The following is a 288,358-nucleotide window of genomic DNA, read 5'->3' as shown; positions in this document are numbered from 1 at the left end:
TAAAATATTGCCCAAGTGAAACTATCTCACCATAATCTAGTTGTTTCAGCCTCTGTCTATGTAGCCTGAAACCCTGAAGGTCTGGAACTCTGTTGTACGACTAAAAGATGCTAATAAAAATGTAGAAAATAAAATAAAATTACAAAGTAAGTGAATGGCTCATATATCCCCTGATGGCTAAGCAGAAGCTGTGAAAACAAATGACCTACTGTTACATGTCTTAACATCAATGAGCCATATAAAAATTATTATAAGAAAAGCAATTAAGTCACAGATGAATACATATGATCTATCTCCTCTCACAAGCATGTAGAACAGAACAATACGCTGTTCAAGGACACATATACATATGCAATCATGAAATTCCTAGTAAACTCTAGAGAACAGCAAAGTTATTATAACTGTTAATAACGTCACAGTGGGGACTACAAAGATATTAAAAATTCCACTTGTAAATCAGACATTTATTCTTATTTATAAACCATATCAGTGTGCCTACTCTTTTACAAATATACTGAGAGTAATTTACAATTAATTTACCCAGTACTCAAGACCACGAAAACAAAATACTGTCACCAGAGCTACCTCTCATAAGATCAGATTTTCCAGTCTGTAGGCTACTCCCAATGGCCAGGTTTTCTTCTCATAATGCCTCTTGCCTCTGACCATGTTCATTTCACAGAGGTTCCCAGATTCTTGAGAATAGAAAAGAAAGGATCAACAAAAGTAAAGAAAAAAATCAAAGTGGCCATGAGGAGAAGATAAAAGATAGAACTATGTTTAATCAAGATTAAAAATATTGATACCAAATGACTAACACATTCGAACAGATTAATAATAAACTCATCTGTATACCATGTAAATACCCTAAAAAGCTAAAATTTAAGTGCAGCTGAAAATTATCAGTACAACTGCTGAATTAAATGAACATGTGATTTTATAATTCTTAATGGAGTTGAGCTAAATTCTTAGAAATTAGAACAGATGGGTTGGGAAGGTGGCTCAGTGGTAGAGCACTTGCCTTGCATGCCTGAGGCCCTGGGTTCGATTCCTCAGCACCACATAAGAAAAAAGAAAAAAAAAGCCGGAAGTGGCGCTGTGGCTCAAGTGGTAGAGCGCTAGCCTTGAGCTGAAATGCTGAGGGACAGTGCCCAGGCCCAGAGTTCAGGCCTCACGACCGGACCCCCCAAAAAAAGAAATTAGAACAGTAGCACAGAAAAACAAGAATGAAATATGATAAGATAAAAGGAATGAAATATTTTAAAAACCTAAAAGTTCATTATTAGGAAGATCATAAAAATGGAAGAAGATAAAATAGACCAAGAATTTCTCAAAGAAAGATGAGAAATATTTTCTTAAAAAGGAACATTTTTATACTGAAAAGAGCTACTTAGTATATAGAATATATATTTTAAAAAAGCAAGAGGGCACTTGAGTAGGAAAAAATAGGGACTTATCCAAAAATAAAGTAAAACCAGCCTGGATTCAAAATTTCTTTAACCAAATTAAAGTACTGTAGGGGAGAAACAACTTTAATGTTTTAGATGAAAATGTTTTTAAACATTATGTATTCATTCAATTGGGACATAGTTCTGACAGATTCTTTCTCATACTTTTTCTTAGGGAATTCTTTGATGAGGGTTTCTAGAAGGATCATGGAAGAAAGCAAAACACACAGGTAGGAAAAAGCCAGGAATGATGAAACACACTATAACCCCAGCTCTCCAGAGGCTGGGGGAGGAGAGTGCAAACTCCAATGCAAGTATGTGGAAAATGAGAAGAATCCATGGTTTTGATAGTTTACTCAAATATAAACTAAAAGTAGAGGATGCGTGGAAATTTCAGTGGGAATAAATCTTAGGCCTGTGCAGATAAAGAAATGCAATCAAAGCACAACATGTGGATCTCTAGTAAATGTCTTAACAAAATCCTCACAATATGAACCTTATTTATAGGTTTTCTCGTATAAAACACATATCAGAAGGTAAATATTACCAATTTAGTGCTGGATTAGTAACGAGGTTTTTTTTCTAACAGTGTGAAGTGGTAGATTAAACTTGCATCATTGCATGCTTTGTTGCCTTCCCCATTAACACAAGGTTGAGGTTTAACATAGGATTTTTATTCAATAGAATAGCAATGCTAATTGACTGGAATAAACATCTCTCTCACAAATTAGAGATGATAGCAGTAGATAATAATACTTCTCAAGGAAGCCAGTGTTGCAAGAAGACAGACAAGATATAGAGAAAGTTAAGAAAATCATTTACTTAATATTGATCATGGAGAATTAATAGATTGAATGAAGCAAGAAGAGAAACCCAGAGAGAAAGGAAGGAACATCAAATATTTGATTTGCCTTCATTTACTCATTCATTAACTATCCTTTTTTTCTGGTAGGGTTCAAGTTGTGAATGATATGTTCTAAATAAAATGGACGAGAAAGATCACAAGGATAAAGATTAGCATTGTTACCATCTACATATCAGGCTGGCATTATTCAAACCATTTTAGAGAGGTCTCATTGCTTAGAGTGTGCTTTCAACTCTCTGCTTGAGAACCAGAATTTGGTGGTAAGATTGAGGACAGGAGCTAAACTGCCCACTGCTCACCATAGTCCCTCACCTCTATTCATCTGAGACATGGCTGCATGTGCATGGTAGGCTAGAAAGAAACTTTGCAATTGAGTTTTCCCAGTCTAATCTCAGTTTCTTTCTGGTATTCTGCATTAAGTCTAAGCTACAATAAGAAGTAGTCATTACATCTCAATGGCTCAGTGGAGCAAAACTTATTTTTATCAGATGTTTCATGTCTCTAAATGGTCTAGTCACCCACAAATGATTGATAGAGGCCACATCACAGGATACATACAACTCTTTCGATTATGTCAGTAGGAAAATAGACATTCTAGAGGATTCTAGATGGGCTTTCATTTCGGAAGAAATTCATTTCCTAAATGAAATGAAACATATTTTTAAGGGATTGGCAATTGTGGGAGGGAACAGGAAAACAGTAAGAGAAGGCAGAAGGAATGGACAATAAGGTTGATGGACTCAAGAGTGTCACAGGTAATTCTATGCTAAGGTCTGGAGTATAAATCAGCTTATCTTATATGAAAAACTGTCCAGTCCTCTATGTCCAAGCCCCAGTGCCCAAACTGGCCTCACTCACTTTTCATTTGAATATGTGAACCAAGTCCATAAACTAAGAGCAGTAGTTAATAGGTAACCTTGAAGATAATAATAGCATTATTGACCATCAATCATATTAAGACTATCTTTGATAGTTTACTAATAGATAATAGCTTTCTGAAATAATATAATAAAATATTATAAAAATATTATAAATAATAACTAATAAATACATATAAATAAGATGTAACAAAATATATAATATGATTGCAGATATTTATCACTAGAAGATAGATGGATATAATTATTTATAAGTGACAAACTTGCATGCTTAACCAATGGATCCAGACCATAAGGAAGTCAGAAGTTTAACTCAATATCATGTTTATCCAGACAATACAGTGGTCACTAAACAAAGAAAAACATATAACTATTCAAAATCAGTGACCATAGTCACTGACTACAGCAAAACTTGGATCTTCCAAGAAGAACCCTGAAATACCATGCAACTAGTTAATAAAATAAAATATAAAAAGACTCCTGGAATCCTTCCTCAAAGGGTGTGTTCAGGGATGGCTTCATGGTAGAAAAACAAATGTAGCTGTACAGTGTCTCATGTACAGAAATTAACTGACACATGCATTTATTGTTATTCTGCTATGTTTTTGGAATTCTTAATTTATATCATTTAATCTGTGCTTTATAAGGTTGAAATCCAAGAGAACAAGTAAACATCTGTCAGGGATTTTGAGTTTTGATTTGCATATGGCCTGGAATCCTACCAGCTCTCACCATCCCACTTCTCCACAACCCTGGGACTAGTTCACTTGCCTTTACCTCGCAGCCACTGCTGCTTTTCTTGGCTCCTCTTAGAGGTCTGTGCATGGATGCCTGCGCTGGATTCAGGAAGAGTCAAGGGTGTTCGTGAACAATCCTTATGCCCGGAGGGAGACAAATTAAGTACATAGCAAATAAAATGCACCATGAAAGATTGAGAGAAAAATCATGGAGGAAACAAAGATAAATGAAAATTTCCTTCAATCTGAAGAAATGACTGCAAATGTTCACATTGTTCTGGGTCCTACCAATCCTGTAGGCAATGATTAAGCACATTTATTCAGGCAAGGGCACACCAGAAGGACAGGGAGTTGAAAACATGCTGAGAAATATTACATACATGTTGGACTTGCTGTTGATAACTAGCATTCTGAAAATGTGGTATCATTGTTAGCATGGAGACTTATCAGGGACAGGAAATAAATGATTCTGGGCTAGGTACAATATACACTGGATACATTGGGTGGATGGTCTTGCTCAGTGATCATTGCCAGCCAATGAATAATTGGAATAGCCACAATCATTGGTGCATACAATGCATCCTTAGCCTCGGCAGCAGGCACTACCTTGATTAAGAGGGAAAAGTCCAAGACACTGAAGCATCTTTATTTGGGGAAGATCACTAATCAGAAATAATAATCTCAGCATTAGGATATATAAAGGAGATTTTATGGATAAAACTACCTGAAAAGGACTAGTGGTTTCAAGTGTGAACCTAATCATATAAATCCACAGAATTGTCTTTGTGACAGGATGATGAATCATATGGACACTTTAAGATGATAAGGCCCTGTTGCAATGAAACAAAGAGTAGCTAGCCTAACTGTATCTTCTTGCTTGATAAGATATATTTTCTAAGAGGACTAATACAGTATGAGGCAGAGAATGCAACAGCCAATGTGTGAGTATATTCTTTTCTATTCTAATGGTCAGGAAAGATATTCCCAGGCAATAGAACTTTAGTTTTGCTTCAGTATTTTGATCCTCTTATTCCCTCTCTATCCTGGGGTGAATAGACAAACTATAGGACATTGTATAGATTCATGACATCAGATTAATTAAAGACATAGAAATTTGGAGTGCCATTGGATGTTTCTTCATAGGGAAGATCAACACTATGAAATTTTATGAGCTTAATAATTACTCAATTGTAAAATGTCAATGATGAAATATTTATTACCTAGTTGAGTTCCTTCACAACTGAAAGCTTCCGGTGGCCATAGTTTTGTAGGCCATATTTGCCAACTAGAAATTGATCCAATGCATATAATGTTGAATATAAAAGTCCTTCAACTTTTGGGTCATAGAGTAGAATAAGGCTTTGCATCCAGGCTTAGGTGCAAGTAGCACTGAAAATTTATTCATCTAATCTTTGAATAACTTATGATTTTAAAGACATCAATTATGGCCAGGTGCTGGTAGCTCACGCCTGTAATCCTAGCTACTCAGGAGTCTGAGATCTGAGAATTGTGGTTCACAGCTAGCGTGGGCAGGAAAGTCCGTGAGACTCTTATCTCCAATTAGCCACCAGAAGACTGAAAGTGGCGCTGTGGCTCAAGTGGTAGAGTGCTATTCTTGAGCTGAAGAGCTGAGGGACAGTGCCCAGGGCCAGAATTCAAGCCCCACGACTGACAAAAAAGACATTAATTATGGGTAAAATGTCATCTAGATGTATAGAAAGCACTAGTAGGAGCATTGGCATATAACACATCAGGTTCTAGAGCAGAATGATGCTACCTGCAACAGAAAATGAAATGACTGTAGTAAAATGTCTAGAAGAAGGCAATTGGTTCCTGGTGGACTTAAAGGGTGTGATCATGTGATAGCAAATAATCACACATATGGAAGTTTCTATCATATGGATTCTGTGAGAAGGATAGAGTTGGTAAATTGGGTGGAATCTACAGAAATCCATCTATGACAAAAGAGGTAATTCTCAATCAGGCAGGAGGAGAATCAAAAGGCAAATCAAGTTATACAGGTAAAAAACTACATTTGTCAACAAAATATAAGTGAAGCAACCTCAGTTTGCACTAAGGTGGATGTGGACTTCCCTCAATATCATCTTAATGACATAGAAAAGTGCAAGCCCTTTGTTTGTTTATGGGTCATCACAGTATGTTTTGGTTCAAGCAGAGGACTGATGGTGGATGACTCAGTTGTAGTCTCACTCACTTGGAAGATGTAAGTGAAGGAAATTTCTGTCTATCTGGTTGGCTACTCTCTTTGGAAGGAGAACTGGTTCATTTCTGGAGTTGTCTCAGTAGAGATTGTGGTTTCTCTTTCATTCATAAGAATTGGGAAGTTAATGCTGCAAACTACACCAAAAGGGTCCACTCTCTTGTGGCTCATGAGGTAGATATTACAAATTAAAACAAATAAGCTCCATTTCCTTGACTTGTTCCAGAAGTAAGTGCATATAATTGACACTGCTTGACATAAGGTGACAGATACTGAGAGCAAAAAGTTAGGAGGTGGAACACATGAAGACAAACCAGAGAGTAGCTGAAATGAAATGTGGAAATGGTGTGGTGTTTGTTTTCCAGTGTCCAGAGAATCTCAATGAGAATTATGTCTTCCAGATTTTCATTAGTACATTTTTGCAGCTATAATGAGATAACTGGGAGGTGGGTTAGTTATAAAACTGATACTTAATGTATTCACAGTTTTGGAGGCTAAAAGTCCGAAGAGCATGGTACTAGCCCTGACAAGGGCTTCCTCTGGCACCACAATTGTCAGAAAGTTTTTAAGAGAGATTACATTCTAAAGTAAGAAAGCAGAGCCTGAGGAAAATGTCAAGTTTTCGTCTTTCACAAAAGCTCTCTTATGACAACTAATTACATGTCCAATGAAACGGATCTTAATCCCTTCCAAGGCAGTGACCTATAACATCTATGAGGGCCATCTCTGCCTGGCATGTTCTCTGCGCCCTGGCACACCTTAGGACATACAGCTTCCAAACCATAGCAAGGTTCATCTGTGCTGTCTTAGGGACATCATTTCTTTTTTAAAATGCTCGCTAATATTCCCTTGCACATACATACCACAATTTCTCCATTTTTCTGTTGACAGCTACTAGAATTATTTCATGGCTGGGCTATAATTAGTAATGTTATAATGGGTTGGGAAGGTGGCTCAGTGGTAGAATGCTTACATTGCATGCATGAGGAACTGGGTTCAATTCCTCAGCACCACATAAGCAGTAAAAGCCAGAAGTGGCGCTGTGGCTCAAGTGGTAGAGCACTAGACTTGATCTGAAGAGCTGAGGGACAGCACCCAGACCCAGAGTTCAGGCCCCATGACCAGCCCCCTCCCCCTCAAAATTAATGTTATAGTAAATTAGGAATGCTGATCTCTTCAAGGTACTGATTTCCTTTCCTTTGGATATATACCTAGAGGTAACATTAATAGGTCATATGTTTCTATTTTTATATTTTGGAGGAACCTCCATAATGTTTTCTTTATTTTAAAAATATTTTCATAAAAGGAGTGGCTTTTTAACCAAGCAGAATGTGAATACAATATATGTCTTGATCAGTGTTACCCCTTTCAATATTTTCTTCAATTCCTCTCAACTTTCCCTGAATTTTCTTTTATTTTGTAGGATATGTTTTGAGTTTTATGACTGCTTTCTCCCCGATTTCTCTCTTCCACACTGTTTTCCATAATGGCCATACCAATTTACATTCCTATAAGCAATTTCCTTGCCACCATTTATTGTCCTTTGTCTTTTCAGCCATTTTAATAAGTGCTATTGTGATTTGCATTTCCCTAAGGATTAGTGATTTTGAACACTTTTTAATACACTCAGCCATTTTATATTCCTTCTGTGTTTCCCATTGTGTGTGTGTATGTGTTTGTGTGTGTGTGTGTGTGTGTGTGTGTGTGTGTGTGTGTGTGTGTGTGTGTGGTGTGTGTGTGGGTGTGTGTCTTCAAAGTCTAGAAGCTGTACCTGAGCTCTTGTTATTCTCAAGGCTGTTGCTCTATTACACCTCCACTTCTGGCTTTTTGGTGGGTAATTGGAGATAAGAATCTCATGGTCTTTCCTGCCTGGGTGGGCTTTGAACCAGTCTTTAGTTCTCAGAATGCTGAGTAGCCAGAATTACAGGTGTAACCCAAAGGCACTCCTGTGTCTTGCTATTTGTCTTCTTGTTATTGACTTGTTTTTATGCCTTTCACATTCTGGACACAGCCCCATCAGACATATAGTGTGCAAATATTTCCCCCATTTTGCGGTTTGTCTCATCATTCAGTTGGTAGTTCTTTTTGTTCAGCTGAAGTTTTTTAGCTTAATGTGATTCCATTTTGTCTATTTTTGCTTTGTGTTGCCTATGCTCTTAGGGCTCATATCCAAAAAAAGTCATCACACAAACCAATGTCAAGGAGCTTTACCCCTGTATTTTCTTCTAGAGAAACCTACTTTCTAAATAAAGGAAAAACTTTTAAAAATAATATTATGGTAGGTATAAATTACCCATAATGATATAATTGATGAGAATACCAAATGTTGTTATGATGTTCTTAGAAATAAAAATAGTGTTACCTTCCTGGAGTTGCATCTGGCAGATATAATCGTGTTTAATTTTGTTGGTTCACTAAAAAGCGAGGAACAAACAAAAATGAAGTAATACAAAAATCAGCAAAATTGGCCTTCGTTTGCTCACACCAGGTGGCCTCAATTATGTGAGCACAATATTGTCTGGATAGACTGTTCTCTGTGCATGAGAACCCCTGCATCTCACAGGCAATGAGCAATGGCTTAGCTTTTATTTACTTTGTCTCTATTATGTACCTCATCTCAATTTGTATAAAAAGCCCTAGAGATATACATGGTGCTTGCCACTAATGCTAGTTATTACAACTTTGCTTCTCTTTAGCTTGATAAAATATCATGTATTTTATTTTCTTCTTGTTCCGTTGCAAACAAAAATCTTAAATTAGACATTTTCTTTGTTTTTATGTGTTAAGTTGCCCTCTGCAGCCTTACCCTGTCTGTTCTTTCTGCCCATATTGGCTTTCTCAAATTGGAATATTCTGAAATATGTCAGGAGAGACCTCAGTACAGGTCCCTTGTAGTGCAAATTGTAAGACAATCTTCCTTTGCTATTTTTTTTTAAATAAGAAGTTTTCAAGAAGTTTTAAATTGAAATTCATGTTTGCAAGGAAGCCAGTATCCTCAGTGATTCTACTCAGCTCTGATCCAGCCTCATGGGGCTGAGCTAAGATATTTAAAGTGAAATGATTTCTAGCACATTCCTTTAAAAGTGCATTTTTTTTCACAGCTAAGATACCATTTGAAGTTTGAGCAGGCAATTCACTTTCTGGGAGGATTTTCGCAAATGAAGCACTGACCATGTATGAATTTCTTAAAAACTTAGGATGTTCTCGGTACTTTCCTGACAATGTTTTTTTAAAAAATTTTATTGTCAAGGTGATGTACAGAGGGCCACAGTTACATACGTAAAGCAGTGAACACATTTGTTGTTGAACTTGTTACCCCCTTCCTTATTCTTCTCCCACTTTCCCTCCCTCCCAATCCTGGGATTTAACGAGGCAGATGGTCACTCTGCAAATGTCATCACCACAAAGTGAGCATGCTTATGTTAAGTTTTGGAAATGGCCTCTTCAAGATTTCTAGAACAGAAGGAAGTAGATGGATTCACTTCAGTTTGTGTTATTTGAAGATAATAGTGAGATCAGTAATGATTGAAAAATATAGTTCTTTAGGAAAAAGAAAACCATAGAAGTTAAGAAGAGTTACTATGAAGAAGCTTTATGTTAACATATTGTGAGGTTTTATCATGTCCTATTTAAACTGAAAACCAATTAACTCAATGATACCACAATTGTAGGACTATTTGGACTTTTCATGAAACAATGAAGGAATACATGGTAAGTAATTATGGGAAATATGAGTGGAATCAGTATAACACTTCAGTTTGAACCTTGGGTCATCCTTACAATAGTCCTTTGGACCATGAGGTCTTACAGGATAACAGGTTAAAGGTCATTGGACCTTTGTGTTCTTTTATGTTACATTGTTTATCATCACCTGACTTACAGAGCCATTATGAGTATACCTTAAACAAAATAATGATCACAGGTTCCTATTTGAAAAGGAGTTGTTCAATGAGCATTAAGTGTAATTGTCAAGACTTACTTATTAAGTACTTTGTAGACATTCATGCAAAAAGTTCTAGCAGTTTGACTGCTTTCTTCAAATATTTTATATTATTTAGTTAAAAATTATCATTATTATTTTACTGGTACCAGGACTTAAATCAGAGCCTCATGCTCTTGTACAGCTGAGGCCTGAACTCAGGACCTAACTTTTCTTTTTCATAGCTATACTCTACAATCTGAGCCACACTTTCCAAGCTCTTTGCTTGTTAATTGTTTTATATTGTTTTACATTGGAGGGTTAAATCTGTAATATATTATTCTGCTATTGGGATTGGACTCATGAAGAGGATATAAATCTACAGTTTATTTTTATTTAATTGTTTCTTTTAATTTTAATTTTATTATGGTCTCGAAATTAATTGCTAAATGCTTTCTCTTTTTAAAGATTTCTGACAGATTTATGTAACATTTATATAGCATTTATGAAACATCTTTAAATATTTAGTAGAGTTTATCAGTGAAACTATTTTCACTTGAAAGTTCAATTCATAGTAAGTTATTTTTGACAGAAATTTAATATTTGAAAAATACAGAATATATCTAGGTTAGCTGTTAAATGATCTTTATTGTTATTATTATTATTTTATTTTATTATTATTATTATTTTATTATTATTATTTTATTTTCTTGTCAGTTGTGGGGCTTGAACACTGAGTCAGGCGCTGTCCCTTAGCTCTTCAGCTCAAGGCCAGCACTCTACCACTGGAGCCACAGCGCCACTTCTGGTTTTCTGGTGGTTTATTGGAGATAAGAGTCTCACAGACTTTCCCGTCCGGGCTGACTTTGAACTGTGATCCTCAGATCCTTCTGAGTAGCTAGGATTACAACTCTGAGCCACTGGCACCTGGCTGATCTTTATTATTTTATGTTGTTCAAAGAATTTGTTGACTGAATTTATATTATCTAATTTATAGGCATTATGATGTTTTATTTTTATAGTTTTGCTGGCTTTATTACTCAGTCTTGTTTTATTTCTTTGGACTGGTAATCTATGTCTGATCGTCTAAACTCTAATTTTAAGTATCCCTAATATTGCTGTAAATGTTTTCAGATTATAATTCCATTGTTTCCTTTATTTTGGAGCCTTATTTTTTTGGATATATTTTTTCCTCATTGAGTCATATTTTCCCTAGATTTTTTTTCCCTAGACTTTTTATGTCATTGAAATTTCCATTGATTGTCTACAACAATTCATTTTAATTAGTGTCTACAACAATAGAATATGTATATAGCCAAGAACAATAGTATATGTATATAGCCAAGTATATGTAGAACATAGTACATAAGATGTACTAAGGCATAATATATAGTACATAATATGTACTAAGGTGCATAATATTAGTTCTTGGCTAAATACATAAACCTCTTTGTGTAATTAGCTTGTGCCTTGAGACAGCTTAGTTAGATTGTTGAATTGGCTCTAATAATGGGTTGTTACCTTAGATTCATAGTGGTTTTACATTTTTCTGCTATTTTATTCATATGATAGGGATGGTTTGTCAGTCCCCCTCCTTCCTCAAAATTTCCTGCCCCATGCCAAACAATTCTCAATATGTTATTTACATGTAAAGAAGCTGGTCTTGATGACATGTGCCTGTCTTCCCACTTATGATAGCATGCCTAAAATAGGCAGATCAAAGTCCGGGCATATGCTGGGTGAGTAAGGAGAGCTCTGTTTCACAAATAACCAGCACAACAAATGGTCTAAAACTATGACTTCAGCAACTGCTTAGTTAGCATGAAGCACTGGGCCCTGAGTTCAAACCCTACCAGTGATTATATATGTATAAACACACGCACATACACATGTATACACAACCATAAGTGCATGTTCCCACACAGAATTTTGCATCTTACTTCTTTGACATATGCCCCAATGATACAATGTAATGGTGGGTAAAAGCTGTTTTTTTTTTTTTTTAACTAACTATCAATTGGCAAAAAAGAATGAAAATAGATGATTACTCAAGATTGGATTTTGGTATATATTTACTCCAAATGAACAAAATGTACATCTCTGCTGACAGTAACTGTTGAGACAATTTGAGTTTGCTAGTACAAAAAAAAAAAAGAACTACAGAAAATTTGAATCTACCACTGTGAACATGACAGCTTTTCAGTGCTTGGACTAGTTTTCTAGTGCTGTGTAGGAAATTGTCACAAACTCAGAGTTTTAAAAATAATACCCATTTATTACCTCACAGTCGGTTTGAAGTCTGCATATTGCATATCCAGGACCTTATAGTCTCTCAAAGCACCAATTAAGGTATTAGCCAGTCTGAAATCTTTGAAACTTGAAAGCCCCTTTCTAACTCACATGGCTATTGGCAGAGTTCAGGGGTTGTAGGAATGATATCACTGTTTCCCTATGGGCTGTTTACCGGGGTCAATGACAATTTCTAGAAGCTACTCTCCAGTCTTCATTCATTCTTTTTTATTGTGAAAATACCATACAGAGGGGTTACAATTACATGGGCAAGGTAATGAGTACATTTCTTATCAAGCATTATTTCCTTTGCCCCACTGCTTCATACCAAAAACAGAAAATCTCTCCCTAGCATGTCTGCCTCTCTAAAGAGATTTGTCCTTTTTAATGAGTGACTTGTTTAGTAAGGTTTACTAAGTAAGGCTCAAAGCTATATCACTTTACATAACCTGATCATGGCAGTAAATCTCACCAAATTCATAAATTTGGCTCATAGTCAAGTGGAAAATAAACATACAAGAATAATTTGGCTCCGAACTTAGGAAAAATTCACCTCTGAAGATTTAGGTCAGAATTTCCTTTCAATCTTCAAAATGCAAGCAGTTTTACTGTAGTGTTGGTTTATTTATTTGTGGACAGCTGAGTTATTCTTCAGTACTACTGAGAAAAGTTAGTATTTGCCTCTAGCAATCTCGTGTCTTTTTGTGATAGCAATCCACCGGCAGGTAGAGATAAAGAACTTGAGATCCTCACTATCCAACTTCAGCTTGTTGTGAGGGAATATTCATTTTAGTAACCTTGAGAAACCTTTTTCTGATATCTGTATTTCTATAATAAAGAGGAGAATCGTAAGTAAATGCTCTTGCTGTGTATTTACCACACTATATCTGAATCTGAATCTGTTGTCCAAAGTATTTTACAATATGTTAGAAGGAATACTAATTCAAAGACTATGGTTCCATTATCAGTTTCTTCTCCAAAATCAGTACCAAGGCATTCTGTGTTAGGTTACAATGGGAAAGAAATTTTATGTATATGCTAATATCAAATATTAATCACTCATACTACACCAAGCCCTGTGCTCAGAATATAATGATGATGACAATGAAGATACGTTATCTAAGAGTTCTTCCAAATTACATACAATTGTTATATGTCAAATCTTACATTTTAATATTTTAATATATTTTAAATATATTATATAGTATGTATTATAAAATTATATGAAATTAAAAGTATTTTAAAATGTATTATAAAATATTATAAATATACATATATTTAAATATATATTTAACAAATATAATTTAACTAATATAAGTTCATACTCTGTCCAGTGTCTCTTTTTCTCATAGCTAGTGAAGAACAAAGTCAGGATTACAATTTATGTAGCCTTTGACCTGTGATTGAATTCAGGTATTACAACTTGCTCTCTCTCCCAAATTGCCTAAAATCACACACACAAAAAATGTAAAAACTAAATGAATACAGGTGTTATTTGTAACATCAAATATTCAAAAGTAGTGATGAAATATTACCTCTTTTTCAGGCATCCTTAGGTTATCTAATTGTATTGCCCAAAGCAAATTGGATTTCCAATTTGATGAAGAGGAATGACAGGAGAAACACAGTAAGCTATAACCATTTCTTGTGTTGTCAGATGGGCAACTTTGTACGCAGATAACCCGAGTTATCTGCTTATCTTTTTAGTTATAATAGAAAGCTAAAGGTTATATATATATATATATATATATATATATATATATATATATATATTTTTCTTCCATCCTAGAGGCCAATCATCTAATCTCTTCTCAGAGATTCTGGAGCAGATAATTAGCTAAACCTTTTTTTTTTTAATTGTGAAAATACCATACAGAGGGGTTACAATTACATGGGCAAGATAATGAGTACATTTCTTATCAAGCATTGTTGCCTCCTCCTTTGTTACCCCTTCCCCCACCTTCCCCTCACCTCCCGCCCCCCCAATCCTCCCCAACCCTCAATCAAAGTTATAAAGTTCGTTTTTTGACATAATGACTTGTACATCTCATTGTTGCAATGGGTCCACCTGTATCCCTATTTAAACAATTTGTTTTTTCCCTTCCCCTCCACAAATCATAACAACATCAAATACAGTGAAAGCAGGGGTTATACCATGGGGGAGGGACATACAAAGCAACAAAGAAATAATCTTATAAATATGTTGGAAACAATATCATGAAAGAAAAAAAGTATTTGAATACTTATCTTGGGGTTCATTTCCCTAATATCAACTTTATCTGACCTTTTTTGCTTGACTGAGACATATGCTAGTTATTGCAAATAAGGGAAATGATGGAACCTGTGTTCCTTTGAGGCTGGCTTACTTCACTTAATATAATTTTTTCCAAGTCTTTTCATTTCCTAACAAATGGGGCAATGTCATTCTTTCTGATGGAGGCAAAGAATTCCATTGTGTATATTTACCACATTTTCTTGATCCATTCATCTACTGAGGGGCATCTGGGTTGGTTCCTTATCTTAGCTATGGTAAATAATGCTGCAACAAACATAGTTGTGCTGGTAGCTTTCGTATGGTGTTGTTTGTGATAATTTGGGTAAATGTACAAAAGTAGGATTGCTGGGTCATAGGGGAGCTCCATGTGGAGTCTTTTGAGGAACCTCCATACTGCTTTCCAAAGTGGTTGAACAAGTTTACACTCCCACCAACATTGCAGTAAGGTTTCTTTCTGTCCACATCCTCTCCAGCATCTGTTGTTATTAGAGTTCTTGATTTTGCCATTCTAACTGGGGTGAGGTGGTATCTCAATGTTGTTTTAGTTTGCATTTCTTTTATGGCTAGATAGGTTGAACATTTCTTCATGTGTCTATTGGCCATCCTTCTTTCCTCTTCAGAGAAGTTTCTCTGTATGTCTTTAGCCCACTTATTTATTGGGCAGTTGTTTCTTTGAAGATTTGTTTTTGGGGATTTGATTTTTTGAGTTCCTGGTATATTTTAGATATGAGACCCTTGTCTGTTGTATGACTAGTGAAGATCTTCTCCCAATCTATGGGCTTCCCAAGGCTATCTACAAATTCAATGCAATACCTATCAATATTCCAACCTCATTCTTCCAGGAAATAGAAGAGGCAATCCAAAAATTCACATGGAACAAAAAAAGACCCCAAATAGCAAAAATTATCCTTAACTGAAAGAACAGTGCTGGTGGAATATCAATACCAAATTTCAAACTCTACTACAAAGCCATAGTAATCAAAACAGCTTGGTACTGACACAAGAACAGACCTCAGGACCAACGGAATAGAATTGAAAACCCAGAAATGAACCTAGTGACCTATAGCCATCTAATGTTCAATAAGGGAGCTAAAAAAATAGAATGGAAGAAAGACAGCCTCTTCAGTAATGGTGCTAGCAAAATTGGTTAACTACTTGTAGAAAACTAAAGCTAGATCCTTATATATCACCCTACACCAGAATCAACTCCAAATGGATCAAAGACCTCAGAGTCAAAGCAGACACCCTGAAAACATTACAGGATGGAATAGGAGAAACCGTATGTCTCCTTGGCACAGGCCCAGATTTTCTTAATAGAGACCCGGAAACACAACAAATCAAAGAAAGGTTGGACAAATGGGATTGCATAAAATTGCAGAGCTTCCGCATGGCACAGGACATAGCTAGCAAGATCAATAGAAAACCTTTTTTTATGTTACTCTTAGCAGTTTCTGAAATTACTAGTGTCTTTGTTCTGCCAAATCTTTGTTACCAAATTATGGTACTATAGGCTAATTGCCCATTTTCAGAAAAATAAATGACCTTGAAGTCTCTCTTTCTCTCTCTATCTCTTTTTCTTTAGCATTTTTAAGCATTGGATAGTAATAATTTGCCTTCATTATTATGGTATCACACGATATTGCTTATTAAAAATCATGAATCACATAGTCCAGCATGATTTTATAGAAAAAAACTTAGACTCGGAATTTTGATTAGTTATTCAAGGTCACACAGGTAATTAGCTGCATAACATGGATTAGAATGTAGATCTCCTGATTCTAAGTCTAGTGTTCTTTATCAGGATTGTGTGGTATCCAGCAAATCCAGCACATATTCACATAATCCCATTTCATGACTATTTTCTATGCTGTGAGCATTCAATCATTGGACAGGATTTTAAAATTTATTCTTTTTATTTTAATTTTATTAAAGAGTTAAAGTAGAAGACAATCTTAGTCTTTTGAAATATGACACTTTGGCTAGCATGAATAACAATTATGAAGCATGGAACAAAAAACTCTTTTAAACTGTATTAGAGATACACTAGAAGTTCTTTGCAATCACCTCTTTATATGTATTCATTGTCTTTTGTCATTTAAATACATTGAAGTGCGAAAAAATAATCACTAAATAGGCTTTTGTACCTTACATAGGTGATTTTTTGACTCTTTATAAATTGATTCCAGTATTAAGGTTTAAATAAATTTCAATATTTATTAATCTGAACAGAAATATTACAGCTTGGTGATTATGAGTAGGAAAAAAGTATGAGAAAGATGAAGTTAACAAAAGAAAATTGTTACAGTAAGCAAAATTTTCCTATCCGTCAAAAGTATTAAAGATATACGCTTTGAAACTCCCCTTGCTAAGCCTTGGGCATAAAACAAGAAAGTGATAAGATTGGTTGCATGAAACACATATACATTCTCAAAGTCCTGGCAGGGTTTTTGAAAACATTAAAATATGAATGCTGGGCTCCATTTATGTACACAGAAATGTATTTTGATTTGTTTGCATAGTTTATGGATAGAGATGTATATATATTTGAAATTATTAGTAAGTAATATAAAATGCATTTATCATACATCAGAACTAAAATATTAAAAACAGTAAGTGCAATGTTTGGGACAAAATACCAACATCAATGAGGACCATAAAATGTCACAAAATGCTAATATGTATATCTCTTGACATTGAATGCTGAAGTGGAGCTTGCAGTTTAACTTCTGCTTTTTGCTTTAAATTCAGACAGACTTTTCTGCTTTCTTAATCAAATGCAGTGTTACTCCTAGCAAGCAATGCTCAGAAAAGGCAGAGCTGTCATCAGAAATCCAATTAAAGGTGGAGAGACCGGATTTCTACTTACACAGAGAGGCTGGTAGTACAGATGCCAGATGTTTCAGCTCGAGTTTAAGAGTTGGGCCTTGAGTGGAGAAAGAGTTGTTACAACCATAACCAATTCAGTGTCACTGGGAAATGAAAGTTAGGGCTGTCATTCTAGAGCGATCTTTGATTTATTTGTGACTACTTATTAAACTAAAAGTTTGTTGAGACAGCTGCAGGAAAGTATCATCTCAATTGATTTATCTTCAAAGACAACGATTTTTGCACCTACTGAAGAATATAGTGAAGGTTGTTTTATCCTGGAGTACTGCTCAGGATTTTCTCACCCTCTTCCCAATACAGGTTAGTCCTTGATTCCACTTACTGCTCTAATTCCGTCTCAAACATGCTGACATTGCAGAAGAACTTTTCCACCACACACCCACATACACATGCATACATACACAAATATATATACATACATACATACATACACATATATACTTATATTCCTCACCCTTCAGTGTCCTTATATATAATGCTAATACATTTTTCTTGCATATGCAATGGAGTAATTTTATGTAAATTAAAAGAACATATTACAGATATTCTCTAAGCTATAAGGAGATTCCAAAGAACAAACACTTTGCTAACTGCTTTTAGGATTTTTTTTAAAACAGATTTAACTCTGAGAATTTACACAGTCGTGTAGCACCTTGAATTAAGGAGAAAGAGGACCTCCAGAATTTAATTGGAAAAATCTGCCCTGGACTCATATTCTTTTGTGACTAGAAAAGATATTGCTGTGCATTTGAGCTGTTTTGTTCTCCAAATGGAAATGCTTAATAGCTTCTTCTAGGGTCAGCAGCCTCTCCATGAAGACTGAAGATTTTTTGGAGAGTTTATTATCTATCAACTCAATTCATTGAAGAGCCTTTGTTTATATTGTTTTGCTGTGGGTGAAAACTTACGTTTGCATATCTACCACTTGGAATAGGAAACATCTAGAGCATATTTACATTATTTGGCTATACTTAGAAGGCTTTTAGAGGCTGTCTGAAATTTTGCCTAGCATTACCATTACTTGATGTCTCAATTTTGTTTTGACACAAATAGAGTGGCATTCTTACTCATTTTAAATTATTTTAGCAACTTATTAAAACAAATACTCTTGAGAGCTCTTATTTCTCTACATTTTTCTTTTCTTTTCTTTCATTTAGTTTTTCTTTACTTTTATTTCTTTCTTTGTGCATGCATTAGAAGCAGAATGTAATCAGAGATGAAGTCTTAGACATTTTTGTTCAGGCTGGTTGTGAATAGTGATCTTCCAGGTCTCTGCCTCCTGAGTAGATATGATTATAGGCATGAGCTATTGGTGCCCAGACATTTGAAAAAATTAGTATTAATAGGCTATTAGTGTAGGGACCTATCTCTAAGTGACTCTGTGATGATATCTCAATAAGCTATCTAGTATATATTTACTAAATACTACTACCTAGTAATATCTTGTTAGGTTGCAAGCAGAAAAGCAAGATGATTCTCATATAATTTTTAAAAAATAACAAAAATACAGTAACAAACCCAACTTTATGATTTAGCATTTCCCAGGTTGAAGATTCTGTGACTTTAACAAGCAGACTTAAGTAATACTTATTACACAGTCTTGAGAACTGACGTTGAGAATCATGTGTATGTAGTTAATATGAAGAAAGAAATTTAAATGTTGTAAAATGAAAAGTAAGAGTTTGATGCCACTAGAAGGAGCATGGCAACATTTAATGGTTTCTGATTTATGACTTGCCATTGAATCTTGTTAAAAATTACTTGGAGAAGAAATGGTGCTGTGGATAAAGGAGTAGAGCTCCATCCCTGAGCAAAAAGCACAGGAATAGTGCCTAGGCCCTCAGTTCAAGCCCATGTCTGACAAATAAATAACTAATAACTTAATAACTCAATACATTTACTTGTACAATCCACCTAGTTCTGTTTCTTCATTGCTAGAATGTGTACATGTAATCACACAACTTTGATAGTTCTAGAAAGTTCTACAGTATTATGTGGAAAAGAAATCATGTAGCCTTTTGCTATAGAAAACTCCTTTTTATGACTTATGGAATGATTCAAGCTCTCACTCATATGTGATATTATAAATTTTGAATGATTTCAGGTGTATTTCCATATTATTTCTTTAATAATTTTCTATTTCAAGTGAAGTATTCAGGCTCAGAGAGACCAATGAGGTATGTTTTCTCTCATATGTGCAAGTTAGATCTAATTTTTTAGTAAATATGTAAACCTATAGAGGGTGATATGCACAGGTACACAATCGTATTAATGGAAGTATGGTATGTACTTGGGGAAATTGAAATAGTGTAACTTTTTTGAACAACTTACTTACAAGAGTACCAGAAAACTGGTATTTGAGGTGAGAGAGAGAGAGAGAGAGAGAGAGAGAGAGAGAGAGAGAGAGAGAGAGAGAGAGAGAGAGAGAGAGAGAGAGAGAGAGAGAAAGAGGATAGAGAACATAGAGAACATAGAGAACATAGAGAGAAATTATGGCGATTTGGGTGGAAGAAGATAAACAAATGAGAGGAAGGGGGAAAAGATGCAATCCCAATATTCAAATATATATCCCTTAAAACTAGGAAAATCCAGAAAATGGATAGTGTTGGGAGGGATGAAGGATTAAAGGTGTGATGTAGATCAAGATGCTTTGTACTCATAAACTGGCAAGTCAAATTATAACCCCTTTCTGCAAGACAAGAAAATATAATTAAATTAATTCTCTTTTTCTAAAAAAATATTTTTCCAAGGTAAGTGCGTGCTCCCCCCAGTACAGACTTCTTCTCTTGTGTTATGGAAGGCAAGAGCCACCAGTTCTTAGCTTCAACTTATAACTATTTACTTATAAGTGAACCGCACCAATTATTCCCATGTAGTTAATGGATCTTGAAAAAATTGAGCAAAGTGTTTTGTGCAATTACCTGTCTTAATTTTTCTACCTAATTATCTCTATTATTTTAAAAGCAAAATAAAATTGTGGTAGGTGTGAAATGTTTATATATTACAATTCCCTGTTAAGTCCAAACCCTACAATTTACTTACTGTGAAATCTTAGGCAAATAATTAACTACTTGCATTTCTGTTTCTTAGTATCTGTAAAATAACAGTGTGAATATTGGTGACTGTCTTCTCCTTTTTAAATTTGTTCAGAGAACTTATCTCTCCTGTATAAATTGTCTTTGGTTTATAGCTTATCCACTGAAATATCTTTTGAGCAATGAAAACTCAATTCACATGGCATCAATGAAATTCACATGACAGTATCGAAAAACAGTACATTTAAATTCAGACATACTGACTATTATTTAAGATGAAAGTGTATTATAACCTAGAAGAGCAAGACACTATTTCCAATCATTTACCATTCTACATTAATTTTCACATTTTAAGTGAAAATTTAGCCCTGGAAGGGTTCTAATACTCTTCTAAGGACTGACCATCATAGTATGCAGGTCCAGTTCTGAGGCTTCTGCTTGTGGAAATGAATATAGCTCAAGCTATATCATGTTTTTAGGCAGAGACCCCAGTGTAACAAGAGCCTGTGTGTATGTAACAATATGCTGATTATAGTGGCACACTACTGGGACTGATTGTCTTGCAGATCCTCATTAAATGGGAACAGAATTTACTGACATAGGGTTTTGCTTGACAGAAGAGTGGTCCTCCAGTAATACCTTCTTTCATCTCTGGACTAGGACAGCCACCAAGGAAACAGAGGTCAGCCTTATTTATGGCTTAGATTTTGCCAAAAGCTAGAATGAGCACAGAAGTACATAGATTGCCAGATTCCCCAGATCAGACCTCCTCTCTTCAAATCTGTGAGTTAATAAATGTTTTAAGATGCATGTAAGTGGGGTTGAGGATTTAGTTCAGTGGAAGAGTACTTGTGGTGCTTTTGGTAGTGATCCTCAATTCTGAAAAAAAATGTGCTTTTAAGTGGCAATTTGCTGCATGGAAGAAGAAAACTAATATACAACCCTGGCACATTTAAACTGTCTGTTTCTGACCCACTCCAGGCAGAAGTGATGTTATACCCATTAGTTGTTGCTCATACTATAAAGGCTCTCCATTTCACAATGGTCACACAAACTGGTTAAGAGTTTGCTTATATGAGCCCTGGGCCACATTTTTGGTATGCAGAATGTTACCAAAAAAATGTGCGATTTCTCTGTTTTATATGGTAGTACATAAGCTTTGGCTCAGAAATTTCCTCAGGTCAAATAAACTGTTCTGTCTAGTTCTTTTTTCTTTCATGTGAACCTACAGTGCTGAGAAATCAACTCTGAAAAGAAATTCACTCATAGATTATGGCCAATAATATCTACTTCATAATGTTGTCTTGAGAGTATAGTGAAATACGTGAATTACTTAGCATATTATCTGGTACATAGGGACAAGTCAATAAGGATGCATTTTTCATATGCTTTCTTGTTCATTGAAGAAAATTGAGAAACGACAATTTAGCATTGCAAGACTCACCATCTGTCCACATGTTCCTTATAGTATTGTGAGAGAGGAGAATGAAATATTTTATTACAGTTACATAAACCATTCTTGTGAATGTGATAAACACAATATAGAAGAGATGTGAAGGGTTGTGAATTGCTGGTCAAGAATATGCTTATTAATCATGCAGCATATGACTCGAAACCCATAGCACATTCAATATTTGAATGGGGAGAGTTGGGTAATTGGGAAGTGTGCAAAAAGAGAAGCTTGAATAGCAGAAGAAGGGTAAGTTTGTACAGAAAGCCTGGGGGTAGTGAGAAACCTAGGGAGTCTGAAAAATTTGAAGAAGATCAATAGAGCTAGAGTTCAGAACATAAGAAACTGTCTAGAAGGACAATAATGTACAGTTAGATGGAAGATCAGTGTTGTAGGCTAAGGAAAGAACCATGAAAAGTAATTTTTAACTATTAGTAGGATGACATTTTAAAATTAAAAGTCAACCTCAGGGTAGAAAGTGTATTTGAGGCAAGCCAGAAACGATGCCAAGAAATCAGTAAAAAAAAAAAAAAATGATGATCACTCAGTCACCAGAGCTCTCTAGCAGCAGAGGCAAGTATTTATTCCTTCAATTTCTGAAATATTTCCTTACTTTTGGAAATGGCTAGTCCTTGGGCTAAGACTCCTGTCACGGGAGAGAGCCAACACTTGCTCGCTTTGTGTATCTCTGATGACTGTCAGCCACCTTGACAGTGGTATGTTTCTGTTTGTATCTTTGTGCCTCCATCTCAGGAATCCTGGTGGCAGGTGGCTTTCATGTATCTAGTGTAATCTAATTTGCTAACTACTCTATTCTCAAGCAGGTGGCCCTTCCACAAAATGGCACCTCACTGTAGCTCTCTGAAATATGGAGAGTTAAAGTACGTGCCCTTTGTTTTGTTATTTTTTTTGGGTCTGGTCATGGGGAAGTCCGTGCCCTTTGATGGTGGCTTCCTGGGAAAATCACCAACCCAGTAAATCCCTGAACAAGAATTTGATGCTTGTGGGAGGTATGGATTTGTCCCAAAGCTGTATCTTCCAGAGCATATTAGAGGGTGAAAAATATTGAAATGAATTACTTCTATGATGGAAGGTAAGCCTAACCTGCAAGACTTCCGGGGTCATGACTTGGCCTATTTTTCAGCCAGGGCTCTTGGGCTTCTTCTCAGCCAATTCTTAGGAATGGCTCACATCTTGCACACATCCTCCTTGTTGGTGAAGTAGAAAATCTAAGATAGGAACGTGTAAGTTTGCTGACCACGGGTGGACAATGGTCATCACCTTGGTGGGTAATCATGGTGAATACAGGAGCAATAAGAACCTAACTGTGACAAATGATGCTGCTGGTCTTACAATCAGTAGATGGAGAAGAAGATGGTCTTGGATGCTGCCCCAGCAAAAAAGTCCCAGTGAGACTCTTATCTCCAATTAACCACTCAAAAACTGGGAAGTGAAGCTGTGGCTCAAAGTGTTAGAGTGCTAGCCTCGAGCAAAAAGAGCTCAGGGACAGGACCTAGGCCCTGAGTTCAAGCCTCAGAACTGATAAAAAAAATACAAACCTATAGGGGTTCTTGGGCTCCATTGCATACAACATTGGCTGTTTGATTGTCTATGATTTCTTTCTGATTCAAGTGCTATGCCACCCAAAGTCTCCACTCTAAATCATGTTGTTTTCCTAACATGACTGGTCCCCATAGGGAAAAAAGCTACTGCTCTCAGGAATTAGAGGAGAGAAAACTCCATACTTTTCAGGAGCCATATTAAATTCTTTATTACACAGGACTCATTTTGCACACTTTAGAATCCTGATGTAAATACCTACTTTTTAGTGAGGCTTTCCTGGGCTAACCTCCTTCTGATGTTAAACACCACAATAGTTCTTTCCAGTGTCCTTTATATCTTTCTGTTTGTTTCTAATAATTGTAGCTTTTTCATACACTATGTAACACATAGAGGATGTATACTATGTTTATACTATGTATACTATGTTTTCACACACTATGTAACACATAGAGGCAGTATACTACAATGTTTAGTTAGTGAATTGATAAGATGTATTTTACCCATAGTTAATGTGATACTCAACATTCTGGGGGATTTCAAGCTGGAACAGGATACAGTGAGAACAATACTAATTCTAAATCAATTCTGGTCATGACTTTGACATTGTATTACTTAGAATAAGCAAATGACTCTCAGGGGAGGGATTTCAGGTTCATTTTCATAAATTCAAAGGATTGAAAATGAGTGTTTAGAACATTTCTTCCTAAACTTTTTGCAGCACATATCATCTACACCATATTTCTATAATCTTATGAGTTTTCAGGCAGGCTATAAAACGATCCTTCAAGTTTTTCAGACATGGTGGGAAATTGTTATTAAGTAGTGGGAGCATAATGAAATCTTAAGGTTGACTTGGAATTCTAAAACAAAGAGCAAGAGTTTAAATAAGCAGCAGCAACTTCTACAGTTGACATTCATGTGGGAGGAAAAGTAAATAACAAAGAAAACTACAGCAAGATACAAGAAGACTTAGATCATTTACGTGCTAAAAGATGAAAGCTATTTCAAAATAGCTCTAAATAAGGACAGTGACAGATCTCTGCAAAAATGAATCTCAAACAATTGCATATCATTAAGTTTCAGCTATCAAAAAGTAGAAGCATAAAGGTGATACTGTGTACATCATTAAATCTGAAAGATTTAATGAAGTGATGGACTTTTTTTTTTAAGCTGCAACATTAAGTAGGTAGACTAACTGTAATTAAGCAGGGTAGAAGGAATCTAAAGAATCACTGAACATTAATAATCTCAGTAATAGGAAAAGCTGGGAGAAAAAAATGTCACCAGTGCTGTTCCTAATGAAACTATAAATGGTCTTTATTAGGCATATTAAAAAAGAAAGGAAGAAAAGTTTTTCTTTTAATTTGCCGAAGTCCTAAACTGAGTTTAGGGCTGAGTTTAAGATTGGACCGTCCAACATTCTCAAGCCAGAATTATTCACTTATTTCTTTATGTCATGAGCATACACTCTCAATACAAATTGCTGGCACTTAATCAGAATTCAGGCGTGGAGGGGCGGCGGGGGAGATGGGAAGGGAAGTTTTATATCTGTTCTTCTTAAAGTAGTGCATCAATTTACTCTCAATGCAATTATGATGCCTTCAACTTTTATTCATCATCTTTCTTTTTGTTTCACAAACAGTATTCTCCTTTTCCTTTTTTTCTTGTTTCAGATTTATAGAGATTGTATTTACTCCTCCTGTAATTATTTTTCCAATGATGTGTTTTTTACAAGTCTGGCTTCAGACTGCTATCTCTTACCTCTGCCTCCTATGTAGTTGGGATTACTACTTTTGACTACTGACATGTCACTCTGTTGAGATGGGGGCTCACAAACTATTTTTACCTGAGCTGGACTTGAACATAATCTCCCCCCACCTCTGCCCTTCAGGTAGCTTCATTTATGCATATTTACTATAAATACCCTTACCCTTTCTACATAATTCTAAGAAATGTCATAAAATTCTTTTGCATCCTTCCTATCCAGTGTTTATGGCTATGGTCTTAATTCCACGTATATTTTAGTGTATTTTAGAGACATCACTGACATAGTCAATGTCTATAAGCACTTCCTTGTTTCTAACCTTGTATGCATGCTTTCCATTGGCCCCTAGACTTCTAATATTTTCATTCCAGGGTCATTTTTACTTCTGACAGAAAGGACTTCAAAGGTTTTTGTTAGAGTAGATCTGCTGCTGGCGAATTGTATCGGTTTTTATTCATCCTGAAACTATTATGTAATAATTCTGTAGAATGTTTTTCTTGACTAGATTTCTAGGTTGTAGGTATTTTGGAGTACTTTAAAGACAGCATGTAACTGTCCTCTGGAATCAACTCTGCTGTGAATCCAAACTAACTTCCTCTGTTGTCATTTGATTTAATATATACAGAATGTAACCACCACTGTAAAATCAAGCAAAGTAACTCTTCTGTGTTTTCCGTTCTTCTTTCTCCTCATGTTCAACAAGTCTCTGGCTATTATGATCTTTTCTACTGTTTCCATAGTTTTTGCTTTGCCAAAATGTTATTCAGTAGGAATTATCCACTGAGTTGGCTTTTCAAATTGGCTTCGTTCACCTAAAAACAAGTATTTTATTTTCTGAAAAATTTCAAGCCTGATAGCTCATGTCTTTTCAGTGCTGAATATTTCCCATTGTTTTTATATATGACATTTTTATACATTCACTTGCTTAAAGGATATCTTGCTTGCTTCCACGTTTTGGAAAATATCAGTAAACCTTTCATAGAATGTAAAGAAATGCATATTAGTTTTTATGTGCTCATAAATTTTCAATTAATTTTGGTAAATATAAAGGATAAGATCCTGTTCTTAAGGAAATTGGTGTGTGTGTGTGTGTGTGTGTGTGTGTGTGTGTGTGTGTATGCATTCTCTGTATTCAACATTTCATTTTACTCTTATCAGTCATTTTGTTGTGTGCCTTGATAATTCTCTTTTTTTTCTTTATATGCATTTGTTCTTTGGTGTGGGGATGCAGTGCTTTCAAAATTCTTGTACATCAGTTCTGGGAAATTTTGTTCTATTGGCCTCTGTGCTTTCTCAGCCTTCCTAAGACTCAGTTTAAAGTTGGCTGGGCCTTTTGTGTTTTCACAGTGTCTCAAGTGTTTGGTAGACTCCTGAGTTTTCTGAGCTTAATCTTTCCTTACCAAGTTTTACTTTTCCTCCTGTTTTGTAAAATCTGCACTTAAATTAACTCTTTGGCTATGTCTTATTATTTTTACTTTAGGCATCCTACTTACTTAATTTTTAAAGAACTCTCTCCTGGGAGTGAAATTTCCATCCTTTCTTTTCCATATTTATCACAATTAGTTTAGACAACCGTAATGTTTAAATCTGACATTGAAGTTGCCTCTGAATATGTTTTAATTTTCAGTGTATTGCTCTGGAGGGTTTTTTTTAGTGGATTTTTTTTGTTTCATTTTATGTTTGGTGTGTGTGTGTGTGTGTGTGTGTGTGTGTAGGAGAGAGAATAATGAATTTTATTTAAATGATTAACATTATGAGTATCTAGATTTTAGATAATATGTAATGTGTCTCCTGTCCTTTGATAAATCTCAGAAGTGACTGAGCTGTCTTTTCTGTTGGATTAAGTTGCTCATGATGCTCCTTTCACTCTCTCATCTCCGGTACTTCATTGTCCCTGCCCACTGTCTCTACTCACCCTCCAAAAACAACCTTAAAGTTATAGAATACTCTGTAATAGAATGTGCTTCAGATATCATTAACTAAATGCTTTCTTTGTCAAGGTGAGAACAATGTCAAGACGATGTTATGACTTGTCAAGAGTTTGGAAAGATAGAAAAAAAAACCCATAAACCTTCCCCAGTGGAACCCAATTACTCTGTACTTCAAAGCACTGGTGGTTTTCTTTCTTTTTTTTATCTCCCACAGTGACAAATTTGAATTCTTTTAGTGCACTTGTCAAGAATTTCTTGCCTATTTCAAAAATCAACTGCAGTTGATTAGAGATTTCTATGCTAGCTTACACAATTACTAGCTCCCTGGAGAAATGTTTGGTGCCTAAGAAAAGCAGAAAGGGAATACTAGCTCATGAACCAGTGCCTCCTGAAGACAAAAATCTTCATTTGTCTTTGCCCCTTCCACTCCAAATTCATAGTTTGGAACAGAAACATCTTCCTAAGCCAGCTTTTAAGTCATGTGACTTTTCTTTAGCCCCCAGATGCAGAATGAGGACACAGTGGGAATCTCTCCCAGAAATAGGAATCTGACACCAGCCATGATAGAAAAGTATCTAAGACGTTGGTTTTATGTATGTATGGAGCTATTTCACCAAAGAAACCCATTTTTTCCTGTAGAACTCAATGTGTTAAATAGCTAAACAACTAATAAGACTCTTTTATGCAAAATAGGAACATTAACCCTTGTATTTTTGTGACTTTTAGAGATTTTTCAGAGCTGAGAATTCACATGAAGTAAATGTGTAATATAAAGTATTTTTTGCTGCATGCTATCAAAGATAAGTCTTCGTAAAATTAATGAAGTAATCTCCTTTTGGTGGCTATGGTACCTCTGAATTAAAAGAAAATTATTTTGGAAATGCAGCAAAAATTTCACAAAAATTTAATAGAGCCAGGTAATTATAAGTTGATATTCAAACTTTGTTCAATATGTCCTTAATGCCATAGCAATGAATAAACTGAACATCTGTGGCCAAATGAGGTCCACATCTTTTAGTGTCATTTGAAGCCCCATATCTAAAATTATTTTCATTATTAAAGAGGCAGCATATCATTTTTTGGATTTTATTTTACACCATCATTAGTAAGAAATTTCAGTTTCTAGACCATCATTCTTCAACTCCCTGAACATTATCCATCATAAATATGTCTGTGAGACCAATTTCAAATCAGGACAGACTTTTGTGGCAGTTGAATATGTAGTAGATAAGAGTCTATATTCGGCCTCTTATAAGCTCAGCAAAGAAGTCAATGGGTGCTCAGGAAATAGACTCAACTCTCTTTACTCATCATATGCTTGTTCTCTGTCTAGACTGAAATTATTCAGTATGATTATAAAATAAAATTGAAGTACACGAAGAGATTTGATAATTACTTTTCAGATTCTTGGATTGAAACTCATCTAAAATTCTCCTATAAAAACACCAAGACAAACAATATTGTTCTATTCTAAGTAAAAGTTTCTTCTGGGTATAATCAACTATTGTGACCACTGGAAAATAATACAATTAAGTATATCTTTCAAAAAGACATCAGTATAATAAATAGAAGATGATCATATCTTAAAAAATTACAACTCAGTACTGTTTTTTGGCCAGTCCTGGTGCTTGAATTCTGGACCTGGGCTTTGTTCATGAGCTATTTGCTCCAGTCTAATGCTCTGCCACTGGAGCCACAATGTCACTTCCAGCTTTTTCTGAATAGTTTATTGGAGAAGAGTCTCATGGACTTTCCTGCCTGGCTGGCTTCAAACTATGATCCCCAGATCTCAGCTTCCTGAGTAGCTAGGATTACAGGTGTGAGTCACTGGCTTCTGGCTCTGAGTAACACTTAAAGAACCAGTTTAGTTTATAAATTATGCAAGAAAATATATTATATTTTAAGAAATGTGCATATTTATAGTAGCAATAGGAAGTCATAGATAATCAAAAAACTACTATTTTCTCTTTTTAACCAAATCTTATAAATGTGAAAGATGGGAAAACAGAAGCAGTGGAATGTCAATCTACTTACCTTCATTGGCAATAAAAGTTTTAAAAGTTTGTTGTGGTAAAAAAATTCATGAACAAACAGAGCTGTCATCTCAAAATTATTACTAAAACAGGAAACAAATAATTAGTGCCTTTCTTCTTTGTATAATGAGTTGCTAAAGTGACAGAAAGACAGAGTGATCCAATGAAATCCATATATTAACAACCCTTGTTTAATATTTGACATTATGCCAACATTCTAATGTACTAATGTTTATTAAAACATCTCTACTGTATTTTTGCAAAGATCATAAAGTTATTTATTGGTTATAATAAAACACTGGCAATACCTAGATTTGATAAAAATTCAATATGAAACTATCATTAGAAAATCTGATTGATTATGATAGGATGTTTAGAGAGATGTTGAAATATAATGACTCTCTTTGGCATATAGCAAATAGTTAGAACATACAGTTTAGATATATACTGATACAGAATAAAAAATAAAGATACAAACTGCACACATTAGCACTATGATGTGATTCAGCACACACAAGTTAGGAAATGATTGTAAGACTCACAGAATCAGATTTACTAGGTCTACCCTTGTCAATGGTGACTCCTTTGAAGTTGTATTTTCCCCCTTTTCCTTTTTAAGTATGTGAAACTAGTTCAAGAGAGGGAACTCTACAATTCTTCAAAGATTAAGATCTAAAATTACCTAAGCAGATTGATAATTCATGAAAGTAAGTGTGAAAACTTAAAGATTGTATTAAAGACTGTATACATTAAAAATTGTAGAGATAGATAGATAGATAGATAGATAGATAGATAGATAGATAGATAGATAGATATTGTAAGCCTTTCAAAATGGACTAACTGAAATACAGCACTGGTACTAAGTTTGACTTATATGATACCAAGCAAGTATTTTCTTGTTTTATCATATATTAAATGAGTTTATGATTTGATGTAGGCTGTCTTAAAGACTGATGGGTTGAAAGCTGGATCCCCAATATGGTGGTGATATAAAGGAATCTTTGAAAGGTGGAGCAGAATGCCAAGTAATTTAGTGTCATGGAGGGAACAGCCTATGAAAGAGGTGGAAATAGTCTGCCTGTGCCGAGATTCATTGCCATAGCAATGCAAAGGCAAGGCTAGAAGCCTGGAGCCAATGGCTATTGCTTGTAATTTTAACTATAAAGAGGATTGTGGTTCAAAGCCCGCCTAGTTAGAAAGTCCATGAGAGCCTTATCTCCAATAAACAACTCAAAAAAAAAAAAAAAAGCTGAAAGTGTTGCTATGGCTCAAGAGGTAGAGGGCTAGTCTTAACCAAAAAAAGTAGCTCAAGGGACAGTGCCCACCTAGGCCCTGAGTTCAAGTTTCGGGACCAGCAACAGAAAGAAAAGAAAGACAGGAGAAGAAAGAAAGAAAGAAAGAAAGAAAGAAAGAAAGAAAGAAAGAAAGAAAGAAAGAAAGAAAGAAAGAAAGAAAGAAAGAAAGAAAGAGAGAGAGAAAGAGAGAAAGAGAGAGAAAGGAAGGAAGAAAAAAGAAAGAAAGAAAGAAAGAAAGAAGGAAGGAAGGAAGGAAGGAAGGAAGGAAGGAAGGAAGGAAGGAAGGAAGGGAGAGAGAAGAAGAGAGGAAGAGAGGAAGAAAAAATGAGAAAGAAAGAGGGGAAGAAAGGAAGAGAGAAAGAAAAGAAAGAAAAGAAAGAGCGAGCAAGGCTGGCCTCTGTCAGTCTCTGGTTCCTTGTATTACCATGTGATTTATCTTGTGTCTCCTGTCATCATGATATTTTTCATGATTTCTTTGCCAAAGATAGTGATGTGTTCCTTGAAATCCTAGACTCGGAAACCATGGACTAAATACATTTCTTTGTTCTAAAAGGCAGTCTGTGGTATTTTTGTTATAGTCATGAAAAATGGCATAATACAGTGAATAAGTATAATTGGGCTTTTAAAGTAGATCTGTGGATTGAAACTGTTGTCTCTGCCTCACTGAGTCAGTTTGGATAAAATATTGAAACATTCTCAATTGTTGAGCTGTAACCTCCTTACTGAAAAGAGTATCATAATTGCTATCTTGTAATCATTGCTCTTGGTACATCTTTGACTGCTTTATGAATTATCTTCTAAAGTGTTTCTGAAACATCATTGCATCTACAAGATAAGGAGGAGACTTTTAGCCTATTCTTCTGGTTTTCTCTGATGCTTTATTTGTTCATGTATGTTAAAGAGATTATGCTAAGAATTTAACCAGTGGGTCCAGATAGCATCAATCTTTGCATAGTATTAAATGCTGAGCTTCAAAGATCCTCAGAAAAAGGGAAGAATTATGACAGCTACTTGGCTGGAGACAAGGCAGCAGATGTTTGCAAATGGTGTTCAATCTTGTGGAGTATGTGCTTTCTATTTTAAAGTATTTCCTGTCTTTGTACACTAAGTCCGTAGCCAATGATATGAGAAGTATTCGGTTTAATACCACAAAGAATAATTAGGGTGGATTTTCTTATTATGGATGTCCTGGGTATGATTTTTACATGCAGAGAAGAATTGTGATTCTTGCTAGGGAATGGGAAAAAAAGAGCATATTTCTGAAATTATGCTCAGAGATAAAACTAATATTCTGGGACTTATAAATAATGTAAGTAATCATTAAGGCTGGTTGACAGAAGTGAAAATAAACATTTAAGGTTGTTGGCTTTTATTTTGTTCTGTATAAGATACAAATTAACAATTTCTCCATGTTATGTTTTTAAGGGAGACTATACTCACAGTATGGGGAATACAATCATTGAACTGGATTTAGTTATAAAATAATAAGCAACATACACATAGTTTCCAAACATTAATTTCTACATTTCTAAAGCTATGCATCAACTGTAACAATTGGATAGACATTGAAAAATTGGATATACATGTCTAGGAGTATTAAAGGAAGGCAGGAGGGAGCAAATGACATGAAGGAGGGTTAGTTCAGGAATGAGGAGTTTGGATTTAAGGAGAGCAATCAGTTGTCAATCATTTAGTGGAGGAATGGTTGAAGTTGAAGCTAAGACAAAAATGGGGAGAAGAAAATAAATTAGAGAAATTGGGAGCAAAGTGATCAGAATCCACTGATTTTGCAGAAATGGTGGCCAACAAGAAATGCCAATGGTTGCAGAATGGTTTACAATTTAGTGATCAGGTGAGATCTCTTACTTATTGGCTTTGTTTAGGAGAACTTTCTTAGACAAGATGGATTTTTGATTGGTTTAAAGAGAAAATAAGAACTTTCAACAGGCTATGTGAATATAAAATAAATTGACATATATTTTGGCTGAAAAAATTTCCTGATTTTTTATCCAAACAAGCAATAAAAATAACAACTCCAAACATACCATGATCATGTGGGTATCTGCATCTTCTGATGTCTAGTACAGAAAGAAAGGTGAAAGGTTGAGATTTTGAGGCTTGGGGACACAGATATTCATTCGATTTGGATGAATATACATTTATTGAGCAACTTCTAAGTACAAAGCTTGAACTAAATGTTGGAAGAGAGACAATAAAGGAGAAAGATAGATAAGGTAAGGGAGGCATGGAAGGTGGGGTTGAAGTGTACGGGAAAGTTGAGAGACATAGACTAGTTAAGAGATCTGGAGATACAGAACTCAGATCATTTCTATAAAGTGACAATGAAAACATAATGACCCTAAAGCCCCAATTGCTCTTTTACTCATTGCAGACACTGATTCTTGCTAGGAAATTGATTGTTAAAGACACAATTATTTCCGCATTCCAGGAGAAGAAACTAAAGGACTGAAGTGATCAATTCAAATAGGAAAGACTGGGGAAGAATGATTAAACATGGATGCTTTACAGAGTTAGTGAGGAACAGAACCATATCCTACCCCCAATGTGACTGTCTGATTGCTAAGTAGTTTTAGTACCATGGTGTTTGAAAGTCCAAAGGGTAGAATTTCAAAACTAATTGAAAGATAATTTTAAAGGGTTCATAGGTAGATTTGCCTCTTTAAAAAAAAGAAAAATGAAAAGACAACCATTGGGGAATAGAAGAGTAGAAGTAAAGCTTAGAAAATACAGGAAAAGAAGCAGGACCTTTAAAAGACAAATGATCTTTCTGTCATCAACAAAAGAAGTTCAGGCTGTTCACTACAGCTGGATGGCACAGTGGGAGGCCTGGATGGGAGAAAGTGATGCCTAACTCCTTTCCTGAGGCTGGGTTTTCCCTAGTCTTAGCAGAGTGATGAGCTTGAAAAGATTTTATGCAGGAAAAGGGACAAATTTGTTTAGCTAGCTTTGGGTACTTTAGGGAAGATTAATTCAAGGATGAGGAGTTTGGAGTTAAGAGGTACACTAAACATTTGGGAATGATCTAGAGAAGAAATAGTCTGAGACAATGATAGTAGACATGGAAAGAAGGGAATTTATTTGAGAAATAGAAAGGGAAATCTTCAGGATTAACTGATCCTATGGACCATGCACAGCAGGAGAAGAAATGTCCTGGATTCCCAGGCTCTGACTCACATTACTGAGGGTGGGGCCTCAGAGACAGGAAGCGAAATGCAGAACTGAGCTTATGGGACCTATACACCACTGAGGGGAGTAGTTTGGGAGATGTCAAATTGTAGAAATCCGAGGCTTGAAAGAATGATCTGAACAAGAGAGTTGGGAGCCATTGGCATACGGATAGTCATTACAGCACAAGAGTCCAGGAAAGAGCTTATAGGCAACTTGGGACAGTGGAACTTAGGGAGTCCTTTCAATGATGCTACTGGCATCTAGACAATCTGAAGAGCTAAGAACTTAGCATGCCTGAATCGGTCTCCCTGTCCACATCTATTCAGCAAGGAGGCATTAAACCCTGTGTACTCAAGGTGTATTCAGGCCATCCCCAACTTTGGAATCATCTGGGCCAACTGTGGAAAATAATAATGCCTTTGTTTTACCCAACAGAGAGAATTAAATCCTCTGAAGGAAAAAGATACCCAAACAACTCTTGTCAACCAGCTTTTGGTTCTTTAGTTTATCCCAGACTTAAACATGTTCAGTTGAGCCATTGTGTCTCACTTATTGGTGAACATTTGAACCCCTGAATGTCATTAAAATACAGATTCATATACCATATCTCAGGATCATCTAACTTTTGAGTAGGTTTTCTGTTAATAATAATGGTCCATACACACTCTCTCTCTCTCTCTCTCTCTCTCTCTCTCTCTCTCTCTCTCTCTCTCTCTCTCTCTCTCTCTCTCTCTTTCACACACACATCAGAAACAATGGAAGTGGTGACATAGATTAGATGCATTGTACTCATAGATTGGTATGTTGAATTGAAGCCTCTTTATACAACTATTTGAAGGTAATAATAATAAATAATATTGGGTTTTTTATTACACCCCTTTGATGGAGAAATTCTCTATTTTCTTTCATGGCTTTCCTCTCACTTTTAAATGAACTTATTTACCTTAAAAGAAGTAAATAACATGTAATAAAAGGAAGCAAGGCATGCTCCAAGTGGTGTCACACTTATATAGCTGGTGTCAAGTCCTAAGTTCAAATTTGGTGCTACTAAAAATAATAATAGTAAAATAATGGTGGCTTATGTCTGTCATACCAGCTACTCAGGAGGTTGAGATCTGAGGATTGTGGTTCAAAGCCAGTCTGGGCAGAAAAGTCCATGAAACTCTTATCTCCAATTAACCACCAGAAACCAGAGGTGGTGCTGTGGCTCAAGTGGTAGAGCACTCGCCTTGAGCTGAAGAGCTGAGGGACAGTGCCCAGGCCCTGAGATCAAGCCCCATGACCAAATCAATCAATCAATCAATAAAATAATTATAAAAATCAATCTTTAAATGTAGGACTATCCTTTCAGACAGCAGCCTATCAGGTATAAGCATTTAAGTCATTATTACTATTTCACGAGGATTTGCTAATGTGAATATTCCTCAAAGGTTTGTTAGTTAAAGGCTTAATTCCCAAACTACCAAGATTGAGAGGCACCCTTTCTTTTTTTTATTTTTATTTTTTTGTGAAAATACTGTACAGAGGGGTTACAATTACATGGGCAAGATAATGAGTACATTTCTTATCAAGCATTGTAGCCTCCTCCTTTGTTTACCCTTCACATCCCTTCCTATCCTCTCCCCCCCCCCCCCCGCCTCCCCACTCAATCCCCCTCCCCCCCCACCAAAGTTGTAAAGTTTGTTTTTCCACATAACGACTTGTATATCTCATTGTTGCAATGGGTCTACCTGTATCCCTATTTAAATGTTTGTTTTTCCCCTTCCCCTCCACAAATTATACCAACCTCAAACACAGTGAAAGCAGGGGTTATACCATGGGGGAGAGACATACAAAGCAACAAAGAAATAATCTTATAAATGTATTAGAAACAATCACCTGAAAGAAAAAAAAACATTTGAATATGTAACTTAGGGTTCATTTCCCTAACATCAACTTATCTGACCTTTTCTGCTTGACTCAGACATATACTAGATATTGCAAATAAGGGAAACCATGGAACCTATGTTTCTTTGGGCCTGGCTTACTTCACTTAATACATTTTTTCCAAGTCTTTCCATTTCCTAACAAATGGGGCAATGTCATTCTTTCTGATGGAGGCATAGAATTCCATTGTGTATATATACCACATTTTCTTGATCCATTCATCTACTGAGGGGCATCTGGGTTTCCATATCTTAGCTATGGTAAATAAAGGCCTTGTGAGAAGTACTAAGGTCATAGGTCATGTCCTCAGGGAGATTGTGATACTCTTGTTCTGCTTTCTGTAGCTCTTCAATACGTTTCCTGCCATTCTCATCTTGCTCCCCCAACAGAAGTCTAGGAAAGTGATGATCCACTACACTGTGAAATACAACCTTTGAGCCAATATGCCTTTTTCTCTTTATAAGGTAATTGTTTCAAGTATTTTATTATAATGTTAGGCAGCTGACTGACAATACTTTCTTATTATCATCTGATATCATTATAGCCTTTACTCTATAGGTATATTTTGGAATGCTATTATTTTTAAGTCTGTTTCTAACTTTATACCAATAATTTGAAAGATTACATTTCTTAATCAAGAATTTAATACATTTAATATAAAACTACCTGCTGTATGTTGTGGCATATACATGTAATACCAGCTTCTTGGGTCATATGGACAGGAAGAGTATCTATTCAAGGCCAGCCAAGACTGTCTTAAAAACGAAATAGAAACAAAAAGCAGATAGCTTAAATGGGAGATAATGGGAGATGCTTGCTATGACGCCCTGGGTTCGCTTCTCAGTGTTGCTAAGTAAATAGTTAAATCCATTCAAAATTTGAAATCCAACAATTTTAAGCGGGAGGGACTGGTAGGCAAATGGCAAATATGCTATAGCACTGCTTTTTCATCATGGAGCACTTTGTAAAATTTCAAGGAAACAGAGTTTGGAAACATTGCTGAAAACCATAGTAGAGTTGATTCAATAATGGATTTGCATAAGTGTCTTAGCCTATGTCTAAGATTAACTTGTTCTAAAGCAGGCTCTTTAAGGTGTTGAAGGAGTAAGGATCTGCTTGGGAGTTGGCCATCTGATTTTAGCCTAACTCATGAACAGACCCTAGTGTATGAATGTACGTTAGTATGCTGTATAGCTCTCCTGAATTTTGTTTTCCTCATCTGTAAAAACAGCATCAGGTGTTTTCTATCTCAAAATATTGTTAGAATGTAACAGGTAATTTAAGATAAACTTTTAGCAAGCTAGCAGGCACATAGTAAGCATTTAGTAAGTGGTACCTTTTTTAATAAGTGTGAATTTAATTCCTCTTGATAGACTTTTACCTTAACCAGGGAAGGCACATATTTATTCTTGCTTGTTTGGTGTATCTTGAATGTGTAAGACCATTTGATTTTAATATTGTGACTTCCTTTCTTTTTATTTGGAAAGTAAAAGTTTATCTTTTTATTATTTATATTTTATGATTTATATTCACTATAGTTATCCTTATACAAAGAGCTTTTGAACGCAATTTCTCCTAACTGAAAATTTGAATCCTTTGACCACTTGTTGAGAAAGCAGTCTCACCCTTCCAGAATCCTGTATGAATCTATACCAGATTCTGTCAAGCTACTACCACATTTGTGTTCGAAAGAGATATTCACAGATTTAAGTGCTTCTGTGAGTTATCATATTTACTAAATACTTTTACTTCCTTATACTCATTTGTTCTTATATGTTAGTGCTTATGTTTATTTATTTTGAGTCAAAAAGTATATTATACCATTTGATTAACTTAAACATAGAGGATAAAGCCAGTATTACTTCCTTTTATACTTTGATACAGAGTCATAACTTAGCATTCAAAACTGGTTAATAAATGTAATTAATGATTAGGCATATCTCTAAACCTTTAATAAAAGTACACATTGAACTCATCTATAAAAGATGATTTGTGTAACTACATCTTCTGGTTTTTAGCAAAGCTGTCAATGACTTGAATTACATTACATTGAACTGAACTTTAATATTCTTAGCCATCACACTTTAATGGGGAGACTATTAGCATAGAATTGTAGTTAAACACAATATGGCTAAGAATAAGGTTTTGAAAATGGAGCAAAGCAGATCAACTTATGACAGGTTTCTATCTCAAGTCTCTGAGATCCTTTCTGACAAATTTGATATGAAGTTACAAATTTCCTAGGCATTTTACTTGATTGACTTGGTAAGTTTGTTTTTCCTAATGAGCCAGAAAATGCTCACAGAGAAATAGTTGAAAGCAAAGAAATAAATCAAATATTCATTTTGGTAGTTCTAATTGTAACTGCCTAATAAATAAACAGGTACAGTGTTGGGGTCTGCTGTTTCAAGATAAGTTTGACCTTGAAGTAAATATGCGTCATTAGCATCTAGATGACATTATTGCTCCAAATTTGAAAAAACAAAGCCACTATTTGGTCAATGAAAATATAAAGGGTCCCAGGACAAAGTTCTATGCTAGAATTTTGCAAAAAATAGAGAGGAAACATCAGAAAAAAGCACTTGCAAAGGTTATTGAAAAGCCACGGTCAACAGCACAAGTATGACAGATGAAATACCAAAAAGCATAGTTACAGCAAATGATAGACAAGAAAATGTGTCAAGAAGAATATGACCAATAAATTTGAACAGAAAGTGACAACTAGATTTGACCAAATTCTTGTCATAGATGGTCTTGAGAACATAAATGGCCTTAGAATGTTTGAAAATATGGTCTTGTTTAGAAAGAAGTACAGAAAATAATGCAAGGTGAGAGAGTACAAACAACAAAAAATGGTTTCCTAACATGTTCTACTGTGAAAGCAAGAGAGTAATTTTCCAAAATATAGAATGGCAAGCAAAATTTGATTTTCTTGGGAGTTGGCCATTCTGATGTTTCAGTTCAGAGCCTTGCTGCTTTTGCTGGGCAGACACTACCCCCTTAAGTCAGGCCTCAACCTTACTTTCACTTATTTAAGGTGTAAGGTCTCTCATTTTTTCCAAGGTCCAGTCTCAGGCTTGGATCCTCCTATGTCTGCCTCCATCCCATCTAGGATTATAAACATGCACAAACATACTGATCCTACATTTGAATTTTACATAATCACCAGATAGCTTTCTAGCATAAATGTGTTCTGCAGATTGGCTTTTATTTTTAACGGCAGCATTAGGTTGCAAGTGATATTTTTTTAAATAGGAAAGTATAAAGTATATAATTGATTTGAGAAGATCCCACAGAGAGCAAGAGAATGACAAAAAATATAGACACAATTATACAAGTGTGATGTTTTAAGTAAGTACACTGAATGTGGTCTAGAACACGAGGGTGATAAACTTTGAGGGAAAATGGGGCATTTCTCACAATGTGACTGAAGGTAAAGGATTAGATTCACAAAGACAAATAATTTGAAGTAATTTGGGTGAAGGGAACTATTCTCCATGATAACTCAAGTGCTGGTGTGCTAGGGCAAAGATTGTAACAGGTTCAGGTGTACATTTATCTTGTTTGTACAGAACTCTTAAAATGAGAGATTTACAAAATAGAGAATTAGAGTTAGTCTGTTTGGCTTCCTATGATCTATATATTTAGCAATTGCAAAAGAACTATTAAGTTATGAGTGTTGACATTCATTTCTAAATATTTCCAATAGATTATTATGAAATATTGCAAGAGTATTATCACAAAAATAATGTGCAATGATTTCATATAATTGTTCAGCAATCAAGAGTGTTAACCTTACAATAAATAAGTCAGGTAAAATTTTTGATTGTTCTTATAAGTCATTATAAAATATCTCAAATAGATCTGACCCTGTCATGGAGCTACAGGTCATGTTTATTTCTGCATATATATAAGCATTTATACACAAATATCTCACACATTAAGAGAAGATTAAGAAAGTCATTAGCCAAGGCTATTTAGAAATCAGTAGGTTACTAATTGAAAACTCACTAATTGTTTGAATTAACTAAATCTTAAGAATAAACATTTTAAAGTCAATGCCCACTTAACCATACTGATTTGTGTGCTGAAATAAAATTAGAGTATAAAACTCAATTGCATCTTTACCTAGTCAATTATATGGTCACTTTGCTCTGGGACTCTGCACTGTGCTAATAATTAATATAATTAAACATATTAACATTTTGATTAGAGAAACAGTCATTTCCACAGTCTTTTCCACAATCACTTCTCACAAATACTGTCCATAACGCTTTGTCCTTATACTGTCCATAACGCTTTGTCCTGTTACAGCCATCAATGAAACCTAGGCCACTCACTCCATCTCTCAAAACTTAGGAAGGAAAAAGAAGTCCATCCTCAGGACATTAACCTGACCTTGAGGGGGGTCATTTTACCATCAGAATTAGCATTGTAGGCAACTCTTAGAAGTGAGGTTGAATGTGTCCCAAGCCCAGCTTTTACAAGGCAGGCAGTATTCAGAAAAGATAAATAACAGAAACAGTCTTAGAAAACTGGAGCAACCATGATGCAACTACAAAATAAATGGAACTATTTATGTTTAAATACTTTAACCAACTCATTTGACAGCAGCCATTTTTAATAAAATATAATTAGGAAAAATTGAGGTTCTTTTTTTCAATGAAAAAGGCTTTCTCTTCTGTGCTGACCTAGAATTTGAAAGATGCTTCAACATCTATTGGATGTTCAGAGCAAACTAGGTTCCACTGATGTATTTTTTCCCCTTAGCACGAGGGAGATCAGCATAAAACCAAGTACTTTACTAATTCCCGAAGGATCCAGAGACACCTGGAAAAAAGAAATAATTTTTACCACCTACAGGTTTCTGATGGGAAGAGCAGAAGAAGAAGAGAGCCACTGAGACCAAGAGGAAGCAAAGATTAATAAGTACTGCCGTCACTGCAGGAAAAAAGATTTTTCAAAACAACAACAATAAAAAGTGCCTCCAGGATATCTGTGCACTATTTCTTTTCCTTCTCCTCAACAGAAAAAAAATGACTTAACAGAGAGGCAAAGGAGAACTGGAAGAGAGATAAATGAAATAACAGGACATGCTCCTGGAGTTGTTAAGAAAAAAGAAAAAGGGAAAGAGAAGATAATTTAGTTTCTCCTGTTTTTTTGCTCCCCTCCATGTATTATATATGTGCAGGTATTTGTGACTGGCCATGTGGAAATCATGTACCTGTAGAAAATAGCCGTGGTTATAAAAATGGATTATGTACATACAAGTTCAGGCACTCCAAGTCATTTGTGTGTTACAAACTTGTCAAGTGCAGGCTTTCTAAAAATGCAATACAGTGAGAAGAGAACCATAGCCAAGCAATTGATTTAGAGAAAAGGGAGAAGGAAATGCTTATTTCTAACTAGTCCCTAATAATGATCATCTATATGTTCTTCCCTGGTATATATTTTCTTTCTCTCTCTGTCTCCTTTTCTCTCTTCTCACCTCTCTGTGTCTATGCTAATTTTAAAACAAGAGGTGTTTAAATCTATGTTAGTCATTTACCTTGTGAAAGCTACTTGAACTGACTAGTGTCTTCATTTTAATATTCAAAATTGCTGTGCCATATTTCCTTTCTGCACAATATTCTCCAATTGTTAAAGTATATCTGGAAATTGTCATTACAGATTTTGTATGCATACAAAAATCCAGTTTTTCTAAAGGTCCCACATACTTAAAATGAGATAAGATTTCCATATTTAATGTAACATTTTAGTATAAAATTGTCAATCTATTTCATGTTCATAAACCTACAGTGGCAGCATCTCTGCTTATGAAAATGAAGCTGCTTCTCTGTGGGGTCATGTTAAACATCAAAGAAAGAACTATGACACTTACATATCTCTGTCCTCTGGTTTTAAGTCTAAAATGACTTGATATGATATTTAATATATTAAGAAAAATAGGATGTGATTTAAATGATCATTCTAGGTACTTCACACAATGGTCCTGGAAAGGAAGAAAGGGTGAAAAAATAAAAGACAACAATTAAGCTGACTCGTAGCCAAAGAACACCCTTTGTTTTTTCTGCTAGACTATCCAGAGAGCAATGCTGCAGGGAGAGGCAAGTGACACTCCAGTGATTTAATTATTGTTCCATTCCTCATCACATATGTGGCTTAATATAGTGTGGATGACAGCATGAGCAGTCAGCTTTCTCCTGCTGCAACCTACAGCATACCCACACTCATAAATAAAGCTCCCCATTTATTGTTGTTGCTACAGAAATGTCCACATTTCCCCTGACGGAGAAGTTGTAAGCCTGGTGCACTGCCAGTATAATTAACATACGGCACACGGAGGCTCAGCCCACACTCTTCCATGATATTTTAAGGAGGTGCATATGAGTCAAAACTTAGCCATGTTAAATCTCTCCCCATCGCTTACCACAGCTGTCTAGAGATGTGTGCAGTAAGGCAGCCTTATTCATGGATTTATTACATATAGTTTGAACCAAATACTGCGGAAAAACAATAATAAATAAAGGTAAAAGAGGAATGTTTTAAGTTCCCATATGCATTGCACATTTCAGTTGATGAGGGAGAAACTCCAAGTGAGTTTTATGTAATAGGCATTGGGCCTCAGTTCTTTTGTGTGTATGATCTGCTGAGTGTCTCCCTGCTCTTAATTGTGTAATAACATGCTTTCCCCAAAAGTAAATGGTGCCCCAAATATAAGGTGCTTAATTTAAGAGGCAAAGAAAAAAAACCGAGAATAGTTTAAAGGCACTCTGTATGTAGTGAAAGTTGGGTAAGGTTATAGGGAAAGGTAAGGTTAAAAGGAAAGGGAGAGGTTAGTGCTGACCTCTATGTAACATGAATGTGGATAATTTTTCCTCAGTAGAGGTCTCCTGAGTACAAGAGACCTGCCCATAGGAAGGATTTTCAGTATTCTATCTCAAAGGATATTCAGATTTCTTTCTTCAATTCCAACGCAACTGAATGAAAAGAACATCATTGTGAATATCCCCTTAGAAAGTATGTACTCATTACCTTGCTCATGTAACTGTAACCCCTCTGTGCAGTATTTTCACAAGCAAAAACTTATCAAAATAAGTATTGATAGTTTGTAATGGAATCAAACTGATGCATCTAGGGTGTTATTTAAAACTTATATTTGGACTTTTGATGTTTGGAAATGATTGACCAAGTCATTCCTAGGTTCTTCTGTATTCATATTCTAAACAAAGAGTTCATTTGTGATATTTTATTTTTAATGGATATTTTGTGGTACTAGGATTTGAACTCTGAGCCTTGTACTTGCTAGACAATATCCACTAACACTTAAGCCATAACCCAAGTTCTTCCTTAGTTATTTCAGGTAAGTTTCATATTTTTTGCTATGTAGTCTTAAACCCTAATCTGAAATCTATGCTTCTACGAAATAGCTGGGATTTGCAAACATGCATCAACACACTTGCCTTGTTGATTGAGAATGAGTCTTCTTAACTTTAGACCCATTTGTGATGGGCTAATGTTGAACCTTTTAATGTCCAAAGCACCTGGGATCATAAGTATATAGCATCATATCCCATTGAAACTATCTCAGTTGTCTAGGAAATGTTTTGAAATTACAGCTGACCAATTCTCTCCTCTCCTCTCCCTCTCCCTCTCCCCTCTCTCTTTCCCTCTCTCTGTCTCTCTGTCTCTCTCTCTGTGTCTCTCTGTGTCTGTCTGTCTCTCTGTCTCTGTCTCTGTCTCTCTGTCTCTGCCTCTCTCTCTCTCTCTCTCTCTGTCTCTGTCTCTGTCTCTCTCTCAGTTTTGCACTTTGATATTTATTAGCTTGACCCTTATTTTCCCTTGTAGTGTCTCTGTGATGCATACTGACCACGATGTTAACTGAACTCTCCACTGTGGCTCACATCCATCACTAGTTATAGAAGCAACAGCACAGCTTCTTTTATGATCCAGCTAAAATATAACAGCTTTACATGAATAAATGACATCTATCTTGTGATGGCATGGTGGCAGCTATGACAGAAAGATATAGCAAACCAGAAGGACATAGGCTTTGTTTACAGGATGTCTATAGTCTAGGAAGATTCCTGCCCTTAATTTATCTACCACTAAAAGCAATTTCTTTCTTTATAGTCCTCTAGTTCTGCTTTAATTCTTTTATAACCTTTCTTGCTTTTCAACCTATAGTCCATGTTTCTTTCCACCTTATAGTTCTATGTAAGATGTACACAGGGAACTAAATATACATACATAAGCTTATCGCATGCTTATTATCCTATTTAATGCATTTTTTAGTTTGATGTCTAGAAAACTATCCTAAAGCTTCATATTTAAAGCATCAAGATTTTTGCATTTTATAATTTTTGAAGTATTTTCTCAGCAGGCCTATGAGGACTGGTTTATCTCTCTTCGATGATGTCTTGTGACACAACTGAGATGGCCAAAATTCGTAGCAGCTGAAAACTCCAAGGACCAACTAAATGTGCATCCCTGTCTTGTCCACATAGCCTCTCAATGTAGGTAGTTTGAGCAGCTTTACAACATGGTAGCCCCACAGAAGTGGAAATTCTTATCTAGTTGCTCTGGGTTTCAAAGATAAAGCCAAAAGGCATAAGTATAACCGGATTCTCTCTAGAGACCTATCATCAGAAGTCACTTCATTCTCATTATATTGTTAGTTGGGCAAGAAGGCCAATTCAGATTCAAGGGGAGGTGAATTAGTCTTATGTTTCAGTTAAAAATACCAAATAGCTTGTCTTTCTCAATGGACAGGTACTGTTGGGTGCATTGCATCAGATTCAAATGTGCCTCACCTCAGTGAGTAGAGTCAGTAATATCAGCTGTTACACTAAACTTTGTATTATTATTGGTTTCAATCACTTATATTAAGTTTCATTTACATTATATTTCCATGCTGCTTGTGAATTTCTGTCCTTGGCTCTTGTTCAAGCAGTTCAAAGATATGGGTCGCTTCAATCGGGTATTAAGGCTGTCTAGGCTTGTAACCGGCCTGTGTCGCTATAAGAGGTATTAGAAAACTTGGGGATTATGTGTACATAGGTTCTTTAATGGAGTTCAACTCACCTCTACCTTCACCCTTTGAAAAGTCTCAAGCAGCACCAATATTTCCTCCTTAACTAGGAGTCCTTTATTTGTTCTTCCTAAACCACCTTGTCCTCTTCTTCCTAATATCAAGATTATTTGGATGACCTATAATCTTTTTCAGTGGCATAATCACCATGTGAAAAATGTGTTCCTCCTCTTAGTTCACTGATTTATGAGAGCAGGAAGGTCATGATCTCTCTCTCTCTTTTCACCTGCAATACACACAAATAATATCTTGTTATCTACTTGGAACAGGGCACGTTTACCAAATTGGGAAAGGAAAGCATCATGAGGAAGCCCTGTTTCAGTTCTCTTCTAGGAATTTTGTTTGGCTTATCTCCGCAGTACCTGGGTACCTGACTGTAGTCTCAGAGTTCTTTGCCACTGTCCACTTTGGTCAATTCTGGAGCAGAAAGTTAAGGATTTATGGTAGATGATTTTTCTTGTGACTACTATATTTTTCCAACATAGACATGAATTATTTTTCAGGATAATTCTTGATCTTTCAGTGGAGAATGGCCTTTAAAAACTAAGATCTGGGCTCAATACATGTTGAACTTTTAAAGCAGTATCCTCTTTCAAACAGTATCTGGCTTTCAGGACTAATTTCAATACCCAGCAGAAAAATCATTTGGTAACTACATAAACCAGAAAAAAAAACCCATGAATACTTAAGGAATGTATATAACAAAGTTTGGTTCTTGCTCACATATTGGTCTCTACTGAAAATCAGTTGGCTCTTCAGCTTGGAGTCATGCTGTTTCTCTGATTACCACAGAAAAATAAGAGGGAGCTATAGTGATATGTAAGATTAATTAGGGTATTTATCAAAGTAGATAACGCTATTCTTTGCAAGCCCTTGTGTTTTTTAAAACCTGGGATCCACAATTTCCACCTAAGATGTATGTTGCATGTTAAGGAATACATGGATGCCTGACACAATTTCTGTCACACAGTATTTGGCCAAACCTCCATTGCCATAAGTTGAATGAATGAACGCATAGGTATTGCTATACCTTCTATGCTACACTTCTGCAAAGTCATGGGACATTTGTTAAAATAAATTCTCAAACTACTGGCTCGTTTTCCAGTTGAAATGTGACTGTGATACACACACATACACATGTACATACGTACACCACACTTCTCAACATGAGCAGTCAACAGGATGACAGAAGTTTCTAATATATTCTAGTTGCATTTTCTGTTGCAACATTAAACCAATAAAATTTAGTTCTCATAGGTAAGTAAAATCAAGAAATATTCTGACCACTTATTGCTCTTAAATGGTACGAAGTGAGTGTCCTGTATCTTTGGTAAGTAATCCAAGATTTGTTCCGTAAGAGTGACATATACTTATTTATGTGTTCTGTAAGGGTCGACCACAGAACTGCCTGCCTAAGTACAAAGTGCTCGCATAATTGAAATGGATGTAAGCTTGGGATTATTCTTTTAATCAGGAGATAATACTACTATGAATTGAATAAAATGGTTGTCTAAAAAATAAAAATAATGGTGAGCATACATTCTTGTTATCTTTTAAATCAGATGAGAAGAGTAGGCACATTATATTTATGTAAAATATGTAAATTGAAATGCACTCCAAGATAGAGAGTTTTAAAATTTTTTTAGTTTATACTCTTTACTTTTTGAGGATTCTGTCTTCTTTTATTTATGTATGGTTTATTCAAGTGTATATCTTCAGAAGGGTTGGGGGGAGGGTACAGAACTCCAGGGAAAAAGGGTGAACAAGTACAGTAGGAGAGCTCACTGGTCCCTGATGAAAGTGAATGATAACAATTCATGGGTAGATACAGGAGGGGGGTACAGAGGGAGGGAACAGAAAGTACTATACAAAAGGAGATGTACTCATTACCTGACTCATGTAATTGTAATCCCTCTCTACATCACTTCTATAATAACAATAAAATGAATTAATAATAATAAAAACAACAAAAAGTAAAGAGAAGAATATGCAATTTAGGACTGCTTTGTGAGATACTGAGATTTTTTCCCCCAAATCTTCAGCCATTTCCTTCTGTCTACTGCTCCTACATGTGGCACAGATTTGGGTGGTTTAAGAAAGTTGATAGAGGGCCAACCATCACTTCACCAACTTTACAATGTGGAGGAAGATGCAAAGGGGAAACAAAGGGCTCAGAAAACCCACTTTTTGATATTGTCTAGAAAAAAAGGTATCCAGAAACTGCACTCCGTACCTCTAACAAAACCATACATAGATACACAGATTATCTCCAATAGGACAATTCTTGGTAAAAAATCTGAAGTTTTGTGGCTGAAGAAGAAAGTTTTAAGCAGATGTAAGTCTAGGAAATCTTCCATCTTTGCTGTAACCAGACCAGAAAAGCCAGAATCTCTGAGGAAAACACAAAGTTCAGAAAAGCTGGCAGTGATCATTGGCTTTGGAAGCAGTATTGCCTACATCTGAAATCATCTTTGAGTGATATTTTAGCATATGGACCTGAGTAATTTCTAGCCTAGTTAAGTCTCACTTCATATACTTATAATTAGAAAGAAAATTCTCTTTTAATTATCTAGGGTCTGATTTTATGATTTTAATGAGATTATTAAGTTATAACTAGTTATTGTAGCTAAAATACATTTTCTTTTAGTATCTATTATTTTCCTATTTTTTCTAGTAATTGCTTTATTTAGTAGGAAAAGATAGACTTGCAGTGGAAGGTACGTTTGAATTCTGGCACTTACCACTCATGTAACCTTCCCAAGCATTAGTTTCTCTATCTGTGCAAAAGTTTTACAAACGTATGTCTCATTATTAAGGAATATTGTATTGGAGATTTTATAATGTAGAACACTACAGAGTATAGACATGCTAAATGTTGGTTATTCTATTCTCATTTGAAATATTTTATATTTTATTTATGACTATTGAGTTAAATTGATTATAATTGGTTTAACTGTTGATTCAATCAAATAGTGAAGGTATTGACTTATTTGACTGGTGTGCAAATTTCTCTTGACTATTGGAATCTTTGTTTGAAATAAGGCAGCAAGAATTTTAGGATGTAGAATAAGAGTGCTCTTATTTTGCCCTAAAATAAACATTGATTAGAAATCCACAGCTGATTGTGACCATGCTAAATTAATATAAATATGCAAACATAGTGAACAGTCTTGCACATAGTAGGGGCTTAATAAATATTTGATGAGATTGAATGAATGAATGATACAATGGATGACTGAATATATTTACAGCCTCCTTGTAGCTTTTTCCCATGAGTCTTTTTTACCAAGGAAATTACAAGAACTGATGAGTTGGTTCCTGCATGGTTGCAGTTATGTTTCTTCTGTTTATTAGATTCTAAGTCATACTGGCAGACCTTCTCTTTACTGTTAGCTTTGGTGAATGTTACAGATTCAACTAAATGAACCATAGCAATATGAAATAAATCTTTGCCAAAGAGACAGTATAAACTGAAACAATTGCTTCTTAGTCACATAAACTTCTCAGTAAAACCCACATAGCCCTGGCAAGCCACATTGCAATAAAAAGTGCTAGTTTCTGGAATACCATCAAGGGAACATAACAACTATTAGATTTGGTTTCAATTGGCTAGTGAGTTCTGTAGCCTCTCTTTCAGTTGTATGATTTATTTATCATTTTGCTAATAATTTGCATCATAATGTTAAGCAGATGCATTGATTTCTGTGGTTCTACTGTGTTATCTCCCAATGACAAATGTAAAAGCATTTGATCCCACTTTCTTTCATTATGAACATCCTGTAATTTGAATCAAACGAGTTCATTGGGAAATCAGAGTAGCCTCAACATTCAATCTTCTTACTACATTAAAACTTGTCTTTCTTACATCTCTGCTGGAGGGATCAGGCTTGAAAGCCACCTATTGAAGAATACCTCTTGGGAAAGACAATTCTGTCTGATTCTTTTAATTATGAAACCTTTCATTATTTTGACATAGACTTGTAGGTAATTTTAGCCTATTTGTTCACATTCTGATTCCTAGAAAAGAAGCTTAATATTTTGCTGTGACAGTCTATCAAATACCTTAGCTGTCATGTCTACCCTAGACTGCTGTAAGCCAACATTCAATTCCTTTAACCATAAAATTATATGACAAGCTTTCTAGACCTAAAAGATTTAATAATCTCTTCTAAATCCAGGATTCATGACCTCCAATAAATTTACCATAAGTCTGTATAAAAAAAACCCAAACTGCAAACACTAAAAATATGAATTAATGGCAAGAACAGTGAAATTGAAATTTTTACATATTTAGTTATTTTATTTTATGAAAATGACACCTCATGGTTTGAGAGCTAGAAACTGGCACTTAATTTTCTGCATATTCTCATAGTTGCGAACTTTGAAATTCCTCCAATTGCTCAATGTGAGCTCATTATCATCTTCACTATCAGTATCTTTATGTCTATCCTTATAAATGCCTAGAAGATTTTAAGTCATTGTGACTCTATAACTATACCAATAATTTTATATTTCTTTCATGTATGCCCTCTTTGTCATATAATCTTATGTTAAAAATGTTCAAAATTTATAACTGAAATGAAAGTATTTTGACTTGATAATTTCAGAGAGAGGAGTTAATCTGTATATATACATTTATACCTACATGCATTCATTTCAAGTTTTTGTAAAAATTTACAATCATTTTGGGAGATATGCTTGAGAACTTTTTAGAAAATTTTACTTAACATCCAAACTCACTTGAGTCATAAAAACAGAAATGCTTAAATTTGTTTTTGAAATTTACAGTGATGACTAATTTTGTGCTATCAAAATAAGCTTTGGAATATACTTTTTGGAAATATTTTTGGAGTATTTTGGAATATATTATACATTTGCAAAGTTAGAAGCTTAGGAAATTATTCAGGTCACATTTTAAATGCATTAAAGAAACATTTAACAATTCTGTGTGTGAATTCCTGTGGAATGTCTAGACCATATATTCTGCATTCTGTGCAACAGCACTCCTAAGAGAAGTTTACACTAACAGTGATCTCAAATTTGGTATAACATATATCTTGTTTGCACAATGAGGGGATTAAAGATCCTATTTGAAATTCTCCTTTAGCTTCTCTAGTAAAAGTACAAATGCAGCTTCTAACAGAGATAAATTTGTTCCTTTGAGTATCAAATCAGCACAGGAAGTAAGAGACACTTTAATGCAAGAAATGTGTGTATTTGCTGTGAATTCAAGATTTACTCTAAAATTCTGAGTGGACTATATTTCATTTTTATTTTCATTCTTTGTGAAAAAAATTCTTTCTGGCCTATAAAATCTGTTTAGATAAGAGTCACATTCTCATTGTTTTTCTCATTGTACTATCAACTTGGCTTTAAAATGATCAAAGCTTTAATGCCTCAAATGGACATTATCCTGCACAGTTTTTCTATTTAAAGTTACTTAGAGCATGATATTTAAAATAGTCTGATCACTATGAGTGTTTGCTGTTTAGTAGCAACAAAACAATTCCTCTTCCCCAAGCAAGAGGAAAAGATTGGAAAGAAAGTTGGGATGATTTATTTCTTAGTTTACACAGAGATGGGAAATCCATTATCATTTTAAGGAGCCATTCCTAATAAGAAGTCTACAAGTGACATTCAGCGCACTGCTGACACATAGTATTGTTCATTTATGTCACGTGGCTCTACCAAGGCAATTATTTTCTGGTCAGACTCTAGCACCTACTTGCATCTTATCTTAGCTCCTGGCTATGAAAGGCCTCAACTTCATTTGTCCTGCAATAATATATCTAGTTTTGGCAATGTCCTCTGTTCCTCAGATCTCAGCCTCCTGAATAGGATTATAGGCTTATGCTATCAATGCCCAGATGGTTTTATCTTTCAACTGGATTGTATTTATTAAATACACCTTAGAAAATGTATTTGTGAGACCTTTTTATTGAATTTAGAATTTATTATTGAGACTCACTCAGAAAGGTTTAGAAAACATGTAGTTGAAATCACGCTCTCAGCTTCTATTTTATGATTATCCCTAAAGTAATCTTGGCTTTGCTTATAAGAATCTTTCTGTTTTTCTTTCTCTCTTGTTGCTCAACATTGTTTCCTAACTATGCATTTAGAAAAAAATCCTTACGCTTCTGAGACTTTACTAAGGTTTCTCAATTGTTTTGGTCAGACTCAACTGTATTTTGGCCTTGAAATAATTTGCAGTTTAATTTTTTCCTTCAATAAATCAATATTTTGACTTCCGTAAGCTCCATTGCTACCATACAATTTGAAAGATAGGAGAGTGAGATATGGTAAAAAAAAAAAAGAGCACAGAACAGATCCTTTAATTTAATTTAAATATTTAGTATTCTGGACAGATAAAGAGCAAAGTATAAACTTTTAAAATTTTTTATTAATAGTGCATGAATGAACATGTATGTGCAGGTGTCCTTATCATATCTTGGCTCATGATGCTCAGGGTAGATGTCAAGGACTAGTATGGCTGGCACATAGGGAAGATCTATGTTTAGTTTTTTGAGGAACTTCCAGACTGCAGTCCAGAGTGGTTATTCTAGTTTACATTCCCATCAATAGTGCATTAGGGTTCCTTTCTTCCCACATCCCCTCCAACATTTTGTTGTTTGAATTCACAATGTTGGCCAATCTAACTGGGGCAAGATGGGATCCCAAAGTTGTTTTGATCTACATTTCCTTTATGGTCAGTGATGATGAGCATTAACTCATGTGTTTCTTTGCTATTCTTACCTCTTCTTCTAGAATTCTCTCCTTAACTCCCTTGCTTATTAAGTAATTGGTTTATTAAGCTTGGGAGAGGTTAGATTCTTGAGCTCCTTGTATGTATTGAATATTAAGCCTTTGTCTGATACATTGCTTATAAAGATATTTTCCAATTTTATTCTCTATCTTTTTAGTTTACTATGCTCTTAGCTGTGCTGAAACCTTTTTTGTTGTATGGAGTCCTACTTGTCAAGTCTCTCTCTTATCTATCTTGTCCCTGGTACTATTCTCACAAAGTTTCTACCAATACCTATAAATTCGAATGTGTCTTCTACTCTCTCTTGGAATAGGTTCAAATTTTGGGGTCTGATGTTGAGGTCTTGATCCACTTTGAATTGATATTAGTACATAGTGACCAACAGGGATCCTCTTTTAGTTTTCTGCATATGGATGCCCAGTTTTCCCAACACTAATTATGGAATAGGCTCTTTTTAACCACAGTATAGCTTTGGCTCCCTTATCAAATAGCTGATAACCATAAGTGTATAGTTTTATTTATGGGTCTTCTAATCTATTCCCTTGATCTTTAAGTCTATTTTTATGCCAGTACCAAGCTGTTTTTGCTAGTATGGCTATATAATAGAGATTGAGGCCTGGTATTGTGATACTACCCGCATCACTTTTTTTGTATAGAATTGTTTTGGCTATTCTAGGACTTTTGTTGGTCCATATGAATTTTTGGATTTTTTCTATTTTGGTAAAGAACATCATTGAGATTTTGATGGGGTTGAATTCATTTGATACATCATTTTTGGAAGTATAGCCACTTTCAAAATATTGATTCAACCTATTCATGAACATGGATGTTCTTTCCATTTCCAGGTGTCCTCTTTGATTTCTTTCTTCATAGTTTTATAGTTTTCATTACAAAGATCTTTTACATCTTAGGTTAGGTTAATTCCTAGGGACTTTTTTTTTTGCAAAAGTAGTTCTTTCCATGATTTCCCTTTCTGCTTGTACATTGTTAGCATACAGAAAGCCTACTGATTTTTGCATTAATTTTGTATCTTGCTACTTTGCTAAAGTGGTTGATCAGCTCCAGGAGGTTGAGAATGGAGTTTTTCAGATTCTTTAGGTATAAAATCATGTCACTTGCAGCTAGGGATAGTTTTATTTCCTCTTCCCCCATGTGACTCCTTTTTATGTCATTTTCTTGCCTTACTGCTCTGGCTAGGAATTCCAGAACTATATTGAAGAGTAATGGAGAGAGTGGACATCCTTGCCTTGTTCCTGATTTTAGGGAAAATGATTTTCCCCATTCAGTGTTATTTATGTTGACTGTTTATCTGTCTTATATAGTCTTTATTATTTTAAAGAATGTTCCCTCTATTCCTAGCTTTTCCAACGTTTTTTTTTTAAACATGAATGGATGTTGTGTTTTGTCTAAGGCTTTAAATTAAAAGATTGTTGTCTTTAAGTAGTTGTACAACAAATCAGTGTATAAATACAACGCATCTTGATTGATATTTCCTCTTTTATATTTCTCCCTCACCCTTCCAATACCCATGCCTTCTCTCAATTTTCTTTGTTTCATGCAATGCACATTGAATATTATGACTGCACTCTTTCCCACTTTCTCTCTTCATTCATCTATTTCCCTTTGACCTCCGTGTCAAGCTTTTCAAGTGCCAGTTTTCTGGTATTCATTCTGTTGGGCTGTGAGTTCATTTTCTTAAGGAATCACACCATCTGAATTTTACCCTGTTAATACCATGTTTCAGCTAATGCATTTACATACACTTACATAATACCTAATATGTGTTTATTTGTACATTTATAAATTAATCCTAGATTCCACATATGAGAGGAAACAATGTCCTTTTCCTCTCTGGGCTTGCTTTATTTCACCTGACAATTTTTCCAAGTGTATTTATTTCTTTGCAAATGATGCACTATCATTCTTCCTAATGGATAAGTAAAATTCCATTGTTTGTATATACCGCATTTTTGTGATCCATTTATCCACTTGCAGTCATTTGTACTGTTTCCATACCTTGGCTATAATGAACTGTGCAACAATAAACATGGTTATGCAAGTGTATTCTGATTTGCAATCCTTTGAATAAATGCTCAAGAATAGAACTGATGGTTCATAGGAATAAAACAATGTATTTGTTTAAAGTGTCTGCACTATAGGAAAATATAGTCTTAAGATACAAGGAATAGGGGCTGGGAAGGTGGTTCAGTGGTAGAGCACTTGCCTTGCATGCATGAGGCCCTGGGTTTGATTCCTCAGCACCACATAAGCAAAAAGAAAAAAGCCGGAAGTGGCACTGTGGCTCAAGTGGTAGAGTGCTAGCCTTGAGCTGAAGAGTTGAGGGACAGCGCCCAGGCCCAGAGTTCAGGCCCCCGACGAGACCCCCCCCCCACACAAAAAAAGATACAAGGAATAGTTAGACACACGTAAAAGTTCATTACAAATAGTAGTTTTATAATGTTTTCACGTGTTTAAAAGGACCCTGAGAATATATACCTATCTATACTTATTTTCGAACATACATGCACATAAAAGATGAAGTATAAATCTGAACACAATGTTTAATACATGAGCATATTATTACAAAGGGCACTGATACTATAATATTCAAATTTTAAATCATTGCTAGTTTGACCATAAAAGTCTTCTTCAAAGAGACTTGAAATAGAAATTAATGCTAGCTAAATTATACTATAGCTAAATGAAAGTCCTTGTATTCCTCACTTTTATTTTTATAACCATCTGAGTTGCAGAAAGCATGAATGTACAGAGATATCTTATATTCTCTACCCAGCAGTTTTCTCAATTATAACATCTTGAGTTAGTATGTTAGTGACAACTAATATACTGATATTGATAGACTATTATTAATGTCCATGGCTTATTTTTTATTTACTGCTGTTCTTGACAATTTTGAGGAGTACTAGTTGGATGTACTGAAGGATACCTTTTTGTTAGAATTGGTCTGCTGGGTTTTTTTTCATGTTGAAATTATAGTTACAGATTTTGGGGAGAGAGATCACACAATGAAGTTTTATTTTATTCAGTTAAGGTTGGGAACTATCGACATAAATTATGTCTGTTGGTGAGGGTTTCTTATGTGCCTGAAGTGTTTAACAGGTTTTTCCACTGAAAATCCAGTCTTTCCTGCCCTCCTCACCAATATTCTAAGAAGGAATTCTCTACATGTAGTGTACATTTACTGATTTAGACTCCCATTCCATTAGGAGGCACAGCATACACATAGAGTAACTAAGACTCTATCTTTTGCATTCCTTTACTTGATTGTTTGTTTTGGCATGTACCTGTAAGTATTCTTTTTGAAACATAGTCTCATAATCTAACCTCAGCTTCCTAAATGCTGGGATTATTCCCAGTTAAGGTATTTGTTTTCTAGTTTAGATTATAAACTAATATTATTGTATTCACTTATTTGCTTTGATTATTTCAGGTTTGAACATTAGAAGTTGTTTAAGTTGGTTCTTGTGCCTCTTGGTGTATTCCCATTATAATATGTATGTACTTTCTTAATATATTCTTATTTTCTGGCATCACGAACACTCTCAGATCTGTCTCACGTTTTTATTTTTGTGTGTGAAGTTTTATTTATTTAATTTTTTGGCAGTACTGAGGTTGGAATTAAAGTGCTCTACTGCTGACCTTCACTATCAATCCATTTTTCCCCACTGGTTATTTAAGAAAGAATCTTGCTTTCTACTCTCACTTGGACTACAATCTTTCTATATTATACTTCCTGCCATAGGAAGTGCAGGAAGACGGATGTGTGCTACCAGACGCAGCTTCTTCCATTGAGATGCAGTCTCATAAACATTTTTAACTGGGTGCCTTGGAACTGCTATCCTCCTGGTTTCAGCTTTACATATATACCTCAGAGGACAAGCATAGACCATTGTGCCTAATTGTCATTCAACAGAGCATTGATTTTGATCCTCACTCCTTTCATCATTCCCTTCTGACCGGCCTGTTTTCTCAATGTTGTAGACTATGGATTGAATTTAACACTGCTTTCTCCCTTTTCCCTGTTTTATTGTTCAGCTTTTCATTGCAAAGAAATCCCATCCCCTCCTGGCCCGCTGGCTTTAAATTGTAAACCTTTTAATCTCTGTCTTCTAAGTAACTAGGATTATAGGCATGAGCCAATATGCCTGGCCCAATGTAATATATTTTCTGTCCAGTTCCTGGAATCAGCCATGCCTTCAACCAGTCTTACTTCCTTTAGACTAAGAATGGAAATCAAGCTAGCCATACTTAAAGCTACTGTGAGTGATTTGTGCTGTGAATAGCTCATGTGAATGCCTACCTCTACCACTTCTAATTTTAACTATCTCTGTATTAGCCTATTCATGATTTCCGATTGATGTTCTATGTCTCAATTTTATCATATGGCTTATTCTAGCCTCTAGTTTGCCTGCATGTCCCATGTAGCAATGTGAAATTTAACTGCTAGCAATCTTCTGTTTGTTTGTTCTATCATAACTATTGTGTATACTAATCTCTGAAATTAACCTCTGTTAATTATTTTCTCCAGCAAATAGCTATGTCAAATGGATCAGAATCACTGTGTTTGATTCCTTTGACCTTTATTTCCAAAGTAACATAGATTGTCAAGTTTGACCCCCTGCCCTTTTTGTGATGTTCTTCCATACTTTCATGAAGCATGAAACAGTTAGGTGTTCTAGTTACAAACTGTACTGTTTTTTGTGATCCCAGACATTCTAAAATCACTTTAATTTGCATGTATGGTTTGCTCCTTGTGCCATAAAATTCTATAGATTTTAGTTAATACAGAATATCAACATGTATCCAACATTATGATATACACAATAACCTCAGTATTTTAAAAATAAACCACTCTGTTCTATTAATTAAATATGCCTCTTTCAAAATGTAAGTTAGAACGTTTCATTTTCATTTTCAGCACAACAATATTCTTACAATTTTCTTTGCAGGCAGTAAACTGATATTACCTTTTAACACATTTGTAGTAGTTAAAAATTATATCACTATTTGCAGTCACATTTAAATAAACCAACAACTTTGCAGTTGGTTTTGGGTATAATTGCATATTATGCAGTTAGTTGTGGGGTGAAGGAATTAGTGAGGAAAAGGAGAAGTACTTAGTAGCTGAGAACAAAGCAAGGTTCACCACATTTTTAGTAAATTGTGTACCGATTGGATATATTAAAATCATTTTAGCATAAAATATTTCAAAAGCATTGAAAATAATGAGAGAGAAGTGGAATAAGGTTTATTTTTGATAATAAAAAATTTACTTAATTCAAAAGTAACTTTTATATAGTCATTACAAGGTATCTGCATTGGCTCTGCTTTGAAAGTTACTGAATCAAGTCTTAATGGATGTCAAAATGAGAAGCATCTCTTTGAAGCTCCATAAATCTTTTAATGTCCCTTATACACTATATTTCAGTCATAATCAGTGTCTACAACAAGAAACTCTTGTTAATGCCACTGCTTGAGGCCAGCTACAATTTACCTCTGTACCACACAGTTAGACTCATTTGGTCATAATGTAATTTTAACTTAATAGTTCTATGCTCTCCTTTTTATTGGTCAGAATTTAATTTAGTTAAGATTAGTTCATTTATTTTATATCACCAAGAAACTTTTAATGAAAGAGCTGAAATAATGAGTAAAGTCTGAAGCATGTCTATATTTAATTCATGCTTTTATTTCTAAAGGTAGTGATACTTAATTGCAGAGATATAAAATAGAATGATCCATTCTTAGTAAAGAAAATTTCTTAGAAATATTGTTCAAAATACAGAAGACAGACTGAGAAGGTTCAATATAGAAAAAGTCATCAAATACAAATTTTTGAGTTAAGATCATATTAGCACGGATTATAACTCATAAAAGTAATAATTTGTGTTTTTGTGTGTCCAGCTAAGGTTTGAACTCAGGATCTGGGTGTTATCCTTAATAGTTTTTGCTCAAGGATAGCACTCTACCACTTGAGCCACAGCTCCACTTTTGGCTTTTTGGTAGTTTATTGGAGATAAGAGTCTCAAGGACTTTCCTGACCCCTGACTTCCTGAGTATCTACAATTGTAGGAGTGAGCCACCAGTGCCCAACAACAACAATAATTTTTATTGAACATTTACAATGTGTTAGATATTCTTAATTCTTCATGTATATCATATCAGATAATATTTATATCTGATTTCTGAAATCATTATTTTTATTATTTTTAAAAATATAAAATTGAAGGCTGAAGCTGAGAGAGTTGAATTTCCTATAACATAAAATGAATAAATGGGAAAGAATAGATTCAAACACAAGCTGTAATTCTATTTGTGACTTTAATGTCAGCCATAGTAATAGAATGATCTTCATCTAATGGAAGTTGGGAGCTAGAATCATGGTTATCAGAGAGGCCAAAAGAGCAGTGAGGAAAGGGAAGAAACTGTACAATGTTATAATTAGATAGAATAAGTTCTAGTGTTCTAAGAAATACCTTAATAAATATAATGAGTAGTATATATAATGAATAATATATTTTCACTAGTAGTAAATATATTAATAATTGAAAAAATATTTGAAAAAATAATTGAGAGAGGAATTTTAAGTGTATAATACAGAAATGATAAATGTTTAAGGTGATATATGTTAATTAATCTGATTTGATCTCTACTTGATTTGCATATGAGTCAAAACTTCACTTTGTTCCTGGTAAGTATGGATAATAATTATGTGTCAAAGAATCCAGAAGAAGAAAAAGAGAAAGAAACAAGGTTTTGTTTGAGAAAATGATGCTCCATTATTTACCATAGCTAAGATATGGAACCAATCCAGATGCCCCTCAGTAGATGAATGGATCAAGAAAATGTGGTATATATACACAATGGAATTCTATGCCTCCGTCAGAAAGAATGACAGTGCTCCATTTGTTAGGAAATGGAAAGACTTGGAAAAAATTATATTAAGTGAAGTAAGCCAGGCCCAAAGAAACATAGGTCCCATGGTTTCCCTTATTTGCAATATCTAGTATATGTCTGAGTCAAGCAGAAAAGGTCAGATAATGTGATGTTAGGAAAATGAACCCTTAAATATGTATTCAGATTTTTTTTCTTTCATGCGATTGTTTCTAACACATTTATAAGATTATTTCATTGTTGCTTTGTATGTCCCTCCCCCACAGTATAACCCCTGCTTTCACTATATTTGTTGTCGGTATAATTTGTGGAGGAGATGGGGAAAAACAAGTCGTTTAAGGATACAGGTGGACCTGTTGCAACAATGAGAAGTACAAGTTGTCATGTTGAAAACGAGCTTTACAACGTTGGTGGGGGGGGGGGGGGTAGGGAGGGAGGATTGGAGGTGGGGATTGGGATGGGATGTGAAGGGTAAACAAAGGAGGAGGCTGCAATGCTTGATAAGAAATGTACGCATTATCTTGCCCATGTAATTGTAACCCCTCTGTACAGTATGTTCACAAAAAATAAAAATTAAAATTAAAAAAGAAAAGAAAAGAAAAGAAAATTATGCTGCAGGGCTGGGAAGGTGTCTCAGTGGTAGAGTGCTGGCTTTGCATTCACGAGGCCCTGGGTTGGATTCCTCAGCACCACATAATCAAAAAAGAAAAAAAATGGAAGTGGCACTGTGGCTCAAATGCTAGAGCGCTAGCCTTGAGCTGAAGAGCTGAGGGACAGTGCCCAGGCCCAGAGTTCAGGCCCCACGACCGGACCAAACCCCCCAAAAAATGCTGCAATAAACATAGGTGTGCTGGAACCTTTCGTATGGGCTTGTTTGTGATCATTTTGTAAATGCCCAAAAGTGGGATTGCTGGGTCATAGGGGAGCTCTATGTGGAGTCTTTTGAGGAACCTCCATACTACTTTCCAAAGTGGTTGAAGAAGTTTACACTCCCACCAACAGTGCTGTAGGGTTCCCTTCTGTCCACATCCCCTCCAGCATCTGTTGTTATTAGAGTTCTTTATTATAGCCATTCTAACTGGGGTGAGGTGGTATCTCAGGGTTGTTTTGATTTGCATTGTTGTTTTGAGTGTTTCTTCATGTCCATTGGACATTCTTCTTACTCTTCAGAGAAGTTTCTCTGTAAGTCTTTAGCCCACTTATTTACTGGGCAGTTGTTTCTTTGAGGATTTGTTGTTGGGGGGTTTAATTTTTTGAGTTCCAGGTATATTTTAGATATGAGACCCTTGTCTGTTGTATGGCTAGTGAAGATCTCCCAATCCGTGGGGTTTTTATTGCGTTTGCTTGCTATGTCCTTTGTCATGCAGAAGCTCTGCAACTTCATGCAATCCCATTTGTCCAACTTTTCTTTGATTTGTTGTGTTTCTGGGTCTCTATTAAGAAAATTTTGGCCTGTACCAAGGAGCCCTAGAGTTTCTCCTATTCTGCCCTGTAAGGTTTTCAGGGTGTCTGCTTTGACTGCGAGGTCTTTGATCCATTTGGATTTGATTCTGGTGTAGGGTGATATATAAGGATCTAGCTTTAGTTTTCTACAAGTAGTTAACCAATTTTGCCAGCACCATTTACTGAAGAGGCTGTCTTTTTTCCATTCTATTTTTTTAGGTCCCTTATGGAAGATTAGATGGCTATAGGTCTAAGCAAATTAGCAATTGAATAATCTCCAAGGGTGAGTGAATCAGATTTAGGGGCTACTGCCAAATCACAATATCCAGAGCATGAGGGGGGGCTCATAAGGGCCACAACAGCTTTTGATGGACAAAAACCAAGGGTCACAAGGCTCACGTCTTCTTTACAACTAGCCTGGATGGATTCTGTAAATTCTGCTGCTTCAAGTTAATCTATGCTGATAAAATCCACACTCAAGTATGTGAAGAAGTCTAGTGACAAGGGGGTGGGGGCTAAAAATACCAGTTAAAAGGAAATCTTTCCAAGCCTCCATGGGCACAATCTTCCTGTGGTCCTTTTTCTTTCTTTCCTCCCTCCTTCCCTTCCTTCCTTCCTCCCTCCTTCCCATCTTTTCTTCCTTTCTTCTTTCTTTGCTATCATTCAGTAGTTGTACAATAGAGTTGCCATAAACTCATCTTGATCAATGTCACCCCTTTCAACATTCTCACCTATTCCTCTGCTACTCCTTCCCTTGCTCTTCTTAATGTTGTAGTATATACATTGACTTCTTGACTGCATTTCCCCCTTCCTTTCCTCTTCTTTTTATATTCAGTTTGTCTACTTTGTGAAGAGATAAGCTCCATGCATTCCATTTTCCCAGTGTATTCTGAAATCGTTAGTTCAGAAATCACGGCTAACTTCCTTTGCATCTTGAAGGATCCTAACACAGGATCTAACACATAGTGGTTCATCATTTTTCTCAGTGGTTTGAACCAATTGCCTTTCTTGGAATGTGGATACAACAGTGACAGAAACTTTGAAGTAATTCCATTATGGGAATTGAGTGTCTGATTTCTTATTTTCAGCTCCAGAATTTATTCACATTTGATTTTAAAGAATTATAGTTTAGTTAATTTCCTCATAATAATAGACATCAGAATGAAATAAAGTATGAAGAGGAATGGGAATTCCGTCTGGAATTTACATACTATGACAATGCACATATAGGTTTAGGATCTGATATGTGGTTTGGTAAGTTAAAGGAAATAGAGAAAGTGACAAATTTAACTTTATATATAAAGTTGGTCCTCTACCCCCACAAAATATTGCACATACACACACACAGATACACAGATACTAACATAGCAACTTAAAGTTATTGTAACATCTGCACCTTTTAAATTAGAACTCACAATATTTGGAAATTTGGAAATTCCTATTCACTGACAGTATGAAACATTTTTTTTCCTTAATGAGAGAGAATGATGAATGATAAGACACATTTCCATAATCATATTTAGATGGACTCTCGGAATGTGGAAAGTGACTGCCAAAAGAAAGTGCGTGATAAACAAACACATCCTTGCCACAGAAAAAAGTCTAGAAAATCAAATGTTCAGTGCCGCTGTTGTTACAGTCCTTTCATTTATCATTTCAAGCTGCGTTATTTTGATGGCTTCTCAGCTGTGAGAACTACTGGTGCTGATGCAGAGATAATGAAATACTGAAAACCCCAAACAACAGAAATGTCTGTAGCTGGTAATGGGCATCCTTCTTCAGTTTATTAACTCCAGCTGTGCTATTTGACTGTTTTTGTGAAGAGGTGCCACACGAGGTGAATATTGAATGGGAGATAGGGGATCTGATGTCACAAGAAAGTGGATCACACAAAATCTGTATTACAAGATAGGCAGCTTGAGGAAATTGCAACCCTTTGAAACATAGCTCTATGCTGAAGATAAAAATGTGGCCAATCTAAGTTCCTTTCTGCAGAGGTGTGTCAACTTCAGTGTTCACAATGGTCCTTGATAATAAACTTGCCAATGATGTGCAACAGCAGAACTTGAAACAATATTGAAAACTAGTGAAAGTACCATGGTATTGTAAAGAGATTTTTTAATACTAAATTCTCCTTACAGAATATACTTAAAAAAATAAAAAAAAACTCATTTAGGAATAAGTCTAGGATGATTTGCTACTTTTATTCCTAAGTTTCCTCCTTAAATTGATTTTATGATTTTTAAAACCTCATAACGAAAAAGCTGAACATTGGCCATTTATTTGACCTCTTAGCCAGCAAACATGGAAGGGGAGCCAAGTGGCCAAAATCAAAAGGGAATGAGGTGCTGGCAGGGAAGCAAGAGAAGAGAACTGGTTTACCTGGACATAATCTTGCTGAGCGTTGGAAAGATGCCTTAAACCAAAATGACTCTAATACCTGATCCATTGAAAGAAGCATCAAGAAGTCCCCAGTGCCCAGACTGAAGATTTGGAGCATGCCTACTGGCTGAGGAAGGTGGAGGAGCATTTGAGAACTCTATGGGGACACTGCCCATTAATCTGTGGAAGAGTTGCGGATGATAGTATAATGAAGGCACTAGTAAATATTCACTGCCAGTCAAGAAGAGGGAATAGTTAAACAAAATAAAACAAAACCTTTTCTCTCCAGAGACAATGTTAGAATTAATTGAGGTTGGGTGGGTTGGGACATTGAGGCCTCACCTTGAATACTTACTGACTTAGTACTGATCTAAAACTGAGACTTAGCAATATAGAACTTCCCCAAACCATCCCCAGCCCTGCCAGGCTACAGAGAAGAGAACAGCCATTATGACACACCAATTCCTCTTGGCAGTTCTGAAGACCAAAAGCTCAAGATAGAGCAGGAACAGAAGTGGAACACACACATACTCACAATCACCCCACCATACAAACAAAATTAAAAATGAAAGTGAAACATCTTTAATTCTTTCTCTTTCTTGACCAGTAGAAAAATGACCATTATAACACCCCAGTAAGTGAGTAGGAAATATTTCTCAAAAGACCACTGGTATTAATTGGAGAACATTTAAGAAGTGTAGTAGTAGCATACTGTTAAAGTTATCTGGACTTTGAATTTCTATGACTTCAAAAGGAAATAATTTTACAGCAATAAAATAGGGGAAAGGTCAGTTGAACCTAGCAATCAGATTAAACTTGACAGTGACAAAACAAAATAAACTTCCTAGTTGGGTAGGAATTGTTAGGGGTAGAGGTGTTTTAGAGTATAGTAGAGTACCTCACTCAAAAATTAACACAGGTTCATAGCTCTCCAGAATGAGTATCAGGGCATAAATAGAGTAATAGCCCTCTAGCTGATAAGGAGATATTCCCATAATCACCAGGCCACCTCAGGTTTCAAGCAGGGTGTGTGTGTGTGTGTGTGTGTGTGTGTGTGTGTGTGTGTGTGTGTGTGTGTGTGTGTGTGTGTGTGTGTGTGTGTGTGTGTGTGTGTGTGTGTGTGTGTGTGTGTGTGTGTGTGTAGTGAGGGATGTGTGTGAGCAATTTCTGGACTGGCCCAGAGTTTCATAAAGACTCTGGACAAAGACTTGAAGGTGCCAATCCCCTCTTTATACTTCTCTCCGTTCCTCTAGCTTTTTCTTTTTCTTATGTCTTCTTTCTAAATGAACAGATTTCAATATTTGCTCTCATCTTTTATTGTCTGTGAAGTTCATTCTTTGGCTTCCAGAGACTAATGACTCTTTGCTATATCTGAACAGAATCCTGTGACTTTTTGGAAGTAAAAAATTGAGAAAGACACAGGATCAATTTATGTGAAATATTTTCCCTACAACTATCACTTCCATATACTTATGAGAAGCTAATAGGCAAATTCAAATTTAGAGAGAGTCTACAAAACAAACAAGCAAACAAATGAATACAAGAACCAGCTGGTAATCTTTGAAAGCACCAAGTTCCTGGAAAAAGATAGGGAGAGATTGCTGTTGATAAAAATTTCATTGACATGACAAATCATACCACCAATCCACAAGCACACAAACAGATTCTGAGGACTAGACTAGCTTAATCCAGCCAGGTATACTTACAGGGCTATAAACTAAATCCTATAACAGTTCTATGGCATTCTTGAAAAAAAGTAAACAAATTTCTAAACTGTTTAGCAAACAGAGCAATCAAAACGTGATGGAAAAGTCCCATACCAGCTAGAACACAGTACTCAGAGGAAAAAGAAAAAAAAAACCTAGCAATATTGCTAAGACTAATTTAATTGGAATCTGTTGAACACAATCAATAATAAGGTGCAATTATAACTCTCCCTCAGTGTAGTTGTAACTGTCTGTACTTATTATTTGGTGTAGTTTTTATAATTCTTTTGTTTATTGACTAAAAAGCAAATCATCTGGTAATGATTGCTTTCTAGAGCTATGGAATGTGTGTGAACCATGTCCTGTGTATTTTTGTTTCTTTCACCATCCTTTCTTCAAAAAAGCTTTGAGTTCTACATGTTTATACATCTTCCATTAATTTTTCTTCACGTTTTTAGGTCAGTTTTAGAAAGAAAAATGAGACAGGGCTTCTTATAAATCAGTAACTGCAAATGTATTGAGGATTTAAACAAAGCAATTCCATAATCATCTTGTAAGAATATGGAACCCACTCACCATCCTCGAGTAGTGGATCCTTTCTACCTTACCACTTTTCTGTGTGGGTGAAAACTAGCCTACCAGTGCAATGCTTCTGTGGTCTGTGAATGGGAAAATCTCTCTTTTAACTCCGAAAAATATTACTTGAAAAATTTCCCGAGGATTCCTAAATCATCCTGGTGCCACTGGAAATTCGCTGAAATGACTGATATATTTAATCACCACAGTCCATTTAGGGGAAGTATGGGAGATTTTCCAAGGGCTTTCAAATCACATCAACATAATTCTCTTTGTGTGCTAGCCTTCTGCCTAGCTTTGTAATGGCCTATTTTTTCTTTTAATAGAGAAAGGCTACCTTGATTCTGCAACCAGTATCCTTTGCAATATTTTTTATCTGGATTAATTTTTGTTTGCAGGTGCTACTTATCTGGAAGCAGAAAGTTAGGAGAGGGATCCATTTCAGTTCTTATAATTCTGGATGTGTTTAGTGTCATCAATGTCTTTTTTGTTACTAAATACTTTTATTGTTATATTGGGTCACTTCAATCTGTTTTTCTTTTTATTCATTTGTTGTGCTTTTTGTTTTTAAAATATTTTTTATTGTAAGATACTGCACAAAGGGGTTACAGTTACATGACTAAGGTAATGAGTACATTTCCTATTGAGGATTGTTACGCCACCTTTACCATGTATTTTACCATATGTATTTGAAATGTTTTAGTATATTTTCAATGTTGCTAACATTCCACACTAGTGTGGAATGACTTGGCAGAGTTGTATTTCTCTAAAAGTATTTATTCTTTACTTTGTGCTAGTGCTTTTTATATACAAATTATGTTTCTTTATTCATTGACCTGCCTATATTCTCTCCAACATAGCATCATGTATAATGCCTTGATGTATATTACTACTATCACATAGCAAAAGATTTATGTTGAAAATAACCAACCAAACAATTTAAGTAAGTTTTTTCATATAAGCAATATTTTACTCAAACTTGAGACCCCCGAGCGACCACCAGAGACCACGACCAATGCAAACAGCAAAAGAATCGTTTATTTGCAAGCTTGAGCTTGGACTCACAATCATCACCAACGCAGCAGGTCAGAGTTGTGAGCCCCAACAACATTTCAGCAGGGTTTTTATTGAGTATGTAGCAGGGGGAAGGATGTCTCAAGCTCATTGGTTAGGTATATGATCTTTTCCAGTAAGGGCAGGGACTTTCTAGCTTGGCGGTTACAGGATAGGTTAAATCATACATCACTGGTTGGGTAAGTGGGGCTAACCAGAGGAATGCTGAATTATGTCTTGTCGGACAGAGTTGGGGGGAGAGACTGCCCAAATTCCTGGACTGGTCAAGGCAGACTGATCCCTTAATAATTCTTACTGTTATCTTGCCTTGGTGCAGGATCTAACACTTACTTTCCAGTAACAGATGACAAATGTTTTAGTTTTGTCTGAAATTACTGATAAACTTATTTTTGGTCTCTCAAGCAATCCTTCAATAAAGAGGATATAAGTAGTTTAGGCTTTGGTAATAGTTCCTATAATCTACCATTCCTGTTGAATATCAATATGTATCTCTTCTTTGAATGTGACTTGTAGCTTCTCTTCTCAATAAAAAATGACATGATGTTTACCAATCCCTGGAATATGATTGATTTGAGGAATGCTTTAAAAGGCAATTGGCAATAAAGTGACAGTGTTCTAGTATCTACATGGTATGAGAGGATTGTGTTTATTTTCTCTGTCCATAGTCTCTCCCTCCCCATCTCTCTGGCTCTCTATTTTACTAAGCTTCTAAAAGCTTTGTTCAGAAATCTCTTTCTCTCCTGGGAGAAATATTGCCATGAACAAGAACAAAACAAACCAACTGCCTGCATAGCCAAAGCTGTCTGTCCTCTGGTTAATTGATTGGCTACCAATTTGTATGCCACTAAAATTTTAGGGTTGTTATGTAGCATTATTGTGATAATGGATGGTGGGATATGGAAGATGTTATTAACTTAAAATTAAATACTATAGTTTGTGCTACATGAGTGAATTACTTTTCACAATTTAATATCTGACTTCTCAATCTCACTATCCAATATTAGCTCTATCATCATGCCTTAGGAATAACTTCAAGTAAATATTTTAAAGGATATTCACTCAAAAGTTTTAGGAGAAAAGAAATCTCCTGTTAATTGTGGTTCTCAGAATCCCCTCCTTCCCTCCCTTCTGCCTTCTTCCCTCCTTACCTTCTTCTTTCCTCGCAACTTCCCTCCCTCCCTGCCTTGCTTCTCCCTTCCTTCCCTCCTTTCCTTTTTCCTTCCTTCCCTCCCTTCCCCTTTCCTTTTTCCTTTCCTTTCCTTTCCTTTCCTTTCTTTCCCTTCCCTTCCCTTCCCTTTTCCTTCCCTTCCCTTTCTGGTCCCTTCCCCTTCCTTTCCTGTTCCCTTCCCCTTCCCTTCCCTTCCCTTCCCTTCCTTTCACTCCCTCCCTCCCTCCCTCCCTTCCTCCCTCCCTCCCTCCCTCCCTCCCTCCCTGCTTCCTTCCTTCCTTCCTTCCTTCCTTCCTTCCTTCCTTCCTTCCTTCCTTCCTTCCTTCCTTCCTTCCTTCCTCCCCATTTTCTCTTATACATTTTTGTCTTTTATCTAAATTTAGCATCATAGGTGCTTCCAGATGCCCCAGACCAAAAGATGATGGTGACATAAATGCAAACTTCCTCGCACAAAGGTCAGGAGTAAAGCCACCATAATTGATCAGGTGGCATCTGCAGTCTCTACAGTAAGATTGCTTTCATTCATACCCTGAGGGTTTATGTCACCAACATTCCCAGCAAGAAGCTTCATGTGATGACCTCCTGTCTGAAAATTCATTTGAAATTCTTCACCTGACTACAGACTGTCAAGTGTAGTCAGGTAACACTACCCTAGTTTTTTTTTTTTAAAAAGATCTGAAGAAATGTGGACATGAGCAAACATTCAGAAAGCATTGCTCATTCTGCCACTTAAGGGGAAAATATCCTGCATTTCGTGCAAGAGCAATTCTGTTAGGTAGAGAGGTGCAGTATTGGAAGTGATTAATAAGGCAAATGACAGTTTGCTTTCTGTCCTTTCTTTATCTGGCTGTCCCCATTCAGATTGTGCTCTCTCACCTGGCAATGTCAGGCTTCCAGACGATTTAGTAAGATTAGATCATTAATGACCCCAACTTAGAACAATGAAAGGGTATTTTTCACTACTTCCCTAACAAAATTGCTCTGTGCATGAAGTGTGGGAACAGCCTGGACTACTGGAGGTTACAATGGCCTCGACATTGTTATGATGTTTAAACTCGCTAGCATTCCACTAACTTTTGGGAGCCTCGGGGTTTCTTTTTTTTAAAATCTTTTTAAAAAATCTTCTTTATATTACATAGAAAGCTGGTAATCCAGGTGGGTCAGGGATAGATGTGAGGGTCATGGGGTGGTGCATGTAAGTTACTGTCTCCTTCACGATTCTTACGTTGTCATGGTAGAGGGAGGTTGGTTTTTGCTTTGTTTGGAAGGGAACATTTTAGGTCCATGCCTTGTGGGAGCTCAGGGAAGCACCCCTGATGGAGAAGATGGAGAGGTGGGCCTTTACAGGATGCCTTGAAGTCTGAGGTCTTACTCAAACTTTGCCTTGCTGTGTACAGAGAAAGGGTCATATTGACTGGGCAACATCCTGTCTGCCCTGCTTAACTTTGATCCTCAGAAACACGTCCTGTGTTAACTGCCACTTGTTTCTGGTATTCAGCCTTTACAAGCTAAGTGTCTCTAGACTGTGCTACAAAAGACGAGGACTTGGCTCCAATTCATCTAACACCTGGCTCTCCTAACATTTAACATAAAGCCTTCCTCAAGCATATCTGTTCTTCTGAGCAAGGCATTCATTTATTTTCTCTGATTGTATAACCCCTAGCTATGTGCTGCCAGGGGTGGATTTTTGTTTTATGTCTGATCCATGTTAATTTTAATATTAATACTAATTACATATTACATTCATGTTCAATAATTCTCTGATAGGCATACAAATCATTAGTACAATATATAGTGTTTTTATTACTAAACATACAATGTATGTTATCCTCTTTTGAACTGGATTATATTACATCCCATTTGACAATGTGAAGCAGAATAAGGGAAATATCAAACAACTTTTGCAAGACCATACAGCTGATTGCAAGGGTGCTGATATTAAATATCAAACATTTAATGTAACACTATCTTTCCAGGGTAAGAGGAGTGTTTTGTAGATCATATTTAAATACTTGCTGGCATGTGTGGTAATTCGTGTAGAGTTAACACCCAATAAATAATTTATAATTAAAATTTTAACATTTATTCAAGTAGAAAAGGAAAAAAAGTTATATTCAGTGTCTCATTTCCTCCATACTTGAATATGTAAGAAAGCTGTACAATTTCCTAGGAAAATGTATGAATCATAGCATTTGGATGCCAGAGAATTTCTCATTTAGTAATTTATCCAGAGGGGGTTCTCTTAATTGAAAACAATATTTTTAGGGAAAAGTGTTTATATTAGCACTAGCTAAATATTTTGTAAACCTCTCATTCCATAGAATAATTTCTAATTCAAAATGTTATTTATGAATGAAACAAATAAAATGAATATGGAATAATGCCAATATACTTACCAATTCAATTATTTTAAATCTGAGACCTTATAAATTTCTCACTAATTTTCAGTACAAATGCTGATCTTGGTCTTATGCCTCAAGATCACTGAAATTTACACATCAACTTTTAATGATCACTCTGTACAATTTTAGCTACTTAAATGACAACCAATGAACTAGCTTAATTCACCTGTTAAACTCGTAAAGATATTGTATACACACACAAACTCATGTAATTTGGCAAGCATTAAATTACCTTTCTCTTGTTTTAAATAGAATGACTAAATATTACCAAGGAAATAGTGTTGTGTATGTGTGCGTGTGTGTGTAGCAATCTCCAAGGAAGGCTCTGTCTTCATGCCTCTGCTTTAAATTATGTATAAACATTTTCTAGATCATAAATGCTGAACTGTTGTCTTCACTTGGCAATGGCATTTACTTGGTAGTGATCCAAGTGTTTGTACATTGGTTCCTCTCAAAGAACTTGTGAGATATCTGTGAAAGACAGGAAACATACATTTCTAGAGTATTTTCTTGCACTTGTGAGTGAAAATGTGCCTTTGGGGCAGTGGTAGGAAACAAGGAGATGTTCTATGTTGCCTATTGTCTTGTCATAAAGCATCTCTTGGTTAAGTTCTTTGTGTTCTCTTCATCCATAGATGTTTGAATCAGATAATTTCAAGATGGCCTAACTACTAGAATGAAGACAAAATGATCCAGAAGTCAGTTGAATAGAGGACAGTTGAACTGTATTATGTGTGAGTTAACTAACAAAAAACAGTCACAACAGTGAGAAATGGTCTATCTTATACTTCTAGAATGCATATATTCTTTTAAAATGTTTTTACCTTTTAAAAATTATTTTTATAAGTTTTTATTGTGAAAATACTATACAAAGGGGTTACAGTTACATGATCAAGGTAATGAGTACAAAACTAAAAATTCATTTTTATTGTAAAAGTGATGTACAGAGGGGTTACAATTATATGAGGTAAGTAATTAGTACATTTCTTTGTGAACAGTGTCACATCTTCCCTCATTTTCTCAAGATAAAAAAACATTAAAAATTAAAATCTTAGTAGTGGAATGTAGAACATATTTTGCTGTAACTAAACTAAGACTGTGAAAAATCATGAAAGTTAAATAACAAAAATAAAAATGTTCATAGGACAAATAGAAAATAAAATTGTTTAAATTTATTTCACTCTGTAAGTAATATATATGTATATATATATATACATGCACACATATATAGACAACATATACAGCATATGTGTTTAGAATACATGTATACATGTCACAGTAGACAAATTGAGTCTCATTTTGAATATAGATGATAAAATATCTGGATATTAAACCTGATAAAAAGTTACAGGGATTTTTCTCTGATAAACAATAGTAGGAACATTGTAATTTTTGAACCCACTTTTCATATGTATTTCATATGTATTTGTACTTTGCATGATGTACAAGTTATTTTTAATGCAAAAGATATATATTAGGTAAAAGATGTGAATGATTTTTTACCTATTTTTTACTTCAAGACTACGCCTGAATCAAAGGCTCATTCACAAACTCATGGAGTGCAGAAACACTGGTAATGAATAACAAGCTCTTTTGTTGACAACAGCAGCCATATTTGCAGTTAGGTTAAAGCTTTTCTATAAAGAATTTATAAGTTTTCTTCTGTATCGACTTATCCTTCTAAATGGCTCATGATATGTGTTATGAATGTCTTTTATTGCTGTACCTTCATTGAGCCAAAATGTATGGCTATTAGTTTAATGTATTCAATATGTATAAGTTTTCTAGCAAATGGTTGTGACTGTATTGGCATATATATTATTTGGATATTTTTAATTTTCTATACTGTCTGGAATGTTATAGAAGCCTTCTGCAAACTCCTGGGATGATTTAATTTTGACATAAAACATAGTGGGCAACTTTACTGCTGACAAACTATCTCAGGCAAAAGCTCAACAGCAAATCAGTCAAAGCTAATCCAAGGTTCATTAATCACTTAATATGCAGAAAGAGCTTCTGTATTCCTGCATTTTACAGAGTATTGCAAAAGCTCATTTCTGCTGTTCTCAGTGCCTGATTCCTGAGATGAAGGGAGAATATAGTCTTTCTCCAAACAGCTTAAAAAAAACAGAAACCACAAAAATATTTAAAACGTTTCATCTTTTCTTAATTCTCAGATAATCTACATTAATTTAATTTTATGATATGAAGCTGATCATTGTTTCAGTTTTACTGTCTTGATATATTTGCCAGCAAGCCAAAGATTCAGCAGTAAATGTCAAATAGGGAATTTTGTCCTTAAAAGTTTTCCCTGGAGAGATGAGAATGTTTATGAATTATATTCAGCCAAAAGCAATTTAGGGTATTTCAAGAGCATCCCTCAAGTCTTTGAGTGAAATGTTGAACAGATTGCTGAAAAATTAGAGGTCTGAGCTAAAAGTGCAGGGACACCATTTTTCATTCTATCTCTATAGAATTCTGTAACTATTAATTTACTCACTTCTGTGCTCAGTAATTTGCGATTTGAACATAAATGACCACTTCTTGTGGTGTCTTTTGTTACCAGCTTAACATAATCACTTTTAAGCTCACTATTTAAAAGCATGTTATGCTTAAGAATTTCAGGTAAATATCATGTTGTAAATGTATTGATTCAAATAGAAATGCTGTTTGATTTCTCCTGGTTGTCTTCTCTATAGAACCTTCATTTTTTTCAAGGTATGTGATTATTCATAAGCTTTTGTAATTTCAGTCAATTCTTTTTATCTCATTTATCAGTCAATTCTTTTTAACTCTTGTCAGTTGGGTTTTGATCTTTTACAGATCAAGATTTTTTTCCTCCCACTCTGTAAACTGTGCTTAAGTGAGAAGATTTTTTTTTCCAGAAGCTTGTTTCATTAGAAGCCATATTTGCTTTGACTGGTGGAAACCTGTTCTTAAAATGACTGTTGACCATAGTGCTTAAGTGCTGAGGAGTCAAGTTTGGAGCCTAAAATGATACTTAGTCTTGCCTGACAGTTATAGTTAATTAAATTATATTACTTCAAGTTTTTGAGTCTCTACATCTTTCTTCAGAAAGAGAGGATGATACTGTATTCATGATCATAGAATTGGTGATATAAGGTATAAAGTAATGTATATAAAGTACTTCTTTCTCATATAAAGGAGTTCTTTTGGTTTTTTTCCTATTTCTCATTAGGAGTGCTTCCTTTGTCAGTTTTGCTTCTCAATACTATATTCACTCACCTGTGCTAGAAGAACAGTCCAGGTGCATTGACTGAAGCATTCAATATTTCTCTTTGGACTTTTCCTGTAATCAGTACTTCCTGTCAAATGCATATGTAATATTAAAATAATTGTTAAGTTATATAATGCTTTGTATTTGTCAAGGGTGTGCATAACAAATTTTATTACATGTTAACTAAAGAGAAATTTATGTTGATCAATTTCAAGTTGACTGATTTTGCTGTACTAGTAATCCTATTAAATTCCATACTTGAGACAAACTATGCAGTCTAGAATGTTATGTTCAGTCAAAAGATGAGAAGGATTAAATTCAATTAAAAGCTCTGTCACATGACATAACAGCTGACTGAAACAGCTACTGTGGTTTGGTGGTGTATTAAATATTCAATGAGAATGTGGAGCTATGGTTCAAAATGGTAGAGTGCTAGTCTTGATCACAAAGAGTTCAGGGACAGCGCTCATGCCATGAGTTCAAGCACCACAGCACACAAAACCAACCAGCCAACAAAGATCTTAATAAAGAAACATCTTCAAGTTATTCTGCATTAGCAATAAGAAATGTATGTCCAGTGACTATCAGCTAGGAAAGAACAGACATTTTGCTAAATAATCTTCTCTAAAAATATGAGTTGTTGGTTTAAAAATTTGAAGAATTTTATTTTGCTTTAAGAAATATTATCTAAAAATAACAAAATGCTGAAACAAGGATACAGGTTGACCCATTGTAACAATGAGATGTATAAGACATTATGTTGAAAAAGACCTTTACAACTTGGGGGGTGGGAGGAAGGAGTTGGGGAGGTGAGGAGGGAAGGGATGGTAGAGGAAAAACAAAGAAGGGGGTAACAATGCTAGATAGGAAATGTACTCACTAGCTTACTCAAGTAACTGCAACCCCTCTGTACAGTATCTTTACAAATATATATAATATATATAATCTATAAATAGTTGTATGAAGGAGTTGCCACTTAACAAATCAGTTTATGAATGTACTATATCTTGATTATTGTCCATTATTGTCAATTCTCACCCACCCCTGCCCTTCTCACTTTTCCCTTACTATTCTTAATTTTGGAGAATGTGTATTGAATTTTTGAGGGCAATTCTACCCCTCTTCTCTTCTTCATTTATCTACCCCTTTCCACTTAATCTCACCTCATCCTTTCAAGTACTGTCTTCTTGATTTTCATTTTACTGAACTTTGCTTTCATCTTTCTAAGGAATTGCAATATTTGGATTCTCCCTTGAATCCACTGCATCTCAATTAGTATACTTGTATACATTTGGATACCACCGACATATTTACTTATGTTTATGTAGTTTGCATTATATATGGTAGGCATTGACAAAAATACCCCCAAATTAAATATTAAACTATAATAATTATAAAACACAGAAAATCATCATACAAGTTATTTATAATATTGGAAAGGACCTTTACAACTTCTGAGGGGCTGTGGTGGGTAGGGAGGAGTGTGGGAGGTGGGGGAGGGAAGGGATAGTGGGACAACAAGGAAAGGAAGGGGTAACAATGATAGACAAGTAATGCACTCATTGCCTTACTCATGTAACTGTAACCCCTCAGTACAGCATCTTTACAATAAAATAAACATTAAAACATGTATTTCTGGAAGACATTGCATTTTTTTCAGCTCATATGATGTCCTGTAAAAGGCACATTAGATCCAAGTAGTCTTGAACAAATTTTCCAACTTTTATAGTTAGGAACTCAATTCACTGCTCCCATTTTATTGTTATCAAATACCCTTTATAAACAGTAATTTTTCTCTAATATTGAAGATTTACCTTAAGCCAAGATCTGCAGAAATAACCTTTATTCCCATTGTTTCCTTATCTACCTCGTGGCTCATGCACCCATTCCTTTCTCTGAAAGTTTTATTAGACTGTCAAAGTCACAGGGAGCATGTCAATAGATTTCTGCAAGAAGCTTAAGGCTTCGTGACCAACACGGGAATGTGTGTTTGAGATTCCCTTGTTAGTTCATTGATACATCATTCTTCCTTGCTTCCATTTTAGGATGGGCTACATATTACATACCAACACAGAACTATTTATATTAACTATTCACACTTAACCTGAATAATGCTTCTCAAATTTGAATTATCCTATGCACTTACTTTTATTTTTCAGAAAGTGTTTTGTTATCTTCATGTAGTTGTACAAAGGAGTTTAGTTTATGAATAAAATGTGTACTGAGTATTCTCACCCATCTCTCTCTCCTCTTGACTGCATTCTGCCCCTTTTCCCTCTTCATTGGTCTAGCCCTTTCCCCTTCATTCCCTCCCTTGCTCCTTTTAAGTACCTGCTTCCTGGTGTTCAGTTTAAAGTTTGATTTTTGCCTTTCTAAGGAATTATACTATTTGAGTTCTCCCTTGAATTGACCATATTTCAGTTATTACTTAATTCTTTACTTGCCTGGTAAGTACAAATATTCATACAAGTTTTACTTCCTCTTCTTCCTCCTTTCCCTCCTTCCCTCCCTTCCTCTTTTTCTCTCTCCCTCTTTCTCTTTGTTTTCTTTTTAAGGAAAGAGTATGAGGAGAGGCCCTTGGGTTGGGAGTACACAAAATCATTCTGAAACTTACTAGACCACCAATATAGGGTTCAAATTTGATTTTCCTGTCTCAGTCCTCTCTTTTGGGAAGGATTATGAGCATGTGCAAGCTCACCTACCTCGATTTAATTTACTATCTGTAAAATTTTGGATGAGAAATGCATTTACTTTTGCTCATAGAATATTTTAAAAATAATTAGGTAACAGGATATAAAATGTGTTTTCCTTTTTCTATTTGGGTAAGATTTTACATATTCAAACATTGAGGAATAACTCATTTTGCTGAATGGATATGTTTCTGAATAGTTGCCTATAAATCAAATTCCTATGTATTGAAATTGATTTTCTTATTGACTTTCATTATAAAATGTGATGTGCCTGGAGATATGCTCCTCTAGAGAATTCCAAATAAACTACCTCAAAAATGTAATAGAATGACATCCAAAACTGCTGCAAAAATGTTAAGATGCAGACGTTTAAAGAAACAATAGCAACCTTGAATTTTAGCATTACTTAAGACAACAATCCCTCAAATACTGATTAGTATGATTTTTGGCATTTCAGGTGTTGAAATCTAGAAAGTTTGAGCTATACTTTGAAGATCTGAGGCTTAAAATTATTTCTTTACTAGCCTTCTTCTTTGATACATAGTCAAAAATATGCAAATATGGTTGGTTGTAAAAACTTCGTGAAACTAATGAATTATAGTGAATGAGGCTAATCAAAACATACAAATATGCCAACAATAGAAACACAAGCAAGATATTGTATAAAAATGGTCTATAAGAACTTGTGTTAGCAAGAGAAAAGAAGAGTCCTGGGCTGGATAATCTTGGTTGTCAAATCAATCATATTCAGAAGCATCTAGGTTAGTGAAGCATTTCTTAGTGTCTGTGAGATCATTTCCATAAAGATTAGCTAAGGGGAATGTAAATGGTACCACCCCATATTCTAGGAAGCCGGAAGGAAGGAAAGAGAAGCAAGAAGCTAGCCAATACGGGCCATTCCACTATGTTTCCAGTTACCATGACTGAATGGACCCTGTTCCCTTAAGCCCTCCCCACTAAGATGAATGAACACTTCTGCAGCGATAAACCACAACAAATACATCCTTCATAAGTTGTTTTCTCAATTGTTTTGTCACAATGAAGCAAATTCTAAGGAACATAATCAAAGCCATTTGTATGAGATAGACAAGTAGGAAATAAGCTCTGTACCATTAGATGACATTTTTTGCATGGACTGTGACACAGTGCCTCTGTGTACTGGTGGCAGGTTAGATGCTCAATGGACAGTAGTTTCATGACGTCTCATTATGAAGAAGCACTGCCTAGCATGATTAAGTGGTCAATCACCACAAACATGAGTAGATGGATATTTCCTCCCATTTTGCAATCTTATGGCATGAGCAGGATTTTCTATCAACAGTTGCTTTATATTTCAAAGCCATGTTTCTGGGATTCATATGAATCCCAGGGGAATAAGTTTTCATGCAATTCATAGGGAAAAAAACAAATGAAATATTCTTCGAATAAAATATTAGGATCTTTATAGTGCATTTCACACTGTAAGTATAAATTTGTGGATATTGAGATTTGTAAAACTCAGACATATATTACTTTTATTAATTTGTTTCACAAGAAATAGTTTTATGTCCTCAATATCTGTTGCTTTTTAAATTGCAAATTGCTCTTTAAAGAAGCATTGGACTTTTTGTTTTTTCAAGAAACTCTTTACGATATTGTAGCCATTTTTAAATAATGAGAAAACATATTTTTCTACAGGCGATTAACCAAATTTGCCAGCACCATTTACAGAAGAGGCTGTCTTTCTTCCATTCTATATTTTTAGCTCCATTATCGAAGATTAGGTGGGTGTAGGTCTGTGGGTTCATTTCTGAGTTTTCAATTCTATTCCATTGGTCCTGAGGTCTCTTCTTGTGCCAGTACCAAGCTGTTTCTTTTTCTTTTTCTTTTTCTTTTTTTTGTCAGTCATGGGGCTTGAACTCTGGGTTTGGGCACTGTCCCTGCGCTCTTCAGATCAAGGCGAGTGCTCTACCTCTTGAATCACAGCGCCACTTCCAGTTTTCTAGTGGTTTATTGGAGATAAGAGTCTCACGGACTTTCCTGCCCGGGCTGGCTTTGAACCGAGATCCTCAGATCTCAGCCTCCTCAGTAGCTAAGATTACAGGTGTGAGCCACAGGCACCCGGCTTACCAAGCTGTTTTGATTACTGTGGCTTTTGTATTATGACATTTGGTATTGATATTCCTCCAGCACTGTTCTTTCTGGTAAGGATTGTTTTTGTTATTCGGGGTCTTTTTTTTTTTTTTTTTGCTGGTAGTGTGGCTCGAACTCTGGGCTTGGGTGCTGTCCCTCAGCATTTCAACTCATGGTGAGCGCTCTACCATTTGAGCAACAGCGCCACTTCCTATTCTGGGGGTCTTTTATTGTTCCATATGAATTTTTGGATTGCCTCTTCTATTTCCTTGAAGAATGAGGTTGGGGTGGTGTGGGGAGGGGAGTGTAGTTGTGGAGATGGGAGGGAAGGGATGGGAGGGAAAAACAAAGGAGGATACAACAATGTTTGATAAGAAATGTACTCATTACCTTGCTCATGTAACTGTAACCCCTCCTCTGTACAGTATTCTCACAATAAAAACTTATTTTAAAAAAGAAAACATGTTTTACTGCTCAGAATGTTAGTAAAGGCATATGCTTGAGGCAGCTTTTAGACACAAATTTTTTAAAATTTTTTTATTGTGAAAATACCTTACAGAAGGGTTACAATTACATGGGCAAGATAATGAGTACATTTCTTATCAAGCATTGTTGCCTCCTCCTTTGTTTCCCCTGAACATCCCTTCCCATCTCTCCCGCCTCCCCCCTCCCAACACCCCACCTCCACCCCCTCCTGCCAAGTTTGTAAAGTTCGTTTTTCGACATAACATCGTGTACTTCTTATTGTTGCAATGGGTCCACCTGGAACCCTATCTAAACAGTTTGTTTTTTCCCTTCCCCTCCACAGATTATACCAACATCAAATATAGTGAAAACAGGGGTTATACCATGGGAGAGGGACAAATAAAGGAACAAAAAATCTTATAAATATGTTAGAAAGAATCACAAGAAAGAAAAAAAAACATTTGAGTCCTTATCTTGGGGCTCATTTTGCCTAACATCAACTTATCTGACTGTTTCTGCTTGTCTCAGACATATAGTAGTAATTGCAAATAAGGGAAACCATGGGACCTTAAATATTGTGATGTGACCAGTCAAATTTGTTGATTTATTCTACTAATGAGGAGCAGGAAATGGTTACAAAAAGTATCTTTTCTATTGGATAAAAGGGGGTGGACAGCGTATCTTAATTTATTCATTTATTTTCTGCCATAGAGAAAAATGGAATCACTGGGAATTGAAATATGTGCCTTAAGCATGTTTTCTCTCATTGATGGAATTTAGATCTAAAATACAAACATACATGATAACATATAAAGGATTTCATGCATAGACACAAAAGTGTAAGTATTGCAAAGGTGTAACTCCTCTGAACAGCTAGTAAACAGTTTACCAAAATGCATATCCAGAGCAGAAACATATTTGGGAAAGGAGGGCAAAGTGGTGAGCAAATGTAGTCATTATATTCAATATAGATTATGTAAAATTGACCTACATAGCTGGAGGGTAGGGATGGGAGAGGGGGAAATGGAGGAAAACAGTATAAAGTGTGACATTGAGCATAATACCTTGTACTCATAACCTCTCTTATTGAATTGTAATCTCTTCCTACAATTACTTAATAGTAAAATAAAAATAAGTAAATAAAATATGTTCTTTAAAAATACCAGAAGTCCCAAACAACCAAAATCCACATGCAAAGAGTAAAAGATCCATAATTTGGGGGACTGGAGCCATGGCTCACCAACCTGTGAGCAAAGCCATCAGCCCCTGAGGTCAACTTCTACTCTCAGGAAAAGAACAAGATAAAGGAAATAGAAAAAAACCTTTAACTTTTCTAGGTAAACAGCCCCTTTCTGCTTTACCATATTACCTCAGCTATCCTTTCCAAAATTATCATTTATTTTGTTCTTTTGTGAGGAGAGAGACATATTACAATCCCTATGTCCAAAGGAATAGTAAGAAATAGATTGCTTGACATCACTTTACCTTAATATGGTTTGAAAAATAAGACATTTAAGATTTAACTTTTTAATTTTTTCCAGAACAAGTATTTTTCCCTTTCAACATTCAAGACACTAAAATTGAAACATTTTACTCATTTTTTGGAACTTAAAATTGAAAAAAACTATTCCTCCTTTTTTCCAACTTAAAAATAAAATAAAAAACCTGTTTTCAGAAAATACACAGCTGTTACCTTGCTTAAAATGTCAATGAACACATTACTCTAAGTTTTCATTGAGAACTAGAAGTCTACCACAGACTAAAACAATTAATATTGTGGCTAATTAAAAAAGTACTAAAAAGGCATCCCTCAACTGCGATATGACTCAGAATCAACGGGAAGATGAAACTGTATATTTTATGAGAAAGCTAATGCCAAAGATGTCTTAACTTCTGAAAGTTTCTTCCCCATCTTGAGTCAAAGATTTCATGAGCTTGGAGTTTGTAGCTAGGAAACAAAACCTTAAATACAACCACTGTGTAGAATTTCATAGAAAATTCAAAGGCTCCACCTGCAATGTAAGGTGGGATTGTAGAAAGAAATCTTGCTGTGACAGTGGGACACAAAGAGACACTCCTATTTCCGACTGGCACAAGAGAAGGGAAAGTTATATATTTCCACTGAGAATTCATAACCATGGGCATCCTCTGTCTTTGCAAAGAAAATTCAAACCTATATTGTCATAGAAACCTCCAAAGAATATTTTAATTTAAAGTGATGCCAAGGTGGCAGAGCCTCGAGGTAGCTGGCAGAAGCAAGCACTATTTTCTCTGAAAAAGATTCATTTCCAAGGAAGTTCCAAAGTTAATGATCATCTTTAAGAAATAGAAAATGTATCCTGGGGTAGAACAATAGTGAAAAAAAATAAAAGCAGGTAGAATTCAGTAATTGGAGTAATCCAACTCATACTTTATTATATTTCTGTTTAATAGATGTGGAGAAACATAAAAAGAGTTTGTCAGGTCAAAGAGTAGGATTTACATTCCATCTACTACCGAATATTGGTGTCTTCCTCAATAAATGGATCCAGATTCCTTGGATTAATACTAGGATTGAAACAGAACAGAAAAGATTCTCTTGGAATATCTTGTTATTCTAAGTTCTCATCTTTGTCACATACTGGAAATATAGCAGTTAAGAGCTGCTGTTGCTCATTACATGCACCTCTACGCCACTGCTTTTCTCATCATTGAGTCTTATCAACTCTGCTTCACATTATTGAAGGCCTAAGCAAAAATTTCAATGAAAATTATACAATACGGTAACAATGCTGCTTCATTTTATGGCACTTTGGAATCATCAATATTCTTTAGTTTTTAATAAATCTCTAGAGGTAAGGCAAAAAATAATGAAATAAGTCAAAAGAACTTATGTGGAGGTCCAGCTCAAGTAGTAGTGTGCTAATTTTTAGCAAAAAAAGCTAGTGAGAATTAGAGCATAAATACCTGAATACAAGCACCCGCCTACATACTGGAACAATAAAATTTTTAATTTACTCAAAGGGCCAGTAGGACTCACTTTCTGATAACCTAATATTCTTTTCCTTCATTTTTCAATATGACAGTCTTAAGTTTTCAAATTTTCATCTTTTACTTTTGTATTCTTATATTTTCATGTTTTTAGATTCATATTTTCTGATATTGTAATCCAATTAACTCATTATATAGCTAATTATTTTGATTTTGTAATCCAATTTACTCATTATAATTATTTTAAGGCAACAAATAAGCAGTCTGGAATAAGACTGACTGACTCTCAAAGTACACCAACAAAGATCTTCCCTGTGTTTGCCAAATCATGATTTCACTTGTATTCTGAATGATAAAGTTCGGATGGAATGAACAACCATGTTTGACACTTTGCTTGCTACTCTCTTCTTGTTCCTCTTCTCTTAACCAACAATTCTGATTATAGAGTATGTGCTAAAGAGGCTATTAAGGCAAAAACCAGAAAAACACTTTATTCAGTATTATACTTCAGAGTGAAGTTATTGAACTCTTCGGGGGAAAATACTCCATTCACTATTCAGAGGAATTACTTTACAAAATAGACCAGCATTGCTGTATCCTACTCATTTAGTTATTCTCCAGATAACACTTTGCCTTTGTAGACCAGTGGTTACCAACCTTCAGAATCATCTAGGGAGACTTTACCTATATAACTACTCAGACACTATCTCAAGAGATTCTTCCTGATTGGAAGTAGATGGGTCATTGAAAGATAATTTATAAAGTCTTACCAGGATTTCTGAATGGCATACAAGTATAACAATTACTGCTATGCTTACATAGCATATAGAAACCCCGTAACAAATACTTTTCATATGTATAACATATAATATAACTAATATATACATATATGATGTGTAAATTATCTATTTTAATAAGTTCCATATAGCTTTTAATAACTATAAAAATATTTTCTATTATAAAATTTACCAGTAGTAAGAAATCACCTGTATACCAGTGGGTGATGTTTTATAATTATTTTTCTTTTAAAATCAGCTTACATTATTGGTTAATGTTATTATCTTCTGTTAGAAGATTTGGGGCTTTATTATTTGCTTTATGTAAATAGATTGTTTAGTATTATTATAGTCATTTGGACTGTGTGACTTCTATATGATATGAGATAAACCTTTACATTCATGTTTCAAGTCTTTTGTGTATTGAGTTAAAGATTACACTGACACTTGTTTATTCAAAAATTCACATAAATTTCCAAAGGCAATCATACTTTGCTACTAGAAAAGACTGATATTATGAATATTTCAGAACACATTTACGTCTCATAGTGATTTGGATATTTGACTTTGGTGGTGTATTTGGGTAAGCATATTTGTATGAGGTAAAAGGATTGCACTGGGCCTGGTCATTGCTTGGTAATATGGCCTTGTTCAAAGGATAGTTATTTCATATGTGAGAAATTATATACACTCTTAAAATTATGGCATGAATAACAATAATATGAGGTAATAATAAGCATAAGAAAGAAAATTATAATGCATAACAAAATACTTTGTTCATGGTGAAGAGGAAACTCATATACAGATATGTATTTATCATACACATGTTGCAACTCTTTCAATATATTATCTAAATTAACTGGTAATGGCAGAGAGAAAAAATTCTATTAAACATTTTTGGTCACACATTTATACAGGCCTAATGGACAAGATCATTTTCAAGTTTTTCTGTAAGCTAAATCAAATTTTTTGTAGCAAAGAATTTTTTATAAAGTATAGTCATTTTTAGTGTGCAAACTTGTTAGTTACAACCTGTGTCATAAACCTAATAAAATTTCTTCATATTAGAAAGACACCAAAGGATAAAACTTAGACTCAAACCTGGAGAACATCAAATATTAGCTGTATGAAAAAAATTGCATGAGGAAATTAAGTTGTATTAATTCAAAGGCAAAGTTAATTCCCAATGAACTTTAATTTTTATTTTTAATTATGAAGACCAAATTCATTATTGGCCAATACAAATATGATTTAAAGTATATAACGGCAAGTCATTATTTCTGCCTTAAATATACTTGTGCTAATACAGCTCTGTAAATTCTCTAAGATTTTCATTCCTCCCCCAAATCACACACACACTTTGTAAAGTCTCTTTCACAGGGATTTTATAGAGATTCAAATCCATGGTTTAGATCATGATGAATACTTCACTTTTGAGTACACTGAATTTTGAATAGTCGTCTACTTTAGTCATGAGGCACATTTAACTCCATTTTTTGTTGTTGTGCTCTTCTTCCAGAACACATTTTCCCCATTGTTCTAATGGTAGAGAACATTGCCTTAAGAACTCAGAGATATCTGACCTGGTCAGGTGGAATTCACAGAGACTGTGCAATGGCCATGGAGCATATGAATCCTACACCTCACACCACTTCTTAAAAGAAATGGGAGACACTTGCTGCATTATTAAAATGTTTAATATTTGAAGGCAATGAAAGTCTGTCTCAGTGACAAGGAAACAGCAGAGCAAACACAATGCCCTTTGTTCAAGTCCCAGAACTTAAAGGAAAATAAAAAATAAAGCAAACTCTAAGGCAGAGAGATTTTTGTTGTGTGATTTGTTTGCTTTAATATTTTTCTATAAAACCCAAATATGGACTGAATTCTAACAGATTTTTTAATTAAACAGTGAAATATATAAATCAAAAGATTAATGTCAAAATGCCTATTCTCCATTCTCATTTTATACAAATCATAAAACTAAAATCTATTGTGAGATAAAGGCGATATTCCAACTGTATTCCTGCTAGAAAAATTGTTACATAGTCTGTTATGACAAAAGCTCCAAAGGCCATGTACTGAAGCCTGAGTTGCTAGCTAATGACCTTCTTGGAAATAACTGGATCATATTTGTTATCTAATCTAATTGACTGATGGGTTCATAATTGAATGAACAATGGTAAGAACTATAGATAATGAGGAGTAGTTGGAGATCAAGTATTGGGGCCACAATTTTAGGGTAGCTATATCTCATCTTCATTTTCCTTCTCTACTTCCAGATCACCATAGATTGTTAGGTTCATTTTGCAATTTTCCTACTGCCATGATGTTCTATCTCACCATTGGCCTATGGTAATTGGTCCAAGTGATCATGGCTCTTGAAAGGTTTAAAAGTGAGTATATGTGTATATAAGTGGAAAGAATGGCTAAGTGATTAAGGTAAAATGAAAGACATTTATTCATGCCATGTGCAATGGCAAGATCTGGCCTGTCAGCTCCCAAGAACAGGCCTAAATTTAAAGGTCAGCATCCACAGAGGATCTAGATGAGCACCAACAAATGACTGAAAATGCACAACCCTTCTGTCTCATTCTTTGTAAACTGTTAGGCTCAGAAAGTTAAAAGACTGGGAATGAAATGACCCTATCACTCATGGATATTCCTTCACCCCAAAACCTACATATTCCTGTTTGTTCTATTAAATATTCGCGAAGCAATGCCAGCAGAAGGCAAACCAGATACCAGCCCATTCTGTTGTGTCTCTTGAACCTTTGTATCTTTATACATCATAGAAAAACAAGAACACTTTGTGTCCGGAGCTAGGTCGCTGGAGAGAGCATAACTAGATTTGAGAGCATTGTTAGTACAGAAGGGGGAATCTGTTGCCAGATAAACTTGTTGAAAATATGGGGATAATTGAGAAGAAACAAACAAACAACAACAGAAACAACCAAAAGGCAAAAGATAAAATCTTGCCCTGATGTAGAAGTGCAATAGCATTGAACTGTGTAACTCATTCCCTTGAGCTGTTTGGTGATTTGAAAATGAGTTCATTTCAAATGTTTTTTCTTTCTTGCGATTGTTTCCAACATATTTCTAAGATGATTTCTAAGATGATTTCTTTGTTGCTTTGTATGTACCTCCCCCAGGATATAAGCCCTGCTTTCACTGTATTTGATGTTGATATAATTTGTGGATGGGAAGGGAAAAAACAAACTGTTTAAATAGGAATACAGGTGGACCTATTACAACAATGAGATGTATAAGACATTATGTCGAAAAACGAACTTTACAACTTTGGTGGGGTGGGGGGTAGGGGATGGTGGGAGGGAGCAGGGGGAGAGGGGAAGGGATGGTATGGGGAAACAAAGGAGGAGGCAACAATGCTTGATAAGAAATGTACTCACTATCTTGCCCATGTAATTGTAACCCCTCTGTATGGTATTTTCACAATAAACACAAAAAAAGAAAGTGAGTTCATTTGTTTTTGCCATTTATAGGCAAAAGGCCTAACATATAAAGCACTATATTTTTCTAGGTAAGGTGGCTCAATCCTCAACTCCTAATTATATAGGAGCTGGAACTTTGAGCCTATCTCAGGCAAGTGAACAAACAAAAAAGAAAAAAGAAAAGAAAAGATAAAAGGTTTAGAAGACTTCATCAGGACTAATGGCTGTGTATAGGGGAATGTACCACAAAGCTGGCAAGCCAAAATGAGCAGGATTACAGTCCAGTCTAATCTGGCAATAAAATAAAATTCTATTTCAAAAAGCAATCAAGACCAAAATGGCTAGTAAAATGGTTCAAATGCTAAAGAACTTACTTAAAAACAAGTACAAGGCCCTGAATTCAAACCCCATTACCACAAAATAAAAATCACCAAATTTGTCTATTCTTGGAAAGGTTGGTGTAAAATCTTGAACTGTCACTCACTTGTCGTGGAGCTTTAACTCTGGGCTTGGGAGCTGTCCTAGCACTCTTCAGCTCAAGGCCAGTGCTCTACCGCTTGAGCAACAGCACCACTTCCATTTTTCTAGTGGTTTATTGGAGATAAGAGTCTTACGGGCTTTCATGCTCTGGCTGGCTTTGAACCCCGATCCTCAGATCTCAGCCTCCTGAGTAGCTAGGATTACAGGTGTGAGCCATGAGCTCCCGGCTTATATCATTCACTTTTTATAATGCTACTCTCTCATTTTTATTCAGACTCTGCATTCTGATTTTCCAAATCATTTATTTTATTTGTCTGGCATCTGTTGACATTTGAGGCTCTAAATTCTGTTCCTTATAAATTTTAAAGGAACATAATTACAGGGAGATTTTATGAGGTTAAACTTAATTGGATAAAAAGTAAATTTTGGAATAATTCTACATTTTTAAATATTAGTCTATATTTACTCATCAATGGCATGTAATTAAGAATAGCTCCATTGATATTTTAGTGTATAGGCTTACATCTGCCTTCAACTTGAAAGCTATATGTATAAGCTGAACCTGGATAAAATATTCTGGGATTTATAATGTTTACATTTTTCATCTTGCTAAAAATGAACTATTGATTATAGAGTATTTCTACAGCTCTTTTTATGCTGTTTTGAGACTTCTTAGAGAACTTTTATATCACCTTGAGGAAAGATGTAATTAAAAGTTGTGTGCTGACTGCATTATTAAACAAACCATTGTCTCTCTTAGAAGTAGATTTCTAGAACTAAATTAGAAACAAAGCATTTGAACATTTAAGAAATAAACCTTTCAATACCAATTTCATATAAATATTTTACATGTGATACATTTATTTTCCTGTCTATATCAGGCATTTATTTCCATGATTCATTCTCTAAATAATACACTAGTTACCTGCTAAAGATAATCCTAGTCACATTTATCTTGCTCTTTTATTTGAAGTTTCCTTTTATACTTTTGCTGGAACCAAAGAAATACATTGGTCTTCAATCTGTGCATATGTTTCTAATCTATCAAATAGAATGTGTTAAATTGATTAAAATGTTATTGAATTGTGTTTTGAAGTTACTATTTATTATGATTGGATTTTATTATTTAATCTTAAATTGATTTAACTTTAAAATTAATTATCTTTATATTTCTGCCTATATATATATATATATAGAGAGAGAGAGAGAGAGGCAATTTTAGTAAATTTCCATCTGCCACTCTTTAAAGAAAATGCATTCTCTATTATCAGTGTAAGAATAAAAAAAATACACCTTACTTGATTGAGTATTTGCTTGTGTTTCCTGTATCCTTAACACACTTTAATCTGCTTGATTCATCTAGGAACCACACCTATTTTACACAATTACTATGCATCTTTCTGATTTCCTTGTAGCTCATGTGGTTTATTGTTCATGAAATGTTTGCTATGTGGTTTCAAAAGTGTGTGTTAGCACCTTAATCCTGGCTTGAGAAATTTTTGTATTGATTTTTGTGTTTGGTGAGAAACAACGTACTTTAAAAAAATTCCCATATTTATAGCCAAACATTTTAAGCTCTGTTTTATTGAAAAGTCTGCTCTTTTGATGTGTCAAATTCCCATGTATGTATGTGTCCGACTCCAGTATTTTCTCTATTTATTTTTCTATGTATCTGTTCTGTCAGAACTACAATATCAAATATAATATTCTACAACAATGGATTTGCCAGTTTATTAGAACTATCTTCTCTTTGTGATTTAACTTTCTGATCTTTCTTCAGAAACACAGAAACTTACAACTTTTTTTTAATTGTGAAAATACCGTACAGAGGGGTTACAATTACATAGGCAAGATAATGAGTACATTTCTTATCAAGCCTTCCTATTTCCTCCCTTCCCCCCTTTCACCCTCCCCCCCCCACCCCACGGGGCAAAGTTGTAAAGCTCGTTTTTCTATGTAACGATTTGTACATCTCATTGTTGCCATGGGTCCACCTGTATCCCTATTTAAACAACTTCATTCTATATACATAGAGGTCATTTCACTACTTCTTGTTTCTTTTTACGTTTGTGGATTGTGCTGCTCCCCATAGCATTGTGGAACTTTATGATATGGCATTTCTGAATCTCAGTCTCAAAGTGTCTGTGGCTCTTCTCAGGTCACATCCTCTGGAACATGAACATATCCATGTTTATCTACTAGATGGTGTGAAGCACATAATTTCCTCAATACTCTCCTTCTAGCCAAAAAGTCAGATAATTCCTAATTGATTCATTAGTTGATCAGAGGTGATAGAAATTCAGCTCAAGTTATGAAACTATGGAAAACTCAGTAAAACTTTTCAGTTGTCGTGAACTAATGAGTGATAACACATTTTTTTTGTTTGAACCTATTCAATGTTGAAGAAATTTACTTCAGCAATAGTAAAGTTTCACAAAATATTCTTTCATGTCTTCAAAAAATTTTGACATTTGCTCTTCTCACTTAAGATTAAACATGCATGAATTGAGTTTTTGTGAGATGGCATTGATTTAATGTGTTTCTACTAAGAAGAGTTAATTATATAATCAATTATTTGTTTATTTCTCTACTGTATAAATTAGCTAGGAAGAATATGTTTAGGAAGAATATATAGTGATTGCCTGAAACTGCACTGTACTGAGCCATAAATATATTTTTTCTCAAGCATATATACCTATAATAAGGTATCTTTAATAATTCACATTAAGATATTCATAACAATAGTGGTAAAGAACAATTTTAACACTATATTATATTGAATGTTATCTGAATGTAGTCTCTCTATCTCTCTCTTTTATTTTATTACACTCTACTGCCACCCATTTGAAAATACAACCTCTCCATATCATAGTGTTTGTGGCAGTACATTACATTAACTGGCATTTACTTTCCTTTCTATGATGACACCACTGGTTTTCACCCTGCTGCTTTCTTCCATAAGTGGATTGTTTATTTGGGGAAAATTTTAATTTCTGTATGATTTATAAAATTAGATGACTGAATTGTCAAAGAAATTCTGTTACTGGAAGAAAAGCATTTAATGTGAAGATATCGTTATTTGAGTTACTCTTCTTTAACATCCAATAATAGAGTATATATTTGTTTGTTTTATGACCACTTTAAAAATTATTAATTTCATGCATGTGCTTTAAATAAATTATGTTCAAATCATAGAATCTTTTTAAAACTCATCATTTATCTGATTACAATTTTAATCATTCATAATTTAATTAAATATCATAATCCATAATTTAATTGAAATCATTTAAAATCATACGTATCATACTTAATCATAAAAAATCTTTGTATCAACCAACTTATTGTTTACAAATCCTCCCTTTAAGAATCTTAATACTGATATGGTTTCTTTCATATCCATTTTCCTTTTTTTTCCCTCTCCTCAGTGTAATTTTTAGGGTCTGTAACAACTGACTAACAATTATTTCCAGCCAATGAGAAGAGAAAGAAGCAGTCTTTATTGCCCTCTCTTGTTCTTCCACACCCAGTGATTCTGGAAAATATGTTCCTTTTTCATCTTTATCTTCCTCGTTAGTTCTGAATATACACACTATTCCCATTCTCTCCAATTGGAAATCTAGTTCTCTCCTGTGGATCTAGTTTCCCAAGTCCACTAAACTCATGTTCCTTCATTGTTTACTCAGTCCGTTTATATCATTCAAAATCATTTGGCTATTCAATTTATTAATGAGTGGGGGTAATCAACCATTTGAAATATCTAACAATGATCTCTATGACTTGTTTTTTTTTCTTTTATCATGCTACAATCATACCTCTTATACATACTATAGTAATTGGATTACTGACTTTTGTCTATCAAAGGTTTGATAGAAAATGCTTACTTCATCAAGTCATTTCTAACAGTATTTAGCACAATATTTTGTTCCTTATAACTATATATGATTAAGAGTGTATTTCAAATGCTTTAAAAATGTCAAATAAGTTGCTTTCAAAGTATATCAACCAGCCAAAGCACAATTCATTACCTCTTCAGTATCCCATATGAAATCTATAGGCCAGTTGTGCCACAATTTAATGTTATCCCAACTCATTTTACATAGTCAAATTATTCATTTGTTCTGTTCATTTGACTGAATTTCTTCTTTACTGACTGATTAAATTTTGCACATTAATAAAAGAGACTTATCCATGAGTCTGTTTGATTGTTAGTAGCCAAACTAGTAGTTTTGTTAATGGTTGAGGAGGTATTTTTCTCCATTTTGTTCTGTACTAATATTTTTAGCTTTGTATTTCAAAAATCTGACTGGGCTGAATTTTGTTATATGGTAATAATATACAGTCTGACTATTTACTTGATATACTTACGTTCGTCTTTATTTTTGAATTCTATAAGAAATATCAAATATTATTAATTTTCTAATTACTATTAAAATATGATTTAATTTTGCCATTTAAGGACACAATTGACCTTTCATTTGGTAGTTAATTTTTTCTCTTTTTATGAAGAACCTCATACAAACACACATACATATACATATGTATGGTTTATTATAAAAAGCATGTATAAAGCATACATATATATATGCTCATGAGACTCATAAATCACTATGAAAATGAATATGCATTATTCTGAATGGCAGATAGATATTGAAAGAAAAACAATGCCGAAAATGAACCACTGAAGAATTCTAGAACCCATTTTCTATAACTAGCACATGTTACAATATTTTTAAACAAAAAAGGAGTAATATTTTTGGCTGCCTGGATGTGAAATGCTTCATGTGGAGGCCTTATTACAGTATAAAAAGTAAAATGAAAAGCAGTGTTCAATAAGGAGCATAATAAAAGTGCAATAAAGTAGAGGTAACATTTAATGTTCTCTGTAAAATTAATAGTCAATACTTATTTGTTTTGAAGCTGGTGCTTAAACCATAGGGTTTCAATGATTTTAAGTTTTAAATAAGCATAATAGTGCTTCTGAGTAGCATCAAATATTTTGAACATTTACTGCAAAATTTTATGATTATTTTTTGCTGCAACATTTAGATCATTTCAATGGAATAATTTAATCTTTCATCAGAAAAGAGTATATTTTCCAGAGACTCCTATACAATAGAAACACTTTGTAATGCTTGGCCCTTTAAATATTTCTTCATACTTACCAAATCCTTTGAAATGTGTTGTACCTCAATTTTATCACTTAGACTTTCACTTTTAAATAAAAGCACAAGGCCTCAGGACTTAGGTGCCCAAGAAAAATACTTGCCAGAAATGAAATTTTCACTGGAAAAAAAATAAAGGCCAAAGATCGCAAATTGTTTGAAAATGCATACTTGAAACAGCAGAATGCAACTTAAATTGTTAAAATGTTTGAAATTCCATAGAAGCCATCTTAAAGATTCTACTAGGACACCCACCTAATGATTGCCTTACCTTCTATCTTACATGTGCAAAGAAATCATGGTAAGATTTTCTAGACTGTGACCAAGAGAGGAAGCAAAAGAGCCATAATTGTTAGCAGTTGCTATATTGAAGTTAAAAGTTACTGGAGCCATTCATATACTATTACCTTTGTGCAAGGCTATGAAATTTTTCTTTCCTTTTTTCATTTAGAACCTTTATGAAAAAGACTTAAAAATTGTTATATATTTTGAGAAAAATGAATGAGAAAATTGTATGCTCTCTGTATAGATGTGTATATGTATATGCATATTTATATAAATACGTATCTCATAAATAGTGGGTTATGGTCTTAGATTTGCTGTACTCAAAGAACTAGTGCTGGAAATGTGTGGCTCATATTGGTAATCCTAGCTACTCAGGAGGCTGTTCTCTGAGGATCGTGGTTTGAAGCCAGCCTGAGGAAGGAAAGTCCATGAGACACTTATTTCCAATTAACCACCAGAAAACCAGAAATGGAGCTGTGGCTAAAAGTGGTAGAACACTAGCCTTGAGTAAAAAAGCTCATGGATAGCACCCACAAACAAAAAACAAAACACAATGAACAATCAGTATTAATATGCTGTGATACATGAAAGATCTCATTTAATTCAGATTCTCTCATATTTACCTTTCTTTGTTTCTATTTCAGGTTCCTCTCTAGAATACCACTTAATTTCCATGTCTCCTTATATGATTCTCAGACTCTGCAATGCTTAAAGATTTCTTGCCTTTGATATCCTTGGCAGTTTCAAGGATTACTGTTCAGGTATTTGTGAAATGTACCACTATTGGAATTTATTCAATATTTTTCCTAATAGGTACAATGAAATTTTAGGGTTAGGGAAAAATTGTCTAAGAATCAAATATCAAATATCATTTCCATAATTTACCAGTGTTTCTGCTGACCTTAATCATTTGGATATTAAAGGTATCTTTTACCAGGTACCAAGTACCAGGTACATATTACCACCACTTTTAACACTAAATTTTGGGGAAGTAAAGGTCTGCAACTTATACTTAACAGATAATAATATTTCTATTTCCTCTCATTCAGGGTAACATTGGCATAAATTATCCTCAAGTATTTTAGATGGGATTATTTTCTCTTTTTCTTAATTCATTAATCTACTAGTTCATTTATTTATATTAGTGTGGAGTCACATATACCCATTTTATACTTTGAGTTTTCACTACTTCATTTACTTTTGCTGCTCAAATTGTTAAAAAATTGGCTGTTAAGAATTCTTTCATTTGGCTCTTGTATCTGTTTAACATGTAAACACTGATGCATTTTGTTTTTAGAAGTGATTTACTTTCTGGCATTAGACAATGTGTCTAGGCTTTTTTACATATTTATTTGTTCACTGGTTCCAATTTTAGAATCAGAATCTTCTCCAAGTGGTTAGCAGATTAAGATGATCTAGGTTCTAAGTGTATGCATTAGAATCGTGGTGGTATTTCTTTGTTTTAGTACTTTTCAGTTGAAAGAAGATAAAAATACGTGTGTGTGTGTGTGTGTGTGTGTGTGTGTGTATGTGTGTAGACTAATCTGTGAAGACTTTTTTAACTAGATGTTAAATAGTGTACTGATAGAGATTAATTTTATCCCACATTTTATGGAGGAATTTTATACTTCCTCACCATTAAAGTTATTTACACGTTACACGTATTTCTAGATATTTGTATAACAACCTGCATCTATATTAAGTTAGATAGGAATTCATGCTTGGTTTCCAACTTCAGTCAATTACTATTTGTGTCACCCTTGCTTTCTTTGCTGCTTCTCTGAAAATCCTCACTACAATAATAGACTACCTGTCTCCTAATGTTTTCCATCAGTTTGCTTAATTTTACGGTTACATTCTACATGAAGAGCAGTAGCAGAATTGTTCACTTATATCATCATATTCAACATTCACATGAACTTCAGAGTACTGGTTGTGTGAAGTTCACCTTGGCTGTAGTTTTGTGGTTTCCATTCATTTTGGAAGTGTCTAAATTAAACAATTCTTTGCCCATTGCATAACACACAGAATATTTTATTACCTCAAAACAAACAACAAACAAAATATATCCATTCTGTGTCTCTTCTAGCTAAATCCTGGCAGCCATTACCTTGTTATTATAGATTTGTCTTTTCCATAATGTCATTTATGGGGTTGAGGATTTAACTCTGTGGAAGAGCATTTGCCTTGCAAGTACAAGATCCTGAGTTTGGTCTCAGCACTGCAAGAAAAAAGTCATTTATCTCTTATAAAATATGTAGAATCTTAAAATTGGATCCTTTGACTTAGACAATACACACTTAAAGATCGGGCCTTTTCTTATGGCTACAGTTCTCATTTCATTTCTGTCACTATTTTGTTGTAGGAATGTACCTACCATTTATCTTTTTACACCATTGAAAGACAATTTGGTTGCTTATGGCTTTCAGAAATTTTGAAGAAAGCACTGTAAAATTGTTTCATCAAATTTCTATGCCATGTATTTTATCAGAGGACTTCCATACGATGTGAGCTATGAAGGAAAGATTATTCATGTTATTGATCTTGAGGAGAAAGTTCACAGTCTCTCAACATTAAGTACACTGTTTGTTGTAGAAGTTCTTTATCATATAGAGTAAAGGCCTTTCTACTGTAGCTGAGAATTTTTATCACAAATCACTTCTGGACTACACAAATTGATGTCAATTTAGGATGATTTTTTTTTCTTTAGCCTGTTGATAGGAGTTTGTAGGTGGCCAGCTCTATTCTACATTTCAAAATGGCTCTAAAGGAATTGCAGGAAATAATGTCTCAGTGCAAAGGACACAGGTACATAATGGAGAAATCTTTTTTTTCTGCTTCCAGTTAAGTCATGGGCCTAGCAAAAAAACAGCTTTTAAATATCTGTTAAAAGACAAGAAAACTAATTGTAGCTAACAATGGGTCAGAGTCATTCTAAGAACAATCAAGACTCAGGTAAAATCTACTTTACCCTTGAAGAACAGAACTTTTAGATAAAATACTATAATCACATTTCATATTGACATTTTATCCCCCCTTCCCCACACACAACCTACCAAATGCAAAATTAAAAAAAAATCTATCTTATTTACTGTGAGAACTTACTGGTATTATTAACCAATTTGTGGTTTTCAGGATTTTTCCCACCCTCACCCAGAACTTCCCTCAGGTTCTGTCAGTTCTTCAACCTTACTATTTAAGTGTTCCTTTTAGTTTATAGATGCAACTTTGTTTGTTGCTGTTGCTCCAGGCAAGGAGATACCAGCTGTGACTTTCTAGATTTTCCTGTTCCTCCAGGTTTCTGGTTGGTGATTTGTCCAGTGACTTTGTTTGAGGAGTCCTAGCACAGTCAGTTGAGGATTTCATCTCAGAAATCCTAAACAGATTTTTCTCACAAGGGTGGGAGTAATGGTTTCTGAGATTTTAATATGTTGGTCTTCTAAATTGTTTTTTTTCTTTTTTAGAGTGACAATTTCTATTCATCCTGTACATATAAAAGGTTTATATTTTATCTAAATTATGACATGGAATGTTGCATATCTTATACTCTCAAACATTGTTCATGGACCACTCATACACATATAAAAAGTGGCTACTGGTTTTATACCCAAATGTATATAGACTGGCTTCCCATATAGATTACATACATGCCTACCTATTTTGACCATTGGATTATTCACAGTTGTCAAACTGTGGAATCAATGTAGGGTCCCATCAACTTATTAGTGGATAATGAAAATATGGAGTCTTTTGAGGGACCTCCATACTGCTTTCCACCACTTTCCACTTTCCACTCCCACCAACGAATGCAGTAAGATTCCCTTCTGTCCACATCCCCTCCAGCATCTGTTGTTATTAGAGTTCTTGATTCTAGCCATTGTAACTGGGGTGAGGTGGTATCTCAAAGTTGTTTTGATTTGCATTTCTTTTATGGCTGGAGAGGTTGCGCATTTCTTCATGTGTCTATTGGCCATCCTTCTTTCCTCTTCAGAGAAGTCTCTCTTTAAGTCTTTAGCCCACTTTATTGGGTAGTTATTTCTTTGAGGATTTGTTGATGTTAGGTGAAATGAACTCCAAGATAAGGACTCAAATGTTTTTTCTTTCTTGCGATTGCATATTTATAATATGATTTCTTTGTTGCTTTGTATGTCCCTCCCCACTATATAACCCCTGCTTTCACTGTATTTGATGTTGGTATAATTTGTGGAGGGGAAGGGCAAAACAAATCATTTAAATAGGAATACAAGTGGACCCATTGCAACAATGAGATGTACAAGTCGTTATGTTGAAAAATGGGTGGGGGGAGAAGGATTGGAAAGGGGAAACAAAGGAGGAGGCAACTGATTTGATAAGAAATGTACTCATTACCTTGCCCATGTAAATGTAACCCCTCTGTATGATATTTTCACAATAAAAAATTAAAAAACAAAAAGCAAACAACAAAAAAGAAAATGTGGTATTACAGACCATGGAGTATAGTGTAAAATAAGAATAATAGAATTATGGGTTTGCAGGGAAATAGATACCACTCAAGATCATCATGCGAGATTCAGAAATGAAAATACTGCACGTGTTTTCTTTCATATGAAAAATATAGGTTGTTTTATTTTTTAAATATGTAAGTAGAAGCAAAACTATTTGCGAAGAGGGTAGAGACCAGCAGAAAATTGGGTAATGGGAAGGGGGATATTATCAATGTATATTATACACATGTATAAACATGTCATAGTAAAATACTTTTTGATAAGAAATTAACAAGTACAAAAAACAAAACTCTATTAAGAAAATTTCGGCCTGTGCCAAGGACACCTAGGGTTTCTCCTATTTGTTCTCCTTGGCACAGGCCGAAATTTTCTTAATGGAGACCCAGAAACACAACAAATCAAAGAAAGGTTGGACAAATGGGATTGCATGAAGCTGCAGAGCTTCTGCATGGCAAAGGACATAGCTAGCAAGATCAATAGAAAGCCCACGGATTGGGAGAAGATCTTCACTAGCCATACAATGGACAAGGGTCTCATATCTAAAATATACCTGGAACTCAAAAAATTAAATCCCCCAACAACAAATCCTCAAAGAAACAACTGCCCAATAAATAAGTGGGCTAAAGACTTAAAGAGAGACTTCTCTGAAGAGGAAATAAGATTGGCCAATAGACACATGAAGAAATGCTCAACCTCCCTAGCCATAAAAGAAATGCAAATCAAAACAACATTGAGATACCACCTCACCCCAGTTAGAATGGCTACAATCAAGAACTCTAATAACAACAGATGCTGGAGGGGATATGGACAGAAGTGAACCCTACTGCATTGTTGGTGGCAGTGTAAACTTGTTCAACCACTTTGGAAAATAGTATGGAGGTTCCCCAAAAGACTCCACACAGAGCTCCGCTATGACCCAGCCATCCACCTTTTGGGCATTTACCCAAATGAGGTCACAGACAAGACCATAGGAAAGCTGCCAGCACAATTATGTTTATCGCAGGATTATTTACCATAACTAAGATATGGAACCAACCCAGATTCCCCTCAGTAGATGAATGGATCAAGAAAATGTGGTATATATACACAATGGAATTCTATGCCTCCGTCAGAAAGAATGATATGTTAGGAAATGGAAAGACTTGGAGAAAATTATATTAAGTGAAGTAAGCCAGGCCCAAAGAAACATAGGTCCCATGGTTTCCCTTATTTGTAATAACTAGTATATGTCTGGGACAAGCAGAAAAGGTCAGATAAGATGATTTTAAGAAAAAAGGAACCCCAAAATAGGGACACAAGTGTTTTTTTTTCTTTCTTGCTATTGTTTCAAAAGTACCATGTGATTTTTTTGTGATTTTTTTCTATGTCCCTCCCCCACTGTATAACCTGTTTTCACTGTATTTGATGTCAGTATAATTTGTGGAGGCGAAGGGAAAAAACAAAATGTTTAAATAGGGATACAGGTGGACCCATTGCAACAATGAGATGTACAAGATGCTATGTGGAAAACGAACTTTACAATTTAAGGGGGGGAGGGAGAGTGTAGCTGAAGTTGGCACCTCACTCTATTGCAAGGTAACTATGCCTGTGTTATTTACATCCCAGAAAGACTGAGTCCAAATATTTCACAAATGCCTCTGAATCTATTTCTGCTACTGGAATTTCAGCGTCAGGTGGCACAATGGCTACATTATACAACTCATTGTCAAAGGAATTCAATGGGAAGGTGTCCAAAATCTTGAAATGGTCAGGAAAGATGCCAAATTTAACATTTAGACAGTACATGCTATAGATAAATTATGGAATCAGAGTCTTGGAATGTAGTTATAGAAATATTATACATACTAGCTGGAATGTTGTTAAACAAGTAGACATCCTGCTTTATTTCCTGACTAATTATCTTCCTACACCTTCCTTAATCTCTCTGTGACGTCTGTCTTTGATTTTAAAAGGCCTTATTCTGAGATGGGATGGTCCTTGTTACATGAGTGAATGTCCAGTCATGAAAACAGATATCATGACATGTATTAGCAATAGGACAATTATATTTCAGTGGGTAGATTGAATGGTAATAGAAATTCTAAAAGCCAACAAGGGATGGACAGACAATCAGAGAGGAATAAAAGCCTTGTTCATCAGTGCTCAGCCCCATGATGTTGAAGAAACATCACGGAATGTATTTGACTCTACACACAGTATGTGTTTAACTTTGGTGCTTTCCATTAAATGTCTGAAACCAAATGCAATGTGTACTTCAACCATCTTCTCCTGATTGTTCAACTATTCCAAATCAGTTAAGGTTTCACCTTTATTATGAATAAAAAATTAATCACATACAAAATAATTAAATAACCTGTAGAAAATTAAATTTGGTGAAGACGCTATTGCTACATTATATAAAATTGGAAAATTTCCATACAGCCATATCAACAATAGCTAGAAAAATACATTCATAGTTAGGAAAACTATGAAATTATACTGAGCCACACAGAAAGAAAGAGTGGCTTGGCATTTAGAGGAACATCTGAGAGTGAAGGTATGATTGAAAAATACAATTCAATGAACAGCAGATTATTTTGTATTCTAGTAGCGTTGAATTAAGTTCACCATTTTCTTTATTCTTTCTGGGCCTTTTAAAAATTATTTTGCTTTATTGTAATTATAGAGGTGATGTACAGAGGGATTACATTTACATGTCAGGTAATGAGTACGTTTCTTTTCATACAGTTTCTTCTCTGTCCTCACTCTATCTCAGTCCCTCCATTCTGCCTCTACCTACAAATTGTATTGTTCATTTTTACCAGTGTACGATGAGTTTCACTGCTGTACTTTTTACCCCTTTTTTCCCTCAAGTTCTGTACTCTCTCCCCACTTGAATATACCATACATAAGGAAAGGAAGACAGAATCATCAAATAATAAAAACATAAAAATTAAAAATTAAAAATGATTGTTCTCTTGTTTCCATATCTTGGAGTTCATTTCAACATAAGCATAAATGTTTATATATTTCATATATAATTTTATATATAATCTTATATTAATATGAAGAGTCATGTAGGCATTGTACCTTGTGTTTCTCTCCTGAGGTATCCTCTTTTTGTCTCGCTGTTTGTGAGTATCTCGAATCCTGTATAATTTGTCATACCCCAGTATATTTTAGATCTAACTTCCTTATATCAGAAAGAATACATGCTGCTGTTTGTCTCACTGACCTTGGCTCATCTCACTTTACACGATTTTTTCTAGTTCCATACATCTGCAAATGAAAATATATTGAAATATTAATGGCTGTATAAAATTACATTGCATAAAAGTACCACATAATTTTTTGGATTCCCTTGTCTAATTGGGGCATCTGGGCTGTTTCCATCTGGGATACTGTGGGTAGTATGGCAATGATCATAGATGTGTAATTGTTCTTATCCTATCTTGGCTCATGGTGTTCAGGGTAGTTCAATTGTAGGGAAGATCTATGCTTAGATTTATGACGAAGCCCCAGACTGTTGTCCAGAGTGGTTGCAGTAGTTTACATTCCCTCCAACCATGCAGTAGGCTTCCCCCATATTCCACGTCATTAATAAGATTGCATTTTAGGAAGGGAAACGTGGAAAATGAAGTAATGTAATTGTGTCATAGGCCAACATTTGTTGTTGTTTGAATTCACAATGTGGGCCAATCTAACTGGGGTGAGGTGGAATCTTAGAGTATTTTGATTTGCATTTCCTTTATGTCAAGGGATGATGAGCATTTCCTCATATGTTTCTTTGCCATTCTTACCTCTGCTCCTGAGAAGTCTCTCCTTAGCTTCCTTGCCCATTTAGTAATAGGCTTATTAGGTTTGGGAGGGATTAGTTTCGTGAGCTCCATGTATACATTGGCTAGTAGGCCTTTCTCTCATATATTTCATTGTGCTGACCTACCATGGACAAAACAGAAAGTCTTCTGTACTTAAATTTCCTTCCTTCCCTGCTTTCTTCTTTCCACTTCCTTTTGTCTATCCTTTATTCTTTCACTTCCCAACAGAAATTATATTGAAATATTAATCATATTAATCCAAAAACAAAATTGTTTTCATTAGTAAGGCTGCCTTTTATAGAAAGCAACAGGTAAAATAGAGTAACGGTAACTGTATCACAGGAAATACATAGATTGTGATATAGCTCACTGTCTTGTATAGAGACTGAAAATATCCACAATCTCATTCTTAGCCTTTGTGAGTTTATTGTACAACTCTTTGCAAATGGTAACCACTGAAAATGGGAGCAAATGTTCCTCTTTTTCTCCCAGATAGTTCAGAATGCCAGCAGTGGGGACAATAATATGGAAAAATCTAGTGTGACACTAAGGATAGTGTAAGACTATGATAAAAAGTGCCAGGCCAGTGATTTCAAATATTGAGCCTAGGTCCAAATGAGGTCCGTATGCCTGAGTCCAGCATATGCATTTTAAATCTTTTAAATTCAGCTTTAGCTGGTTATGTGATGTCTGTATCCTAAAATCTCTGAGCTGGTACATTGTTTATGTTTTTATGAACTTTCAAATCATTGTTGCCTATGATATACATTTTTCTTTAATTATTTTAAGGACTTTGTGATCTAAAATACAATAGAAATTTTCTGTTTCTTTGTCTACAGTAAAATATGTGTTAAGATTGTAAATTATTCTGAACATGTTTCTGTGTTATTTACTTGCTAAATGATCCTTCTCTTAAACTCTGTGACAATTAGGTATTACCATGTTATGGTTATTAAGTTGATGTTTAATTTTTGCTAATAGTCCTGAGGTAGATAAAGCACAAATTCAAGTTCCTAATTTCATTTCATATCCTGAAGCTCCCTGACTATCAACAAATATGATTTTATTTACAGTGGTAGATGGAAGTGCTTCATTTTCTTAGGGGATAAAAACACATGATTTATATTAATAATTATCCTAATTTATTATGATATGTTTCAAAAAGTCTTTCCCATGAGTCTGAGTTCTAGCCAATCCCCCTCTAAATATTTTAAAATATTCTACTGTTTTTAATTAGTATGGTTCAGAATCTATTAGCCTGATTCATCTGAATTTTAATCACAGGCTTTGTATTCATTTGCTGTATCTTAGTCTTCTTTTCCTGCTATAAGGAAATATGTAAGATCAGTAATGTATATTGAACAGAAATTTATTTGGCTCATTATGGAGAAGAGAGAATAGACTGAGTAGCAACAATGGTGAAGTGTTGCTGTGCCATAATATGATGGAACATATGGCAAAAAGGGACGTGCAGAAAGAGAGGGGGGACACCAAATTCAGCGAATATGACTCACTCCTGAAATACAAAACATCCATCTAATGTTGAGGACCCAGATCATATGAGCTAATCACTTCTTAAAGGACCAGTTTCTCAATACCCTCACATCAAAAGGTAAAGGATTCTAACACATCATCTCAGAGGAACTCTTTCAAATTGCAGGTTGAGCATTAGCTCGCAGATAATGAACCACTATTTACAAATAAAAACAATGGAAGAATCTAAGGAGGACCAGGAATAATCTGCATATTCGATCTAAAAACAACAGAGAGAGTTCCTTCTCTCAAACAATTCAACATTTGGGATATATATAAAAGAAGAATTAAAATTAAATGTAATTAAGCAATAAGGAAAATAAAATTGTAACAAGTAAAACTGGGAAAAACATATAGAAGTTGGAAATTTAAAATCAATATATTTCAGCTGATTGTTAAAGAATAAACTATTGTAAACCACGCATAACAGTTCTAAAGGGGAAATAGTGTGCATATATGTGCATATACACATACACTAACATGCATACATGTCTACATATACTTAAATGTATATACATATATATTTGTGATGTGTGTATCAATACACACACTTATAACTTTGTCGCCAATTAATGGCAAATGTGAGAATTTTAGAAAACATGATTTTATCATAATAAAATATTGATATAAAGTATTTTAACAAATATTGGAAGTTAAATTCAGGTTATAAGACAAAAGATTTTGACCTAAATAAATGTTTGATTTTTGTCTTGAAAATAATGCAGACCACAGAGAAAGGTGATCTTTTAGAGTTTCTATCTGTACGTTGCTATTTCTAAAGTATCTGGTGAAAATAAACTAAACACAGGCAAATTCCATATTTAGTTATATAATCCGATATCTCTACCATTTTATTCCAATGCCCTAAATTTCTCTGTGAATCAGTTGTGGGATTTGTGGAAAATAATAACCCCACTGATATGTGGTTTAGTAAGACTCTGTTTGCATTTGCTTTGGTGCTAACAGTTCATTTGGTATGTTTAAATTTTAAAAGATGAGCTAATATTTGCCTTATGGATGTGTACATACACCTTTCCACCTATCACATACTCCGATTTCTTTCTCTATGTTAGTGTACTAAGTCAACTTGGAGAAATTTACCTCAGGATCTACAAATATTCAAAATATTCAAAAAAGTACTTGTACTGAAAGTTTATTTTTTCAAAACTGACCTGAATATTCTTTTAAATAATCTTTGTTTCTTTCCTTTTGAGGGAGAAATTTGGCAAGAAACTTACTTGGATTATTGAATTAGTGAAAAGTTTAAAACATATTATTTATACTAATTTATAGAAACATAAAAGTCAAGAAGTAAAATCTAAAGTTTTTGTCAGAGAATTCCTAGATACTGATAGATCACTCACAATAAAATAAATGTCTCAATGCCAGTATTTTTTGCACTAGGAAAGACCAAAAAGCATAACGCAAGACAAAGAACATCTTATAGATGTTAAGTGAAATGGGTTTTTCTTGCTTGCTATTGTTTTTTAACATATTTATAATGTACTATGTGATGTTTTTGGTTTCTTTTGTATGTTCTTCCCTATTGGAATAACCCCTGTTTTCACTGTATTTAATTGTGGTGTCCTGCATCTTGTATATACATTTTTTTAATTTGGGGAAGGGAAGGGAAATAACAAAATGCTTAGATAAGGATAAAGGTTGATCTATTGTAACAATGAGATGTACATGACACTATGTTGAAAATGAACTTTACAACTTGGTTGGGGGGAGTTGGGAGGTGCAGAGGGAAGGGATGGGTAGGGGAAAAACAAAGGAGAAGGTAACAATGCTCGATAGGAAATGTACTCATTACCTTACTTATGTAACTGTAACCCCTCTATACAGTATTTTTACAATAAGAAGCATATAAAAAAGAACATCTTATAAATAATACTGCATTTTTCCATTCTGTCAACAGATGGATGCTTAAATAATTGTAGTCAAACACAAATGTATATAATCATATGGGAGATAAGTTGACAAAAATAACTCTAGTGATTGCATTTTGAATTTAAGTATTATAACCTATTGCTTTGCATTTTGCTAGAAACTGTTAGATAACATCTCTTTCAGATATGACATTTTCCTGGGTTTAAATATTACAATAATGAAAACAGAAAGCAAGAAATACGAGTTTTAAAAGTTCATATGCTTTGTCCATTTCTTGTCTTTTACATTTTGTTTAATGGTAATAACTGTGAGTGTGGATTAAAAAAAATTGGAACATTTGTCACTGCTGTTGAGAATGTAAAATAATATAGATTAAATATATAAATACAGTTTGATACTTCTTTCAAAATATTAAGCAGAGAAATTCCACATTACTCACAAATTCTAGCAGTCTATTAATCCGTCTTCCTTCTATGCTTCAATATATCTATTTACCTGTCTTTTTAACATAATTCAAAGTGGAGACTCAGATATAAAGACAATACTTACAACAGTCAAAACACAAGAACAAAGCACAAGTTCCCTCATTAGAGGAGGAGATTGTCATGTCTATATGAAACAAGGGGATTTTACCCAGCCTTAAAAGGAATGACATTATGATACTCTAATATGCCTGGATAAAGTTTTAAATGTACATACTAGACATTAATTATACATTTAATACCCCCAAATTTTTAAATTTTATGTAGATATCATCACATTAAACTTTTAAAATGCATGTTTTTTAAGTATATTTGGGATAGTTTGAAAACAAAATAAAAATTATAGTAATTATCAGCTCCTATTTTTTATCAGATAAAGCCCTCATGTCTGTGAGAGAATATTCAAACAAAAAATTTTCTAACATATTTATAAGATGATTTCTTTGTTGCTTTGTATATCCCTCCTCCACCCCCGGTATAACCCCTGTTTTCATTGTATTTAATGTTGATATAATTTGTGGAGGGGAAGGGCAAAAACAAATTGTTTAAATAGGGATACAAGTGGAACCATTGCAACAATGAGATGTACAAGATGTTATGTCGAAAAATGAACTTTACAACTTTGGCAAGGGGTGGAGCAGCAGGGAGGGGGGGATGGGAGGGATGGAAAGGGGAAACAAAGGAGGAGGCACCAATGCTTGATAAGAAATGTACTCATTACCTCACCCATGTAATTGTAACCCCTCTGTATGGTATTTTCACAATAAAAAAAACTATATTATACAAAGTAAGTTATTCTCATCAATAAAGAATCTAGGATCTGTGTTTAAAAAAAAAAGAAATATACTCATTACCTTGCCCATGTAATTGTAATCCCTCTGTATAGTATTTTCACACACATAAAAATGATATATACTCATTACTTTACTTATGTAACTGTAACTTCTCTGTATATCACCTTTATAATAAAATATAGAATAAAAATTAAGACCTTTAGAAACCTCTTTATTTTCCTCATACTGTAAAAATAAATTACTATGATTTTTGTAAGGTATTTTTCAGGGAGTATTTATTAATTTGGATGATATGAAAAGGTTTCCTAGATATTTTTAAACCTATTTTATACTTACTTGCATTTCCTCCTGTTTGTAATATTTCTTTCTCAGTATTAGTGGTCAAATTGTTACATTTCACTAAACATTTAAAAACTGTGTTATAAGGTAGTAAGATATGTTTCTAGACTTGCTGGATTATGTAGTAATTATTCAAATTTTTGAGGAATGCACTGTTTTTCCACAGTAGCTGCTCCCTGAAGGACAGCCTTACTTCATGGCACAGTATGACTGATTTTCTGTGCATGTATGTGTGTATATATTTGTGTATCTATATAGACACATTAGTATAAAATACTAATGTAGTTTTCTTATATGTGAATTGTTGGAAAGTGATTATATTATATCATAATTACAAATTCAAAGTCATAGATACAATAGAGTTCTCCTATGGTTTACCATTTAAAATTTTGAATCTTCCTATTTTCTTATCTACCATAAATCAGATACTTAGTAATTGCAATGGCTTCCTTAAAGATACAGCTACTAATCATTGCTGGAGTGGAACAAATGGAAGAGCAGTTCACAGTGTTGCATAGAAAAATATGGTTCTGAATAACTGACCAGGTCCCTGCCAGTCCCCTCTGACACAGTCTGAACAATTTTCCTCACCAAACACATCCAACAGCATCTCGGAACAAAGTCCTCTCCATTTCACTGATGTGTCTTCCAAGAAGCTTCTGAAGTAGAAACAGAAAAAGTATGAACCTAAATTGCTAACAGAATCACCAGAAAATGACACTTTTATAATTGGACCTGAATTATACAGTCAAGTGTGACAAGAAGGAAAGGGTTATGGAAAGGTAATAATTTGACAGAAATGCAGTCTCATGCTTCTAATCCCTTCAGAGTTTTACCTCAGGATTATCAAACACCCTGATTAGATATGCCTTATTACTTTCTCTTTAGGATGTCTTCATTCCTACAAAAACTATACTTCTGTGTGCTAGAATTTGATGATGTTAGCAGTTTAAAATTTGTGTGGCTGCTTTAGCTGAAAAAAATTAATCTATACGTTATATTAATCTGTGCACCAATAAAAATGTTTCTTTGATTCAATCAGTTTTTTTTAATGCAGTCTAAATCACTCTGTAAAAGTGCCTTAAAGGAAAAGGAACCAGAAAATGTAATCTGAAGATGAAGCATTTTTTGTTTGGCACTTACTGGTATCACCTAGCAACTACAGAAATACTGAGGAAGTGTAGATGTACAACTCATCCATTCTATCCTGGAAGACCAAGTAATTAAGACAGAGTAGATATACTTGCTGATAGCAGTGAGGAAGGTAAGACAAGACAAAAGAAAACAAAATGATGTGTGAAGTTTGTGCTTAGGAAATTGCTGATCTAAGATGATGATGAGTCAAATACCGTGCATAGATGCAAGATTTCCAAAGAGTCTGTGATACAGATCAGAGAAATTGAAGAAGTCCTGCTGGCCTCAGAAACAATGGCACACACACAGAAATGGTATAGACGTCAATATAATTAACTCATGATGCCTGTCATTTTATAATTAGCAGTAAGAATTTCAACAGTAGATATTATCAAATGTAATGAAGGAAATAATGGAAAATAATCTAGAAACTAGTGAGGATATAGACAATTTCCAAGTAAATAAGTTGTACCACTTGATGGGAAAAAAAGTAACAATAAATATTCACATACTTTAACATGGATTGGCTATAATATGTGAATTTGTCTATTTTTGTTACTTTTCCCCTTAACTTGGAATTCCAATAGTTTCATTGACATGTATGAGTGTCATTTTCTTTGTAATTGTCTTATCAGTTTTCGTTTTAACCCATGCTAGGAATCTGATTTTGTATTTATTTTTCTTCTCTTTTTAAAAGCTTTTTTTATTATAAAAATTTTGTACAGAGGGGTTACAGTTACCTGAGTAGGGTAATGAGAACATTTCATAGCGAGCACTGTTACCTCCTCCTTTATTTTACCCCTTCCATCACTTCCCTCCCCAACTCATCACTCCCCCCCCCACGCCCTGAACATTGTAACAGTCGTTTTCAATATAGTGTTTATACATCTGGTCCTCACAATGGGTCAGTCTCCATCCCCATTTAAGTGTTCTGCAATGCCCCTTCCCCTCCCCAAATTATATACAATGTATATACAAGATAGAGAACAGCGGCATCAAATCCAGTGAAAACAGGGGTTATACCATGGGGGAAGAACATACAATACAAACAAAATAATCACATAGTGCATTGTAAGTACACTGAAAACACAAGCAAGCAAGGAAAAAACCCTCTTGTGTCCCTGTCTTGGGGTACATTTTGCTTAACATTATCTCATGTGGTCATATGTACATAGCCTTTGACCTACTCTGCTTGTCCTAGACATGTATTAGTCACTGCAAACAAGGGAAACCATGGGACCTATGTCTCTTTGGGCCTGGCTTACTTCACCTAATATAATTTTTTCCAAGTCTTTCCATTTCCTAACAAATGGACAAATGGGGCAATGCAATTCTTTCTGATGGAGGCATAGAATTACATTATATATATATATATATGTATATAATAAAATATACAATATATAGTATACATAATATATTATATATGTGTATATATACATACATATATATATATATATATATATATATCACTGTTTCTTGATCCATTCATCTACTGAGGGACCTGAGGACCAATGGAATAGGACTGAAGACCCAGAAATGAACCCACAGAACTATAGCCACATAATCTTTGATAAAGGAGCTAAAGAAATAGAATGGAAGAAAGACACCCTTTTCAGTAAATAATGCTGGCAAAATTGGTTAAACACTTGTAGAAAACTAAAGCTAGATCTGTATATATCATCCTGCACCAGAATCAACTCCAAATGGATCAAAGACCTCAGAGTCAAAGCAGACACTCTGAAAACATTACAGGAAAGAATGGGTCTCATCTCTAAAATATACTTAGAACTCAAAGAACTAAATCTCCCAACAACAAATCCTCAAAGAAATAACTGCCTGATTAACAAATGGGCTAAAGACTTACAGAGAGACTTCTCTGAAGAGGAAATAAGATTGGCCAATAGACACATGAAGAAATGCTTAAACTCTCTAGCCATAACAGAAATACAAATGAAGACAATCCTGAGATTCCAACTCACTCCAGCTAGTATGGCTATAACAAGAGCTCGAATAACAACAGATGCTGGAGGGGAGGTGACCAAAGGGAACCCTACTGCATTGTTGGTGGGAGTGTAAACTTGTTCAGCCACTCTGGAAAGCAGTATGGAAGTTCCTCATAAGACTCCACATTGAGCTCCCTTATGCCCCAGCAATCCCACTTCTGGGCATTTACCCAAATGATCACAAACCAGGTCATACCAAAGCTACTGGCACAACTATGTTTATCGCAGCATTATTTACCATAGTTAAAAGCTTTTTATGAACAGTCAGGATAGTTCCTTTCTTTACTGACACACTTCACTAACTTAGAATTCTTGATTTTGAAAAAAAATACTGATTTTTTTCTCTTTTTCTAATTCCTATTATTCAGATTCTTTAGTGTCTGGGCAGATTTTACACTTTAAAATATTTTTTCATTCCTAGTACTCTGAGTTTTTTTGGGGTCAGGGGCGAGGTGTTTCATATGGTATCTGAGAGAATTCTTCAACATCAACTTAGTTTCTCAATATCCTAAAAAATTTAAATTAATGTTAACCGTTTCCTCCTGTGAATGTTTCTTTTTAAAGATATGTCTTCTTGTTTTATGGGAATAACCTAGTGATGAATTTGGCTGTGAGTTAAAATTATTTTTCAGTACATTGTATATATTCATAGGATGAAATTTAGACTTGTGACATGCTGGGTAAAAGTCAATAAGCAGGCACTGGAAGATTGGCTCAAGTAGGAGAGACTCAGCTTAGCCCCCACGATTCCATGCCCTCCAACACTAATACTGTCAAGCAAAACAAAACAATTGACAAAAACAGCCAATGAATGATTCTTTTGTGGCTTTTTAATGATAATAAATGATCAAATGTGTAGAATTGTCCTTCTTAGGTTCCATAGAAATGATCACATAGTTGGAGTTCTTTCTAGCACCTTCTTCATAGCAGATGACACCCATATTCTGAATATTTCATTTTTGTATTACATGCAGTTGTATAGTTCTAGGTTTATTATACGTGGAATTACGTGAGCCCCAATCCCCTTCTAAGTGTCACAGAAGAGATAGTCACAGGCAAAACCTCTTCTGGGTTTGAGAGACAAGAGTGAACAGTTCTCATTGCTTTGGAATCTGCTTTTGCCCTCTGGAAACTAGAGATACTGAGGGAACTAGTGGATTTCAGTCTTTATGGGTATGCTGACTTCCTTCCCCACAGCTGACACCTCTGACAGACAACATCCTGAGCTTCAACATCACAGCCTTACCTAGCCACACACAGGCCGTTGCTGTACTGGGAGGAGGAGGTCCAGTAGACTACTGTACAATCTCTCCTTTCATGGTCTCACTGCTGGCTTTGGAAGTGCTTGGATTCTGTCTATATCATTCACTCAACAATGAATCACACCACTCCCAATGTTTTTCCTGCTAGATGGATGAACTGTAGCATTTGTACTGTCCTGTCCTGTCTCTCCATGGCTCCAGCCTTGTAAAGTGTCTGCCTCATATCAATAAGAACACAGCAAAAGGCGAAATATACTTAGTCATGAGCAATTGATTTTTTTTTAGAAATCCTTCAATTTGTATTTCTACTAAATTTCTCACTTAGGATTAAGGGAAATGGATACTGTATGATGTGAGAAAATCACCATTTAGGAGACTTGGAAAAAAAATGGGAATCACCACATTTTATTCTCACTTATTCTGTGATATTCTCCATCAAGAGCAGCTTATGCCTTTCTCCTGCTTTAAAACCTTTGGTGACATTGTCAGATCTTAGTGATTACACTAATTTTAAGGGATGTTGGTGGATTATTTACTCTATATAATCAGATACATAGCAAATGCGGGGAAGATCAGCGAAGCTTTGCAGGAATCGGGGAGCAATACTGTTTCCTGATATGTTTGTTGTGTTCTATTGATTTCTTTAAAAAAAGTACAATGTCAAAATAGTAAAGAAGTGAGCAAGCCCTTTAAGAAGAAAGATCAGTCCAATGTTGTGAAAACATTTGAAAAATAAATTTCTCTTTCAGCCACTGCTTTGCTGAGATCCAACCTGTTCTTAAGAACAAGGAAATTTATCTTTCAGATGTATGTATCAGTGTTAAATGCTTTCCCTATATTATCGTATACTTTGTAACACGTAGCAGACATGATTACATTTTCTACTTTGCACACTAGGAGTCAGAGTTCAGAGTGATAGACTCAATGCCCGATGTTATAATGCTATTATAGCTCTGGAAGTATTGGAAATTTACATCTCTTCTGATCCTAGAGACCACATCTTTAAATAGAGTTCCTGTGCTCCAAACTGAAGAGAGTTAAAAGCTGCCTTCTGAGAACTGGCTGTCAGTAATTTGGACCCAGTCCCTGCTCTACCTTCCCTATTAGTACACTTTCTACCATCTTAGCTGCTTTTCCAACATCCCCATGTGGGGAAGTCAATTTGATGTGGCTATGGGGTGCCCAGATATTTCCTCAAACCTTCTGTGTGTTTATAGCAGTGTTAAATGGGAGTCCTATTTAAATATGTTGCCCCCCCCACTCGTATCCTGCTGTGTGTGTGGGCCTGGAAAATTCAGTTGAAGCCTTGAATAGAAGAAAAGGATCAGCCCTTTCCTGAGTAGGAGGGACTACCCCTAGCTGCTTTCACTCTGGGACTTCGGTTTTATTCTGGCTCCAGACCCAATCTTCCTATTGCTACTGTAAGGAAGCCTCAGTGAATTGAACACCACAAACGTAATACCCTATTTCTATGTCCTAGGGTCAGGAATCCAAAATTGTATCAACCCCATCCCTTCTGATGGCCCAGGGAGACTGTTCTATCTTGTAGGAGATGCTACCTGCATCTCTTGGGTCTTGGGCTCTATCCATTTTTGCTGCTAACAGCTGAGTATCAAGTATTTTTTTAGAAGACATCAGCCAGACAGGAAATCTTCTACCTTCCTCCTCTTCCTCTCTCTCCCTTCTTTTTCTCTTTCTCTTCTGCCCCTTTCTCATCCTCTTTCTTTCCTCTTTCTCTTTCTCTCTTTCTCTTTTTCTTTTTCTTTCTCTTCTCTGCTTATATTTCCTTGTTGAATCCATCCCAATTTTAACATCAGCTGTTGGACAACCTTAAGTTCTCTGAACAGATAAAGTGACACATGCTCTGGGTCCAAAGTTAGGTACAGTTTCCCAACTACAGGTTTACAAAACAATGACAACAAGAACTAGTATGATTTTTTTAAAAAGTAAACAAGCAAAACCCCTACTGATTGAATGTTTCCAATTATAGCGACTCTTCTCCCTTCCTCACTGGGCCCTGTGGACTCTGGTGATCCTATCCTGTAGGAACTTCTATATAAGTGGCAGCTGCTGAGGACTTCCACCTTTGCTTTTCCTTTATGAAAGCTTTGTTGATCAGCAATCTACCTGGAAAACTCATTTTGGTCATTTAGCCTATGTCCTGAGAGGTTTCTCTAGCCCCTCCAAATAAGTCTATTATAATTGTTGCACTTTAAAGTTGTTGTTTTCTTCTGGTTTGTTTACTTCACAGAACCTAGCAGCAAGTAAAATCTTCCTGTTCATTTGTTTTCTTCCTTGATATACTTTTTAACTATGAGAAAGACATATTTGAATATGAATCTTGTCTTCTCTTTCAACAACTTTGGCCTCTGGAATTCACAACAGTGTTTTGCTTGTAAATTCACTCATCAATTTACATGTGATGAATAGATGATTGAAAAGTTTTATGAATGAAATTTTAATGACTCATCAAATTTATCTTGCACCTAATTTTTTTCCTCCTGTCAATGAGAAGTTTAGCCCGTCCGTTTCCTTTTCCATAAGCTAACTACACTTTGAAAAGTAAGAAGCTTTTAATTTCTTACTCTCTCTGGGGTTTCATGTTTCTATGAGGGCATGTGTAGTTCATAAGAAACTTGTTTTTATCCCGAAGTTCTCCAACCCATTTTCCCCTGGATACTCTGAGAAACAAATGAACAAACAACTTAAACAGCAGTTGCTCTCAGAGAGATGGACTAGAGAATTACATTAATTTAGAAAACAAGGGAATCTACAATGGGAAAGTCACTCTGTGTGTTTATTTAAATTCCATAGTGTGCGTTTCCTATAAAAACCTGCATTTTTGTGTTAATTCTTCTTCAATTGGTGATGCAGTCAAGGAAGTGCTGGTTCAGGCAAATGATGCCATTAACTCTAACCGAATGCCTATGAAAGCTTGACCATTTCTGGATCTGCTCTAATTAAATTTTAAATCTATTTATATCTCTGGATTTTTTTCTTTGCTTCAGCCTTCAAAAGTATAGAATAGTAATCCCCTCCATCTAAGATCCTGGGAAATAGCCTTGCATATATATATATATATATATATGTGTGTGTGTGTGTGTGTGTGTGTGTGTGTGTGTGTGTGTGTGTGTGTGTGAGTGTTTTGTATAATATATGCATATATATGTATATATATTATATATGCATATATATCATTTGAGTACTCACAGTGTAAGGGAAAGTAAACTATTTCCTTTTTCTATTTGACCATGTATATCCCTACTTTAAGAATTCAATGCGAGCACAGATACATTTTCTTTTTCAGCTTTGGATATTTAGCAAACAGCAGGTACTTGTGTTCAATTAAAAGTAGCGTAATTAACAAATGTCTTGTTGTGAAACTTCAGAATAATGGTTAATTTTTATTTATATCTTTCAGGAGGAAATACATTTGAATTGATTACTAATTTCATATATTACTCAAAGTAGTACTTTAAGCACTAAATTGTAATTGTTTACTAAAAGAAGTAAATATGCTACCTTGTTTGCCACAAGGCAAATGAACTATACATTCCCCCATTTACTTCTACTTAAGGGGAGTATGGATATGAAAGGTATGTTTTATTACCACAAGTAGAGCATCAACATAATGGTCCACTGGTTTTCTCATAGTGCTTGCTTTTCATTACTGTCTATTTTCCTGGGACAGACTCCATGACATGGAAAATCCCCTGTAGAATTGGAAGTCTAGAGAAATTCTCCTTTATATACTTGAGTGCACTATATGATATTTATATAGTTCTTCTGTTCAAGAGTTCAAAGCACTTGATAAATATCATCCCATTGATCCTATCCATTTTTCTGAACAGTAAATGGCAGGAATTGGTATCAGCAGTTAGAGGTGAGAAAACATTCGGAGAACTAAAATGCAAAAGGTGTTGAAAGAACTCTAAGAGGGACAGTAGTATTTCACAGTTTAAGTAAAAGCTTTACAATGCATCGTTCCTCATTTTAGCTCTAATGCTTTAAAACATAGTTCTTTTTATGCACCTGCTATATTTTAAGTGAACTTTTACTTTGATTTTAAGTAGTTATACATATATATATATATATATATATATATATATTTAACTGTGTGTGTGTGTTTTCACACACAGAAAGAGAACCTGGTATCTATAGGACATTTGTGGAAGAAGAGGAATAGCATGGGAGCAAATAGGTGACAATTGCCTTTTGCTTTTCATAGCAGAGCATTGTAGGTGCTATGAAGAAGGGTAACTGAAACTGTCCTGGAAGAACTCGCTTCCAGGAATTGAGAGTGACAATGAAGGAAAAGAGAACACTCAAGCACATAAAAATTACTGCATGCAGTGCTCCACACATATACGTGTGAGCAGAGTAAAAATAATATTACCCATTCACCAAAGTCATAAACAAAGAAAATACACTCATTAAGAAGATCATCAGTATTTCTAGTGTTGTCCTTTATGCATCTCTATAATAGTTTTTAATTTAAAGTAATTTTTCCTGCCAAATATATTTACAGTTATCATTATATTCATTAACAACATAAAGCTACTTATAGAATTATATTACATTGTTTAATTTTATTGTTCTCGTATATAATATTTTTGAGACAACTGTGTGATATTGACATCTAAAATTTTTCATTCATTATCAGAGGATCACATATCTCTGAAAGTATCCATTGGACCATGTATCTCTTGAATTATTTGAACAAAATAAAAGTATTATTGAATTCCTTCAAAATACTCAAGTCAATGCTTAAAATATTGATTTCACTCTTGGCTGAAAATATTTTCACTGATGCGTTTTACTCTGTTGGATATTTTCTTTAAAGTAAAGCAACCATGGACTCTATGGTTTAATAAATTAGTCTATATATCATGGTAGTTCAAGGTGTTCAATTTTAAAGACCAAACAGTTACAATTTATTTTCTAAGTTAAGGCATTACTTTAATTTTGCCATAAATTATATTGTCATAAAAATTCTTAGTGATACTTGTTTGAATCCTGACACTGTTGGTTTTTTTTTTTTTTGTTAAAGCTTACATAAATAATACTTCGATTTGATGCTTAATTAAGACTTTTGGCATGGCCACATCCAAGCTCCCTGCCAATATAAAACAATTTACTTCCCAACCCAAAATAACTCTGGCTGAATTAAAATTGACAGACAGTGAAACACTGGATAGGATGTTTATTGAATACCATGCCCCAATTTTGTTAATGAAGGCACGCATCATGCTCCAGCTGATACATTATTTGTGAAGCCAGGAATTATTCCAATTTTTATAACGGGTGCCAAAGTCTGTGATTTAGTCAGCAAAGAGAAGACACATGCTGGAAGCAGCGTAATAGTAGGGAATCCTGAGCCCCAGAAAAGAATAGTTCCAAGATGAATGTTTAGCAGTTCTTGGCCCGACTTTTCTCCCTCTACCATGCTCAATCCTAGCTATCTGAATTAAAATAACATTTCCAAATTGTTGCATGTCAAACCAAGCACAAAAATAGGTGATGAAAAATACAGGAAAGCTTGAACTAGTAATTTTTCATTGGCATTCTTCCTCAAATGAATATTGTCGGATCATTTATAACAGAGTTATCTCTTTGTACTGCTGCTATGTTGTTCTACTGAGATTTGGAAATAAAACTTTTCAGTATATCTTGCTTTTGGCAGGTTGTCACTTCTCATAAAAAAGCAGAGATCAGTAACAGAAGACATGGTGAACAGTGAAAAAATAAGCACTTTTAATTTATAGATAGAAGTCCTGAGAACGGTAGCTTGAGAGGCAGTTCCTGATGTCCAAGATGTCCTCAGCCTGTGGATTCTTCACTTTATTGGTCTACTTCCTTGTCCCCAACCAGGACTCCTTATAGCAAGCGTGATGAAAACTTCCAAAGGGAGGAGAGAAGTGCTCTTATATCAATGTCTAAATGTCCATGAATAAGACACAACTTAAACCAAGTTTAAATTAAACTACAATTTAATATATATTAATATGCAATATAAATAAATAAATATACACTTGAAATTATTCATTGCACTTGTTGCTCCAGATATCATAAACACTCAAGTATATAATATGCACTGAAACAATAATGTAAAGTGATCATTTCTAGTTCTACATCATTATTTTTAATTGGGGAGAATTTAGGGAATATTAGAGAATAGTCACATAGACAACAGTGATAGAGTTCGTGCAAGTGAAGCTAACAGGCTTCACAATAAGTGCATACTTACTCTGAAAATAATGTATATGTTTTTGTGTTCTGTGGGCCTATTTATACTAAGTTACCCATTTGTGTTCAGACACTTATGGAAAAGGTGTATTATATAATATCAGACATGTTACTTTATCATTACTATGGATATCTATGTATTGTCTATGAGAAAACATCAATTTATTTCCATTTTTATCACGTGTGCTTAATATTTATTAGAGTGAACAGTGACTACAACTCTCCTATTACATTATTGCATGTCAAAAGATAAAGCTTACCACTTACTTTATATTGAGGAAAAGCTGATATAAGCATCCTATTACCATGGAATGTTTTGATTCCATATAGTATATCAAACCTAGAGAAGAGTAGCATTCAGAATTTATATAATCCAATAGCTTTGGACTGTACTAGCGATTTGTTCTTGCAGGAAGTTATTTAGTTTATTCATGTCATCGTCTCTTCCTTAAGGAGCTAGAAACAAATCCTCATAATAATTTTGTGAATATTTTAGGAGTTAATAAACATGAGCAATTTAGCACAGAATGTGGCTCAGATATACCTTTTGTCATTCTTAGCTATTACTCATCAACTGCTTATCCATGCCCCTCTGACTCTGTGGGAACAAACACCGTGGCCTCGTGTACTTTCTTCTTGATCTTCATTTCAACAATAATATTATGTGAATAATAATTCATTTTTTAATCTCTGAGGGTTATTTTAGAAAGCAAATAAATAATAGATGCTTTAGGTGTACATGGGTTTAGAATAAATAAATTTAGCTTTCAGGCAAGATAAGGCTATTCCCAAATCCTGGTGCCTGGATTGTTTCCCCACGAAGCATCTGGAATTTCATTTTGTAAAAAGAAAATTATCTTTAGTTGTATGAAGGAGTTGCAGTTTAACAAAGCCATTTGTAAGCATAGCGCATCCTGATCAGGATCACCCCTTTCTACATCCTCACCCATCTCTCTCAACCCCATGAAGCATCTTGAATGGCGTGGTATATTTGTAAATCAGGTATTACTATATTGTCTCATAAGAGTTTGTATCCTTTCTTCACTATTCTTAGAATACAGTGAATGAACCTCAGATTTATCAGTAATATCCTCGAGAAAGTGGCCCATTTTATCCATCTTTTGTCATTTTCACAGTGTCACTAGAACATGGGTCCATTGTATTTTAAGGGTTTCCTTCTCTTTGCATGAAATTGCATTGAGATTGGATATTAGTAACTTTTTTTACTTGGATTATATTTTCTTGTCACACAGTTTACCTTTGTGAAATTTGCCTATAGTCAACATCCATTTTCAATGGTCACTTTCTTAGTTATACCTTAATTTCTGAAATCAGATGAATTCACTCTTTAGATTTTTGTTATACTATTTACCTGGCTTTATAATCTATCACAATATGTAGTAACAATTTTTGAGTGAATATTTATCACATCTATTCACTCAATAAAGGCAAAGACCATTATTATGGATTACAATGACACCTTCAGGTTCTAGACTCTCAAAGGCTCTCATAAACAGTATTGCAAAAAAAAATCTTTAATTCCTATAGTCTTTTGTGAAAAATATGGTTATTGCTTCACTCTTTATATGTTGAAGGTACTATGTATATAGACCTTCCCTATAGTGTCAAAACTGTACAATGATTAATAATTATTTATGCCTAATAAAAGAGCTCCACAATGATTAGTGATTATTTAAGCATAATAGATTTGTGTTTATGTAAAAATGTAAATGTTTTAATAATTATGTAAATGTTTTAATAATTACATGAGATATATCACATTTAAAAATAGAAAGAGGTGTCCAGGGACTGGTGGGTCAGGCTTGTAATCCTACTGATTAAGCAGCTTGAGACTAGAATCTTTGAAGTTCCAGGACAGCAGCAAACGTTCAGGAGACCAATCTCAGCTAGTAGCTGGGTGCAATGGTGCCTGCCATCACAGTGAAATGTAAGGCTGTTCAAGGCCAACCCAGGTCAAAAAAAAATATGAACACACTCATCATCTCTAAAGAACAATCCGGATGCGGTGTCATGTGCCTATAAGCCTAGCTACAGTGAGAAGCCTCCAGCATGGACTGAAATTCAGACTGGAATAGCCAGAGCTAAAAGGACCAGGGGTCTGAAAAGAAATATTACTTTAACTTTAAAAATCAACTGCAAATCTTCAACCATTATTCAGATGATCTTAAAGCAAAAGCAGAAGGATTGATGACTTTTTCAGTGAAGTATCCTTATTTATTATACAATTAAATGTATTCAGATGACAACTGTCATTGAAGGATGATGGGAAAACAAAATTTTTTCAACATTTGTTGCAGCTACTGGGTATCAGAGTGGAAGCAAAGGAAATTTGATTCTCAATTTTATTCCAAGACAAAAGAACACCCAACTAAGATACCCAGTGTATCTTAGATAGAAGCGTATCCATGTATAAGAGTATCTTTTTACTTAAGTGATGGCAAAGAAATTAACCACCTCCAAATACAGACCAAAATTACCTAGTTTACCATAGGCTAGACTTCTGGTTAAACATCCAAGGAAAACTTATTATTTGCATAATAAGTTCAAAACAGCAGCTTTAGGAAATGTATAAAGGTAAAACATAAAACATTAAATATCAATTGAGGGCCCAATGGAGAAATGAATGATCATAAAGTCACACAAGTGAATGCTATTCATCATTAAAAAGAAATGAAATGTACTTATTAACACTTACCATTATGTAAAATGTCAGTCATAAAAGAATACAACATGTTGTAAGTCAATTATATATGGTTTAAAAATATATCCAAGGACTCTGTATAGATGGAAGCACCCTTTATTGGGGAAAATAATGACAAAGAACAAAAATATTGGTTCAAGGTAATTCTTCACAAAATAAAATTTGAAGAGTGTTGATATAAAACATTTGAAGTATTTCTTTCTTCCTAAGCTCTGTGTAAACATTTGGGCGTTTGCGCTTCTCTTTTTCATATTGTGTTGATATATTAATCAATACATATGTCCTATCCTCTCAGCTACTTTTGAGGTTAAAATAGGAGCATTGAGATTTCCATGCCAGCCTGGGCAGCTTATTAGGACTGTGCTTGCTTTCCTTGTTTTCTTTTTTGTTTTTGTTGTTGTTGTTTTTTGTTTTGTTTTGTTTTTTGATGGTCCTGGGGCTTGAACTCAGGGTCTGGTCCCTGTCTCTGAGCCTCTTTGTGCTCAAGGCTAGCATTCTACCACTTGAGCCACAGTGCCACTTCTGGTTTTTTGAGTAGTTTATTGGAGATAAAGAATCTCATGGGGAGTTTTCTGCCCACACTGGTTTCAAATCATTATCTTAATATCTCAGCCTCCTGAGTAGCTAAAATTACTGGAGTGAGCCACCAGTGCTCAGCTAGGACTTCAATTTGGTTTTAGGATGTGTAATTAAAAATATCAGATAATATATTAGATTTAGTGGACATGTTACAGATGATTTTTTTTGGGTCGGTCGGAGGCCTTGAACTCTGTGCTTGGGTGCTGCACCTGCGCTCTTCAGCTCAAGGCAAGTGCTCTACTGCTTGAGCCACAGCACCACTTCCGGTTTTCTGGTGGTTTATTGGAGATAAGAGTCTCATGGACTTTCCTTCCCAGGCTGGCTTTGAACTGCGATCCTCAGATCTCAGCATCCTGATTAGCTAGGATTACAGGCATGAGCCACCGGCACCCAGCTTAAAGATGATTTTAAAGCAAATAAAATTAGTATATAAATAATATCAGAATGAATGATTGATAGTTTTTTTCAATTATTTAAAAATACTGAAGGCAAACTGCTGTTTTGTCATTGTTTTGCTTTTCTTAATATACTATTTCAAATGGGAAGAATTTAGAGAACATTCATCCTCCTGTTTATTTTTTCTCTCTTCCTAATCCTTTCAGTTTATATAATTGAGTACTTTTGTGCATTTTGAAGAACATTCCCAATGTAGTGTTTTAATTGAATGTTCCTAAAAGAATTATGTTTTTCTTGTTTTATCAGAGAAACCAAACTTGTATATCAAACCCTTTAAAGAATGTCACTCAGTTTGCTTCATTTTGATTGTGTATGCAATATGGAACATAGGGCCTCTGTATTTTACAGGCTAGGTTCTGAACTCTCCTGCTACAGTGGCTTCTGAGTATATGGTCAGAAGCTACATCAGTGTGTCTTTTTCTAGGCATTCTGAAGAGTGTTTAGAGTGTCATTTTCTACATTTTTTGCCTTTTTAATCTCTTTTAATCATTGAGTTGTTGTAATACCTAGAGCTGGAATTGTTTTGCTAAATAAACTTCTTAAAATTATTGCTAAATTTATTGACAATTTAAAATTCTGAATAGAATTACCTGTGTCATTATGTTTGTGACCCTTGCTTAAGATGGTCACTTTGTAGAGTGTCTGTTATTGTATATAAAGGATTCATAGGACTCTTCAATTCAACTCTTGAGAACAAATTGGCATGTGAACACAATTGTGAATTAGTCAGAGGATATAGAGACAATTTGTACATATCCATTGTTACAATAATACGAAGACTGCTTGCAGAATGCAAGTGTTTTATAGATGGAAGAGCTAAATCAGGAGTTTTACTGTTGAAAGAAAATCTGTTTCAGCTGACCTCAAGCTGACCCTAGAAAGCCCAGAGGTGACCAAAACACTTCACAAACAATCTTCATAAGAATGTTATTTGTACTTTTCCATTTGTATTCTTTTTGCACAGTAGAATTTTTGAGAAGCTAAATAGTATTGAAAAATCATAGCAGATTGAATGTACAAGAGGATTATGAGAAGCCAGCTGTCTTTCCTTACGTTAGACACTAAAAACATTTTAAGAGGCAACATTATACCATTCCTTATAAATTTGGAAAATCATATTTATGTTCATCAATGTAAGATCAGTATTTTAAATACTAGGTGTTGCGTTTGGTCATGTTCAATGGATTAATGTATAAATACTCTCCATTTTAGTTTTGCAAAATATAAATTGCAATATTTTAATGTAATTTCTATACAGTAGAGCATATTATGTATTTTTATTAGAATTCAGATTTTTTTCTTTAAAATATAGATAACTTCCTCAAAATCTTGTATTTGTGCTAAAATATGTAGCTAGTAAATCTTAATTAACTATGAATCTTCATATATGCATTTCTAACTCTCAGACTGTTTTCACTAATGTCCCTTTTGATTGTTTTTAAGGAAATCATTCTTCCAGTATAACATTTACTGTCAAATTACAGCTGTTTTCCACTTATTGAATTGTATAGTAGCCAATTATATGAATACACAATAATTTTTTCTCAATAATGCCCTCAATTGATGTTTTTATATGCCTGTTTTGCTTTTCATTTTACATTATTTTAAGCATGTTATGCAAATTTTAATTTGCCAAAAATAAAGCCAAATGATTTATTATACGTATATTAACCCACCAAAACATACTATTAATTTTGTAGCTCTCTGAGCAATAAATCAACTGATGAGTAGTAATGCTGTTATGTTAAAAGGCACTGCACTCTCTAAGTGGGTGTACCTATCATCCTTATTAATGTAATGAAAACATATCTGTTAGGGGCATATTTCTACAGAGAAAGAATACCCCAAATTTAAAAATATTAGCAATGACTTTTTCTACTCACTGGAGTGTGTAAAATTATATCCATTAAACAATAGATACTAGCTAAACAATTTTTAAAAAAATTATGTCAGAAACTAAATAAATCCTGTTTCTTTGGCAAATTTTTCAGGCTCATAACTTATTATGCAATGTTTTATACTCTCATTTACATGTTTCATTTAGTAATCCATTTTTTCCTTTCTCATGGTATTAGATTAGTAGTACATTTAAAGAATTTTATAAGTGATGGCATTATGTAATAGCAATTATGGAACTCATTTTCTGTTCAAAGTAAAATAACAATTTTTATTGCTGCCTATATATTGTCCAAAATAACAATGACTGAAATATAAATATGTACATATTTGACAACAAGATATGCTCAATAATGTTTCTAAATCAGTGTCATTAGACATTCTATTCTGGAATTTACTAAATTTTTGAATATTGTTATTATATTTAAGTTCTTGTACAAAAGTTGCCTTGAAACAAGGCAGTTTATGAATACATGCATATTGTTCAGTGTCACCCCTTTCAACATTCTCATACACCCCTCCAATTCTACCCCTTCCTGTAATTTTCTTAATTTTTATCTTATGTATTGAATTTTTTGCCATTTAACAAAGCAGTTTAAATCCACATGCATCTTCTCTGTGATTACCTCACCATCTCCATCCCCATTTGATCCAGCCTTTTTCTTATGTTTTTCAATTCCGTGGTATATGTAATGAATTCTTGCCCCTGTCCTCCCCCCTTTCTTCTACTGTCTGCCACTGCCTCCACCTCCCCCCTTGTGTGTACCCATTTCCTGATACTCATTTTGTTGGCATTTGGCTAAGCCTTTTTAAAAAATACTTTTTTATTGTAAAAATACTGTACAGAGGGGTTACAGTTACATGAGCAAGGTAATGTGTACATTTCCTATCAAGCATTGTTCCCTCCTGCTTTGTTTTTCCCCTACTATCTGTTCCCTTCCACCTCCACAACTACACTCCCTCCTACCCCTCTCACTGCCTAAATTGTAAAGTTTGTTTTTCAGCATCGACTTTTTAAAGAATGATACAATTTGAGTTAGCCATAGAGTCTATTATACAGCAGTTCATTTCATTTGCAACTCGTTGCTTACCAATCAGTGTGTTTACTATGAATTTGTAGGAGCATTCTAGTTACCACAAATGAGGAAAACCATGCAACCTGGGCTTGTCTGGGTCCGGTTGACTTGGTTTACTATATGGAACAATATAATTCTTTCTGATGGGCGTGCAGAATTCTATTTTGTAGATATACCACATTTTCTTGATTCACTTATCCACTGAAAGGCATCTGGGCTGATTACATATTTTGGCTATGATAAACAATGCTGCAATGAGCATAGTTGTACTTGTAGCTTCAGTGTGGCCTTGTTTGTGCTCTATTGGATAAAGGCCCAGGAGTGGGATTGCAGAGTCATAAGAAAGGACTATGCTTGGGCCAGGAAGTTGGCTCAGTGGTAGAACGCTTGCCTTGCATGCCTGAGGCCCTGGGTTCGATTCCTCAGCACCACATAAGCAAAAAGAAAAAAGCCAGAATTGGCGCTGTGGCTCAAGTGGTAAAGCGCTAGCATTGAGCTGAAGAGCTGAGGGACAGCGCCCAGGCCCAGAGTTCAGGCCCCACGATGTTTAGTTTTTGAAGACCCTCCATACTGCTTTCCAGAGTAGTTGAACAAGTTTACATTCCCGCCAACAGTGAATTAGAGTTCCCTTTTGGCCACATTCATTTTTGATATTGGGCTTTTTAACTGGGGTGAGGTGGAATCTCTCAATGTTGTTTTCATTTGCATTTATTTTATGGCCAAATATGTTGAATATTTCTTTTTTATTAAGTTTTTATTGTGAAAATACTGTACAGAGGGGTTACAGTTACATGAGCAGGGTAATGAGTACATTTCTTATCAAGCATTGTTGAATCCTCCTTTGTTTTTCCTCTACCATCCCTTCCCTCCTGCCTAAATTGTAAAGTTCGTTTTTCAACATAGCATCTTGTACAACTCATTGTTGCAATGGGTCAACCTGTATCCCTATTTAAACATTTTGTTTTTTTCCCTTCCCCTCCCCAAACTATACGAACATCAAATATGTTAAAACAGGGGTTATATCATGGGGGAGGGATATACAAAGCAACAAAAAAAATCACATGGTACCTTATAAATGCATTCGAAACAATAGCAAGAAAGAAAACTTCACTTGTGGCCCTATCTTGGGGTTCATTTCACTTAACTTCATCTTATCTGGTCAGATGTATATAGCTTTTGACCTTTACTACTTGTCCCAGACATATACTAGTTATTGCAAATAAGGGAAACCATGGGACCTATGTTTTTTTGGGCCTGGCTTGACACAAGAAGAAATGCTCGTCCTCTCTAGCCATAAAGAAATGCAAATCAAAACAACATTAAGATACCACCTTACTCCAGTTAGAATGGCTATAATCAAGAACTCTAATAACAACAGATGCTGGAGGGGATGTGGACAGAAGGGAACACTACTGCATTGTTGGTGGGAGTGTAAACTTGTTGAACCACTTTGGAAAGTAGTATGGAGGTTTGTCAAAAGACTCCACATAGAGCTCCCCTATGACCCAGCAATCCCACTTTTGGGCATTTACCCGAATGATCACAAACAAGACCATACGAAAACTACCAGCACAACTATGTTTATTGCAGCATTATTTACCATAGCTAACATATGGAGCCAACCCAAATGTCCCTCAGTAGATGAATGGATCAAGAAAATGTGATATATATATATATATATATATATATATATAATATAGATAGATAGATAGATAGATATAAAATGGAATTCTATGCCTCCATCAGAAAGAATGACATCCCCCCATTTGTTAGGAAATGGAAAGACTTGGAAAAATTATATTAAGTGATGTTGAACATTTCTTCATGGGCCTTTTTTACTACTTCTTATTCTGTGAAGTATCTCTTTAAGTAAGTAGTTTCTCTTTTAGTCATTCTCTTTTAGTCATTAGTGTTGTTTCTTTGATGGTTTAATTTATTGAGCTCCAGTTATATTTTGGGGTTTGCTGGTAAAAACCTCCCATTCTGTGGGCTGCTATTGAGATTGCCAGCTATGTTCTTTGCCATGAAGAAACTTTTGAGTTTGATGCAATCCCATTTATCTGGTCTTTTTTTTTTAATTTGTTGTGATTCTGGATCTTAAAAAGTTTTGACTTGAGCCTAGGATCCCTAGTGCTTCCTCTACCCCTTCCTGTAATAGCTTGAGGTTCTTTGATCCATTAAAAAAAAATTTATTGTAAAGATGCTGTACAGAAGGCTTACACTTATATGAGTAAGGTAATGAGTACATTTCCGGTCGAGCATTGTTACTCCCTCCTTTATTTTTCTCCTACTATCCCTTCCTTCCCTCATTTTCCCCCACTCTTCCCTCCACTCCTGAAGTTGTAAAGTTCATATCCAACTTGTGAATCTCTTGTTGCAATGGGTCATCCTGTGTCCTTATTTCAGCATTTTGTTATTCCCTTTCCCTCCCCAAATTAGATAAATGTATATACAAAATGCAGGGCACCAAAATCAAATACAGTAACAGCAGGGGGTATACCATAGGGTGGAAACACAAAAGAAATTAAAAATCATATAGTACATTTAAAACAACAACAAAGACTCCTTGCGTCCATTTCTCTTAGTATCATTTTATATAGTCATATATATATAGCTTTTGAGCTTTTCTGCTCATCTTATAAAATTATCCTAGACATATATTAATTATTGCATTATAAGGGAAACCATGAGACCTATATTTCTTTGGGTCTGCCTTACCTCACATAATATGATTTTTTCCAACTCTTTCCATTTCCTAACAAAAGGGGTAGTGTTACTCTATCTGAAGGAAGCATAGAATTCTATTGTGTATACACACACGCACACACACACACACGTGCACGCACATATATATCACTTTTTATTGATTGTGGTACAAAGTGATACATAAGAATCTAGTTTCAGTTTTCTGCATGTGTATAGCCAATTTTGACAGAACCATTTGTTGAAGAGGCTGTCTTCCTTCCAACCTACATTTGTTTGCTCCCTTATCAAATATTAAATGGCTGTAGGCCTGTGGGTTCATTTCTGGATCCTCTATTTTTTCCATTGATCCTCACGTCTATTCTTTTGCCAGTGATAAACTGCTTATTACTATGGATTTGCAACAGAGATGGAAGTTTGCTATTGATTTCCCTCCTCCATTATTCTTCCTGCTAAGTATTGCTTTTAATATTTCAGGTCTTTGTTATTCCATATGAATTTTGGATTGCCTTCTCTACTTCATTGAAAAATGTTATTGGGATTTTAATAGGTTTTGCATTGAGTTTGTAAATTGCTGCGGGCAGTATTGCCATTTTCACAATTTTAATTTTCCAATACAGGATCATGGAAGATCTTTCTATTTACTTAAATCTTCTTCAATTTTATTTTTCAAAATTTTAAAGTTTTCACAATAGAGATCCTTCATATCTTTGGTTAAGTGAATTTCTAAGCTTTTTTAATATTATTACAAATGTGGTTGCTTTTCTGATTTCAGTCTTGATTGTTAGCAAACAGAACAATTACTGATTTTTGTAGATTGATTTTATACTGTGCTACTATGCCAAAGTTTAAGATCAGCTCTAGTAGGTTGGGACTGTATAGGATTCTTTTAATTATATGCAAAAAGAGATAATTTTAATTCTTAATCCCTATTTGGATTCCCATTTTGTTTTTCTCTTTCATTCTACTATATTTTCTCTTTTATAAATTATAATCTCTTTTAATCCTATTATTTCATCATGACAAGAACCTAACATACCATCTACTTTTTTAAAACAGATACTAAAATGTCAAATAAAGTAGGATTATTTACAGCCACCTTGGTATGGAACAGTGAATTTTAGAACTTACCATCTTATATAACTTAAATATCATAGACTTTAAACAAATATACAATGAAACTACTATTCAAGGAATAAGCTTTCAACACATTGAGGTGAAATTTTTCTGTATGATACTTAACAAACCACTTTAAGCTATCTATCATTATATATAGTCATTAACCAAAGAAGAGTATCAAATCTGGGAAATGTATGTAACCTTCTAGCTTGCTCTCTTATGATTGCAATAGACAAGAAGATGAGAATGTTGACTTAGACTTCCAGGCAAAATCTATTCTCATGGTTTTTCAAGAGCTACTTGCAAATGATACATGTAGACGCAACATACTGAGAGGTACTAAATAGCCTAGATAAGCCGGTGTGTTACTGAAGGAGAATAAACTCATTCTTCCAGCATATAAGCCTCCTATATTTCCACTTAGAGTTCAATACTCAGGAGATGCATTTTTTCCACATATACTTACATACTGTGGTATCTTCCAGATAGATATTATTGGAAATAGTCAAATTTTAATTTCAAATGCCAGTGAATGTATATGTATAGCAATTAAGGAAACTGTACATTAGACAAACATAATTTCTTTCACTTTATTTTCTTAGGCTTATTCCCTTATTCCCAGAAATATGTTTCTTAAGCATATTATTTCCTAGATTATACACAGCTGTACATAGATGAAAAATGTCGACCTTTATTACTGAGATAGAAAGGAAAGTATGCATAAAATATTCATTGAAAATGTTATAAATTTTGATTCTCTGACACAAGATCCATGAACACTCAACTACAATGTTAAAAACAAGATTATTGATTGAAAATATTAAACACACACCTAAACCCAAAAGGATTGATTATAGAAAAGAATGTAAATGCTGTCATGTTATGGCATCAATAAAGCATTAATTATAGAATATAATGTAGATGCCTAAAGCATCTTTCATATAATGTTAAATGTAAAAAAATGAAACTGCAAAATTTGTGGTATTTGTTCTATCAGAATTTGGAGCAGAGAAAGAACAAAGAAAAATGATAGGATTTGAGTCTTAGAATTGCAAAGAAAATGTTTATGTCTTTATGAAATATTTAAATATTGTTTGAATATGCGCCTTTGAAGCCACACAGCAAAGCATGAAACATACTCTCATGAACAAAGTAAGATAGTTTGACAACTTTCCTAAGACAATATATATAGGGAACCTACAGAAGTCATGATTCAAACTTAGCACTGGCTCATGTCATGTACAATCACACCCAAATCCCTTTTATTTTCTTAGCCATGTACCAGTGAAGAGAGACCTCTAATGCCACACATGCTCATCCTACATTGGGATCATTAGAATCGATTTCATATTTCAATGTGAACACCTTTGTCATAAGTCAATACCTTAATTTGTGAAATTCAGCTCACATAAGTATATCACACGATCACTGTAAAATCAAATGAATTCCTATAAAGATAGAGAGGAGGCATGTTAACAACATAGGCAAATAAAATGAAAGTAAAAATGTGAAGTTGAAATTTTTAAAACCAAAATTCAAAATTCTCTAATCAAAGCAGAAACTCAAGATGATTAAGTAAACTTCAAAATAGTAAGATGAATATAAAGTTACATTAAAATTTTATTTTAGGGCTGGGAAGGTGGCTCAGTGGTAGAGCGCTTGCCTTGCATGCATGAGGCCCTGGGTTCAATTCCTCAGCACCATATAAGCAAAAAGAAAAAAGCCGGAAGTGGCGCTGTGGCTCAAGTGGTAGAGCACTAGCATTGAGCTGAAGAGCTGAGGGACAGCGCCCAGGCCCAGAGTTCAGGCCCCACGACCGGACGCAAAAATAAAAAAAATAAAAATTTATTTTACTATAAAAGTACTGTACAGAGTAAGTACAGTTACATGAATAAGGTATTGAGTAAATTTCTGGTCAAGAATTGTTACTTCCTCCTTTGTTTTTCTCCTACTATCCCTTTCCTCTCTAGCCTCCCCACTCCTCCCCCACACCCGAAGTTGTAAAATTCATATCCAACATAGTATCTTGTGAGTCTCATTGTTGCAATGGGTAATGCTGTGTCCTTGTTTCACCATTTTGTTATTCTCCTCCCCCTCCCCAAATTAGATAAATTTATATGCAAGATGCAGGGTATCAAAATCAAATACAGGGGATATGCCATAGGGGTAAGAACATACAAAAGAAACAAAAAATCACACAGTACATAAAAACAACAACAAAGAAAGACCTTTTGTGTCCATATCTTGGGGTTCATTTTGCTTAGCATCATCTTATATGGTCATATGCACATAGCTTTTGAGCATTTCTGCTCATCTGATAAGATTATTCTAGATGTATACTAATTATTGCAAATAAGGGAAACCATGGGAAAAATTTCTTTGGGTCTGGTTTAATTACTTAATATGATTTTTTCAAGTCTTTCCATTTCCTAATAAATGGGGTTGTGCAAGATGAGTTAAACCATCTTAAAAGGTCCATATCAAGCATTGAAATAGAAACAGCAATAAGAGACTTCCCATCTAAGAAAAGTCCAGGACCAGATGGTTTTACAGCAGAATTCTACAAGGCCTTCAAAGCAGAGCTCACACCAATACTCCTCCAACTCTTCAATGAAATTGAAAGAAAAAGTTCACTACCAAACACATTCTATCATCATAACCCTCATCCCAAAACCAGGCAGGGACTCATCAAAGAAAGAGAAATATAGACCTATTTCTTTGATGAACATTGATGCAAAACTTCTCAACAAAATTTTGGCCAATCAACTTCAACAATTCATCCAAAAAATCATACACCACCATCAAACAGGATTCATTTCAGGGATACAAAGCTGGTTCAATATACACAAATCAATTAATATTATTCATCACATCAAGAGGAGCAAGGATAAGAACCACATGGTTATCTCAATAGATGCAAAAAAGCATTGGACAAGATCCAACACCCCTTTATGATGAAGGTTTTGGAAAAATTAGAAATCCATGGAACATTCCTCAATACAATACAGGCTGTATATGACAAACCTACAGCCAGCATTATACTTAATGGTGAAAAACTAAAGCCATTTCCTTTAACTCAGGAACGAGATAAGGATGTCCACTCTCTCCACTTCTCTTCAATCTAGTATTAGAATGCCTAGCTACAGCAATAAGACAAGATGCAAACATAAAGGGGATCCAAATAGGGAAAGAAGAAATAAAACTCTCCCTCTTTGCAGATGACATGATCTTGTATTTAAAGAATCCCATAGACTCCACTCCCAAATTACCCAAGCTGATTCAAAACTTTGGCAAAGTAGCAGGGTATAAAATTAACCCCCCAAAATCAATGGCTTTTCTGTATGCCAACAATGAGAAAAGTGTGGCTGAAATTAGGAAAGCAACTCCATTTGTAATAGCCCCACAAAAAATAAAATACCTAGGAATTAACTTAACCAAAGAAGTGAAGGACCTCTATGATGAAAACTTTAAAAACTTGAAAAAGGAAATCAAAACAGAACTTAGAAAATGGCAAAAACCTCCCATGCTCCTGGATTGGAAAGATTAATATCATGAAAATGGCAATACTTCCCAAGGCTATCTACAAATTCAATGCAATACCTATCAAAATTCCAACCTCATTCTTCAAGGAAATAGAACAAGGCAATCCAAAAATTCATATGGAACAATAAAAGACCCCAAATAGCAAAAATGCTCCTCAACGGAAAAAACACTGCTGGAGGAATATCAATACCAAATTTCAAACTCTACTATAAATCCATAGTAATCAAAACAGCTTGGTACTGGCACAAGAACAGACCTCAGGAACAATGGAATAGATTGAAAACCCAGAAATGAACCTACAGACTTTTAGCCATCTAATCTTCGATAAGGGAGCTAAAAAAATAGAATGGAAGAAATATAGCCTCTTCAGTAAATGATGCTGGCAAAATTGGTTAACTATTTGTAGAAAATTAAAGCTAGATCCTTACATATCACCCTGCACCAGAATCAACTCCAAATGGATCAAAGACCTCAGAGTCAAAGCAGACACTCTGAAAACATTACAGGATGGAATAGGAGAAACCCTAAGTCTACTTGGCGCAGGCCGAAATTTTCTTAATAGAGACCCAGAAACACAACAAATCAAAGAAAGGTTGGACAAATGGGATTTCATGAAGTTGCAGAGCTTCTGCATGGCAAAGGACATAGCACTCAAGATCAATAGAAAGCCTACAGATTGGGAGAAGATCTTCACTAGCCATACAACGGAGAAGGGTCTCATATCTAAAATATACTTGGAACTCAAAAAATTAAATCCTCCAACAGCAAATCCTCAAAGAAACAACTGCCCAATAAATAAGTGGGCTAAAGACTTAATGAGAAACTTCTCTGAAGAAGAAAGAAGGATGGCCAATAGACACATGAAGAAATGCTCAACATCCCTAGTCATAAAAGAAATGTAAATCAAAACAACATTGAGATACCACCTCACCCCAGTTAGAATGGCAAAATTCAAGAACTCTAATAACAAAAGATGCTGGAGGGGATGTGGACAGAAAGGAACACTACTGCATTGTTGGTGGGAGTGTAAACTTGTTCAACCACTTTGGAAAGTAGTATGGAGGTTCCTCAAAAGATTCCACATGGAGCTCCCCTATGACCCAGCAATCCCACTTTTGGGCATTTACCCAAATGTTTACAAACAAGACCACACTAAAGCTACCAGCACAACTATGTTTATTGCAGCATTATTTACCATAGCTAAGATCTGGAACCAACCCAGATGCCCCTCAGTAGATGAATGGATCAAGAAAATGTGGTATATATACACAATGGAATTCTATGCCTCCATCAGAAAGAATGACATTGCCCCATTTGTTAGGAAATGGAAAGACTTGGAAAAAATTATGTTAAGTGAAGTAAGCCAGGCCCAAAGAAACATAGGTACCATGGTTTCTCTTATTTGCAATATCTAGTATATGTATGAGTCAAGCAGAAAAGATCAGATAATGTGATGTTAGGAAAATGGACCCTTAGATATGTATTTAAATGTTTTCTTCTTTCATGCATTTGTTTCTAAAGCATTTATAAGATTATTTCTTTATTACTTTGTATGTCCCTCTCCCACAGTATAACCCCTGCTTTCACTATATTTGATGTCGGTATAATTTGTGGAGGGGAAGGGGAAAAACAAGTCATTTAAATAAGGATACAGGTGGACCCGTTGCAACAATGAGAAGTACAAGTTGTCATGTCGAAAACGAACTATACAACTTTGGTGTGGGGGGGGAGGATTGGGTGGGAGGCGGGGGGAGGCTGGGAAGGGATGTGAAGGTTAAACAAAAGAGGAAGCTACAATGCTTGATAAGAAATGTACTCATTATCTTGCCCGTGTAATTGTAACCCATCTGTACTGTATGTTCACAATAAAAAAAGAAGAAATAGAAGCTTCAAAATAAATACATAAATAAATACATGGGGTTGTGTCATTCTTTCTAATGGAAGCATAGAATTCCATATATATATATATATATATATATTCCACATTTTAATATGAGGATAATACTAGTAAAATTGTAGTTACTTAGGTTTTCATGTAAAGAAATGCATATTGTTGTAGCTGAATTTTAAAATGCAGATAATGAACCCCAAGATAGTGACACAAGTGTTTTTTTTCTTGCTTTTGTTTCTAAGGTATTTATAAGGTACCATGTGATTTTTTAAAATTGCTTTGTATGTCCCTCCCCCATGGTATAACCCGTTTTCACTGTATTTGATGTATATAATTTGGGGAGGATAAGGGAAAAAATCAAATTTGATTAAATGGGGATACAGGTTGACCCATTGCAACAATGAGATGTACAAGACCCTATGTTGCAAAACGAGCTTTACAATTAAGGCAGGAGGGAAGGGATGGTATAGGAAAAACAAAGGAGGATTCAACAATGCTTGATAAGAAATGTACTCATTACCCTGCTCATGTAACTGTAACCCCTCTGTACAGTATTTTCACAATAAAAAATTAAAAAAATAAATAAAAATAAAATGCATAGTAAAACCCACAGACAACATTGCTAGTAAGAGTGTTCTACACATACCATTCACTTCAAATAGTATTTATAGGAATCTAAGTCAAAAGAACTACAATTTCCTTGCAAATTACAATGTATCTTCTAAGAATTAATGTCTTCCTAAATGATATGTATTTAATTGCCTAGTCATAAGACCAGTATAAAAAAACCAACAATGCTCCTCCACTTTGAGGAAGACAAAAATATATGTAGAATCCCTTATTAAGACATTAATAGACTCGGGTATCCAAGCAAATTGGCCTTACCAGTAGTCCCAGGATAAATTGTATTAGTTTGTTTCTTAGCCCAATTTTTTTATGATTCTGAATGTCCAAGTTATCTATTTTTGTCAAACTATGTTTCCTTCTAAGAATAATATATACATATATATGCACACACAACAGAACAAATGATCAAATTTACTTACAGTCTTTTTTATTATTATATCAGAACTCCTGCTCAGAGAATGGCTTATTTGGTAGAGCACCTTGCACATGCAAAGCTACAAATTCAAACCCCAGTACTGCCAAAAAATAAGCAACAAGAAAACAACCATGCTCATTATTTGGGCTGGGGAACAAATGAATGACATTTTAAGCAAAATGTGGGCTACCTGGGAATTTAACTACCATTCATTAATAGTATTGTTTATATGACAGAAATTTAAATGACTTAAAAATTACCTTTGAGGAAATAGTATCCATAATTTCTTGGCGGTTCCTCCCTCCCTTCCAGTCCCCTCCCCCACTCCCTCCCATCTTCTCTCTTCTCCACATCTCCCCTCCCCTCCCTTCTTTCCCCTTCCTCAGCCTTCTCTTGCCTTTCTCTTTCTTTCATTTCCTTCCCGTTTCCTTTCCTCTAGTTTTTTTTTCTTATTTTGGCTAGGTTTCCTGAAAATATTATTACACCTCACAAAACTTTATTTCATATTGTTGCTAAGATATTGCCACTAGTTCTCTGCCTATATCAGAATGTATTGGGCTAAATTTTAGAAAAAGCAATATAAAGTTGTTAGACAGTAGTGCCTCTATACCTTAGCAGTTAGTAACACCATAAAACTGAAATAGGGTAAATCATGTTCCAGGGAGATTTTTAAGGGGAATTCTGTCTCTTTAATTGATAGGCTCAACCTGTGTATTTCAACCAAATATGGTAAAATACTGTTGAAATATTGTCTAGTGATTATATCTGATGAAACATGGATTATAATAGAATAATGACTTGACAGTTATTGATTAAATAGTTTTTAAGAATAATTGTAAATCTCAAAATATAGCTATTGGTTGGGAGAAATTTTTTATTTTATTTTATTCATTTATTTATTTATTTATTGCCAGTTGTGGGGCCTGAACGCTGGGCCTGGGCGCTGTCCCTCAGCTCTTCAGCTCAAGGCTAGTGCTCTACCACTTAAGCCACAGCGCCACTTCCAGCTTTTTTCTGCTTATGTGGTGCTGAGGAATCGAACCCAGGGCCTCATGCATGCAAGGCAATCACTCTACCACTGAGCCACCTTCCCAGCCTGAGAGAAAATATTTCAAATTATCAATTGTGACTTTTATCATTGTCAACTTTCTACTTGCTCACATTTTCCTCTTAATGTCACTGAGTTAGAAGGAACTCAATTCTTCCCACCCTACTTAAATACAAGATATATCAGGAGGTGCTAAAATGAGTTTAAATCAACAAGGTTTAGAAAAATCAAATTGACTCATTTTTTAAAGTGAGTAAAAATCAAAATGAGTTATCATCAGAGGGAGGCTGAATCTGGTCATGTTAATAAAATGGAAAGAGCGTGAACAACCTGATGAAGCTTGGCAGTTTCATCATCACAAACATTCTCCGTTGAGATAATGAACTTGACAATAACTCATCTTATTCATAGAATGTGATAGCAGGAAGTCATTGTACAAAATCTCAGAATGAGGGCAATTTGTGCTGACTACAGACTCATTTTTAGAGATGAAGAAAGCCTGTGATTGATGCATTATTATACAGCAACTCTTTCATGTTCAGAGGAAGGATGAGAATAATAATGGTATGGTTCTTCTTAGAATATCTGGGCAATGCTGTTAGAGATCTCAAATAATGCTGGGCGATTTGCAGAAGTTGGTTGTTTGAATTAATTTACCCAAGTGTAAAAATGCCATGAAAATTTTCAACAGGAATGTTGAAGTCTATTCAACTCAATTCTAAGCAGAACTTTGGTTTATTAAATTGTTTCTGAGATATAAATAACGGTGGGCCTTTACCATCACCAACACTTCCTATTACTAACTCATCGGAACAACTCATGAGCGGGTGTTAGTTCGAATCCTATGTACTAGTTTATATCCTAAGAGAGGTTTCATCTGTTTTGTGATGTTAAATAAAAGTTCTGTTTTCTTGTGTATTTAATTTTATTGTCAAGGTGATATACAAAGAGGATACAGTAATGTATGTAAAGCAGTGAGTACATTTCTTGTTGAACATTGTTACCCATTCCTGCACTTAAGTTCTATGTTTGTCTAAAACATATATTTTGAATAACAGATTGCAATAATGTCAATGATGGTTAATTCTGGTATTTAATTCATCAGAAAGTATATTTGTTGTCATTTGTCAATGGTTTTCAGAGTCGCTTACCAGAAGTTCTTTTACTGTTTGGGCACTTTGGGAGCTTATGTGATCATGCGATCTCAAGGAATCTGTCTGCCTGTGATGAGAGTAAAAGTTGGAGGTTCATACCTAATAACCTCAAACATGCATGAATATTTCATAGGAATCTTGTAAGAAAAGTCCTCTTGCCTGTAAAAGAGTGAACAGCTGCATGGTAAGACATGGTTAATTACTCTAGCACACTGCTGAGTTTGAAAAATAATTATATTAAACCACCTGTTTAAGGTACAGATGTAATATAAAACTGACTGTATTTTGGTAAAATGGTACTTTCATAATTGAAACATTTGAGTGCTACAGTTTAGTACTTACTTTTGTGAGTCAAAAATCAGTTTGAGAGAGTACTGTGCATTACCTTCAAAAGAGTGCACTGTAATATTTGTGAATTGGTAGTTCCCTTGCACGAAAAATACAGAAGAGTTCTGAGTTCCTTCCCAAATTCCTAAGTGTAAATGGAAAAGCTAGTCTATACCTTTGCTCTATATTAGATTTTCCTATTCTCTTTTTCAGGATTTGCATCTTCAGCATGGCATGTCTTCCATTGTTCAGAATGCTGAGAGTAGACTGGGCTACTGCAGGAAATAACTGACAAGGAAAACAGGAAGCACTGAATTCCTCTTTTTCTTGATTTCCTGATATATACCACTTAGCATGTTCTTAATGCAAAGAACACTGTTTTTCTGATCTAAAGGCATATTTGCTGGTGAACGCAAATTGTTTACTCTGTTTTGGATGGGTAAGAATAGAACCTTTTTTAAGCCTTTCTTTGATCACAGATGAGTATTAGTAGAGGTAGGCTGCTAATCATGGGGTAACAACTTTCAGGTGTCAGGCTTTTGACTCAAGATGATTCTAGCATAGTATATTTTTCTATTCTCTGACCCACATACTTTGTTCCAGAACGTCATATATGATCTAAGTTAGAGTGCTCTTAGTCTTCTCTAGGATATTTGAAATTTCAGTCTATTGTGATTATTTTTCTGGAAATTCATTATTATTCCCTAACTATGGATTCTATCATCCGATTCAACTATGAATTTCAATAAGTCCTACCCTTATAAACATTGGAACATAATATTAAAAACATGGATATTGGCATAAAAAGACATACTTGAATATCAGTAACTCTTCTATTACAGTCACTTTAGACAATTTATCCAATTTCTCAGTCGATAGGTCCTGATATATATAGAAGTGATGGCTTTTGTATTAGATATGCATTATCATGTGATCATATCACTCTAGCCTAGATTGACTATGCAGTACATATTGACATTATTTTATTACATCTGACTTCTGTCAGACATTACTACACTCATTTTAAATTAAAGATAATAACTCATTTTTGCCCTGGTTTGTTTGAACTATGATTAATGGACTATATTTATGCAATATTTTAATTTCATTGTATATTTTCAAGTTGCTGGCACAGATAGTTTTCTACAATTAAAATGACTTGTATAACATACATGTTTAGAAATAGCATTAATAATCTAATAGCTTTCCATTTTTGCTATCTGATTTTGTTATCTATGCGTTGGGAGTTTTGTATGTGAATTATAAATATTTTACCATGATTAGTCCAACAAATAGCTATCATGTAATTTTACTATCTCCAATGAGAAATTAAATAAATTGCCCCAAAGTCACACCTACAATACTAGACAAAGTGATTTAACTTGCCCTAACTGAATTCAGAAATTGTGTTCTTTATCCTTATAGTCTAATACATATTGCCACATACGCATTGCCTGAATTATGAATCACTCTGTTACATTAGCCCTAACCTTCAAATGAGTTATACATTATCTAATCTTCCTTTAGCTATGTATTAATTGTGATAAGAAAAATCATATATCTTAGTGTCATTTACATTTGCCTTGGTGGACATAATAAGATCTCTTGAAGTAAATAGAATTTTCTCAGGATGGATAAAATGCTGTAAAAGAACTCTCAATTTGGTTTTCAGCCCAAATGCAAACATTGGCTTAAATGGACAATAAGTATTAGTATTCAGCATTAGAAACACACTGAGTTTAGCAATTACATCTCATAGGAAATCTAACTTTGAGTTATACTCATTTTATAAACTCTTCAAATATGTAATTAAAAGTGTGATAGATTGTGTTGTTTGATTAAATAGTGCTGATTGCAGATAAATACATTAGTTTAGTGTGGTCATTAAAGTAATGGTATAGGTATAACAATCCCTAAATTATTTTAAATGTAATTCCATATTCTAATTACAGATACTTAAGAAAATAACAATAAGCAAATAACTCTGCTGAAGATGACACTCTTTAAAACATAGCTATCCAAAGCCAGTTTGCTTCTTTTTTCTCTAATAAGAGGAAATCTTTAAAGTGATAAGACCAAAATAAATAAATGTAACAGGGAATTAACATCTATGATTTATTAGGTTATGGTAAACTCCTGTTTAAAACTCCAATAAGATTATGGGAAACTCTGATTCAAATCTCTTGATTTCAAGAACTTTACAGAGGATTTAGTTACTTTGCAGAGGAGAATATGCAGTGTATGTAAATTAGCTTTCAAAAGTGTAAATACTTTTCTGCAAGATACTTGTTCTTCAAGATACTTAATGTGTATGTATGTATGTATGTATTTAAAAATAGTCTTATAATTTCTTTTTTAAGGATGAGTGGATAAAACATGTATCTTTCCCAAGAAAAATAAATTAGCTAGTAATAGGTTAAGTTATATAAATTAGAACATAATTACTTCTAAGAGCCAAAAGAAGATTGTCAAGAACAAGTGACTTCTTTTAATACAGTTGTTCAACTGATAGATCAGAATTGTTTGATGTTAGGTATGCACATAAAGTTATCATCATTGCTATATTTGCATAGCATATCTGTTCAAATGTCTTATAGCTTTCATTAAATGAGCTTACTTTTACTGGAATAGTAACACTAACAAAAAGGAAGTGCTGATGAAGTAGCATGGGAAAGATGGACAATAAAGGGGAAATAATAATTATTTTCAAAGAGAAAGCTTCAGTCAGAGTGTTAAAGTGCCAGAAAAAGATAATATATATAATACATATATAACATATACATATATTGGATATATAGATAGATTATATAGATATCTAGATATATGAAAGTCTAGAAGTCCCAAGGAAACAGGGTGAAGGATAGAAAACAAGCATCCAGTACTGAAATATCTTATCTTTTATGACATACCAGAAAGAAAAGAATATATCCCAGGACAGAAAAGTTGGAACTGGACATGTGTAGCAAGAAATTTGCAAATACTGACACTCTTTTAGTGTTAATGTAATACTATTCTTGTGGCCTATAATAGCATTTTATATCTTGTGGAAGGTCTCACGTGTGGATGAGCAAGCTATGTTTTGTGATTGTTGGTTGGAATCTTTTTGTGAGATTTGTTAGTTCACCCTCAATTTGAGTTAGGGTACAATTTAAGTAAACTTCTGATTTAACTAAATTGTGCACTCTGCTGTTATGGAGTATGTAGGTATGGTCTAGGGAGCTAAGTGATTCCTTTCTTCTTCCATGTGTTGTTTCTATTCTAAGTAATGAAACAGGTATTATGGCTTATCTTGATGATCAAATGCATTTTCTTTCTCTTTCTTCTTTTTTCTTTCTTTCTTTCTTTCTTTCTTTCTTTCTTTCTTTCTTTCTTTCTTTCTTTCTTTCTTTCTAACTTTCTTTCTTTCTAACTTTCTTTCTTTTCTCTCTCTCTCTTTCTCTCTCTCTTTCTTTCTCTACTTTTTCTTTCATTGGTTGGTCATGGGGCTTGAACTCAGGACCAAGGCACTCACCCTGAGTTCTTTTGTTCAAGACTAACACTCTATCACTTTGAGCCACAGCACCACTTCTAGTTTTCTGGTGGTTTATTGGAAATAAGAATCTCATGGACTTTCCTGCGCAGGCTGGCTGTGAACTGTGATCCTCAAATCTCAGTCTCTTGAGTAGTTCACCACCTTGTCTGACTCTCACACAGGGTATATTTTAAACTATGATCTTAATTTTTATCACGCACATGACTTTTTTCTTTTCCTTGAAGGCCTCACACTGTGTTCTACTTCCGAGCAACATATCTGGTCCTAAAATTACTTTACAAAGAAAATCGCCTGTTTATGGTTTCTTTGTAGCTTGGATGACGGGAATGAATGAATATGTCTATCTTTTTATTGGTTGAGATACAGAGTTCTTACTAACTTTTTGCCTGGGCTGGCCTTCAGCCATGATCCTTCTAATCCCTGGCTCCTGAATAGCTAAGATTATAGGTGTGATCCAATATACATTGCTTCAAGTATCTTAATGACTTAATGACTACTGCTTCTTGACTTTTTATTCATATGTAGGTCATAACTCTAGTTACTAAAACGTCAATTGTCTAATTTCATTAAATATTCATCACAAAATATGAATTTTAGTGAATATAATTTTAAAGCAAATTTCACAATTAAAATGTGACAGTAGATACAAAAATGGAATCTTCTAGATTTATTTTTATATACCACATTTTGCTTAGACATTATTTTTTTTTTGTAGCTTTTTTTTTTTCCAGGGCTGAAGACCGAACCCAGGGCCTTGCACGCGCCAGGCAGGCACCCTTCTGCTGAGCTAAGCCCCAAGCCCCGACATTTTTTTTAAATAAGTTTTTTATTGTGAAAATACTGTACAGTGGGGTTACAATCACATGAGCAATGTAATGAGTAAATTTCTTACCAAGCATTGTTGCCTCCTCTTTTGTTTTTCCCCTCCCATCCCTTCCCTCCCATCACCACAACTACATTCTCTCTCTCCCTGTCCCCTCCCTCCCCCGCCCCGGCCCAAATTGTAAAGTTCATTTTTCGACATAGCATCTTGTACATCTCATTGTTGCAATGGGTCCACCTGTATCCCTAGATCTACTTTTTTAACTTTCATTGCTCAATTCATTCTTAATTTCTCCACAAAGGCACTTTTAGTCCAAAATTCTGTGGTTTCAGCTTTCCAATTCCTTTGGCCAATTTAGAAGTTTTCCTTCTCTTTACATAGCATTAACTATTTTATTTAACCCATTAATATATGGAATCAATATATAATGAATTCATGTATCTGTCAATACCTTTTTCCATTTTTTATTTAGAAGAGACAAGGTGCCTTTTATGTAGGCTTCTCTATATTTTGACTTTGTCCCTGGTGAACTGCTAATTTTAGTAAAATATATTACTTAATTTTAGAAATAGTCACTGTATTCAACAAAATATTGGTAATTCTTTTTTTAATGTCTAGAAGACAAGTAATATTTAAGAGGAAGATTTCAAATAACCAATTACAAATAGCTAATGTCATTCAATGTCAGATGTTTAGTTCCAAATCTCTTTTGCCATTTTTGTCTCAGAAAAAAAAAATTACATAACACAGACATACATTATATGTGAACACAAAACACTATCTAACTCTTATTTCTGAGGCCTAGATTTCTGAAACACATGTTTTCCTATTTTTACTCTGAGGTAGAAATCAGGAGAGTGTATTATCAACTCTAAGATAAATAGATTATTTTCTGGCTTTGGAAATGTCTAATTCAGAGATATAGTTCCAAATCCAATCAAAACTTTAACTCAATAAAATACTGTAAGATTTTTGAGTTCCACTATACAATAAGGCTAGGACACAAATAACTACTTCTGCAACTTTAAATTACTTTATATATTTATTGAAAAACTTGGCAGAGTTCATAGATAAATTTTCCATCTTCATTTTGTATATAATCTGACAATGTCCCTGACTACAGAATTGAAGCTGAAAATATTTTGTCTCCTGTATCTTGTGTGCAAGTGCAGTTTCTCAGTCACTTTTACTTTGTAAACAGTTAGATTGGGTAACTTGAGTTATCATCCAGGGTAAGCTTTGGGAGGACTGCAGAAGGTGCTTCCTTTCTCAGCCTGTTTGCAAACTGAGTAAGACTTAAATGTAATCATCAACAATCATCACCTATCTTAGCCATGTTCAATTAGCTTCCAACAAGATAAATTATAATCTAATGTTTTTGAGATGCTATCATTTTGGCATGTTAGTATTTTTAAAGTTTAATTAAAATCTTTTATGCCCAAGAGCAACATGTGTGAATGTGTGTGTTGTCAGAGATAGAGTAGACACAAGCCTATGTGTGTCATGAGATATTAGATTGGTAACTGGCTCAGAAGAGCTATACATTCAGGTTGAAAAGTCCAGTGTGCTAAAGACCAGTGAAAGATCTTTATAAGCTTAATTGCTGCAGTCTAATTTTGCTAATCATTATAGTTTCTTCAGTTTGGATTCCCAAATTATTTCCTCTTTCACATTTCATTTTAATCCCAACCACTGAATAGACTATATATGAACTCATCTTATATCTTAACACATTCTCATGTTTGATTTGTTAAAACAAAAACAAAGACACTGAGTGAAAAAAGAGAAACTATGCAAAACTAACATAGCTAAGTACCATAAAGTAATTTAAGTAATAAGCTGTCACATTTATTCATTTCTGAATGTGTCATAAGGTGTGATGGATACTATTGATATTATCAGATAGTGATTTACAAGTAGGAGGAAAATTTTAAAAATATTCAATCTGTTTATTAGTATAGTGTTTCTTTCCATGTATGAAGGGAATAAAGAATTATATTCATAGATGATCATGGTAGCAACTACCAATTATCTCAGCACTGAAGAGTCTGAGACAGGAGGATCAGAAAGGATTACGTAGGTCTTGTCTGGTCTCCAAAAGAAGAGAGGGTGTTGGATGGATGGATAGAGGGAGGGAGGGAAAATAAAGAGCAGGAAAGAGAGAGAGAGAGAGAGAGAATAGTATTCCTCTTCAGGTTTTTTTTACTTTACTTTTATAAAGAGAGAATCTTCACCAAAGCTTCAGTCCCCTCCAGAGGGAACTTCCTTTAAATTGCATTGACTTTTACTAGTTCACTTCTACCATCCGATTAATCTCAAAAACACAATGGTATTTCTGTGCTTGATCTAAACCCGTTGACTTTGATCAATATTAGCTTATCACATAAAGCTGTGTGGAGAGCTCAAATTCCCTGAGAATTCAAATGCCCTCAAGTTTGAATCGAACTTCAGATAGTGTGATATTATGTTATCTCTTCTTTCCCCTTTAACATTACTTTCTGTAACAATTCATTTTCCCTAAAGTTCTCATTTTCACTGTCAACTTCATTTTCCAAGTACTCAGCAAACAATATGGGCCACAGAAGAAATTTATTGGGGAGAGTAACTAGGAGAGATGAACAATTGACAACGAGCTATGGTCAGAGAAAGCCTTCAGACCATGACACAGATGCGACATCTTTGAAAAATGATAGGTAAAAACAAATGGAAAGGAAAAAAATCTTCAGATGATAGCTAATTCCAAGCAAGTCTCAAGTCACATGGGATCTCTAAGAAAATGAAGTCTTAGCACATGTCCTAAGGAAGGAAGGGAAAGTCTATCATCTCCACTGTTCTCAGTCATTAATGGAGATGAGAAGGGATGGTGTTGATACAAGAATAACACCCAGTAAGATAATGACAGGAGATGGTAGGAGCTGTCAGCCTACTGTGATCCACTAGGATATCAATAAAGAGAGATCAGAGCAGCTCATCATCATGACCTGCACTGTTCAACCTGGTCATGCAAGTCTATTTTGACATCTCTATTTGGGAGCAGCTACTTAAAATGGTTTCCTAAAGGCAATCTTGAAAGAGAGAAGTTAATGAGAAGATATGCAGCTGATATTCCTTGATTTTTTTTTTTTGGAAACACACCCAAGATCTTCAGTGTCGGCTTTGTGTCTTACTATACATTCTCCATTTACTCTATATTTCAATTCTTACTCTAGGTCATGTTCCTTGGACTTGGTTGTGTTTGGGAGTGTATGAATTGATAATCAATTATCTGCTGGTGTGGTCTTTTGACAATCATTCCCATGAGATGTTTCATATTATCTGTTCGTAGTTGATATTAGTCAAGGGAACAGGGATTTATTTGTTCCTTCATGGGAAACTTCCTCAGGCTGACACAGTCAACTACTCAACTGACTGTGGCAACTCCTTCTTGTCTGATGATCCTAGAATAAAATGTGGTTACCAAAATGACATGTAAGAGTTCATTGAACTATTATGTTACATCAAGAATACACCATTTGGAGGAAAACATTCAATCCTGAAAATTCTAGGCACAGAAGGACCAGAAGTACTAAATCCCAGTGACTTGGGCAGCATGGAAAGAAAGATCACTCCCACACCTATTCTTTCAATCCTGGATCTTTATTATTTTTTATTTTTTTGGAAACCCAGTGTATGAAGACTTGATTCACAGATGGATCCTGGTGAGTGACATCCTTCCTTGTAGAATGGGACAGCTTACACTACAGTCAGTCAGCACGTGCAGATCATGTATGGAGCCATGTGAATCAGTTTGCTATTTTCTATGAGACATTGCCAATGGAAACCATTGTAAAGGTCACAAGCTATGATGTATGGGATTTTATACTAGTGTCTCAGACCTACTAGAAATCTCCAGATAATGAATTGACCTAGATTTTCTAAGGTAGACTCATATATTAAAATGTCTTCATGGCTACGAGGATAAACTAATAGCCCTTTCAAGAAGACAGGAAGTGAAAGGACTGAATGCTAAGTGCCTGGTTGCTCCTTAATATGACTCATTTAGTAATGAAGCCAAAGACATTTCTCAGTTCAAAAAAATGCCCTGAAAATTTTTGTTTTTAAACTTCATTTGACTTCCTGAATTTATTAACTGAATCCAAAATGAATGTTTATATTGATTCTTGGTTTCCTCAGCAAAGTACAACATTAAGGCATTCATCCACAATGCAGGCATTGTGTATGCCTACATACACAAGAGTAGTTTCTTGGAGTAACTTTAGAAAGCCCGGAAAAATGCTTCAGAGGAACAACAGAAATTTAGATCAAGCCTTTCTGGTTGATTTGTTTGGACTTGATGGTGGAAACTCAACTCAGCGCTGTAGTACCAGGCAAGTATTACTAGGCTGTAGTACTAGGCAAGTTGCTAGAGTGGCACTATGCAAAGTGCTAGAACCTTTAGAGGTGGAGACAGGGTGGGGGAGGTCTTTATGTCATTGGCAGAAAGTTCTTGTAGGGAAGAGTAAGTTCATGCCCCCATTTTCTCCCTCCCTCTTGCTTCCTGGTGGTGAACTGAGGATATTTAAATGGCCATCATTTTCCTTCCTTCTGCCTCAACTAGAGCAACACAGTGAACTGCCAAACCTTTGAGCCAAACAACTCTTCTGTATGTAAGCCTTGAATATCATTTGTGAGAGTACTGGGCATTGACACAGGCACTCTGAGCTTACCATGTACTGAAATTCTGCTCAATCTCATAGGCCCACCCGGCATAGTGAAAGCTGCCCCTTCCCATACGCTTTGCAAGCCCTGCGGTGCCTTCTTACCCTGACTAATCTATGATTTTTTTTTTTGGTTTTTCACATTTACCTTAAGTAAAAATTATATGAATACTTATTGAGAATCTGCAGCATGTCAAGCATCATACAATTTAAAAACAAATGGAAACTGAGCTGGAATGAACCAAATCGAGCCAGATTGAACCGGATTGAGCAGGATCAAGTTGGTTTGAGCTAGATTGAGCTGGATTGAACAAGATTGAGCCGGATCGAGCCAGCTAGAGCCGGATCAACTGGATCAAGCTGGACAGAACTGGGAAGAGCCACATCGAGCTGGATTGAACTGGATTGAAACAGATCAAGCCAGATTTAACTGGATCCAACCGGATTGAGTCAGATTCATACGGTTTGAGCTGGCTTGAGCCGGTTTGAGCCGGCTGGAGCCGGATTGAGCCAGATGGAACCAGATTGAGGTGGATTGAGCAAGATCAAGCCAGTTAGAACTGAATTGAGCCTGATTGAACTGCATTGACCTGATTGAGCCAGATTGAACTGGAGCGAACCAGATTGAGTCCTATTGAGCTGGATTGAGCTGGATTGAGTCGCATTGAGCCGGATTGAGCCGATTGAGTAGGATGGACATTTAGGTAAAATTCACTGGGAAAAAGAATCATTTTAGGTTAACCTGAATCTGAAGGCTCATAATTTAGGACACAAGCATTCGCTTTTGTAAACTCCACATTTGGTCTTTAAGCTAAATGTAGATGTGACTCTCGTCCTCACCTCAGAGAAGCAAGAAATGTGGCAGGAGAGAAACAGAGATCTTTCTTGTTATACCCATTATGTTTGAAATAATTGTCAGGTTTTGCTGCTTTAAATCCATTTTTTAAAAGAAAAAAGAATAGGTAGATGATAGATAGCTCCTCTACCCTACTCAATTCATATAGTTGGTAATGATTCTTTTTAATTCTCCTTCATGAAGATTATATGATGCCCTGTCCCCACATCTACCTTTTAAATATTTCAAGGATTTCTTTTTCCTCTTCTTTGTTTTTCAATTTTTATTTTCTAGTAACCATTCTGGGGCTTGAACTCTGGGCTCCATCTTCTTGTTCAGCCTTTTCGCTCATGAGTGATGTTGGAGACATGCATCCACTTCTGACTTTTACATGGTTGGAGTCTTGTGATTATTTTTTTTAACCCAGGTTAGTAGACCTTAGCTTCCTGAGTACCTAGGATTGTAGGCATGAGCTACTGGTAATGGGCTTCAAGGTTTTTTTGTTTGTTTGTTTGCTTGCTTTTCTATTAATTTTATTATTATGAACTTAAAAATGCTTTTGACAGCTTTCTATGAAGAATCACATTTAGTTTTGAGGTTCAGACTTGTCTTTTATTGCTTACACGTACATTTGCATTGCTAGTTCTGCATGTTACTTTCTTCAGTGCTTAGTACATCTTATTTTGGTTCTCATATCTCTTCTCTTTGTCTCTGCCTCTTATCTTCATTACTTCTCATTTTCTTTCACACAAAGTACATTGAAGCATTGTGAGTGAAATGAGGAACCCTGATATTGATTTGTCAAATTCCACGTGACTCTCACATTAGTAGTCTTGTATATGTTGAAGTCAAACACCAGGATTCATGTGACATTGATTATGACACTAATTATTATTATTATTACATCACTATTATGGTCCACTATTCAGATTTGGTTTAAAACAGGTGATTGTGGACTTTTGACTCAGAGATCTCTATGGTAACTCTAAAAATTTTCACACATATGTATGCAAAATTAGAACAATTTCCACCTGAAATGATCATTTCTATAGGTCCATTGTCTCATTGAGTAGATATCTTATTGTAGAAAAGAATGTGTGAAGGCCACTAGTACTTTCCCTACATACAAAAGCAGCAAGGCAAAAGCAATCCTATGTTCCCTGAGCTATGGGGAAGTCTAGTTACATGGACATGACATGAGAGATGAAGAGAAGTTATTCCCAGCAATCTCTGCATAGTTCACTCAGTCAGTGTATAATGAAGATATTTGAGAATGAGAATGCATTGGTGTACACAATCTGCAATCACTATTTGCAGCTCTTCTCGAGGCAGACTAATTGCCAGAGCAAATATTCCCACCTGGCACCTGGCAAGCAAGCATTGCGCTGGCAAGCACATGCACTCTATTCCTCTTAATGAAGACAATCAACACAGCTTTATTTCACCTGACAGGAGACACCCTTGGCTTCTTTATCTGACCTCAGAATTATATCGGAAGCATTCTAACATAGGTTAAGCCACAGGGACGATGAGTTTTCAGTTAATAAGACCAGGAACGAAAGGAAGGTCCAGACTGTCCATGGAAGCTCTTCTGCCATTTGCTTTTCTGGCATGTATGTTAGCAGATATAATGTTGCTTGAAGTATCAGATGGATCTCAGAATATTTCATGGAGTTTTGACAAGGATTTATGGGAAATCAGAGCTAAACATTAAGATGTTAGGATTCTGGAGCTTAATCTTGTTATCTTCTATAGATAAATATTCTTCCTTTGCAAAAACAGCATCTGTTTTGTTATCTGGCTTTAGTAGAGCCTGCATGCATAATCTTGTGTTGCAGAATTAATATGTGATATAACTGATCATCACAAACAGGATATTATCTGACCTTTCCATCTTTTCATTGAGCACTTCTAGGAATGCAAATAGTAGATACACCATTAGCTTCAAGCAAGTCCTGAAGACATGAATGCTATACATGAGCAAATTGTCCAAATGCTAATTGCTTTTATTTCTAGTGAGCTGAATTCCTTTTCTTCATCTTTGTATCTGTGTCGAGCAAGTTGAACCAGGAAGAAATAGGGATTAGGCACCATCATTCCCTTCCCAAATCTCTCCATTTTATCTCTTTTTCTCCATTTTTCTCTTTCCATTTCTCTCTCTATTTCTCTCTCCCTTTCTCTCTCCTCCTCTCCTAAAAATCTATGCCATCTAAAAAAATGTTTTGGGATTAAAAGGAGATCCCCCCCTCCACATGAACCTTCGCCTCTGAAATTTTTATTATTAGCATTAAATGCATATAATTAAAATAATGTGTTGGGTCAACATTACCTACTGGTTTCGACTTAGTTGCAAGCAAGAGGCAATTTTGCTGAGGTTTTCTCCCTGTGATTTTTTTTAAAAAGTCACTGACTGACATTTATAGTCCAAATGAAACCACAAAGTAATGTGGAAAATGCTTAGAGATTTGAGTTGTGTGAATGGTTTTAAATATTCCTGCAGAGCATAACAATATAGCTGACAGAAATCCCTAACCCCCTACTAGGCACAACTACATTTATTATATGTCACATTAGGGGTAAAATAGCAAGCTTCATATTAGATTGTCAGAGAGAAAGAGAGAGAGACACAGAGACAGAAATCAACACTTCTCTCTCATATTGCACAATTTAACTCATGTATCTCTATGAACATGTGATAAAATTCTTTGAACTAAATACATATTTATAAATAGGATGTTTAATATCTATTTAAGATATGAATAAAATCTAGCCTTTTATCCAAGATCAGCAGACTATACATGATGTAAGATTATGTAAATTAAAAATTTAGTAGTGATTTTATGCAGTTATAAAATGTATACCTTCTGCAAAAGAAATATTATTCTCATTTGATTTTTACCATCTGTCCTGATGCCTCTGGTTCAAGTCAACATCATCTCTTAATTGCACTATTCAATAGCCTTTCATTTGAGCTCTCTGCCTCCATCTCATACCTTTTATTCTACCCTTCTTAGAATAGCTAGAATAAACCTGTGTTGTTTGTCAGATTACATCACTTCATGACTTTCCAGTAATGACACATATCCCTTCACGTAATCAGCACAACTGTTATAGTGGAGGAGAACACTCTACATCATCTGGATTCCTGATGTGTCTAGATGATGTAGAGCCCATTTATTATTATTCTCCTTGTCACAAGAGCCCATTTAATATTAATTATTTTCCTTGTCACATAAGTTCTACAATGAACACTGAATTTCTGAAAGCTACTGCCTCAGAGACTGTTATTTCTTTTCTTTCTACTTCAGGGATCCCCTAGATATAACAGTGTCTTCCTCTCCCTCTCCTTTGTACTCATGTATCATGTTCTCTGAAAATCATTCCATATCGACAGTATTTACATGTGCAATTACCAACAACAGATTCAGAGTCTACATTTTGTCTTCTTACTTTTATATAACTTTTAGCATTTTCTTATACTATAAAGAGATACATTGAGAGATAGTGTAATGGTTAATTGTTAATGTCAACTTATTGCAGCAATTGGGTGTCCAGATGCGTGTTCACACATTATTATTTTTCTGAGATAGTGCTGGTGGGAGTAACATTTAAGTGGGTAAAGCAGATTGTCATCCTAATTGTCTTTGACTCTCATTCAATATGTCAAATATTTGTGTAGATCAAAAGGTTGTCTCTCCCCTGAGTAAGAAAGAATTCATCCAACCCAAAAGATTTGGAGTTTGTTAATCAGAAAATTAACAATAATGAGTATCAGGTACAAAATGGCTGTTGTTTCATTTCTGCCTTTCATATCTCTTGAGAATATTCCATATGCTACTACAAGTGGAATATACAAGAAAGACAATTCAAGGAAGATAGAATTGACTTATGGAGTTTACACAGGACAAACATGCCATGTATACACCCTGGAACAGCTGTGTGGTTGTATGGCTATGTGGTAGGAAAAACAAAACTTCATGGTGATTCTTCAGTGAAGCAGTGTGGGACCCTGAGCAGGAGATCAGGCTATGTCACTTTGAACCTCATGAATTGACTAGATCTTTTATTGATTCAAAACTTGATTATCTTTGGAAAGTTCTTAGGAACCCTAGGAAGTGAGTGTTATGGGGAATTTTACATGTCTTTGGGGGCATACCCTTCAAGGGTAGATTTTTCCCATTCCTCAGCTATGGAAATTAGACTAATACAGGGATAAAGTTGCATTAAAGCATAGAGAATAAGACTCAGAGAGAAGATCATTTTTGCTGAAAGAATGAGGTATAATTATTTCAGTGGCCAGATGCAAAGATATATCCAAAGAGTCTGTTTTAAATTGCCCAAGGTTGAGCCTAAATCAATAAGTACTCAGTATTCACAATAAAATACATTAAAAAATTTAGATGATTTAAACTATATTTGGACAATTCCATCTGTATATATTTATGGGTTTCTGTGTTATAGCTTTGCTGATTATTAAAAATCAGGCATGAATGTTTCATTAGCACAAATTTTGGCTATCCTACTCCATGCCACGTTTGATTTTTGTGGTTCACCTGTTTTGATCCTCTTCATTATAGGATATGAATCTTAAGCAATTAGGTTGAAATATTGAAAAATTCTGTGGTTATTTTTCTCAAATCTCTCAGATACCGTGCTTAAGCAAAGACAATAAGCAATGTTCGCAAAGTGTTCTACTCTTTCTATTCCCATGAGGAAACTAGCATTAGTATTTAATGGAAACCTTCTTCATAACCATTGCCTTCCCATGAAAGTAGTCATTTGGGACATTAGTGAATGTGCAAGTCCATTATGAAACCTAAACACTTCCATTAGATAAAAGAACTGAAATGATTATGAAAAATGTTCTTTTCCTTCCAAAGCATTTTAAATCAAACACTCAGTAGTACAATATGTTTTAGGTTAATTAGTTTAATCCAGTTTTAATTAAGTTGATGTTTCCATGCCAACAAATGGTTTTTAAATTGTGGAAATCTTGATGGTTTGGAATATGACTAAAATTAATTACCTAAGAGCATTTGACTCAATATTTTGGATCCATGAAATGTAATTTTCACATCACTATAGCAATGATTTTAGCACTGACAACTAATGGCTATTCCAAACGTTGAAAAAATATTATACTATAAGATTTTCTTTTTTTGTTCCAAATTTTTAACATGGAATTTTTATGATGTACGTTTAAAACTTGGATTATACATGGTTTAATAAAATCAACTCATTAATTAAATATACACAGGTCCCCAACACATGGAAATTATATACCAGCCCCAAGAATGTTCCCTTTCCAAATTGCCAGTTTATTTCCTCATAATAGTTTTCTGTAGCTTTACATTCACATGAAAACTCAAGACCAGTAAACAGATGGCTTTGATCCAAAGCATCGTTTCCAATTCTTTCAGTGAGAAGCTTATATAATAAAAATTCTTTTTTGTTTTGTTTTTTATTTTAGTAATACTTTGACTTGCTACACAGGTAGGCACTTGACCACATGAACCAGCTATTATTAAGTTATTTTTCAGATAAGCATGTGTTTTTGCCCTCACTACCCAAAGAACACAATACTTCTACCTATTCCTTCTGCATACCTGAGATCTCAGGAACACATCACTAGGCCTGAATTATTTGTTGAGGTGGAGTTTTCCAAACTCTTTACTTGGGCTAGCCTCAAACTGTGAACATTTTGTCCCTCTTCTCCAACATAGCTGAGATGGTAGACAGCCACTCCTATCAGTTAAAATTTCGTTTTCTAAGGTAAATAAAACTTCACTCTCAAAAGTCTAGACACAGTGATATACTAGTAGAGGAAACTTTTAGTGATTTTTTTAATACATGTGTTATCTTTTCTAGAAATAGACTTCCTTTTGTCAGCATGAACTAGGCGAATAAAAGCTGTTGTAGTTATTTCAACAGAGACACCTTAGGGAAGGATACTTGCATAGGTATTTTTAGATGATTGGATGCACAGAGTCTGAGTAACTAAGGAAATAATTGCAAGAACAGCTGCCAATGCTAGGGATGAAGAATAAATGCATGATCCCAGAATGACAAGAATTTAGATGCTCAAAGGATTTACTCCCAATTACCCGGGACCAAGATGGTTTCGGTACTAGATGCAAGTCCATTTGCTCACTCTTCAAAAGCCAAGACACAGAAGATAAGTGCTGGCAAGAAGAAAAGCAGATTTACTGAAGAAATAGCATCTCCACAATTCAGGATTATTATTCTCAAAGAAAAGGCTATCCTAAATTACATTGATGGGGAGAATAATAGTGGAGTAATAGACAGGAAGGTTTGTTTCTATTCACGAATTCAGGCTTGGTGAATAGCTTTAATTCAAGCAGTTTTTTTTTCTTCTGCAAGACTCTCCTTAAGCAAACAACTGTTATCAATCTCCTAAGCCAGTGCCTGCAATTCTTTGGTCAAACCAATTATTTCTCCACAAGTTAAACATTATTCTACTTTAAAATTTTTGAAATATAAAATGCAATGTGTTAGCCTGCACATTGATGCTATGTAAAGAGCATGAGATATTCTAGGCTTGGAAAAAATGAAGAAAAATTACTAATATGGGGTTTTGAGGCCAATGTTTGCAGAGTGCCTTTTCCCGTAATAGTCAAGTCAGGGTTTCAAGTGTAGTAAGATATTTGTCTCTAGAGTTTGCAATGCTGAGCCAATGGAAAAAGCAAAGGATAACTAACTGTACAAAGGCCAATTTCCAAAGTAGTACTAATCTAGCATAGAGTGATGCAAGACACAATGGCATTGATGCCTTACACAGGAATGGCTGACTCCGTACGGGAACTTGTCACTATGGGAACCTTTGGACTTCATGAGGATGAGTAGTGGTGTTGAAGATGCTTCAAGCTGGAACCAACTGATGATCCCTTTTCAAATTGCTACTATTGGAGGAAGTGCTGCTGTGAGAAATCCTGCCAGGTACAGAGCATAAATCAAGAGAAGCAAGTTCTTTTATTTTTTTTTCCTTGGCCCCCTTATTATCTCTTTTTGGACTTCTTGCTGAATTTGTTGGAGTGCTTCCAAGCAAAGCACAACTCATGCTTGTATAATAGCAGCACTATAGTGTGATATCAACTGAAATTAAAGGGCATGTTAGGAGCAGTAAGGTGATGGAGGAATGGCTGGTGCATTAATTACACTTCTAATTTGCTTTCATTGTTTTGTTCATTTATCTGTGGTTCGAAATGATCTTATATTCTTCTTGGAACTTTCCAAGTTCTTAGACCCAGCACTTTCTCTCTCTCTCTCTCTCTCTCTCTCTCTCTCTCTCTCTTTCTCTTTCTCTCTTTTCTTTCTTTCTCTCTTTCTCCCTTTCTTTCACTCTCCCTTTCTTTCTCTCTTACATTCCTTCCCCCTCTCTCCTTCCTCCCTCCCTCCTTCTCTCCCTCTCTCCCTCCCTTCCTTCCTTTCTTCCCTTTCTTCTTATTTTCCTTTCTTTTGTGTCTGTGTTGGTCCTGGGGCTTGTATTCAGGCCCTAAGTATTGTCCTTGAGCTTTGTTTCTCAAGGTTAGTGCCAATTAATTTCAGCTATAGCTCCACTTCTGGCTTTTTGTTGGTTGATTGGAGTTAAGAGTTTCCGAATACTTTTTTGTCTATCCTGGCTTCACACTTTAATCCTCAGATCTCAGCCACCTGAATAGCTAGGATAAAAGACAGGAGCCACTAGTACTCAAATATTTTGACATCACATTCTTAACCTTGAAATTCAGTGGGCTTTCTCATCAAATCAAATGGACTTCTCTTCCATTTCCTGAAGGCTTGATATACCTAGTGTTTGAGGTTTTCACATTTTGGAACATCTGACCTCCTAAAATTGAAAAACACTACCAGAAGTATTCAGTACCTTTCAATGTGGTGTTTAAATGATGAGATGGAGAACATACGTTTTCAGAGAGAATGTCTATGAATGTATACTTGCAATTTAGGAATATGAAAACAAATATTTATTCTTACGTTGAGGCACAATTCTAGTTTGCCACGCTGATTTACTTTATTTTGTTTGTGACTTTAATGTAAATCTCAAGCTGGGCGCTGATGGCTAATGCCTATAATCCTAGCTACACAGGAACTGAGATCTGAGGATTACAGTTCAAAGCCAGCCCAGCCAGTTAAATCCAAGAGACTTTTATCAGCAATTAACCACCAGAAAACCGGAAGTAATGGTGTAGCTCAAGAGGTAGAGCACTTGCCTTGAGCTGAAGAGCTCAGGGACAGTGTTAGGGCCCAGAGTTCAAGCCCCCATGACCAATAAATAAAAAAAAAAAAACACCTTATTTCCCTTGCAGCAAAGTTGGTGAGTGACCTATTTCTTCAACAGAAATCTATGTCTCTTCCTTTCTATCTATGTTTCAATTTTTAGTTAACTTTTCAAATATCAAGAAAACTTATGTTTACTTAGTGTTAGGTGATATTTTTATGAAGCTATTTTTAAAGGACAGAGATGAACATTCAAGCAATCTTTCATTTATTAATATTAAATGTTTATTCAAAAAATGGTAAATTCTGAGGAATTAAATAGGTCTAATAAAAATGTGGTTTGACAGATTTTTTTTCTTGATCTTTCTTTCAAAGCTAATGTAGGACACAATTTAGGAATAAGAAATAGATGTTTTCCTAGGAAGAAATTTATTAGTTGCTTGAGGAAAAAGATAAAAACCTCAACAATCTACACAAGATATTTAGAGACCCTTGTCACTAAGATCTGTGCCACATCAATAATGTTAACTTGTGGAGATGTGGTACTTGAATATTCAGGATAAAGAAGAAATTTGGCATGTTTGATTTGGGAGGAGGAGAAATAATAACACTTCATCTGTGCATTACAATTTTTTAGTCATAAAATGGAGGCTTCTACAAGAAGGCATATGTTTGGGGGTCACTGGTAAACGGTGTTTCTAAGAATAGATAAGATTAATGTGCTTACTTAAGAGAAGCCTCTTATCTGCGACAAGCTTGAGTATTAATGAACTTTCAGCTTTGAGCTCTTCCTGGGAATAGGTTTGCTTTAATAGTTTATTCCAACAGGAATGCAACCTCTATTCTGATTGGTGAAACACCCACAGACCTATGTCTCTCAATGGAAGTGTTGTCTGAAAAGAAACCACAAAATAGGACAGTGAATATTTGAGAGGGGCTTAGTATAACCACTTTAGTAATAAGCTGACACATGCCTGCAATGTAATTCAGAGTCAAAAATAGAGTGAGATCAGCATTATGCTAAGTCAAACTTTGGCAGTGGAATGAGAATAAGTAACCATGGCCTTGGAGCAAGATGACTGCAGGGAATCACAGCTTAGTGAATTGCTCCACAACACAAAGGCTTTTTAATATCACGAGTTATCAAATTTACATGAAAATATGAGAGCATACGTCGTACTTGAAGTACTGTGAATTTCCCTGTTCTTGACAGTGTCGAAAATAAGATAATATTTGAATTTAATTGTTGACCTACATATGACCAAATTTTAAAAAGACAACCAATTTCAATATCTATTTATTAAGGATGGCATAAATTTAGATGTACTTATAGTATCTCTTGTACATATTTTTAATAGGAGAAATAGACCTTTACAAAGCAAAAATTGCAGAGAGCCAGAAATGAATAATTAAAATAGTTCATATATCTAGTTAAGGGCAAAAGAGTCACTTGGATCATTGAAATATATTTCCTAAAATTTACCATAGAAACTGTGTTAGTAAATTTTTGTCGGTCACAGGGCTTGAATGCTGGGCCTGGGTGCTGTACCTGAGCTCTTCAGTTCAAGGCAACGTTCTACCACCACTTGAGCCACAGTGCCACTTCCAGTGTTTGCAATTTTGGGATTTAAATCAGCCACAGTAAATATGCATATCCAACAATATTAGTTTTAATAGATGCTTCAAGCATAACATATGCAGTCACACACACAAAACATACACGTGTAGGTACATTTAAATTGTTTAGGATTTATGTTTTATCCATTGTCTTACAGACTTAAAACATTGAGCATTAGCAGTCTCTGTAAATTCCTGGATTAAAAGAAAGGTTTAATTATTACTGACTCAGAATCTGATTATACATTCAAAATACCTTTTCTTGCCACCTAGTAATAACATGTATTCCTTTTCATTTCATGTCATAACTGTTAAGAAATATGAATTACATCTTTAAAGTTCCAATACTCTTCTGGAAAATCCTTGGCCATTGATGAGTTCACATTATGAATTTTCATCCTTTTCTGTCACCTGAAGTTGACTATCATTGTCAGTCTTCCAGATTGAGAAATAGTTACAAACATGACTTATAAATCCCAATTGCACCAGAGTCAGAATGTCATATCACCTCATATCTAGGAACAAGACAATGAACAGGTCAATAGAACTGATCTTTCAAAATATAATTTCCAATCAAACTTTTTATTGAGGTTATAGTAGATTAACAGGCAGTCATAATGAATACTACACATACTTTTGTAGATTTGTTGGATACCACCAGAGTCAAGCTTTGTCATTGATACAACCTACCGATGTTATCATAGTTTTCTAAATGTATGAACTCATGCTAATTACATTGTGTAATGGTGTGCACAATGAATTATGTACAACTTAGTTAAAAATGTAGGTTCATGAATCTGCTAGGATACTCAGGATATGAAACAGACCTGTTGGCATTTCACTAATTCATAATCACATCTATCTCTCTCCAGCTTTTCACATATTTTTTGTCCCTTATGTCCGGATTTACTTTTTTAAGTTTTAGGTGATGTTTGTATTATTTTTAAGAAGTTGTACAAAGGAGTTCCCAGTCAAAAAAGCAGTTTATTAACACAGTATGTAAAAGTTTTTTTAATGTAAATTTTTTTAATTGTGAAAATACTGTTCAAGGTTACAATTGCATGGGCAAGGTAATGAGTACATTTCTTATCAAGCATTGTTGCCTCCTCCTTTGTTTCCCCTTCCCATCCCTTCCGATCTGCCTCCCCCCCTTCCTCACCCCCTTCACCAAAGTTTTAAAGTTTAGTTTTTCGACATAACGTCATGTGCATCTCATTGTTGCAATGGGTCCACCTGTATCCCTATTTAAACAATTTGTTTTTTCCCTTCCCCTCCCCAAATTATACCAACATCAAATACCGTGAAACCAGGAGGGACATACAAAGCAACAAAGAAATAATCTTATAAATATGTTAGAAACAATAGCAAGAAAGAAAAAAAACATTTGAGTCCTTATCTTGGGGTTAATTTGGCAAACATCAACTTACCTGACCGTTTCTACTTGTCTCAGACATATACTAGTTATTGTAAATAAGGGAAACCATGGGACCTATGTTTCTTTGGGCCTGGCTTACTTCACTTGATATAATTTTTTCCCAAGTCTTTCCATTTCTTAACAAATGGGGCAATGTCATTCTTTCTGATGGAGGCATAGAATTCCATTTCTCCTCTTTTGTTTACCCTTCCCATCCCTTCCCATTCCCCGTCCCCCGCCCCCAGCCAAAGTTGTAAAGTTCATTTTCCGACATAACGTCTTGTACATCTCATTGATGCAATGGGCCCACCTGTATCCCTATTTAAACGATTTGTTTTTCCCTTCCCCTCCCCAAATTGTACCAACATCAAATACAGTGAAAGCAGAGTTTGTACCGTCGGGGAGGGACATACAAAGCAAGTGAAGTAAGCCAGGCCCAAAGAAACATAGGTCCCATGGTTTCCCTTATTTGCAATAACTAGTATATGTCTGAGACAAGTAGAAATGGTCAGATAAGTTGATGTTAGGTGAAATGAACACCAAGATAAGGACTCAAATCGTTTTTCTTTCTTGCTATTGTTTCTAACATATTTATAAGAGTTTATTAACACAGTAAAATGTCACCCCTTTCAACAGTCTTACCCACACCTAGCAACCTACCCCTTCCCTCACTGTTCTTAATTTTTGGGTTATATACTGAATTTTTTGACATATAACAAAGTGGTCTATGTGTACAGTGCATGTTAATCTGCCATCCCTTCAACATCTTCTCCTTCCTTTGACCAACTCCTTGCCTTCATATGATTTCTGACAGATACATCCTCTATGTATACTAAGTGCTAACCACTTCTTATCGCTGCCTATTTTCCCTGTGATATGCATGCGCCACAGCTTTACTTTTGTTCTTATAATTTATATATTGACATATATTTGCACTGATTCCAGGTTTGGGCCATGATAGCTACAATTTAATGAACAATAATACAAAACTTTTGCAAAAACATAATTTTTATTCATTTGGCATAAATAAGAAGTTCAACTATATCTAGTCTCTCTCTCTCTCTCTCTCTCTCTCTCTCTCTCTCTCTCTCTCTCTCTCTCTCTCTCTCTCTCTCTCTCTCTCTCTCTCTCTCTCTGCCTGTCTTTCTCTCCTTGGGTTTGAGCTTAGATGCTAGTGTTGTCCCTTAGCCTTTTCACTTAAGGAAGCTCTCTAAACCTGCCACAGTTCCATTTTTGGATTTTAGTCGTTACTTGGTGATAAAAGTCTCAGAGCCTTTTCTGTCTGAGCAACATTGAACTGTGATTCTCAGATATGAGCCTTCTGAGTAGCATAGGACTACACAGTGTGAGCCACCAGCTCCTACCTGTATTTTGGATTTTGCTTCATTAAATTGTCAGAAGCTTTTTATATCAGACTCATTGTACCCTGTACACGTGCTGAATGATCTAGTCCTTTAGATTCTCATCAGAGTTTTTTAAATCAATTTTTATTTTTGTCATTCTAATAATGATATCCCATATTTCTTGTTTTGTTAATCTAATGACCAATGCTTTCACAATCTCTTACTATCCTCATTAAATATCAATGTATCATTATTGATGTATCATTTTCATTAAAAGATCTGTTCATATCTTCTGTCCAGACTAGAACTAGGAAAGTTGCAAAGAGATACTAAATCTTTAGTTGAGGAAGGAATAATCATGAGATAATAATCTATCACAGAGGGAAATAAAAAGTATAATATTATAACATGATGGGTGCAACTAAATATAGCCTGACAGAATCTACCTCTAGTAATATTAATGTTTACAGAGTAGATTAAAGATTGATTTCTTTCTTGTTTTCATTATTCAATAGTTCATTCATTCATTCATTCATTTGTTCATTTGTAAGTAGTTTTGCAAAGGGGTTACAATTCCTTAAGTCAGGTTCTGAGTCCAGTGCTTCTTACTCAATTCAATGTTAACTCTTCCTTTGTTCTCTACACTTTCTCCCTCCTATTCCTTAAAAGTAGACATTTTACCCCTAAGTAGACATTCAAATTAAATGAATTTTCTTAACTATGAGAATATTATCTTCAAAGGGAAAATCTTGGTCATTCCATTACCTAATTAGTCCAATTAATTAGTAATCTAGTTATGTTATTGAGTATCCTGGAAATAGTATTAGCATATCATACATCTAAAATATTTTAAATCATAAATAAGATGAGCAGCATTTATAAAATTATATTTTGTGTTTTTTACCCTGGAAACCAACTACATGGTTATCTGGATTTCTGCACACAAAGCAATGGCAATACCCCAAAGGCTGACTTTCATCCTTTAGCTCATGGTCCTATTTCCTTTTCCTTGTTATTACCAACTTCTACACTTAGGCACTCTATCTAAGCTTCATCTGAAAATGTAGAGAAACAATCATCCCTTCACTGTTATGGTAGGCAGTGGCCGCCATTGGCATGATACATCTCTGAGAGAGTGGATCTGGTGATGATAGCCATTGGATTGCAGAAAAGAGTTCATAAAGATATGTAGATAGAGCATTCAACATCCAGGGTCTTACACAGAAAAATGAACATAAAGGCTCTGAGTGGACAGAGCATCTAGGCTCCATAGCCAGCTGGGTAGTTTGTGATATGGCAGAAACAGAATCAAGTTGAGGCCCTTTTCTTTAAGTGAATGGGAATCCTTAGTCTATGAGACAGCATCCCAGGGAGACATTTAAAAGAGTTTGACTCTATTTTCCTCCTGATAGCATTCAGTCAGTGAATTTAATTTTTCTTCTTCTGGGTTCCAGAGCTTTGAATAAAACAAAAAAACATTGCATTGTTTTTCAGGAAGCAAATGTGTGCCCATCTCTGGTGAAACTTTGGGCCAGCTCAGCTCTGATTCCCAGTAGGAATAGTAGAGGTCTATTGACAAAGTTCTCAAAACCATCTGGAGTGTTATGATGACATTCACTTTCCTCTGATTTTCTCTCAGTGTGCCACTCAACTTTTTCTGTTCTCGAAGGACATCCCTGAGTTTTAAATTGGCTGTTTTCTTTATTCATTATCAAAGACTAACATTAAGACAACGCAGAAAATAATGTTGCATTTCAAAGCAACAGCTGTGCTGTCTTCAACTGTGCTTTATTAAAAGTCTAAGTTGTGTACCACATTGAGTTTTAACTTCTCAGAGAATGACATCAATTTCCATCCACTTCCCCAGATTTTTTAATGAGCAGTTTTTCCCCTGATGTCTGTGTCAGAGGGTGGAGAGGTATGGCTTTTTGGTTCCCGGCTGTTTCAATTAAAGAGATGATCATTACATTGTGTACTCTAACTTCACTAATAAATCCGATCAGGGGATATTCTGACACGCAAAATGGCTTTGTTGACATTGATTTTTAAAAGGCATTGATAATTATTCTAAATTGATAAACCTCATGTGTTTCAACAACAGATGCTTTTCCACTAGAAGGCCCAGACCATAATTTATCTTCATTTTTCTCCTGTATATGCTACCCTTCATCTTGAACATTCTGGAGTGTGTAGGAATCAATAATCTCCAACTGAACAAAGGGAAGAACAGCAGATTCAAATCTGCATCAAGTCATCCAAGCCCCTCAGATGGCACTGAAGAAAAGCTGCACAAATCATCATACTAAATCTATCTGCACTTTCATGCTGTTTCCTCAATAGGAATAATTGGATGATTTATATTTCCTGCTGACTTTTCAACATGATTGTCAGTGCACAAAACAAATTAGTTTTAATAAGAACTTTCACATGAGCACACAGAAATAGAATGATGGAGAAAGTAAGTGGAAGTTTACAAGAAGTGTATTGATAGAGCTGCACCAAAAAAAAAATCCAAATAATTAGGATGACTATACAATAATGAGCATCCCACTTATGACTCTTACCTATTTTACAGTGTCTAATGAAGTTATTAATGAGAAGCACACTGTCTTTAGAATAACGAGACTGTTATTTTTAAACTGGCACAAAAACGCTATGCAGATGAAAATGAAAGTCACATTTCAAAGCAGGATTCAATGAAGACCCAGAGGTTCAACTGAAAAATGATTTTCTTCTTGAAATGTCTTGAATTGTATCTAATTAAAGAATTTTTTCTGGCTCGACTGTGCCCGGCAAGGATTCATGTGTTTGGAGTTGTGGCTGTGGTGGGTCAGTATGGACAGAAGATTGGGGGGGGTGAGGTCCTTTAAGAGGCGTGGCTTAGCGGGAGAGTTTAAGATTTTTTTCCTTTCCATTCCTGCTGGGTCTGTCTTGCCCTGGGTCTGTCTTGACCTCCCCTGGATGCTCACTTGCCATTGTGGTACCATTTACTAAGAGTGAACGTAGTCAAGAGAGCCCTTAGCAGAGTGAATGTTAGGCTGTTTAAATGTTCAACCTCTAAAACTCTGAGCTAAGTGAAATTCTTTTCTAGCAAAGCTACCAAGCCTTGGATATTTTGTTATAGTAACAAAAATGTGATTTTTATTCTTTAAAAACATATTATGAAACTCATTTGGAAAGGCATAGCAAAGCATTGTATTTGTACATTAATTGCTATTTCATGTCATAGGTTTGTGGAAGGAGTGATACGCCACTGTAATGAAATATGTGTTGTTTTATCATCGTGGTGAAGGAAGGCAATAATAGCCTGTCAACATAATTGATGCCATTATTTTATTATTTTTTTTTCTTGGGTCCGGTCGTGGGGCCTGAACTCTGGGCCTGGGCGCCGTCCCTCAGCTCTTCAGCTCAAGGCTAGCACTCTACCACTTGAGCCACAGCGCCACTTCCAGCTTTTTTCTTTTCTTTTTTTTTGCTTATGTGGTGCTGAGGAATTGAACCCAGGGCCTCAGGCATGCAAGGCAAGCGCTCTACCACTGAGCCAACTTCCCAGCCCTTATTATTTTCTTTAGGTAGTTGTTTTACAAAGGAGTTAGCATTCAACGGCCAGTTTATAAATGGAATACATCTTCATCAGTGTTACTCCATTCATCCTTCTCCACTATAACTCCCCAACTCAATGCTTCCCTCCATTTTCTCTATTTTGTAGGATACGCACTAGTTTTTATGACTGAATTCTCCCCTCTTTGTCTCTGCATTCCTCTCCCCTTGATTTATTATTAACAATTTATATTATTATTAAACATGACATGTTTCCATGGAATACAGTGACTATAAAGTCAATTGCATGGGCTCTGGTATATGCTATAAAATTCATAGTTGAAGTAAAGCACAGTAAATAAAGATGGTAATGAAGGTTGAGATCAAATTATGGTACCCTTTCAAAGCATTATAAACCTGAAAATCTTTACTAAGGGTAAGATTAAGGTGTTAAACAGTAAGGAAAATAATAAAATCATTTCTTTGATATCAATGTAGTGAGATTATAATAACAAAATTAAACCACTGAGAATTATGTATAAGTTCTGTTCTCTAGAATCTCTTAATAAAACTTGTTCAGTTGATATATTAATTATTTGGATGTGAAGGGTTTGTTAGGAATAGTTTATGATTTAGGATTTTATCAGTTATTTTCAGTTACTTTATAAACCAATGTATCATACCAAAATTATTTGCTAAAATTCCTTATTTTATATTCATGTTAAAAATGATATGTATTTTATCTTTATTTTTGACATTTGTAAATTTAAATTGAAAATATGTGTGTCACATACCAGGAGCAAATTCTCACCTGTGATTTAAAGATGACTTTCCCATATAGGATGGAGCGAAAAGGGGGGACAATAACTTTATATTTATTACAAGAGGAAGTACAGCTCTGAGACTAAAAGACAGTGGTGCACAGCCCCAGTCTCTCCTTGAACAGAGGAGCAGTGTGGTAAAGCATTTTCTATATCTGTTGTCATGTGGATCTCTGCTATCCAACGAGAAGAAATATATGCTTCATGCAACTTGAGGAATATTTTGGAGCAGAGACAATTAAAATTATTTCTGCAGACAGAATGGTAGCTGACTTCCCTGCCTGCAGGACTTTTGTAGGACTTTTAATGCATGTCAGTCAAGCCAATATATGTAAACTGAGATAGTTTCTGGGACTAAGAGGGGAAACTTATCCTGCATTTGCTATACTTTGCCGTAGGACTCCTTATTGATATAGAAACAATGTGTGAGGGATGGAACTAATGTCATCATTGATTAGAATTTGCATTATTTTAAAGCATTTAATGCTAATGAATGCCAAGGCCACTCTTGATAAATGTAAAAGACTTGCTTAAGTTTCTAGCATGTGGATAATGAATATCTTAGAATGTTCCCAAAACCTCTACTCTTTGAAAGTAGAAATTTAGTTTATGTAGCAACATTCTTCATTGTGAACCTTCCCTGAGAGATATCCTTCAGGGGATGAAATGATGATGTGTGCACGAATATAGTAAAGTTAGAAGTTTTACTGCATAATCACTCCCAATTTTAAATACAGCGAATAATTGCCATTTATAATGGCTTTTTCAAAGATTGTTTATTATAAATGCTGCATATTAGAATATATTAATAATTACATGTTTATATATACATTCATGTATATGTCCTATTTTCTTATTTATTTAGTTATTTATTTTGTTCTCTCCAATGGAAATACAATTAAGAGATACCACAAATAAATTATAGGTAAGTAAAATTGAACTCTAAGATAAATAACGAAAAATTTTAAACTACTTGGGAATAACTGAGCAAACATTTAGAACTATAAAATCAAGAATTCATCCTCATATCTCCATGACAATACAAAATATCCTATATATGAGAGTTTTTATGAAGCTCACAGTGTTAGACATTTTTCCATTTACACATATATTTTATCTACATGACGAAATTAATTTCTATTTTATTTCCTGCATTTTGCATTTTATGAGAGCAAATATGTTTCTCTCTTGCCTAAGATTAATCCTGTACTCCTCTAAAACTTAGTTCTCACATAATAAAAGCTCAGTGCATACTTGCAAATGAAAGAACACTGAGCAAATGGTTAGTGATCACATAATTAAATAACTGCAGAATAAAACAAAGAGCTACAAAAGTACACATCTCCAACCCATGTCATCACTATATTTGAGATCTGAAATGTTTCCCAAAGGCCCAAGTGTGAAAAGCATGGCTTCAAGATTGGTGCTATCTTGAAAGTCAGTAGAACCTTTAAGAAGAGGATTCTAGTAGGAGATAATTAGCTCACTGGGAGTGTGTGCCCTGGAAGATGATATTTGAGTAGCAATTCACTTGTCTGTCATGGTAAACACTTTGTAGTTATATCTTAGATGCTGTCTGCTATTTGCTTGCAATTATAGTTGGCCATTAACCATCCAGGTATGGTTTATCGAACTTTTATGACTTATCAAACCTTTCTGTCTGACACAACATGTCAGCATGTGAAAATGCAAAACCAAGTCTAGATACACTTCAGATGGTGACACCAGGTGCCTAAGGCCCCTCATTTACAGTCCAATAACCAATCTATGATAAAAAAAAAAAGGAGGGTGGTTAAGTAAGGCAATTTAGTGAATAGAAGTCTATAAAACAACTAGATTGTTTCCCAATGAGTCTGGCTAAACAGTTATTAGGTGAGCCAAAATTCAGAAGTGTGTGACTGGTTAGCATTCCAGGATCTTTAGTTAGTATAAAACCAAAACTTTTGATATAAGAGCTGGCAATTGTTATTGTTCAGGTGAAATTAGCATCGCAAATCGCCTATTATTTCTCTTGTTTCCAAGCTGCTAAAAATGTGCAGTAAATGAATTGTCCATTCCAATCCACCATTATAGGCTCTCTTTAGATAGTTGTATATTAGTGCTTTATTATTTGAATTCCCATTAAACCTTAAGTACTTTTAGATTGTGTGTTTATATTCCTCAGAGCGTAAGTCAAATTATGTCACTTACTTCATCATGAACTAGGGAAAGTAATTAAAAACAGGTAGGTGAAATATCTACCAAGGAAAGATGTCATGAGGATTAAACAAGTTAATCACATTAAGAGCATGGAGACCAGTGTGTAGTATAATAAATTCGGAGTTCATGTAAGCTACAACAATGGAGATGGTAACGGTGATGGACAAGAAGCAAGGGGTGAAATGAGAGGGGTCTCATTTAGTCTACATGTTCATGGCTCTGTTTATTTTCCATTGTCCAAAAATAGTTCCTGACTTTCCACAATAAAACGTAATTCTCCAGTCTTCACTAATGAAGAAAATATAAGATAACATGGATTTTTTTTTGGCTAGTCCCAGGGCTTGAACTCAGGGCCTGGGCACTGTCTTTGAGCTTTTTTGCCTCTCAAAGCTAGTGCTTTACCACTTGAGCCATAGTATCACTTTTGGTTAATTGGAGATAAGAGTCTCCCAGGCTTCCTTGCTCCCCCTAACTCTGAAATGTGATCCTCAGATCTCAGTCTCCTGAGTAGATAGGATTATCTATCTGACCAACAAAGTATTCAATAGAATAGAATTAAGACTATTTCTCTAAGGAGGAGGCTGCAATGCTTGATAAGAAATGTACCCATTAACCTGCGCATGTAATTGTAACCCCTCTGTACAGTGTGTTTACAAAAAATAAAAATAAAAAAATAAATAAATTCTACAAAAATGAAAAAAGTCTATTTCTCTAGGTAGAAAATTAGGAGAGAAATATACACTCCTGAGTAGTCAAAATCAATACAACCATTGTTTTGAAGCAGAATTGATTCACTGCCTCAGTAAATATTTAATATAAACATAACACTTGAATTCAGCAAAAGAACACTGAATCCCAGCCACTGAAAATGTACATGGAGGAAAATTTAGGTATAATAAAAAACAAGTGACACTGATCAAGCTGTAGGTTGTTATTTTTATGCTGGGATTCCAAGAAAGAATCAGTGATATGACATATGAACCGATAATTTGAGGAAGCATTACATGAGTCACATATCATTATCACAAGAAATAGCATTCTTGGTAGAAACTATAAGTGCTAATACTTTGAAACATGTGAGATTTGGAGACATTTTAGGATATTTCAAATATAAATATAAGCCATAAGAGTGAACAAGGCCAAAAGAGATTGCAGGTAGTGTTAGATGAGTAGCTAGAGACCAATTTATGCAGGTGCATTTATGAATTAATGAAGCATTCTTTATGGCTTTTGAAAAACAAATGAAGCCAGGCACCAGTAGCTCACTCCTGTAATCCAAGCTACTCAGGAGACTGAGATCTGAGGACTGTGGTTCAAAGCCAGCCCAGGCAGGAAAGTCCATGAGACTCTTATCTCCAATAAATCACCAGAAAACCAGAAGAGGCACTGTGGCTTAAGTTGTAGAGTGCTAGCCTTGAGCTGAAGAGTTGAAGGACAGCACCCAGGCCCAGAGTTTAAGCCCCACAACTGACAGGAAAAAAAGGAAAAGAAAGAAAAGAAAAACAAATGAAGTCTGATATATTTTGAAAACTTTCAGATTTTGCCCAGAATTATTTATTGGGAATGAGGGCAAGGGAAATATCAGGTTATCATTTAAGAAGCCTGCTACAAAAATTTCAAGCTGGTAGGTCCCTGGACTATGATAAGGATATAGAGGGGCTCGATTCTTGAAGGGTATTTTGCTAAGGTATGCTTGACACACAAAAAGCTTTCCATATTTGCATATTTACTTGATGACTTTGTAACCAAGAATATATGCTATGACTATCTACATCATCTCCATAAGTTTCTTCCTATTCTATTTATTTATTCTTATTATCATTATTGTGATAAGTAGGGGGAAAACTTGAAAAGATTTGAGAGAACAAATTTAAAAGAATGTAGTTGCCTTTGGGGGAGATGAAACAGAAGACTTTGGCCACAGTGTCTGTAAAACTAGAGAATAAATAGAAGATTCAGAGAACTAGTTACCAAGAGAGAGGGATGTTTCAATGCTATATGAGGATATGTATTTTAAGCAAAAAAAATAGCATTATGCTAAATGATACTGTTAAGTCAACTACAGTGTGACCATTTTGTTTTCCAATAGAGAATTCTCTAATCACCTTCACTGGAACAGTACAGATTAAAATCTTTTCAGAGGAGGGATCAATAAAAGAATTATCTTCCTTTACTTGAGTACCTTTTCATGAACATTTCTGTGTAATTTGGTCATATCAAGGTCATAAAACACAATGAAAGTTGCCTTCTATGACTGGATGAGATTTTTTTCTCATCTATTTAGATTCCATCAGAACAGAAAAGTTCATCAAGAGCCTGAGTGATTGGCAAGTCTGATTTATCCTATTTTAATTTTTTGGTGACCTATGCCTAGCACTTTGACATGGTAGGGATCTAATGGATTTGGCTGCATTAAATTTAATAATGCACTATATGGCATTTGTCTAGGTACCTATTACAACTGCCAGCACTCAATAAGCTGTCCATCAAGGTACAAGCCATGCACACTCTGTTGAAAGTTAAAAATTCAATGATGAATTTATTATCAATTGACCTAATATTCAATGTGCATAAGGCATATAATTAACATTTGAGTAAGCACACTGGTTAACACTCATGAACTCTACCCTTTCCCTCCCATTGCATTTTCTTTGGAATAGTATTTATTTTGTAATTAAAAAGAACAAGATAACTTTATTGTGGAAAGAAATAAATGGCTTTTAATTATTCAATAAAAAAGAACAAGTGATAAAACTAGTTCTAAGAAACCAGCCTAAGCAACCAGAGAATGGTGGGAAGTATATGAATGAAAAAAGTATGAATGTAATCAATCACAAAAACTGCTGTGTCTGTGTAAGATGTCTGTAACCCAGGTGAAGTTCTGGGGAATATGAATCTGATGAATACTTTTGTGTTGAACGTTTTGCTTGCACCATAGAGATAAAGCACTGATCCAAGAATGAAACATGACATTGACCTTTAGTTGTTCAGATAACCGTAACTAATGTTAAGGGGCACAAATCATTTGTCTGTCTTGCTTCACTATAGACATTACAAAACACGCCAACCATCCAATAGATACTGCATCTGAGATTGGTTTGCTAGCAGCAGTCCTTCATGACTACTTTTCTCATGTCTCTCAACTTCATTTTGTCTTTAGTTATTTCTTCATTCTGTTGGGCAGGCTTGGCAATTCCCCCAGTAATCTTTTTACTCTTGAATATTACATAACTGCCAGTTGTTACATTCAACTGCTATAACAACATAATCTTGACCCCACACACAAACTTTACCTTTGTCCAGATGAAAATCCTTCTTTTGCCCAACTGAGGTTCACAGTATCTATGTACAACACCAATTTTCGAGCTGTCTTTTAAAATGATAATTGGATTAGCTTTCCTGGTCCTCAAGAGGTATAAAAATCCTTGCTACTCCTTGTAACATCATTATATTTCACTTTCAGATGACTTTCTTTGACAATATCCCACAAGTCTTCTGGAAGATGCTGACAGTATTTCCTTCTTTCAAGTATGAATTAATTTCCAAACTTAACATCCTTGCTCTTCCACGAATTACATTGAAGATGACTCCTAATATAGGGACAACAGTAATGGCAATGGTTTCCATTCAGTGGCTATAACCTAGGCAGGGTGTATCTGAATTCTCTGTAGGACACGAATCATTGAGTGAACCTGTATTACACACCAATGGTTTAACATACTCAACTAGTTGGAGAATTTTAGATTTTCTGTCTTGAAATTCAGGTGTAAGTATGTTTTCATCATATGATATTCTTTTTATAAATCTTGGTCGAACTAGTTTTCTGTAAATACAGTCCCTGAGAGATGGCCATCAGATAGTTTTGAGAATAGAAAACATCTTGCCCCAATTCTATATTTGATATACTTAAATCTAGAACCACACATTAACTTCAAATCCTTGCCTTTTTAGAAGTCTTAGACTATTGCATGGCATAAATTGTTACTGTTTAGGTATTAAAGTAAATGAGTATATCTTAAATTATACTCTCCAATACTCTCAATCCATTAATAATTATATATACTATATATAAATATATGTGGTTATGACCCTTCAAAATTAAATCACTATTTAAAAAACATATTTTAAAAAATCTTTAGAAATAGTCCAACAAAACTGTAGCATTCTCATATTCTTTGTTGTAATAAATCCCTATTTTCTGATTATGAATTTTTCTATTCCAATTTAAACTTAATGTATATACATATGTAAAGTATAATATGTCTAAGCCACTAGAATGAACTATTGTCTATATGTGCAGATATGTTTAATGCTATTTTAAAGTAAATATATTCATACAAACATCTCTCACGATTGGCAAAATAAATATAGTGGACCGTGAAGAGGCACAAATGTCCTACAGTGCTTTGTAGGACATGTAGACATTGAAGGTAGACATTATGAAATATGTTTCATGATTGGAAAGATGAAGAAATTGGATCAAATGAAACAATAAGGATCTCACAAAATTTGATAACACAGACTTTCAGTATTATCCTATATTACATTTTAGCTTTAGCTCATAAAACTTTAAAGTAACTCATAAAGTTCTATCCTTTTATTTTTGGTGCTTAAAATCAGCTAATTTTTATCCTCTCATTTTGTGTCATCAGTTCTTGTCTAAATTGGCCAGCTTAAAGTACTCTTCAGTGCCAAGGTCATTAAAATATTTCTAAACAAGGACTAATTTACCATGAAGTCCCCAAGGTGTTAAATTTCAAGCCAATTCATACAGTATGGTATTTAGAGCTCTCTGATTTTCACTTATGCCAGTCTCTGTCAGCATATGATCACAGCTGGAAAACTGAGCTTGGGTAATAAAATAAATGAGATGGCCAAGCAGTAGTTCTTAGAATGGAGGCCATTAGTCTAATTACCACAGCTGCACAATAATCAGATTTCACAGCTCTAGTACTTGGAACTGTCTTTCAAAGTTCAAATATAAATATAACATTTCCTTGTACATTATGGTGGTCACCATAATGAGGCGAGAAACAAAATGCTGCAGACTGATGAATTTAGAATTTCTTGCAAAAACTCTTTGGATTCTGATTTTCATGGTGGTCTCTCCCTCATGTAGTTTGTTAAGTTCCACATTCAGAATGTGGTGAGTAGAGATATCTACTCAAGTTTCTTCTCAATGAAATGGATACCATCATCCTCATTAGTCTCTTTTTTTTAAATTTAATATAATTTTATTTGTGAACATACTGTACAGAGGAGTTACAATTACATGGGCTCATCAGTCTCTTTTATATCACCATTGCCATTATCTTCAAAGTCTTCATCACCTTTATTCCTTTTTGTTAGTCCAGTAATGCTAGATATGTTATAGTACTCACTTGGGGGACTATTATTCATAAAGGAATATTGAATTTAGCGCAAGGTTTTGCTGCATTTATTGATGTCATCTTTTTTGTTCTCAGTACTATTTGTGAGTTGTATCATATTTATTAATTTCTGGATGTTGAGTCATTCTTGCATTACAGGTATGATGTCTAATTGACCGTGGTGTGTGTTTGTTTTGTGTACTGTTCAATTTAGTTTTCTAGGCTTTTACAAGTTTGTTGTTGTTGTTGTTGTTCTTGTTGCTTTGTCTATGAGAAGTCTTGTCTCCTTTTTTCTCTTTTGGCTGGCCTTATACTGCTTGGGAATTGGGATAAAATCTGCCTTCATAGAAAATTTGGAAGCATTCTTTCCCAATCAATTATTTCATACTTGATATTTTGATACACATTGGTATTAGTTTTCTTTTAACACCCTGTTTTCACTGTATTTGATGTTGGTGTAACTTGAGGGGGGAAGGGAAAACAAATTGTTAATTATTATTATTATTATTTTGGTCGGTCATGGGGCTTGAACTCTGGGTTGGGCGCTGTCCCTGCGCTCTTCAGCTCAAGACCAGTGCTTTACCTCTTGAGCCACAGCACCACTTCCGGTTTTCTAGTGGTTTATTGGAGATAAGAGTCTCATGGACTTTCCTGCCCCGGGCTGGCTTTGAACCACGATCCTCAGATGTAAGCCTCCTGAGTAGCTAGCTAGGATTATAGGCGTGAGCCACCGGCGCCCAGCTAAAACAAATTGTTTAAATAGGGATACAGGTGGACCCATAGCAACAATGTGATGTACAAGTCATTATATCGAAAACTAACTTTACAACTTTGGGGGGAAGGTGTGGGGTAGGGAAGAGGGAAGGAGGGAAGGGGGAAGCGGGGGAAGGTATGGGAAGAGATGGGAAGGAAAAACAAAGGAGGAGACAACAATGCTGGATAAGAAATGTACTCATTACCTTGCCCATGTAATTGTAACCCCTCTGTACAGTATTTTCACAATTTAAAAAAAAGAAAAAATAATTCAGCAATGAATCTGATCCTTTATTTTTAAGAGATTAAAAAATCTTTTTCTCCTATCTTAGCTATGGTGAATGATCCTGCAACATAATTGTGCTGGTAGCTTTAGTATACCATTGTTTGTGATCGTTTGGGTAAATGCCCAGAAGTGGGATTGCTGGGTCATAAGGGAGCTCTATGTGAAGTCTTTGGAGGATCCTCCATACTTCTTTCCAGAATTGTTCACCATAGCTAAGATACGGAACCAACCCAGGTGTTAAAGTTCCATCTTGAAAGTAGGCCATTGCTTCCAGGTCATGGTAGCGGTTAAGAAAGATGCACAGCCAGATACCCATGGCTTATGTTTATAATCCTAGCTATTCAGGAGGCTGAGATCTGAGGATTGCAGTTCAAAGCCAGCCCGGGAAGAAAAAGTCCATGAGACTCTTATCTCCAATAAACCACCAAAGCCAGAAGTGGCTCTGTGGCTCAGGTAGTAGAGCTGAGGGACAGAGCCCAGGCCCAGAGGTCAAGCCCCATGACTGACCAAAAAAAAAAAAAAAAAAAGGAGGAAGGCACAGGATCATTCGGTAATTCTATCTGTTCTATCTTGGAAATGACACCACTTGTGTTTTTGATTGCTCTTCTAGAACTAGTTAAATGGCATCTCCTTCCAAGAAGTTGGATACATGTACGTTGGAATGCAGCGACATATGATGTGCTGTAAATGTTTTGGCCATATTCTCTCAATAATAAAACTTCAGCAAAACATAATGTTGGAAACCTCCATATGGATACCAAATATCACTTAAATGTACATTTCCATCCACATAGCTTTTGTATCTTAAAGTAGTTATACAAAGGAGTTGCCAGTTAACAAGCAGTTTATGAATGCAAGGAACTTAATCAATGTCGCCATTGCTTTCAACATTCGCACCTATCCTTCCCTTACCCACTCCTTCCCTCTCTTCTTAATTTTGTAGGATATACATTGTATCCTTGATTGCATTTTTTTTCCCTGTTGTCCTCTTCATTCTTTGACCTCTTTCCCCTTAGTCCCACCTTACTCCTATCAAGTATTGGGTTCCTGATGTTCATTTTGTTGTACTTTTGACTTTGCCTTTCTAAGGTATTATACTGTTTGAGTTCTTGCTTGAATTTACCATAATTCAGTTAATGCATTTATATACACTTGCATACCACCCAACACATTTACTTATAAATTTATAAGCTAAAGTAATTTTTCAGAAAACAGCTGAAATTATGAAGCTTCATGGTTATCTAGCAAGATGACACCATAATGACCCCAAAACCCTATTCAACCTAAGAATCATCATGGACCAGATGCAACGGGACAATGTATGGGACAGGAATATTGATGACCTAACCCCTAATGCAGCTACTGTGAACGCTCCTGCCAGATGAAAAAGATTAAATTCAAAGGTTTGATAAAATAAGGAGATAAGAAAAAAAAGATTTTCCAGCGTGATTGGACATGTTTACATTCCCACAAAGAGTGGACTAGTGTTCCTTTTTGGCCAAATCCCTCCCAGCATGTTATTAATTTTCTTCATAATGGCCATTCTAACTGGGGTGAGGTGGAATCTCAATATTGTATTGATTTGCATTTCTTTTATGTCCAGAGCTGAACGTTTTTTATATGTCTATTGGCCATTCTTGCTGCTTCTGAGAGGTCTCTCTTTAAGTCTTTAGCCCATTATTAATTGGATTGTTGTTTCTTTGAGGATTTGTTTTGGGGAGTTTAATTTTTTTGAGCTCTGAGTATATTTTAGATATGAAGCCTGTGTCTGATGTATAGTTAGTGAAAATCTTCTCCCAATCTGTGGTCTATTTCTCTTGCTCACTACACACTTTGCCATGCAGAAAATCTTCAGTTTAATTCAATCCCATTCATCCAGCCTATGTTTCATTTATTGTGTTTCTGGATCTTAGGAAGTTTTGTCCTGTGCCAAGGAACCCTTGTCTTTCCCCTATCCCTTCCTGTAAAAATTTTAGGGCATCTGTTCTTATATCAAGGTCTTTGATCCATTTGGAATTGATTCTGGTTCAGGGTGATATATAAGGGTCTAATGTCAGTTTTCTGCACATGTGTAGTCAATTCTGCCAACACCATTTGTTGAGGAGACTGTCATTTTTCCACTGTGTTTTTGATTCCCTGATCAAAGATTAGATAGTCATAGGTCTTTGGACTCATTTCTGGGTCTTCGATTCTATTCCATTGGTCCTCAGGTCTGTTCTTTTTTTTTTTTTTGTCGGTCGTGGGGCTTGAACTCTGGGCCTGGGCGCTGTCCCTCAGCTCTTCAGCTCAAGGCGAGCGCTCTACCACTTGAGCTACAGCACCACTTCCTCAGGCCTGTTCTTATGGCAGTACCAAGCTGTTTTTATTACTATGGCTTTGTAATAGAGTTCAAAGTTTGGGATTGATATTCCTCCATCACTGTTCTTCCTGCTAATGATTGTTTTTGCTATTCAGGGTCTTCTATTATTCCATATGAATTTTTGGATTACTTCTACTATATCACTGAAGAATATTGTTGGGATTTTGATAGGTATTGATTTGAATTTGTAGATAGCTTTGGGCAGGATTGTCATTCTCACAATGTTAATTCTTCCAACCCAGGAGTGTGAGAGGTTTATTCCACTTCGTCAAATCTGCTTTAATTTCCTTTTTCATGGTTTTAAAGTTTTCATCATAGAGGTCCTCCACTTCTTTGGTTAAATCAATTCCTAAAAGACTAAAACACAAAGCTTTGCTATGACCCAGCAACCCTGGGCATTTACCCAAATGAGCACATACCAGGCTGGAATAATGCCTTCAGCACAACTATGTTCATTGCAGCATTATTTACCAGAGCTAAGATTTGGAATCAACCCAGATGTCCATTATGGAATTCTATGCCTCCATCAGAAAGAGTGACATTGCCCCATTCATAAGTAAATAGAAAAACTTGAGGAAAATTATATTATGCAAAGTAAGCCAGACCCTAAGAAACACTGGCTGCATGGTTTCCCTCATATGTAATTACTAGAATATGTCTATAAATCTACACATTAATCCAATAGATAGTAAAAGACCAATAATTACTCTTGAACATCATTAATTAAACAGCACCCTGAGTATCACACAGTGAGAACAAAGGAGAATATTATTAGGCAAGGATCACAAGGGCTCAATAACTATGTGTATTTGACAATGTAAATGATGCTTTTTGAAATAACTATATGAAATGGAAGCAAGAAGCTTTTTTATTATAGTTTTCAGATATTACTTTTTTTCTTTTCTATTTTTCCCCCTTTGGTTTATTCTCTGTTGTCAGTGTTTTTGGTTTATGTATCTTATGTTTTGTGTATTTGTTTCATCTGATTTGGGGAAGAGAAGAGGAATCACAGAAATGGTGAGACAAAGTACATAGGTTTAACCAACACAATAGTGATACTCTTAAGACTCTACATTGGAAATGAACTTTACAACTTGGCGGTAGGTGGAAGTTGGGCAGGGAGAAAGTGTTCAAAGATAAATTTACTTACTATGTTACGTATATAGCTGTAACCCCTCTGTACATCACCTTTATAATAAAATTTAAATTTAATAAAAATAAGAACTTCCCTTCAAAAAGAGAAAGAGAAGATTTTTATGACTGTATGATGTTTTTGGGTTGAGCTGTTATTACAAAATAAGGGTTTAAAAACTTAAAATATATATAAAAGAGTTATTGCAAGCTAAGTTTAATGTTTAATTTAAGGTTAATTTAAATTAATATTAAAGTTTAATTGAAAAAATATGGTCCTTATACATTTAGTGTAGCTTAAACACAGTGTTTAGTACAGCTATAGACATGTACAATAATGTGTTAGTCCTTCACAGTCAATCAACAAATAAATAAATAAGTCAATGAATAAATAAATAGCTAAATGTGAAGAAATGCATGAATTTCAAAAGATGTTTTTGAGTGAGAATAGTAGAATGCTAACTTTGGTGTTGCAGGTGTGAGGGTGTATGTAATGAAATAGTAGTCCATGCTTCTTGGTATTTGCTATGTATCGTATAAGGAAACAGCCAAGAAGTATCAATGAAGCATTAAGAGCCAGAAGAGTCAGTATGCTAATATGAATTTTTCTTCCATTTAAATAATAAAAGGGAGTAGTATTCGAGTGTTGGATTACCAGGAGACAAATAGCGTTGTGCTCTAAATTAGAGTTTTTAAAAGTTGGTTAAATCTCGTTCTAGAGGCACAAACTTCTATTGATGCATAGCAGAAATGACTTACTCTCAGGGCCTGGCAATTGAGTATGCAATAATTATAGCATAATGAGATAATGAAGAGACACTGTCAGGCTTTTGTAGGCAGAGAGGCTTGAGGATACAAATATTTGAAAACAGAGAATACCAATTAGTTTTCCTGCTGCCCTATTAGTAGGATGGAGTGTTACATTTTGTCAATTCTGTGGCAAAATCAAGGCAGGAGGGAAACAAAATGCAGCTCACATCATGGTGCTCATGTTGAACAAGTCATGGTCATTATGTGCTGGAAACAAGAGCATAATTAAAAATCAGATTGCCTTGCCAGCAAAAGCCACTTCTCAACTACTGTGGCACACATGATGCATAGGACGCGATGGGTGACAGCCTGCTTCCCAGATTCTCTGTTTGCTTGGAATTAGGATTCTAGATGTGATGTTTATCACTACTTATCTAAAGCCCAGCATCATTTTAGGTTAATTACCATTATATGTGTGTTCTAGCTGTTTGATTTCTATCAGGCCTGGAAGGGTCGATTAAACTGTACTTAAATTTATGTTGCTTTGTAGGTGTCCAGGAAAATGAGCATTATCAGTAGCTCTGCTCTAAGGTTAATTTGTTCTGGAAAATTACCCATATTTCTCCAGAGTATTCATTAGTTGAATAAAGCAGGGAATGAAGCTAGATGCTGACAGATTATCATTATTGCCATAAGGTTATTTTGATAAAATTCCAATCGGGATTACCTCCTAGAGCTTGAACAAACAAAGTAGATTATGACAAATCTCAGCTCTGGCATATATCCTGTAAAAACCACAGATGAAATTGCTGAGAATTGCAAGCCAATCAAAACATTTCGAAAGCTGCTTGCTGCAGTAATTTATTGAAGGGTTTTTGCAGTGACCTTTGATGCTCAACAGATAATTCCAACAAACCATGTTAAGGCACAAGTTAACCTTGAAATTCTGCTAAACAGGCAGCATATTTCAATAATGCCAATGTACTTTGAGCCATCCATTGTCCTTTGGATGGTAAAAATGGCATATTTCCATTGGAATAAAGTCATTTTATTTTTAAAGACCATCTATGCCACACAGAAAGGGAAAAATAGAAGATTACACTGCTGCCATCTTTTAAATATATGTTTTATTTTCTTTAAGTAGTTGTACAAAGGAGTTGTGATTCAACAGAGAACTTTATGAATACAGGGCCTCTTGATTAATATCACCCTTTTAACATTCTTAAATACCCCTCCCAACCTACCCCTTCCTTCATTTCTCTTAATTTTTAGGTTATGTGCAGAATGTTTCCATTTAACAAAGCAGTTTATATATACAATAAATCCTGATCTCTGTTATCCCTTCAACATCTTTTCTCCCCCTTCAACCCACCCACTCCCTTACTTTTCTCAGTTCAGTGGCATATAAAATGTATTCTACTCATTTCTCCCTTCATTCTTCCACCCCTCCCCCCTTGCCTGCCAAACGCTCTCCCTGCCCCCCATAATTTCCTAGTACTTATTATGTTAGGTTTTGACTTAGTCTTTCAAATAATGATGCCATTTGTGCTCACCATAGATTCTAAAAATATAGGCTGGAAGAAAGATAGCCTCTTCAACAAATGATGATGGCCAAATTGGATACCCATGTGCAGAAAACTCAAACAAGACATCCTTGCTACCTTATCACCTTGCTACCATAATAAAATTCTGTAATTTCTACTTCCAAAAAAGTTATAGCTCTGTGTATTTGTACAATAGAAGACTTAACTTGAGGAGATATGTATGCCATGTAAAATAAATGCTACATTCTGCTTTAACCATCAGATGAGTACTTTGTTTGCTGTGAATTTTCCCCTTTTCTGTTTCATTTATTTTCTTGACTGTACTTGGTATGCACAGATTCATATATTTTTGTCCAGATTGGATTAAGTCATGTGGCTTCTTTCCTTTAGTGTGATTTTTAAATTTAAAACAGTGAGTGGTGAGGATTTTTGGAATGAAACAAGGTCATTTACAGAATGGAAGAAAGACAAGAGCCTCTATTGGGCAGATCACCTGTATTTCAACAACAGGAGTTTGTTGACTATTTCAGTGGTTGAAATTAGGGTAGAAAACCTTTCATTTTCTATTCTACACATATTTTAAAATAATATAAATACTGTAAAACATACAAATTATAAATTATCTTTTTTTGTCTAATGTTATTTAAATAATATTTCCCAGGGAATAACACTGTAATTTGCTGTAGGTTCCTAGTATGTACTTACCATAATTTACTGAATGGTTACATTTCTATATAATCCTGTTTGACTTTGGAAATTTCATCTTTTCTTCTAATAAAGAATGGTGTGATCAAAAACATTGAAAAAATAATTTTTCCAGTTAAAGTCAATTTTTTAGTGTACCTTCTCAGAAAGGGAATGATGTTTTAAAAGTATTAATGCTTTCAGAGCATTTGTAGCTTTTCATTTAAACTGAGGTTAAATAGAGAACTCTTTTCATTAAAGCCTCAGAATGGTATAAAGAGTGATTATGGTTGCTTAATGAAATAAAAGCCCCTTAATTGCTTTGTTTTAAATGGTCCAACTGATAAGATTTCCATGATTACTCTTCATTAATGCTGGTTGTCTCTCATGACTACCAAAGTTATTGTGTCCATAGACCCTCTCTGGCTCTGTACACACTAGTAATTACATTTTCGCAAGAATCTCTATTTATTTAGAATTCCTGGAGCCTGTTCTACTCCACAGCAAGGAAATGGATCTCTAAACCATTAGATGGTAAATAAATCACTACTTGGCTGACATTTTGGAAATCTTTCTTTCCACTCCAAGGGAAGGTTCATATTTATATCATCTCTTATAAAATGACAAATTTTAAAATGTATACAACGTATATTAGAGTCAGCAGTAAGCAGATTGAATTCATTGGAAGAAAATGCAGTAGCACAGAGAAGAGAAAAATAGTGAAAAATGCAGCTTGGTAAAGAATTACTGCTAAATTTGATTTCTCAGGGTAGACAATGTAATGCAACCATACCAGATTTGAAGTTCTCAAAAAGATTATTTCAGTACTGTGATTTTTTTTCAAGTTGAATTCTACTTGGAGTTTTTAAATGTATGCACACTAAGCACTGAAACAAAATCTTGGGTAAAATACTTTAAATACATATAAGTGATTTAATGTTCACTGAAAATATTCATATAAACTTTGTCAATGGATATGTTCCCCACATAAAAGAAAAAAGGCATAAATTATTATGGTCATGTGAAGACTGGAAAAGTGGTAACTGATAATTTGGAGGCAAATTATCAGTTGTACTTGTAGTTGTACTTGTAGTCTGTCTGCAGTAGAGAATGATGTACAGAATCCACAGGTGTGGATTTGAGCCTCTGAAGAATTTGGCATTCATGTTAGTGGGGGATGAAACCAGTTACATAAATATATCCTCTAAATATATTGAGAGATAACTGTGCATGTTTATGAGTAAATGTTTGAAACCACTAAAAATATTGAGAGCCTGCTCTTCCAAAATCTGTACCTTTATATCATGTTAGTATACAAATATGCCATTGATTTTAATAATTTAGATAATGTAAAGTAGTTTCTCTTCAGCCCTCATATGTCATTTTCTCTGGTTCTAGTTACCTGGGGACAACTTCGATCTGAAAACATTAAAGGTAAACTTTAGAGGCAAATAAAGTTTTATATTACCTGCCATTTTATGATTTCACTCCATTCCACTCAGAGTGTGACTCATTTCTTTGTCTAGTAGACCCAGGCTACATAAGCTATTGGCCCACTAGTTTCTTAGTAGAATTATTAAATACCACATGGTTTATTTCAGTATTGCAGTGCTTGTTTTTGCTTTTAGAACTTATTTTACTTATAAATAAGTACAAAATGTCAGAGTAATAATAAATGCCTAAGGTAAGTCCTAAATGTTACCTTCAATGAATCAATGTAACATTCTTGACTTAATAGGAATATATATATATATATGTATATGTATACACACACACACACACACACACACACACTGTGGTTACTAATTTCTTCATTAACACCATCTCATCTATCCATCAAATTGAAAATAAAGAAAAAGAAATGCTGGTAGTTTCATAGTCTTATCTTACACTGTAAAATTTTCATGAAAAATGTGTAATAATAGCTTAGATAATGAGCAAAAGTTTCCCTCCAAATGATATGAAGATGCATAGAGAGTGTCAAAGCCTGTGTTTCATTTGTTGCTTCCCTGAAATGATAAACATCAAACTGTAGTAAACAGTAAGAAATGGTGGAAATAATTCTAGAATTAGTTTAGGACTATCTTCATTTTTAGATATACATCGGTAGATCTTGAAACTGATCCTGCAGGGACAAAAGGTCTTTCTTTATAATAATATGATGAAAATTTGATGAATGTATGAATGATATAATTGGAATATAAAATAAATATCATTTAGGTTGTCAAGTTTCAAATTATTGACAAAGGTTAGTATATTTTCTTATTCACTTTTCTTTCTCATCCACAGAACCATACATTCCTACCTCAAGCCCAGACAACAATCCAATACCAGTGTCCAGTAATGTAACTTAATGTCATAAATGGAAATATTTCCAGAAATTGAAATATTTTGATCTAATTTAATCTATACTCAAGGTGTTGAGAAAGGGTTATGGAGACAGGACAAAGTTTGCTCCCTTCCCTAAGAGGCCGCCTTAGGCTTGTTTCAGTTCATTTGATGCTCACCCAAATTCCCATCCCTCTCATTATACATCGTCAAAAAGAATTCTGTTCCCTAAATCATATCGTAATCCTGGATAAACCATCCACATTCATGGCTACAACTATGAAAGATTTTCAGACTCTGGATAATCCCTCTCAAATTCACCAGAGGAGGCAATGTTAGCTATAAATTCAACCTAAATATCCATATTTTACTCCTCACATTTTATCCAATAGATTACAAGGTATAGAGTTAGTGAGATAAAAACAAACTAATGTTCCTCTAGTGTGTAACTTAAAACTTGATGGAACACTGCAATAACAGAGCATTTTTTTCAGCCTTTTATAACTACTATAGAGGACTAACCATATGCCATGGTTTGCTTATGTCCACGTGGGAAATGTACTGTTTTTGTTTTGTCGGTGGTGGGGCCTGAACTCTGGGCCTGGGCGCTGTCCCACAGCTCTTCAGATCAAGGCTAGCACTCTACCACTTGAGCCACTGTTCTGCCTCCAGTCTGGGGAGTGGTTTATTGGAGATAAGGGTTTCATTGACTTTTCCTGCCCGGGCTGGCTTTGAACCACGATCCTCAGATCTCAGCCTCCTGAGTAGCTAGGATTACAGGCATGAGCCACTGGCACCCAGGTCTACTGTTCATTAGGGCAAATGTAGTATTTCCTCATAGTCATCTACCTCTTCCTCATTAAGACTATAAGTAGAAGTTTGTGGATTTTTCTTATTTTCTATATTTTGAGCCACAATGTACTTTGAGTATTTTAATTATAAAGAGAACTTTGAGCAAAATAATTCGTTTCAACTCATATTTCTCCCAAATCATGCTGGGGTAAATTCTAATTGTGTTTAGTATTTAGGAAGTTGCTTGTGAAATAATTTTGGAAGGCATCGGGAAATTAAATAATGAGAATTTAAAATAATTGAAAAAGTGCTCATAATTGATAAACTAATTGAGTGTACTGAAACAAAGTAAAATATGTTTTTCTTCTTAGGAAGAACATTAATTTAGTCATAATATTTCCAGTTAATCTTTAAATTATAATTCCTCAGTAAAGAATTACTTATTTCAACAAGAATTGAAGTGAAAATGAATATGGGAAGTATATCTGAAGAATTACTAAATTTTAGAAGTGAGCAGTTCGAGGGCCATCTAAAATAATTGGTCAATCACTCTCAAGTTTTAAACTATTATTTTTCCACAGATATACCTCTGTTACATCAACAAACAGTTTAAAAATGATTATTCTACTCTCAAAAAGTTAGTCTACACTCATGACACTTTTTTATTTTCTTATAAGTGTAACAAATACAGTATTTATAGACATGTTATTAAAATTCAAAATTTGGGATATACGAAATAAGTTGTTTTGAAAAAACTATTTGTTTCTTTGAGTGGAAAGACAACAAAAGGATTGCAAATTTGAAAGGTATTATATAAATAAGAATAAGACAACTATTATCTTAATGACCAGATAACAAAATAGTTGAATGTATTACATTTTCTTAAGTAGATTAGATATAGTTTATTAACAAAAACTGTTATGTGGATCTAAAAGTAATCTTTTGTATAAGAAGTTTCTCAGACAAACTGAAATAAATCTTAAAAGTTATTTTGAACATGTTATGCAATGTTACTTTTGTGTGCAATGAGTATCTTGGTGACATTTTCAGGAATTCATATAATGTACTTTGCTTGTCATCATTCTCCATTTCTCTGTTATCCATATTACCCCACCAACAGATCCTCTTCATTCCTATAATAGACCTCTTTTTTTAAATTTTCATGACATATAAGAGAAAATATGTGACACCACACATATTTTCAGTTTTTAGAGGAAGTAGAGTTGGCTTTGCTCTTTTTCAACCACATTTTGCATTGTGTTTTAAATTCATATTTTTCATTGAACCAGTACCTTAGACTTCCTTACAAGATGCCAGGGATCCACTTGCCAAGGATCTAAATTCTTAAAAGATGATCAAACTCATACTCCTTAGAATGTCTAAAGGTACATATGTAAATGAAATTTCATATGGCTTGTTAATCAAGATAGAATTGTGCCTTGCTTCCCCTACAGAAGTTGGCCAGTGTTTCTGTGGCTATATTAGAAATCCGCATAAACATTTACTGGAATTTTCAATATGTACACATGATATTAATGCCATAATGGATAAAATGTATTTTGTATTGTAAAGATACTTTACAGAGGGGTTACAACTACATGAGTAAGGTAATGAGTATATTTCCTATCCAGCATTTTTACCCTCTCCTTTGTTTCCCCTACCATCCCTTCCTTCCCACCTCCCCAACTCGTCCTTCCCAACACCAAGTTGTAAAGTTCGTTTTCAACATAGTGTCTTGTACATCTCATTGTTACAATGGGTCAACCTGTTTCCTTGTTTCAGGATTTTGTTATTTTCCTTCCCTTTCCCAATTTAGAAAAATGTATATACAAGATGCAGGGTACCGGAATCAAATACAATGACAACAGGGGTTATGCCATGGGGAAGAATATATGTAAGAAACAAAAGAAGTCACATAGTGCATTATAAGTACATTAAAAACAACAGAAACAAAGAAAAAACCTTTGTGTCCCAATCTTGGGGTTCATTTCACTGAGCAGCATCTTTTATGGTCATATGTACATAGCTTTTGATCTTTTCTGCTTGTCCTAGACATATCCTAGTTATTGCAAATAAGGGAAATCATGGGACCTATGATTCTTTGGGCCTGGCTTACTTCACTTAATATAATTTTTTCCAAGTCTTTCCCTTTCCTAACACATGGGGCAGTGTCTTTCTTTCTGATACACAATATGTTTTGCGTATATGTTGTGAGAGCATCCAATATATTTTCAATATAGATCTGAATGCATTCATTTCTGAGAACAGTATGTAAATGAGGAATTAGGTCTTTTGTATGCATTTTGGTGTTAGAAAGAGATAGTTTTATAACACCATAAAGAATTGCTTTGATAATGAAACTTCAAAAATAATATGACCTGAAAATTAAGCAACTTAGAAATTCATAATATAGTTTTTTTGTTGTTGTTGTTGTTTTTTGCTGGGGTTTGTACTCTGAGCCTGGGAGCTGTCCTTCATCTCTTCAGCTCAAGGTGAGTGCTCTACCACTTGAGCCACAGCACCACTTTCAGTTTTCTAGTGGTTTATTGGAGATAAGAGTCTCACCAACTTTGAACTGTTATCCTTGTATCTCAGCTTTGAACTGTGATCCTCAGATCTCAGCCTCCTGCGTAGCTAGAATTACAGGCATGAGCCACCAGCACCTGGCTCATAATATAGTTTCATAAATATAGATTTGCCATCATTAAGAGTTTCAAATGCACTTTGTCAAGCAATTTTGATAATAATGAAAAATACACATGTACATAAATAATATAACAATTTATATAACACATTAAATAATAACTACTATGTACCTTAACATTTTTCAAATTTTGAAGGATATGGAAACAAGAGACCTCTCTTTTATAGTTTTTAATTTTCTATTTTTATTATTGATGATTTGGTCTTCTTTTCCTTAGGTATGGTATATTCAAGTATACAGAAGGAAGTGTACTCATTGCCTGACTCATGTAATCATAATTCCTCTGTACATCACCTTTATAACAACGAAGTAAATTAATTTAAAAAAATTAAAAAATATTTGATTTAAAGTTTGAGTTTTGTTTTCAGTACATCCTACTCATTTTTTCTTTTTCTTTTTGATTGTTGATCTTTACAATAGTACATTTCCATTGGTAAAATGATTTAATCTGACTTTATTTGTTATCACTTTGAATAGAAAAAATTTGTTTCTTACTTATATCTGAAGTAGATCTTTTTGTTTTCTTTTAAAAAGTGTACCTTAGCTGTTTATGTCTTGCTTCTTAAATCTGTTTGGTCCAAATGTCTTATCACTTTTACAGATAATGCAAGATAAGCAGGGAACCAATTTTCTGATGTTTTTCCTGGAAAAACTGTAAGGAGACCCTTGAAAAATGTTTCTTATTTAATTCTATAGTTCCAGCTTGAGGGGGATTGAGACAGAAATAAAAAGCTGAAAGATCAAATAGAGAAAGAGTGAATGAGAGAGAGAGAGACAAAAAAGCTATAGTAACCAATATTTGAAATATACCTCAGGGCTGGGAAGGTGGCTCAGTGGTAGAGCACTTGCCTTGCATGCCTGAGGCCCTGGGTTCGATTCCTCAATACCACATAAGCAAAAAGAAAAAAGCTGGAAGTGGCGCTGTGGCTCAAGTGGTAGAGCGCTAGCCATGAGCTGAAGAGGTGAGGGACAGCGCCCAGGCCCAGAGTTCAGGCCCCACGACCAGACCCCCCACAAAAAAAGAAATATACCTCAAAAATCACATGCAAGTATGGATGTGAGTTCATAGTGAGTTTTTCATGTTAAAGTGATTTAGCAACACAGATACAACTCTAGCTTAAAATATGCATATGTATATTTTACAATGCAATATACTAAATGTATTTTACATTAATATTGCATAAATCCATGATTACTATTTACTCAATCTTATAATTTTCTTTCTTCCTTTTTTCTATCATCCCTCCTCTGACTTCTTCCTTCCTTCCTTCCTTCCTTCTTTCCTTCCTTCCTTCCTTCCTTCCTTCCTTCCTTCCTTCCTTCCTTCCTTCTTCCTTCCTTCCTTCCTTCCTTCCTTCCTTCCTTCCTTCCTTCCTTCCTTCCTTCCTTCCTTCTTTCCTTATTCTGTGTATGTCCTAGGCCCTGAATTCAAGGTTTTTGCATTGTTCCTGAGCTTTTTAAGTCAAAAACCACAGTTCCAATTTTTGCTTTTCTGTTGGACAACTGGAGATATGTTTCAGGGACTTTCCTGTCCAGGCTGAATTTCACCTTATTCTCCAGCTCTCAGCCTCTTGAGTAGCTAAAGTGACAGGTGTGAGGTACTAGTGCCCAGCCATAATTTTAAGATTATTTTAAAGTAATTATTTTAAAATAATTATTCATGAAGAAATATTTAGGTTATAAACAAATAGAAATATAAGAATTTTAGGAATAATGAACTATTATAAAGTCAATTGACAGGTGTTGGTAAGTAATACAGAAAAATAAGAAAAAAATGGAAGAGTTCCTTTGTAGTTGAAAAATGCAGTCAAAGATATAGATAGCTATTGGATACTGTGAACCTCTGCTAGGACTGTCCTAGGTATATGCTAATTATTACAGATGAGGGAAATCATGGAGCCTATGTTTCTTTGGGTCTGGCTTACTTCACTTAATATGAATTTTTCCCAAGTTTTTCCATATCCTCATCAATGGGATGGTATCATTCTTTCTGATGGAAGCATAGAATTCCATTGTGCATGTGCCACATTTTTTGATCCATTTACTTACTAAGGGGGCATTTGGGTTGATTTTAGCTATGGTAAATAATGCAGCAATGAACATAGTTTTACTGGTAGTTTTAGTGTGAGCTTGTATGTGATCAGTTAAGTAAATGCCCAAGAGTGGGATTGCTGATTGACCCATTGTTATTTGATATTTCTCAGAATCATATTAAGTTGGTTGATATTTAACTGTTGCCAATTTATTTACAATGATACACACAGACACAGACATCCAGCATTTGTACACCATAGCACACAATAGCAAAAAGCAAACATGCAAGAACTATGAACTTGGAAATTGTACTGATTACTAAAGTGGATAGTTCATCCGTTCATTCAGTAAATATTTATGAGGGTCATAGCATGTGTCTGTTATTCTGGGTGCTAGAACTATAACCATGAGCAAGAGACCTACATAATTACTCTTTTAGCTTTATGTTCTATTGAAACATGATATGTGTATAAAAATTGGGAAGAATAAAGACTGATTAAAAACTGTCATGAAGAAGCTGCAAGGACTCTTCAAACAGCATAGTGATTAGAAGTAAGAGTATTTTACTGCAGATTTAAGAGTAAGTGACCATAAATAGGGAACCTAGTTGTCCCAAGCAAGGGTCACTATGATTGACACCGTCAGTATAAGGGTAGCTTGTGGAACAGCACTGAAAATTATGAATGTTGACATTGGGAAGATAAGAGCTTGAGACTCACTGACTGCAAGTCCTCATAGCCAAAGGCAAAGAGTTAGTTTGCTATAGTTATGATAGAATGCAAAGAGCTAATCAGGAAAGGCCTTTGACTAATTCTATATCTTATTTGATTCTGTGGCTTGAATAGAAGTTTATCAGTTTAGTAAAACTATATAGCAAGTATAATTTTGCATCATTGTAAATGGAAATGTTAAGAAAAATACACACAGATGTAAAAGCTGACTTATTTTTCTTTTCTTATGAAATTGAAAATAAAGTTGCTTTGATTTAGGTGAGAATAGATGTTGCTCTCTTTATTTATTTACTACATTGTTTCTACATCAGTCATTAAAATCATCCAAGTACAAGATTGAGGTCAGTTCCTAATAGAATTAGAGTCATCATGGTGCAATTCGAATTCACACAGTTCTTTGAATTCTCTCATTGGAAATGACTTTTTTGAAGAACAACATTATAAAGGTGTGAAGGCTCATTTATTACCTTTCCTGTAATCCTTCTAAGACTATAATAATTGAAGATGAGCTTTTCTTATAGCTTCAGCTAGTTCAATTTCTTCTAAGTATTTAGAAAAAAAGATAATGTTGGATTTAACAAGGTGAAAGTAATTCTCTGAGATTCCAAAATCTTGGGAAAGATTTTCTTAGATTTTCCCTTTATCATAACTATATCAGGGTACAGAATTGTGTGGTGATAGCATTTCACTTAACTATATATCACACTCTTTTCAAATCATTTTATCATACATATCATGTGAATGGTGATGTAAAAATAAATACTGTAGTATTGCTTTATGTGAAATTTTATTTTTGACATATTATAGGAAGACTGCATGATGTTCCAATGAATAGTAGGTGAAGTATGTCTCATAACAAATAGGATAGTGAAAATTCTCTTCTTGAACTACATATATCCTCTCTATTAATCTTAACATGAGTTATATCTTCCACATAAATATTAATGTATAACACCTACTGTGGAATGATATGCTACATGAATCAGCATTTAACAAACAGAGTATTGGGGTAATAGAATGATAGGCATTGGAAATGGGGGATGATTATTTCATTCCAGTAATGTATAGCAGGGTTTTTCTTTCTTTTTTACTTGTCAAGGTGATGTACAGAGGGTTTACACTTACATAAGTAAGGTAATAACTCCATTTCTTGTCAAACTTGTTACCCCTTCCCTCATTTTTCTCCTACTTTCCCTCCCCCTCCATATCATTTACATATCCATTTACTATCATTTCCAACATATTGTCTTGTGAGTATTGCTGTTGCATTGGTTCTCCCATCCTTTGTCTCACCATTTTGTTGTTTCCCTTCCCTTCCCTAATTCAGAAAATGCACATACAATGCAGGGTACCAAAATCGAATACAGTGACAACATGGAATATACCATAGTGGGAAGAACACACAAAAGAAACAAGAAATCACATAGTGCTTTAAAAACAACGTCAACAAAGGAAAACCTCTGGTGTCCATGTCTTGGACTTCATTTTGCTTAGCATCATTTTATATGGTGATATGTATGTAGTTATTGAACAACTCTGCTCATCTGCTAAGGTTATCCTAAAGCCCCACAGATTGCGAGATTTTCACAAGCCATACAACAAACAAGGACTTCATATCTAAAATATACTTAAAACTCAAAAAATTAAATCCCGGAAAAACAAATCCTCAAAGAAACAACCGCCCCATTAGTAAGTGGGCTAAAGACTTAAAGAGAGACTTCTCTGAAGAGGAAATAAGAATGTCCAATAGACACATGAAGAAATGCTCAACTTCTCTGGCCAGAAAAGAAATGAAAATCAAAACAATATTGAGTTTCTACCTCTCCCTAGTTAGAATGGCTATAGTCAAGAAATCTAATAAAAACAGATGCTGGCAGGGATGTGGCCAAAAGGGAACCCTACTGCGTTGTTGGTAGGAATGTAAACTTTTTCATCCACTCTGGAAAGCAGTATGGAAGTTCTTCAAAAGACTACACATAGAGCTCCCCTGTGACTCAGCAATCCCACTTCTAGGCATTTACCCAAATGACCACAAACAAGGCCATACTAAAGCTACCAGCACAACTATGTTTATTACAGCATTATTCACCATAGCTAAGATGCCCCTCAGTAGATGAATGGATGAAGAAATGTGATATATATACATAATTATATATATATATATATATATATATATATGAATTCTATGCTTCCAGAAAGAATGATAATGTCCCATTTGTTAGGAAATGGAAAGACTTGGAAAAAAAGTCATATTAAGTGAAGCAAGGCAGATCAAAAGAAACATAGGTCCCATTAGGTTTCCCTTATTTGCAATAACTAGTATATGTCTAGGATAATCTTTCTTCATTTTTAGTAAAGCCTTCTCCTAAACTCCTTTTTAAAACGCTAGAACTGAATGCTTTTTGACAGCTCTACAAAGCCAAAGTTAGAGCTGAATCCTGCATTAATAATTTAACCTTTTCTCAATTCATCCCCAGCAAACCACTCATGTAAATAGCTTTGAACAGATTTGGGACTTACGCTTTAGTCCACTGAAACTTCTCTGAAAGATGTAAGTACATGTTTTCCACTGCCATCATCTGGTGTACTTTTCGGGGCCATAGTCAATTCTTACTGATGGATAGTAGAAGCGCCTGCTTGCACCAATTTCTTTCCTCCACTGGCTTGCTATATTACCTGAAATTTGCTTCATTAAAATCGCCTCTTTGATCAAAGCATTGTGCTCCTAGAAGTTTCCTTTAAAGTAAGGCTAATGTAAAATCTTGATCCATTATTTAATGTTACATGCTATTGCATATCATAATGAGAAGCAGACTTAAGACACACCCTCAAGGCAAGGGAACTAACAATAATTAGTGTGACAAGAGAAGGAAAAAGCTTGGATCATGAAAGAAAAAGCAGAGGAAAGCAGGAAGTGAGGCTATGGGATGACATTACAATTATGTTTCATTCTAACAGATGATTGTTTTTGCCTTATACTTCCTTCCTTCATTCCTTTGGCAGAATTTGGACCAAACCAGGCCATTAAAGGGACTCTAAAATTTTAGCCACACCATAGGTTTTTAAACTATATATATATATATATATATATATATATATATATATATATATATATATAATCTTAAAATATTTCTACAGTATATATTAGTTGTAAAAGAAAATTTTATTACAATATTTCTGTATGTGCATAAATTGCATTCTGATCAAATTCACCTCCATTACTCTTACTCATCTTTCTTCACTTCTTAAAGCAACACGTATCTCACTCTTTTTATTCTCATATCTGTGTGCATGATATCTCTACAATGTTAAATCCTCTCTCTCTCTCTCTCTTTCCCTCTCTCTCCACTTTTCATGTTCCTACTGGCACTTACTGGTACCTAACAGAACCTGCTTTACACTCTTCTCACTATTTAAAAATATTTTTAGTTTATATTGATTGTACAGAGGTGGTTCCCCAGGGTGTTTCACAAATACATATATTATATTACATATATTATATTTTAATCAGACTAACACCTATATGAAAATAACAACAACCTTCATGACCCAGACACATTTTGGATCATTCTGAAGCTTGGGATTAGAGCACATTCAGATATGTGATGTGCTCCTGAGCTAAAAACTGTGTGGCAGGAATAATTACAATTGGTATTAAGTGAAGGAACATTTTCTTTTCACCATTCCCCCCATTAAAAAAGAAGGGAATGTGGAAGGAGAGGAGGGAAGGACGAAACAAGAAAGAAGAAAGCATTGCTTCCCTGAAACAAGGGAGCAGACAGACTGGCATTAACTGCATTCAAGACATTGTTTTACTAAAAAGATAATTATTGACAACAAGCTATGTATAAATCCATCAGTCATATTTAAATTATGTATAAAGAGACTTAAAAATTAAAATGAGTTAAATATTAAGAATTGATTTTAGATAAACATAACAAAATCTGAAGAACATCATATTCATTATTTTAGATCTTGTCATTGGTGCCGTACTGCTTTAAAATGTGATGCACCCATGGTTTCCCTTATTTGCAATATCTAGTATATGTCTGAGTCAAGCAGAAAAGGTCAGATACGGTGATGTTAGGGAAATGAACCCTAAGATATGTATTCAAATGTTTTTTTTCATGCGATTGTTTCTAACACATTTATAAGATTATTTCTTTGTTGCTTTGTATGTCCCTCCCCCACAGTATAACCCCTGCTTTCACTGTACTTCATGTCGGTATAATTTATGGAGGAGAAGGGGAAAAACAAATCATTTAAATAGGGATATAGGTGGACCCATTGCAACAATGAGATGGACGAGTCATTATGTCGAAAATGAACTTTACAACTTTGGTGGGGGGGAGGGGATTCAGTGAGGGGGCGGGGGAAGGGGGGATGGGAAGGGATGGGAAGGGGAAACAAAGGTGGAGGCCACAATGCTTGATAAGAAATGTACTCATTATCTTGCCCATGTAATTGTAATCCCTCTGTACAATATTTTCACACTAAAAAAATGTGATGCAAACAAACACTATCAAAAAAAGTTTGTGCAAACTCAGTTGATACTTTTTAGTAAATAATTTTTATTGTATACAGAGTTCATATAGCTTAGCCACAGGAAGTGTTGATATTGTAAGCTTAGTAAGTATTACACTATGTGAAGTTCAAATTGGCATAACATCTAAGTTTTAAAATTATTGTCAGATTCAATCAAGTATGATATTTGAAATTTAAATATATTTTCACATATATTGAGAATTTAACACATCTACAGAAGAACAATTGTTTCTTAGAAATGTCATCTTAAATTGGTGAAGGGTAGATATTATTGTTATGTAATATGCTCAATATTAGTTTCAAGCTGCTGTCACAGTATTACAAAATCATCCATAAAATTCTTCTTGGACTTCTCCTTGGACTTTTCCAAACCAAAACGTTATTTATCTTGCTTTAATTTCCTTGTTGCATTGTTGTTCAAAAGAATGTTTTTAATAATAAAAGCCTTGAACAAATTACCGTACATTCCATTTTGGGGTGGAAATGATCAGGAAAAATAATGAGAAGATTCTTACAAAAATGTGAATTCATAATGTTAGCATACTGTTGAATGACTATGACTACCATTTATTTGACCACGATATAAAAAATACTGAGAAATGCATAATAATGCCTAAAGATGACTATAAGAATTCATAATTGAGTAAAGATTATGGATCATTCTTCAATTCCTTAAAATTTAAATTTTTTGTCCTATATGTGAATCTTTACAAAACATATGATGACATTATCCCTGATGGTAAAGAAAAAAATATTTTGATAATTCATACAAAGGAATGTTTACCTTGATCTACTGGCTGTCAGTTTTGCTGTTACCAGACATGAGTTCTTTGGAAATGTCTACAAATAGTGTTTTTAGTTGGAGACATAAATCTAGAGCAACCAGTAAGAAAAATCTATCCTCTATCTAAAGAAATAACACTCAAATAGTGATAGCTACAGATGAGAACATATTGAACACTAAAAGGAAAACAATTTTATGGTTGATATTTTTCCGAAATAGTCATCACTCTGGAGCTTTGCAAATGAGTGGAGATCCACATTGATTTGAATTACCTAGTTTGAGAAACTCTAATCTAGAATGAAAAATTTCACTATGTTATCCCACAATCATCCTCTACTAATTGGACAGAAAAGATGGTAGTACTATATGTAACATTTTTAGAAAATGCTACATATTTAAGTATTCTAAATTTTGAAGTTTATTTCAAAATAATCCTGATGATATAGCTCCTCCTGACTAGTTGGTATGTGTGAGGTCCTAGGTTCAAGAAGGTAAAAGCCACAAGTGTGTGTGTTGATGCAAGGATCAGATTTTAAAGTCCCAAAGGAAAAGCTTTGTCACAGTAAACTACCTGACTGTGCTTTATTTTCTCTGGTAAAGTGATTTCCATGTACCATACGCCATTGATAGTGATTTTCCCTTTTATTCCTTTAAGAGGAAAACTATTTCCTTAATAAAGAGGAAAACAATATTCTGTAATTCCTGAAAGGAAATTGTACTTGGTAGAAGTGCTATCCATCATCATTTGAGGACTTGTAGTACTGGAAGCTGAATAATTTGGAGGATAAGCCTACTGTGAATGGAAAGCAGCCATTCCTGAACACCCAGTCTCGGTGCAATCCTGATGTTGCTTATTACGAGGTTAAACTCAGGTTTTCCTTAGTGACTAACCCTCCTGGGAAACACAAATCTGTCAGTGTAAGCATTTGGTTCTGGCATTACTGTGAATTTAATGGTGAATTGGATCTGTATTTGCTTTCTAGTAGCTTATAATCCAGTTAATAAATCAAAATCCTGACCACAATGGAACAGGTCTTGGTGCTAGGTTGCAAGAATTATGAGAAAATACTGTAAAACACACCAACATGCACATACACACACACAGTGAAAGAAAGTAAAAGTAAAATAAATGACTTTTATCCTGCAGAGGGGAAGTAAAGGAATTGGTCAGAAAAAAAATAGAGGAGGCTAGATTTTGAAGAAAGCTAGATTTGAGCTGTATTTAAAGACAGTGTAGCTTATAAGAGAACATAGAAAAAAGGATCATTTTCTCATCCAATAATTCCATGAACAAAGAAGTCGAATGAAAAAATTACTGTCATATACGTCAAAGAGGAAGTAGTAACAAAAGTGTTATTAAGTTATATATCAAAACAATAAAACCATAGGGAGACAATTATAATGGACAGAAAATATATAGTGAATATTTCCTAATTAAGAACAATTAATCATCCATATTTGCTTAATTGCTCTATTTCTTTAAAACAATGTTTTTGCTAAAAAATTTGGTTGGATCATATGAGATACTCTTATTATATATTGTATTTAATTTGTGCATTAATACCCAGAACTATATAATACATGTGACCTACATAATTTAAAATGCTAAAACATACATCAACTAGCACCAGTGTTTTAAAAGTTGTCTGCTACTCTCCAACTGTCCATTTCTTTAAATATAGACTAAAGAGCAAGGATAGAAATTGTGCTCTGTTGGCTGATGCCTGTAGTCATAGCTATTTAAGAGGTTGAGTCTTGGGAATCAGTATTAAAATCTAGCCCAAGCAGAATGGTCAGGGAAACTCTGTATTGAATTGGTCAGCTGATCTGGAGGCATGGCTCAAGTAGTATAGCACCAGCCAAGAGCAAGCCAGCTCAGCAAATACACAACCATACTGTAAAAAAAAATGATAGAAAGTTCTGTTTCTTTAAGAAGTGGCATTGTAGCTCAAAGTGATGGAATCCTAGCCTTGGGTGAAAATGCTGAGAGACAGCATCCAGGCCCTGAGTTCAAGCCCCACAACTGACAGAAAAAAATAAAGTTTTGTTTCTTTAAAAAAAAGTTTCCTCCACACTAGCTATTAGGGGATGCAAGTTCAGAACCAACACTGAGGGGGTTGAAGGCAGAGACCTGTCATGAGAGGGAAAAGATGGTGATGTACAATGTACTTTATCTCAAAGAAGCATATGTCTTTAAGTTGTTTTATTGAAAGCATTACAGTCCAAGAAACAAAAAAGAATAAAAACTTCAGAGTCTTTTTCTTATTTCCCTCAAAAAAAAAATGATGAGGACTGAGATGTAGCTCACTTGCCCAGCAAGTGCAAGATCCTGGGTTTGATCCCCAGTACCAAAAACGAAAAGAAAAAAATACAGTTAAAACATGCTCAACCCCCAAAATAATGAATTTATCTCAAGGATTTCTTGTCTATAAATGACATCATACTGTTGGATAACTATTGCTTTTCACTCGGTGTCCTAGCATGTAGTGGTCCATCAAATATTTTATGAATAAACTACTTTAGTGAGTTCTTCTTAAATTCCTATAGTACCTTTTCCGACTCTTTACAAACAGTGGGATAAGGGAATCAGAAAGGGAAGAATGTGTGGAGAGAAACAAAGTAGACAAACATATTCACATACGTATGTGCACATATATGTGTATGTATTGAGTATTTATTGCATTTATATATTGCATAATGAACTGCACCACTCTGAGTTTAAGCTTTAACTTTTTAAATTGTCCTCAGTAGGGCCTTGGAGTCTGAAGATTAAAGACACTTTATGTAAGATAATGAATGTTTTATAATGAGAGTTCTATAAAGTGACATTGGAGGTTCATCAAAAGACTCCACATAGAGCTCCCCTATGACCCAGCAATCCCACTTTTGGACATTTACCCAAACGATCACAAACAAGGCCATACTAAAGCTTCCAGCCCAACTATGTTTATTGCAGCATTATTTACCATAGCTAAGATATGGAACCAACCCAGATGTCCCCTCAGTAGATGAATGGATCGAGAAAATGTGGTATATATACACAATGGAATTCTATGCCTCCATAAGAAAGAATGACATTGCCCATTTGTTAGGAAATGGAAAGACTTGGAGAAAATTGTATTAAGTGAAGCAAGCCAGGCCTAAAGAAACACAGGTCCCATGGTTTCCCTTATTTGCAGTAACTAGTATATGTCTAGGACAAGCAGAAAAGGTCAGATAAGTTGATGTTAAGCGAAATGAACCCCAAGAAAATGTTTTTTTTCTTCCTTGCTATTGTTTCTAACGTATTTATAAGGTGCCATATGATTTTTTTGTTGTTATTTTGTATGTCTCTCCCCCATGGTATAACCCGTTTTCAATGTATTAGATGTTGATATAATTTGGGGAGGGGAGGGGAAAAAACAAAATGTTTAAATAAGGATACAGATTGACCCATTGCAACAATGAGATGTACAAGATGCTATGTCAAAAAACAAACTTTACAATTTAGGCGGGGTCGGTGTGTAGTTGAGGAGGTGGGAGCAATGGATGGTAGGGGAAAAACAAAGGAGGAGGCAACAATGTTGGATAAGAAATGTACTCATTATCTTGCCCATGTAACTGTAACCCCTCTGTACAGCATTTTCACAATAAAAACATTATTTAAGAAAAATAAAGATTCTTAAGATTAGCTATTTTGAAACCTCACATGAATATTTGATGTAAAAATTCTATTTCGTGGACCTTGAATTTAACTTGAATAATGAGCTATTCATTATTATGCATCTGTATGTACAAGATATATATTTATATTTCACAGTATGAGCTGTATTTGGGCCTCACAAAAAGTCTCAGATGACTAATAAATTCCAGACTAAGTATGAAACCTAATGAAATAAGTTATTTAAATTTTTGCAAAGAATATGTGAGAACTTTAAGATATCTAGCATTTATTTTTATAACAACTAATAATTTTGAATATTGATTTTGGAGAAATAGGGCTACATTCATGGAAACGAATTACAGAGATTATTCCACTAAAAGAGACTTATAATCTTATGGCAATGTGTTTGTATATTCTGTGACTTTTGTAACATGAAGTGCTATGGCATATGTCTATGCTCTAAGCTATTTCCTTTTGAAACTTTCACATGTTAATATGAAGAACAAATGTTCACATTTTGGAAAACATGTTCTGTGTTAAACTCTGGTCTTTAGAGGGCAGAAACCATGGCCTTCGCTTGCATCCTAAAAACATTATAGAAATATTTTTTGATATCTCAAGTATAAAAAAGAAATTATTCTAATTATTTACATCAGCAGAGTCAATATAATACAATAAAATATAACATTTTTGAAATGCAGAACATATAAATTACATTTGAATGCTTCACATTTCAAATGTATTACATTATGATATTGGTAATCAGTATTGCAAGGAATTATTAACTTTCCTTATTAACTGAGTGCTTATAGAGAATTATACACATATATAATAACTTTTGAACTACAAAGTTGCCATATTAGACCTGAAATTAAATTACAGAACAAGTATCTAGGAATTAGATAATATGAGTGCTTTGATGATCTTCTTCAACTGATCTCAGAAAAATATTAAAAAATGGAAACAAAACCTCCTATGTAAATAAAGCAAAATTAAAAGAAAGTTTAAAAATTATTAAAGTGATGGAAGTATAAACGTGGAGTTTCCAATGAAGCATGAAACTCTATTTAAAGAACAGGCCAGTTTCAAAATGGCTCACTTGCATCATAGTTATTCATATTTGAGCATCAAAAGAAATAATAAAAGGAATAGTTTGAAAGTCACTGAAGGAAATAAGAAAACAATTGTCCATACTGATAGAATTATATGAATATGTAAAACTATTTCTTGTTTTAGAAAGGCAAATGGTTAATAAACAGCATGAAGATTATATGTAGATTTCATCAGTGGATGTTAAAATTCCAGGGCAGTAGTGATACTCACTAGACACTATGTTGGAAATGAATTAAACAACTTGCCTGCTGTGTGTGTGTGTGTGTGTGTGTGTGTGTGTGTGTGTGTGTGTGTGTGTGTGTGTGTGTATGTGTGTGTGTGTGTGTGTGTGTATGTGAAAACTGAGAGAAAATGAAGGAGGGCTAACACTGTTCAAAAACAAATGTAGGGGCTGGGAAGGTAGCTCAGTGGTAGAGCGCTTGCCTTGTATGCATGAGGCCCTGGGTTCGATTCCTCAGCACCATATAAGCAAAAAGAAAAAAGCCAGAAGTGGTACTGTGGCTCAAGTGGTAGAGTGCTAGCATTGAGCTGAAGAGCTGAGGGACAGCACCCAGGCCCAGAGTTCAGGCCCCACGACCGGACCCCCAAAAAGAAATGGACCCATTACTTGACTCATGTCTGTAGCCCCTCTATATATCACATTTACAATCAAAACAAAAATTACTTCATAGCAATTGTTGAACAGGAAGAGGAGACTTCTATATCTTCAAATACTATCCCAGAAAGTACTTATTTTCTAAAGAAAAATTCATCATGTCATTATTGAGAAAAGGGAGCAATACCAACAGAACCAAAAACCATAAACCTGGAATCATAAAAATTACAACAAAGATCAGTGACAAAGAAGATACTGAGAATTCATTGTGTATATATACCACATTTGCTTGATCCATTCATCTACTGAGGGGCATCTGGGTTGGTTCCATATCTTAGCTATGGTAAATAATGCTGCAATAAACATAGTTGTGCTGGTAGCTTTAGTATGGTCTTGTTTGTAAACATTTGTGTAAATGCCCAAAAGTGGGATTGCTGGGTCATAGGGGAGCTCTATGTGGAGTCTTTTGAGGAACCTCCATACTACTTTCCAAAGTGGTTGAACAAGTTTACACTCTCACCAACAATGCAGTAAGGTTCCCTTCTGTCCACATCCCCGCCAGCATCTGTTGTTATCAGAGTTCTTGATTTTTGCCATTCTAACTGGGGTGAGGTGGTATCTTAATGTTGTTTTGATTTGCATTTCTTTTATGGCTAGGGAGGTTGAGCATTTCTTCATGCCTCCATCAGAAAGAATGACATTGCCCCATTTGTTAAGAAATGGAAAGACTTGGAAAAAATTATATTAAGTGAAGTAAGCCAAGCCCAAAAAACATAGGTCCCCTGGTTTCCCTTATTTGCAATATTTAGTATATGTATGAGTCAAGCAGAAAAGGTCAGATAAGGTGATGTTAGGAAAATGAACCCTAAGATATGTATTTAAATGTTTTTTTTCTTTCATGCATTTGTTTCTAACGCATTTATAAGATTATTTCTTTGTTGCTTTGTATGTCCTTCCCCCACAGTATAAACCCTGCTTTCACTGTATTTGATGTCGGTATAATTTGTGGAGGGGAAGGGGAAAAACAAATCGTTTAAATAAGGATACAGGTGGACCCGTTGCAACAATAAGTACAAGTTGTCATGTCGAAAACGAACTTTACAACTTTGGAGGGGGTGGGGGGTGGCTGGGAAGGGATGGGAAGGGGAAACAAAGGAGGAGGCTACAATGCTTGGTAAGAAATGTACTCATTATCTTGCCCATGTAATTGTAACCCCTCTGTACAGTATTTTCACAATAAAAAAAAAAGAAAACCTGAAAAAAAAGAAGATACTGAGAAAGAAGCAAAACAGATAAGGAGAAAACAGGAAGCAAAGAGGTAAAAGGAGTGAAAATGTTGTTCATATATCTAATAGGAAATTAATTGACACAACATTGTGAAAGTGGTAGAGAGATATAAAAAGCGAACTTCTCACATATTCCATTTTTTTTTCTTTGTCGGTCATAGGTCTGGGCTTGGGTGCTGTCCCTCAGCTCTTCGCTAGCCCTCTACCACTTGAGCTACAATGCCACTTCCAGTTTTCTAGCGATTTATTGGAGATAGTCTCACGGACTTTCCTGCCCGGGCTGACTTTGAACCCTGATCCTCAGATCTCAGCCTCCTGAATAGTTAGGATTACAGGCATGAGCCAAGGGTGCCCGGACATATTCCCTTTTTTTTTTTTTATTGTGAAAATACCATATAGAGGGGTTACAATTAAAATACTTGGATTACTTCTATTTTCCATTCAAACATTCCAAAGTCTAGGCAAGCTCTCTACCGCTTGAGCCACAGCAACACTTCCAGTTTTCTGATGGTTAACTGGAGATAAGAGTTTCACAACCTTTCCTGCTCAGGCTGGCTTTGACCCACAATCATCAGATCTCAGCCTCCTGAGTACCTAGGATTACCGGTGTGAGCCATTAGTGCCAGGCTTTCCAAAGTTTTTAGCAACCAAAATGAAAAAAAAAATCATAAAGTGCCATAGTGCAGTGGTTACCTGCTTAGAAATTCATTTGCATATAATTTCTTTATAATGAGAAATGTCTGGCTAATGAGTGAAAACACACTCAACTTGTACAAACAGAAGTTCATTATATGGATGTTCATTCAGTCAGAGGGTTAACAGAGAAGAGATGGAACAGAAAAGAATAAGGGCTCTCACCTCTAAAAATATTTCCTTACCATTTTTTTTTATAAACCAGAGAGTATTGCCTCCCAATCACTACAGACGTTCATTAGGGAGATGTTAGATTGGCTCTTGATATTTCAGATTTTAATAAGTTCCTCCAGCGTCTTTGAGGTAGGTGCCTCAGAAAGCATATGTTGGGAAGTCTAGAAGCACTGATTTTGTTTTCATGGGACAAAAGTGCGGGACCAGCTCCTGAAAGCATGGAAATCTCTCACCAAAGTCAAAAGTTGGGCATGTGCACGTTGAGCATGAGGCTCAATGCTTTATCCAGATCATCTTTAGTTTAAACATCACTGTTTTAATGACTTGACCACATTGGGAACTAGAAGTCAGAACTACACAGGAGATGATTTGCTTAAGAAGAATGAACATTGGATGGATGAAAAGGAACAGAAGGTGATTGTACACTGTTTTCACACCCTAGCAGTAGAAAAAGAAAGAAAAAATGGAGCAATTAAAGATTGCAGTTAGTTCAGAAGCTCAGATATCCTCTGAACAGGGTGTAGGTTCATAATTTAAGTTTATTAAAGTAGTTCTAATTTCAAATGTGTCATTTTGAAGAACATTTTTAATCAATAGTTTATTAAAGCAGTATTACATTTGATATACTTTTTTCTTGGAATTTAAAATTTTAATATGACACATATTAATCTCTATAATAGTACCAGTTATAATAAAACACTCCACATGAGGCATTTTCTTACTAACTTCCCATTTCGCAAAATAATTTCTTATATCTTCCGATGTTTAAAGTGACAGAATTATAAAACGAATGCTGTTCTACAATATGTAAAAACAGAGACATTTTTCTTTCATTGTTATCACATTGCAGTGCCAATGAAAACTGCAGTAATAAATTACATGACAGGTTGATGCTTAGTGCAATGTATATGTCTGTAGGTTTTTAATTCCCCAGCAAGAAATAATCCTGAAAACTGTAAATCTGTAACGAAGTAGGTTTTTTCCAAGTTGTATATGCTCTTTTGGGGTAGGGATGGAAACACACACACACACACACACACACGCACATGCACAGAGCCATAATATGCACTCACGTATTTCATTTTGTTTTCCAAAATTACCTCTATCCAGTTTAAACAACTTCAAGTGCTAATCTTTAAAACTTTGATCAACAAATCAGGAGAATTTGAAATTTATAAAAACTGACAAGATATGAAGGAAGCTGTAGTGCCATGTTTCCTCTGTTTCTTCTTTTGGGTTAGGTTGCTACAGGGAATACACACACACACACACACACAGACACACACACACACACACACATACACACAAAAACACAAACACACACATAAACACATACATAGTTAAATACATACAAGAAGTCACCTCTAAACATATTCAGAAACACACAGTCACACATATGCACATACATATATGGATGCACACACATCCACATAGAGAGTTGAAGACCCCTCACACACACACACACACACACACACACAGACTCAGACATACATGTATACATAGAGAAATACAGTATGCACACACATAGATACATACTTTGCATCACCAGTTACTTCCATGTACTCATGTTACAGAAATTAGCCTAGAATTTCTCTTTCCTTGAATTACCTGAAGACGGTTTAACTGTAACACATGCCTCATTTGCCAAAACTATGAGTGTTTAACTGTTCCATAAAAAATTCAAATACCATCAACACAGAGCAAGAGTGCTCCAAAGAGAATCAGAATCTTTAGTTCTGTTTCTTTTTTAAAAAGTATTGTAAAGATGCTGTACAGAAGAGTTACAGTTACATAAGTAGATAATGAGTACATTTCTTTTCGAGCATTGTTACCCCCTCCTTCGTTTTTCTCCCACTATCTCTTCCCTCCTGCATTCCTCTCTCCCCCCTCTTGTAATCGCCTCTAAAAATAAATATCTAGGAATAAACTTAACCAAAGAGGTCAAGCACCTCTATGATGAAACCTTTTAAAATTTTTAAAAGGAAATTAAAGCAGCAGAAGTGGAAAAACCTTCCATGCTCCCAGATTGGGAGGATTAACATTGTGAAAAGGCAATATTTCCCAAAGCTATCTAAAATTCAATACATTACGTATGAATATCCCAACTACCTTCTTTAATGAAACAGAAGAAGCAGTCCAAAAATTCATATGGAACAATAGAAGACCCCAATAGCCAAGCCAATCCTTAGCAGGAAAAACAGTACTAGAGGAATAGCAATAGCGAACATCAAACTCCATGATAAAGCTGTAGTTATTTAAAAAAACACAAAAAACAAACAAAAAAGCTAGTACTGGCACAGGAACAGGCCTGAGAAACAATGGAATAGAATTGAACACCCAGACATGATTCCACAGACGTATGGATCCCTATTCTTCCATAAGGAAGCCAAAAATATTAGATGGAAGAAAGTCAGCCTCTTTAACAATACTGCTGGCAGAATTGGCTATACACCTGGAGAAAATTGAAGTTAGATCTGTATATTATCACCCTGAACCAGAATCAACTCCACATGGATCCAGTTCTGTTTCTTCCACGAGCAACTTACTCCATCGTCTCCACCCTCTACCTTCTAGGACAGTTGATATTTTTTTTGTATCCATTTCTCAGAGAATACAGATTCTTCTCAATTTATAGTAAGGTTTCATAGATAGATAGATAGATAGATAGATAGATAGATAGATAGATAGATAGATAGATAGATAGATAGATAGATAGATAGATAGATGGATGGATGGAAAGATAGGCAGATAGATAGATAGATGTGCTGAAAATTACTCAATTTGAATGGAAATATTCATTATCTAATGTTTTACATATGGTACTAATTGTTTTACCTTTCTGTCTGCAAAACTTTTACTACATAAGCAGCATTAACGCAAGACTTCCTTTCTTTTTTAACTCTTTTTTATTGTGAAAATACTGTACAGAGGGGTTACAGTTACATGAACAAGGTAATGAGTACGTTTCTTATCAAGGATTGTTGCCTTCTCCTTTGTTTTTCCCTTACCATCCCTTCCCTCCCACCTCCACAACTACACTCCCCCCACCTAAAATTGTAAAGTTCATTGTTCAACAGTGTCTTGTACATCTCATTGTTACAATGGGACAACCTGTATCCCTATTTAAACATCATTAGAGAACTTTTAAATTTTTTCTTATTTTAGATATTGGTTTTCTTTTGCAGCCAGTAGTTATTTTAGACTATTTAACAATATTTGTGTTAGCTTATAGTAATTATGCAGGAAGGTTTCATTGTGACATTGCCACAAGTGCTTTCAAATGGATTTGGATAAGAATCACCATCTCCTTCGATCTCCCTTCTTTCTCGGCCTTCTACTTATGACAATTTTAATAGGTTTCCTCCATGGAGTGTTTCATCCCCATTCACATCCTTTGTTTACCCACCCCTTCCTACTCGTACTCCAAAGTAAGGACTGGTGACATATTTGTCATTCAATTAGATAATCAATTATATTAAAATACATTGATACATTAATATTATTAATGATACAAATATCAATAAATTAATATAGCAATATATACTATGAAATATATCATTAATATATTAATCTATAAATATACCAATGTGTATTAATTGCTTGAACATAGTTTTAAATTCTCAAGTGATGAATTTTATCATCTCATTACATTATTATCTGAGAAATGTACTGTAGAAACAGATACTTTCCCAATTACTTAATGTATAGATTTTAAGCACTACTATATGTTTGCGGGAATTGTGATTGTACTTTTAAACTCATCACTAAAATCAGAGCAATGCATACTATTCTATTTTATTATTTATGTTTTCTTATGTTGAAGTAATCTTCTCAACCACTTCTTTGATATAAGACATTTTGCCTGGTCCCTTGGTTTTCCTATCACAAATCATGCTGCAATATAGACTCTCATGTATAATTAATTATGAGCATCTGTGAGATTTTCCTTAGGGCAAATACCTAAATATGGAGCAATTGGGTCAATGACTATGGGTATTTTAATAATCTGGATAAATGTTGCCAAGTTGCCCTCTGGAAACTTTCAACACTTTGTATTCCCACACGCAACATATTAGATATCCATTTGCATTTTTAATCATTAGTTATGTTGAGCATTTTAATGTATGCATTAACTACTTGAAGTCTTTCAGTTTGTTTACATGATGAAATTTTTTCCAATTATTAACTATTTTCTGTTTTTTTAACTTGTTGATTTAGTAAGAATTTAATTATCTTAGTGATATATGTAGACATGCATAATTTCTAATTAGCAGTTGACTATTACTTTACTTATATTTTCTCTATATATGTAAGTATTAAATGTGTGTGACTCAATTTATAACTTCTTATGATTTAAGATTATTTACTTTCCATGAAATTATACATATATCTCTTCTTTTTGTTCATTTGAATTTTTATTCTTATATCACTAAATTAACATGCTTCATTTTGCATTTATTTTTCTTTATATCCTAGTACTTTTGAACTATACTATGACTGTTCTTTCAAATAAATTTTATTGAAAGATGTTTTATTTATGCTACTTATTGAGATAGTAAGGGTTTTGACTGGGATTCTACTCAGAAAACATCTCAAAAAACAAAATGTCTAATATAGCTTTATAAGTGAAATCATACTAATTTCCATTGTTCATTCAATGAAAACTTCTTTAGTATAAGATACCATTCTCTTGAAGAAACTCCTTATTGGAAATGAAATTAATTTTGTGTCATATCCATTTTTGAAGTTTTGTCATGCCTAAAGAATCTTCTTTATATTTCCTTTGCATACAAAGCTGTTACTGAGAGTTGAATCTACATGAGCTTGGTAAATATTTCTAATATAGAAATTATTACTTTTGAATGTACACATAGAATAATGTGCTGTTGGCTCAACAGTGCATTGTAAGTTATGTTCTTATGTCTGTGGACTTTTAAAGCTTTTTCTAAATTGAGTTACACTTATCTTAGCAAAAATTTAAAATGTAAGTTAAGATGGCTTATGCATCATATAATTCCAAAGGTGAGAATGACCTTGCTTTTATATTGGTAAAGCAATCTTTGTTGTAAGTGTCCAAATTTTGTCAAAATAGCTGGTTTGTCAAACTTTTAGAAACTGACTATACTCTCATGTAAATATTATACTATATTCTGGAAAGCTAGCATAAGGTAGCTCCATTTTTCAAATGAATATCTATAACATAACATCATATTGTCCTTTCTTCATCAAGATACATGATTTGACAAATGGCTCATGCCTTGGGCTTTATGGAGATTATTGCCTGCTGGACTTCCAATAGATTGGATGGTTCACTCTGAAATAAAATGGGAACCTGAAAGCAGCTGATACGACCTACCAACTCTCAGACAATTCCATGGACATTGAAGCTGACATCTAAAGTAATATGCACATGGACAGTTAATAAGTTTTACCATTCCTGAGTATGTATCATTGTTTATATTTCAATATCTAGATGAGATAGAATATTCTACTTGCTGACCAGGCACAATATAGAAATAGATGGCTCATAAAAAGCTACCTCAAGCTCAAAGAAGTTAATTTTATTTGGGCTCACACATTCTTTTCATAGCTGTGTACCAGCATCTTTTCCAAATTCCAAAGTTTATAAATTTTATTAGTCAGTTCAGCTTTCTTTGAATAAAATGTTTGATCTCAAACCATAAGATATGACAAGCCAATGAAACTGTAAACAAATTTTCTGCTTTCATAAACATGCCATGAAAAATAGATATTCTTCATGATAATTACATCCAAACCTATTTTTCTGTGTGAAAAACCATACTGGACTATAGCTTGATACACCGCAATAACGTTATCACAAGATAATATTCATTATCAGCTCCACCAGTCTCATTTCTTCCCAAGCATTTCATTAAGTAAAAGAAGAAACACTGAGCTATATATTCCTCCATCCTTTACGAGCACGTTACTGATTTTGACATGCGTTATTTAATAAAGCAGCTGGAATGATCCCTTGAGAAAAAAAATTAAGTTTACTGCAAAGAAACAAGTATTAGAACTGAAGATACATCTAGAAAGAGTTTTGTTCACCTTTTGACTTCAAAACCCAAAGAATTGGGACCACCCTTGTAGTTCTGTTGAAAGGAGGATTAATAAACCTTCTGTGATGCTAGATGACAAAACGGGATGAAAACATGATGTTTTCGTTGGAAGAAAAATGGGACAGTGACTTGGAGACCAAGGAAATAGATGATGCCTTATCATATTTTAATGACAGATGGACACAATGACAGGCAACAGGTCAAATATACACAAAACTACTGTGTTACCATTAAGAAAATGAAATTTATTTATTTATATTGTGAGAATACTGTACAGAGGGGTTACAATTACATGGGCAAGATAACGAGTACATTTCTTATCAAGCATTGTTGCCTCCTTTTTGTTTCCCCTTACCATCCCTTCCCATACCCCTCCTCCCCCCACCTGGTCCTCCCCCAACCCCCCACCAAAGTTGTAAAGTTCAGTTTTTCGAAATAACGACTTGTACATCTCATTGTTGCAATGGGTCCACCTGTATCCCTCGTTAAATGATTTGCAATTTATTAAACAGAATTTCTACCCAGTCTTCTCAGTTTTACAGACCCACATTTACAATCTTCTTATTCATAACCCATTAGCTTATTAATTTCCACATATTATTTCTTGCATGATGGACTAACGTTTAAACAGAAAAAAAATAATGCAGGGATGGAGATATAATAGATTTGAGGTCCTGAGCAGACTTGAGGTCCTGAGCTCAAACCTCAGTATTGCTAAATGAAAACAACAACAATAATAGTACTAGTAATAATCTATGTTGCTCTGCTGTAAACAAGTTTTTTCATTCTCATTCAATAGTTAAATTGAGTACTAAAATGCAAAGTGATGAAAGTACTCAAAGCCACTTGATTGAGAAAAAATATCAGAACATAATATTTTGAGCAAGTTTGTAATGCCCACAAAAGGAGAAATAACCTGGCCATAATAGGAAATTTAGAAGCCATCTAAGGGTAGCCACTTCATTGGGCAGTGTTTCTTTGTTAACAATAGGCTTTACGGGTTTCAGATTCCCCCCTCCACCCCCCTTCAACCTCCCTTTCTGTGTGTGTGTGTGTGTGTGTGTGTGTTTATGGATATTTCAGTGCTTTGGCTTCCCCTGATCAAATTTTCTACATTACTATCAATTCCATATTATGCTACCTACTCAAATTTCAAGAAGAATTTGTCACCTAAAATATATATATCTCTAATTATTCACTCCAAACTATCTCAGTTATGAGAGATATTTTATCTTATGAAATTTTAACAGTGTTTTAAATGCCACAAAAAGCTGCAACATGTACTAAGAAATGTTTTATTAGTCACATGGACTGCTCTGGTATCAATGGAAGGAAACCAACATTGTATTGTATTAAGACTTCTGAGCATGCCTTACTATTTCTTGAATGTCACTTGTTAAATTTTCATTATTTACTATGAAACATTCTGCACATCATTTGCTAAATTTATTTCCAAATAAAATAGTTTTATTGTGACTATAAATTATATTGTATAATCTTTAACCTGAAATATTGGTTGCTGAGTTCAGAAATAAAATTAGGATTTTATATCTTACATCCAATGAACTTGTGTTGTCCTTAATTATTTACATAATTTGTCAATATATCTGTGTTCTGTGTAAAAAATCGTTAATGACAAATAATGACAGTTTTATTTTCTGCTTTGCATTTCCTGGATATTTATTGTATTTCACTTTATTATTGTGTTATATTAAGACTCCAGTAAAATAAATTCAATAGTAGGTAAAAAAGATTTTGGTATTTATTATTTATTCTTTTAAATGGAATAATTCTTATGCTCAATTAGGTGATTGTTTATTAATATTTTAAGTTCTATGGCTGTAGTTTGTCAATAGAATATTTCAAAACGCTGCTCCAAGAAATTTAAGTTCTGCCACTTTTCACTCATTAATATTATTTGGTTTTCTTAATATAAAGTTTACCAAAAACCTTTTTTTATATCTATTGAGGTGATAGCATTTTTTATTTTAAATTAATTGACATTTAAAACTACATTAAGCCAGGTGCTGGTGGATCATGCCTGTAATCCTAGCTACTCAGTAGGCTGCTATCTGAGGATCATGGTTCAAAGCCAGCCCAGTAGAAAAGTCTGTGAGACTCTTATCTCCAATAAACCGCTAGAAAACCGGAAGTGGTGCTATGGCTCAAGCAGTAGGGCGCTCTCCTTGAGCTGAAGAGCTCAGGCACAGCGCCCCAAGCCCAGAGTTCAAGACCCAAGACCAAAAACAACAACAAAAAACCCACAAAAAAACAACAAAAAAAAAAATACATTAAAATTTTTCTTACAAAGGCCAAGGTATTTAGTGACGATTTTAAAAAGTAACTACAATCCTCAATTTGTTACTGTAATCAGATTAAGAAACAAATAATGTCTAGAAGGCTTTTCATGCACCATTTCACTGCACCATCAAATCCATTGATTCTATACGACGAAGGTGATTTTATATAGACACTTTACATTTTTTTTCTTGTGGTGGTAGTAATGAAGTTTCAGCTCAGGGGGGTTTCATTGCTAAGTGGGCACTCCATACTTGAGGCACAACACCACCCTCCAGGCGCCCCCCTCCTTTTTTTTGTTGGTCCTGGGGCTTGAACTGCAGGTCTGGGCACTGTCCATGAGCTCTTCAGCTCAAGGCAAGTGCTCTAGCACTTGAGCCACAGGCCACTTCCGGTTTTCTGGTGGTAATGTGGAGATAAGAGTCTCACAGACTTTCCTGCCTAGGCTGGCTTTGAACCAACATCTTCAAATTTCAGCCACCCTAGTAACTACGATTACAGGCGTTAGCTCCAGGTGCCCAGCTTCCAGCCCTTTTTAAACTTCAAATCATTGTTTAGGTGGGGTCTTTCCCTTTGGTGCCTGGGTCCTTCTTGGATATGACCATTGTAGCCTCCTCCAGTTCATGCTAATGTCTACCTCCAATGATCTTCACATCTTTGTCTTAGATCTACACCTATTTCTATATATCATATCATATCATATCTATCTATCTATCTATCTATCTATCTATCTATCTATCTATCTATCTATCTATCTATCTATCTATCTATCTATCTATCTATCTATCTATCTATCTATCTATCTATCTATCTTCCTGGCTGCCTGTCTGTCTGTTTCTCTATCTATCTATCTACCTAAACCACAACTTGTATTTCTAGATTTTTGTTGGTTAACTGGAAGCCTTTTCTACCTATGCTGGGTTTGAACCACTACTCTCAGGTTTCAGCCTCCTGAGTAGCTAAGATTACTATGATTAATATCAGATTAATATTTATATTATTCTTGAAACTGGGAAAAAGTGAAGTCAAATCAATAAGTCAACAATGCTTGATAAGAAATGTACTCGTTATCTTGCCCATGTAATTGTAACTCCTCTGTACAGTATTCTCACAATAAAAAGAAAAAAGAAAAAAAAAAGAAAATAAGTCATAGTTGGATTTGATGTTGAGATGTAGGATTGACTGAAACTTTTAGAAAATATCCAAAAATGGTTGTTTTTAAATTTTTTAATATTTAATCGTTTCACTATACTAAAAGAAAAGGTCCATGAGAAAGCGGATGTGGAGTACCACAATTTCTGCTGGATTCTTAGGGTTTCACACATAGATAGAAACCTAATAATAAAATAAACAAATAAAACTTAGTTAAGTATCTAACATTTAAAATACCCAGAATTGGAAAAATCTGCAACACAATTGTACAACTAGGTAAGTACAACTACAACTTTGAGTTCATTTATTTGCAAGTCACTCACATTATATTATTTTTGAAATACTGTGTAAAGCATTAAAATATTGAAATTGTGGGAATGTTTAGCTATCTTCTAAAGAAACAAGGACAAGCAACTCATGAGTTTAATATATTATAATTAAAGTAGACTCTTCCTCTAGCTTGATGATGTTAGAAACCATTTTTTATGATAAATATAATGAAAGTAGCTCATATTTGGGAATGTGTTTGATGTTTCTGGATTATATATTGTTACTTTAATCAAATTTTTATTTCACTGTAAAGATAGGTGAATATCATAATTTCTATATAACAGATAAGAAAACTGAGATACTAGTACCTCAGCAAAATAATCCCAAGAATTCATTACTCTATATTCATTTTACACTACTGAAATAGTATCTTCTAATTGGTGATGGTGAAAATGAGCATGGCAATGAAGATGCAGAGAAAGCATTTGTCATTAATAATATGAAACATTTCAAAGTGATGCATATTTTAAGTTGTTGCCCAAATTGTATTATATAAGCAAATATTCTATTTAGAACTGAATATTGATGTTAAAATCACACTACTCTTAATTGCCTGTTTACTAAAGAAACTAATGCCTAGCCGGGCGCTGGTGGCTCACACCTGTAATCCTAGCTACTCAGGAGGCTGAGATCTGAGGATCACGGTTCAAAGCCAGCCCGGGCAGGAGAGACCCTGAGACTCCTATCTCCAATAAACCACCAGAAAACCGGAAGTGGCGCTGTAGCTCAAGTGGTAGAGCGCTCGCCTTGAGCTGAAGAGCTGAGGGACAGCGCCCAGGCTCAGAGTTCAAGTCCCATGACCGACAAAAAAAAAAAAAAAAAAGAAACTAATGCCTAATGAGCTCACATTTATACAATTTGGGAAATTTTAAAATTTAAACGCTTAACTTAGCTTTGTTTCCAGGGAAACTGAAATTTTTTTTCTTTCTTTCTTTTCCTTCCTTCCTTCCTTCCTTCCTTCCTTCCTTCCTTCCTTCCTTCCTTCCTTCCTTCCTTCAGTCCTTCCTTCCTTCCTTCTTTTCTTTCTTTCTTTCTTTCTTTCTTTCTTTCTTTCTTTCTTTTTCTTTCTTTCTTTCTTTTTTTCTTTCATTCTTTGGTTCTTTGGTTCTTTGGTTCTTTCGTTCTTTCTTTCGTTCTATTAGCTTTATTTTTTTAATTATGAAAATACAGAGAGGTTACAATTACATGGACAAGGTAATGAGAACACTTCCCATCAAGCATTGTAGCCTCCCCCTTTGTTTCCCCTTCCTATCCCTTCCCATTCCCCCTCACCCTCCCCACTTCCTGACCTACTATCCCCTCCCGCCCCGCCCCCCTTGGCCAAATTGTTAAGTTCGTTTTTCGACATAACGTCTTGTACATCTCATTGTTGCAAGGAAACGGTCAGATAAGTTGATGTTAGGTGAAATGAACCCCAAGATAAGGATTCAAATTTTTTTCTTTCTTGCAATTGTTTCTAACACATTTTTAAGATTATTTCTTTGTTGTTTTGTATGTCCCTCCCCCAGGGCATAACCCCTGCTTTCACTGTATTTGATGTTGGTATAATTTGTGAAATTCTTTAAAACTGCAGAAAGGTGATCCATGCAACCCTCAGACCTAATGCTGAGCTAAATAATTCTACCATGGCAAACACATTCCTGATAAGAGCAGCTTTAAATTATAACCTTTGATAGCGAAATTCTAACAGCACATTATGAGGACGTGGATTCCATATTTCTGAGATGTTTCACACACACATGCACACACACACCTACAGGCACAATATGTGAAAGTGAGCCGCTATAGGGTAACCTATAGGGTAAACCTCTAGTTTATTAGTTCTACTAAAAATGACAAACCCCTTATTTGAGATTAAAATACAATATATCTAATATATAGTTTATATTTTGAGAGAGTAAGAAAAGCTCATCAAGTGAGGTACATATTAAAAATTAAAGGGTACAAAAATCAAATACAATGACAACTCAGGATAAATTACAGTGGGACTAACACACACACACAAAGAAATCACGTAGCACATTAAAAACAACAACAACAAAGAAAATCCTCCTGTGTCCGTGTCTTAGAGTTCATTTCACTTATCATCATCTTATATGGTCACACATACATAGCTATTGAGCTATCCTGCTCATCTGCTAAGTTATCCAGAACATATACTAATTATTACAAATAAGGGAAACCTTGGGGGGACTTTGTTTCTTTGGATCTGGCTTACTTCAGTTAAAATTATTTTTTTCTGGTAAAATTAATTAATAAAACTAAAATTAAAAAAAAAATTAAAGGGACAGACTATCAAACCAGGTATACTTTTTTAAAAAAATGTTATTGTAAAGGTGATGTACAGAGGGGTTACAGTTACATATGTAAGGCAATAAGTATATTTCTTGTCGAACATTGTTACTCCCTCCCTCTTTTTTCTCCCACTTTCCCTCCCCCAACTCCCACAGCCCAGTCAGTAGTAAAGTTCATTTCCAACGTCTTTTGAGTATCACTGTTACATTGGTTTACCTTTTGTATATGAAACCAACCCAGATGCCTCTCAGTAGATAAATGGATTAAGAAAATGTGGTTTATATAAACAATGGAATTCTATAATTCCACCAGAAAAAGACATCGCCCCATTAGTAAGGAAATGGAAAGACTTGGAAAAAAATCATATTAAATGGAGTAAGCCAGGCCCAAAGAAACATAGGCTCCAAGGTTTCCCTTATTTGTAATAATTAGTATATAAAACCAGATATTCTTTTGTCTGTAAAAGTCTTTAAGTCTTCCCCACAATACATCTGATGCTTTAATTAGTCTGCATATCTTTGTTACTTCAGTCTGTTGTATTTTAGAAGATTGTGATCAATGTGACTCTTCCCTATTATTTATTTAAATCTTATTTCTATGTCTTCTAATCCTTTATGTATTTCTTCTCTCTGGAATATTATAGATGAGGCTTATTGTCTTCTATAACTACAAACCTGAAGCTAAGATTTCCTTTTTGATTTAAATACCCTACATTTTTCGGGCCTTAATTTGAGTCCTTATCATCTCACTATCCATATATTCTATTACTTTACCCTTGTGATACAAATCTTTTAATTGTATATTGTAGCTACCCTTTAAGGCCCAGATGCAAAGAACATCCCTAATTGTCAGTGTATAGCACAATAAGTGAAGTAAGAGTTTGTAGCTTTTTAATACACTCCATTCATTTGGTTGGCTTACTGCACAACTTCATAAAGGTTATTACCCTCAGATGTTCTCCAGAACAAACTTTCAAATGTAATCAATCAATCTATCTATCTATCTATCTATCTATCTATCTATCTATCTATCTATCTATCTATCTATCTATTTTTATTTTATTCTATTCTACTCTATTTAGGTCCAGTTTAACTTTTTCTGGAAGCTTGTATTTTCTTTTCTTTCTGTAGTTGTACAAAGGGATTGCCATTCAACAAGTCAGTTTATAAGCACAATGCATCTTGATTGATGTCTTCATTTTCCTAAGTCTTCCCCATCCCTTCCAACACAAACCCTCCCCTCAATTATCTTAGTTTCATAGGATATACATTGAGTATTGTGAGTGCATTCTTCTCCACCTTCCTCTCTTCAGTTGTTTACTCCCTCCCTCTTTCCAATCCCCCCCCCCACACACCTTTCACTTCATTGAATTGTGAGTTCCTTTTTTTTCTAGAGAATTACAGCGTTTGAATTCTTCTTCTCCAAATATCATACTTCTGTTAGAATGTTTGTGTTTACTTGAAGACAACCCCACTGGTGCATACTTGTATATTTATAAATTAGAGTTAGCTTGAAAGTGTCTAAGTATTTTGTTACATAGACTCAATATTCTTGGTCTTCTATATCCAGAGCTACTTTAAAGTACTGTGTGCTTCTCAGGTGCTTTTCTTCCCTCTTGGATTTCTATGATTATTACCTACCTCAGTTTTGCTGTTGGTATCTCATATTTAATTTCAACAACCTTCTCCACCATTCAAATGTTTTGATCTCCATGTCCCAGCAAAGATGAAAAAGCAAACAAGTCAAATATTATACAATATATATTTCCAAAGTTATAGCATATTGACCCAAGTTTTCATAAACATATAAATATTTTACACAGTTATCAAAGTTTCAAAGGTAGCAAAAAATCAATTCACAGTTCTCTGGAAAAAATGAAGTTCTCTTTCTTAGAATGAGAAAACTAAGTTTCAGAGAGCAAAAAAGCATAATAAATCTTCAAAACTAATTATATGAACAGAAGCATGACTTTAAACTGGGCCCTATGAACAGGGCATTCTGGAACTCTTTCAGAATATATGATAGTAACATATATGCTTATGTATGTTTAGTATCTTTATAGTCTATGTGATAAGTTATCACATATACTTAAACTGTAGAATGTATGAGAACTGTGGAGTGTGTGAGAGTTATTATATAAATGCAATGTAAGTCAGTGCAATGAAAGGCACTGAGCTCACTATGCTGATAATTTATAGGAAGTCATGTAGCATGATTGTCTATAGAAGATCTGACTTAATGATTCAATACTCATTTCAGTGAATTTATAGGTTACTTCTTGACTTCCTGTACTTGAATCAGTTGAATTTGTAATTTAAAATTGATTTTAGGAGCATTCTCATAGTGTTTCTTTTTCCTTCTTCTTTTCTTTTTTTTTTTTTTTGGGTCCAGTCGTGGACCTGAACTCTGGGCCTAGGCATTGTCCCTCAGCTCTTCAGCTCAAGGCTAGCGCTCTACCACTTGAGCCACAGCGCCACTTCCGGCTTTTTTCTTTTTGCTTATGTGGTGCTGAGGAATCAAACCCAGGGCCTCATGCATGCAAAGCAAGCGCTCTACCACTGAGCCACCTCCCAGCCCCTCGTGGTGTTTCTGAACTGAGTAAATTTGCTGATATATTCAGAAAGAGGATCTGGTAGGGCTAACTCTGTGGTAATCCCATTCTTATCTATTATTTCCACTTTGCACTATTCCTGAGAGGTGGGACTGTTTTTTGTCTGTGTAATTGATCAGTTTAGAGTACTAAAGATTAGTACTCAGGTATTTGCCGAAGAAAACAAGAAATCAAAAGAAATAGTGCAGAAGGTAAGGAAATAAAAACAAGATAGACAAGATAGGAAAGAAAGGAGCAAGCAGAAAAAAAGAAATTGTTTTTTAATTTATTTTTTATTGTGAAAATACATGGGCAAGATAATGAGTACATTTCTTATCAAGCATTGTAGCCTCCTCCTTTGTTTCCCCTTCCCATCCTATCCCCACCCATCATCCCCGCCCCCCCCCCACACCAAAGTTGTAAAGTTCATTTTCCACATAAGGACTTGTACTTCTCATTGTTGCAACGGGTCCACCTGTATCCTTATTTAAATGACTTGTTTTTCCCCTTCCCCTCCACAAATTATACCGACATCAAATACAGTGAAAGCAGGGGTTATACTGTTGGGGAGGGACATACAAAGCAACAAAGAAATAATCTTATAAATGCGTTAGAAACAATTGCATGAAAGAAAAAAATATTTGAATACATATCTTAGGGTTCATTTCCCTAACATCACCTTATCTGACCTTTTCTGCTTGACTCAGACATATACTAGATATTGCAAATAAGAGAAACCATGGGACCTATGTTTCTTTGGGTCTGGCTTACTTCACTTAATATAATTTTTTCCAAGCCTTTCCATTTCCTAACAAATGGGGCAATGTCATTCTTTCTGATGGAGGCATAGAATTCCATTGTGTATATATACCACATAGAAAAAAAGAAATTGTGAATGCAGAATGTTTTTATGAAAAAAATAAATATAATTCCAAAAAGTGTTTTATGAAAAAAAATCAATATAATTCCAAAATATGTCTTGTTTATTTAAAGTATAGTTGGTTTATAAAAACTACCTTTGGTCATATGGTTATTTTTAATTTTGGAAGAGAGAGCTTTGCTACAAATATTAATGATAAAAGAAACAATTTTGTTATTAAATGTCTAAAATTATTCTTATGTAATCATTTGGTTTTTGTAAGTGAAGAGTGGCCTCAATTTTGAAAATGGAGATCAAATATGTCCTCAAGGCAAAACTACTTTAATGTTACAATTTCTGAGCACCGACCTTCTGTGAGATTTTATATTTGAAACTCATCTAATCCTCTGGCCAAGGAAGTGAAGAGAATATATTATAAATATACTTTTATTTCCATCTAAATAATTTTTCCCAAACTAGCAAGGTGAAGCTCCAAACAATTGAATCCAAAGCTTGAACTCTTTTTATTAATTTAAATTTTAATTGTCAAGGTGATGTATACAGGGGTTGCAGTTACATTAAGTAAGGTAGTGAGTACTTTTCTTATCAAAGCCTGCACTCTTGATCTTAAGCCCTGTTGTTGTTCTTGCTATTAATAGCAAAGCTAATTTAGCTAAGCAATGAAGTCCCAGTAGAAGAATGGCTCCAATTAGACAAAGTATTTAAAAGCATAAAAAATGGACAACTCGGTAATAAAATGATGTGTAATAACATACAAGAAAATTTAGATCTGTCTCCAGAGGGGGGGTGGGCTCCTTTAAGAATCATGAAATTCCTCTATTCTGACATTGAAATAAACTAGTAGACAACTAACTGTGATGAGGAGAATAGCAAGAGCAATTAGGTTTATAGGTTATATGCATTTTAGCCACTATTAGCAGTATCCTCTGCAGTGAGATTTTATAACAATAAATACTGGCACATTAGGTAATGTTTCATATTCTTATGGATCCTTTATATTGAGAAGTATTGGTTTTCCTGGAGAAATAACATTTTGAGCTCATGGCATTACAGAAGATCATCAAACACTGCAGTTTTGTCAAATGTCAACTACAAGAAACACTGTATGTGCTATATGCTTGTGGTCAAAAACAAAAGCCAAACATATGTTTAAATCTTAGGAAAAATAGAGTCCCTAAAGAAGATATAAAACAACTTATGTGCACAGAAAGAATGAGCTGATAAAAACATTAAATATTAAAACAAAAAAAAAAGGAAAAAATAAGACAACTGTTACACTCAAAAACACAGAAAAATAGACAAAGACTTCTCTCAGCAGCAGCACAGATTCATTTTGGAAAAACAAAACAAAACAAACAAAAAAAAACCTGCATGGGTTTTCTAGGAGAGGCTGGAGGCATTTCCTCCCATTTGTAAGCTAGATGTATGCATAGTGGTTTAGTGGAAATAGTGTGGTTTGGGTTCAGATGGGGAAAATATTGCCCATATTTATGTTATGCTAATTTGGTTAACCAGAAGACAGATGGGGATTTAGGAGGTATGTCTGCCAATCCAAATACTGGCCCAACCCTTCAAGACAGAAGACCCATGGCCAATCAAAATTAAAAATAGCTCTTTACTCTCCATGTCTATCTCATTTCTTTAGTCAAAATTGAATTCAAGGTAAGGACTAGATTTAGTAATAATGGTCCAGAATCTTAAAGTTTGTAATTATGAAAGAAGCAACAAATTTAAATCAAGCTATTAGATACCTTGATAGGTAATAGATACCAGGAGATCATTAGGATTCACAAATAATCCAAACCCTACTTCCTGTAATGATGAGAAAATGATCAACAATATGTCACTTTTCTCTATGACCTGTAGGAATGATTCTGTTTTATCTTCCAAGCATCCTCTTTCAAAAGTGGGAGCATTAGTCAGAGTGATACTTTATTCTTAAGGTGTGTGTGTGTGTGTGTGTGTGTGTGTGTGTGTGTGTGTGTAATCAAGATGGTTGTGACTATGAGTTCCACCAGGATATTGCACCAAGACTTAGCAAAAATCATGAAAGTAGTTAGTCTAGATATAAGCCTCTGTTTTAAGTTTCTCAATCTCTTCAAACTGACAAAAAAATCCAGATCAATTGATCATGATATACCTGCCACCATTGCCACTCTCTTGGTATAGTAGCCAATCACACGATTCACTATTTTAAACAGGAGGTAATGATTGTCAATGGAAGTTGCTAGCCAGGAACATGATAGATAGCTATCATGGAGCCTTGTCAAGACTTTTTACCACATATTTAACAAATCCTTACTTTGTTGTGTGGTTAAATAGTGAATGCCACTTGTCATGTGGGGGTAGATTTGCCCTGTATTCAAATTGGAGTTCTAAGATAGATGCCACAAGTCTGATCTCATTTGTGTGAGCAGTCTTCTGTTTCAATACACAGGATTAAAATTTGCCCCGTAGGCCTAAGAAAAGAGCAAAGTAAGCATGAATAATTTTATTTAACAATAATTGTATTTTTATCTTTGTATTTACTGCCTTAACGTTTCTAGTACAGAGGGTGGGAAGGTTACTTGACTGTTCTTTGGAAAAGATTAAAAAAATAGTAAATGAAGATTCTGAATTACTGTTTATAAGGAAGTCAAGAGTGATCCCACACAGCGGTAAAGTATTATAACTTGACATTGTATCATTGAGATTATATATTTAAATCTATGAAGATAGCACTCTCTTTTGAGTACTGTGGTGAAGAGTGTATAGTTGAGGTGTTTGGTGAACTTCAAGCCATCTGTGAGGTTAGGAAGAGGAGCTAAAATGTAATATATAACAATATGCAATAGAAGAAGCTAAATCATTCAAAATCTCTGAAGTGGTCTTGTACAGAAGAAAGATTTCTCTGTAGATTCATTCACATTGCAAAAGCAAAGATCAATAGCATGTATTCCAGGGAACCGAATTTTGAATTAGGGCAAGGAAACACTGAACATTAGATGTTTTTGAAAAAAGGAGTCAGTGAAAACACTCAAACTAAGCGTTAACCACAACCATCAGGTAAAGAACATTGAAAAAAAAACAAGCATTTTGTTTCCCTTGAAGCAAACAGAAAAGTAGAAACAAACAAAACAAGACTAAAATAGCTGCATTAGTAAAGAACACTCTATGAAGATACAGGACACATATTTTATATTCCAAAGAATAGGAAAGCAAAATTTGATTCTCAGCAAGCCTCATACAGTTGATGCTGTCTACAAAGTGCAATGCTTTCTTGACACTTGAAGTAACAATTTTAGCATTTGTTTAATTCATACAAGACAAGAATGTAAAGAATCATGAAACACAATTCTAAGAGGTGTAGCATAAGGAAGAAATAAAAGCCCCAAATCCATACATTGCTTTTTAAATTGTGGGAGTTAAATTTGAACTTCCAGAGCCTTGAATTATCAAATGGCACTTAAAAATGTATTTATACAAATAAAAGATATCTTGTGAAATATACTGAATATTGCTGGGTGCTGATGGCTCACGCCTGTAATCCCAGCTACTGAAGAGGCGAAATCTGAGGAATGTGGTTCAAAGCCAGCCCAGGCAGAAAAATTCTGAGATTCTTATCTCCAATTAGAGCGCTCGCCTTGAGCAAAAGAGCTCATGGACAGCGTTCAGACCCTGAGTTCAAGCTCTATGACCCAAACACACTCAAAAAAATATGAATACCATGTTTGGCTATAACTCAGTTATTTAGCTTACAATACAGGATGTTTACTTCCTCTACATCTGACAAAATCTAATTACCAACCCAAACAATTGCTCAGTGTACAATCGGAGGAAATTGGTTGTTAATGCAAATTTTACAGCTTTATTTATGCAAATTTATTGTTATTTTAACTTCTTTCTTTTCTCACACTTGGGCTTAAACTCTGAACTTCGTGATCTCACTAGGGTTTTTCTCTCACTACTTGTGCTCTTCCACATGATTCATATTTCCATTCTGTCTTTTTAGCTCTTTAAGTAGAGAGAGGATTCTTAAAGATTTATCTGCCTGGACTGGCTTTGAATCATGATCCTCACATCTGAGCCTCCAGCTGGGATTATGGATGAGAACCATTGATGACCTGATCTTTTTTTAATGTTTATAGTGATTGTATCAGCCTATAAATGAGTTGAAGCTATTAAGTGATGTAATACAAATAAACACATAATGTTTATTACTGTCTTCATTGTTATTGACGAAACTACTTTGAACTACTAGATATTAATGGGAAATATTAACATTGATGATAACAAAATTTCCCCAGTTTCATTTAAATGTCTATAATATCTATCAATGTTTTGATGATAATATAAAAACTTTAATAGTAATGTTAACAATAATAGATGTCATTATGGAATTTGAAATGGTATGTATATAAATTCTCTCCCTTTTTCTCCCTCAATCTCTCTCTCCCCTCACCCCTTTTTCTCTTTTTCTCATTAGAGACTACATCACCAAAGATTCGGCTATCATAGTCACTTGGTAAATATCTGTGGAATGAACATTAAACCTGTGGATTCATTTTCCTTTGCAGGTAAGACTCAAATAAATTAGTTGTAGACTAATTAGAAAATAACCAAAGCTAAAACCAAGGTAAATTATCAAAAAATATAATTTTCTTTTTTATATAACTTCCAGTAAATCTAAAGACAATCACTGTTTTTAATCCATTTTATGATACGATCAATGTTCAATGATAGTAAATACGTGATTTTTGTTCTTTTCCTTGTGGGACACTGTTTTAATTACTTGCTTCTAAGATAATACAGTTTTCCAAATACCAATGATTCACAACTAAACACATTTATTTTTACCCCCTGCTATACTGATCAATTGTGAAAGTCTTATGTCAGGCCACAGATTTATTTCTGGTCTCTCCCACAGATATTTCCACACAGAAAAGTTAGTCTCCAGTTTTCTTACTATTGATGGGTGTGGTCAAGAGTTGAATAGCAGTAGGAGAAATCAAGTCTTAAATACATCAAGCCTTCCCCATACCACTTCCCCAAATCAAATCACAAATATCTTTACAGCACGGGAAGAAAGGGCTTGGGTGTCGATGAACATTTGCTTCCCATTAATATCATCTTCCAGAATTATCTTTCACAGGTACTCTGTGCTTGATGAAATACACCAATGTTACACTGGCTTTTTGGCAGCATTATGGATTGAATCCAGAATGTTCCAAACAAAGGTAGCAAACATGCTACCTCTCAGTTAATATTCCCACCCTTCTTTGAGACAATGTGGTTCTAAATATCTGAAGTTGTCCTTGGACGTGTGTCCTTCCTGACTCCCTCAATCTGTCAAGAAGTAGGGATTACAGGTGAGCCCCATCACACATTCCGTTTATTTCAGACATTTTGAAAAAAAAAAAGTTTGTGATGGGAACAGTAATAGATCCTCAGTACATACTGTTACTTGAACAGATCTTAACAGACATAATGTTTTGTAAGGTATTCTGGTAGCTAAATTGTGGTAATAAATGTGTTAATGAACACATGTTCTTTGGAATTTAATGGTTTCATGCCTTTCTTAGAGCCAATACTCCTTTAATAATGAGTGATTGTTTTATAAATTTCATTTAAAATTTTTTGATCAAATGCTAGAAAGATGTTTTGATTATCATTTTGACCATTCCAATATTTAATTTAGAAATCCAGAATTAAAATATAGCGGTAGAGATGGTGGAAGAGTCTAAGCTTTTTCGTTAAGAAGCTCATCACCAGCTCTGTCCCAGCCTCTCCTCCCAAAACACCTTGATGAATTCTGTGCAGCCTTTTTGCAGGACCAGTAGGCAAACTCTAAGAAATAAGTAGTAGAAATATAAACACACAAAAATATTAACAATTAATTTGGTATTTTTTAAGTTTACAACATTGTAAAAGTGCTAATATAATGCTGGAATTATTTAGATGTTCAGTCTATGTCCTTGATTACAATAGTGTGCTATATGATAAATGTTTTATATTAGGACAATCTGAAATATATTATCTATATAGATAATAGTTTTCATTCAGTATCCTTCAATATAATTGATGTTCTCAATTATATTGAAGGATATGATGTTATTTTCATATATTATATATACACATAACTTACAGAGAAAGAAAGAGAGGAGTGAAAAAGACAAACTGGGAGAGAGAGAGGAAGAGATAGAGAAACAGAGACATAGAGAGAGGGAGAAGTAAAGAGACAGGAAAGGGAGAGAAAGAGAAAGCATTGTATTTCTATTTGTACTGCACATTTTGTAAGAAAATCCATGATTTATACTTACCTTCTAAATTAAACTCACATCTGCACTCAAATTAGTTTTTACAAGTTATCTTAGCAGGTTTATCCTTTGTGTAAAAATTCCATATCAGCTTAAGTTCATTCTGGATTTGTAAATGAAAATCTTTTCCCTAAAATCTTTACATCAATGAGCTCAGAGGCTTTCAGCTCATAAATATATTCATATATATTGTTGTTGGAATGGATATTTAGAGTTATAGAGCACAGATGCACAATTATTTTACCATCAATTATTGCTAGATTATATGAAAGTCGTATCTTTTTATTTCTACTCAGAGATATATAAATACCCTTATCTGTAAAATATAAAAAAAGATTTATTCATTTCTTGTAATACTAAATTTGAAAAAACTTCATATTTCCAGCTCCCAAAATACATGATAAATAAATTCACTATCACCACATTGTACACAATTTTAAATATGCTGTACTCAAAATTCAATTAATTGAAAATAGTTGATGTTATTTTGAATCAATTGCAAGTGACATAAATTTGATTCTTCACAGTGCTTCATTATAAATATCCAAGTCAATGACTTCCCTGAAAATGTAAGCATGAATGACTTACTATGATTTAACCAAGATAATAACAATGTTAATTTCATAATAATTGTTCAGTGAGAAAGAAAGAAAGAAATATATACAGACACAGTATAAGGAGAAGGATTGGGATTGGGGGGTAGGGGGGAGGCTGGGAAGGGATGTGAAGGGTAAACAAAGGAGGAGGCTGCAATGCTTGGTAAGAAATGTACGCATTATCCTGCCCATGTAATTGTAACTCCTCTGTACAGTATGTTCACAAATAAAATAAAATTAAATTTAAAAAAATGTGTTTGCAAAGCATGTCTTCAAAACATGGAAATTTTGATTCAGGAAAAGATTCAATGATTTTAAAAGTTTCCCTAATTTATCTTTTGTTTCACTATTTGAGGTTCTTTAATAAGATTTTGATAGGATTGGTGATCTTGAAATCCACATACATAAGATTTAGTTCTCAGGAGTAACATTTCTTGTGGTATAACTGAGGGAATACACGCTTAAGCTCTACTGACATTAAAAGCTAACAGTGCATTCATGGTGTGAGAACTGTAGTATATAAACGGAATTAGGTTTGGTTTAAAAGCATAATCATGGGGAGGTTTTACATCAAGGCTTTGCCTAGACAAGCAAAATAATTTCATGAGAGCATTGCATGTGCTGCTTAGTTTTGTCACCTTTTAAATGATTTTTACTGCTCAATAATCCTTTAATAATCAAATAAAGTAGTATCTTGTATATTCACAGAGTACAAAGTGACATAAATGATAACTGGATTATGACTTAAAATATTCAGCTAAATTTTTATAATTCTTAATGACTTCATAGACTTTATTTTGCTTTGTTATTTAATAGTTGATGTATAACATTATTTTAGGTTTTGGTACAAATAAATTTTATTGGCTCAAAAATTCCCTAGTGCAGGTATTTGAGTTACTTGAACAGTCTCATCAAAAATTTAAGCTGGGCTCATGCCTATAATCCTAGAACTGAGATCTGAGGATTGCAGTTCAAAGCCAACCTTGGCAGGAAAGTACATGAGATTCTTATCTCCAATAAACCACCAGAAAACTGGAAGTGGCACTGTGGCTCAAGTGGTAGAGTGCTTGCCTTGAGTTGAAGAGCTGAAGGACAGCACCTAGGCCCAGAGTTCAAGTCCCATGACTGATAAAAAAAGCATATTAGAAAATGCAATCATCCCAATTAGGTAAAGAAAAATGGAGAAAATTCGTAGAAGAGTATATGTAAATATTCTATTCAATAACAAAATGTAACATCTCAATTCCTGTAACTCTGCATGCATGGATTTTTTTTCTTTTCTATTTAATCCACTTATAGATTCTAACTCAGAATCTTCATGTAAGCACCCTAGAAACATTACTACAACTCTTGTAAGAACACTAATATACAACATCATTGTACAATTTGTTGGTGTCTTGAACAGCTTGTGTCTGAATTGTAGTCTCTCTCCAATGTTTACCTGCTGAATTCTGCTTCCAGTGTGATGGTATTTTGAATTGGAGGCTTTATAAAAGAGCTTATAAGGATGGAAACCATAAGAATGGAATTAGGGCCTTTATGAATTCAGAGCTAGCTTGCTTCCTGCAGAAACAAGGAGAAAGCAGCAGTGTGCAGTCTGAATCACAGCCTTCACTGAAATCAAGTGATATTGCCATTCTGAGCTTGGACTTCTAACTTCTAAAACTGTGAAAAAAAACAAGTTCTTGCTATTATAAGTCATCTAAGTTATTTTATAGCAACATCAATGGATTAAAACATTTGATTGGGTTCTCGCTTCAGAAAACAATCTATAGGGCTGAGTACTGTGCTTGTTTTAGTAGTTTTATTTAAAATTTTTGAGTTCACAGTCTGATTTCCTTGAGATTTCACTACTATGATGATGTGAGAACAAATATTTTTCTTTTCCTTTCTGGCTTCTCTATGTACTTCATAAAAAAGGGTCAGTAATGGGTTATTAATTTGCTCAATTATTTGCTATTTCTATTATCAAGTTCTGCTTCCCTATCCCATTGGGATCAGGTTTTTTTCCCCTGCAATTTGTTAGGTCAATCGAATGACATAAAGCACACCATGCAATACATTTTATGGGAATTTTTAATACCCATTACACATCTCATCCATTTTTGTTCCCATTCACCATAATAAAATCATGAGTCAAACAAGGTCTGTGTTTTTGGCTCAGGTCTTAGTAAGACAAGTATGTGTTGACAGAGGTTTCAGACAGCCTAGAACTGACATGCAGCACATTCAATTATAGCCAGGTTATTGTTGTAAGTCACTGAGATAGGGGATTTTATGACTGCATGGTTTGTAAAAGTCTGTTGGTATAAATGACAATAGTGTTAGATCTCATGGATAAATAAAATAGTTTCATATTCATCCTTATCCCTCCAAATTCAGAAAGTTTTTGGTAATTCCCTTTTGTGATATTTGTAATTATGTTGCTCTTTCAGAAGACATTTGAAAACTACTGATCTATAGCTTGGAAAGACCTTCTCACAAGCTGTGGGCTTTCTATTTATCTTGCTCACTATGTCCTTTGCCATGTAGAAATTCTGCAGTTAAATGAGATCTCATTTATCCAGCCTTTCTTTGGTTTGTTATGTTTCTGGCTTTTTATTAAGGAAGCTTTGTTCTGTGCCAAGGAGACCTAGTGTTTGCCCTATTCCTTCCTGTAATATTTTCAGGGTGTCTGCTCTTATCTCAAGGTCTTTGATCCATATGGAGTTGATTCTGTTGCAAGGTGATATGTACGGATCTAACAAGTTTTCTACACCTGCATAGCCAATGCTGCCAGCACCATTTGTTGAAGAGTCTGTCATTCTTCCATCCTGTGTTTTGGGCTGCCTTAACAAAGACTACGTGAATGACCCATTGGGTTCATTTCTGGGTCTTTAATTCTATTCCATTTCTTCTCAGGCCTGTTCTAGAAGGGGAACCAAACAAAATAAAATTAAAATTTTTAAGGAAGTAAAGGAGAGAAGCGTAGGTAAGGAGGGATGGGTAAAACTGTTGGAAGTGGTGACATTAATCAAGATGCACTGTATTTGTAAACTGCTTTGTTGAATGGTATCTTCTTTGTATGACTGCTTGAATATAATAAACATATTAGTAAAAGAGAAATAAATAAAGATTTAAAAAGGAAAATAATCATTCCCTTTGTTGGCTTTCCTGACAAGTATGTGTGTATTTGGTTGTGTACCTCTGTATTAAAAATATTTCCTGATTAAAAATCAATCAACAAATAAAAACTACTCACAGGTGATGAATTGATTCATGTCTACCAGAACGACTCAGCCTTGCTTGCATAACAAGAGAATATGTAGGTTTGTTGCTCATTCGCAACATGCCAGTTACCTTGCCACATGTTTTTTTGTGCGTTAGGTTATTCCTACATGTTTCCTCTACAAAATAAATTGTCCTTTATATTGACAAAAGAGGAAATTGGAAAAATTTTAATGTGTGTAATTAGCAAGCATGAAGAGAAAATGATAAGTTACAACACCAGTAGTCACATTTCAATTGGCATATGCAACAATTCCTCAATAATATTTCACAGAATAAATAACAGAAAGAATTTTTTGTCCAAAACAAATCTGCATCCTTGTTTTATGAGGAAAAGCCATTTGTATCATTTAGACAGTGATAGCATACATTCTCCTTTCTGCCCTTATTTCTCCTTCAGTGTTCCAGTCTTTATTTGGGTCCTACTTTATTTTTTTTCTTCACTCTTTTTTTCTTTTCTAGGTGGAAGGATCTTAATCAAGTGGTAAACTTTTGATTGGCTTATTATACTTGAATTTTCTCAACTAGGAAGTTAAGATTTTATCCATGTATGAAGTATTTCAAGCTTTAGTATGAACATCAAGGTATTATCATCTCTTGATTCATTTGGCTCAGTAACAGTTGGAGGCAAGAATTGTCTGGCTCAAGCTGCAACTACAGAATGAACAGGTTTTAGAAAAAAAGACCTGATTCTTGGTTATTTTGGAGATGAAGTGGAGAGTTGTATTAACTGAGAGGAGCTTCACATTTTCTCACTACTTTCAAGCAAAAATTTGTGAACTCTAACACTCAGAGACTATATTTTGAAGTTGTCCTGGAAGAAAATATTTTAAATTTTGCTAACAATTTGGACTTAGAAATCATACTTTGGCTGAGAAAGTGAAATTTCTGTGGGACTGTCTGTATTTATGATTAGTATAAGTAATGAATAAAACAATTTTTAACCAAAATAGTCTGGATGAACTATAACTTCATATATGATATACTTGCTTTAAAGTGTTTGGAAAAAGGTTCAAACATAAAAGAAAAAGGAAAGCAGAGAGAACAAATAAAGATTATAATGTGTGTAATAACCAGAGCAAGGTAAAATAATATTATGAAGAACATTAAAAAATTTAAAGAACTAATAGAAGATAATGTTTTCTGGAAAATATTAATTATCAAAATATATACACTGTGAAAGAGCATAATCATAAAATATAAACAATACTTGATAAATTGATATTCTTGATACGCAATTTTCTCCCATCCATAAGTTTTTTTTAGACATAAAGTTCAATTAAAAAATTCCCTGAATCTTTTCTTCCTTGTACACGCAAGAAGAACAGGAGCATGTCCATCTGCCATATCCTTTTCAAATGTCCAGGTCAAATTCAAGAAACTTTGAAATAGAAGGTTCCTACTATAAATCATATTGAGAAAATAATATTCAATTAATGGTCTTTTTTGAAGAACTAATGTTTCTAATTACTTTCATTTATCAGATAATATAGAACATGTTTAAGGTTATCTCAGGAATAGAATGAAAGCAATATTATAGGCAGCACTTGTCCAGCTTGACCTTGAGGATTCGCTGCCTGAAGTCAGCCACTTATGTTAACCTAAGGATGAGTGCTTTTAAATGAGAATGGAGTAAATGAGACCATAGGGAATCTTTAAAAAAATTATATCATGATGAGCTTAAAATATTAAGTAACTGATGGGAGTTAGGGTGATATGTAAATCTGCCAGTCAATTTTTAGGTAGGTCATGTGTAAAAAGCACTGGAGAGGTAAAAATCTCCATAGGAGGATGGTAAAGAAAGAAGAGAGAATCACTATTCTCATTTTATGAGGATTCCATTAAGCCCTTTTTCTTTGTTTCCTTTTTTTAATTTTAATGTTATTGTCAAGGTGATGTACAGAGGGGTTACAGTTACACAAGTTACGTAGTGAGTACAATTCTTGTCGAACTTTTTATCCCTTCCCTCATTTTTCTATAATGTCATCAATGATGAGCATAGATACATAACAACATTAATGTTAATACTTTAAGATAGATACACATAGATACACACCATAGCTTTCATGAGTAGAAAGCTTTATACCAAAGTATGGAATTAATCTCCCTAGTGTGAAGCACCCCCAGCCCAGCATGGACTTTGCTTTGGTAACTCCTCTCCCTTCTATTACTCCCATCCCATCCTGATAATCAACTCAGAAGGTAACCCCAGTAGTTTGTTGTTTATGTATATTTCACTGATTATTTATTTTCAACTATATATTAATTGCTATGTTTCCTTGTACAGTAGTCAAACACCTTGCAATACATTGCAGATTTGACTCTGGATGAGAACATATTTGATTTCTTTATTGCTTTAAGCAGAATATATGGGACAGTATTTGCACTACACTAGGCACCAAATAATTAATTATATGGGAGATTAACAAAAAGAATGCCCTTACAGTTTGAACATTCCAGGCAATATTCAATCATTGATTTATGAACCATGCATTTACTGAGGCTCTATTAGATATCTAGAGAGTAAAATAAAGAGAGACATATGTCCCAAACTTAACAAACATAATTAATAGCAAGTAATCAATATATAATATTGTAACAACTTAGAACTGGATACTGAATCTGGGTGAAAAGGTAAGAATGCAAGCTACATACATTCTTAGTAACTAATCCTAGCTACTCAGGAGGCTGAGATCTGAAGATCACAGTGCAAAGCCAACTCTGGGCAAGAGAATCTATGAGACTCTTATCTCCAATTAACCACCAGAAAACTGGAAGTGGTGGTGTGGCTCAAGTGGTAGAACACTAAGCTTGAGCAAAGAAAGCTCAGGGATAGTTCTTAGGCACTGAGAACAAGCCCTTTCATCACCTCCACACACACACAAAAAAGAAATGCAGATATTGCAATGAGAATTAGAAATTTGTGTCAGAATCCATGGTGGATTATAATATTGTGTGAGAGAGTGTCAGGTGTTATGTTGGTTAGGGGGTTCGTTAAGCTGCTCATGAGCTACATGACTTCATTTACTAAGACCTCTTTGAAGAAGTACATATTTGGGAGAGAATTACAGAGCTTATAACAATACTCTCACTCTGTTCATACAAACAAGCTCTATGAGCCAGTCAGTGATAAAGAAGCTAGTTGGAGTCTGAGAATATGAATGATAGCATCAGATTAGAACAAAAATCTCTAGTTTTGATAATGTATGAACAGAGAATATTTGCTATTGTTTGAGCCTGTTGAATTCATTACTTCCTGAATCACATGTTTTTTGAAAATTTAGGTGATTAACTCTGCTATGTATTTTCTGCCATTTAAAAATAACACAATAATAACATAATGTGATAGTAAACACAAATTTTTTTCCCTGCAGAACATAAAGTATTGTTTTGAAATGGTATGTTATATAATGCTAAGTTATATTTACAAATTGACCAATACCAGGCTTGCTTGCTTTTCTGGAAAACAAACTTGTGGTAGAGAAAGTGTTAGCTATTCATATCTGGGTTTAACATGCTAGATGAATTGCCCGTGTCCAATTTTCCAGGTGGTTCTTCAAAATAAAGCTTAACTACTTAAGAATTTCAAATATGACAAATAGCTCTTTGAAGTTCACTTCTGTGTGTGCTTCAGAGAAGCACAAATGGAACATAAATTAAAACAACTCATAGAAACAAGGCTTAAGATCTGACATTTCTAAGCAGCAAGTTTCTTCTATCCTCAGGGAGATAAACAAAACTATTGAAAACCCCATTAGGTATATTTATAGCCCAGGTTCCATGTCCAGAAGGTAAATTAAGATGCCAGACTGCCAGCCAACATCCCTGGGTTGGAAGAAAGCAGGTTCACAGAGTATATGCCTTCATCCCTTCTCCTCTACTTTCCAAAGACATGGTTTTGGAAGCTTTCCCGCAGGGCACAGGTGTCTCTTTTAGATGTCTTCCCATGGAAATTTGTATTCTTTGCAAATCACTGGGGGAAATTTCACTTACCTATTTGTCATGATGCTTGCTAATTCTTGAGAATGAAATAAGGGGCTCAAAAAACAGTTCAGAATCTTCATGAAAAGAACTATGTGAGTCAGTATCTGATTGAGGTGTCCTTGATTAGTAAAAGGAAATCAAATATTACACTACTTAGGGGTCAAACTGGTGGTCCATGGTAGGAACTGAATGTCCATGTCATCCTAAAATGATGAAAAGATTGAGGCCCCTGTAGCCAGAAGTCTAATCCTTTGACTAAGCTGATAGAGGAAGGTTTTTAGTATCTCCAAAAGAACTGGTTCAAATAGAAAATAGACCTCTATTCTGAACTGGGAAGACAGGCTCGGATTCTATTGTGTGATTTAGCAATATTAACCAGATTATGGGTTTGTAAGAGAAATACATGAGTACATTTTGTGTGATTCTAACTTTGTGTAACTGTAACATGTCAGAAGAAATGAACAGTACTGACAATGAATGAAAAGTAGTAAGTTCCGGTGTTTGTGAAAGAGCTGGTAATGCAAAGAGTCAAAACAAGACTGTGAAATAAGAGAAGAAACTGTATTTGGTTGAAGAGGAAATAAAGAAATTATTAATTAAAGAATTTATTAAGAATTGGTAATAGGCTAAGCTTAATTATTACTGTCATTTATAATATCAGGTATAAGTAAACTTATCCCTTTTCTATTCCTTTCTTTGATCTTTTAGGTTGAATTTGTATGTATCTGCAAAAGTACTATTTAAACAAAGGATCAAACAAGTAACAGTGGCTCATGTCTATAATCCTAGCTACTTCAGACGCTAAGATCAAGTGGATCATGGTTCAATGTGAGCCAGGTTTTGAAAAACATATCGTAAGACCTCCATTCCAGTCAATAAAACCTGGCTGCAAAATCATGGGTCTGTCATCCCAGCTGAATTAGAAATGTAAATAGGATAAAGATCCACAAGAGCCCAGGAAAAATTCAAGGCTATATTTGAGAGGGAAGCAAAAAAGGAATGAGATGTGACTCAGTGTTATTATGCCTGCCTACCAAGCTCAAGGTCCTGAATTCAAATCCGAATATTTCAAAAGAATTTTAAGATTAACATTAAGAAGAAATAAAGAGGGCTGGGAAGGTGGCTCAGTGGTAGAGTGCTTGCCTTGCATGCAAGAGGCCCTGGGTTCAATTCCTCAGTACCACATAAGCAGAAAAAGCCAGAAGTGGCACTGTGGCTCAAGTGGTAGAGTGCTAGCCTTGAGCTGAAGAGCTGAGGGACAGCACCCAGGCCCAGAGCTCAGGCCCCATGACTGGCAAAAAAAAAAAAAAAAAGAAGAAATAAAGAAAGGATAGGAAGGGAAGGGAAGCGAACAGAAGGCAGAAAGGAAGGAAGGAAAAGAAAGTAAAAGAAACCAAGTTTCTTTTATGCAAATTATAAGATATTTACCATCCAAATATGAATTTGAAAGGTTTTAGAAGTTTTCTAGTAATCACTGAAAGAAACTAAAATATTTAATTATTATTTTTTATTGTGAAAATACCATACAGAGGGGTTACAATTACATGGGCAAGATAACGAGTACATTTCTTATCAAGCATTGTTGCCTCCTCCTTTGTTTCCCCTTCCCATCCCTTCCCATCCTCTCCCCATCCCCCTACTCAATCCTCCTCCCTTCCCTATAAAAGTTGTAAAGTTTGTTTTTTGACATAATGATTTGTACATCTCATTGTTGCAATGGGTCCACCTGTATCCCTATTTAAACGATTTGTTTTTTCCCTTCCCCTCCACAAATTATACCAACATCAAATACAGTGAAAGCAGGGGTTATACTGTGGGGGACAGACATACAAAGCAACAGAGAAATAATCTTAGAAATGCGTTAGAAACAAATGCATGTAAGAAAAAAAAACATTTGAATACATATCTTAGGGTTCATTTTCCTAAAATCACCTTATCTGACCTTTTCTGCTTGACTCATACATATACTAGATATTGCAAATAAGGGAAACCATGGAACCTATGTTTCTTTGGGCCTGGCTTACTTCACTTAATATTTTGTTCCAAGTCTTTCCATTACCTAACAAATGGGGCAATGTCATTCTTTCTGATGGAGGCAAAGAATTCCAATGTGTATATATACCACATTTTCTTGATCCATTCATCTACTGAGGGGCATCTGGGTTGGTTCCTTATCTCAGCTACAGTAAATAATGCTGCAATAAGCATAGTTGTGCTGTAGCTTTACTGTGGTCTCGTTTGTAAACATTTGGGTAAATGCCCCAAAGTGGGATTGCTGGGTCATAGGGGAGCTCCATGTGGAATCTTTTGAGGAACCTCCATACTACTTTCCAAAGTGGTTGAACAAGTTTACACTCCCACCAACAATGCTGTAAGGTTCTCTTATGTCCACATCCCTTCCAGCATCTGTTGTTATTAGAGTTCTTGATTATAGCCATTCTAACTGGGGTGAGGTGGTATCTCAATGTTGTTTTGATTTACATTTCTTTTATGGCTATGGAGGTTGAGCATTACTTCATGTGTCTATTGGCCATCCTTCTTTCCTCTTCAGAGAAGTTTCTCTTTAAGTCTTTCGCCCACTTATTTATTGGGCTGTTGTTTCTTGGAGGATATGTTGTTGGGATTTAATTTTTGAGTTCCAGGTATATTTTAGATATGAGACCCTTGTCCATTGTATGGCTAGTGAAGATCTTCTCCCAATCCATGGGCTTTCTATTGATCTTGCTAGATATGTCCTTTGCCATGCAGAAGCTCTGCAGTTTCATGCACTCCCATTTGTCTAACATTTCTTTGATTTGTTGTGTTTCTGGGTCTCTATTAAGGAAATTTGGGCCTGTGCCAAGGAGACATATGGTCTCTCCTATTCCATCCTGTAATGTATTCAGAGTGTCTGCTTTGACTCCGAGGTCTTTGATCCATTTGGAGTTGATTCTGGTGCAAGGTGATATGTAAGGATCTAGCTTTAGTTTTCTACAGGTGATTAACCAATTTTGATAGCCATTTACAGAAAAGGCTCTCTTTCTTCCATTCTATTTTTTTAGCAACCTTATCACAGATTAGGTGGCTATAGAGCTGTGGGTTCAATTCTGGGTTTTCAATTCTATTCCATTGGTCCTGAGCTCTGTTCTTGTGCTAGTACCAAGCTGTTCTGATTATTATGGCTTTGTAGTAGAGCTTGAAATTTGATATTGATATTCCTCCCCCACTATTCTTTCTGTTAAGGATCGTTTTTGCTATTCAGGGTCTTTTATTGTTCCATATGAATTTTTGGATTGGCTCTTCTATTTCCTTGAATAATGACGTTGGAATTTTGATAGGTATCGCATTGAATTTGTAGATAGCCTTGGGAAGTATTGCCATTTTCACAATGTCAATCTTTCCAATCCAGGAGCATGGGAGGTTTTGCCATTTTCTAAATTCTGTTTTGATTTCCTTTTTCAAGATTTTAAAGTTTTCATCATAGAGGTCCTTCACTTCTTTGGTTAATTCCTAGGTATTTTATTTTTTGTGGGGCTATTACAAATGGAGTTGCTTTCCTAATTTCAGCCACACTTTTCTCATTGTTGGCATACAGAAAAGGCATTGATTTTCGGGGGTTAATTTTATAGCCTGCTACTTTGCCAAAGTTTTGAATCAGCTTGAGTAATTTGGGAGTGGAGTCTATGGGATTCTTTAAATACAAGATCATGTCATCTGCAAAGAGGGAGAGTTTTATTTCTTCTTTCCCTATTTGGATCCCCTTTATGTTTGCATCTTGTCTTATTGCTGTAGCTAGGCATTCTAATACTAGATTGAAGAGAAGTGGAGAGAGTGGACATCCTTATCTCATTCCTGAGTTAAAAGGAAATGGCTTTAGTTTTTCACCATTAAGTATAATGCTGGCTGTAGGTTTGTCATATATGGCCTTTATAGTATTTAGGAATGTTCCATGGATTCCTAGTTTTTCCAGAACCTTCATCCTAAAGGGATGTTGGATCTTGTCAAATGCTTTGTCTGCATCTATTGAGATAACCATGTGGTTTTTATCCTTGCTCTTGTTGATGTGATGAATTATGTTAATTGATGTGTGTATATTGAACTAGCTTTTCATCCCTGAAATGAATCCTGTTTGATCGTGGTGTATAATTTTTTGGATGAATTGTTGAAGTCAATTGGCCAAAATTTTGTTGAGAAGTTTGGTATCGATGTTCATCAAAGAAATATGTCCATAGTTCTCGTTCTTTGATGAGTCCCTGCCTAGTTTTGGGATGAGGGTTATGATGGCTTCATAGAATGAGTTCGGTAGTGAACTTTTTCTCTTTCAATTTCATTGAAGAGTTGGAGTAGTATTGGTGTGAGCTCTGCTTTGAAGGACTTGTAGAATTCCACTATAAAACCATCTGGTCCTTGGCTTTTCTTAGATGGGAGGTCTCTTATTGCTCTTTCTATTTCAATGCTTGATATGGGCCTGTTAAGATGGTTTAACTCATCTTGGTTTAGTTTCGGCATGTCCATATTTGCTAGGAAAAGGTCTATTTCTGCCAAGTTCTCAAACTTATTAGCATAAAGGTTTGAGAAGTATTCCCTTATAATGTTCTGATTCTTGGTTGTTTCTGTGGTGATGTTTCCATTCTAATCTCTGAGTTTATTAATTTGGGTGTGTTCTCTTCTTTTTCTGATAAGATTTGCTAAGGGTCTGTCAATTTTGTTAATTTTTTTGAAGAACCAACTCTTTGTTTTCTTGATTCTTTCTATGATTTTTTTGTATTCTAATTCATTTAATTCTGATTTAATTTTGATTATTTCTTTCTGTCTACTGGATTGGGGTTTATCCTCCTGCTCTTTTTCAAGGAGGCTCAGATGTCTCAGTAAATTGTTGGTTTCAAATCTCTCCAATTCGTTGATGTAGGAACTCAGAGCTTTAAACTTGCCTTTGAGTATATTTAATTATTTTTAAACACTGTAATGTTGTTTTTTGTTTTCTTTTTCTATTTCTTTTTGGCCATCCTGGGGTTGTATTCAGGGACCAGTTCTTTGCCATTTAGCCACATTCAGTGTCCTTTATTTTCTAAATGTCAATTTAGTAAAAATTTGAGTAGATTTTTTTCTCTTTCATCTAAATTTCCCAATTTTTTTCTTGAAATTTGTTCCCTCAGCATATTTTATGTTAAATTAGTTATTATTTCCAATGTACAATAAGAAACATATTACATAATTTTACTTCAGTATGTATTAAATTTATATACCATATAAAACTCGGTAACTAAGTAACCCTCCCATCCCAATTTATTAGTGTCTATATAGGCAGATATCTTCAAGTCTCAACATTCTTTGCACAATTAGCAGGCAATGTTTGGTTCATAGAAATGTTTGACTCTGAGTGGCCAAAGTGGAAATCAGACAATATGTTTGTACAAATTTTATACCAGCAATGGAATAATGTAGAAGATAATCTAAGAGAAATAAAATTATTACTACATTTGCTATCCACTCAAGTTTGAATCTTCTCTTATTGGTAGATTTATAATCTACTTCATTTGGGCAGTTCTAAGCACTGTATCTATTCTTGTTGTTTGCCTCTCATTCTTTTTTTAAATATATTTTATTGTAAAAATACTGTATAGAGGGGTTACAGTTACATCAGCAAGGTAATGAGTACATTTCTTATCAAGCATTAAAGTAGTTTCTGTGTTCTTGTTTTAGAAATTTTTCGAAAAAGTGCAAGGGACCCCTGGTTCACACTTGTAATTTTAGCTACTCAGGAGGTTGAGATCTGAGGATTATTATTTGAGGCCAGCCTGCTCAGGAGTGTTGAAGAGATTCTTATCTCCATTTAAACACCAAAAAGTCAGAATCGGTGCTATGGCTCAAGTGGTAGAGTGGACAATGCCCAGGCCCTTTTTCAAGCCCCCGGTCTGGTGCATACGCATGTGCACATGTTAGTGCAAGTGTGCACACACACACACACACACACACACTTATAAACATCTGCACAAATATGTGTAAATATATGTTGGTTTAAAATTATTCAACATCAGTTGTAAAGCCCACCCTCTAGATATCATATATGTGCACATGTGTGTGCTTATGCAGAAACTTGTATATGTACACTCATGATAATGTACATAACAAAGCTTAGGTGTATTCTCCAACACCATCTCAAACTATGCTTATACTTCTCAGAAAATCATTTCAGTTGTTATGATTTTTTACCTTGAATAACAGAACTCATATATTTGAAATGACTGTTCTTTCCTGAACACCAATCGCCAAGAAAATGGACCAGAACATTGTGTTCCTTTTGTAAGGATTTATTTCAAATACCTATCCATTTATTTTAGATATGCACACTTTCCTTCTGCAAGATAAAATTATTCAAATTACCACTTTTGACACTGCTCAAGTTTGTAAAATTTTTTAGCATTTTATTATATTTACTTATTTTCATCTCCAGTTCCCTTTCAAATTCAATGGCTGTCAGCAATTTTTGCAAGGTTATATAAGAATATCAGTGCTGTAGAGAAGATGGGAATGGAGAAATAGCAGTCACAGAGGTTAAAATCTCTCTACCAGGGGCTCTTTACCCTCAGAATAATATCATGCTGATATGAAGACCCATTATTTTTCTCATTACAACCAATAAAGACCAGCTAAACATAGTGAACACTACAAATACTTACTCCAGTTATACTTAAATGATTTCCCATGAGAAGATTATAAGGGAATTCTGAGTGTTTGGTACCTTTTAAGTTTCTTCTTTATTTGTTGAAAAATGTGGAAAAGTATGTAATCCTGTATTATTAACTCAGATGAACATAGGCTCAGTCCTTTGAATATCCATTGTCATCATACACATGTAGCTGCATCTGGATATGTGCATGTTTATAGGATGTCTTATTTGTAGACCTAGTGGAGTGTGAATTCTAAAATTATGGAAACATATTTGTTTTGCTCAATTTTGTATCTTTGAATCTCCCAACTTCGATCAGAATGTTTAAGTGGGGCTTCCAAAATACATGTAGATTACATGAATGCGTTTGTTATGCACTTGAGTGGGGAAATAATTGATATTTAAAAAGCTGCCTGTGGAGAAGCCAATTCACTGTATCCTGCTTATCAACTTCTCTGCATCTAGTAAGATAAAGCACTCACACCCAAACACTACTTGAAGCAAATTAATTAGCTATGAATAAACAGCAAGAGGTAGCAGTAGTATAGCATTCACTGTAAGCCAAGGTTGGGGTAAACAGCCCAGAGGTGAATGGAGACACACGTACAAATGTCCCTTCTTATATTGATATTGAGGCTGGCTAAAAAAAAAATCTCTGTCTGGGTTTCATAGCTCAGGGGTTCAGGCCTCAGTGCCTAAGACATTAAAGGACACTCTGCTTCTCAGGTGATTGAAACAGGGCCAAGGATAGTATGGCCCTTGTCACAGGATGTTTCATTCTCCACCCATTGCACCTGTTAGTCCTGAGAACTGCAAACAAAACAAGATGAAATAACTGGGCTGGCCCCAGGCCCAAGAACAGATCTAAATATAGTATTCATCAATGGAAGCCAGGCATGGTAGCACATTCACCTTGTCCTGGTGCGCTAGGGGCTGAGGTCATAGGATGAAGAGTCTGAGGCTACCTGAACTACACAGCAGGTTTCGGATTAGAATGGGCTACATAATGAAGTCTGGTTGTACAAAATGACAAAAAAAATACAAATGAAGGAGAGGGTAACAATGTTTGACAAGAAATGTACTCACTACCTTACTGTGTAACTGTAACCCTTCTGTGCATCAACTTGACAATAAAATTAAATTTAAAAAATCATAAATGGGAAAGACTTCCTCATTAGTAAACAGCAGAAAACACATTCAAATGCCTTGTCCCTGTATGTGTGCAAAGGTGATACACATTATCTAGTTGTAAGATTCTACAGAAAAAAAAGATTGATAAAGGAAAGTGAAATGGCTCTTGCATGTGATGTAAAACACATGCTTTCTGTCACACTGTGAAGTCAATAGTGTTTTGCTCTCCTTTATCTATAGAGTCCTTGGTACAATTTTTGGCACTTGTCTTTTTAATGAATTCCAGTTGACTTGGTCTAAATGCATTGACTAGAACTGATGTGAAGTGAACAAACAGCAAGCCTGACTCATTATATATTTCTAAAATGGTACAATTTACATTATCACTTGACTTCAATGTGGAATGCTTTAATATATCTGTATAGAAGGAGGGTGTGCTGACATAAACTGAAAGATCATTTTCCTATCTGGAAAAACCATATTCTTGACAGTAACTCTGACATTTACTACATGTTAAACACAGTTGTAAACAGCTTATAAATATCATTACATTCCATCTGACAAATCACTATTCTCTCCCATTTTAATGATGAGAAAATGGAGACAGAATTTCAGAAATGCTCATGAGATGTCATGGGTAGGCCATCGTAGGTTAGATAATCTTGCAAGGCTGGGCTGAACACCAAAACACAAATTTGGAGATGGAAACATTCTCTTCTTGAAGATATGTATGGTCTGCCCTAATTTATATGCAAAGGGAAAATTCAACAGTGTCTGGGACTTTTAAACCATGTGAATATATTGAAGTTCTTGTCTTTATGCATTTGCATTGAATTCTGGATATCTGAAGAAACAGAATTCTGTTCTATCTGTTTTAAACAATTCTATAAACAATTTATAATAAAACATAAAGGAAATGCTTCAGAAAACTTGAATACTACTCTTTTTCCAATTAGGCATATCTCCACAGATGTTAAAACTGGCCTCATCAACCTCATTAACATTAGTAGTTGAGAAATTACTTGCTTTAGCATAGCTAAATTTAAAGCACAGTTAATTTCTGTATTATGCAAAATTGCAAAGTATTGAAAAATACTCAGCACTCAGGAAATTGTGATTATTAGATGGAGGATTCTGTCCAGGCATTTTCAAGGCAATTTTGTCTATGACGAATTGTGATATTTAATATGAAATGCATGAGATTTTCCCCTAAAATCTTAAGCTGTTTTCTCTCTCTTACCTTTCCTCTCTCCTCTCCTTCTCTCACTCATTCTTTCTTTCCCCTCTCATCTTACTAGCTCCCTTTTGCTTCATATGGAAGTGAACTTTGTAAACAACCATTTGAGATACTTTGTCTTATCTGACACCTAAATTCTAAGAACTACAGTATAATTTTAAAAAGCCAACTTGGCTAGTGGAAATTAGATTCATGAATTATGTTTGAATTAATAACTGAACTTTGCTGAGAGTGTAATAATTCATTAAACATATCAATATTAAGAGTTTTCTATCTCTTCATAACCAATACAGCCTTGTAATCACGATAAAGCTGTCTTCCACAGGATGTGCTAACACCAACTGAACAATATGCCTAATCAATTTTATATATATATATATATATATATATATATATATGCATCATCTCTATCTTTTACAGCCCTTCATTGATACATTATTTCATAGAAAACAGCCTGAAATCCTAATAACTCAGACAGAGATTTGAGGGTCTTGATTCAAAGCCAGTTCATGCTGAAAAGGTCATGAGACTCTTATCTCCAATCAATTACCACAAGGTTATGGCTCAAATGGTAGTGTGATAGGCTTGAGTAAAAAAATCTTAAGAGCTGGACACCCAGAGTTCAAGCCTAACTAGCAAAATAACAAGAAAAGAATAAAGGAAATAAAGAAAAGAGAAAACAGTGAGCTCTCACCAGGTACCTTTCTAGGTTTCAGGAATAGAGAAAACAGACTTTGTCTCTGCCCTGGAGCTTACATGCATTTATTTGATAGTAATGAAACCAGGAATAAATCTCATCTCCTCTCTTGCCTCTATCATGTATTTGTATCCCACTGCTCTTTCTCATGGGAATAAACAGATCTCAGCACATATTCTTGTTATTTCAATCATCTTAAATTGCACCTTGGCTGATACCAGGACTTAGTTGCATCGCAGCAGGCCACATGAACTGGTAGAATTGTACGGGACATACCTTTTGTGTGTTTATAGTTTCTGTACCTAAATATTTTGAAACAGGATTGCTTTACTTGGGTAATAAGTGTCCAGTCAATAGTTTTCCAAATAAGATTCTGTACAGAACCTATTTCATGGTCTGCTTGTAAGCAATGAAACGCATCAGCAAATAGATTAGCTAGAAACTTCTTCTACACAATGAATAAAATGCACCTAATTTAGATAGTTCCACAAATCTCATTAATTGATGGTTTTCTGTAAAACATCTAACTAAAAGACAAGTATTTGTCCTAAATAATGGTGATTATTAAATTAGTTTTGTTATTAATGCTACCAGTGACTCTTAACCAGTTTCTTGGCAAAACCACTAAATATTTTTTGATTGACACAAATAAACTAGAGGCTTGACGCTGGCCTTTAGTGGCTAGAGGCCAAGAATTCTTCTAAGTTCTTTTAAACTTCATACAGAAGCTTTTCAAAAACCTATATAGGCCCAAATATACCAATTGTATTGATAATCAAGTTCTTTGACTTAGTAGACAGAAAGGAAATCTGAAATATTCATTATTAACATTTCATTACTTTTTTGGAGAAGGATATCAACTTTAGAAAGCAAAAAGATAATAAAATTTAAATAAAGACCTCTTTCCTTTTGTTATCCTCTTTATTTCTTTCTCTTTTCTTTTTCAAACTACAAATATGTTAAATATGTTATTTAGTATTTACCTATACCAAAATTTGTTAGACTTTTTTATAATTCTATTCAGATGTTGCTTAATGTTAGCATTCATATTTTGCTGTATGATACATGGCACTTCTATTTTAGAGATGTTTAATATTTAGAGATATCAGTTCTTTTATACAATAGCATAAACCTGGTTCTTTTACTTGTTTACCAGTGTAGCACACAACTTGCCTTAGTCACATACATATATCTCTCAAACCTAAAATACAACCTGAGGTACTGTTTGGGGTAAAAACAATTAGTGACAAGGAAGAGGGTGGGGGGGGGGAGAGAATTAACAGTCTACTAAAATTAAATAACACTACACTAAAAATTAATTAATGAGTAACTAAAATCTGTGCTGATGACAAGCTAGAAACTGGAAGAAACATATACTCCTTGGATGTCAAATATACTGTAAATCCCAGGTTCATCATCATCACAAAATTCACTTATTCACTGGTAGCTAGAATTTTCAAGGAAAGAAATTATAATGATGCCTTTTGTACCATTCTGTTTGTTGATGATACTTTTCAATCAATGACTTGTTGTTAATTTAAAAAAAATAAGGGTTGGGATGTAGCTCAGTGGCAAGGTGCTTGCCTAGCAAGTGTAATGTCCTTGGTTTGATCCTCAGTAGCAAAAATAAATAAATAAATAAATAAACTAAATAAAACATAGAGTCTACCTTTTTTTTTTTTTTTTGATCCGGTCATGGGGCCTGAACTCTGGGCCTGGGCGCTGTCCCTCAGCTCTTCAACTCAAGGCCAGCACTCTACCACCTGAGCCACAGCGTCACTTCTGGCTTTTTTTTTCTACTTATGTGGTGCTGAGGAATTGAACCCAGGGCCTCAAGCATGCAAGGCAAGCGCTCTACCACTGAGTCACCTTCCCAGCCCATAGAGCCTATCTTTGAAGAAAAAAAATCTGGTCCTTCTGCATGTGCGTTTATATGTATGTGAATGTGAATCTAAACTCTTTATAGCCAGTGTTCACAGGAATCGCTTGTCTTAATTATTTGTTCACCATCTTGAGACACTAAACCAGATTACTGGTAAAGGGAAAAGTCAATTTTATTTATAAATTTGTACAGATCTTAACATAGTTTTCTAGAAAAGACTAATACCTGCCAGAACTACTGAATGGAAATCCTCAAGGAAACCAATCTCCCAAATAACACTTGATCTGAATAAACAACCTCCAAACTTTTAAAACATATTGCTAGTTTTTTTTTATGAGAATCAAGTAAATGATTAGCAGAGGGTAGTTCCATTTTATATACACACATAATTACAAGAAATTGTGTGTTTGCCTTTTATAAACATTTCACTTTTCACAATAAACATTTAGATGTTAAAATGTAAGAATGTGTTTTTGTATGTTTTGCAGTCTTACAGTGTGATTAACAAAGACAACTCTCTAAAGTCACTCAACTATATTTAGCATCTAAATTACTCTTGTTAATTTATGTTATTTTATCCTACTTATGAAGAGCAAAAAGTATTTGATCATGACTAATCATATTGTTTTTCCATAAATTTTACTCAAGGGCTATAGAAATGAACAGAGTAAAAGGACAACTGAAGGGGATTTTCTTATTTGAACCATTCTATTTAGATCATAAATCATGACATGTGTCATGTGTTTGATACATCCCAATGTTCAGACAATTTTTGTGTTAGCTATAATGATGTAGTGTAAATATTCCTTACTTCTCTGTTCTTTTTCAAATTCCCTTAATGTAGGAAGATAATTTTAAGTAATTATCATACAGAACATATTCCATTAGCAGGATCAAGGTGTTCCACTGATAAAATTGAATAATGAGTCTTTTCTTAATTTGTACAAAAAATACCTAATGGAGACAATTTTGTTCAATTTTATGTTTCTCACGCAAATGTACTTTTCTTAGAACATTGGCTCTTCCTATTGATGAGCCTTTCTGCATGCAAGTTTATAGCTAATGTGCAAAAAAAAAAACAAACCAAACTTGCTTGTTTCCATTTGGAAGGTGCATGATACCTAGTTTCTTAGTCTATTGTATTCCGTAGACAGCAGTAAGTCTTTCAGCAGCAAAGCCAATGGCAATTTAACAATTGGTCTATCTAAAAATCTTTAAGAAAGCAAAAGAAAAATTATAATTGTAGGAAAAATCAAGTTAATATAATGATTAATTGAATATTTACTTTTAATGGTGGGATTAGAAAACTCATTTCCAGTCATGGAATTACAGGTTAAAAAAAAAGATAAAAGGAAAAAGAAAAAGAAAGTTTTCAGGAACAAACTGCACAGAGGGGCACGCGATTGGACAAGAGGACAAGGCATTACTATGCTATTTCAAAATGTCCTAATTCAGACATTTGTTTTTAAAGTTTTAACTCCTTCCCATTTATTTACTAAATTCAGACCCATCATTGAAAAGAAATTAAGAATGTCATTATTTACATAACCAAGAAACAGAACATCATTTCTAAGTACTGAATTTTACTGAATATTCTGTGTGGGAAAGATGTGTGTGTGTGTGTGTGTGTGTGTGTGTGTGTGTGTGTGTGTGTGTGTGTGTGTGTGTATTTGAAAAGTACAGAAATCTGTGAAAATGTTTTGTCAATGACAAATATATTTCTGTATAATTTTATATTCCACGATATTTTTATCCAAATGAAAACTATAAAATTTTGTTAAAGTAATTATTTTCATTAATCAGTTTTTTAAATTATTTGGGAATATTTAAGAAGTTAATTAAGATTTGATTATTCATCTCTCATGAACAATTTATTCATCAATTTCCTTCCAGGGCCCCTCTTGTTTACTCCGTGTTATAGTATAATATTGAAACAAGTGCCCATCCTCTGTTTTTGATGTTATAGTAGCTCTGTAAATCTAGATACACCATATGCATCATAATATTTAGTTAGTATATATTGAATATTACATATAACAGATATAATAAATATAATACATAGTATGCTATATACAGCATAATCTATAGTATATATGTGATACATACAGTATTTATATTAAATATATAGCATATACTATATATACTACATCCTATATAGTATATATAATAGATACTTACTATATATAGTTTTTCATACTATAGAGTACTATATTATATGCTATATATACCATATAGCATACTTATACCACATTTACTATATGTACTATATGTCATGCCATATACTATATATGCTATATATAGTATATATATATATATATATATATAGTATATAGTATACTCTACACTATATACCATAAACTATATAGTCTATTCCTATTTCTATGAATGCCATATTCAAATTTACAAGGTCATTAGGTATAAAGTAAGCCAATACCATGGGCTATAGACCTATATAAGGACAGGTATGGTACAAATTAAATTCCTGCTTAATGTTCTTTCAGCATTGTCCAAACTTTTTTCAATAAAATACACTGATATGTAGTTATAGAATGAGACATATTAGCAGCTGGGCCTTACTAGTCAGTTTTCTTTCTTTCTCTTTCTTTCTTTCTTTCTTTCTTTCTTTCTTTCTTTCTTTCTTTCTTTCTTTCTTTCTTTCTTTCTTTCTCTCTTTCTCTCTCTCTCTCTCCCTCCCTCCCTACCTCCATCCCTCCCTTCTTTTCTCTTTCTTTCCTTTTCTTTTTTCCCTTTCTTTCTTTTCTTTTCATACTGGGGCTTGAACTCTGGGCCTAGACTCTGTCTCTGAGGTTTGTATTGAAGGCTAGAGGGCTAACATTTGAGCCCAAGTTCCAGTTGCAGGTTTGTTTAAAATATTATTTTTCTTTGGTGTTTAATTGAAGATAAGAATCTTGTAGACTTTCCTGCCCCAGCTGGCTTCAAACCACAATCCTCTGATCCCAGCCTCTTGACAAGCTAATACATTTCTGAGCCACTGGTGCCCAGCTGAACATAGATTATATTGTAAGTACACAAAACACTATCTTGAGGAGATTAGAATCATCATTCAAAAGGAAAAAAACATATACTGAATTTTGAGAAAAAGCAATGGCGAGACCATTTGACTATCCAGAGCTGTTATTTTAGTCAGAGCTAGGTATTCCTTACTGAAAGTCAAGTTTTCTACCCTATGATCCCAATATAGCTCCATTGTTTTAATCAATTTTGAAGTGAAATACTACATTTGTTATGTAATAGGTTTCCAGGAACATAAATAATGTTTTTTAAGTCTTTGTACAAAGCATCTACCTGCCACACAAGAACATGAATTCCTTTATACATTCCTACATGGTCTTTTGACTTGTCAATGTGATTATTAAAAAAACAATAGTTTTAAAAGGAGAGACATGTTCTTATCCATGGTAATTACTTTTCTCATCTACTTTGTTTCATTTTCTATAATTATTCCAGAATGCTTTCTCCATTTCTTCGAAATTCATTTTATAGTAGTAGATCTAAAGAACTGCTTGATATAAAGGCCCAAAGGAATGAAGTTCAGGACTAGAACAATGTAGCAAGGATGACACTTGTGTACTTTTCATATTGTGTAATTTTCCACATGCCTACGTGAAGAGCCTACACATTCTTTAAAAGATTTTTCAAAACTTTCATATGTATTTGTGATTTTTTTATTCATCATATGTAAGATGTATTTCAAGAACCTTGTATAATTTTGTTGTGATAAAAATAATTTAGTTAAAATATATTTGAGAGAAAGCAGTGAAAACTGCTCTTCAATATTAGCTGAACACAATTTTTTTTTCTTTTGGTCTGTCATGGAGCTTGAACTCTGGGCCTGGGCGCTGTCCCTCAGCTCTTCAGCTCAAGGCTAGAGCTCTACCACTTGAGCCACAGCTCCATTTCCTTTTTCTTGAGTGGTTAATTGGAGATAAGACTCCTATGGACTTTCCTGCCCAGGCTGGCTTTGAACCATTATCCTTGGATCTCAGCTTCCTGAATAGCTAAGATTACAGGCGTGAGCCACCAGTGGCTAGCTCTGAACACAAAATTTTATTGAATGGGGATTTAAAAATCAAGGGATCTTTTATACAAAAAGGTTAACATAAGAGATGTGTTGTACAAGTCCTCCCAAATTCACACGGAGGTTACTAAGTTTTATCAGTTTTCTTCTGAATTGTTTGCAGTAAACTCCACAGAAATTCACCTCAGTGCTTTTTGCAATGGATAGGACACAAGAATATTTAATGTGTAACTGAAACAGGGCAAAGGTCCAATGGGAAAATGTGTACTCACTATGCCAAAATATTTCTCGGTTAGTAGCATATTAATATAACTGTTGAAACTTCTTAGAACACACCGCTAAGGCCCTCTCCAACATCAAGGTCCAGTATATATTACAAAGAAATATTGCGTGTCATGGCTTTACATTTTTGATGTGTACAACGATCATTTGACCATAAAGTATACTGAAACTTTTCTTTCCTGGTTTCTTGCTTTGTACCATGATTCATTTTTGTGCTGTGCCAACACAATACCAGTTCATATTCCTTAATAACAGTTGTATTAAGCCAATACTAGTTTATATATTTATTGAATGGGATTCATTTCTTCAAAGAGGTAAGTGGTGTGAGACATCTATTACAGTTAATGAAATGTTTTAGTTTTTAATCATTGGATGATAATACTATCTTTTTTACAGGAATAAAAAGGGGGAACAAACTAGAATATCAATGCTATCTTTTCACCTGAACCATCTTATTTCTGGGTTTTATATTTCTCCATTCAATGGATTAAAGCTTCTAACCCACAGCCATAACATCAGTGGTAGCACAAACATCTTGCCTAAATGTTTTCGTGATATACATTCAACCATAATCTGAACGGAGTCTCAGGTACCACTGGCTTTGCTCTGGCATTATTTTTTTATTACTACCTTTTGACCTCATTGGAAAGAATTTTAAAAATAGCAACAGATAGGTTTTTTTTCTAGGATCACCATCATACTTTCTTTGGTATGTTCTCCTCTTACTGTTTCCCTTCCCATCTCCCTCTGTTGTACTGCAAATTCCTGATACTAAGATCTAGCTTGTTAAAATAGGAGCCACATCATTAATGGCATTGCTAGCAATGGTGTCTCTTTTGTTTTCTAGAGCTCTGAAATGTCTCTGGACATACCCTTCAATGTCACATTGCCTTCCAGATATCACTCTTCTGCAACATAAGTGTGACATCTTATGCTACATTTATGCTGCATATGTCCTCTGGGTTAGCCACCTGTAAATAACAGGTATAAGCTGGCTACCCTTCTTTACATGTACGCTTCATTCAATGATAACAAATCATGCCAGGTACACATTAACTTAGGACATAAATTGTCCTTGGCAGTATATATGGACATTTGGACAGCAGCCATGTCTCTTTAATTTTTCTTATCCTCCATCCTTGATATGTGTGGCGCTTGGGCTTTTCTTATTTAATCATCTTCACCGTTTTTGTTCTCCCAAGAACAAAAATCAGCTCCTTGGCTAATTTTTATATTACTTTTCCCCTCATGTGACTTAGTCTTTACTGAATCATTCATTCATTCGTTCATGTGCTAAATATTTCATATGTGTACTGTTTAAAGCACTAAGAATGCAAAGGGAAAACACACATAGCTCTGTGACTGAGATTTTGAAAGGCAGGCTATCAATTCAAGTAAGGTTACGATCTTTATGATTTAATAATGTACAATAAGCACGACAGTGTAATAGAGAATGAGAGCAAGAAAAGGAACTATGGTATGAAAGGAGGAGTCAGTGTGTTTTATCATTCCTAGTGTTACTCAACAAAGAAGCTGTATTTACAATTTCATAAAGATTAGAGCTGAGTTTACATAGCATTCTTACATTTCTTTGTTTCAAATAATAATGAAGTGATTACAGGTTTCTGAATATTTTTTTGTTCTAACAATCATCACTATAACAATACTAGATCCCATACCTAGTGGCTTTACAGCAGTATTTTAGTGAGCTATTCGCTGATTCCATTTTGGGAGACTACAGTTAAATGGGGAGATTCAGCTATTTTCTGGAGATCACATGGTTAGAGAAGAGCAGAGAGAGATGTCATTCTAGATCCATCTTTCCCAGAGTATTTGCCCTTCCCCCTGTATTATATTGACAAAGCTAAGAAATCACTGTCATGGCAAAGGGGAGGTATGCATAGTAAGTTTCTGTTGCCAGTTTAAAGACACATGCTCTATTATTTGCAAACTTGTGATGTCACCTAAGTATTTTTTTACAAGTTTGCTATTGGGCAACCACTAAGGGGCGGTGATACTCAGCTCTAGGAGCAGTGGTTCTGAGCAGTGACTTTAGCTACTACAGGTCCATTGTCAGGAAAAGACCTGGATCCTCTTGATTTTATTTCTCAGTAGAGAACTGGAGCAGGAGCAAAACAAAACACTTTGTCTCCACCAAGGATCTAGTTATACCTTTTACTAAGAGAAGCACATCACATTCAACCCTCCTATCCCACTGCTGTTGAGAGCGAAAAACTTTCAAAGAACCCACTGGAGCCTCCAGATAATCCTCAACACATAAATAAATGGTGGCTCTGTTTACAGATCTCCGGCTTGTCTTAAGGTCCTGTGTTCCTAGAGACTTTCAAATTAACTTCAAGCATGAAGAACAGTCTCCTCTGGAGCACAAGTGTAAGATACCAGTTACTCTGTATGCTCTGAAAGCTTGGCTCCAGCAATTAATGTACTGCTAGTTAATATCCATCACAGATTCTTTGCCTAATACCCTCAGATATTGCTGTTACCACGGACAAGTTTGGACGCAGTGAAATTGCTCTTACAAAGGTTACGTGGGAAATCCTTATGCTCTAGCTGACATGCTGTATTGATCGAGTACAAAATCCAGCCATTACTGAGACAGATGGGGGAGCTCTGACACTCTCAATCCAAAACTTGTAGCAGCTCTTGCTGCTGCTGCTGCTAAAACATGCTGACAATAGCTACCATCTGAAAAGCAGGGTTTACATGCCTGAAATAAATTGTTTTGATTAGAACCGTTAGTAGAGAAAGTCATAAGGTACAGTTTTATTGACTACTTTCCAAACAACACGGACCCATGCACTGTAAGCTTGTTTTGCTTTTGTAAGTCAAGTACCAAGTAGGCTTTTATTTTCTAAGGTTATAGGCTTATAGTGCAAGATATTATCATTTATTCTGAATTATTGCACACACACTATACCAGAAAATGGAATTAATTTTCAAGTACTGCTGACCTCTATGTATACATTTTAATATCTGCCCCTTTCTGTTGGGCAAATACACTGTTTTTCTGTTTGTTTTGTTTTGTTTTTCCCTGATAAAGATTGCTTTACTTTCTTGATAATATGTTAAGTATTTTGCCCAGCAAAAATGTCATGGAATCTCACAAAGCAAATTTAATGGGAATAATCCAATATCTAACCGTGTTGCTAATGTTTTCTCTCCTTTCCTGTTTTTCTCCCTGACGCATATTTTTCCCCCTGCTGAGAAGTTTCTTTTAATCTGATGCTGTTTTTCTGAAAACAAGACAATTCTGTGCAATCAAGCAAACAAAATTTGGACAAAGCATTGTAAAACGAAAAATGAGAAGCCAGCATCCTTGCTTGCAAAAGTTGGACTTTTGTTACGTTATCGCCCGTGAAAACAATTCATCCTGTTCTTTTCTCAGCAAAATGCAAGGCGATTATTCTTCTTTTCTTATTTTCTTAGCCAGAATATATGAGTTTCAGTCGTTGCCATGAGAGAGAGATTGCAGTATTTCAAGGTTCATTATAAGAAGTACCTGTAATGATAGCATTCTACTGTGCTGCTAGTGCCTACATGAAAACAATGATCTTGACTAGGGAAAATTGCATGTGCATGTTTCTCATACAAATGCTTTTTTTAAGACCATAAAATTAAAAGCAGGAATAAAAAAGAAATGTATGTCTTATATCCCCTATTTTATTGCAGACATTGTACTATATGGTTGACATATTATTTTGTTACATGAAAACAACACAATAGCTAACAAAACGCTAGCCACTGCTCTTCTTATAGAGAGTGAACTTCAACTTATCAATCTGTGATATTTACTAATCCTACAAGATTCCAACTGGTGTCAGAATAATTAATCAATTAATAAAACACATGTAGTACATGAGGGCTGCCCTCTAGAATTAGATAATCCATTTGAGATATGAATCATTGCATTGCATTGTTAGCGAGGAAATACTGAATGTCAAATGATTATTAAAGCAATGTAAGAAGATACCAATAAGGACCAGACATGGCTAGCTGAACAGAACAATACTCATTTTCTATGAAAGAAATATCTATTTTTTAAAAAAACAACACAGGTTAATTAAGGTTTAACAACAGTATATATGGTTTACATTTGACCAGGAGCACTTCATGCTTCATCAATTGCTCTTCATATGTGCTGACTCTACAAGATTCTAAAGTGGTAAGAGCCAGGGTCTCAATTTTTAATAACTCATTTGAATGACAAGTTGCCTTGCTTTCAGTTTTTATACCGTAGGAGAGCTGAAGGCAGAAATAAATTTGTGAGAATCTACATCTTGGATTTGGGGATTATCTCCAAAATGTAAAACCACAAATTATATTTTCAACACCCACTTTGCACTGTCACACAGCCATGCTCATTTCAAGGTATCTGTCACCTTTATATGTGTTAGGAATCCAGTGTCGCAGTGTGCATAACAATGTTTTTATCATCATTAGGTTTATGATAGATAAAATAATTGCTACATGAAATTAGCCATCACTTCTTTGTAGGCCAGGGAAATGGTAGGTGGGGTAGTAATGGAGCCATTTATCTAGACAATTTATCTTATGCTGTCCAGGCTTTCATCTCCAAATGGAATATGTAGTGATTTAACTGCACTGAAGGAGTTAAATACTGTCCCTCTGCTATGAAGCAGAGAAGAGGGTGCTAAGCATTTGAACAAATGAAGCGTCATTTATTACTTCTGTCTCTTCTGCTGTGCTTTAGAGAGGAAGTATTGGCACTTACTTTGCAACAGATTTGATCTTCTGCTCTCTGAGGAAATGCTGTCATTTGTATTATTTACTCTGTGAGCAACAAATCCTCATAAATTATAATGGTTCTCCAGACATCCATTTACAAATTTAATCAAGGATGATTTCTTCGACTTTTTTTCAATTATCCCTAAATTATACGCAGGCACTATAATGTACTACGTTCTGACCACATTCAGTTTAGAAATACAGCTGGAATAAGCTTCCAATCTTAAAGAAAGATTTTCTTTTTAGCTGAGTGCTGGTATCTCATATCTGTTATCCTAGCTACTCAGGAGGCTGAGATCTGAGGATCACAGTTCAAAACCATCTCAGCCATCCAATTAACCAATTAACCAACAGAAAATACTAAAAGTAGCACTGTAGCTTTAGTGGTAAAATGTGAGCCATTAGAGAGAGAGAAAAATTCAGAATTCAGGCTCTGAATTCAAGCCCCAGAACCTGTGCACACAACAAACAAATAATAAATAAAATTATATTTTGAAAGATACATATGCCTTGCACTTTATTCTTTACACAGATAGTTCCTTCCTGCATAGTATGTCAATATTGGAAGTTATTTTGGGCCCTCCTATATGGAAGAACTATTTATATTTCCTTGTTGACAATATCCAAATAGCCAATAATTTGGATTGTTCCTGAGCTAGAACCTCATCTCTATAGCACCGACTGTAAAAATGGACAGATCTGAATTTGTGTACTACTGCTCCATTTATCAGACAGGAATGCACAGAATATTTATCTCTGGAATCCAGTATTTTCAAGTGTGTAATTGAATTACATGAACACACATTACAAAACTACTGTTAGGATTAAATAGTGTTATATATGTAGAGATATTATATAATAAAGAAGTCTATATTCATAGTAAATAATAATTAGTAGCTGTTATTACCATACTATCTCTTCTCTCTTTTAAAATAAAGCATGTTAACCTGTAAGAGTTTAATAATGAACAGGAGGACATAAGTGTTAGGAAAGCCTAAGGTTTGAAAATACGTCTCCAATTTTCAATTTGTTCAATTAAATTCTTTATATTCTATTTACCTATTATTGTTATTATTAGTATTGATGTTATTATTGCTTCTGGGAGTAGTGTAGTTTGAAAACAGGGCCTTGTGCTTGCAAGGCAATTTCTTAATCATTTCACAGATATCCTCAGTTCTTTTTGCTTTTGCTAATTTTTTTTTGCAGAGGATTTTACTTTCTACTCAACCCAGGCTTGATCATGATATTCTTATTTAATTTTCCTGTATAACTAAGATGAGAGGCTCATGTAACTGAACCTACCTTTTGTTGACTTTTCCCTAAGATTGACATTGAACAGTGATCCGTTCAATCTCTGTTTCTTTCATGCCTACAGACGAGACACTACACTCAGCACAGGTTTATATTTTACCATCTCAAAGACTGCTATAATTATATAACTTCTCTTCAATATAATGTCCCCTTGTTAATTATTTTAGTAAAATACCCTTGTACATTCATTCCCTCTTCAAGTTGTTTTAGGTACCATTTGTGAGAGTTATTTGGGCTACAAGAAAGTTTATGCATGTGAAATAAAAAGTATTGTTTTAAGTGGGGCGCTGGTGGCTCATGCTTGTAATCCTAGCTTCTCAGAAGGCTGAGATCTGAGGGTTGTGGTTCAAAGCCACCCCTGACTGGAACGCCCATGAGACTTTTATCTCCAATTAACCATGAGAGAAATAGCAGGCGTGCTGTGACTCAAGTGGTAAAGCACTTGCCTTGAGCTGAAGAGCTCAGGGACGGTGCCCAGGTTCAGAGTTCCAGCCCCATGACCTACCAAAAAAAATGTATTGTTTTAACAAATATATATATATATAGATATATATATATATATATGATATTGGAGGTTAGTCATATATGAGAATGGCATGTATGTATTACATTTTGTGGGTAGCAAGCAAGGTAGGAAGATCATGTTTGAGACTAGCCAGAGCATAAAAGCATGAGAAATTACTAAACCAGAAAAACACTTAAGGCTCTAAATTCAAACTGCAATTACTATAGAAAAAAAATTCCTTACTCTACTAACACTAAATATATAGAGATTTAACCTTGAGTTTAGCCAAACTGGGCAAAAAATACTAAATATACTAAATATAATAAATATTAGTACCCATACATATTACTACTTTAACATAAATATTTAAAATAACAATTTAGTTTAGGACAGTACTTACATGTATTATTTGTAATCTAAATATTTCTTTAAGGGACATATTATGTAATGTATAAAACATATCAATAATAGTATTTTTTACTGTGTCATGTAATTAATTACATGACTAATTAATTATAAGACTAATTAAACTATAATCATGCATGATTATATATGTAAAGATATGTATATATAGATATATATATATCAAGTACATTTAAAAAAGTAACAATGATTTAATTTTTCCACCCTACTGTCATGTGTGGTAGAAACCATATTTCAGTCTGTATTCACAAACATAGCCAAAGAATAAATGGAGCTTCATTGTAACTATTCTTACTGAATCACAGCAAGATTTCCTCCTTTGGTACTAAATCTGAAAGTGAGCATGTAAGAAAGCAATGTGAAGTATATCATCTTATCTGCATTCTGCTAATCAAACTCAGTTCAATTAAGGATTCTGTGATTCAAAACTGAAAACAGAATTTGACAATGCTTCCACCTAATTCCACTATAGACATTTTTAGACATCTCCCAGTGATACATGAAACTACTGCAAAAGTTTATGTCCAGTCATAAGCCAACACTATAAACAAACTAATTCTCCCAACTAAATGTTATCATTGTTCTTGGTCATCTTTCAATGTCTATTGTTCAATGATTGTATCTCTTCATTGATTTCCAACTTACACAGAAAAAAAGCCAATTTATTATATCAATCTCCAATCATAGGAGGTGATCACATTTCTTGATGTTTCATTTACTAGAATTTTATGTTTTATTTGTCATAAATACCACTGAATTGTGATTAAGTGTTCAAAATATGCATAATTATTTACCTCTGTAGCAAATTTACAGTTTTCATTACATTCGGAATGGCTTTCTTAACTTTTCATTACATAGAGGTGATTGAATATTAATAAAATCTCCAACAACAATCATAGATAAGAGATGAAGTGACAGCAAACTCTAAGAAATGAAGAAGTTCATCAAACCAAAAATCCAAATTTAATCTGAAACTTTTGAGGCAAAGCATGTGAATTGCCTTTTCAATGTGTCTTTTCGTTATGTCCATCTCCAGTAAATCACAGTACCACTGGATTTCTAAATAAAGTAGTCCAAATTTTTCCTCCTTTGAAAGATTAATAAAGATTATCCAATTTTATTTGCTTTCCTAGAACAACTTAGAATCAGTGTCCTGATATTTCCTGGATTCTTAATACATTTAGTCATATAGACAAAGAGCTTCTATGTAATACATTAATGCCAGAATTTGACTGAAATTGAACCAATTTTAAAGGACTTTTTTTAAATGTGCTTAAGATATGAACAAATAAATCAGAGATGAGTCATGTAGGATTTTTTTGCTCATAGCCGTGAATTATGGCTGTTTTTATGTGGGGGGCACATATTTTGGCTTTCCAATTCTTTTAACCCTTATACTATATTTATTTTATATTTTAAACTGGATCTCACTACTACTACCACCCCTAAACAGTCAGAAGAAAATGGGAAAAAGAAATTTCCAATTTACTTGATTCCCTATTGTATTTTTTTTTGTCCTTCAAATATAAAGTGATACATTATCTGTATGGCCAAATGCTTTGAGTTCATTTTCTACTTATGAAAATCCAAGCATGCAAATATCCCTATGCTCTTGGAAATACAAGCTCAATTTAAGCTGTGTCACCAAGGAACAAAAGCAATTAAATTAGCCTTCCCTGTTCTCCTTGATGCCTTTCTCCTGACCATACCATTTCAGTGATAATTTCTCTCACAAACCATGCCAGGAGAGCTCAAGATCAAACTCAAATAGCTATCTACCATCACATGCTTTCACTTGGGGAAGAAAACTGTGTGGGTAAGACTGACTTCCCATATTTACTTTCTCTTTGATGAAAATTTTTCTCTCCAGGATGTCTGTTGACACTACAATTCTCTCACCCTAAACTTAAACTTCATTTCTGCTTTAAATGTTATTGAAGTGACCTTCACTATGAAAGTTCAGTGATTAGAACAAAATAAATGTTCCAAATGCCATCGTCAACTTATGTTTGCTGATGTGTTCTGGCGTAGAATTTTAAGTCTTGATGAGATCTTAGCCAAAGAATATGTGATTAGCTGTGTCAGCTACTTATTTCTTCACACAGGTTGGCAAAAATTATCTAAATTGAATGGTAACAAGCTACCTTATTAAGGTAGTAGAACAAAAGATGAATACATCTTAAAATTTCATAATAGTAATTGTGAACATCTCAGAATTTCATCCAGACTTCTTTGTAGTTCAAAAGGATGGAAGTTAAGTTTTTGTGTTGATGATCCTATAACTTGGGTGTATTATAGACAGCCTAGACCAAAGATACTCATATACACCAACACTTGTTGACTAATTATTTGCCATCATTTCCTAGGTAGAAATTTTTATATCCTTCTTAAATAACTTGAACAGAAATCTAGATCCTAGTCATATGAGAGCATTTGCATATTTTCATCTGAAGCATAAAAAGTCATAAAGTTAAAAAAAACAATAAAAATCACGTGGTACCTTATAAATATGTTAGAAATAATAGCAAAGAAAATAACCACTTGTGACCCTATCTTGGGGTTCATTTCACTTAACTTCATCTTATCTGGTCATATGTACGTAGCTTTTGACCTATTCTACTTGTCCCTGACATATACTAGTTATTGCAAATAAGGGAAACCATGGGACCTGTGTTTGTTTGGGCCTGGCTTACTTCACTTAATATAATTTTTACAAGTCTTTCCATTTCTTAACAAATGGGGCAATACCTTTCTTTCTGATGGAGGCATAGAATTCCATTGTGTATATATACAACATTTTTTTGATCCATTCATCTACTGTGAGGTATCTGGGTTGCTTCCATATCTTAGCTATGGTAAATAATGCTGCAATAAACATAGTTGTGCTGACAGCTTTAGTATGGTCTTGTCTGTGATCATTTGAGTAAATGCCCAAAAGTGGGATTGCTGGGTCATAGGGGAGCTCTATGTGGAGTCTTTTGAGGAACCTCCATACTGCTTTCCAAAGTGGTTGAACAAGTTTATACTTCCACCAACCATGCAGTAGGGTTCTCTTCTGGCCACATCCCCTCCAGCATCTGTTGTTATTTGAGTTCTTGGTTATAGCCATTCTAACTGGGGTGAGGTGGTATCTTGAGGTTGTTTTGATTTGCATAAGGTTCCATGTGATTTTTTGTTGCTTTGTATGTCCCTCCCCCATGGTATAACCTTGTTTTCACTGTATTTCACTATATTTGTTAGTATAATTTGGGGAGGGGAAGGGAAAAAACAAAATGTTTAAATAGGGATACAGGTTGACCCATTGTAACAATAAGATATACAAGACACTTTGTTTAAAAATGAAGTTTACAATTTAGGCTTGTACTCATTACCTTGTTCATGTAACTGTAACCCTTCTGTACAGTATTTTCCCAATTATTAAAAACAAAAAAAAACAAGTCAAACACATTAAGACATAACTAATTCATTGCAAAACTACGCAGAGCTGCAAAGATCAGGTGTATATAATGGTGTTTTGTCTGAAAGATGTATGCATGATACATTCACTATTTTTGTTATATACTTCTACATTTTTTTCTTTTAAAGGAAAACAGAAGTAATGATCCTTGAATGGTAATGTTAAAATGTCAGTTAATACTGAGAATCCATATTCATACCATTGGGGAAAAATGAGTAAAATTCTATACATTGCTCTGAGTGGGATCAAGGAATTCAGAGTGCTCCACATTCTTCATCCAATCTGTGTAAACTGGCAAGAAGAAATGCCAACCACAAGACAGTGGCCGTCAGTTTATGGGCACAGAGCATTCATATGGTCAGTGTCTAGCGCTGCTTGGGGGAATCGCTTTGCATTACATTGACACTTTATGTTTTATGCATGTGCTAAAGGCTATATTCTAAATCAAATTTATGTGGGTATTTATTTATGGCTTCACAAACATCTAACTGTCATAGGGAGTAAGAAAACAGAAGACCCAACATTCAGTTCCAGGTATTTGATGATATGATTTGAGAGAGGAGCTAGCTAGAGAAAGTCCGCGAACCTGTGGGACCTATTTCTCTCCTTGCTCACGGGGTTTTTTCTAGTGTGCCCAGGAATGGATGAGAGTTTTCTGCTAACTTCACACACTTGGAGGAGGAATAGGGCTCAACTTTTCGGCCCTGCCTTCTGAAGAGGTTATTCTTTCAGGCAGTAACTTCTGTGATTCACTTCAATTTGGAGGAAATGAGTTTTTGTTGCTTGACTATTCTGTTCTCAGAAATACCTTTAGCTTGTCAATAGGAAAGGTCCCATTTGGGGTTCAGTCAAGGCATAAAGGAGGTTTTTCAGTCACAGAAGAATCTTACCTTTCAATAGAGCTACTTTCCTACCTTTCTTTTCCTGGGTAATTCTCAGGCTCTTTCTTAGGGTTGTATTGTTTGAAAACCATTACAGTTAGTAATGATATGAGGATTGTGATCTAAAACTTGACTATAACCATTTCAAAGTGCTAAAGGTAGTAGTAATGCCACCTCAGTGGCTACAGGGACCCCAACTGAATTGAAATGTGCTCTTGTTAATGGAAAAAAAATAAACTCTACAACTTCAGGAGAGCGAGCAACAATGACTCTCTATGCTGAGGACAGCAGGGAGCCCGCCTGTACTTACAAGGCGCTATCAGTCTGTCTTGGTCATATTAGAGATGAATTTCTATTCAGAGTAGATGCTGGTCTTCATGCATAGGCTACTGGACTCACAAGAGGAATAAAAAAATAAAATAGAATCCTCTCTAGGGAATCTGATTTCTATTTGATAAAAGATCCCTAAATGCCCTGGGGTACAAATATGACACATTTCCTAACATGTCAGAATAGAATCAAGAGTTTGACATTAACTTCCAAATAATACTAATTCAGAAAACCATTTTTTAATCAACTTGGCTATTTACATATATCTATTTTTGTATCTCTTTGTTATCACCCTAATTTGAAATCCCTTTGACAAGAATGCTATTTTGGGATTCTACTGCTAGTCCCTCTCTATGCATTTGCGTTTTCTGCCTTTTCCAATATCATTTGTAATCCCAGTAGTTATAAGAATGGTAGGTGTGCTACATTGTGCCTAATACACTATTGATATTTACTGTAAATATCATCATATACATCATATCATTTCTGTAATTAATTATAACCTCAAGGTTATACCAGTAGCTCATAGGACTCTAGATCGATAATAAGTATTATAGAGAGATCAGATATTTTGATAAAGTGTCATAGAGGCTTCACCTATTAAATGAATATTAATCAATTGTAGTAAAGGAATAGAGCAGACAATATATTTTAACTGAAACTTCAAAGATTTTTATATAATACTGAGATAGGTTGTCATCACCTACTTAGGAAACAAAAAAGTTTCCTTATTTAGGAAACAAAGAAGTCTCCTTACTGTTGGTTTTATGTTTTTGTTTTTGTTTTTGTTTTTGTCCTGAGGCTTGAATTCTGGGCCTGGGCGCTGTCCCTCAGCTCTTCAGCTCAAGGCAAGCACTCTACCACTTGAGCCACAGCACCACTTCTGGTTTTCTAGTGGTTAATTGGCAATAGAGTCTCATGGAGTTTCCTCCCTGGGCTGGCTTTGAACCATAATTCTCAGATCTCAACCTCCTGAGTAGCTAGGATTATAGGCATAAGCCACCAATACCTGTCATCCTTATTGTTTTTAAAGATATTAATACACAGAAATTTATATACAGTCCTGGAACCTAAAATTAACAGAAATAAATCATATCCTATAACTTTTTGCTAATCTAATTCTATAATAAATCAGTTTTTAAGCTCAATTGTGAAAACTATTCATATATAGAGATACATATGATTCAATAGTCAATCTTTTAAAGGAATAGTTTACATTTTACCAAATATCCCATTTTAACAGAGGTATACAGGTAAATTTTCTTATTTTTACTTCTAAGGAAGTAGTCATTTTATTTATTTGGAAAGTATAATTGCCGATTGATGAGACTCACAACAGCATGTTTCACATTTATAGGGCTCACATCTATCTTTTAGGATGTAGGACTCTTGCACAGTGTGATATGTGCTCTGGGCTTGCATCAAAAAGAATTTCTAAATTGTATATTGGCACATGGAAGGGGAGGGTAGATTATCAGTGATATTGAGATATTAATTATTCAGTTTTACTGCCATGCAATATGAATAATGTATATGACATTCCACAGCAGAACAGCAGTCTCTAGCAGCATGTGATGCTCTATAAACAGAGATGGGGACACTAGGGTATTAGTAAGATAATTAATTGGGTTTGGATCTTGGTATGAGGACTTTATCAGGACTAGAGAGGAAGGCCTCTATTTCCACATGTTTCTGGTTTTAACCTAGTAGTAGCTAGTTTGAGGTAGAATAATGTCACATATGATCATGTATATATTAACATCCCTGGCGGGGTGAGGGGGTTGGGGGAGGGAGGAGAGCAGAGAGAGGTTAGAAAAGGTTTGAACTGTGATCTCTAGCAAATTAAGGTTTAGAAATTGAGGTGGAGAATATCACTTATCCTTTTCACCAATTCCATATGGTAAGTAGTTCTGCAAATCCATAACAATTACACAGCAATTCCAACAAATGACTAAAAAGTATAAACTATAATTTACAGATGGGAAAAACTAAAATGCTAATGAGAATATTCAGAGATGCCAAAGTTCATCCAAATGCAGAAACATGCAAATGAAAATATAACAATGTATTATTAGCTTATAGCTGTATCCTAAGCAAAACTTTAAAAGCTGGATGGCTGTACGTATGCTCTTAACTGTCAGAAGACAGCAGCACGCACGCACTGGTGGTGTCACTGCAGGCTGCTGAATCCTTTCTGCATAGCAAGCAGCTCATACAATGTCAAGTTATTTTATGAATACATTTTGCCCAAGCAATTCTGCACCTGGGAAAGTATAATGCAGAATTTCTTATATAGGTACAGAAGGGAACATTTATTAGGATGTTCAATACACAGTTTCATGAAGTAGTAAAGAATTACAAGCACTCGGGGTGCTCTTGGCTTAGAAAGCAGATGCAAAAATGTAGTGGATATACCAAAGTGGCAGTTAGAGGTAAGGAATAAACATATATATGTATGTGTGTGTGTGTGTGTGTGTGTGTGTGTGTGTGTGTGTGTGTATGTAGGTATAAAATGGAGTGTGACTAGATCTTTTAACACAGCCGTCAGTAACAACCACAAAAGCCAAAACAGATGAAAAGTATGATGTGATTTTTGTTAACAAAATATATAAAGATACACACACACACACACACACACACACACACATACTACATAAATGAGAATCATCTCTAAAGAGGACTGGAAAAGACTATCTAGTAAATACAGTAAAAGACAAAAGGAAAGAAGGAAGGGAGGGAGGAAAGGAAATAATAAAGAAAAGGAGGGAAGGAACAGAATCAGAAGGGTAAGAGAGGGAAGGGGAGAAGGGAGAGTTGAGGGAAGAAAAAGGTAGAGAAGAGAGGAGGAGGCTAGAAGAGAGTAGGGGAGGGGAAGGCAGAAGAAGGGAGGGGAAGAGAGGGGGAGAGGGGAGGAGAGGGGGAGAGGGAAGGAGAGGGGAGGAGAGGGAGAAAAACATTCTTGGAATAACTTAGAATACCACTTTGCCTCTCTTTCATTCTGTATATATTTAGACTTCACTTAACTTTGTGTATGTTTTTCTAATTTTGGCATCAAAGTAATAGTTGGTCTCATAGGATGTACTTTAAAATATTCTTTTTATCTTGTATTTTCCAAAAGTTTGTATAAACCTAGGTTTATGTCTTTAAATGTGTATAGAAATTATGAAGGTGGATATCTGAATCTTAAGTTTTCTTTGTTTTTCTTTTTCACTTGTGATTTTTTTTTATATTATCCTTAAGTAGAGGTACAAAGGCTGTCATGTCAGTATGTCAATGTGTGAATACAAGGCTCCTTGATCAGTGTGGCCCCTCTCCCCCTCCCCCTCCCAGTCTCTCCCATCCTCACCCATCCTTCATGATACCTTGTAAACTACAAATTTAGTTTTCTGTAGTAATTATTTTTATCAGCAAGATGTTGTACAGAGTTACAGTTACATAAGTAAGGTAATAAGTATGTTTTTTTGTCAACTTTGGTACCCCTTCCCTCATTTTTCTCCTACTTTCCCTCCCCGCAAACCCTCCAAATTGTCCAGATCATTTCCAACTTACTGTCTTGTGTAGTTACTGTTGCATTGGTTCCCCCTTGTCCTTTGTCTTAACATTATGTTGTTCCTCTTCCCTTATTCACATTTAGGCTACTCATGATATCTCTTCCTAAGTGAATGTTGTAGCTTGTAATTTACAGAAAGTTTGTCAATTTGTTGAATTAGTAACCATACTTAGAAAATTATTTTCAGTTACAATGTATATGCATGCACATGCACATATATATGTATATATATATTTATGTTTTGTGATGTGCAGATATGTTTCTTTTATTATTCCTGATACAAGTAATGTACATCTTTTAATAATTTGGCAGCCAGATGACGATCAATTTTATTGGTCTTATAGACACGGCTTTTCGTTTTTGATTTTCCTTTTCCACTTTCCTGTTTCACCATCTATAAATAAAACAAAGCAATAAATTGGCAAATCTTTCCATTTAAAACTTCTGAAAAACATTGAAAAGATGCTGAGTGAAAGATATGTAATGTATATCAAAAGAATATATTAACAACAATCTTCTGATGAATTTACATCTGGTATATGCAAGCATGCTAAAATCTGACTGATAAATAACATGAAAAAAAAAATATTTGAACCACAAAGGAAATAGGGGCTTTACCAAAGAAAATACGTGGAAAGCTACTAACACATGAATGTAACTGTCTTGCAAGGTAAATGTGAAATAAGAAATAACGGAACAGTTACTTTACTTTTAAAAAGTTTTGTACAAAGTGTTTATGAACATGGAGATAAACTGGAATTTCCATATACCCTGATGGAAATATAGAATGCCATAGTCTTTTTGAACAAACTTTTACAATATCTAAAAGCAATTAAATGCATATTAACTATAGAATGTATCCAGAGGAGTTGAAAATATACGTCTTTTACAGGCTTTGATACCTGAATATGCAGTCCTCTTTATTTTAATGAGTAAAAATTGAATACAACCCAAATATCCATTAACAGTTAAATGGATAAAGTAAAATACTACTCAGCAATAAAAAGAATGATTTATTCACACATGCATCCATATTGGTGGATTTCCAAATCATTATGCCGAGGGACAGAAGCCACAGCAAAATGTATCTGAGTAAGTATTGTAAGGCTGTATTAATAAAAAGCTGGAAAAATGCAAATGGATGTTTTGTGGGTAAGCAAACCACAGGTTACCTAAGGTGCAGGAAACAGGTAGGCATGTAAGAAAGCTGTCAGAATGCCAGGTGTGGTGGCTCACACCTTTAATCCTAGTTATTCAAGAGGCTGAGATCTGAGGATCACAGTTCAAAGCCAGCCTGAGCAGGAAAGTTCATAATACTCTTATCTCCAATAAACCACTGGAAAACTGGAAGTGGCAGGGTGGCTCAAGTGGATGAAGAACACAGGGACAGTGCCCAGGCCCAGAGTTCAAGCCCAACGACTGACCAAAAATATAAATTAATTAATTAATTAATTAATTAATTAATTAATTAAAGAACTGTTGGAGTAGGACGTGGGAAGTCACAAAAGGAGAGAAGAGACTATGGGGAGTCACATGTGACATGCTCATTAAATTTTTATTTTATTTAATGTTTTTGCTAGTACTAGGAGTTGAATTCAGGGCCTGGGTACTGTCCCTTATATTTTTCACTTAAGGTTGGCACTCTACCACTTGAGCCATAGCTCTCCTTCTGGCTTTTTTGTGGTTAATTGGAGATGAATCTCATGTAGTTTCCTGACCAGGCTGGCTTTGAACTGTGTTCTTCAGATCTCACGCTCCTGAGTAACTAGGTTTATAGATGTGAGCTCCAGGCTCCAGGCAAATCCTGAGCTCTAGAATATATATGCAAACAGGATATATATATATATATATATATATATATATATATATATATATATATATATATATATGATATATATATATATATATACATACACAAATGGAATACATATATTCTATATAAATGCTACTCCTACCCAGTGTCCAACTTATATTTGCATTATTTGTATTGTCAATTATACTTCAATGAAGCTGCATTTCTTAAGGAAAAATGAAATATATAGTAAAGATACAAAATAATCACCTCAGTGTTATGAGAGGCCTTTTTTTCCTAAATCCAATTTTATTGTCAAGGTGTATGCAGAGGGGTTCAGTTACATACTTCAGGTAGTGAGTACATTTCTTGTCAATCATTTTTACTAGATCTCTTTCTTGCTGTTCTCCCACTCTCCCTCTCCCCAGCCCCACCCCCAAGTTGTAAAGTTCATTAACATAGTGGCCTTTATTTGAGTAAAGTCATACTTATAATGATCCACATTACTCTTGCAAGTGCCTTGCTTGTAGTCAACATGGGCAGATAATATCAGGGCAAATTTATTTTTGACTCAAGTGATGGTTTACTTACCTGTATGGTAATAAATTCTCAAGCAAGAGGAAGAGACTGTATCTTTTACAAAAGTATCAGAGAAGGATGAATTTCTGGTAGCAAGGAGTACTTACTTTAAATCTCATAGAATTAAGTATAAAACTATCCAATTTTCATTGTGTGTCTCCCTATTTGTCACCTAGAAACTATTGTTGGCCATGGGCAACCGTGCCCAAACAAAACAAAACAGACCAAAAATCACAAAATGTTTGCTGTAGTTCTATGTTGTTGTTGTTGTTGTATTTGTTCTTTTTAAGTTCTTTTTTAATACGTTTTTTATTGTGAAAATACCGTACAGAGGGGTTACAATTACATGAGCAAGGTAATGAGTACATTTCTTATCAAGCATTGTAGCCTCCTCCTTTGTTTTTCCCCTACCATCCCTGCCCTCTTATCTCCAAGACTACACCCCCCATCCCCACTATACCAGCATGAAATACAGTGAAAACAGGAGTTATACCATGGGGGAGGGACATACAAAGAAAAAAATCATCTTATAAATACATTAGAAACAATAGCAAGAAAGAAAAAAATCACTTGTGTCCTTATCTTGGGGTTCATTTCACCTAGCATCATCTTATCTGAGCTTTTCTGCTTGTTTCAGTCATATACTAGTTATTACAAATAAGGGAAACCATGGGACCTATGTTTCTTTGGGCCTGGCTTACTTCACTTAATATAATTTTTTCCAAGTCTTTCCATTTCCTAACAAATGGGTCAATGTGATTCTTTCTGCTGGAGGCATAGAATTTCATTGTGTATCTATACTACAGTTTCTTGATCCGTTCATCTACTGAGGGGCATCTGGGTTGGTTCCATATCTTGGCTATAGTAAATAATGCTGAGATAAACATAGTTGTTAGTATGATCTTATTTGTGATCATTTGGGTAAATTCCCAAAAGTGGGATTGCTGGGTCATAGGGGAGCTCTATGTGGAGTCTTTTGAGGAACCTCCATACTACTTTCCAAAGTGGTTCAACAAGTTTACACTCCCACCAATAATGCAGTAGTGTTTCCTTCTGGCCACATCCCCTCCAGCATCTGTTGTTATTAGAGTTCTTGGTTATAGCCATTCTAACTGGGGTGAGGTGGTATCTCAATGTTGTTTTTATTTGCATTTCTTTTATGGGTAGGGAGATTGAGCATTTCTTCATGTGTCTATTGACCATCCTTCTTTCCTCGTCAGAGAAGTTTCTCTTTAAGTCTTTAGCCCACTTATTTTCTTAATAGAGACCCAGAAACACAACAAATCAAAGAAAGGTTTGACAAATGGCATTGCATGAAGCTGCAGAGCTTCTGCATGGCAAGCAAGCAAGATCAATTAGAAAGGCTACAGATTGGGAGAAGATCTTCACGAGCCATACAACCTACAAGGGTCTCATATCTAAAATATACTTGGAACTCCAAAAATTAAATCTCCCAACAACAAATCCTCAAAGAAACAACTTCTTGTAGTTCTTTTATTTATATATTTATTTTTATTTTCAAGTACATTTATTTATTTATTATTGTGAAAATACAGTACAGAGGGGTTACAATTACATGAGCAAGGTAATGAGTACATTTCTTATCAAGCATCGTTGCCTCCTCCTTTGTTTCCCCTTACCATCCATTCCCATCTTCCCCCCATTAACCCTCCCCTCACCAGCTCTCATTCCACCCCTGCCCCCCAGTTCTTAATCCCCAATGTCCACTAATCCTTTGACAAACTCTCCAACTTCCTTACACCTGATTCCTTCAGTTTCCTTTACCGGGATCCCTCTCAGCCACCTGGCCCTGGCCCTGGCTGAGAATCTCACCCATTCATCTTCCTTGTATTTCTCAGAACAACCTAAACAGAGCAGATTAAATATCCTAATCAAAGAACTGCACCAGAATCCACTAATTCTGCTTTTAGCTGAAAAAAATATCCCCCATTCGTATTTCTTCCCATCTCTTCTTTCTACAGAGAACCTGGGCAGATCGCTTCAGTTGAGTTTGGTTTTAGAAAACAGATGTCCATTAATAAGAGTGCCATGCGGTCCACTTCTGGTCTTCCTGAAAGAAATGAAAATCAGGGCTGGGAAAGTGGCTCAGTGGTAGAGTGCTTGCCTTGCATGCATGAGGCCCTGGGTTTGATTCTCCAGCACCACATAAGCAAAAAGGAAAAAAAAACAGAAGTGGAGGTATGGCTCAAGTGGTAGAGCACTAGCCTTGAGCTGAAGAGCTGAGGGACAGTGCCCAGGCCCAGAGTTCAGGCCAACGACCAGACCCCCCCTCCCCCCCAAAAAAGAGAGAGATGAAAATCATAGCAATATATGGAAACCCAGGAACTGTTATCTGTAAGAAAGAAGTAAGGAAAGAAGAAATTAAAGTAGAAGAGCTAAATTGATGTTTCAAATATTTCAAAAGAGCACAATGTGTTTAATTTCCAAATTGCTCAGGTGGGAGTTGTTAAAATATTACTAGTAGTCTAATCCAATGAACACATTTCATCAGGCTTCTAATGTTTACAAAGCATCACAGTTGTTCAATACTGTAAGAAAGATAAGGAGAATTAGCTTTTACCGAAGTTACAATAAACTGGATAACAACTTAAAATCTGATTTTTTTAGCCTCTGTGTGTGTGTTTGTGTGTGTGTGTGTGTGTGTGTGTAGATGAGAAACATAGGCACAAAACTGTTTGCAAAGAATAATATGCTTTTACTTATGCAATTTGACTGTTTTCTCCATTCATACCATTGTATAATTGTGTCTTGACTTCAGTTTTTATAATAAAATATGTTGATGATGATCCCTACTTTAAAAATGAAGGCTAGCAGAAGTTAGTCTAGTTGAATTATTTGCCAAAATCACACAATGTGTGAAGATGTGGAATTTGGAATCAAATTCTTAACAACTCTTTCTTATAAAACTGTGGTAAGGCCTAGGAAGGTGGCTCAGTGGTAGAGAGCTTGCTCTGCATGCTTGAGGCCTGGGTTTGATTCCTCAGCACCACATAAGCAGGAAAAAAACCAGAAGTGGTGCTGTGGCTCAAGTGGTAGACTGCTAGCCTTGAGCTGAAGATCTGAGGGACAGCGCCCAGGCCCAGAGTTCAGGCCCCACGACTGGATTCCCCCCCCCCCGCCAAAAAACAAAAAAAACAAACTGTGGTAATATTATGGTTATGTGGCAGATGTAATTTGAATATCTTTGTCCAGTGTTTCTATCCCTTCAAAAACATATATACAAACTGAATTCCCAATGTACCAGTATTTGAGAAAAAGGGCTTAGAAGGCTTTCAATGATTAGGTCAAAGCCCAAAACCATCACCACTAGGAAATGGGTAAATCTAAGAGGATGGTAGGCCAAGGGAAGACAGGTGGACAAATGAAGGAGGATAAAGGGGATGATGCAGTCAAGAATTGTTGTATATACTCAAAATTTTTAAAAATGTAAGGGAAAGGATGGTTCAAAGTGGGGTGAGAATATTGAAGGGGCTGATACTGATTCATGGTATTGTATTCAGAAACTGTTATGTGGCACCTCCTTTTACAACTACTTAAAGATAGTTAATCTTTAAAAAGAAGCCTTTCAGCACATTTCTATTGCAGAGGGCTTGATGATGATGGATCTTCTCTCTCTCTCTCTCAATCTCTCTCTCCACATCTCTCTCTTTTCATATGAAGATGGATGTAGTAAAAATGCTCTCACCAAAAACTAACCATCTTAGGCTTTCAGAAGCATATGCCAACAATTTTCTATTCATTATAAACTACCAAGCCTGTGGTATTTTGTTACAGGAGCTCGAGTCAGATTAATAAGCTTTTGCAACAGTACATCATTATAATTTCTTTATGGTATACTTTTCAATAAAATCAGAAAAGACAATTTGGAAACTGATGTACATGCTACTTGTATATATATTTGATGAATTTATTTTCTTAAAGTGAGCAATTCTTCCACTCTCTTCTGCAGAAACTGACAAAATATTATTCCCAAATTATTTTCATGGTGTTTTCCCTTTTTGCTCCCTCCCTCAAAAATCATGTTTTCTCTGCTTAGCATAACCGTGTACATATTTTTAATGATATAACTGATCTCAGGCTGAAAATTATAAAGGGTTTTTTTTAAGAAGGGTGTTTGTTGCTTAGTTTATTCTTTACTGGCAAATACATGTCACAAACAGTTTTCAGTAAGTAAGCAAGAGCTATAACTGCAAAAATTACTGGAGGGAAGCATTATTCATTACAATACATACCAAACACCTAGTGAAGCAAAGTTAACTGTAGCACAGTACGTGTTTTCCATTTGCCTGGGCAAATATACTCTCTACCTCCTCCAATTCTTCTATTTATTTTTATTTTTTGGCTCTGAACAGCAGATCCTTAAACTATATAGCCAGAACACTGGTATTGTGAAAACTTGTTTATTGGGTTGTATTTATTGGTTTCTAGATGGAAAAGAGAAAGGAAAGAAAGAAGTCAAGCTAAGTCATTATTAACCCAGTCACCTATATGTGAGAGCAATTTATGTTACCTTTTTCCCTTAGAAGCAATCTGTACTACAATGGTGTTCTTCATATCATTTCACAGCCTCTTTACCTAACTCATACTCTACTGGCAATAGTCAAGACTTCATCATCCCTTTTCTTCAGATCTCTATACCCACCCACACCATTGTAATTAATTTCTTTGTAAATAAGCTCTCTTCAAATTATCCTAGTTTAGGTATGCCATCTGTTTCTTGTTTGAGTCCTGATTGATAAAAATTATACTGTTAGCTTTCAGAATTTTGCTTTCACAAAAATTATATCTAGCTAGCTAGCTAGCTATCTAATCTTCTTCTACACAAGTAGGGATAATCTCTTCTACCTTGTTTGTCTCCATAAATAACACAACTTCTATATTTTTTCATATTGACACATAGAGACCAAGGGTAAGTAAATCGAAAAGAGAATAAATTTGTTAGAGAGAAAGTAATGTTATATATAATGGAAATGTTTGTTCCCACAAAATTAGTTACTCACAATGCTTTAAAAATATCCCACAAGTACTGCATGTAGAATTAATGTTGCAACAGGAATTATGATTCTTTTGAAAACTAAGATAGCTTTTGGTACCACATCTCTGGGTCAATATCAATGTTTTTTTAATAAATCCTTATAGGGTGATCTAGTAACACAAAACATATTTGTCACTTCTATCTGGAGTGTACATCTCGTGAAAATAAACAGTATCACAGAGTAGACATTTGCTTTCATTTCCACTGTGATGGGTAAATGGTTAATTTTGAAAACTTCAAACTTACTGCTGAGATCACTGCTCTTTTCAACATGCTACTGATCTTTCCTGTAGATCCAAGTGCTCTATCCACTAAAAAGACCCAGGAAATTTAAGGGGATGGTGAAGTATGGGACAATCTTTTGATTCAGAATAAGTTAGTGCAGGTTGTGTGACTTTTGTTCAGCTTTCACCATCTGTGATAATTATATTCCATGACTATGTATCTTCATTTATGTTATATTTAAAATATATCTACACTTAGGCTTTCATTTTTTGATGCATTGTTTTATTCCCATTGATATCTTTATCAGAATATTCTAATAAAAATAATGGAAAGTGCCTTTCCAATCTTATAAATACTTCCCTGAAGTGTTAAAGAACATTAACAAAGGAAATAAACCTTGAAATCCAAGAACTAACATAACCCTGAGGAAAAATTACATTTCCCCAGAAATGCCATATGGCCAAGTGAGAATTACTTTTTCATATTTATATCCTTCTATTTTTAAATATTCCGTATGTTATTGTCTGGAGGACTGGATCTATCTTATGCTTAAGCAGAGTTAATTCTATTCATTTAAACAAGAATTATGCAACAGGACGATTGTTTATTTCTGAAAAGGCATACCTTTTTGTGTTACCACTGTAATTCTTTCTCTGTGGATTGCATCAGAGTTTGGCTAAGGAGTGAGTTCTCATATATTTCCCAAAGGAATTTGCTTCCTTTTAGTTGGCAAGGATACTTTTCTCAGTATTTATTCAATGCTAAGCTTCAAGAGTCTTATGGAACCCACCTCTGTGTCTGCATGCTTCCTTTCACCATTTTAAAGCTGGATTTGTCTTTCCAAGCCAACGAACGGGTGCTCTGCTTTCTATTAATCAAAACCATTTCATGACTGGGAATCTTACTCTTAAAATACAGAACATTATAAATTCTTATAAAACACATTATTGGATATGGTGCACATAACAAGATGAATAGAATATATAATAAAAAAGGAACATAAATTAAAATTTAAAAAAGTTACTGATAGACATGTACAACTGAAAAAAACAGGAATTTTTTAAGACCTAATACTGGTCATTAGTTTAAATATTAATCATGGTAAAATATGAGCATAAGCATTAGCCATAAGAGGAGGGCACGAGAGAGACAGACAGATAGGCAGAGAGAGAGAGAGAGAGAGAGAGAGAGAGAGAGAGAGAGAGAGAGAGAGAGAGAGAGAGAGAGAGAGAGAGAGAGAGAGAGAGAAAGAGAGAGAGAGAGAGAGAGAAAGAGAAAGAGAGAGAGAGAGAGAGAGAGAGAGAGAGAGAGAGAGAGAGAGAGAGAGAATAGAGAGATAATTTCTTTGTTAAGAGGTTGTATTAAATAAAAACTTCTAGATTTGGTGATGGTCACTTTTGTGACTTAATGCCCCAAATGGATATTTTTTAAAAAAGTTATGCACTCACAAGACAATATGTTGGAAATGATCTCTACAACTTGCGGGGGGTGGGTGGTGTGGAACTGGTGAGGGAAAGAGAGAGAAAAATGAGGGAAGGTGTAACAAATTAGGCAAGAAATGTACTCACTACCTTACTTATGTAACTGTAACCCCTCTGTACATCACCTCAAATATAAAGTTAAAAAGTTATGCACTCTTTTAGTCTGTCTGTGAATGAGGCAATTTTGGAAGGTTACCATCAATGAATATCTATGAGTAGCTAGGACTACAGGCATGAGCAGCTGGCACCTGGCCCATTGTGTTTCTTTATATGATATTTTTCGTGTGTGTGTGTGTGTGTGTGTGTGTGAGAGAGAGAGAGAGAGAGAGAGAGAGAGAGAGAGAGAGAGAGAGAGAGAGAGAGAGAGAGAGAGAGTCTGTGTCCAAATTTATAGGTACATCAATCGTATCAGATTTGGGTGATCTACTCTATACTTGATTATCACTATAGAGACACATCTCCAAATAAGGTCTCTTCTGGAAATACTTTGATAAACGAATATAACACCCCAAATTTGGAGACAAATAATCCAACCTATACAATACTATAACCCAAATCACTTGTTTTATTTAGCCTGTGTTATGCATCTAAAGTATCTGTGTGAATGGGTTATTCTCAGATTTATGTCCAGAGACTGGAAAGGCCAAAGTTGAGGGGCTTGCATTTAGTAAAAGCCATTTTCTTGTTATCCTATTCTAGTATGCAGAAGTCACAAGTGAACAAGAAAGTGAGAGAGAGAGAGAGAGAGAAATACAGAGACAGACATAGAGACAGAGACAAAGATTCATCTTTTGTCAGTAACCCAAATAAGAGATAATATAATATCTCTGATATCAGCAAACTCAGATTCTGTATTATGGGATCATAGTATCATGTTAATCTGGTTTGCCCTGTAATACATAATTAATCACCACTTAACCATCCCCTCTCTACATTGTTGTATTGGGTATTGAGTTTTTAACATAAGAACTGTGAAGCACATATTCAAATCCATAGCAAGGGTATAGTAGAGAAAGTTTTGCTTAAATGTGACAAAACAGGCACATTGCATTTTATACTAAACTGTGGGAAAATGTCCCTCATCGTGGTTGGTCATAGACTTTAGCAAATACTATCACACAGCATTTGAGATGATCACGATTTAATATATATGTATCATTGTAAGTTGATCTTAAAAGCACAATGTTGGGTGAAAACAATTTATAGCAGGAAGGCATAATGTAATTTTTAAAGCTTGTGAAGAAATATTATGGATTGCTTATGAATGAATAAACAAAATTTGAAAAAAAGAAAAATTAATCATGAAAAAGAAGTAGAACATGTATAAAGGAAAAGTTGACTGATTAAAAATAAACAAATGCCTAACATTTACCTATAATGAGTTGTCTTCAAAGGACTGAGCCATTAAAAATAATATTGTTGAGGGAGTAACAATGCTTGAAAGGAAATGTACTCATTACCTTACTCAAGTAACAGCGACTTTACAATAAAAATATTTTAAAAATCATATTGCTAATTGTAATGTAATAATTTGATAGGTAAATTATTGTCATGTACCTAGTTTTCTGTATTTTTAACCTAAGAAATAGTCTAGGGGAAAAATACTTGCATCAATAACTCTCACTTTGGAATCATTAGGTTAATATTCTCAATTGATATGCAACATATGAACGAGCCATATAAATAAGCTGGTTCTATCTTCAAGTAACCAGAATTTTATGAAAGCTCAGGGTAAATACATTTTCAATTTATTGTATATGTTTATGTATCTATAATATGTTTATATTTTCTTAATGTGAATTACAACTTTAAAAGAGATTACCAGTAAATGTGTAATGGAAAGTAATATACTATTTGGGCATCAGCAAAAGTAGTTTTGCCCAATGATGTTAGGTTGTTCTGATACATCAGGTCAGATAAAGCAGAAAGGTAACATAATTATAATCACCTGGGGCAGAAGTTGAACAAAATGTAAGTGTAATTGATTATCTTTTTTTATATTTTTTAAATGTATATTTTCTAAAAACAAAGAAAGCTATAATAATATAGTGTGCTGATTAAGAAATATTACCGGCTTGTGTTCTTTATTAAAGTGCTAAAAAGAAAAATATAGGTAATTTTTACAAATACAAATAGAATCAATTCTAAAGTTACTATGGGAGTAATTTCAGTGGAGACTTGATAAAATAGCCCTGTGATGTTATCATTCTTTAGCATTTTAACTTTTTGAAAGGTTGAAAAAAGAATATAAGGTAGTTTTGTAAAGTATAAGCCTTTGGTTAAACATTGGAGAGATTTAATTAAGAAATTTGTAAATATTAGAACATGCATATAATAGAAGCATGTCTGAGGTAAATGAAGCTGAATGAATTTGTGTGGGGGCTTCCTTTTCTCTCCTGTCAGTCATGAGTTGGAATGTGTTTAACTTGATGATTTCTTTTGCTTTCAAGTTTTACTTTAGAAAAATCATCATTAATGTGCTATCTAGTGTGTTACAGAATTTCATAATCTATGTCAATATGCACAGTATAAGTGAAATTTACCACAATAAGATATCATCATTTATTTCTGTGTTTGTTCCTCTCCCATGGTAAAACCCCTGTTTTCACTGTATTTGATGTTGGTGCCCTGCATCTTGAATATACACTTCTTTAATTTCGGGAAGGGGAAGGGAAAAACAAAATGCTTAAATGGGGATACAGGTTGAACCATTGCAACAATGAGATGTACAAAACACTGTTGAAAAAGGAATTTTACAATTTAGGCGGGGGAGGGGGGAGTGTAGTTGTGGAGGTGGGAGGGAAGGATGGTAGGGGAAAAACAAAGGAGGAGGCAACAATGCTTGATAGGAAATGTATTCATTGCCTTGCTCATGTAACTGTAACCCCTCTGTACAGTATTTTACAATAAAAAATATTAAAAAAGGAAAAAAGGCATGAAAACAAAAAATGAAATTACAGAGAAAAAGAGTTATATTTGCACACATATACCCACACATGTTAGCCTGGTAAAATACAAATTTTTATCTCAAGAACTATATAAGATATTATTAAGAATGCAGCAGGCAGAAATTAGCTAATTATCACTTCTCCACAATAGTTTTATTCAATCAATAGATGTTAAATACCTTTATAAGCAGGATGCTAATAGACATTTTCTATCATAATGTAGTTAACCCATTGATATAAGATATACACACACATATATATATCAACAGAAAGTTCTAAGTGGCATTCATTTTTACAATGTAAGTATACAATGAATACTATAAAAGCACATGCTAGAGTCTGCCCTAGCTTGAGGAATCAGAGCCAGTCTCCTGGCTGAGTTATTACCTAAGAAAAAATATACAGATGAATACCCTTTCAATTTTACTGAAATAAATTCTTTTGTCATTTTTTTATTCTCTATCATCCTTCAAAAAATCTTTGCCATTTTAAAAATTATAATATTTCAATTGAACTAATTAGGTAATATTTATTTCCCCTTAATTACTTTTCTTCAGCTAGAAATTACAAAACAAAAACAAAAACCAACAAAACAAAGAAAATCTGTGTCAATGTCAGACTCTAGAATTGTGTTGTTTTCTTTCATTTATCTCTGTATTTGAATTTCATTTCACTGCACTTCAGGCCCAGGTTGCTTTAACTGTACCAGAGAGATGGTTTCAACTGTGCCACTTGACACATTTTCTAAGAAACCTTCTAGAAGAAGTAATTTCTCTACTCCAGCTATGGAACACATATCCTCTACATCAAGAGGATAAAGAGATTTGACCCACCAGTCAACCATTTCCTTTTCATAGAGAGAGACAAACTTCAGGTTAGTTCCATTGATGAGGCAATTCCAAGGGGAAAGGATTGGGTTCATGTCATTTGTTTGGAAGATTCTGCAGGATTTGGTGGTGGGCAAGGAACTGCAATATGGCTGGTATGAAAAGTAATATCTGTGGGTGTTGGGAGAGCTGGGAAGGGAAAGTTTTAGACTCTAGAGGAACTTAGACAACCACTGAGCATCTGCATCAGAACCTCTCTGTTATTCTTTGCTGATCTGACATTCAACACTTACAGTAAGGCAGCTTCCAAATTTCAGTATGCAAAAAGTTATGCACTCACAAGACAATATGTTGGAAATGTTCTGTACAAATTGAGGAAGATTGGGGGGAGGAAAAGAGGAAGAAAAATGAGGGAGGAGGTAACAAGTTAGATAAGAAATGTACTCACTACCTTACTCATGTAACTCTAACCCCCTTGTACATCACCTTGAAAATAACATTAAAATAAAAAAAGTTATGTATTCTTTTGGTCTATGTGTGAATGAGGCAATTTTGGAAGATTTCCAGTCATACCATCAATGAATATCTATGCAGTGCAATACCTCCATTTAATTTGAGGAAATTGACTTCAAAAAATGAAAATGGTGTAAATTTCCAGGTTGACATGTTTATTAGGTTTTCAGCTTCTGCCACAATGCATTTCTTCAATTAAATGGCTTAAAATAATAAAAAAAAATTAAGCTTGCATCTGTATAGGTCAGAAGTGGTATGGAGTCAAATAGAAGTATCTGCAAATCTGCTTCAGGAAAGACCCTGATTTCAGTTCATTGTTTTGTAGCTGCTAGTTCATGTCTTCAGTTTCATACAAGCTAAAATCTGAAGGTTGCTTCCATCTTTTGGAGACTGCCATATTTCTTGATGCTCTTTCCTCCATGTTCTTCTATCAATGAAGGTGTAAATCTCTTTTCCTTTGAATCTCAGACCACCATCTAGAAAATTCTCTTCTTCTGAGGGGCATTTAAGAGTTTAAGAGGACTAATTAGGCTTGTCTCAATAATTGAGGCTTCTAACCATTGTAAAATCCTCACATTTCCTTCTGTCACATTTGAAGATTGTGTGGATAAGGACCAGACATCTTTAGCAACCATCTTTCTGCTTATCAGAATTCCAAAATGTTCACATGTTTTAAAAAGGGAAGTCCTTAACATTACTAGTTGCGCTGAAAGTCTGGTTCCTACAGAGAAATAGAGCAAATAGAGTATGTGTGGGCACATGGTTGAAAAAGAAATGATGGGATTATGAAAACAGGTATGTCTGAAATGTGTAGGCGAAGGCATGCTGCTAGAGGTCAGAAGGAGAACTGATGTAATATTCTTGAGTCCACAGGCAGTAAGGAGTGAAAATTCCTTCTTCAATTTTTGCTCTTAGGCCTTCAATTTTTTGCATGTGGCCCGCAAATATCATGAAATGTCATTTGGTTTACTCAAAGTATTTTGACATAAATGCTAATCACATCTAAAAATCAAATTCAAGTGAGCCTACACCACTCTTACTGTGTTGATACATAAAACAATTGTAGTCACTGTGTATGAATATCAAACATTTTATAGACTGTATTCTGTGCTTTCCCTTATTGTGTGTGTATGAGCATGTAACATTTAAACCTCCATTCTTATAACTGAATAGAATAGAGCCTGATAGAAGTAAACTTACTTAGAATTGCTGAAAGAAAAGAATGAGCTACGATAACAGTTATTTGCTAGAGTAAAGCTTAAAAATGGTATGGTTTTATGTTTTATGGCATAAAACTTTGTGTGACTTAGTTATCAAATATTCTTCAGTATTACTTCTCATATCTGCATTTCTGACAGTTAATCCCAAAATTTAGAGCCTATTCTTTGTTTCAGTGAGGCTACAGCCCACCATCCATATGCCACCATAGCAAGTAGCCATCTGAGCAGTGAATGATCATTTTCAGGGTCTTATTGCATGTTTGAATCCTAAAACTACTTTCATTACCAACTGCCTTAACTAATTTCCCTGAGAGTGCAATCTGACAATATGGGTTCAGTGACTGGTCAGATGTTCCTATGAAGAGATGTGACAAGAGGAAAGGAAGAGAAAGTGATATGTGATAGATAAGAGACGAAATGAGTATAACGTGTATGAAGTTGTTTAGCATTATCTGTAATTAAGGTCAAAGCATTTGGGTACTTTCAAAACTCTGAATAATATTCATCAGACTGACCCATTAAAGGTCCAAGAAGAGGAAGTACTCAACTTCTGACTACCCCTCCCCCCCATTCACTACCACCACTCTCAGGGGTCCCCAGAGCATTCATTCCCTGACATCAGCAAGGTTGACCTTGTGGAAAGCTTTGAGACAGAACGGCAAAGAGAGCATTCAGCGAATAATTTATTGAGGACACTGGCAGTGAGAAATGGAATTGCACACCATTCCTGAAATGAAATTAGGGTGATGAAAGTACATCATAGCTTATGTTTGTAAGGAAGATAGAGTCAAGGATCTAGGTCTGGACATGATGTATGTAAATATGTATCATGCATATGCATATATGTATACACATATATCAATCAACCCATATATATATATATATATATATATATATATGTTAATCAGCTTTCCAGTACTACAATAAATGAGTACTTGTGGCAAATAATTAAAGAAAATTAAAGGAAACTGTGGGTAATAGCTTTATGTCCTTTCCAATTATGTTTATTGCAGATCATAGTTTATTGTAGCTGATGGTTTTATTTCCTGTACATTTAGGTTTTCAATAGATTATCATATTCTTACTATAAAGATCGTCAGTATCAACGTTACAGAAAAGAAGTCGAGGGTTCCCCTTCATTTTCCTTTGCATAGGTTTAAAGGCATATCTCAAATATAACATGGGTTTCTCCTAGATTACTTTTATACTACTGAACATGGATTTCCCCTAGAATAGTTTTATACTGCTGAGCCCAGACCACTTACACCACTGCCCAATAAATTCTAGAAGTGTGCCCTATGAACATCCCTCCTTTCAACTGGTATTCACAAATGTTCCTCAGCAAGTATTTAGTGAAGAAATTTACCTTGCACAACAGGATGCTTGGTCTCTATCTACACCTTTGCAAGTCATTTTAAAACCCTTAGAATATTTTGCCTAATAGGAATGTCTTTAATCCACTATTTTGCCCTCTGGTTTATCTGTCCACTCTAAATTTACATTCTGGAGCTTTCTTAGACATAGGCCCTGTATCCTAGGAATTAGCTGCCAGTCAATGTGATTCCAGGTCTTCCCTGCTCTAGTGTATGATTATAGCAATGTCTCATATGGTTAACACATGATTTGAATATACCTTCCTATATCACCTTGCAATGTGCTTTCATTTACTTTAAAATAAAAGCTAATATAAGTAGAGATGCCCAAAGTACTTGCAAATAATAATTTTTCCTGACAATACTTCTACATTCCTTCTCTACTGAAGAGGTCTGAGCCAGCCTACTACATGTGAGGAGGTCTGTCATAAGCCAGCAGTATATACTGCCACAGACAAGAGCCTGAAACCCAATAGATCAAGACTGAGGCCACAAAAGAGTATCTAGTAGTTGTGTGATCTAGTAGCCAAATATAGATGTATAAATGTAGATTACTTATATAATTTCTTGTAGTTTAGATCATAACAAGGGAGTGCAATTGATTAGTACTGATATAGGTATGTGTGATTTATAAGAAAGAAGTAGTATAGGAAATTAGTAACTTTCTAGGACATGCCCTCATCACAGGAGTGATTTAGAGAATGAAAAAGAAAAGAGCTTACTTCAGTTCCATAGAAGGAAGAGAGTTCACATTTGTTTCCTGGAACTCACTTGGCTCTTTGATCAAACGGATGCTGCATAAATGAGTTATATATCCATTACAGTTGCCGATATTTTAAAAGTGGATTTATAATTGCTAGGGTACACTAAAGTGCAACATGTTCTAGAAGAAAGAGGGTTGATTAAAGAAGACCAGTCATATGCTAACTCAATCACATTTAATCTATTCAATTGTTCTTGGCTTCTCCAGAAAGATTCCTTGCTTGCAACTTTTTAGAGGTCAGTTGAACAGCTGGTTTTTCTTGCTAATGTGATATTGCATCAATGAAGCATTGGAATAGTAAAGCAAATACAGCACACTAATGTAAAAAAGTGATTGATATCTATAGCAAGGTGCACCAAAGTCTTTGCTTAAATTATAATGCAAGCATTTTCAAAATTTAGTTTTTAAAAACTGAAATGTATAGACTGAATTCTCACCTCCACCATTCATATATCAAAATACTAGCCTCATCTGATAGGGTGCATCTAAGCCTTTAAAAGGCGACCGATTGTTAGGAGGCCATAAGGATATTGCCCAAACTCCATAGGATTATTGCACTTAGAAGAAGATGAAAAACAGTGTAGATCTCTCTCCTCCAACAGGGGTTTGGAGGACCGGCTACGTGGCAACACAAGAACATGGTGGCCGAGTGTAACTGAAGGTAAGAGAGGATTCATAAGCAACCAACACTCTTGATATAGTTTAGTGTACACTAGCACTTCAGAGTCTTGCAATTGCTATCAAGTGCTCTACCATTTTAGCCATGTCTCCATCCCTCCTTGCTTTATGTATTTTTCAGATAGGCTGCCATAGTTTTTGTCTGGGCCAGTCAGAAAGCAATTCTGTGTTTACCTGGTCTTGCAGTGGGACCATCCACAAACGGTGTGTTTGCTGAGATATAATCTCATTAACCTTATGTGTGGGTTAGCCAGGAAGAGTAATCCTCCTAATTTTTTACCTCCAGAGTGTTTGTCATTATAGGCCTGAGCCACTGTTCCTGACCCCTGCTAGACTTCTAGTCTTCTGAACTGGAAAACAAATGTCTTCAGTAGAAGCTATCCAATCTTTGGCACCCTGTGATGTCAGGCCTAGCAGAGTAAGACATAACCTAGTGTAGAAATGGATCTTGAAACTTACTTCCTTGTGGTGTTTCTGCTTTCAATACAACCTATTTTACTTTGTTGGTAGTAGCTTCATGCTATCTGTGTTCCTGAAGCCTAATGGAACTTAATAAATCATTTTAATTAGACCTTCTATTGAAATACTGAATAATGGAAAATTCATTATCACAAGACCTTTTAAAATGATCATTAAGCATTTACTAATCTTTTAATTGTATTTATGCTTGTGTTATGTAATTTGAATAAATGATAAATATTAGTTTTTAAACTCCATGTGCATTCTAAACATTTGTTTCAGGGTATAAGAAAATATAGGACAAATCGAAGTAAATATATAGTTCTGCTGTACACTTGAAAATTAATACCCACACAGAAAATTAATGAGCACTTTGGTGCTTACATGCAAGTGAGTGTATACACTATTATTCCTTAAAACCATCTGCCATTCTGTTCATTGTAAAGCATATATAAGCCACCAATGATATGCTGTCTTCATATCATAAGTATAAATTTCTGAGATGTCTGATTAGAACTCAGTGAGTCAAAGGATGAAGAGGGTTTCTAAATTATGTCCTGCTCAAAGTGACAGAAAATGTTATGAATTAATTAGAATGGTGTATTATTTGAGTAGAGATACATAAAAATATTAATAATAGAAAGGGAATAGTTTATTCATGAATTTCAGTGTAGTAAAGGAATCTTCTCAGAAGTAAAAGTTGGTCATGTCCAAGATATCAACTAAGATTTGAGAGACATATGTTTAAGGACACTTCCTTTCAGAAAAAAAACTGATATGCAGAAAATTCATATATCCCCTAAAATAAAAAGAATAATACTATGCTTCTTTTATTGTCTTTAATTGAATAATAGGAATTGGATAGAAATCTGATCTCCATATCACTATTTTTAAACTAAAATCCTGTTAAAATCTTTACATGAAAGGCTTATTCTAATGGAACCCTTTGTTCCATGTTTCTTTGATGTTGCTCCTACAGAATACCATGCACTGAAAATGTACAGTGGATGGAACTTTTTTTAGCTCCTATATATGGTAGCTGGGAAGGGAAGTCCAAGATCTAGAGTCTGAGACCTGAAAGAGAGCATTTGCTGCATTACTTGGCAAAACGGAAGGTCAATTAATTCTCTTCCAAGCACTTATTCCCAAGACAGCTAACTGCTTCCCAGGATAATAGTATCTATTCATAAAGGTCCAGTCCTCATGCATTATCACTTCTAGCTGGGTGCTAATGGTTCATTCCTGTAATTCTAACTACTCAGGAGGCTGAGATCAAAACCAGCCCAGGCAGAAAAGTCCATGAGACTCTTCTTATTTCCAATTAACCACCAGAAACCCAGAAGTAAAGCTGTGGCTCAAAGTGGTACAGCAGTAGCTTGAGGAAAAGAGTTGGACAGTTCCCAGGCCCTGAGTTCAGTATCTATGACTGACAAAAAAATGTTTCCTCTTTTCTTATTGTTATAATAGTTATTATGTTTAAATAAGAAGTTCTTTGTTCTTTTTTTCAGGGGGGGTGGGGCAGAAATCTAAACATAGTATATATTATGTACTTTGGGCTCCAAAACAAAGATCCCTTCCAATACAAAATACTATCAATAGCTCCAAAAGTCTTAACATTTTCCAACATCAACAGTCTCATAAAAATTATATAGGGATAATACTCAAGGCCAATTCACCTGGGACAAGTGTCTACCTAGTTGTAAGACTATGAAATTAAATAAATTGTCTATTTCCCAAGTTCAGTGGTAGCTAGACATAACATGAATATTCACATTTCAAAAGCAGATCAAGAAATAACAAATAAATAAGACTTCCAAATAAGCTCAAAGGCAACAGAGCAGATAAATTAGGTCTTAAGACTCCAGAATAATACTTGACACTATGCACGGTTTTCTAGACCCACCAGGATACGAATTGATTAAAAAAAATCTTTTCTTGGTCCTTTGGTATTACTGGTGTCAGTCCACTGAAGCAGCAATCATTGATGGCATCTCATATCTGCATCTCAGGCTGGTGCTCCCCACAGATGGCTCTGTCATCCTAGAGTCTTTGCATGGCTGCAGTCATGTAACTCCACTAAACCTAGCTGGAATCTTCACACTTGCTCCAGTCCCATAGTTGTGCTGTGCTGAACGGTGCACTTATGCAAACTGTCTATAATTCCTTTGTTTCTACAACAAGTATCTTTCTGGGCCTACAGGCTGCCTGCTATAATCCTTGGAGATCTTTGTAAATCATGGTTCTACATTTGCATGTTCTGTGCACCTGTAGAATTAGCATCATGTGACACTGCGCAGCCACATCACTCTGCCCTCTAAAGTCATCTTCTTTGGGTAGAGTGATGTAGCTATTTGAGCCACAGCTGTGGCAGCGCAGAGCTACCATGACAGACTTTGGGGATCAGTGTGCCAAAGTAGAACTGGACAATAATCCTATAGATGATCTGCTAGATTTATAACTACCAATCATTTTATGAGCAAATACAGATGTCTACTGGTATTCTGAGCCTCTAGTAATTACTATGCTGTTGTTACTATATTAAGTGACTTATCAATCTACAAGTACTTAAATGTCAGGATCAAGCACTTTGATGACATTAATTAAATATTTTTCAAAGCTCTGATCTTGTAATTTGTTTTTATTCCAATTTTTCCTGAGATGCAAACAAACCCACTTATTTTTCAAAACCTAAATTATATGTGAGCAGCAAAGCAAATCATATGTCCACACCCCAAAATTGAGGTGACATGTATTAAGATTTAAAATTACTTCTGAGAAATCTCTCCTTAGCTCATTAGCCTATTTATTAATTGGGTTGTGGTTCTTTGAAGGTTTAATTTTTTAAGCTCTCTGTATATTCTGGATAACAGGCTCTTGTCTGATGTATAACTGGCAAAAATCTTCTCCCATTCTGTCGGCTGTCCTTTTAGCTTATTGGCAATGTCCTTTGCTGTGAGGAAACTTTTTAATTTGATGCAGTCCCATTTATCAAGTCTTTCTCTGGTTTGCTTCTGGAATTTTACTCAAAAAGTTCTTTCCTGTGCCAAGGAGTCCTAATATTTCTCCTATTCCTTCCTATAATACTTTCATGGTTTCTGGTTTTACGTTGAGGTCTTTGAAATTGATGCAGGTGTAATATGATATATAAGAATCTGATTTCATATCTGCATTCAGACATCCAGTTTTGCTAGCAATGATTTTTGAAAGGTCTGTATTTCTTCCAACCTGTATTTTTGGCTCCCTTATCAACTAAGTTTGTTGGTTTATTTCTAGGTCTTTTACTTAGTTCCGTTGGTCCTCAGCGCTTCTTTTGGGCCTGTACCAAGCTATTTTCATTACTATAGCTCTGTAGTAGAATTTGAGGTTCGATATTGTTGTACCTCCATTACTACTTTCCCTGCTAAGCATTGTTTTGGTATTTGGAGTCTTTTTTTCTTCTGTACAAATTGTGGGGTTGTTTCTTCTACCTCCCTGCAGAATGATCTTGGAGTTTTGATGGATATTGCATTGAATACATTGTGCAATATTACCATTTTCGTTTCTTGTGTCTTCTTTGATATTCTTCAAATTTTTGAAGTTCCCACTGTAAAGGTCCTTCACACTCTTGGTTATTTTCTAGTTTTTTTTTTTGGTTTTTTTTTTTTTTTACTTTTTTTTGAGGTTATTGCAAATAGAGTTGCTTTCCTGATTTCAGTGTTAATCTTCCTGTTGTTGGTATACAGAAAAGCTACTGATTTTTCTGGGTTGCTTTTATACTCTGCTACTTTACTGAAGATTTGAATTAGCACTAGTAGGTTAGGGAAGTGTCTCTACAGTCCTTTACATTTAGGATCATGTCAGCTGAGAAAAGAGAGACATTTCATTCTTCCTTCCATATTTTGATCCCCTTTATGGTTTTTTTCTTGTTTTATTGCTCTTGGCTAGGAATTCTAGTGCTATATTGAAGGGGAGTGCAAAAAGTAGACACCCTATTTCCATTCTTGATTTTAGAGGAAATGGTTTCAGTTTTAGTTTTTCACCATTAAGTATAATATTGGTTGTAAGTTTGTCATAAACAGCCTTTCTTCTATTGCAGACTGTTTTCATGTATCCCTAGCTTATTGCAGCACTGTTCCCCATAGGAAAGGGATGGAATCAACCCAGAGGCCCCTTGGTGGAGAAATGAGTCAAGAAAGTGTGGTAAATATGCACAATTTAACTTTACTCATCCATTGGACAGAATGATATCGTGCCATTTTTTGAAAGATATTGAAAAACTTAGAAAAATATGTTAAATGAAGTCATACCCAGAGAGACGAATATGTGGGAAGCTAGAATTTGCTTACGAACTAATAGTTAAGCACATTAAGTGTAAGTGTATATCAACATATTACTGAACTATGGTAGATTCAAGGAGAACTCAAATAGCATAATTCCTTAGGAAGGCAAAGTGTAAAGTCAAGAAAGTTAACACCTGAAAAGCAGTATTTGAAAGAGGTGGAGTAGAGTCATGGGGAGAGAGACAGATGAACAAAAAGATGAGGGGAGAATGCAATCATGATGCACAATAGTATAATGCCTGTGTCTCTTCATATTAACATACAATTATATACATACATACATATATATATATATATATATATATATAAACACCAAGGTATGAAAACAAGAGACCTCTTTTCTTTTTCCATTTTAACAGTTTAAATTTTATTTTTTAATGATTCTGTCATGTTTTCTTTATGACTGGTTTATTGAAGTGGATATCTTCAGAAGGGTTAGGGCAAGGGTACAGAACTCAAGAGAAAATGGTAAAAAAAAAAAAAGGCCCAGCAGTGGAGCTCACTGGACACTGATGAAAGTGAACTATACAACTCTTGGATTTAGATGGAAGAGAGGGACTGGGAGAGAAGGAGGGATCAAAAGAAACTATACAAAAGGAAATGTACCGTTACCTGACTCACATAATTGTAACCCCTCTGTAAATCACCTCTAAATTAACAATAAAATAAATTAATTAAAAATGGAATTCAATGTATATCCTACAATATTAAGAAAAGTGAAGGAAGGGGAGCGTTGGTAGGGATGGGCGATAATGTTGAAAGAGTGACACTGATCAAGATGCACTGTATTGTTAAATGACGACACCTTTTGTACAACTAATTATAGATAATTTAAAAAGAGAACAAAAAAGATTTGAGTTAAATATTCAATAAATTGAGTGGTTCCAGTATAAAACAGAATATGCTAAAGGATTCTTTGAAATGTTTGAACCACTCATGGAGATTTGAAATGATAGAAAATAAATTGATAAATTTATAAAATAATAAACTTATATGATAGGATTTTTGTAAAAGAACATATGTATTCATATATAGAGAGGAAGATAGATTCTTTATCTTCTGGCTAAATAAACAACCTTTATATTATACTATTTATATGCCCTTTTAATCTCTAATGAAAAATTCTCGTGACTTTCCAAAGAAATTCTCTTCAATTTTTTGAATGATTTTATAGATTGATGGAATCTGTCTCTCCTCTTACTTTTTTATTCTTTAAGTGACTTACTTTTTATTGATATATTTTATTGCTTTTATTGTATTTTATGTAGAAATGTCAAGTCTTTGAAAAATTCAATTCTTATATTAATCTTTCGAGTCTACACTGTGTGTGTGTGTGTGTGTGTGTGTGTGTGTGTGTGTGTGTGTGTGTGTGTGTGAACAAAACCTGTGGATTAAGACGTTATGTCGAAAAATGAACTTTACAAGTCTGGCAGGGGGAGGGGAGGAGGATGGGAGGGCAGGAATAGTAAGAGGAAACAAAGGAAGAGGCAACAATGCTTGATAAGAAATGTAATTGTAACCCCTCTGTATGGTATTTTCACAATAAAAATACTTATTAATAGAAAAAAAAGATCGAGAGCACATTCCTTTCATATGGTATTACTTCACTCCTTTTTCCACAGAATTTGCTGCATTATATAGTGGCTTTTTCTGCTATCCTACAATCTGTCATCACTAATATATTCAAATAACCATTTGTTAAGTGCCAACATAAGCCAAACATTCTCTTAGAGTCAGTAGAGAGAGTAGAGCATAACACTGACAAACTTCTGATGTGCAAAATTGTATGTTACCATAAATATGAATAGTATTATATTCATCAGTTTGAAGTCTTTCAACTGATGACACATTTACATGTTCTTCTGTTTCAACAACCTTTAAATTTTGTATTAAATAGAATACCTGTGTGATAACTCAAGTTAAAACATGTAACACTATATGTATTATTATTTTTCCTCCTTTGGCTATGGAAAACATGTTGCAACAAACACTGGGAACACACAAACTTATTGTACTTTGGGAATTACTATTTGGAAAATTTCTAGCTCCCAGAACATACACATCTTCACTATTAGCAAATTCTGAAAAAAGGCTTATAATTCATTTCACATCAATCACTCTCCACATACAGAGACACACACATAGTCACACAGGCACACACAGGCACACACACACACACACACACACACACACACACACACACACACACATGTTCTCATATGAAGGCCTTATAATTACCAGAAGTTATATTCTCAAAATTTTCTTCTATTGTTAATAGAGTTCTTGATTTTTGTCATTCTAACTGGGGTGAGGTGGTATCTTAATGTTATTCACATTTCTTTTATGGCTAGGGAGGTTGAGCATTTCTTCATGTGTCTATTGACCATCCTTCTGGGGATGTGGACAGAAGGGAACCTTACTGCATTGTTGGTGGGAGTGTAAACTTGTTCAACCACTTTGGAAAGTAGTATGGAGGTTCCTCAAAAGACTCCACATAGAGCTCCCCTATGACCCAGCAATCCCACTTTTGGGAATTTACCCAAATGTTTACAAACAAAACCACACTAAAGCTACCAACACAACTATGTTTATTGCAGCACTATTTACTATAGCTAAGATATGGAACCAACTCAGATGCCCCTCAGTAGATGAATGGATCAAAAAAATGTGGTATATATACACAATGGAATTCTATGCCTCCATCAGAAAGAATGACATTGCCCCATTTGTTAGGAAATGGAAAGGCTTGGAAAAAAAATTATATTAAGTGAAGTAAGCCAGGCCCAAAGAAACATAGATCCCATCGTTTCCCTTATTTGCAATATCTAGTATATGTCTGAGTCAAGCAGAAAAGGTCAGATAAGGTGATGTTAGGGAAATGAACCCTAATATATGTATTCAAATGTTTTTTTTGTTTCATGTGATTGTTTCTAACGCATTTATAAGATTATTTCTTTGTTGCTTTGTATGTCCCTCCCCCACAGCATAACCCCTGCTTTCACTGTATTTGATGTCGGCATAATTTGTGGAGGGGAAAGGGAAAAACAAGTCGTTTAAATAAGGATACAGGTGGACCTGTTGCAACAATGAGAAGTACAAGTCGTTATGTCGAAAACGAACTTTACAACTTTGGTGGTGGGGCCGGGGATGATTGGGTGGGGGGGCGAGGGGTGGATGGGAAGGGATGGGAAGGGGAAACAAAAGAGGAGACTACAATGCTTGATAAGAAATGTACTCATTATCTTGCCCATGTATTTGTAACACCTCTGTACAGTATTTTCACAATAAAAAAATAAATAAAAATTAAATTTTTTTCTTCTATTTTTTACATAAAATACTTTTTAACATGAATCTTAATTGAACTTTCTTGATTACAAGTGAAAATAGACACATTTTTTTCTATATATTTCGTAGTCTAATATTCCTGAATTGGATAATTCCTTGCCTATATTTCTTCTATGATCAATATTTAGGATTTCTAGACACTGTACACTATAAGTTTAAATTTTTAAAAAACTTTTTGTAGATGACATCCTTTGCATGTGTGCATATTTTATGTGTGCAAATATGGGTGAATACCTATGTGCTGCCCCTGGGGCTTGAACTCATTGCCAAAGTACCTGTTTTGCTCAATTCTGTTTTAGAACAACAATTCTCAGACCTCAGCTTCCTGAGCAGCTTGCATTACTGGTGTGAGCCACCAGAGACCAGAAAGAAAGTCATGCTTGTGATTTTAAGAAGGCTGTACTATTTTCATTCTTTGGTCTTGTTGTGGTCTTGTTAATCAAGGCCATATATAATAATCAAATATTTTAATTGGATTTTTAAAATTTATATCAAATTGGTTATTATTCAGGATGTTATCAAAATTTTGTCCCTAGCACAGAAGGAGAAATTAATCTCTTAGTTGTTTTATGCATAGATAATCTTTGGTTTATTATCTATGTGTTGTTTATTGAACAAATGGTTACCAGATTTCATTCTCTGTCAGCAATGTATGCAATTTTAATCCATGTATAGATTTTCTATAATCTTCATATTATTTTTTCTATTTGTCCAATGATCTAGATCACAATGTCTTTCCAAATTCTCCTATAAATGCAAATAAATGAACAAATATATATTCATGAATTTTCTACATTGCAAATTGTCATTCTTTTGTTTCTTCTTTTGTTTTGCCTATTCACAGTACTTTTGGACACCTAAAGAAATATATGCAATAAATATGGGTCTACTATAGGTCTTGAATATTAAATATCTAACAGTTTTTAATACAGAAATATCTTAAAAATCTTAGAATAAAACTAAATTGGATATTTACTTTTATATTGATTACTCTCCAATACAAAATACTTTCACCTTCAGGTGAAAATGAGAAGTATTTATTCCTATTAGTTTTGGTACTAAGACTACATTTAATGCTAAACTGAAATAAATCTCTTTGATCAGTAATTGCAGTAAGGTCATGTTTAGTTTATTAGTCCTGTCAAGGGAAAACACCTATTCCTTGGGAATAATAAAACTTCATAGTAAGGAGGTTTGGAAGCCCAGACTAACTTTAAACTTTTTGCTATAATTATCTCACAATTTGGTTGTTTTCAGTACACCCAATTAAACTTGATGAGACCAAGGCTTTTAGGGATACAGGTGGACCCATTGCAACAATGAGAAGTAAAAGTCCTTATGTTGAAAAAGAACTTTACAACTTTGGTGGGAGGGGGCGGGGAGGATTGGGTGGGAGAGGGTGGGGGGAGGATGGGAAGGGATGGGAAGGGGAAATAAAGGAGGAGGCTACAATGCTTGATAAGAAATGTACTCATTATCTTGCCATGTAATTGTAACCCCTCTGTACAGTATTTTCACAATTAAAATTTAAAATTAAAAAAAAAGAAATAAAAAAAATTCTCGAAGCTGTGCTGGAAACCTTAGAGTGGAGTGGCAATCATTTTAAACAGGGGACACTGGAGCGTCAACAGTTATAGCATGACACCTTCTTCAATCTCCTGTTATCTGATACTAACAGACAATGCTCAAACTCGCTGAAAAAGTTAGCAGAGACAAGGTAGCTTATAAAAGAAGAGAGATTTTTGTTTCTGCTGCTGCTGGTGGTGGTCCTGGGACTTGAACTTTGGGCCTAGGCACTGTCCCTGAGCTCTTCAATGCAAGGCGAGCACTCTACCACTTGAGCCACAGCACCACTTCCGGTTTCATGGTGGTTAATTGGAGTCTCACGGACTTTCCTGCCGGGCTGGCTTTGAATCACAGTCCTCAGATCTCAGCCTCCTGAGTAGCTAGGATTACAGGCGTGAGACACCGGTGCCCAGCAGAACAGAGATGTTTTTAGGAACTAGAAAATCCAATGTCAAAGTACCAGAAGTGCATGGCCTTGGAGAGCACCACACTTAAGTTCACAGATGATTCCTTTAGCTCCAGACACAAGAGCAAGAATGAAACTGCCATTGATTACCTTCTCTAGGAGATAAGATCCTTAGGAAAACACAATAACAACTTATACTTGTCTAAAGAAACATTATGGCACATTAAAAAATAATTCTTGGCTGGAAGTGAAGAGTTTGTACTTTCACTCAGCTTTCTCATACATGACTGTTGCTCTACCACTTGAGCCACACTTCCACTCAGGCCTTTTCCTGGTTAATTGGAGATGGAGTCTTGCAGACTTTTTTTTTTACCCAGCTGGCTTCAAAGCACAATGCTGCAGGTCTAGGCTGCTAAGTACCTACAATTATAGGCATGAGCCATTGGACCTTGTATATATCTTATAATCCTCTGTTACTGGTTCTAAAAGGATCCATTTGTCTTTGATTTAAAAACACCAACAGCAGCAAAATAGTAGCTTTCTCTTCTATTCCATTCTTGTGCTCAGTTATTTAAATCTTCAGCATATGTCAATCCAATTACTTCTTTTGTTGGCTTCTGTGTATATATGTATAGATATTTTCTCCTATCAATCTGTCTGCTTTCAGTTTAATTGAAAAGATTCTGAACACTGCATCAAAAGAGGGTAGGAAAAAAGTTGAGGAATTTGTCATTCCTAATACAATATATCTCTAATACACAAAATTACCAATTGCAGCTCAGGCTCGAAACACATTTCTAGTTTTTTTTTTTTTTATTCTACTAACCACATTTAATTTTATTAACAACCTGCTTCTAGTGTTTCTGTGCTTGTATCATTTTGGTTTATAAATGTCAAATCTCTGGCCTCTATGGGCCAAGATGTAGATTGCCCAAACACTCTGAAACAAATTTGTCTGCCCCCAATAAAGTACACAGATCTGTATTCTCCATCTCAAATGCCTATGAGCATAAGATCTCAGAAACTTCTTTCCATTTTTGCTAAAACAAAACTAAAATATAGTACTTGACAACACGCATACAAGATTGTTAGTTTATTCTGGCATTGTAACCAATTACTAACTGTTGGAGGGACAACGCTAAGGAGTCTTCAGCAACACCAAAGGTAGAATTTCCCGTGATAAAATGTCAGTGCTTTTGGACATTTGTTGTTAGAGTAAATAACAATTTAAGGTTTACACGTAAAAAGTTACTTTTATAAGAGGGACCATGCAAAAGAAATGAGTGAATCTGACCACATAATGAATCTGCTTTTCTGTTGGTAAGGGATATGGAAGAGCTATCTCTGCTTGGTAAAGGAATTATGATGATTAGTACTGAAACCCAAATTACTAAGGCTCAGTTGGTTGCTACATTTGTTTATATGGTCATTTATTTCTGCTTATAACTTGAGTCATTATAGTGTCTCTTAAATTTCCTTACCAAAAAGTCAAATATTTTATAGAAGTAATGAGAAAAAAAATCAGCAGCTCTATATATGTCAGTATCAAGAATATATGAAATGATACATGTTAATATTATATTGTATAATAAAATATATATGGTACATATATATAAATATACATTTGTGTGTGTACCAGATGTATCATATCTATTTTGTACCATATGTATACATTTATATATGTATATGAATATATGTATACACATGCATATACATATATATATGTGTGTATGTATATATATATATATATATATATATATATATATAAAATTCCCTTCCTAGCATCTAAAAGAGTCATTACTGTGATGGAAATCCACACTATGTAAGAATAGATAAAGAATACATGGACTCACAATACAATCCATCTCTTTGTATATTATATCTTGTTATTTTAATTAATCACACAAAGAGATGAAATAGATCAAAATACTGATTAGAGACACTGGAATACTGATCAACAAATAGATTAAATCAAATCTAAATTCTTAACTTAAACTAGTTGATTTCTATTTCTACCAAGAGCAATGATCTTTTGAAATTTTTATATTTTTGTGTCATAGGACCTATTTAATGTTTTGTCTGTGTATTTTAAGTAATCTTTCAGCTTTTAAATGCATCTCTTTAAATAGTGCAAATTGATACACAAATTAAATAAGCAGAAAAAATT

Source organism: Dipodomys merriami, unplaced genomic scaffold, assembly GCF_024711535.1.
Source record: "Dipodomys merriami isolate MVZ:Mamm:240054 unplaced genomic scaffold, mDipMer1.0.p SCAF_9, whole genome shotgun sequence".
Classification (NCBI taxonomy): Eukaryota; Metazoa; Chordata; class Mammalia; order Rodentia; family Heteromyidae; genus Dipodomys; species Dipodomys merriami.
The sequence above is the reverse complement of the archived record's forward strand: the minus strand, read 5'-3'. Positions refer to the sequence as shown.